The following is a 242,802-nucleotide window of genomic DNA, read 5'->3' as shown; positions in this document are numbered from 1 at the left end:
CTAGCATGTTCCATGAGCTATTCAGTAGAAAAATTGCAACTTTTTTGATCTCTTAGGAAGAGAAGCCAAACCCCTAAGTATTTCTAATCAGCCAGCAGTCACCCTACATAATGTACAACTGAAGTGAACAAAGTCTCTTCAAGAGCTCTAGCTCTGGTTTACCTCACAGTGCCACCAGGTCGACCAGGAACTTCTTGAGAAATCTCATACTTTAAAGAAATTAAGGGGCTGAAAAACAAATGCCTGCCAGAAACATGGGGTAACAGAACATCAGCACCACAAACCTTGTGCAAATTTGCCCTGAAGAGAAGCTAACAGGCAGAAAGTTTATAAAAATGGTGAGGGGCATTGAGCTGCAGAACCATTTTCACAGGGAGTCAGGGAAGCAGTCCTGTTTCAAACATTTTTGAAAGACAGCTTAGTTGGACATCCCTCCCCCAGCCAGTTGCCTCACCAAAATCTTTAAAGCCACTGAAACTTCTTAGTCCACCACAGGGCTGTTACTCAGTGTTTTAAAGCTCCTGTGTGTGTCTGTGGAGGAAATAAAACAGTTCTATGCAAAGATACGCAACACTGAACCCATGGGAAGAAACTGAGGCCGTTTTCAAGGCCACGCAGAGCTTTGAGCATTGCCGTTTGTTGAGGCACTGAGGGGTGGCACAGACCAAAACTTGCCTCCAGAGAAGCAGCCAGGAGCTTTGCTGCCGCTTCCCATGGGGCCATCACCTCACCCAGAGGTCTGTCCTGAGGGGTCAACCCCCCTCGATTCCCTTTGGAGTCCAGGCATTTCCCACTGTCTGCCCCTGCTTCTCTGACTAACAAGAACAGAAATAGAGTTACTTGCCTTCTCTTCATCCAGCTCTCTTTCTTTTAAACAGATTGTGATGTGAGTTGTAGTGGAATTGTTTCATGAAAAAAACAGGTAAGAAATATATGCATGTAAGACATTTTCCTACACACTTTGAAGCATTATGTTTTTGAAGGCTTGGATATTTTTTTCCGAAGTTTGTTATTTAAGCAATAGCTGCATGTAAACAAGGTTTAAATCTCAGTGGTTTTACCTGGAATTGCTTCAGGTTTTACTAAACAATTTCATCACGTACAAGGAAAGACAGGAATAGCAAGAAAAAGGAATCTATGCAACTCGGGGAAATTTCAGCATTTCCATTCACATCATGATCTGATTTATCTGTCTGACTGGGGGATCCACCTGTTGTGCTGAGATGTTTTCCAGCAGTAATGAATATCATGAGCTTTTTGTAAGCTGTTTTTAATTCCCAACATATTTCTTTCCTGTTTCTGCAGATATAAACTTTGATTTCTAACTCTCATTTTTTCAGCAATGAATGTTCCACCCCGGGCATCACAATAATACAAATACTCATAATGACCATCTTGGAGGTCAACAAAAAGCTATGTTTTCTCAACATGTTTTCTCACCACCACATGAATGATGGCTGAAATTCTGGGAATTACCGAGAGCAAAACCACACCAAAACCCCCACAGTATGTCCCAACAAAGTGCAGGAGCCACAGAGTTCAGCAGGTCAAATCACCCTTTCCAGGATTTATGACAATCCCAGCAGTGAATTTGGAACTTGCCTCTGTTTCCAGCCTCAGAACCTGCAGTCACCTCACATGCCACAAAAATAGTAGCCAACCAGGTTACCTGTGTAAAGAGGTTAAATAAAAAAAAGGAAAAAAAAAAAGTCATAAATCAGACTTTTCTCCATCTGATAATCATACAGAGAGGTTCAGAATTTATATCACATTGTTCCGCGGGACTGTCCCTGTTCACACCACAGAGTTACAATTGAGAGCAAAACCATTAGTGAGGGTACAAGAGGAAACCTCTCTACCCAATAGCTTCCCATCAAAGGTAACACCAGACATCATTTTTCTTGCAGTGAAATATAACCACTCCGAGGGAAAGGAAAGGGGAAAAAAAGCCTCAGAAAGCACAGATTTCATTTCACAGAGCAGTGTGAAAGAAAGATTGGGCCAGGAGATTATTCTTTTTACCAGCTGAGAGCACTTACATAGGTTAGGAATGTATGTATTTTTGTATCTCATATCCTAGAAGATGGAAAGATTAAGACTGGTCCAGGGCTGAGCATCAGACTGTTTAACAAATACCAGATTAAATTGTTTACTTTCCTCTCTCTTAACTGATAAATTTGCAGCTTATATGTAGGTTAGCAGCCATAGCTTTTTGGAAAGGTATCAATATTGTATTGTTATACATACACATTATAATTTTTAACTAGATTTTGAATTTGAACAGATTCATGGTGAAATCAATAATAATTTGAATATTTTATTCTACCATTTTTTCTCCAATATTGGCACATGAATTATACATTTGAATTTAATAGACAACCTCTGAGGAGACCATTAACTCAAACATTCTTGCAGCAATTAGCTTTTATCTGCTATGGATCAATTTCAGCATTTTCTATTTGAAGTAGCAAGCGGTAGTAAGTGCCAAACGAGAGACGAATCGCAGCCAAGAGAAAGCTTTTTGAGAAAAGCAGATGCTAGGCAAAAAGAGGTTTTTTTAAACTATCCACACCCCAAAACATTTCTCGATGATCCCCCATCACCTTCCTCTCCCTTAGGCTGCCGTGCCGGAGACAGCCCTTGGCTGGCCGGTTTGTGCCGATGCTTGCACAGGGTTTGTCGCCTCCGTGTCTGGGATAATAGGGAAGCATTCCTTCCCACTTCAAAAAGTGTTAACCAATCCTCTTTAAAACTTCCAAGCACGGCGAGTCAAGTTGATGGGTGGGGTAGGTTTTTTCCACTTAAAGTCCCCAGCTGGTATTGAGCTATTGAAAACTACTTAAATAAACAGCTCTTTTCCTAATCCGGGTTGTTTTGGTAGCGCTGATTGCTCACTGTGATGACTTTAAAGGTAGAAGTCTCAAAGGTCTAATTAGCGTTCGAGTGTCCCCTCCTGAACATCAGGTGAATTACTGATCATCTCGCCGCTAACGCTAGCAATTTAGCAGTGATTTATGAGGACCCTTCCCATTTCCTTTGTTTATAGGCAGAAGAGTAAATCTGGAGGGATCAGTGAGCCCTGAAGCATGTCCTGCATGTCCTTCAATACTTTGATTCCTGATTTAGAGGAAACACCGTAATGTATACACTTAGATGATTTTGCTGCATCGGATTTATCATGGGTATCTAAATGTTAAATTATTAAGCTGACAGATATTCGGATTCATCTGTGCTCCTGAACACGAAATTACCCATATCCAGAGCAGCACCAGGCTTACATCTGCTGTGGGCAGGAAGTATTTCACTGTATATCCTCATGACCTGCAGACCTGGTAGAGAAATCTTTTCCACTTTAATTACGGTTTCATGGTCATCACTGACAAGAAAGGAAATGGTTTCGAGTTCCTTTATCTAGAATTAACTCCAGGCTGTCAGATAGATACATTTTTCAAACTCAAGTCTCTCAGCTGAGCCCTGAAAGAGTCAGTGAAACACATGTGCTGCACTGATTGTGGGATATTTTGCAAGGAGAGATGCTATTTCAGCACCATGGCTTATTGCGCAAAAACATGAATAGACTGTCTCAAGAAACAGCACTTCTCATCCACTTCAGGGCAAGAGGAGAGAATAGTCCCTGATGGATAATCACCTTCCCTCTCATCTTACACACTCACTCTTCACCAGCAAGGGCAGCAGCGATGCAAACAACCAGCCTTGCTTTAGAAAAATCCCAGTTACCAGCTGCTTTCCAGCTCACTGCAATAGCACCAGGATGGGCTGGGAAAGGTCCACCACAAAAACCTTCTATTAGGACAGGAAGAAGTTGTGAGTTGCCAGACTTCGTCCTTCCTGAAGGAATTCCTTCAGCATTCCAGGATCTCAAATGGTAACTGAGAGGCATCCACGGTATTATCAGAGCTGGAGACCATCAAAACATTATTTTTCAGTGCTTGGGCTTTTTAATTATTTGCGTTAGTATTTTTCACACTTGCCTTCCTCCTAGGACATCCCTTCCCCTCTCTCCCTGAGGGCTAGTGGCCATGCTGCTGGCAGCCACTAGGGGATGCCTCCAGGGACTTGGGTGGTGGCAGCAGCCGGTCTGGCTAACGGGCAAGAGAGAATCTTCCTAGTCCCTCTTATGGGACTGCGCCTTTCTCCCCTGAAGCATTAGCACCCATGCCCTTACACACCTGCAGGATAATGCTCCACTGCTGGAGGTTAATTTCACGTTGTAGTGGCAGGGGGTGAGGCAGAGCAGGACTTTCTCAGTAGCTCCAAACCCCTGTGAGGCGAGTGGGAGGTGATATTTCAGAGCAAGCAGAACTCCTCAAGCAGCAGAGTGAGCAAAAGCCTGGCACCTCTGCTTGCCTGACCCAGCTGTGTGCTGCAAGGAGGAGGCTGCAGCTGCAGGAGGGGCTCCTACCCTCCTTTCTGCCCACCCCAGCATGAAATCAGAGCCGGCTGCAGGTCCTTTAGCAGAGCCTGAGGACCCCCGGGATGCCTCCCTTGCACTCAGATGCAACATCCCCAGGGTCCCTCTCCAGCTGCTGAGTTGAATTCCTCCCTGGTGTAAACTCCCGGGTAGGTCTCCTCGGGCAGCCCTGCTAGACCCTCCGACCTGGTGATTATCCAGTAAGCTGCTCATGCCAGCTCACTTTTTATAAAAGCATCTGTAGATTTCAGCCCAGGGTTTATTTGTTGAGTTTCTCTGCACTTTTCCTTTCTCCTGCTCTCCTGCCAAGACTCAGAGATGGTGCAAGTCCTGGAAGTAAATAGAAAATGCCAAGCTTAGGTTTTTTAGGTCACCGTAAACTACACGCTTATCTGCTTTTGGAATACATAAGCCACAGGATGTCATCTCCAGTCAACACAGAAGGATAAGGACTAGAACATGGGTTCGGCTGTAGATATGAATATATCAGGGTCACGACGGGGAATGTTTGTATACAAGCAGCCTTTTTTAATCCAGAGCCCTCTTCCTTTTTTTCTCTAATGTTCCATATTCTTCTGGCAACCAAGATCTTTTTATATCTCTGGGGTTTCATATTCCACCCGGCAGCCTATCATAGGAGAGCACAAATCTACTAAATAGTAAAATGAGGGATTACTTCCACTCATCTGTTGACAGACATGTCTCCAAATTGGATCAAATGATTAAAGGTATTAGAATGACGTCTTGCAGATCCAGATCAAATCATTTGAAACCTTGAGAGTGTTTCTCCTTTGCTTGGAAGAAACCACCAGAAATAGTTGTAGGTGCTAATTGCCCATTATTCTCATTAATGTGAAATTGTTAACTGGGACCTTCGAATATTTTACTCACTTGAATCCTAAGCAGGGAACTTCAAGATGGAAGGACCGTGCAGCGGCTCGCTTCCCGATGTGCCATTCGGGATCTCTTCCGATGCCTGAATGGTTCTTCCTCGAGTTGCTTACGCTGAGAAGAGGGGTCCAGGCTGTGAAATCTTCCAACATCTCCCACTACAAAGATGGCACTGCTGAAAGTCAAATTCAATCAGAAGAAACGGGTAAAACTAGCGCAGGGACTATGGCTCATGAACTGGTTTTCGGTGTTTGCTGGAATCCTTGTTTTTAGCATGGGATTGTTCCTCAAAATTGAGCTCCGGAAGCGAAGCGAAGTGATGGACAATTCTGAAAGCCACTTTGTGCCCAATTCTTTGATATTGATGGGTATATTATCCTGCGCCTTCAATGGTTTTGCTGGAAAAATCTGTTACGATTCTCTGGATCCCGCTAAATTTGCCAAGTGGAAGCCTTTGCTGAAACCTTACCTGGCACTGTGCTGCGTCTTTAACATGCTCATTTTCTTCGTTGCTCTGATTTGCTTTCTCATGCGTGGCTCCCTGGACAGCACCTTGGCCCAGGGGCTCAAGAACGGCATGAAGTTCTACCGGGACACAGACACCCCGGGAAGGTGCTTCATGAAGAAGACCATCGACATGCTCCAGATCGAGTTCAAGTGCTGTGGCAACAACGGCTACAAAGATTGGTTTGAAATCCAGTGGATCAGCAACAGATACCTGGACTTCAGCTCCAAAGAAGTGAAAGAGTAAGTGATTCAGTGGGGTTTGTATCACGTAGTTTCCATGTTTGATCAATGATGTCCTCAAGTGCCAATAGGCACTGACTGGAAGGGGGTTTGTGTTAAATGGGGTCTTGTGTAATAAAGCATCCCAATGACCAGCTAGATTTCTTCCTCCCCGACAAATTCCTCCAAAGTCATCCATAACATAAAATAAAAAGCACCAAACTACAATTCCCACTCTTACCCAGTAAGTAGACAGACTTAATAGTTTTTACTGTTCTTTTACTCCTTCATAAACCCATTACCCTGAGCCACACTACCAAAATCAACAGGAAAGTATCAGAACTTTACTAATCCTTAAGCAGATGTCAGTGTGATTTATTAATTTCCTAAAAAAAGAATTCCCTGGAGATATACTGTTGATACCACTTTTAAAACTCCACTTAGATATTGGCAGCTAATCAGCCGCATGGAAATAAATAGAGGCAGTAACACTTTGCCAATAACCCATGTGTCTTACATCCTTAAGATTTAGAATTTTATTTTTATATTCAGTCAATGGAGTGCTTCAGTGCTGTGATAATACTGAGCATCAATTGATGTTCCCAGCTTTACACAGTGGCCCTTGTAGCCATCTGTACTTTAAGTTCTGTCCTGTGCCTAATTTTTTAAAACCTCACATGAAAGCAGCACTAGTTTATTGTTTCTATACAAACCAGACCAGGTTGTTGACCAGAAACACCTTAAAGGCTTTGATGTCAGGTCCCAAAGAAGCAGTAATCCCAAAATCAGGTTAGGTGCAGTAAGCTCAAGCAGAAAATAAACATGAGAACAAAATGAACCTTTGAAATTAAAAAAATAGCATTAGGCATAAGTACCCACAACCTTTTAAAAAATTGAGCACCAGGGAAAGAGGTGGTTATTGCGGGTTCTTTGGGAACATCATTCATTAACGTTTATGCTCTGTGGTTGCATAATGGGTCCTGTAAACTGGAAGCAATCTGCCTTTTAAATATACTGCCTGTATTAAAAATGTCTGAAGTAATTTTGAAAAAAAGCTCTGTGTATCTCTTGGGATCTTTTGGAATCCCTGCCTGACTGCGTAAATGGTATTTCACTGGTGTGTGTCTCTCTGCATGTTCTTTTGACTTGTTGGGTGGTCTGGTTGTTTTTGCAATTCAGAATGAGGATTTAGTGAAAACTGTTCCAGATTTAACCCGTTGCACTGCAGGGTGTTAGAGCAAATACACTCACTATTGAATAAGGGGGTGTTTCCATTGCGAAGGTATGCCCATGGGTATAAATAACTACTTGAAAAAACCTTGCCAGCATTATATGGAGATTTGAGAGCTGTAACTTAATCCAGTGCAGTGGAAGGGCAATGCACAGAGGGAAAACAAGGTTATACTGTCCTTAATAACTGATGCCTTGTTTGGGACTGAGACTCAAGGTAATTTCTTTGTACTACTGAGGCAGGAAATAGAGCATTAAAAATCTACAAATGGATTTTAGTGAATTCAAGCTTTGTACTATGTGGTGCTGCACAGTCTCTGCTCCCATTCCTGGTGGGATAGTCTGGCCCCTTTGAAGCCAATAGTAAAGTTCTCCTTAGCTCCAAGGAAGGTGGGAGTTTGTCCTCCACAATGGGATTTTTATGTTATTGTAGAGCAAAGGCCTGATGCAATATCCAATCTCTCTGAAACATGAATGAGAATTAGACCTAGTCCAGAGCACACTTTACATTTAGAGAGAAAACCTCAACTGCATTTGTTGTTTAGATATATTTAGGTCATGACTGCAAAGCGAAGTTTCCCTTCGCCAGGTAGTTGGAAACACCTCTCTATGACACAATTTTAAAATATCCATATAGAAAGCTACAAGTGACACTCAGATTTTTTTTCTTTTCTACACCTCTGGGACTCTCCATTCCATGATTTTCTAAGCAAAATGGCCTGTTTTAAACTGCAGTCCTTTTATTATAATCTTTTTGCAGAGTCAGTGGAACTACTTGCCTTCTAACTTATCTTGCATCTAAACCTCTCCTAAGACACCAGGCTAAATGACTGTTTACAGAGAACAACCACAGTGTCAGATGAACAATAGCTGGGGAGCTCCTGCAAGGACTTTGGAAATTTTGCAACATCCTGTTGCTGAAGCACATTTCATGTTTTCAATACTGGCTACCTTCCCAAGCCAAGAATAAATGCACAACCCCTCCCTGGAGCTATTATCATCAAGAAGAAGCTATTAGGTTTGCTGGATCAATGCTCAAGCGGGATATAGTGAGTTCCAAGGCTATTCTGGGTTCTTTTCCAAGCTCAGATCAGCTCCAGCACCTCCCTTCCATCCTAACTATGATATGATCACTCTTTTCTGATCGCCCCTCCTGAATTCTCTGTGCCGTTTACTTTTGTTAAAAATTAATTTCTTTGAAGAAGTGACCCAAGAGCGTGCATTCCCACCAGGTGGAGTTAATTACAGACTCAGTGTAGCCTTGACATAGAAAAGGATTTCGGAGAGAAAGGACACCCTGGACAAACACCTCGGGTGTGAACAAGGGGACACGGAGAAAAGGCACGGTGAAAAGTCCTCCTTGCCTTTGCAGATTTGCTCCTGGATGTCTTTGTGTGCATGTCTGAGAGTGTGTGTGTGTGTGTGTGTGTGTGTGTGTATTCACGCTCCCTTCTGCCCTTGCCCGTAGCCGGATCAAAAGCAACGTGGACGGGAGGTACCTGGTGGACGGCGTCCCCTTCAGCTGCTGCAACCCCAGCTCGCCCCGGCCCTGCATCCAGTACCAGGTCACCAACAACTCTGCCCACTACAGCTACGACTACCAGACCGAGGAGCTCAACCTGTGGCGCCGCGGCTGCCGGGAGGCGCTGCTGAACTACTACAGCGGCATGATGAGCTCCATGGGCGCCGTCATCCTCCTCGTCTGGCTCTTTGAGGTAACCCCCTCCCCTCAGACACACGGCAGGGCAGCCCCGGCTCTGCAGGAGCGGGGCATTTCTCAGCGAGGGCTTCCGAGTGAAAAATCGGATCTATGTAAAATAATTTAAATAGATTTTTTTTTCCCCGTTGTTTGGCCGAGAAAATGTCTGAGTAAGGGCTGAAATGTCCCAGGCTGGAAACAGAGGCGCAGTGGGTGTGGGATCACAGAGCCCTCCAGAGCCTCGAGTATCCCACAGGAAGAGGGGGAAAAGGGAGTGATCTTCTGTCAAAGGCAAGGCGCTGGGCAGGGCAGAGAGTGCAAGGGCTCTGCTGTCCAGATGCACGAATTTTACACATGTCACCATTTCTGGGGAATGAGAAATACAAAAAAGCAACACATAACAAAGATGTGTGAAAGTAATTAGTGGGACAGCAAGTGCAGTTAAAGGGTTTTCACGCTGAACAAAGTAAGGCTTTAAGCCGCACACAGTGGAAAGATTTCAAGGCAGCCTGTGGACCTTCATCATCTCCACCAAGGTATTTGGTCAAAAAGAATGGTTCAGGTGGAGCAGGTGGATTAAATTTATTTTGCTCTGCTTCCCAAAACCACGACGCAAATGCGAACAGGTGCCAATGCTGCCCAGGGCAGGTGTCTTGTGGGCACCGTAACCCAAAGTGCGGCTTGGCTGATAAAACACTGTTCATCCAATGTGATGAATCCCCTGCCCCTGGGAGATGGCCAGTTTTCTAGCCAGGGTGTTTAATCAACACTAATGCTCAGGGAGTGTGGGCTGGCAGTGGCACGAGGGCTGGAACGTGAGGTGCTGGATGTGGAGATCAGGCAGGACCTGCTGGTAAAAGGGAGGGGGCAGCTCCCTGGTGCGCAGCAGAGCCTTTCCTATCCTTGAAATGGCTGCTGCATATGGCATTGCCTATTTTAAATGATTCAGCTGCCTTTTTAAAAATTTAGATACATGCAAATTTTTAAAAGATGAGTTACGTTTTGATACAAGCACTGGCCTACAGCCTTCCAGGAATTAAGATGCTTTTTAGAAAATAAACACCTACCTAAATCTGTGAATTGAAAAAAAAAAAATCATAAAGTTATTCCATGTTGTGTTGTTTTAAAAATAAGTGCTCCAAACTGCAGAGAAATGTACTACCTCTCTACACTGTTATTCTGGTAAGAAAAGAAAGAGAAGGTCTTTATTTTAGCCCAGATTCAAGTGCAGAGCTCTTGAAGAGAGGGGAATTTCAACTGTATTCGAAAGTCAAAGAAATTCAAAAGCTCAGGGGAAAAATGCACAAAAATACCAATGCCAGCTGCAAAAAATCATGACTAGGGACCTGTAACATACCTCTGCTAACTTGCAAGAGATTAATGACAGTGATATGTTAACATTAATAGCAGTGATAAAAATGCAGTATTTTATGTCTAACTCTTCAAAGTACACCTGGGTATTTTTTTCACCCTGTGGCATAATGAGAAATGAGATGTTCTCTTCTTTTCTTTGTCTTCTTCAAAATAGAAGGTGAGACTTTTTTCCAGGCAACCAGAGGACTTTTAGGGCAAAACTTGAAAGAACCAACATGATCCCGGGTTACAATAACTTGCCCTCCTGAATATTTATTACTTGCCTGATATTCTGCCATAAAGGGCCCAGATTCGGGTCTGAAATTCCTTTTGCTTTCAAGGCAAACTTTGAAGGGAGGAAGGAAAGCAGGAAACAGACATTAATTTAGTCTCCCTTGAAATACAGCCACTTCCTTTAAATTCCAGTCAGGATAGGAAACAATTTTATGCTGAGCAGGAGGGCAGCAGAGGTCCCAACTCCTGACTAAGGTAAGTGTGGGTCTGAGCAGGGTGAGCCCAGGGGCAGTGGTTGTGGTGGCTCTACGCTTCTCATTTCCACTTTGACTGGCTTCCTGGGAAGTCACAGAAAAGTGCAAAAGCAAAATCCTGGGTTGCTTTACACCTGCAGCCACCATGGACTCAAACCAGGTACTTCTCCAGCAAAGCCCTTCTGGGGGCTGTGGACGACTCTTCCAGCTGGGTTGCTGGAATTGAAGTGTGGGAAGGGGGAGAGAACATGGAGGGAAATACTAATCACAGCTGTTATTCTAAGCTGTAGAAAAAGGTAACATGCCAACCAGGATGGTTCCCAGGGACCAGGGAAGGCCATTTCTCTTTCACCTTTCTGTATTAGGCACAAGGAAGAATGAACATATTTTGAAATATCAGAACTTCTATTTGAAAAGAATGCTAATTTCTAGAAGCTGCTTTTCCTAACAAAAGCTGTAGGCTTCCCATGTGTGACAACCAGTCATGAGGATGACAAAAAAAGATCACACCCTGCTCTGCCTAAGCCGCCTCAGGCTAAACCCTGGCAAACAGATGGGCTTCGCTGCAGAAGGTCAAGAAGAGCAAGCCTGGATGTCTTCTTGACCTGCCTTAGCCAGCAAAGAGGAAAAGAGAGGTTCAAGGGTGCCCTGAATAAAGCATTTCAAAAGGAATAGAGGGCTGAGGCTGGTTCCTGAGGTGCTCCAGGTCCTCCACTTGTGCAAATATGTCGATCTCAATAAGTCACAGCTGCCGTAATAGCCAAGACCGTGGGATTCACCTCACGTGTGCCACAGACCGGGCCCAGGCTGAGCTCCAGGAGAGCACTGAGACACTCACAGGAGGCATGTTGCATGTCCTGTGTCGGAGAGTAAACTCTCTGATGCATTAACAGTAGGAGTGAATTCCTGGTGATCTCTAAAACCAGCCCACAGGCAGCAGGGACCCTCCAGAAGGACACAGTTTCATCTGTTGGCCCAGCTGGCGAGGGTGAGCGTGCTGTAGTGCAGGGCATCCACCAGCCCAGACTGCACAGCCCTATCCCTGGAGAAACACTGTGGTCATGTTCTTCCTGGCACTTTAAAGTTGCTGTAAAATGACAAAGGTTTCCATGACAGGGAAATCATCCCTCAACGAGACTGGCCTCACTCCAGGGCTCTGACACCCCTGCCTTCTGTGCTGGACTGTGGTGAAGCTCAAATCTACAACTCAAAGGCTGGTTAAGGTTGGAGGTTTAGCTGTGGCCTCACCAGAGCTGAGGAGAGGGGAAGAGGGATCACATTCCTCAACCTGCTAGCAGTTATTCATCTAATGCAGCCAAGGATACCATTTTCCCACTTTGCCACAAGGGCACATTGTTGGCTCAGGGACAGCTTGGTGTCATCAGAACCCCAAGGCCCTTTGCTGACAAGCTGCTGTCAACCAGTCACCCCCCGCACATACTGGTGTTTGGGGTTATGCCTTCCCTGGTGCAGGACTTCAGCTAAACTGGTGTTCCCAGACTCTCTGTGATCATATAGGAGACAGACTAATTTACCAGATACTTGTCTCAAACTTCCTGGGTTCTCTTCTCATCTGGCAGAGAAGGCAGGCTCAGGTCAGTGGAGGTGACAAGAGCCCAGACATTTTGCATTGCTTTTAAGGAATCTCAGCTTCAGGGACTCAAAACCTTGCTTAAAAAAGTTTTTAAGAAAACAAAGTCTTAAACTGAGAGAAAATGTCACAAAATCCCATCCAAGGACAGGTCAGATGCTCAGTGCTGCACAAGCACCTTCCTTTTTAAAGGCATGACAATATTTAATGACTTAGAGCCATCCAGGAAGACAGTCCACCTATTTGGCTGTCAAATGGTGGCACTTGGCAAGTCAATCACAAAACAAAGCTCCTGCTGACATGCAGCGAGGCAGCACAAGCAGAGAGCAACGTGGAGACCACTGCCTGCACCCAGGCCTGTTAATCTGCACCTGCAATAGCCATTGATTTCAAAGATATCAGCCCCGTGAGTGGGAGCAGCAAAACTGGGACTCAGAGTAGAAGGAAGATGTCAAAGGCTATAAATCCCGAGACTAATGTGATAGGATTTGTCACTTCTTGTGACTTTTATAGAATAGTGCTTTAACTGATTTAAGTCATCATATTACTGGCTAGATGAGACTATTTCCAGATTCAGAGCCACTAGAAACTTCCTTAGTGACCAAAGTGTGGCTAGTCATACATTCCTGTGTTAAGCAGTATGAATATTTGACTTTGGATATGGACATATTTGATGAAACTTGTTTGCTTGACCAATGTTTTTCCCCCTTTCTGATCTTGAGTGAAGGCAGAGAAATATGAACATCTGCCAATTTTGAGAGTAGCCAAGTGTAGCTTTAGTCTTCCAAGAGTTTGGAGACACTGATCATACACAAGTTGGATGACCACAGGCTGGAAGCATGGAAGCACATCCTTGGGCAGTCCCTTGAGTCCAAAAGCCAGATGTGAATTCTGCCATTGGCGTTGCCATGTGGCTGAATCCCAACGTCAAATCTGCCAGCCTCTTTAGCCATCAGGGCTGAGGAGGACTAAAGGTAATCTGTTCCTTGGGAAATTGGATAGGGTGATAGAGGCATCGTACTTCCCTTAGAGAACAAATCCTATGAGGTCCTGTAGGTGTTCTCCACCTGAGCTTTACCCAGCACAAGAAGGACCAAAACAATATTACTGCTGCCCCATCCCAGCCACCAGCCCTACACGTCACCAGGCCAGCTCTTCTGGGAGCTGCTCTTCTTCACTTTCTCTCTGGAGGCAGTGCAGGGTGTTGCCAGTGTCAGCAGTGTTACATAGTAGAGTAGAAAAAGTCTCAGTCAGGGCTGCTGGGGCTAGGTAATATTTAATCAGAAATACAAATTTGTGTTAGATGGAACCAGGGAGAGATCACCTGCTGCCTCCGTTCCCTTATTTGCACAACAATATCAGAATCTGAAGTAGACAAACTAAGGGCTCAAATCCTAATGCTGGTCCGTTCTGCAGAAATGCTGATTCATTAATATCTCCTTGATCAGCTTAATATACTCACCAAACATATTAAGGTCAATGCAAAGTCAAAATGTTTCGTTAAAACTAAGTGGGTGGTCAAGGCCAAGGACGGTGTTGCACATCCAAAGTGCCTTCTGGACATCCAGTGCACAGCAGCCAGGGATGCATTAAAACCTCCCGGGAAGGCACTGACACTGACAGGAGAGGAGAGCAGAGAGGCCCCTGGGGCACACCCAGGGCTGCCCTGGCAGGGGGCCGTGAGGGTGGGGTGGGAGCGCCCAGCCCCGGCTGACGCGCTCTGCCTTTCCCGTTGCCTGGCACAGATGTCGGTGATGGTCGGCCTGCGCCTCCTGCACACCTCCCTGGAAAGCATCACCAATCCCGAAGACCCCGAGTGCGAAAGCGAAGGCTGGGTCCTGGAGAACAGCCTCAAGGACACTTTCAAATCTGCGCTGGAGAATTTGAAAAAGCTGGGTAAGTTCAACCAGGTGGAGGCAGGAGCCGAAGGTGCCGAAGGAGAGGAAGGTGGGAAGACGCCAGCCATCACAACAGTCAGTTGAGCTGCTCACTGAGGTGGACTTTTTCTCAGAGAAAATAACACAAACTGAGAATTGTGAATATATCTATATTTTAAAAGCTATGTACCAACCACCAGAATACACATTTCTACGCATGCTCACTTTTGTACATGGGAGCATACAACATAGTGCACCTTGGGATAAAACACTTATCCACAATGTGAGTACACCATATCCATATCTTTTTGGGAATATGACCCCAACTAGGACTTGCAATATTCACGTGTTCCCTTATCAGAGACAGTTAGTTTAAGAAAAAAAAAAAAAATTAAAAAAAAAAGATCGCTGTCGTCACATGGCAATCCATTTCATTTTATTTTGAAGTTAAAAGTGGAATTTGAAAAGTTAATATTTTTTTGCTCAAGTTGTTTGATCAGCATACTTTCTGTACTTCAGCTTTTAAGGACAAACAGATTGGGTTTCTGGAGAGTAACATGATAGAATTCAAAGAAAGAAGGATTTCCAGAATTGTATATAACTTAGTATACAGGTATTTTGACAAACCTCTCATATGTGATTTTTGTTAATGTGCTAAGCAATGGTATTTTCTGCTGTATTCTTAAGATGTACATAGAACAAAATGCAACCTTATGCTGAGAATTTATGTACTAAGCAAAAATCGTAATTTAATGAAGCAGCCAAGCATCATAAAAACAACATTCAAGTAAGATTCAAGGGGTTTGTTTCTCAGGGGTTTTTTTTGCAGGTTGTATATCTTGAATACATGTGTTCTAGACTTATGCTTCACCTTGTATTTAAATTCTTCACAGAAGCTTAGAAGACTCATCCTTTAGTGGGTGGAATCCAGGAATGAGCATGTGCCAGTTATGGTTACTCTGGACATTTTACACAGAGTATGTAATCTCATAACTTGCTCCAGAATATTCAAGCCCAACTATTTTTAAGGCAAGGAAAAGACAAACCCAAATCCAGACAGGCCACTTAGAACTCACACTTTAAATGTTTTCCAGGAGCCTAGAAAGTGGGTACCATTCATCCACAAATACTAAAAGCCTCAGCCTTTCAGGCCAGGGAAAACTAAGTTCAAATCAATCCCCAATGTGCAAATTTTACTTTATCAGTGAGGGGGTACTCCTCATTATATCTTTTAAATCAAAGGGAAGGCACATTTTGTATATGCTCTCCAAACATAGTGTCATAGCTGGAGGATCCTGTTCTCAAGTTGGAATAAAATATGGAAAGAGTTTGCTGTGGTGTGCAGCCTCTAATAAGGGAACAGAGCATCATCTTGAGTTTATTTTCAGCTGCCAGATAATTTCAGCTAAAGGGAAAGAAACCCAAGAGAACAAGCCCCAGCCCCCTGCACCAACGATTGCAGACGCCTCAGTCCCTCCCTGCAAGCCAGGCACCACACTTATTTTTACCCTGGCTATGCAAACCCTCTACTTCTCGACGGTGTACCTGGGAGAGGTTACTCAGTGGGTCCCTTCTCCCCGGCTGGTGGCCAGCCCTCAAAGGGAGCAGTGTTTGCAGCTGCATCACCATTGCACAGCCCACTGGTTTTCGTTCCTAATCACTTGTGCACTTGCCCCAGCAGCACTCAGCTCCTCCGGCTTCTGTCCAAATTCCTTTTGGGATGGACAGATGAGTTCAAGGCAGAACAAGTAGGGATGTGTCTGTACACCAAGTCATAGTTTCCATCTCAGTGCCCAGGCCGTTTCAGGCCACCTGCACGCAAGGTTTGATTTTGACAAGTGTCTGTGATGTCCTTTCATTTTCTCAAAGCTTTCAACTGTAGTTATAATCATGAATTTAGTTACAATAATGAATTTAAAAGTCACTCTCCCCTTCTGTGCATAAGACTAGGACAAGGGCACTGACAAAAGGCCAACTTGCTACTCACCACAGCCTATCGTCTCTTGCTCTGCCGAGGGACAGAACTGTATGAGCCAGCGCAGCTCCTCCCTACTCAGTAGGATGCCACTGGGACCAGCTGCCCCCTCAGCTGGTCCATTAAAGAACAGGATTGTGGTTGGTACATGATGTGGCCACATGTACCAGAGAAGAGCTTTTCAGAGGAGTCACGTGTGGACAGGAGCTGCGTTACAAGGATTAATTACAGTCTTTCCTTGGGAGGCTTCAGTGAGTTGTGATCTATACCAGTTATTTGACTAGACTGACTTTTCAAAGAGATCTAGATTTATTGCTAACCTAGAAATCTGGCTTAGGCCCCTAATTTAGACAGGACTCTCCAATTATTTGTGGTGTCCATTTTTTATCAGATTATTCCTAAAGCAATATAATAAATTTGCAAACCATTCTTTCAATGCCACACTGGCGAAGCCAGTGCAATGGTATCAGGCAGGTAAAGAGACCATCTGAGACGGGTTTATGAAGAACAGTACTGGAACCAGGGAACAAAGAGTATATGGGCTAATGCTGTCTAAAATAAAACCTCCTGGTTGATGAAGATCTTTGTGACATCTTATGATTACCACAAGATTGTAATACAACTGCTTTGTACAATATTACATGTAATATATCACTCGTCCAATCGTACACATTCTTACTTGTGATACTGCAAATGCTGTTCTAGATAAAGATATTTCTGCTGACTGCAAATGTAAATTTAGGTATTAAAATGTTATTGCAAGTAAAGATCTCTTTAAAGAAAATGTTTAAATGTATACAATTTAATACAGATTTCTTTAATTTGCATTACTGCTGACTTTTTCCTTCTGAACTCATTTTTTGGATCTGTTTTATGTACTCCTATACGTGGGAAGGTTTTCCCCACCCCTATAATGCTCTGAGAGAAAGCAAACCTTCCTCTTTTCATGTGCCCAGCTAAGCTCGGGACGTGCAAGCAGACCCCCTAAACCACCTCCCTCTTAATAGAAACAGAATTTTCTGTGCTATTTTAATAGCATCCTCTTGTAGTACATAGGAATTAAAACATCTTCACAGCCATGAACACGATGTTCTGGTCATGCTGAACCAGTGAAACCACTGGCATCCTCAGGGTCTTTGACAATCAGCTGGGTTTATAACCTCTTTTTCTCCCCCTGTTTAAATCTAACTTGCAGTGGAAATTTAAAAGAACACATTGTTCTTATTTTAAATTTAAGTCTAAAGCTCACAAAGTCAAATCTCCCTGCAGCAATCCGACAAATTCCAGAGCCGTGCCCTGATTTTCAAACTAATAAACTTCAGAAGGATGTGAACTTAATTCATGCAAACCAGGCCACTTCTTTTTAGGTACCTCCATATGGATTAGTGGCTTAAATCCAAGTACCCAGATCCCAGACTCAGTCCAAGGCCTTGAAGTGTCCACTCTTAAGAAATATCACTTTTAAAAGAATGAAAAAAATTTCGTTATTTTACCAATGACATTTATTTGAAGGGACACAGAACATGGACTAAAGTGCTTTAAAGGAGGAAATATAAACAGCTTCCTTAAAGCTATTAGTTCCTAAGTAGCCTTAATACAATTGATAAGATTAGCCTCCATGCATTACATGAGCTTGGGCATTTGGTAATACCACACAAATACAAGTGTGCAGCTTAGCAAAGAGCATGGGAATGCTATATCGGGCTCCCAGGCACCACGGACCTCCTGGCTGATGGGCTGGGAAGATTTCCAAGGCTGATATAAAGAAAAAGGGATCCCAGAAAACAGTTACTGATTTGCACCCAACTTGCTTGTTTCGTGAAAGAGGCCAATGCTGTTCTTAGCGTAATCAATGGAAAATGGGGACGGATCACAAATGCTTATTAAAAAAAAAAAAAAAGAAAAAAGAAAGAGCATTATTAGAGATTAGTTAATTAAGAGATAAGGTCAGAAAAATAGAATGGAACCATGTGATAATAGCCCCCTATGGGGAAGACACAGGCTTAGGCAAATTTATTTCTGGCAACAGCAATACAGCTATCTCAAATCTGAAGTCACGCCTATGTGGAACATTTTCTGATTTATATCAGACCTATAGTGTTCAGTGACTGACTGAAACACTGAAGTAGTAAAATGCCCCTCTCAAAGCACCTGCATTTGTTGTTCCCATGTCATTTCATAGATATTTCTGAACCTGGATCCAAAGCACGATGAGGTGGGAAAGCTGGAGGAAACCCCGGCCTGGAGCTCAGCTTTGTAGACCCCATCAGTCTGTGCAGCACCCTGCCCTGGGGAACACCCTTTTTTGCAGTTCCTCCCTAACATTTGGGAGGGCTCCACAGAGGGAGGGCTGAGCAGGATTCTCACCTCCCATCCCATTAGCTCCCCACAAAGCACACACAAACAACTACTCTTGCCTGATTGTTTCTAAGAGGACAGTCCATAAACCACGAGGAAGTACATTTCCACAGTTTGTTCTCAAAGCTCTCCAGCGCAAAGGGTGGTGCAGGAATCAGGAACCAGTCAAACAGTGAAACAAGGACCAAAGGGCAGGTGTGCAGCCTGCCACCGGACTGATGCACACCCCCTGCACCGGGCAAAGCACAAGTGAGGAGACTTGGGCATGTGGAACTTGGAAAGGCACAACTGCACAACTGAAGCTGGAGGCTGATGAAAGGAGAACAAAGCACTAAATCTCAGGCACACAATTCCCCACACTGACTCCCTTGGTAATAGGATGAAAATGTTTAGTTCTTGAAAGAAAAAAAACCTACGGAAGTCACTTTGAAGTCTGTGATGATACAGAATTTAACAGCAACACCAAAGAAATTCTGTCCTTCCCAGCTGGAGACAGACACACAGAGCCCTTGCTCCAGCCAGGCAGCAATGTCAGGATACCCAAGCTGGAAGGAGACTCTGGTTGTGTTCATCAGTTCCAGGGCACACACAGTCCCCAAACACAAAGTTTTCCTCTTGCAAATCACCTCCTGCCTTCCCAGCTGCCCAGATAACCGTTCCAGGGGGTGGCACAGCTCTGTCTTAGACAAACACTTTTCCAGATGGGTTTGAGTTTTCCCATTTACACATGTGTTTTCTCCAGCAGAAATAACAGGCTAAGGTTAAAAATGGCAAAAACATACTGACAAGGACAAGGTGAATTCATAACTTTGTATGAATGAATCTTTCATTAATTACATAAGTTAATCAGGAGCATAAGTAAAATTGATTCTGTAATGTTGCTGTTGGCATATTTTAAGTAAATTCTGACAGCATTTCTTGTTTTCACCCCAGAATGTTAAATGTAATTAGGACTTAAAATTCAAATTTATTCTCTATTTTTCTAAGTTGTTTTTTTATTATTATTATTTTAGAGTATTTTAGATTGTTTCGGGGATTAGGTAATACTAAAAATGGATCAAATGCATTTCAGGAAGCATTTTATTCAGGGAGAAACTTGCAGTGGTATGTTTAGATTTCAAATAATTTCTACCACACCATATCCCTGACTCCAGTGGGAGAAAACAACTTTCTGTCCCCTCCCTCTTTGCAAGGTGGCACTCGACCAGGAGCACTGCTGACACAGGTAGACATTCCCACTGCCACATACCCTCCTCAGATACTTCACAGCCAGGTCTCTGTCACTGGTGAAAACTTACAAGTGGATCCCAAATCTCTGAGAGCAGGATTCAATCCCAATCTCATCTCACCACAACCACTGCTGCTGCAGCTCTGGAAACCACGTGGAACTCAGCAGCCGTGCCTGGAGCAGGGCATTCCATCCTGAGCACCCAGGGCAATGAAGCAACCACACTGGGTCTTGGGTTTGCTGTCCTAAATGGATGTGGCACCTTTCAACACCTGGATAACTGCTCTTCCACAGATTTGAAATGCTGCCCACACAGAAATGTTTGTCTCACACATGTTGTCATTAGAAACAGCCCCAACCTCCCAGATGAACACTCTGCACTTCTGCATGCTCCAAGTGACACACATGTTGCTAGTGCAGAACATTTACTACTCCATTAGAAAAAAAACAACTCAAAATTCCTTGTTTTCAGCTCCATCCTGTTCAAGCTGACAGAGTGGAGTTTAAAGTCTGCATTACAAAGTAGTACACAGAAGAAAAAAAACCCACCAAACCCACAAAGTTCTTTGTTTCAGAGTTCATGCCATGCTCCAAGCTTTAAGCTATTAGAGCACCTTGAATTAACAAAACCTGACCTGGAAGGTCAGATGAGATGCCTGACTAGTTCAACAGCATTAAGTAGATGCTTAGCAATTACTGCAATTTTTTTCTTCTTCTTCTAGTGTATTTTCTGCTAAATTGCACATTCATTCCAAGACTCTGATACAATCACTGCAAGAAAACACAGGCTTCTTGGAGCTGTCTTTACGGGAGCCAACAGCACCCTTCTAAAGCAGGCATCTCTAGGTAGAGGATACCAGTGAATTACATCAGCGAACACATTGCTGATCCCCTCGCCCTCGTTATTTTTATATAATCTTCTCTCCTATTCATTAACACACTTTACCATCCTCCACACTTAAGAGTACTGCAAGTACAGAAATACGTTTCACACGTTGTTCCTCAAATACATGGTTGATTTCAAATCAACACTTTGGCTTTATCAGCCACTAAAATAATCTGCAGTGGTCTGCACAGACACCATCCCTAACCTGAGCTCAGCTGTCCCACCCTGCCCGGGGCTCTCTACCCAGTCTGGCTTTCCTTCCAGGATCCCACGCAAAGGACAAGCTGGAAAACTTACCACCTCCGAGCTCACGCTGTCTGAAAAGAGACTGTGAAAATATATATTCACAAACTGATGAAAAAGTAACATTTAATCATTGCTGTCATGGAGACGAAGATCAGTACTTGCCATTTCGTAGCTCCTACACCTGGCGCACTGCGAAACTCCTCATACTCTCCCTCTTCTTTTTTCCTCCAAGAGAGGAGTGTTTGACAAATCTCTCCATCAAAGATGTAAGATTTGGGCATCTAATGTTTGCATGCCAGGAGAGGGGGAAAGGTGGCAGAAGAGCAGGGAAAAAAAAAAAGGATGAATATGCAAAAGACTCAAGATAAAAATATGCAAAGCAGTTTTTATCTGTGGAACAAAGATTTGTAGAAGAAATGTTAAAACTGCCACAAATGAAGTATGAATAGAAACGTACATGTATGAAACAGCAGAAGAAATAATTGAGCAAGCCTTTAAAGAGAAGCATATATGGATAACAGGGGATGTGACTGACAGCAGTAAAGTGGGAAGATGCTGAGAAATGTGTTGTTTCCACCCAGCCCAGGAAGCCAGAGCTCCAAATGGCCGTGGTACGGTTGCCTTCTCAGCAGCAGACCTGTGCTTTGGCAACAAGAGGGAGCATGTGTGGTGTGTGCCTTTCCTCTTCACCTTATTATGTACCAGCCAAAGCACCCGAAACAGGAAAAGACAACAGCCTTACTTAAGATTTAGGATGGGTGAAGGACACTGAGGCAAAACACAGACCCACAGGTCCTACTGAATCCCAAAGAATATAAAAGGCATTTCCAAAAGCCATTGCTCCTGTCCTCTGTAGCACCTAATCCTGGCCAGACTGCTTGGAAACACACACACACCTTGGTGTGTGTGGATGTGTGTGGGTGGCCACAGTGAACTTCAATAGGACAAAATCACCATGCCCTTCTGCAGGGTCTCAAGCTGAAGTGTGAGGATGTTTTAGTACTGAGTTTTCATAAATAAATACATCATAAATACTCAGCTACTTCTCAGGACCAGTGATAAGGGGCACTGAGCAGACATCAAGACACTCCCGACATGAGCAGAGGGGCATAAGGCAAGCCTAAATTGTGGGAATCACAGGGCTCTGCTTTGTAAAAACCTGAACTATTTTACTGCAGCTTATATTCCTCTATCACCCTCTAACATATTTAACTAATACACATTGACTATTATAAGGTGACAAATAGTATTATCAACAAAACTAGCTCAATGCAGTTGCTTAAAAGTCACACCTGAATTAGCCATTAGAGAGCTGATTCTCCCAGAACAGAACCAGGAATCATTATTTTTCCTGCCCCTTAGCCTTGGAATAAAATGGATAATGAAATCCCTTCTTCCCCTTACTGGGGAAAGCTGCTTAACTGTCTGAAAAGCACAGCTCTGTGAGACTTTTAATCAGGCCTCTGAGGAGTTTTCCAGTGGATGAATTTCCAGAACTTGTTCTGAGGGAAAGCACTGACAGATGGAGAGCTTCAGCCAAGGCTGGGATCCCCAAGTTCTTCCCTATCCCTGCCCCAACAGTTTAAACTTCCACAACAGCAGAATCCCCAGACTCCATGGGCACTGTTGGCTGGCAGCAAGGAGAGGCAGGGAGGTTCCAGCTCCTCCTGGCCATGACTCCAAGCTCTAAAGCTGCCTGTGGTGTGTGCTCTCCCTGCAGTCCCAGCAGCCAAGCAGGGAACTTTACGTAGTTATTCCAGGCTTACAGTGATGCCCTTCCATCAGTCATTGCCAATTCTCCAAACCAACGAATGACACTCCCACAGGGTAAAACTCACTCATAACTTGAAGTTATCAGCAACTGGAGATGAAAGTGTGCTATCCACGTGGCTTCCATCAGTCACTAGCAGATGGACAGCTTCTGTTTCAGCAATGCTTATTTACAAAGTTCTTCCTGAGAGATTATTCCTGCATTTGCATGAACACAGCCCAAAAAGAAACACCAACTCTACTCTAAATTCCTCAACATTCAAATCCCAAGAGGAAAAAAACAAACCAAAAAGGATTCATGGTAAGAGAGACGTTTCCCTAAAGACAACTTGACTGTAAGACTTCCCATGGCTGCTAAGCAACCTTTGTGTGTGCCTGTCCCTGAGGAGATGTAGAAGCCATCCCATACAGCTTGAACCAGTTACCCAGAGAAAGCAGAGTCGAACTGCAACGTGTTAGCTGTGCATGCACAGAGGTGGCTGGCAGGCTCCCTGCCTTGCACCACTCCTTCAGCACCTGGAAGCAGTCCTGCAGAAGGCAAGCCTGGATAACTGAATTCAGTGTTGCACCAATGGAGTCTGATGCTTCTCCACACAGCATCAAGAACTCTGGGACAATCACAGAGCTGAGGAACTGAACAGCTAATGGTAGAGAAGGAGATGCCTCCCTATGAAAGTTCCTTTAATGCCAGTTAAGATATGAAAAGCACCATTCCATTGCCACTGTGATGCAGGACTTGGTCAACAAAAGCTAAGCTGATTCAAACACAAAAATAGTCAGATCCCAAGACCCACAGAACCCCATAAAGATGAGCCTACTATCTCCTGCTATTACCAGAAGTGTCTGTTTTTATACATTTTGCTGCTGTAAAACACTTTCTCTGAACAGCAGATGTCTTACTTTAGAAGAACTTTCAATATGATTTCTGACATCCTCATAACCAATTTGGGGAGATGTAAACTAGGCAGACTGCAAGGTGGACAGAATCTTGGCTGGATTTTCAGGCTCAGAGGGTGGCAGTGAACAGTTGGAAGCAAACCAGTTACAAGATGAATTCCCCAGGGGCTGATATTCAAGCCCAAACTGTTTAGAACTGTCATATTTGACTTCTGTAATCAATAATCTCAACAGCAGAATGGAAATAGAGGGTCACCACTTCCTGCTGGAGGCAATTCCTGGAAAGGACCAGAGGAGAGTCCAGGGCAGAAGGGAGGCTGATTGAAAATTCAGTTGATCATGACATGATGCTACTGTGAAGAGATCTGAGATGGAACTCCCCTCATACATTTTAATCTTCCAGAAAGGAAAGCAGCTGGGAATTAATGCTGAAGGTGGGTTGAGCATCCAGCTTCTCCTCTACACACTGAGACCACAGAGGAAATATTCATAGTGACAGAGCTTCTAAACAAAACACTGCCATTTAACATAAAATAAAATGCACTTAAAGTGAGATGCTAGGGCTCGAGCATGAGAGCTGGCAGGGGTTCACATCGAATGAGAAAGGACAAAAAAGGGTCTGTGCAGCTGCTCACTCCATGTCCACTATGCTAGGAAAAGGAGTGAACTGTATAGTGCAGAAACACATTGAACCCTTGAAGTCCAGGTTGTTCCCCATGCTAATAAAGTGGGAAGGCATGAAATTTACTTGTTTAGTGATCAGGATTGAAGACTAATGTTGAGGGACATGGGAGAAGCTGTAGAGAACCAGAGGAGAGCTGAAAATGTAAATAGCCTTGAGAATCCACGAGCACTTCATCTCAGCCAAATTCCCTGTAACATCACATGAAGTGGTTAGAGAGCTGTGACAGCACTGGCTCTCGGCACAAGTCAGAAGGCATCAGGAGTTTGTTATCCTGGTTATAGACTTTCAGCAGAGTAAAAATGAGCCTCCTGTGACAGACTGGGGGGAGTAAAAAGTGTTATCTTCTAGTATGAACAGAGTAAATAACGCTACTGATGTGAACATCAACCCTTATCCCTTTATAAAATGTAACTTACAATCCTTTAAAAAGATGATTAGACTTTTTGGTAGAGGTCAAGAAAGGTTTAGCTGACTGAAGCAAGTGACACTAATAATATAATCATCTTACATTTATGGCCAGGGAATTGCAGATGTTGCACATCCAGGTATTTCTGTCAGCTTGTGATTAACAAGGGGCACACTTGAAGGAACAAGCTCAGCAAAATTCTAAAAACAACATTTAAAAGGTACTTATTGAATAGTTGACATGAAAAGCTCATACTTGATGCTTTCAGTTTTGTTTTGTATTTTGTTATGATGGCTTAGTACTTGGGAATATTTGTGGGGTTTGTTGTTTTTTTTTTTCCTCCCTTCAAACACATAATACATTCTAGATTGTACACATAACCCATAAATATTAAATTTATAGCCAATTTATTACAGATATTATTTCCCTGATACTGAAACAATGTTATATATAAATATTTCTACATTAATATAAACACATGCAAAACAAATCAGAAAATAGAAGTCTTGAGTAAAGAATGACCAAAAAAAAAAAAGATAAATCGTGTACTTTGCAACCATTTGTGGCTGCAGTCTCTGACTCTGATCCCAGAGGCAAAACAAAACATCCTTCTTGCTGTCAATATTTTGGTTTGCACAGAGAAATCTGTCAGAATCATCGATTATGTTTTTAATATTATGATTACAGGAAAAGAGTTTTTAATGCAGTTACACACTATTTGAAACTGTGGCACATAGCTTAAAAAGCAAAGGAAGAGTCACATCACCAAAAAAGTGGGATTTCTAAGTACCATGCACAGAAAATCGTTGGTATGTCAACCACCTTAAGTAGGGACGGGCAGAGATAAAGCATTAAATGTCATTTTCCCCTGCAAATTCTCCGTGTCTCTTTGTAAAAAGTGAAAGCAATATATAAATGATCCAATCTATGACAGGTAATAGAGACAAAAGTAGTCTGTAGTGATGTTAAGAAAAGGAAATCCACATTGGCCAAGTTTCTTTATTTGATACTTCACATCTTCACTCAATACTGTTACTGAATGTTTGAAAAATTGTCCTGTACACCATGAATATACAAAATTTATCTGAAGCATTAAATCTGTAAAAATAGGAACAATTCAGTCAGACCAAGTGTAACTGAAGACCTGGCAGACAGTGAAGGGAATTGTTTATCTGGGCTGAGACGTAGTCAGAAATTAAGACTTAACTAAAAGAACCACAGACTATTAAGGAAACAGAACTATGTAAATTAAGATTTTACTAATTTGTCAGAAGATAGGAGAGGGAAAGGTAATGGATTTTATTTTAAATCAGTAAGCATAATGTGATTTTTAGAGACACCTTGGAGGTCTAATTACATACAACTAGAAAACTCACTGCCTTCAGGCACCCTCATATCAAGTGCAAATCTGCGCAGTTATAGAATATATTTATAAAATATACTATATGCAAACATCTTTACAGAGCTTTAAATCAAGCCAAAAAGTAAATATACTTGATGGGAAACAAGAAAAAAAAATCAAAAATCAAAAATGTGGGCAGTGTGATTGTGGCCCTTCAAAGCCAGAGGAAACCACTCAGTTTATCTGCAACAAAAAGAAGATGGGATTTGCACCTTAAAAGTTGACTGTTAACAAAAATGAAGAAAGTATCTTCTGTGCTTCTGAAAATTAACATAAAATTAGCTTTCATGACTTTTACACATTATTGTTATCTTAAAATAACTCCTGAAGCACAATGTCAATCCTTGCATACCAATAATCCATCACGTAATTGAAAGTAAAAGGGTTTCCCAGCTAAATTCAAATTAAAAACTACATAATTCTAAGGAGTGCAATGCTCTGGAAAAAGCTTTAAATTAAATTATTTTACTTGTAAAGCTAGTGTTAGGTTTTTTTAGTTAAAAAAAACAAAACAAACAACTGGAAGCAAAAAAGCTGCAAGAGTACAAATGACAAAATCCTTTCAAGATACACCAAGTGAAAGAGTGAATTATCCACTGATGCAGACAGAAACATCCATTTGCTACATTATTTGCTTCCTTTTACTTCATTCCATTGCATGTACACACAGCCTAAGTATTAAAATGCAGAGTAATAAATAAACCGGCTCAGATTCCTAGCAAGGGGCAAAACACAATCAGAATTGTGCTCTATCTAGTTTGTGTTTCAGCAGTCTTTTTCTCTTCAGTTCATATGAAAAATCATAGTCAGACTTCCAAAAAGAGTCATTCTTTTTTTTTATCAGAAACTTAAGTTCATTTGCCCAGGTTTATAACCCAAGACATTTCTGTGAAGGAAGCACAGTGCAAATTATAGGACTAATAAAACTTGCTTACATAGAAAGAAGTTTACTTGATTTATGTTAACTGGTATTTTATGAAATACATTGTAAAACAAAGATTAAATAACAGGACTCAATTTGTTGGGGTTTTTTTCCTTGGACTTTTTTCCTCATCCCTCCTTTGAAAAGCTTACTGAATTACAAAAATCTTTAATAAAGTTCCAGTCTTCAGCAGATAATCATTATAAATGCTGCCAATCAATGCCAACTAGAGTTTGATTTGCTTCTTGTGCATGTCCAATTTCCTCTGTAATACTGTGCTGCTGCCAGAGTTTTTGAATCTTTTTAAATCGCTCTTTGCACAGATGTAAGGGATTCCCACGTCTGAAAAGGAGATAACACTTATCAGGAATGATAAAACACTGCAACTAAGCACAAACACTCAGGTGTGACATACTAAGAACTAGATAACCCCATAAAATACTACAGTATTTAGATAACCCTTTCACATTATTCTGTTATCAGAGCCAATCAACAGGTATTTGGATGAGTAACCTGCAGAGCTACCTTGTCTGGTGCCCCTTCCTTACAGCTCAACAGTTCCCTCTAGCCTCTGGTAACCTCAAATCGAGCCCCCAGAACTCCACATGCAGGTTTTTAGCAAACTTTCCAGGCTGAACCAGCTCATATTCTCTGCTTTTGGCCCGTTTCAGAAATAGCAAACATTAACAATATCAAGTCCCTAAATTATCCTTGCATAGGAAGCAGAGATAGGAGTTAGGACAAAGAACTACCTCATAAAATTAAATAATATCATAATATTTCCACCTGGCATTAAACTAACACAGGTTATAAAAACAAATGCACTAGATACAAATGAAATTTTCAGCCTTAGTTTCTAGTCAACTTCACAGATGCCAAAAAGATTTAACTTTTAGCAGTTTTCAAGACAACTGTTTTTAACCTGGGGAAGATCATCCATGAAATATTTTTGACCTAAACCCACATATTAACATTAAAACATCTGAAGATACTAGATGCAGCAGCAATGTCAAAATATAATGTTACCTATATCATTAAAATAAAAAGGTAACATAAAAAGTTATTTTTCGTAATTATAGATGTAATTCCTGTCTTGAAAAGACATAGTTTCTAAAATATTTACCTGAGTCCCTGGTCTGTCTCTCCGTAGTCATCAAGGTAAGGAGGAGGATAAAAGCAGCCCTTTGTTTTCCCAGCTAAAAATAGCACCTGACATTCTCGTACTCTGGAGAGAAACAAGAAGAAGATTTTTAGGTATTGATTTTTAGGTGAATAGTTTCTCATACTTTCACAGACACTGCTTTTCCAGCTCTTACCCACTTTCATTCTGTATAATCTCCACGTCTGCAGATTTTTAAAGGCACTTTTTTTTAACTACATCTCTCATTCTTTTCCTGTTAACTCCTCAGTAGCAGTTAAAAATAATGTAATTTCATGTCTTATTATCTGCAGTCTGTATAAAATACTCAACAGAACCACAAGAAAATAAAACCATTTTGCTTCTCGCTAATCTTTGCTGAAGTGAAAATAGACATTATCTAACACTCCCCTGTATGCAGGAAGACAACTAAAATGAATTTCTATGTTTTCACCAGCAACAGCAGCAACAAAATCAAAGTATTTACCTTCATAATTTTGTAATACTTGAGTAGAAATAAATGCAAAAGCAAAACAAATTCCCTTGAAAATGAAATTTGAATTTTCTTTGAAATTTTATATTCAAAGGAGCAACCTCTGAACCTTACACCAAAGCATAGGAAGATGAATACACTTTAGTTCTTAGACAACCCTGTTGTTAACAAAATACTGCCTATACAAACTACCCTTGCAATCACATATATAAAGCTATTAATTTAATGACTATACACACCATCTAACCCAGCAAGGAGAGGTGTTCAGCTCCTTACCTAAGGAATATGCCGACTCCAGAACCACAAGTGTATGTATGTGCAGTACAGGCTCCAACATCTTCCCCTTCAAGTTCAGTCTGACAGCAGTAACTCTGAGAACACAGCATGGTCCCACACACAAGGCACAATGTTGGGGCTCTGCTTTTGTCACCATCTGATTTCGGACACCTTTTGTTAGAAAAAAAAAAGAAAAATAAATCCACTGTATGTGTAAACTCTAGATAGTAAAAAGATTCAGAAGTACTATTGAACATTTATACAGTTAACAGCTGAAATTTCTATTTCACTGTTTCACTGAAATACAGGGCAGTTTGGCTGATAAACGCTACGTGCCCTTTATGATTCCATACACAACTCCGTGAGACTTTCAGGTTACAGGTTTCCCAGGTGATAAAAGGAGCAGCAGCAGCAGACTTTGGGGGGCTCACTGTAATTGCACACAACTTACGAGAAATTGGATGCTTGGTTAATGAGGCAGCTGTAGTCGTCCGGAAGGTCGATTAATTTGTTGGATTCTCTTGCATAGCTGGAATAAAGCAATCAAATCAGCACTCACATTTCAATGAATAATACACAAGCAACTTCCAACTCATTCATGTTTTCCTGACTCATCTAAACAGCATCTGTGAGTAATTAATTTTTTAAAGTTTCCCTCTTTTCTGCCATTCTTCGAGTAAAATGGTAGCACATAAAAAGATGAACACACAAATCTCTCAAATAAACCACCTCTCTTTACTTTGTCTTATTTTTTATGAATTTGAGGAAATGCAGAGGTGGAAAATACATGTCATTTGTATGCTTTTAGCAAACCAATTATGAGGTCAGAACAGATTTAAAGAAATATATTTTCTCTCCTGTGTAAGTTTGTTTGGGTTTTTTTGTCACTAATATTACACGGAAAATAGTCTGACTTTCAAGTTTAGGGAACTTGTATCCTGAAGAGAATGAAATATGCATGCCATGAAAAGGACCTATTTCGTATCAAATATATTTGAAATAAATTTAAAAGTAACAGATACTATACACAAAATTCTAATGATCTTCAATTCTAGGAATAATACAAATTAGACTGTGAAATGCAAAAAGAGGTTTGTAACAGAAGCAATGTACAAGAACATGCTGAGAGAAAAAAGAAGTCATCAATGCCAAGTTGGACATGAGCTTGGGAAGAGCAGATAAGAATCAGCAAAAGGAACACATGGAAAAATCCCAACAATCACATGTAGCAAGAAATCTATTACACTACCAGAATACTCTTACTGTGTAAGAAATTCTGTTAATGGTCTGGTGTTTCACAGATGAAGTGATTAATTTTTATTTTTGTCACAGCCTTACTCTATGCACAATGTTAAAAAATTGACTTTATATATTTAGCACTGTAGATTAAAAAGCAGGGATATGTTTTTAATGCCAGCACTGTGAACTTCACATTCATTTCTAATTGTTAGGATAATTGTTAACCGCTATTTTTACCCAGCCTTCAGAAAGAACAACACTCTAAATGCCTTTCTACACCCACTAAGTATCAAATGCATTCTGAATTCAAAGTAATTGTGCAGCAAGAACAAATGTATTAAAAGCTGATTTTCTTTTCAGCAACCGACTTGGTGTTGGCTTTACTGAAGGATTTGGATTCTTAAAATATCTTTATTATTAAATAAAGCAGAACAGATTTTAAGCTATTATAAACACCCATTAGAAAAAATATTTGGAGAAAGCTGCAACATTAAAGTTTTTCCCCATGTCTCTGCTTAAAATCTCTTTATGTTTACCTGATAGCATGTCTCTTGCCTTCCAGGTATCTTTTTACTTCATTGTTACTGCACCAACTACAACAAAAACAAAACAAAACAAAAACAAACTTGGCTTTTAACTTCAATAGATGATAGAAAAACAAATAAGCAAAAAATCCACAATATATCTATTAAAACACCACTACAGCCAAAATGGTTTTTTTCAAAACACTTCTTTCATAAACACTTCTCAAAATCTACAATTCACTTCCATAGGTATTCCTGGGAGAACACTCACACTACTATCTTGTGCAGGATTCTCTATTAAATTAAAACTAAGCACAAAACCACAACTTACCTTTCTATTAACATGTTCAGAATCTCACTGTTTTCTTGAAAAAGGCAAGTGAGGTTGTTTGGCAAGGAGAGATAGCTACATAAGTGTTCAAATTGGTTTGCTCCGTTTACTGAAAAACAAAAAAGGTATAATTCTCAGAACTTCATATTTAAAATGTTTATTATGACCACCTTCAGATATACATTATATCCCTACATATACCATATGTAAAGAATGTTACTAACATAACATAACATAACATAACATAACATAACATAACATAACATAACATAACATAACATAACATAGTGAATTTACAGAGATATCATAAAATAGTTTGGATTGGAGGGCACCTTAAAGACAATCTAATTCCAACCGGCCTGCCATGGGCAGGGACACTTCCCACTAGACCAGGTTGCTCAAAGCTCCATCCTGCCTAATATCAATCATTAGCAGATGCTGATTGAATGATATCAATGCAAGTAAAAGCAGGTCTCATTTGAAAATAGCAATCCATAGGAGCTTTGTAACAGAACCTTATTAACAGAAGGGAATCATTTTCTGTTTTAAACAATCCAGAATGGCATTTACCTCTATATTAAAAATACATTTTAAAAACAATTTCTTTAGGCATTTTCATTATGCTGATATGATGCTGCACTGGTAAGAAGCTCACATCCATTCAATCAGCTTCTTCAGACGAGAGTTTAAATGTAATTTATTCTGACCACTAATGTTAACATCTTGAGAACCGATTTAATACAAAGCAGACAATACCTTGAATTTCTGAGGGTGCTGGGACTCCATTTAAGTAATGAAAAAACAAAGCAGAACATCTCAGGAAAGGCATGATTCCAGCTTTTAGATTCCTCCACAGGTGCCAGCCTGAGGAAATTTCTTTCAAGGCACTTAAGAGAATAAAAGAAATAAAAGTTTGATTTTATTTAATCATTTCACTTTGAGAGCTGTATTTAGTAAGTTTTCAGTCCCACTGCATATTAAATTACTGATTTCAGCTGAAACAATCACTATGCAAAGTGTTTATTTCAAAGCAAACTCAAAGAAAAACAACAAACCAGAGATTGATAAAAATGTAACCAACTGGGACAGTAATTTAAAGAGAATTCTGCACAAACATTTCAGACCACAGAGTGGTTTGGGTTGGAAGGGACCTTACAGACCATCTCATTCCAATCCCCCTGCCATGGGCAGGGACACCTTCTGCTAGATCAGGTTGCTCTGAGGCCCATCCAGCCTGGCCTTGAACACTGCCAGGGATGGGGAATCCACAGCTTCTGTGGGCAGCCTATTGCAGTGCCCCACCATGCTCACAGGAAACAACTTCTTCCTAACACTTAATTTCACCTAAAACCTTCTTTCTTTCCATTCAAAGCCATTCCCATCCTAACAAGTTCTCTGTACTCAGACACTGTCAATTCCAGATTCTGCAAACTGACTAAAAAAATTGTTTCCAAGCACAATCTTCATGAACAGGTATCCTCCTGATCACAGATGAATTTACAGGAATAGTTACTAAAGTGAATCTAGAAGTGCTGAATAAGAAACAAGATGTAAGAGTTCCTAAGTTTAAAGTGTCATCTTTGACAGCACTAATATACAGAATTCAGTCAGTAGTTAATGTTCAGTTCAGAAGAGAGAAAAATAGCATAAAATTTTGTCAAAAGCTCATGGTTTTACCTTCCTGTACACTGGCAAAGAAATTTATACAGTGTAAGCACAGCTACTTCCTCTTCACTGTTAGTGTTTTCTTGGTCCATGCCATTCTCTTCTGAAGACGAAATAAATAATTAACAAATTATTTCATATGTTCATGTTTACACAACAAGAATGCATTTTTTCAAGTTCTGATAAAAACACCCAAACTAAGTGAAGTGGGACAGAATATGATGTACTGGACTGCCGTCTTCTGCTGCTCATGTTATGTGCTAGGTTTGTGCTACTGTCAGCCCCAGTGAGGTGCTGGTTTAGTTGTTCAGCTGGTTGGGTTTCTTGACATACTTGCTTGGAGTGCATTGCTTTTGGCAAATCCAGCTCCTCTTGCCAGGAGATACATTGATACCTTACTTTCCTATCTGCAACTCATTCATCATGCAATGCCTAAGCCAAGCCTGCAATAAATGCTCCCAGGCACTGCTACAGTAGCTGGAAAGCCAGGATTCATTGCTAGCTATGCTCCAAGAAACTCCTGGAGCAGAGCAATAATGACAACGTAACTGAACTTTGATGAGTACAATTTATCAATACTCTCTAGTGGGCTCAAAGACAGCACAAACAATTCTATTTTGTAACTGTAAACTGCACACATTTAACCAGCAGCACCACAGCTTTTTCCTAAGTAAAGACGGAGGAATCTTTTAAATAAGTTGAGACAAAGTGTCATTACCTGTTGATGAGGTAAGTAAAATTTGTATTATGTGTGCCATAGTGACAAGATGAAACAGGTGAAGATCTCCAGTGCCAAGACTAACCCCTGAAAAATCCTGACAATGTATGGCAGGGAAAGAGAGCACCAAGCTTACCTGTGAAAGAAAACAAGAAAGTTGGTACATTCCTTTTCCTTTTGAATCTTCCCTTTTCTCTGCTCATGCTGCAACTACGCCCCTTAAAGGCAGCATACTACATAAGGCTAATTTTGTAGCTAATTATACAGACATTATTTAAGAGAACAACAATTATCCATCAGGAGAGTTTTGAGTCTGTTTGGGTTTTTGGGTTTGTTGTTTTCTTGGGGGTGGTTTGTTTTCATGTATTTTGGGTTTTGCTAACTGACAAAGAGTATGCATTCTGTTTCAGCTTACCCCCTTTTAATTTATAAAAATAATACTTTTATTAAATACTTTTATTAAATTTAAAAAGCCTTCAAAATCTATTAAGTAGTGAAAAAATACTGAAACCTGAACATTTTGAAAGGCTCCTAACCTAGAGTAAAGAGAAAGTTTTCAGTAGTTTTTACATAGTGCCTACTGGATCAAAACATTATTAATACATATTAAGAAATACTTACCAATAAATGAAACATGTCAATATCAAGTATGCACGGAAGATTCCCATTTTTTTCATTAGGCACCAGTGCTAAGTGTTTTGGAGAGAAAAAAATACTAGTTGAACATTTATTCATGAAAATATTTTAGTGTACTTCAGTTAAAAATGAGAGCCATCTCCTTCATTTACACGCTTAAAGAACTTAAAATACAAACGTATCTGTTTAGGCCAGAATCAATTCAAGACCTGTTCAGCATTATTGGAAAACAGTATTGCCAACTTTATTGCATTAAAACAAAACAAACCCAGGTAGCCATTTTGACTCCCATGGTGACTTTCTTTCATTGCCTGGGTTTCCAGGAGGAGACAAAATGAGACAGTATCTCAAGCTCTGACAGAAATAAGGTCAAATGATAGTGACTAAATAGGAACACTGAGCATTGTCTCTTGGACAGCTGCTCAAATAAAACTTCTGCAATTTGCTTAAATTCACAAGACTGCCCGAATGTGCCTTACATAATTAATTTGCCTTACTGACTCAAAAATGCATTGCTACAGTCTCTTGAATTCATCACTTTATCTCTAATTAAGGTAGAGCCAGGTGTTGGTCTCTCCCTCTCTGTAGTATTTACAGTAGCCACAAAGTATTAAGCAAAGCACTCCAGCTGACAACAGAAATTCACATACCTAATGAATTCCAAGCACCTTCATCAAAAAGCAAACACAAATTCAATGTTTTGAAAAATGTTACAAGATATTTTAAGTAACAATCAAGAAACAGTTGCTTACTTCTTTAATCCAAGCAGTAAAATCTGATCTGTAATAAAGCTGCAGCTCTGGGTATATTTTACAATGTAGCTATATGTATTAAGCTGCCAAGTTTAAAAATTCTACTACCTTAAAAAATAGTCTGATCATGGCAATTTAAAAATACTTCAGTTGAAGACTGTTGCCTTGCTGGCCAAAATAATTGAGAGCTTAAAACATGTGGCATTTGGAAGCTATTTCTATTAGCAAACATTTCACCACGACTCAGATTTCAAATGCTTTTCCTTTTTGTCAGCATATAGCCACAGAACTCAACCCAAAAGTGTGAAAAATGTCTGTATCAAAAATATGACCAGAGCAAGTGACTTCCAAAACTGAACTTACTTTCCGTAAGTCATCTTTATGTATTGTTTATAGAATATAGACAGATCAACGGCTCATAATTTTTACTATTCCTAGCCTGAAAAAATAAAATAGCAGAAACTTTTACTTCATGAAAATAAAAGCAGTACAGTTGCTTCTGTCAGTCGGAAGGAAGGAGAGCTTTGAAGAAACAGATTCAAGTTTTCAAGAAAACCCCAAACACTCAGAACAACAGGTATTGCAAAGTTCCAGTCATACAGCCAGCAGCATTTTCTCTTCTGCTTCACATAGAAAACAGCTCAACCATTAGTGCTACAAACTAATGCCAATTAAGTTTTTCCCCATAAAGCTGCCAACTGTTTGCTGAAGTACCTGGTATCCATCTACTTGTAATTTCAGTATTTCGATGCATTTTAAAAGTTTCTCTGCTCTATTGACTGGAGATATTAAAGTTATCCCATTTTATAATACCCTTTCAGAACAGTCCTCTCATGGGCAATTACTTCCTTAGGCTGAACTTCAGACTTTTCATCTGTATCTACTAATGCTTCAAGCTTGGAACATTTTGGCTGTTCTCATTAAAATTCTCAATTAACATATGACATTACATAGTAAGTCCTGTCTTATCAGAGATCCTACTTTGTGCAGAGAGAGAAATTTGCAGATATATTACAGACTTCTGCAAATATCCCTTCCACACTACATTAATCTTAATTTCTAAATCTTTAAAGCTCCAGTGGATTATTTTTGTGAAGGACCACATTTCCTTCTCCTTTGCCGTAGGTATCTTTCTCTAATGAAGAATCAACAGAACTCCTTCACAGCAAAATATCCATGCTTCTTTTGGAGCTGCAGTCCAAAAGAAATGTCTTTCACACATATAGACGGAAATAGCAGCTCTTGGTTTATTACTTAAAACTACTACATAAAATAATCATCTTCTAATCAATACTAAGAGTCACTCTGAAAGAACTCATGTGTATCTTCACAAAAAAAACCAGCATAAGGTGCAAACTTACATGCTAATAGAGTACAAAAGTGACCCTGTACTGCTGAAAGAGATGAAACTGTCCAGTGAGATGCTGCAAATCTCGTTAGCGATGTAAGGCAGTCATCCTGTCAAAACAAAGAAAAAGAGACACTGCCACAGTTAATGAAGCTCCTCAGCATAAAAAGGTCTTTTGACTTAACAGTATTTTTTTCAGGCCTCTCAACTGCAGTTTATGGGGGCAGTTTCACTGTGTAAGTATACGACAGATACTTATGTTTATGCAAATACCTTTTGGCATTCTTATTTTGACTGTTACCATGAGAAACTGCAGCCTTAATAGCTTATATGTTTATAGGAAAAAAATCGTAACAGTTTTGCTAGATATGATTTTTACATAGTTTAATTATCAGATACAGATCAACTAAACAATAGGGTCCAAAAAATAAAACTATTCAATAACCACAATTTAAAATGTAGATATTCCTCACTAATGAAGCACAAGTCCCTCTTTTTTCCACCAATTCAGAGAGGAATTGCTACTTGTTCCTTACCTGTCGACAAGGTAAATGACCAAATAATGGCTTATCTTCATCAGCTAAAATTCGTTCTGGAGAAAAAAAACCAAAATTCACTGTTGTGAGTTTAACCAAATTCTGAGAATCTCCTATTAAGGAGCCAAATGAGCAGGTCAGTACCTATAGTCTGTATTGTGTAAGCACAGCTGCCCCAGCACATTATAGGTACACGTGGGTCTTCCTCATTTGGATGAACCTTCAAGCCTACTTTGTAAGTTGCCGTACCAAAAGTTGTCAGCATCTCTTTAATGCTCTCAGAATAAGGATTCCTGAAACAAAGAAAACAATATTACTAATTCATTCTTTCCTCCACTGACAGCACAGTACCTCTGATGATAAGCATTCACCCCACAGATGAACAACTGGAGTTTTAAAATTTAAGTGACAACTCCAATATCCTTCTTTGGATCTGGTATTCTGTAACCTCATTTTTTTTGTGACAGATCCCCAATTACTTTTTGATTATCTGTTTGGAACCAATCTCATCTTTAGTGTTAAGAATATCTATTCTTCAAAGACAAAGTCAAGGCTAAATTATAAGAAATACTTGTGACTGAAAGTTAAATCTGTCATCAGCTGGAGTAAGAGTCTTGCATTTTGTGTGCAGTTGGCAGACCAATGTGTGTACCATGTAACAAGTTTTGTTACTTTCTCCTGAAGTGAAGAGAGTGTAGAGCCAAATACAAATAGACCTTTACAGGTGAAATTACATATTAACATTCTCTCCATTTCATAGTCTTCCTGCATGTTTTATATGTTGTGCTGGCTATAATGATGAATCCTTCATCCAGCTACAAGTAGTACCAAACCTAATCTTTCTGCCGTAATTTATATAACTGTAGCATGTTTCTGCACAACGACTTAGCACATTCACTTTGGAAATTCTACTGAATTACGTAGAACTTCTGGGCTGGGCTTCATTGTCGTCATCATCATCATAATATTGGCTTTTCTAATTAAAGCAAAATTCATATACTTGCCCTAATTAATAAGACCATCTGGCACAGGAATTATGTTCTATTTTTACATCATGATTTTATGATGAATTTTTAATGATTTGTTAATATGTAAATACATACTTCAGCTTGAAATCTGGTCTAAATCCTTCAGGTAATTGCAGTTGATCCATTTTTTCTGAATGACCAGAATGGCCTGTACAAACAAAAAGTAATAAATCACTGATTATTCACCTATATGTAATTTCTACATTATAGAAAGGTGCAGAAGTAGAATGTGAAATTCTATCACCAGAAACTGAAATCCCAAGCTGTTCTTGCCACTTATGCCATCATCCCTCGACTCCATAGTGGCAGAACCGAAGTGCTTGGTCTCTTCCATGAATATTATAACATTTTCACATACAAATATACAGATTTCTTCAGACTTACTAGCACAGTCTTCATTTCGAAGTAAATGCAGGGCTTTTACTTGCTGGGATATTGTTTTGATCCACTGAGTTAGGTTTGGTTGTCCTGAAAAGTCTAACCTGTGAAAAAAAATCCCCCAAACAACCAGTTAAAAACAAACAATCTGTAGACAGAATTAGTATTTCATACACATTCCAACATCATTCATCTGTTTTCTCAATGGGGTCGTTCTCTGCTGCCTATGCATTTTTCTACATTCAGCTCTTTTTCTGCAGGTCCTATTCTTTCCTAATACACAATAACAAAGTAAAATCCATAAACCAAAATAAGCAGGCAATCCAGATGAGTTCATCAAAACAGAAGACAACAAACATCCAGGAAGGACTTCAGGGGTGTAGCTGGTTTGGCATCTTGTTTTCTCACATTTATTGAGGACATTTATAAACCAAACTGACCTGTTAAACAAAACTCTCGGTGGAGGAAGCAGAGGAATTACAGTGTTGCTTAAGCATTCACAAAGTGGGCAAAGGAATTCACCATTTTCTACATCATAACTCGTGTGTACTCGTAATCTTTGCTGTCTTCGTTGCTCTTTTGCTTGGACTGCATCAAAATACCTTTAGAAAAGTGCAAGAAATTTGTGGCAAATTATTATTACTTGAATATAGAAATTAAAAAATTCTCAGGAGGACACAGTTTTGTCTTTCCCCAAATATAGATAAGAGTATTATCAGAAGGAAAAACCTCTACCCTGTGACTGAGAAAGCATTAGTGCTTTTGGCGGCCATAATCTACCCTAAGGTGCTGAAGTTCATAGGCTGTTAAAATCATGGTTAAGTCTGAACATTACATTTAAGGAGAAAGGCGAAGAGGTAGAGAGAAAGTTGAAGCATTAAAAAACCAAAATCAAATCAACAAACAAAAAAACCCAAACAAAACAAAACACCACAAGCAAACAAAGCACTCCCCATCCCCAAAAACACTAAGAAACAAAAAACTAAACAAAAACAACAACAACAACAACAAGCAAAAAAAACCCCCACCCAAACCAAACCAAAAAACCCAACTCATTTTTACATAAATTATCTAGGAAGATGCCATGAGCATTATCCTTGGGTGTTTTCTATTACAGGCAACAACCAAAACAGCAGCAGCCAAAAAAACTGCTGTCTGAACCCTCCATGAAAAAAGAACTGAATTCACTGCTTTACTAAATGTTGCTGCTATTCCAGAAGCCTCTGATGTGGTTTAAAGCATGCCCAGTGATGACCCTAAAATGATCTGAATACAGGCACCTAAGGGCATTTCCAGGAGATTATGGCAACCACAAAGGACTGTACACGAGCTACACAAGAAGATTAAAAACCTATCTTCAGTGAGCAGTGACATCAAAGACCACAAATGAAACCTGTGAGTGTTAATAGCCACAGAATCTCTGGGAGCTCCTAACACTCTTCAGACACAAGGCAGAATATGAAATTCGGCACTTCAGAAGCCATGCCAAGGAGCAAAGCAAGGGCCTAATCGAAGTCAGAGGCACAAATGGTTTGAATTGTCACGTGGCGTTAGCACCACACAGCACTAAGCATGTTTATATGCCTCCAAAAAAAATCAAAGAATAAAAAAATAAATGCAAAAGGCTTTATTAAAATGCTCAGAAACAAAGGATAAAATTGAGTTTATGTTGAAGATGAACTTGAACTAGTTCACTGATGTTTCTACTTCAAGTTAAACCTGTTGGAGGAATTAAGAGTGCAAGGGATGCATTGCCATTTAAAACGTCAGTAGAGAGGAGAAGAAGCAGCAAAAGCATGTCTAGCAATGAACTGCAAAAAACCCAAAAATCTGAGCTCCAGATATATGTGCACTACAGGGAATTATGCAATGGGATAAACAAGGAACAGGAATGAAGCTGCCATCTATGGCTTTGAACTCTTCTTTACCAAGAGGACAGTAAGTGTAAAATTATTTTGAGTATGTTTACAGCATTTGATTTTTACTCCTTTATTTCCAACAGAAAGTTGTTTTAATCACTTCCTGAAATTTCTTTTCAAGTTTACTACATGGTAGGAATTTTGCCATTAAAATTAGTGCCATTAGGCAAACTGATAACACGTTATTTGAACTAGAAACTTAAATAAAGCCTTTTACCTTTGCCAACACTGAGCATGCATAATATGTCCACAGCTACCCGTGTGTGTTCCACATGACAGATCTGGGTGCATGAATAAGGGGTCATACTTTTCTGTATTTAAAAGAAAAAAAAAGAAAAAAAAAAACAAATAAAACCCACTTTGAAATAAACATTTATCAAAAGACTTAATGGCAGATTAATGTTGCCACATTTGCATTATTATTTAACCTTATCACAGAAGTGTAGTTCATCTGATGAGGCATAAAACACATTACTGATCCATAACAACCTAAACTGTTTAAATTATTTGTAAGAATCACTTTACTTGAGTCTATGTACTGTACTTAAAGGCTTCAAACCAAGCTTCCAGAGGTGTTGGGCCCTAGTACAGGTCCCCAAGATCAACCTGCAGTTTTGATGGTTCAGCACCATCAAACAATGAGCTCAAGGACATCAATCTTCAGGGTCAGAGTGCAAAACAATTCAGTGCAAAGATTTCTATGTGTTTACACATCCAGAATCCAGAGAAACCTTTGCAACAATGCCCCTGCTCACTGATCTGTTTCACAAAGTACCTAAACCCAAGAGTTTTTTATTATCACTAAGAGGCATTTCTGATGATATAACTGAGAGGAAGAAAATGCACATCTTGTGCTTTTAAAGCACTACATTAACACCTCCTCTCTCTGATGTTACAGGCATGGTTGAAGAACAAACACTTCTGATTTTAAGGGTTTTTTCAACAGTTATAAATAATTTGTCACAAATAAATGGCATGAGCTCAATGTTCTCGGTAATTTACATTATTCAGCACACACATTTCTACCTCACCAAAAATATGGGAGTTTTGCCACTGATTACAACGAAGCTATTCACAAACATAAGACGGCTATGTCACTGATTCAGATGAAAAAATGCTGTTGTCACAGTAACCCCAATATTCTTTAATATTTAAGACAACTATGAAGAGTTAGTTACTTACCAGGATCTGGGGTAATTTTGTTTCTGTTTTTAGACAACACAGTTGATCGCTGAATAAATGCTGCCAAGACCATGGCCCTGCTGTCCACTTTAACTTCTTGCTCCTCCTGGCACAATATACACATAACAACCTGTCTGGGTTCAGCTACTCTAGTTTGCTCTGGACCCAATGCTGTGAGTTTTGCATCTGAAATTACAGGGCTAGAATATTCAAAGAATATTAGTGAGCAAATTATTTGAAAAACATTGTAATTCAGATCATGATTTAAGCGTGTCTATTGAGTTTCTTAAATTTATGATAAATGCTCTCTGACAAAAAATAGCTTTGGCATTTATATAGCAATTCCTATGTGCCCAGAAGTTGCATGTATTTTCCAGAAAAAATTCATAACCCTCCCAGCAGTATAACCCACTCCAGTTTAACACAGAAACTGAACATGCAGCCCTCCATCATAACCATCTCTTAAGTGTCTAATATTTGAAAACACTCTCCACTTCCCCACAAAATCATTAGCATTCTTTAATTCATATTTCCAACTACCAAGCAGATTTTCTTCCAGATCTTCAACAGACATATAATCAGCTATTTCCAATTTACTATGTTTAATAGCGTGGTCTCTTCAGTATTATTAATAATTTACTGGCTGAATTTGTAGGAAAAATTATTTGCCTGTTTGTGTTTATATTTATCCCACAATTCTGACAGAGAAGGGGTGGGAAGCGTTCCATTTACTGCTGATTTTTTGTCTCAGAAACTAATGAACAGTTTTCCAGCAAGATCGAAAAAAAAAAAAAGAGCTTTTAAAAGAGGTAACACAGGACAAGCTGATGCAAAGATTAATGAGAAAAAAAATTTGAACAAGGGGCCTTTACCTATTTTCATGGTCTCCAGAAGTTGAAGTATCCAGCTCCTCCAGAGTTTGCTGAAAGAGCTCTTTGTTCTCATTAATGAAGTGCCGCTGCATCTCGGACATCTGGGCCATAATCTTCTCGCGGCGCAGTCGGGCAATCTCAGCTTTGCGCTTCCTTTCCGCTTTGTCCTTATCGCGTGAACTCTGAAATTTTGTTATAACAGATTATTTACTTTAGCTACTGCTGTGTGTACCTTGTACTAACCTCCAACCAACCAAAATCTCATAAAAGACAAAAGAAAAGTCTACCAAAGAGTTATTTTGTGCCCTCTGTTCTTTAGCTTGTGTTCAATGTCAGGAAGAACTGCAGATCTAGAAGGGGAACCTCCTCCCCTCAACCTTTAACTACATTTTATATTCCTCTTCCCTTTAAGCATTCATAGGATAAAAGGATAAGAGAGTGACACGTCTCATCTCTGGGGCTGCTCTCCCTCCACAGCAGCTGCATTCCTGATTGCACTACAGTGCTCCAATGTGTGTGTGCAGTGCCTGGGATGTCATGTTGAGCTACATACATTGGCAGAGCTTATCTGGAATGACCTGCATGGTAACAATATATAGATAACCATTTCTTTTAGCAACTTTCTGTGGAGTCTGAAATGATGGGAACAGCAGAAACATTCGATGCTGTGATTGTAATACAGACAGTTCTATGGAGTAGAAGTGCAAAAAAATTGGAGACTACAATATATGAAAAAAGAAAAACAGCTTAGGGACTTTACCAATATGTTCTTCAAATAAATGAGTTTGATCTATAAACTATGACACACATTTTCAGAAGTCACTGATGTTTCCCATGTTTGATTAAGAGCTGCAATTAAAAATCTAGTCCTTTGCTAGTCACCACCCAGACCTGTTCCAGGTCAGCTGTTACAGATTGCTTTTACCTCCTCCATAATATTTCCTTCTGTCTCAGTCACAGGACTTGAAGAAGAGCTTTCTCTTAGCTTTTTAATAGTATTAAATGCCTGTTAAAAAAAAAAAAAAAAAAAAAAAAGGCTTTAATTTGTTTGGGACATAAGAACGTAACTGTATACACTACAATCCTGACTATACAATGTGCAGGATTGGAATCCAGAAGAGTAAAACTAAGTACAACAAATCCACATGAGAAATACAGAAATCATCCCAATGTAATTAGGAGAGTTTCAAAAATCTTATTTCCATGATTTTCAGTGGTAATATAAAATACATTTACCTTCAATATCCACCTGATCATGTCCTTGTGCACTTCCAGATGAGGTGCATTTTGCAGTGTTTCTAGCATAGCTAGTATGCTGGGGGAGTTATTGGGTGCTTCTCCTGGTTCTGAGAGAACAATTACAGTGAGAATTGATTATACCATTACTGGCAAGTTAATCACTCATTAACATTAAAAACAAGAAACCCTAATGCTTGTTCAGCAACTGAAGACTTCCCTCAACAAATAGGCACAATATGTAACTTTTCGTTCTCCCCCACTGCAAACCTTTTCATTAATAACTTCTAAATCCTGAAAAGTTTTGCTCACAGACTATATTTTCTTACAAAAGAAATGCACTGTATATGCTCCCTGGCTGGTTTCTTGGGAACCCCCAATATTTAATTTTCCACTACTTTAAATGGAACTTTCAGGTGTTAGCAAAAGCAGAGGCATTACTCAGACAATACAAAGGAGAGTCAAGATTAAAAGACTGTTTAAGAACGCAACTATGATTTTTGCAATTGCATCTGATCCCAGGCAGCAATCTTCATTCAGGAGACACTTAAAGGTAGTAAGAAGCAGATCTAGAGGGAATTATTCAACTTCTGGATTTCTCCTCTGGAAAATACCTTTAGTATTGTACCAGCATAGTTCTACACATGTAGAAAGCATTTATCTGTAGTCAACTTGATAACATTTTGAGGGATAAACAAATACACTCTTCTGGTAAACATTGTTTCAGAAGAATGACATATGAGATCTTGGCATTTTTAGTTATTTCAAATTTGCTCTACATTTGAAAAGAAATACATACTTGATATTTTCTGAGTGAAGGTAAATGTTACAACATTCTCCTCACTGAGATTCTCCAGATGTTGTTTTTCTTCTTGCAATGCCATTCCAATCAAATGCAAAACCTAGGTAAAAATTACAACTTTTAGTTCTTTTCTTACGTAATTCATATAATCTTGTTATATAGTTTGAGTAATTCATTAAGAAACAGGAAAGCCATATAATACAATTATATATTACAAACAGATTTGAAGTTATTTTTATATCCAGAATTCCAAAGCTCCATTACACAGGAGCAACAGTGTTTGAAACTTTGCCACATCAAACCCACATTAAACACTTGCCTCTTTCTGTTTGCTGTCCTGACTAGTGAGTGAGAAGTCAGTTCTTCCTATCTTTCTGCTGACCCCCTGCATGTACCCCCTGCTTCTTCTCTGGACAGAAGAAGCACAAAGCAGACTTTAAGTCCTTTTTATACACAAAGTTTAGCGACAAAAAATTAAAACCTTTGAGTTAAATTTATTCTCTCTAGAAACACATTTTAAATGTTAGGTCAGTGAAGAGCTGTAGTCTCCTTGAACTTAAAAAATGTAATTACCCTACTTAGCACTATGATAGTCTGAATGGCATTTTGAAGCTGAGATACTTCATTCTTCAGTGGCAAACTGTCATGTTGCATCAGGCAATTTGCAACCCTATACAAATTAGCAGGATGCTCCAGACATAAAGGTTTACTGGTGCCTGGAATCAACATGACACCATGTAAGGAAAGGATAATCACCTGAAAATTTGTAACAGAACTGGAACATAACAGAGCAAGTATCTACAGAAAAAGTGGCAGAATCTGATGAGAGTCTTGAAATTTTTTAAAATTTGTTTTAATAAACAACTTTAATAAGTTAATTTCTCCTCAGTCTATCACATCTATTTAACAAGATCTCACTAGATATGGGCCACCTCTTGCAGATGTCTCATATCCGCCTTTGCAAATGCTTCTGAGACAAAAGTGGTTGACTTGGGAAAGATGCAGTACAACTCCCTTGCACCATCACAGAGAAATGCCACAAGTTTCTGAGCAAGTGATAGGTCCGTAATGAATTTCAAGGTTTTGAGAATGGCTGAACACATTTTAGTTCAGTCCAAAAAAAAAAAAAAAAACAAATCCCAACCGATTTATTTTATCCAAAGTTACTCCAAAACCTAGCATTGTTACATTACCTAAATACAACAACGTTGTTGTGATTTAGAATACCAATATATTGTCCCATTTTCCACATTTTTTGTGTTATACAGAACTGCTTATGTTAATTTAAACTTATCTGCAAAAGGTAATATACACTCAGTAAGACTGGATGTCAAAAAATTAACCCCGTTTCAAAACTGGGGGGTTTTTTTGCAAAATGTTATTTTAAAACCCATCAATATTTTTTTAAGTTTGGAGTTGGACCCTAAACCAACAACCCTGCCCAATATAAACAGTCCCTGGATGGCAGCTCACTACTCATCTCTGCACACCCCAGAAAATGACAATCCTGACACCAAAATCTACAATAATCCTCCAGGTTTCTAAAGATCATTATAAATCACAAAGAACAAACAGCTCGGTTACATTTTCCAAGGCAGATACATTTTCAAGTTAGAAAATTCTTTTGTGCACCTTCATGGTTTTCTCCTAAAGTGATTTAGCATAAACTGAAAATAAGCAAAGGAACATCAAGAAAAAAAAATCAATTTCTCTCTAACATGCAACAATTAATGGGTTCTCTACTACAAAAAATATTACTGCCACTGATTCAAGCAGAATTCTTCCCTCTCATGTGCATCCCATTAGAAATTTACCTAATGGGATTTTACATTCACTTTTAAAAATAAAATTGCATCAGAGACAGAGGGGTTTCCCAAGTTTTGCATATCAGGAAATGCCACTTACATCTCATTGACAGTATTCTGGATATTTCAGACACCAAGTAAACAACTCAAATCTCTAATATCATATTAAAATGCTCTGAGGAACATTCCTCCATTAGCATAAGCATTAGTTCAAATAAAAACCCCATACCCTTTGCAGCATGGACTCTGACCAGGCATAGCCATTGTGCTCCACTGCCCACTGCAGTATAGTGCCCATAATGCACAGCATGACATCAGACTGCAGGATATTCACCAGGCTGGCAAAAAGTGGGCAGAAAGGAGGAAGAGCTGGCGGTGGAAGTGCTGAAAGGGAAATTGACGCGTTTGATATTTCTCCAAAATTTGCAACACCCATTTAAAATGTCTGATTTAACAGATCAACCCATGGCAGCGGGTTGGAACCAGATGACCTTTATGCTTTCTTCCAACCCAAACCCTTCTATGACCCTAAGGCAGAACACAGCTGCTCAACAAACAGTCAGAATACAGTTACCAACACAGGCTGCACCATTCAACATGGCTTGTGTGTAACAGAAAAGCCAAAGGAATAAGCTCTTCAGAAGCCTGCTTCCATGACAAATCAGATCCCTGACTATAGCCAGGGAGACATAAGGGAAATTGCCTCATTTCTAACCAACTTCTACTCTAGCCCTGGAACTGGCTGTTCGTCTAAATGTCAGGGCAATACACAGCTTGATTTGTGATTCCCTCTTCTCCCATCTCCTGTCAAAAATAAATACCTGTATCTTCTCTGTTCTGTCTTTTCAGCTTTCTCTGTGCTTCCTCTGCCTGAAATAGAAGAACAATGCCAGGATTACTCAAAATCTGTACCAATATAAAACTAATAAAAAAAGCGTTCATGCTTTACTACATTGTTACTGTTTTTTCCCAGCCTTAAATAAACATGAAAGCTTTCATGTCTTTTCAGTTTGTCTTATGTTCTACTCGTAAAGTAGGGCATGCAACTTCAAAATTAATCTTTCCTCTTGAGCCAGCCTGGATTCTTCTCCTAGCATAAAACCGTAAGGCAAGTTTGAGCTAAAATGGCAATTTCCAAAAGGTAAGGGAAAATACAGATTGTTTTAAATACTTTCAGTAAAATAAGATCCAAGGGAACCCACAGACAAGCTCCTGAATTCCCACTGGTTTCAACAGCTTTGTATAGGGCACAGGATGCAGTGGCACAGAAATCACTGCAAAAACCTGGCCGAATTTTGTTAACATTCTCAAATATCCAGCTGGTAATACTTCTTCACAAAAGCAAGCTTTGGAAAAAGGCGAACAAACAAACAAACAAACAAAAAAAAACCCAAACAAAAAGGCACAGAATAAACCCCAGGAAGTTAAACTACTAGTTACCTTTGATTGCTCTGCCCTTGAAAAGTGATAGAAATACAGATTGAAGTTCTTGGCACATTCTGGTTTTAATTCATACAGCCCTCTGCCTGTTAATCCAGGTTTTCTATAAAAAAACAAAGCAAACAAAACACTTTATGCCAACTGGTTCTTAACATCTGAGAGCAAATAGTTAACTAGAACAACTAACAAACACAGCCTAACAGGCATTCTAGAAATTAGGTAAGTAACAGTATTAAGAATTCTGCACATGATTAAAGCCATGGGAAATCACCATGACTCAGCCCTCTTTCTTTCATTCTCTCATTTTCACTAATTTAGACATTCCATTTCTAAAGCTGAATCATTAGAATAAAGGGAAACATACTTGAAACATGCCACTTCTTCAATCACACTTTCCATCCCTGTCTCTCTGTTCTCCTACATGGAGTGAAAAGGCAAGACAGTGTGTTACTGGAGTTCTTGAAATAAACACATTCAAATATCATACAATACTAGAGTAAGCATGCAAAATGAATGCAGTACAAAGTCATTTTACTGACACTCGGGAGAGTACTAAACTACATAACATGAAAATACATTCAGGAATTCCATCTCTGCAAAAGGTACTTTGAGAAAGTCATGCCATTCTAAGTGCTTCATTTGTACTGCTTTTCTCGGTCATAATAAACTCAGATGTAACAGTAGCAGAAGAAAAACTCTAAGTTAGCTTACTCAGCACATTTTTACAATACACAGCCAGGATTTCTAATTTCTAGGTCTTTAAATTGAAATAAATACTGGAAAGCTAAAAAGATCAGTTACTGAAAAATGTTCAAAAAACCACAAAAGGCAGCATGAGACATCAGCTCAAATATGTAACACCACTTCATGTACTAATTCTCTTTTAATATTCCTATCCCCTTCTTCCAATACATATTCATAGCAGTTACCAGGCCAGGGAAAAGTATTTAGGACTGACAATACAATTTAGAACTCCAGCTTATATCAAACTTGCATTTTCATGCAACCCTAAATTATTCTTAAATAATTTTAAAATTTGACTTTTCAAATTGTTTCAGTTTAAAATATTTAGAAAAAAAGAAAAGTATTTCATAATTCACCATTAAAATTATTACCAGTGCAGTCAAACATAAACTTTGGGATTTTGACTGTCTTTAGAAATAATTTTTAGAAGATTGCTTCAAAAATATTAAAAGGAGAAAGGAAAGCAAGCTTCGGCTGTCCTACAGAAGTACTTATAATAGAATTCAGATAAATTATTCTGTTCATGTAAATGAAGCATTTATGTTACACAAGTCATAATACAGTGTTTGAGTCCACGTCCTTTCACTTATTGTTAGGCTTTAAAATATAACAGCTTTCATTTCTGGATAGTTCTAACAACCCACTTCCATACATCTAATTCAGGGTGTACAAGCAGCCTGCAGAGACTGCTGGGCAGATGGCCTGATTAGAAACAGTATTAAATACAGAAAGGAGCTGAAGAAACTCTCAGATTCCTGCCTCTTTCATATCTTGTTCCTTCTTTGCCTCTTTACTACCTTTGCCACGAGAACTATTAACCTGTACTCATGCTAACCTTGCTCTTAGCATAATCATGCTGCTCTCACTCCACATTAAGTGACATGAACTTACACAAGACAATTTTTCAGCAATCAGCCTTAAAAAGTGGAAGCTGATTCTCCCCTCCACACCCAGTTACTTACATCTTCAGGGAGGGCCTTTACCAATTCACTGTGAGCCATTGGCCTGATGCTCAGCTGATGGATGATCTCTCTCTTGATTTCATCTGTTGCATTGACCTGTCCTATTCCAGGGCTGAACCTTTCACCTGTAGAAATAAAATACAAGGGGGTTTTTTTTGGATTTTAAACATTTTTTAATCTTTACCTCTAAATTAAAGGCTGGAAAATAAGGAGCCTTCTGAAATCTTGTGTTCACCCACCAGTGTTCAAAAATTCATTACATTGATCTAAGCTAGTTTCAGGGCTTTTCTCCTAGGAAAGAAGTCAGAGCTCCAGGAAATTCACAACAGGACTGAACGTGAGACAGCAATAAAAAATTGTGCAGACCATTAAAGAGGCCTAAATTTAAAAAGTTAATTAAATATATTCTGAACTTACCAACAATCATTATAATGAGGTATAGCATCTCTTCTATAAGAGTGTTATTTTGTTGAACAACATCCTGAAGTAAAATAATAAAAAAAATTACATTTTTCAATAATTATTCCATATGCTGAAAATACTTTTTCAGTGATTCGAAACATTGCCTGTTTTCACCCTTAGTATTCTCAAACTCAGCTATGCTAAAACAGTCATAAATGCAAAAATTATGCAACATTTTCTGACGTTTACCATTTTGACAGGTAAAACCACTTATGCATACTTCAAACTGGCCAAATGAAATTAAAATATGATAGGTTTTGCTTTTTTATCAAGAAATAGCTCTGTCTCAGTACAACAGCATCTGATACACTTTGAAAAACAAGACTGAAGATTTTCTATTGCAGCAGTGCATAAAATACCTTGTTAGTATTCTCTGTGCTAAATCTTTTGCCATAGTCTGGAGTACTAAATATCTGATAGAGCTCAAAGCGACTCAGCATTATCATCAGGAAGTGATTTGGATCCATCATAGACACACCTGTCTATTAAAGAAAAAAAAGATGATAAAGACAAAACAGATTGGGTGTTATCATAGCATGTTTGTATATTTATATATGATGTTCACTGTATATTCTTTATAAAATTAATCCCACTCTCAACCCTATGAATGAAGACTTAATATTTAAGCTTACTCTCTTAGGACGCCAAAAACCAAACTGTAAGCCCATTTGACAAGCAGAATCCTATGCTTTATCAAGAATTTCTGATGCCCTTTTAAGGGCATCATGCAAAATATTCAGGGTTACTCCTTCTATTTTAAGCAGTCTAAACAAACTCCAGTGAAAGATTTTTGTTTGGTTGTTTTTATCGCTAAAATTTTGTTCCTGCAGGCTTATCTTCTAGCAGGCCTAATATTACTTAGTATATACCACTGAAGATCTTAACAACAAATTCCAATCCTCTAAAGATTGTACAGCAAAGCTTCCAAAACCTTCTTGGAGCGAAAAATATCAAAGTTTCAAAGCAGAACAAACACTGACTTTCAGAGATTTCAGTTTCTGAAATCTACTGGCTGAAGTTTTTTCTGTCTATTAAACAAGGTATCTAAGTTTGCCAATTACAAGTATTTGTTGTTAGTTTACTATTGCTAATGGGACCATCTTTAAAACAGAATAAATTTCTAAGGAAGTTATAGGATATCTATTGAAATGGGCAGCTGAAAATGGTAATTAAAAATCAATAGCAGATCAAGCCTCACAGAAATAGGTCTGAAAGCAGAAGTAACTTGGGGCACGTTTATCCTATTGGGTATTGCTAACTCTAGCCAAGATTTGAGGGACTTTCTGAGGAAGTATTTTGCTGTCCAGGTGAACTATGCACCCCAAGCTGTGAAATTTTAGATTATATTGCTATCAATGGAGAAGCATTGCATCCGTGACAGAATAGACTGCCACATATGCAAAATCTCTTCTGAAGGGGAAAAACAAAAACATCAACACATTCACTGAGTACATTTCTGACAATAGGCAGATCATGCAACTGCCAGTACAGCGCAACCCATTAGTTAAAATATTACATTCTTGAAGATGTGGCATATATACACTAAACAGAAAATCCTGCACTTTTCAAACTGTAGCTAAAAAACAAGTATTACAACAATAGTTACTTCCTTTAAAAATTATTCCATAATTATGTAGATGAAATAAGAAAATTGAAGTCTTTTCACAAAAAAAAAGCCTTTTTTCCTTAAAAAGCATCTGATTAAGATAGAAGTAAACACAAAGACATCCTGAAAATACTTGAAAAAATGCAAACTGGTATACATGGTTACCTGAAGCATTACTATGTCCTTGTCGAACATCTCCCTCCTGCACTTCACATTATGATAGTAATAGATCTGAAAAAAAAAATAAACCAAAACACCACACCACAATCATTAACAAATATATTAATAATATTTCATCTAAAATTATCTTACTTCTGTAAAAAATAAACTTTGCTATACTGTGTTCAAAACAAAAAAATTAATCTGTAATTTGAAAAAAATTACACAATTATATCTGTATGCAAAAAGCTTTTTATAAAGCACAAGACAAGCATAGCTGCTGGCTGGGTTGTAGTGATGCAATGTCTGGATTGCATAAATTTACAAGCAAAAATCTTTTTGACCTCTTTAGCTTATGTTTTAATATATTTGTTTAGCAATTAACTGTTTGAAATTCACAGGAGAGAAAGCCCTTGCAGTTGGAGAAATGTTTTTCTTTTCTCCATGAATTGCTCTTTAATCATTTGAGATACCATCTTTCAGGAATTGCCAGTCAGCAAAATGTTAATATTGTGACAGAGCTATACTTAACCCAAACCATCCCAGGAGGAATTCAACAGGACTGAGCCAGGCAGCAGCAACACCGCAACTACTGCATGACACTGAAAGGTGGGAAAGCTCGATCCTACCACAATCAAGGAAAAATAAATAGGGCTGACAAGTTTCTGCTTAGGCCTGGAAACAAACTTCAGCATGCTAAAGTCTCCTCTAGACACATACCATTTCCACCAGAATTACATGAAGACAGCTAGGCATGCCTTCCCTTTCTTCCCTATCCTAATAATCCACAGATATAAATGCCCATTCCTATTATCTGGGAAAGATCCAAAAGGAGCTGGCTGAACATGAGCTCTCCTCACAGCCAAAGTAAAGAGAAAGGAGTTGCAGACTGTGGGAGTTACATTATCTCAACTAAACCAAGCTCTTAACTTCAAGATCCTGACAACCAGAGGAAATTAACACTTATTTCACTACCAAAAGCTATGCTGAAATTCCAGATTTGATGTGTGTCCACAGCACCACGGGCACTGCTATAATTGTACATAACTAAAGCTCTTTTTGCTGTAATGACAACAAGGACACCGCCTTATGAAGATCCTTCAAGAGTCAAGAAGTGTCAGAACATAATTTATTTGAGCAATTTAATTCAGTCTCCTAGTAAATATACATTGCAATTATCTAACGGAGATGAGGGCTGATGGGACTGAAGGAATTTTCTTGCAAATATATCAAGTTAACACCTCACAGAATTAAACCCTATTCCTGTTGTAATATAAGTCTTGCTGAGAAAATCACTTGAGACAACCACCCTGGTGGGTGGTACTGACACCACAGTACCCATTTTATAGCTGTTATGCTTGAAACACCTAATTTATACAAACACTGAGAACATATGTTTAGAGATGAAAGGAGCCAGTCTCCAGAAGTTTAAGAGCTGAAAGCCAAAAATCACTTAGCTCTACACTGCTTCTAAAGCTTCTGAGGGGGTCTTCGAATTTCAGTTACTTTATAAATACAAATAGCCATGATACCATAACGTTGCATATTTTTGTATCTGAGACAGTTTTATGTGGAGGTGATGAATGCATTACCACAGATGAGCAGACCTAATCTGCACTTCCAACTGTTGCTGCACAGTACACAGTAAATAAGCTAGGAGTCATTAACTGCATTAATGGGGTTAAAACTCTAAAACTCTACACAGCGAGCACCAAGTTCAGTGGTGACTGCAGCAGCCTGAAACAAAAAAGCAACCTCTGACTAAAAAAAATCAAAGACCAGTTTAAAGGCAAAAATACTCAAATGATGCCAGTGCTGATAAAAACGCCTACCTCACATTGCCTTCCATGAGACAGACATAAGTAATATATCAAATCCATACAGGAAAAAATGTTTTGCGGTCTGAAAGACCAAGAGCTTCCTCCGTACTCAGCACTGGTGAGGTCCCACCTTGAGTCCAGTTGTGGGCCCTTCACTTCAAGAAATACATGGAGGTTCTTCCAGGCAACCAGCAACAGGACAAGAGAACAAAGCCTCAGGCTGTGTCAGGGGAGGTTCAGGTTCAACATTAGGAAGAATTTGTTCATGGAAAGGGTTGTTAAAAATTGAAATGGACTGCCCAGGGAGGTGTTGGAGTCACTGCCCCTGGCGGTGTTCAAGAGCTGACTGGACATGGCCCTTAGTGCTGTGGTCTAGCTCACAAGGTGGTGTTTGGCCAAGGGTTGGACTCCATGATCCCGGAAGTCTTGTTCAACCTAACTGGTTCTGTTATTCAGTGAAATTACCCTGAGGGAGTCATCAGGAAAGAGTGATTCTACAGCTCCTGTGCACTTACCTGATTAACAAGAGAGAAACCATTCCTCCTCCACATCCCTGCATGCACTTGGGCACACAGGACCAGGCATCGTAGAGGATGTTCTATTAACATGGGTGGGCTAAGTTCACTCTGCAGTAAGAAAATGCAATATTTTGATGCATATACAGAAAATAAAAGAAAATGGGACTGAAATGAAGGAGGATGCTATTTGTGATCATTAAAATATTTGGGCACTACAAAAGACAAGCAAATCCAGCACAAAAGTTAAATGAGCCTATTCACAATCTTTCAAATCATTCATTGTTAATCACCCTTACATTCTGTCTTTGCTCCACACAACTACTGCCCGAGGGCTTTAGTTTATTCCTAAAGACAGCAGCTTTTATACTTTAAAACATCAACACCAGCAATTTAATAACACTGTAACATCATTTCTTTCATTCAAAGGTTAAGTACTACTTCTTTCCAAAGACACTGAGATTTCTTCTCCCAGTTAGGTTTTATCCTCTTTTATTTTACATTTTTTGACTACCCCTTAAAGAAACAGCCTATCAGTAAGAACAGGCAGAAAGCAAGAAACAGCTGGGGAAGAAAGTTAGAACCCAGCTCAAGGAGAAGGAATCAGATCCTGCCTGGGGTTCCTAAAAGTAGTTTCTACTACAGAAAGGAGGTTATGCAACCTGAGTCTTTGTTACTTTAGCGAGCAATACTGATCATCTATGCTCATGAAGATCTGGATATTAATCTTTTAAGAGGCAATTTTATGTATGAAAGATATTCTCTCTGAGTAGAATTCATAGTACAAAGGTCCTTTGCTTTACTTGATAATATCCTACACTTACGTGACCAATTTCACATTCAGCATTAATTATATTTAATGAATATACTACATTTAATTACATACCAGGGGCAGCAGCTCTGGAAACTTATATGCCACTTCAGTTTTACTCAGCAAAACATGCAAGCCTACATAAAGACATGAAAAAACCATACAGAATATTACATACAATATTTTATGTAATTCAAAGAGGATAAAAAAGGTCATCTAATTTACTCTTGGACCATTGTCTGGACACAGCTACAAGTCTGCAAATTTATCACCCTGGAGCTACACAGCTATTTCCTGAAGAAACATGTCATAAAGAATACATTTTAAGAGAACTGAAGTGTTCCCATTGTAATTGTATAAAGCTTGCAGTACAAGTGAGATTTTTGCCTTTTTTTTTTGACTCTGTCATGTCCCCACAGTGAGAGCCAAGAGTCCTTGGTCTGTCAGGATAAACGAGCAACAGCAGACAACTCCTCCCTTTTATCAGTCCTTGTGGGGGTTTATAAAATACCTCAGGAACTAGAATAAGGCCCCTACAAAACATATGAAGGTTTTCTGGTTTGCTTTCTATTGAAGTTACAAGGACTTTGCTCAATAATTCAAATATTTAAAGCTATTTGACACTGAGCTGCATGGCACTTTACCTAAGAATTACCTTTTTCACTTTGTTATTTGTGAATTTATTTTTATCACGTTCTTTCTGATTCTGTAAACTAAAATTCACAAAGCTTTTTTCAACACAACTGCTGAACAAGATAGACACAATATGAAGAGAAAGGCACAGCTCAATTTTCTGGTGACACATCTGTTTGATAAATCTGTTCTCTAACAGAATGTTGATTAGTCTATTCAATCTGACAGCTAAACATATTCCAAAACAGTCAACCACAGTCCATATTTTGTCGCAGTTCTTTTGCATCACTCAAGTGGCAAAAGCAGCAGTAGCTGCCTATAATACAAATCCAGAGACATGAGACAACCTCCCCCAGCCTGAATGATAACGAGTTCTCTGGTTCTTGAGAACATCTGGCCTAGAAGCTACCAAACAGCTAGGAAATGGCCAAAATTCATCCTATTCAGGCCTTAAACAATGCTTGTGTGTGTCTTCATGTACACACAAACACAAATCACATCTATAGAACATTTCTCATTTCCTGAAATATTTTTCAACTGTTCATACCTGCAAGTAAACGAGAAACTGGGAGATGAATGCTAACTTTTTCCTGAGAAACGCAGTATCTGATGGTCTCAACTGAATGTCCACACATACTGAGGACAATAGGCTGCTCTCCATCAGTAAACCCACTATGACACTGCATCAACACAGTCAGGCATTTCTTGTAAGCTTCAATCAAGACTTTCTCCTGAAAGAAAGATTGCAGTTTACAGAGATTATGAAAAAAACACAGCTCTGAAAAATAATACAGACAATGTAAAAAAGACCCCAAAGGGTTTGTGATGTTTAACAACTGTCCTGCAAAATTAAGATAAGGAATCCAACAAAAGAGCCAAATAAAGGACAGCACAAACTGCAAAACTCATACTGGTATGTCTGATTAGAAAAATACCCACTAGGATGTTGCTTGGGTTTGGGGTTTTTTTGTAACTGATGTGATGGTAACTTTCTGAGCAATGATCATGCTCGGCTAGTAAAACCTGCACATTAACTACCAGTAACAGATTAAAGCCAGCCTGAATGTTCAGGTATTCCAGGATCACTTATTCCACAGCCATATTTTACCATGCTCAAGTTCTGAAATCCTAAAACTTGAAACACTTACGGGGCAGAAACACGACTTAAAATCAAGCAGTATTTGGTAGATCCAGGGCCTACTCCTCCATTCCCTCCTCTCTGAGAATTATAACCTGATAGCGTTGTGATAATCACAATCTTCAGATGTGTGACAAAATTCACTGCAGTATTTGTAAAAGGCTTGGTCACATTCTTATGAATTGGTCAGTACAAACCACACTTGTGTTTAAATACAGAAAAGATTTGCATTTGCTCATAGAAGATGTCCCTGGCTTATGATAAAGTTTAGGTCAATTTTTACATGTCTTAATATTTGGGTTTTATCCCTCTTCACACAGGAAAACAATTCTGAAGGAATTAATCCTTACGTCTAATGCACACCAGTCCTGCATCATTGAAATAACAAGTGTTAATTTCATCTGCAGTGTAAATGCTGCTTCCCACTCCGGTTCCATTTCAATGTGTTGTCCTACTTGACGGGTTATTGGATCCATGCCCTAGAACAAGAAGAATTATACATTTCAACAATGTATCACTGAAATACACTGGCAGCAGTAGCAGAGGTGTGAGACAGTGGTTAGGTATCCTTATAAACATATTCTTGCTGCAACAGGTAAAAAGAACCTTGGGGGAATGAAAGAGAATGGAACCACAAGAGTCTATTTATGTGTCAGGAACAATTTATTCCTCAACACAAGGAGCAACTCTGCTGACAGACACTTGAGATGAACCAGATTTTGCTCACAGAATTAATTGGCTTGTCCGCCTCTACAAGTGCAAGATACGCCCCAAATAATACTTCTTGTTTCGAACTGCTCTTAATTTTTATTGTCCTCTACAACAAAATTTTAAAAAGTGAGGCGAGATGTTTTAGGAAAACGCAGTGGCTCCAAAAGTGATACAGCACTGAAGTTCTACAATGAAGAGTAGATTAAACTCCTTCTATTTGGACATCATAATAGCTAACTTCCTGCTGAAATTTTGCCAAATTTTGTAATTTACAGATTTACATACCTGCATACATTTGAGTAATTCTAAGAAGGCATCAAAACCCTCCAGGAACTTGCGTCGCAAGTCATCTGACCACTCCGTTGGCTTACTTATCAACACGTACCTGGGGAGATCAGAGAGACGCAAGTGTTCATTTTAGATTTCTCTTTTTTTAAACTCCTCAATTTCTCAAATCAACACATAGTTAATATACTTACTTGAGATCCAAAATAAGGCTCTGGACACGCCTGAATTTGAAAGCCTGCAGAGCAGTGTAACGTTCAAACTGAAACCTGCCTTGGATGTCACGGTGCCTTAAGTGGTCCATGAAAGTTTTGATGATAGTGGTCATGAGATTCTCTTCTGTTATTAGCATTCGAGCCTATTCCAAAGTACATTGAAATTTGCTGTAATTAACAGACACAGCTAACAACATTTTCACACTGCACCATGAAGTTTATAAAATACATTAATTTTTTTTATCCAAAATAATAACATCAATAATTAGAACACGGAAAAGCACTCTTTTCACAGAATCACAGAAGACAAAAAAAAGGAATCTAGTCAAAAATTATCATAAGCCAGATTTCTTTTTTCAGATCCTTTCTGTACAGAAGTCTGTCTATGGTAAGGCTCCTGCTAACCTATGTAATTATGGCACAAGACACATTATTATGTGTCTTACAATTAACTTGTAGCTTCCTCTAAGTATGTGTTGTCTCCTCTCAGATGGTTTGAGCCCCTTAGGGGAGTGACAGCTCTTCTGTTTTCTGTTTACAAACTGTCAAAAGCTGTGGTGAGCAGAGCAGCGCCTCTTCTGAACCAGTAAGGAACTGCACATGCAATTTCCACACGGAAATTTCATGAAATAACCTCTAATTTCCCTCAAGGTCTACTGCATATAGCCATATGTTGTATGAAACAAATCAGCAAAGTCTGACAAAGATTGTCTTCATCACCCAGCCAAACCTAAGCCAACTTCACAACAGAGGGGGGGGCACTAAGTTACTGCCAGCTTCTACTCATGAACACTTCCACAACTCCCCCATTCTGTTGGTTCTCCAGGTTAAATGGGATAAGCCTTGCAGTCCTTGGATCTGGCTAGTAGACTCAACAAGATTGGCCACTCTGATCTACCACAATGACATTGTGGATCTTGACTAGAGCTTCCAGGTTCTACAACTGCTAATGATAATCCAAAATAGTTTCTAAAATGCTACTGCAGTGGGGGAAAAGAATCTAATGATTAACATTCTCCTCCCAAAAAATCATCAACAACAGAGTTGCCCATCCACCCTCAAAACAAAAAACTGCAGTTCCTTGAGAGATTAAACTCTTAAATTACTAAGATCAGCTTGAAAATGTTACTGAAGGATGGTGGGGTGGTTTAAATTCTTTAACTTATTCATTTAGTTAAGAATAAGTGGCTATAAATATTTCCAAAATAATACTTAGTTCTTATGATAGAAGCTTATCATAATTACTTCGATGTCATCAATCTATTCTATCGTTCTGCACAACAGTCAGAATGTATTTGCTTTGCTTTTTTTGCATGCTTTTAAAATAGAATATGTGTAAAAGGGGCACTGCAATTACTCTGCCCTGGGAAATGCTTGAAATTACTTTTTCAAAAAGTATGTATTGATACACATATTGTACCACCGCATCTGCCAAAGGGAAAGAAACCATAACCATCTGAATAATATTAGTTGGTTAAGTCTAACTGTAAGTCTGAATATTGGCACCATTCTTATTGAAAGCATCAAGATTAAGAGGCAATACAATATTGTCCTGAACCATGGGAACAAAATCCTGAGTTCCTGTTGAATTCCCATGAATTATGTCCATCCCTAGGAAACTGAAGAAGTTTGCTCAGTATTGTGACTGCCATGCTACTATTGAATTTAAGAAATCAATGAAGCTTATGAAATTTGGGAGAATTCAGAAGCATTCATTTTTTTAAACAATTCTATATGAATTGTATGAAAAGCAGGCTTTTATTCCAGAACAGCTCCAAATTTTAATTTGTCTAGTTCATAACATAAGCAAAGATAGACTAAAATGGAGACTGGAACAAAAAAAAAAGTTTCCCAAACAAGCTGGCGAAAGACCAGCAGATTTAGTGAGCTCACAGGGAGAAGTCACAGTGCTTGTAGCATTGAAAAAAAAGTTAACTGGAAATCTAAAAGAAGGCACTATCTTGAGACTCAAAGTACCAAAGGAAGTAGGGACTACCATGAGACAATTCTTGCTTGCACTTTTGTTGATTGGAAAATCAACATAAAGTGGATCACTCATAAAACTGCACCAGAATGGCGCTCTGAAACCATGATATGGAAACCACAATGAAGATTTCTATAAACAGTAAATGTGGCTCGGTATGATGAAGAATTTAAATGTTATGTGCATGTACGTCTAAATAAATATGAAAGCACCTTTCTAAAAAAAAGTAAAAGAAAAATGTAAAAAGAAAAATCAGAAATACCCAGCCCACTCTGGGAAGCCAGACTGAAATTTCCCAATGTTGAATGCTTTAACTTCTAGACCCATAGCAATGTATGCAAACAGTCTGACTGTTCTGCATTTCCACAGTAATGTTAAAGAAATCTGCAGCCTTGAGTTATGAACCTTGAGAGGCTTTTAACAAATAAAGATTTCCTTTTTTGGTCTTTCAGTACTTACAAGAGAAGGCACTGTGAATATCTGTATCGAGAGGTCAGCAATTGAGAACTCTCTGTCGTGGTCATCTTTCATAAAATCACTCTGCAATCGCTCATAGTTCTATTAAGAAGGAGGCAAAAAAAGGCAAGGAGTGCCAACTATCAGTTTTTAAAAGAAAGACAGGCACTACTCACCAGAGTAGGTACAGTGAAGAGTTGGACAGACAGAGCAGCCACCGATACTGCCCGTTCGTGATCATCGTCCATATAATCTCTCTGCAACTGCCGGTAATTCTAAACAACAAGGGGAAATTCACCTCTAATCCACACTGACCTGATTTTTTAACTTAAATGTCTGCTCTGGGAAACTTTAATGCCACGAAAAAGGGAAGAGTAACTCTAACGGATTATTATATGGGTATTTTGTACAAAGAATATGACAACTTAATCTGCTCACATGTGAGATCTACTCACTCTCATTTTCACAATAAAGGCTCGTATTTTATTTTCTACTCAAGAGTCTGCAGCAGAGTGAGCAGAATTCTGCAGTGCTGATTTAAAGCATTTCAAATACCAGTTACTGCAGGAATACTAATCAGCATAACTGAATTTCAGCACTATTTCTGAGCAGTGCTTTAACAGCTTACACCTCAACAATGAGCAACGATTAGCTCTTAAGGACTGATAGCCTGCATAGCTGATGGTGAAGACAAAAACATCTGAACTGCTTTAGTTCTGGGGTGTCTGAAAGGCCATTTCCTTCCCAGGAGATGAGATGCCATTATAACTAATATACTGAAGAGTAAAATAAGATTTCCAGCATTTCATTTCAGGTTTTCACTTCCACAAAAAGGAAGAAAAAAATTGGGTAACAGTTCATTTAAATTGCTGTATGCTAACTAGACTCTCTTCACTAGACCGTTTAAGCATTTAATAGCTCTTTGTAAGAAAGAGACTTACCCTCGCAAAGCGGATAGCAAAAAGTTTCTTGTATTTCAAATCCATAAGAAGACTGCTCATGAATAACTGGTGATACACATTTCTAGCCCCTGTCAAGAAAAATGAATGAAATATCACATGTCACTGTTTTCTATCAGCATATTATGGAAACATTTAGAAAAGTAAACTTCTACAGAATGAGGTAAATGTGCATTTCAGAGTAGAAGCTGCTTTGATTAAGTCTGTCAGGTGGTAGCAAAGGATAAAGAAGAATAATAAACCAAAATTCTTCAAGAGGCATTATTTATTACTCCTGTACAAGATAACACTGTTGAACGGGAATGTATATCATCAAATAAAAGGGAAGTCAGCAAAACAAGAACAGAACTCTGTTCCTCTTCGGGATAAACAGGGGATTTAGAAAGGAAAAGAAGAGAACACTATTATGGGAAGTCTTGGGAACTGCAACAAATTTTCTCAGTTGTGAACATCTCCATAAAATAATCAGCTAAGCTATCTCTGAATTTCTAGTCTGTCTGGACAGCTTCCCAGAAAGTATTATCAATACAAATGATATTCATCTCGATGTAGCTTGGAAGCAAATACACATATGCATAATTTCTTCTGTAGGTCACTTTTAAGTCAAAACCATGACTTTATTTCCCCAGTGAAGAGGAACTACGGAATACATGAAAAAGTAGAGAAATACTGATATTGAAATAGAAATGCAAAAGTTACTCTTTGCTTACATGAAAGACATTATCCTAAAAAAACCTGTGTAAAAAATGTACTGTTCCACAAAAGCAGTATCTTTCAGATTACAAAATTTGCAGTGCCAGGACTTCATTCTCAAGATAAAGGTATCAGATAAACAAAACCTAAAATAATAATTTTCTCCATCCTACATACACTTTCCACCTTACTTCTTACTTATTTTATTGGTATTCCAAGAAGTTCCCGAGGCAGACACATTGCATTATTCCCTACCTGTTCTTTGCACTTCTCTTTCTTACACCTGGCCTTACACACCCTTTCAGGATATCAAATCAGATATGATTTGATCATGTGGAATGGAGTCAATGAGGGAATAGAAACTAACTGCCTCCCTTTACTCAAAATTACAACTTTTCTAGCTTATTCCATTACATCAAGCAGCCTTTCAAAGTTTCAAGGGCTCTAAAACAACAGAACAGTAATTTTCACTGAATATTCTCAGAACACTTAAGAATACCTCATGAACACAAACACAAGTCAAACGAAAGACTCTGCCTCACCCCTTAAAAATAGGCATTTTGGTAGATATGAAACGGATGCTGAGATCCTACAAAGCACACAAACCCCCAGTTTCTCTATTGTTTACTCTATTTCCATTAACTATCACTATCATTTGCATATTCAAGACAGTTTTCATTTCAGACCACGTTGAAAAATTAGACCTAAAACCAATCCCGTCTCCAAAGAGTCTCTGTATGTTCTTGTCTTAAATACACTTGGGAGTATATCATAAAGGGAGAGATTGTAAGAAATTAGGCAAAATTATCCATAACACAACAGTGAAAATGATCAAACATCAGCAAATACAGTAAAAGGAAAACTTAGGCATAGCATTCTCTTGCATTTTCCTGAACTTTGAAAAAACTCACCTTTCCACAGTTTAGAATCATACAGCATCAGCTTATCTACAAGAGAAGAATTTTCACCGTCTGGCCCTTCTTGCAAACCAACCTGACACAATATTCGGCGAAGGCCATCTGAATGGAGAGAAATGGTACGAGTTAGTTACAGCTCCAACACGAACCCGTGTTTTTTTGACACCCTGAAATTTTCATACAACATGAAAGCCCTCACACTGCCCTCTTTTCCATGACAACTCAATAGCAGCACTCATATTTTGCTGATATGAACACAAATATTTCATATTTTGCAAATTTCACGCCAGCCTTATGGAACATGAGGAACATAGTGAAAATTGCCAAATGCAATGACTTGATTTAAAGCTATCAAATAAAAATGTGCTTCTTTAAAAATGGCTTACTAAAATAACAGTTAAACAGCAGACTGATTTTCTAGGTTTTAAGTTTTCCTGATTTGACTCCTATGAAAACAAAAATACAATTAATATATGAAAAGGAAAATACAATTAATCTATGAAATCACTCATATATTCATGTAGGAACTTTTGCTTTCTCTTAGGAGTTGCTATCATTTTAAGGCTTCACTGCATATTTTTTCTAATAGAAAGAAGCAATAACTTGAATTACATGAACTTGTAAGTTATTATATGCTTGCATCTGAAACAGAGCACAACCCAGACACGATCCTATTAAGAATGTTCAACCTGGCTTTCCATTGCAGGTAATGCATATTCCCTGGGAACTACGGGACTTACAAAGCCCTTACTTCCACACCCTGCTTGGTATGTCAGCTCCTCAGACAGAGTGGGTAGTGGCTTAGGGCTGTGTACACTGCACCATGTGCACCATGGTGCAGTAGCATACACTCTGAAAACCCCTACAGCAGTTTGGGGTTCCTCCTTTTTGCCTTGCAGAGTTCAGTTCCAACTACTGTTAGGAAGGACACCAAATTAATGGAAACTACTGCATTGGTCAACAATTGTCAAACAAACACTTATTCCTGAAGTGACATTTGCTGGGAAGGATGCAGTAGTCAAACTTCTGATGAAGTTCCATAGCAAGGTTTTTTCTTTTTCAGTGACAAGAATTTGTCATTTCATTGACAGCAATCATCCAGCCTAACTCTGGCACAGCAGAAGACCCCTCCACCTGTCACTCAGCCTTTGTTTAAGGACATTTCAGTGTAACCCCCCAAGCAGTACAACTCCATAACCCCATGTTACAGATGACTAGTAATGGACAAACATGTTTAAAAGACTGAGCAGAATTTAGGGGTTTTGGGTGTGTTTGTCAAAAACCAGAATCAGAGTACAAGATTGCATCCCAACACATGGAAGGCAGTTCAAGCAAATAAGCACACTGAGCACACACAAAATGTATGTTTACAATCAAACATGCCATTTGCCCTTCTGAATCATAAAGAACTCAGCATTTAACAGGCTGAACTCTTCAGAACTTCAGAAACACTACACACACAAGTCAAAAGAAATTCAGTGCTTTCTTCTGTAACTTCAGACACCACTGATATATTCAAGTTACTTTCTTGCAGCCGTCATTTAGTGTTGAAAATTAACGACTGTGGCACCTGGCAAAAGTGACAAGGCACAAGACTGGGCTGAAAATGAGAAAGACAGTGCCTGCTTACATGTTACAGCGAAAGGGGAATTTATCACAGAAAGAAACTATCTCCGTAACTCCTTTCTATTAATACCTACAGTTCACCAGCAACACTGGCAAATAGCTGAACAAACCACTACCTAAGTTTTGTTCAAAAGTTTGATTTATCTTTAAAGCTTAAACATAAATTACTTATGTTTCAAAAATGAGAACACGTTATAAAGCCCCTGTGCATGAAATCTTGGCTAGTTTTCCAACTATCAGTCTAGGAAAACATACAGTCTCTGGAAAATGCTGCACCTATGCAGAACATATGTGCAACATGACAGCTGAGTGTGCTTTGCTAATACTTTTTGCTAACATTTCCAGATGAAAAAACAACAAATTTCAGGGGGTCTGTATCTACATTTCTCCCTATCAGCAGATTGTCACTTTTCCTTTTATTTCCCCTCATACCCTCAATCTTTACAATCTTATGATTTACCAGGATAAACAGTGAACCAGGTCAAAACAAAAATCGAGCATTCCCATAAAATCTGATACTGTGCATCGATTCCTTTGAAGAAAGCTCCTTCAAAAAATCTGATTAAGACTTTGTCAGCTTTTATACTTACCAAAACCCTTCACAATTCCTTGTATTCTCTCTGTTCTACTTAGCACAAAATCTGAAGCAATCGCTTTCATCATCATTCATCAAATTACTTCTGAATAATTTTGTTTTATCTAATCAGACAGGTTATTTTCAGCTTACTGCATTCATTTAAAAAGAAATAGGGACTGAAAAAAATAACTTTTTGGCATACTGCATTTGACAGCAAGTCTTGGCTTCTGTTCAACAGCAACTAAACAGAAAAGACTACGTAAGTGCTACTGGTAGCACTTTCACATGCAAGTTAGAATTCAGAACAGCACTCCAGTAAGAGAAAATAGAATGAAGTCTAACAAGTTATTAATAGCTTTGCCTTATACATTACATATCTGAAATAAGTAGACAGAATTGCTTCAGAAAATCAGCTCCTCTCACAAATATTCTCTAACTTATCTCAAAAACGTCAGTTTTGCCCACCTGAATATCCAATAACACTGCCAAGCCAAGTTAGAAGCTTCAGACCAAAGCTCTGATGGGCAACAATTGATGAATGCATAACTTGCACTTTCAGTGGCTTTGTCTGACGACTGGTATTTCTCTTAAAAAGAAAAGGAAAAAAGAGGCAATGCATATTTAAGTGAGGACTGGCATATACTTCTATTCAGAAACGCAGCATTCCTATGATTAATTTTGACAATTTATAATATTAATACATATTCTAATTACTAACACCGACATAACAAGCCTAAAAAAGTCTGAACTTTGTTTATCCTATTAATATTTGAAGGACCTTATTATGCAATATCAGCATATTTAGGTCAATCCATTTTCTACTCTTGGCCTGTTATCAATGCTCACACTGATCTGCTGCATTTTACTGATAAGCAATCCTTGCATGTTTGTCCCTCCCAACATGACAGGCAAGTGACACAGCAGCCCATCATGGAAACTGACTGTCCACAGACTATTTTCAAAAGTACAAATTAAATACACAGAGTTGAAACAAGAAAGAATTTACCCTCACCTATGCGTTAGAAAGCAAAATAGTTAGATGTTACACATAAAAGTCATTTATTCTTTGCCTGCATGGGCAGCCAAGTTAAAAATATTGCACATTATCCTTAAAAACACGCTAATGCTTTCAAAATACCTTAAATCATTAAAGAACAGCAACTCTAGTTGCAGCATTTGTTTTTCAGTGGTTGCAGTATCATACATAAACTATTTATTTCATGTGATTAAATACTGCACTGCAGCATTTAACAAAAAAAATTAAAAGAAAACCTTATCCTCACATTTTTACATGGAAGAAACTTGCAATATATAGATATTAATATATATATATATATATATATATAAATGCATAGATGTAAAACAAAAGTATTTGCAGTTTCACACTTGGATTCAATCAGTAATCATTTCCATAAGTGTTGCTGTGAAAGACATAAGCAACTTCACACTATAGGAGAAAAACTGTAATAATTAAACTCCACTGATCTGAACTAGCATGTAATTCTGTTTTAAGAAGGAAAAAATTGTCTACAAACTTCTTTTTAGAAAATTATTTTGCATGTCAGGTAGGCCATAGTAGGGGAAAAACCCAACAAAAGACCACCACCAACAAAAACACCATAAATCGATATTTTGATACCTCAACTGTACTGTAAATAGTATCTCCAACACTTTGTATCATTAAAATATGAGTCATTATGATAACAGTATCACAAACTGGGTAGCAGAGCCTCCTTTAGCTTAAGGTGAGGCAAGTAAGAAGATCCCGTCCCTTACCACCACGACTTACCACGATCACTGATTTGGCCTGATCACAATACTGGAAGTCTCCATATCGAACAGACCTACGACCCTGCAAATCCAGAAAGATGAAGCATCACCACCAACTCCTAAACAACAAGTCCCAATTCTGTGTTTTACATTAGTACAAAAAACAGTAAAAGCTTCAGATGCTAACTACACCGCCTTTCATGTTATTTTCACTTTTTTAAGTAGTGTATTTATTTAGGTACTTGGATTTCCCAAATGGACCTGGTACTTTTTAAAAGAAGACAAAATTGTATCATATATTCAGTTACCTGTTACATTAAATTTTCTGTGTATAATATTGTTCTTAAGATGAACAAGGAAAATAATTACACTTCTTTTATTAAAATACTGAAAACATTAGTACAAAGGCATTATTCATTAATTTTCATATAACTTGAAGGAAATTCAGGTATTTCAGTGCCTTTTAAAAAGCAGATATTAAAGTTAATTGGTTTTTTAAACATACAATTGAAGCACTTGTTTTATTCCAAAAGGAAAGTTTACAATCTTTCTCTACTGTCAATCCATACATCAAAATAGATAATTGATTGAATTTATAGCATACTGCAGACAGGAAAACTCACTGGTATTTTAGATCTGATGCCAAATCACTGCTTCAGGCATAACATTCTCATTTCTTTCACATGCATGCTCATGTACATATGCATTCATGTACGTATTTAGAAGTAGAAGGGATCAAAACTAGGGAAAAATCTGAATGTATCCCACAATACACAGCATGTACTCAGGTCAGCTCATATTCAGGGATCAGATGTGAATCCTTTGGTTACCAGTATCACAAAAGATAGAGCAGTGATAACACAAAACCAAAATCTAGTTCAGTGTTAAGTAACATGAAGTGTTTCTATTTCCTGCTCCACAGACCTCCTTGAAGGACTTTAACCACCCAAAATGACATTCCCATTGCCATCTTGGAAAAGATTTCCTCACCACGTCACCCCCCCGAAAAAAGGGGACAAGCCAATAAGCCAAGCAAAAAAGACACTTGTTTTTCATGTCAACTGCTTACAGGTTCATTGCAAAACTAACAAGGTGCAGTTACCCAATGAAGTATCACTTTCTGAAAAAAAATGCACGACCCACACTACAAACACAGCTGACAGAATGCGTCTGAAATTGAAATACTACTTACAATTATATTCAGCATATAGTGATTCTGAACTCACTGCTCCTCCTAAAAACTGTGTTAAATGCTTTTACCCCTTCCTGCCACTATAATCTGACAATTATGAAAAAGAAAATTGAATTAAATTTTAAAAAGAAACCACAAACCATGAATAGTTCCACAAGCACCAGAACAAAAGCAGCCAGTTATGGATTTTATCCCTCACACTTAACTGGTGTTACTCTAAGAAGCATTTCCTATGTTTGGAGCCTGTTTAGGGGCTCTTTTAATGTCAGCTCCCTGGTTCAGTAAGGGAAGGGCCAAAGCTGCTGCTTGTCCTTGACAGAGGAGTGAGAAACACCTTGGTATTCACACTTACAAGGCCTACTAGAATACATTTACATTGAAACACATTCAGTATGAAGTCTGTTTTGGACTGGCCAAGTAGTATTTAGGCACTGAGACATTTAGTATTAAGGCATTTTAGGGTGGTATGACACACAGGACTCCCAGATCCACATTAACTACATGCTTTGCGAAAACAGGCTGAAGTAAGCACAGTCATAAAACAAACATTAGGTCAAGGTAATTAAAAGTTCTAACAATTAATTCACTTACATCTCTATCTACTGTTGTTGCAAAACCAATGGCTTCCTTCTGTGTGCAGTTGACAGCCTTCTGAAGAGTATAAATAACTTGTTCATAGGTATGGACTTCATCATTAAACAGCATGCAGTAGTAAGTGTCACTCTTCTCACTTCAAAGCAAGGATTGAATTTATGTCATTTAAAGCAGTGTTAAAAGTAAAAGCAAGAGCAAAGGAAAAAATATGAGAAATACAAATCTACTGCAATTACTGTATACAAAATACTTCTGACAATTTTAGGAAAGGCAGAAAAGATTCTTAAAATCAGAACTTGCATTTGCAACTGTAAATATCTGTAAGCCTTTAAAAGCTAGAAGACAAAGACTATACTTACATCATTTCTAGTCCAGGCAATTCATTTTCCTTCTCCCATGTTAATATATCTACCGCATATTTAAATGTAATGGCAAAAATATTATAAGCTCTTGCTACCATATCTTCTGGTAAGTGCACAAGAGGATCCTGGAAAGTACATATAAATAGCAAATGAGAAATTAAATGTCATTCAAAACAAACTGTCAAATTTGCACCTCTCTTTATCAAAGATGATGTAAGCATCCTTAATGATGTCTTTCTTTAAATGACTTTTCAGTTGAAAGAAACAGAGCCAATAATCATCCTGTTTTCTTCTTCCAGTTCTACACTGACAGTCACCAAAGCTCTAATCTAACATTCAGTACCTGAATGTTAACTTGCCTCTGATCACCCATTTGCATTTTCACACATTCTTCTACTCTCATTCTCCTTGTTCTCCCTCCTGCACACCTTTAAAGATAGTTCTTTGGAAGAACTTTAACCTCAGCTGTATTAAAATCTGTTTCTTCTGCTATGCCTCCAAAACTATAATTTCACATCCCTGTCCCTTTTGTTCCACTTATCAATATTAGCAAACTGCAGAATACAAACGACCATGCATCTCTTGTCCCGCTTTATATGCAGCATGCATTAAAAGGCCGAAGTCTTATCTATCCAGCCTTATACAACATGCAGCACGCTGGCATCATGATTTATGATGCACATCTCTTATTTGCTGTGGTATATAAATAATTAACTGCTGGAATGTAAATAGGTGTTCCATAATCATCTGTCCACATCTCAGTCTTGCTCACAGAGAGCTGCTCTCCTTTTGTCTGTGGACTGTGCACCCATTTGTGCCCATTCTGTGCTCTCCATTTGACAACTGCAGCAGCCCCTACAAACTTGTCCTGCTCTCTGTGCCAGATCAGAACGGAGGCTGCTGCAGCTGGGGGAATGGGAGTGTGGAGGGGGAGGAAGAGCAGAGCTGCCTCAGTCTGCCAAGTCAGACTACTTCTTGGAGCAGCAAATGAGAACCACTGGCAGCTCTGAATAAGACAATGCAGGTACCACTGTCGTTTCTCTCCAGTCCATTTCAAGGACGGTGAATAAAAATCGTTATAAACCTCTTCTCCTAAGGCAGTTGTCTTTTACTGTATCAAAATTTAGAGAACACTTAGTTCCTCTTCTACAAACCTGGGAAGGGAATGCTGCATGGCCTGCAGCACCTGGACAAACACTATACACTGGGTCACTGACTCCATTCAACATTTGATATTTTGATGTATGTGTAATTGTTACACAATTAAAATATTTAACAGTGGCCCAATTTCTGGTTTAGGATTACCTAATATTAAATTCTGTGCCTCACTACAGCTTAGGTTGTATAAAAATGGCCACAATAATCTTTCCTCAACTTAAGTGTGCATCATCTAAAGGAGGCTCTTGACAGTCAGCAATTCACCTGTACTAATAAAGTTTATCCCCTACAGCCCAAGAGTCTTTGAGAATATTAGGAAGCTTTACCAGACTGATAACAACTGTAATTTCTCTTTCTTTTTTCTCCCTTCATTTAAAAATTATCCAAATTATTCATTATTATGAAGAACTATCAGCTACCAAAAGCAAAGGCAAACCATAAGCAGCAGCTCTCCCTCCATTCCCAGCACTTTCAACAAAGACACATACCTGGGCAAGGCAGAAAACAGGCTCCAATCATGCTCAACAAACCATCCTTCATCTATCTCAAACACAACACTGCATAAGAGATCTCAGTCTCCATGGTTTATGGGGAAGAAACACAAAGCCTGCCCAGAACCTTGATTTTTCTGTCAGGCACACTCACTGTGTGAGTATCTTTGGGCACAGAAGTAGCAGCCCACCCAAGATTTCACCACAGGAGTTTCCTAAGGCTGCTGACTAATGTAAACTGGCATGTAGACCAAGTGGTGAGTCCAGCAGCCAGGCTAGAGTCTTAGGGCTGAGAGTGAGAACAGACTTTAGAAAGACCACTGTCACTGAAAATACAATTACAGTTGCTTCACTTAAACCATCAGATCAGCAAAATTACTACCAATGCTTGCCTTAGATTCTCCCTTTTAAAAAAGTCTCACAGTATTGCATACTGTATATGTATATATATATACATACACCACATACTATGTAAGAACAGATGTGATGGCTAGGTCAAAAGCCCAATTAGCCACACTAATTTCTGAGATGTAATAATAGATAAAGAGTATAAGCAGAAGACAGAATGCTCCTCTAGTCTCCAGTAACTTAAGACACTACCACTTCCCATACCAAAGATAGGACCTACAATTTTAAATGGCCATTGGTAATTTTTCCCTCCATAACCACATTAAATTTCCTTTCAAACATATATAAGCTTTTAATAACAGTATTTTGCAGTGGTTAGACCAACAGCTTGGGTACCTCCTGTAAGATGCGGCATGTCTTTTTGCATTTAATATGTCCAAGTCGTTATGCTTTAAATCTGTGGTGAAGATGTGTTCTCTATTTACCTTCTCCATACCAAACAAGCTCTTTTAGAGACCTCTGCCTTACATCTCCATTATGACTTTCCTGTGACAGCAAGGTATTCTGATTTTTAAAAATCTGTGCACCTCCCTTTGGCAAGAATCAGAATATCTGTTGCACAGACAGCTCAATTTGGCTTCTTGGTGCACATGATTACACACAGATTTTTTTTTTTTTTTTCACATGTGGCAGAATCCCTTGACCTCTCAGAGTATACAGAAAAACAAAGAAACAGAACTAAAGCTGCAGAGGTGACCAAGAACATACACAATGAAGCCTTTAAGTAGAAAACATTTTAAGGAACTTCTTAAGATATTAATTTTTGTCTAACACTGAGGTTCAAATATTACTATTAAAATTCCTACAGCCTCTCATGCAGAGTATACAAGACTAAAAATAACCTCACATGAACAATTTATATACACACACAGATATACAAAGTTATCAATGTTTTGAAACATGATGCCTCAATTGTAATTACCTCTTCTTCTGCAGTTTCTGAAGTGTTAAGTTCATGCTTTTGACAGTAAGGACCTTCCTTCCAAGCTTCCGTATCACCACAGTCACAGAAACCTCCTCCACCTGATGTTGTCATCTGAAAATATTTAAAACCAAACCAGTTCATGTGAATATACATGTATATAATATATGCACATTAAGAAATGAGTAGCCACAGCTGTACTACAAAAACATGATCACAACACCTAGCTTTAGGCAGTACCTGGCACTATTATACAGTGAGTAAAAGATGTGCTTTATGACAAAAGGAATTGAGAGACTTAATTTTTCACATACGTAAGCACAGAAAAAAAAAGCATTGGAAAATTTTAATGGTATATTTACACTGTTTTAATAAAATTTGTTTTAAATACCACCTCAAGTTAATAAGCATAATAATACTGCTTTTTTGACTCACAACTATTAACTGATGCATAAAAGAATTCTTCTTTCACCTGTTTTTGGCATACTTGATGTATACATACAGGCACATCTTATAGTATCAACAAACCTAGATGGACATTTGAAAGAACATTTGCTGACACTTCTGGACGTTACCTAGACTTGTTAATTCAATAGTCTCGAAAAGAAAAAACCTATGCACAAGAAATAAGATATCAGCAAATTTGGCTGGGTTTCTTGATAAAAGTTGTTGTGCTTGGAGTTTTTTCTGAATCCTAGTGTTTAGTGTAACCATGCATTGAACAGGTTTACATTAGCAGCAGTGCAGTATTGTAAAAACAGATTTACAGAAAGGCTGCACTGGTAGTTTTCACTTAACTTCTTAGTTTAAAAACACACCACGGTCTTCTTGGCTTTGTTTGCAGGGTTTTTTAAACTAACCTGTCCTACTAATAACAGTATATTACTAAAATAAACAGTATTTACAGTTTTCATTTTCTATTTTAACTTTATGTTTAAGCTTTACATAGAAGTGGCTTGTTAATAAAGGTTTCTCAATAGCTTATAAAAACAGTCAAACACAGAAGTCAAAACAATTCAAAAGCCAAGTCTAAAGCTGTAAAATTCACTAAAGGGCTTGTGTTAAAAATAACATACATTTGTAAGCTTAACTGTTGCACCTAAAGTTTAATTGCTCAACATTTTAAAGTGTTAACTTCCCGAAGTTACACTCAGATCAAAACACTCAAGTTCATCTAGGATTACTGCAGACATTCCAGACTTTGTGTCCATTCAGCATTTGGAAATACTGTATACATTCTTACACTTGAAACTGTTTCACACACACACACACAATGACTAATAACTATGTCATTATCCTGCAGGATCACTAACCCTGTATCGGTGCTCTCTGTGAATGCTGCCAAGAAAGCATTCCATGCACAACACACAAGTTGGGTCAACTGCGCAGTCTCTGAGAACAGCAACAACAGAAAGAAAAAAAAAAGCATTAAACACTTGCTTTTGCCTTTAATTACACATTTTACAACAGATAATTTTCAAGTATCACTGATATAAATCTTCTAACTAATGTATGTATTACTCTGAAAGAGGAAAGGGGTGGCTTTGAAGAGGGGAAACAAATGAAAAACAATCTGTCCTCACAACAGAGGAGCCTTTAAAATATTGTGTGGGTTGTATGCCTAGCTGGGTAATACAGACATTGACTTCAAGAGGTGAGACAAGTACACAGGCAAGTAAACAGATGAGTTACATAACCCAGAATAAACCCAAGTAAGTTCTCTCAAGTACAGAGTACCAGCATCCATGATCTCCATCAGTCAGAGAAGACATTTTTCACTGAACACTGGGAAGAAAGATTGCACACAACAGACTAAACCAAACCTCTGCTCCAAGTTCAGCCCTACAAGCTCAGCGATGAGCTGCAAGAACACCATTTTCTCAACCAGAAGATCAGAGACATAACAAGGTCTTGTCTACAAACACTCCTGTATTAGACAGAAGGAATATTTCTAGTAAAAAGGGCTAAAACAAATGAGAAAATTATGCATTATATTTAACTGTCCCCCTGAAAAACACTGAAAATGCTTGAACTCATGCAATGCAGCTGATTTCAAGGCACCTCAAGATTCAGGCAGCTGGGTTTTGCAATGTAAAAATAACTAGCAACAGAATGTCCGTCTTATGATGATTATTATGAAAACCAGAGTTCAGAGAAACAACCTATTTTGTTTAAAAGAAAACCCTAGAGATCACACGAAATCTCATTATAAAAAATTCTCTTAATTTCATTTAACCAAAATAAATGATGGAAAGATCATCAGGCAACCATGACTTACTACGCATGATTTACTATGCACATGTATTTTCTCCAGAGGAGCCACTAAAGGTGAAAATGTCAAAGCAAAATCATACCGAGCTCTTCTGTTTTAGAACAGTCTATGTCCATGGCATTTTTGGGGTTTTTAGGTTAAAAAAACCAAACAAACCACCTCTTAATGCAACAATGTGCCTGCAGGATTTGGTAGATCACTTCTACAATACTGAATGTTGATTCTTCAGAGCTCTAAACTTGTGGTAGTGTACTTACAAATTCACTACCATTTGTCAAGTAATTTCTCAGACAAGTAACTATGCCTATACCTAAAGCAGAAGCAGATCTGTGAGCTGCACAACTGCACAGAAAATCCACTGCTTTTAGTGTGAACTTGGAAAATGATTCTTTGCTGTATTCCCCAAAAGGTTAAATTAAACTCTCATTATTCCTCATGACCAGCCACAAGTTAAAGAAAATTAACACGCAACAGGAATCAAATGTTTCCAGGTCAACAAAAAAAAGAGAGGGACTCCATCCTCAGTATGTTAATGATCAAATACTGTTCATATGGAGCAATGAAAATGTTGGGAATTCTGTAATTTTCTTCTAAACACACTTGCTTTCTCAAGACCAACAACTCAATATGTATCTGAAATACCCACCAGTTTAATCTTATCCCTCTCATCATAAAGAGGTCTCAAAGCATTTCCAAATCCAAAGGCCAGTAAGGTTTTATGGTTCTAGAAGAGGAGAGCACTAGAAAAAAAAATTCTTCCACGATCATTCCCTCTTTGTAAATGAAGAGGATGGAAACCCTTGAAATTAGAGAGACATTCTGTCCCCCACGCCACCTCACCAAGTGTTCAAGTGTCCCAGTGAGTGGTAGAAACCACACAAAATGAGAGGAATTTGTGACACAAACAAAACTTAAACTACAAACAGTTCAGAAAACAGAAGATGAGAATGAACCTACAGCTAGTAACACAACAGCTTAAAACTGAAGATTCTTTTAAATACTTGTAATTGGTTAGGAACTTCCTGTTCTCTTTCAAGTAGAAGTATTTTTAGAGAGATCTAGAGATAGAGGTAGGGAAGGAGCTAGAAGCTGATTCACTTCTTTTAAGCATCTGATAGATTGGTTTAGCAGGTCATGGAAAGAGGTCTAAAATACAGGATCAACACTAACAGCTGATATTAAACACCCAAAATACACAAACGTATACTTGCCCACTTACTTCTGATTAATACCCTTAAATCACCCTGAAAGGTCACTCCAAATTCTTTCTTAATCTTGCATTTCTTTTGTACAGAAAACATTCTACATAACACTAATTAATATTTTTCCATTAATACACGTGTGTTAATTTTCCCCTGATCCCACCTGTCACAAAAGACTGCAAGGTTACTTTAAAAATACATTTCAGGTATTAACTTTTCATCAGGACAGTAAATTCTTATTGCAAAATGTTCCATGACTTCACAAACCATATATACTTCCCAATATTAAGTTGAACTACCTGCAGGAATACGTAGGCTCTCCCACTTTAAAGACACGGCCACAGAGATGGGAAGGTTTGTTTGCTTGCTCAAGCTTTGGAAAGCCAAATGCAGGATCTTCACCACAAAGGTACCATTCCATTGGTCCCAGTAAAACGTGTTGTGCCAGCATGTCTTCTCTCTGAGGGGCAGGGTTGGGACCCCTGCAGTAAATTTTTGGTACATAATAGGCCAGGTGCTGGTATACTTCTTTCTGAAGGTCGCTTGCTTGCAGCCATTTCTTTCATGTTAGAAGAAATGAGAACACAAATCCTTCATTAATAAATGGATCAAACACAGTTCTAGCCATTTAGGTTATTTTATTTCTAAATGAAATATCTAAAATGGCATTGCAAAACTAGACAGCCACGCTTCTTTCTAAGTGTTAAATCTAAATGATCACGAAAGACAGATGTTAGGAAAGGAATACATTTTATCCTTTTGGCATACAGAAGATTTAAGAGAAAAATTCACTAAAATTTTCCTCCAGGATGAATGACCTGACAGTAAAATGTTGGCAGTGATTTTTAGGCTATGGCCTAGACTACACTGGTCACATTTCTCTGGAGTGCAGACAGATGCTGCCAGCTTGGGACACAGAGGATCAGCGGGAGCCAGGAGCTGGCAAAGAACAGAGACAAAAAGTACATGGAGAAAAGCAAACACAGCATTAGGTAACAGTTCCCTTCTCATTTAATTTCAACAAATCACCTGCTAAAATGAGGAAGTTTTGGTTTCTCCTGCAACCAAAATAACTCATCTGAATTACTATTTCAAGTGTGATGTTAGATCCATGAATTCTTGCACTGGGTTTGTGAGGCAAGGTTTTGGTAGCAAGGGGGGCTACAGGCTGGCTTCTATTAAAGCTGCCAGAAGCTTCTTCATGTCCAAGAGAGCCAACACCAGATGGCTCGAAGATGGACCCACAGCTGGCCAAGGCTGAGCCCATCAGAGACAGCAGCAGCCCTTCTGGGATAACAGATTTAATGAGGAATAGCATGTTTAAGGGGACAGAAATGGAGCAATAGCAGCTGGGAGACGTAAGAATACAGGAGAAAAACAGTTCTGCAGACCCCAAAATCAGTGCAGAAGGAGGGGCAGGAGGTGTTCCAGACACCAGAGCAGAGATCCCCCAGCAGCCCATGGAGGTGCAGTGCGGAACAGAGATCAAACAGGGATCCCATGCCAGAGCAGCTGGATGCCCCAAAGAGGCTGTGACTCCACAGTAGGGAGCCAATGCGGGAGCTGGCTCCTGGCGGGACCTGCGAACCCATGAGAGAGGAGCCCATGCTGGAGCAGGTGTCCTGGCAAGACTTGACACCACAGGGAACCCTCACTGAAGCAGCCTGTTCCTGAAGGACTGCACCCCCTGTGAGAGACCCAGGCTGAGCAGTTCATGAGGAACAGTAGCCCATGGGAAGGACTGACACTGGAAAGGTTCATGGAGGACTGTCTCCTGTGGGACGGACCACGTGCTGGAACAAAGGAAGGATGTGAGGAGTCCTCCTCTTGAGGAGGAAGGAGTGCAGAGACAACGTGAGGAACTGACCACAACCCCTGTTCTGCATCCACCTGTGCTGCTCAAGGGAGGAGGTAGGGAAAATAGGAGTGAACTTGAGCCAGGGAAGAAGAGAAGGATGGGGGAAGGTGTTTTTAAGATTTGGTTTTGTCTCTCATTACCCTACTCTGATTTGATTGGTGATAAACGAAATAATTTTTCCCCTAGTCGAGTTGGTTTTGCCCATGACAGTAATTGCTGAGTGACCTCTCCTGCTCCTTCTCTTCACCACAATCCTTTTGTTGTATTTTCTCCCCTCTCCAGCTGAGGAGGGGAGTGAGAGAGCAGCTTTGGTGGGTACCTGGCACCCAGCCAAGGCCACCTCACTACAATTCTCTTAGTCAATCAATTGTAAAAAACAATGTTGGCAGTCTTAAAAGGCATCAAACTACTGCACTTCCCTAAGCCACTTAAAAACTCACAGATTCTCCTATTTCTCTTTTCTCTGGGATATACACACAGAATAAAAAAAATACTCTAAGACAACATTTGTTTTATTTCTACCTTGTGGATAACAAATTTAGAAAGGTTTAAACTGTAAGTTAAGACTGCAAGGTTTTGCTAATGAATAAATGGGAGCAGCAGATACTGCAAGTGTCCACTGATTAAATCCTGTGTTACATAAACAGCCTCAGAATGCCATCTCTCATAGTAAATGTGACAACCAGATACCCCCTGGCAACTTCCAAAAAGAGAGTTCAAAATCAACCCAAAATTGTACTTGAAAACGCAGAATTAATTATGCCAATATAAATGGGTGTGGTGGTCAAATGTTAGAGCTTGATTTACTCTGAATTATTCATAACTTCCTCTAAAGAACTTATGTTTGAGATAACACAATTGTAGTAAGTTTCTTGGGACACAGACATTCAGAGTCAGCTGAGCATCTGTGCAGACTGGCTGCATTTTTGCCTTTTTTTTAACATATTGGAGTAGTTTCATTTACTAGGCGTGTTTTTCTAAAGTAGAACTTGGTATTTTAAAAAACCCTAACTCATCAGGGTGCTTTCTTCACTTCTCTTTTCCTAAGTTTGATTTCTTAGAATCATGATTGATCTGCTAAATCTTCCTATATTCATCTAGTTTTGATGGTAAAAGCCTAGGTTTTTCCCAAGGAAGTCCATGGGAAAAGGTTACCAAAAAGCCATGGCCAAGAATCTAGAAGTTTACAGATAATCTCAACATTCCCACCAGGATTCAGAGAATACCATAAAAAAAAGATTTAAAAGTCAAGTTTTCAACAGGAATTTTCTTTTTCCCGCCAGTTCATTCATGTTTTCCTCTCCTTTCCTGAGTTTTGCCAAATAGCTACTACTGCCAGGAACTGACCCAATCCCAGTGGCAGTGACTTAATCTTTCCCATTATTTCCATTGAATAAGCTTATTTTTGCCTTATTTTCTATAGCATATACTAGTTATTCAACTGCAGGATTTTTTCAGCAAAACACCTTTAACTTCAGTCTTTTAATTCAGCAGTACATTACTAATTTCTATCTAGAAAACACACAGTGCATACTAGCTATACCACAAGCTCAGACAAATACTTAGGCAAAGAAAATTCTTGTTCCTCGAGGAAACGGCTTTCCCATCCCAAAAATTCTAGAAGCAGTTGTCTGAAAGTTAGGTGTGGCAAGGACGAACGTCATCACATCCAAATCTGTTTGTGGAGCCAGTTCTATACATACAACTGTGCATACAGCTTTGAAAATCAGATCCTGGATGAAATAACATCAGAAGGAAATCCAGGCTGCCAGGACAAGGAAACAGATGTGACTCTAAGAGCTGCCAGGAAGGCAACTCACAGGTCTGCTGTGCAAGAAAGACTGGCAATAGAAATATATACATAGGTATACAAATGTCGCACTGCCTTTCTAAATTGCTACCTGAGGAGCACTGAACTCCAGAAAAACTACTCAAAACTTTGGAATTTGTTCTTTAATTCATCCTGCATTTAGGCAAGGTTTCAATTAATATCTGTCTATCTTCTAACCTGAAATCAAAAGCAAGAAAAGCTAATATTCTACTCTCCCAAGAGAGTTCTTTATTAAAAAGGGAAGTGTATTCCTCTTCACTTCCTCCCTCCTCACACTCTCCTGCAACAAGTTTAACTGCCCTGGGAAAAAAGAAATGTGCAAAGCATTGATCAAACAACACCCTACATAAGTAAATACCCAATGGTTCATCTGGGTTTCTATTAAATTCCCATCTAAGTTAAGAGATACCAGGAGAAAAAAAGTAGAATACTAATAAGCCATAAAACAACTTACTTCTCTGTTTCAAAAAGTTAAAAGGTACAATTTATGGGGTTTTTACCTACACACAAAAAATATTTGCAATGTAGGCTCATGCTATGTTAAAGAGAACTTTTTTTTTTTTCTCTTTGAAAGTTTAAGTTGTTGCCACGAGAAACTGAAACCTTAAATGCTGCAACTATTGCTCTGGGATCGTATTTGTATTGTTAATATTGGGCTATCAGCAAAGGAGGCAGAAAAAACACACTAGATTTGAATGACAGATTTCAGGATGGGAGCTTGTGCAGGAGGTGAGAGATAATAAAAATGGGAACGATTTGACTACATTTAAGTTGGCACGTCTACCTACAGCAACTATCAGCAAAGGAGGGAGAAAAAACACACTACATTTGAATGATAGATTTCATGATTGGAGCTGGTGCAGGTGGTGAGAGATAATAAAAATGAGAGCGATTTGACTACATTTAAGTTGGCACTTCTACCTACAGCAAATTCCTAAATGCATTCCCCTGGGTGCATGATTGCCTTGAGTTTACCTAGAGTGTGACCCAAAAAACCCATCTGCTATTCACACAGACAAGGTAATTTGGGCTCAATTTGGACTACTGTAAAAACGTTTGATGGAATTACTTGGTTTGCTGTAGAGAAGAAGGAAGACTAATCCTGGAGCTAAACCAGCTAGGATATAGCTAACTGTGCACATTTGCCCATCTAATCATACCTTTGTCTGCACTGAAGATATACAAGCATAATCTGAGGATAATCTGAATTATAACAGTCTTTTATTTCCATTTGGAAAGCAGCCAATGTAATTCCCATTGGGAGACACACAGACAGCTCTTCCAGGTTTTATCCTACAGATATGCACATGAGCAGTCTCAATACTTTAACACATACATCCAGTTCCTCAAATGCCCAAGTGTCTAAATGGACAAACATTTATGCCAGAAACAAAACTTCCCCCAAAGACTTTACCCTCGAGACTACATTCCTCTTCCAACTACTCTTTGTAAGAGCAGGAAAAGTATATAAAGAGGAGTAGATTTCTCCAAATGGTACACTGATTTAACTAATACGTCCTCTACAAAACACCCCATTTGTGTTAACCCTAGGATTAACTACTGCAAGCTTTTCCCAAAACCGCATCTTAAACAGTGGGGAGGAAGGAAGGATCCTGTAATGGCACTTCCACACTGGCAAGCGTATCTGGGGTCAGACATCCACCTAAATTAATGGGGGCGGGGGGGATCTCCTCAAGTCTAGGTGTGCTTGCCGAGAGAGGCGAAGGGGCAGCAGAGGCGAAGGAAGGTAACTTCAGGAAGCAGTCAAGGAAGGGGCGAGATGCCCGGGCGCCCTCGGCAGGGGACGGCCACGTCCAGGCGGCTTCCAGGGAGCCAGCCACCTGCGCCAGCCGGCACAACAGGAAAATCTGGCTGATCGCTGCCATGGATTTCGGCCGCTGCAACAGCGACGCCGGCGACAACAGCGCGCTGAGGCCACAGCGGGACGCCGCTGCCGGCCGGGGGTGCCCTCAGAGCCGGCCCCGGCAGGGACACCCCCTCCCGGAGAGTTCGCTCGCCCGGCAAGCGGCCTCGCCCCGGCCCCGGGAACGGCTGCCCAGGCCGGTGCCTCCCGCGGCCTCCGAGCCCCCGCTCCCTCCCCGCGCCGGGCCCGCCGCCTCACCACGGCGATCTCCTCGGCGGAACACTCCAGCAGGCTCTTGTCAATGGCCTGCACCTCCGCCTCCAGCTCGGCCGCCATCTTCTCCCTCCTCCTGCCCCCTGCCCCGCGCTGCCGAGGCCGAGGCCGGGACAGCCGGAACGGGGCCCGGGCGGCCGCCCAGCCCGGGGACACACACACTTCCGCCCCGCCTCCCGCACGTCACCGGCGGCCGCGCCGCGTTCTGGGGGCTGCAGTCCTGCCCCGGCGCCCCGTGCCCGGGGCCGCGCTGCGGGACCTGCCCCCGGCCCCGCCTCGCCTCACGGATCCCCGGGATCACGGATCACGGCATGGGTCAGCCTGGAAGGGACCGCACCCGGTCCACCCTTCCTGCTCAAGCGGGGTCATCCCAGAGCACATGGCGGAGGTTTTGTCCCAGACGGTTCTTGAGTTCATCTTCAGTGAGGGAGACTCCGCAACCCCTCTAAGTAATCTGTTCCAGTGCTCAGTCACTGCACTCTAAAGTTCTTTCTCATGTTCAGGTGGAAGTTCTACCTGAACTTTCACATCACTTTCTACCCATTTCCTCTTGTCCTATTGCTCAGCACCACTGAGAAGAGCCCAGCTCCCTTCACATCCATCAATGTCTACATTGATGAGGTCCCCTCTCAGTCATCTCTTCTTGAGGCTGAACAAGCCCAGCTCCCTCGGCCTTCCCTCATAAAAGAGATCATCCAGTCTCTCAAACATCCTCATTGCCCTCCACTGGACCTGATGCAGAAGCTCCACATCTCTTTCGTACTGAAGAGCTCAGAACTGGACACAGCACTGCAGATGAGGCCTCACCAGAGCTGAATTAGAGGGGCAAGATCACCTCCCCTGACCTGCTGGCAATTCCCTTCCTAATGTACCCCACACGATTTTGTTGGCCACCTTAGCTGCAAGGACACTGCTGGCTCATGGACAGCTCGTTGAACACCAGCACCACCAGCTTGTTGTTCACCAGTCTCCCCCAGTGCGAAGCGATATCTGGGACTGGGGACATCTCCAGAGTGGCTGGCAAAGCTGGGTACCCCCCCCCCCCAGCTGAAATTCCCTTGGCAGCACTGCCAGTGGGCAGTGAGGGCTTCCTGGAAGGCTCCGACATTCCATGCAGGTGGAAAGAAAATAAATCGGTACATTACATTACATTACAACGCGGCAACTATGGCTTTCAGACAAATGTTACTAAATAGCAGAAGCTATAAATTCTGTTGCTCAGCTTCCAGGGGGCCACCCAAACTGAGGCGTGGCTTGCTCACTCAAGTGGGGATGCCAGTCTGCGTCTCCAAAAACAAGTCACCACCCCCAAACCCAGCAAACAATCATACCCCATAACTCCATTTCAGCACATACAGGCTCGGCATCTTATGAGGCCTTTCTGAAAACCTGTTGTACCACTGCTGTACCCGTGGGTTTGCCTTGCACCTCTGTAATTACAGCTGGGCCCAAAGCAGGCAGACGTGTCTGACCGTGCGTGCAGCCACGGGGCACCTGAGCGTGCTGAAGTTTAAAAACACACCTTCCTCCACTTGCTGGCAGCTTCTGCATGGACCTAAGCATTGTGCACAAACTGAGGACTATTTCTACCTCACACCTCCTATCAGCCTTCATGGCTGAGGTAAGGACCCACTCAGCAGGAGCCTAACCCAGCAAATCCTGCTGAGGAAATCTGCTCTGGAGAATGTACACTTCCAAATCTAGACAATGCATGGGAGGGGAATAAACAGGCGGGAAAGGCAGACCAAGTCATAATTGCCTGTAGTACTAGGTGAAGGCACCAATAAATGTTGCCTTTGCCAAAGAGTCCTAAGTTACAGCAAAGCTGTGCATTGAGAGTGAGTGCTGCTTCACATCTTATATTCCTTAAAACTTCATAAGCATTCTCATAGTGAGTATGCATAGTTGCTTCTTCCCTTTTTTATCTCCTTTCCTCTCCTTTCTCTTCGTTCTTCCCTTACATATCGAGTTTCCCAAGAATAAGCATCATTTCCTTTTGTATGTACCCTTCCTATATGCAGGGTACATATTTTACTGTATTTATTTTTATCTCCTTTGCCACTTCTTAAGTAATTGTTCTTAAAATGCAGAAAATAATTATATACTCCTAGAAGATCAGTAAAGCCCACACTGTTTCTCATTCATGCACTGTGCATGCCTAAGGAATACAGAACATGAATCTTCTTTGGAAAATAGCACAGGATGAAGGAAAGCTGTATGAGTTAATTGTTTTCCTTTCTGGGCTGCATGAAGAAAACGTTAGAAAAATCCTTGAATTTAGCAATGTGAAAGGCATCTTATTTCACCTAGCAAAGTGGGCAACCCAAACAGAAATTAGCCTGCAAAGCCATTATTTCAATATGAACATAACAGCTTCCTGAGTATAATTATTTACAGCTTCGGAAGAATTTTCCGTAACATTTAGCCTGTGCCATTTACTTCATAAACAAAGATACTATTCAAATTCAGGAGTAATAGTTAAGGTTGAGGAGAATATCTTCTGCCAAAAACCCTAACTCTTACTAAGTCTATTATCAGATAGAAACTGAAAAAGAGAAATCTAGACAATTTTAATGTTTCAGCAGGGTTAATAGTAAACCTTCATGGCATTTCTCTGCGCTAGATGAGATGTTTCTGTGTCTCACCATGCTTTCAACACACAAGATAGTCCATAGAATGCTACATGAAAGATGCAGATGTGATATATATCTCTTTCATCTCCTGACCTGTCTGTTCAAGCGCTGCTGGCGTCTGCCATTAAAAAAAAAAAAGGGGGGGGGGGGGGGGGCGCTGGGGGGAAAGGGAAGAAACCAAAACCTAAATGGTAGTTTGACTGGGGATCAATTAACTAAACTGAAGTCCAGTATTTTTAATAACTGCTGTGCCCATTAAAGAACACAATGCAAAAGGGTGCCCTGGTTTAACCCCAGACAGCAACCAAGCACCACACAGCCACTTGCTTACCCTGCAACCAGTAGGATTGGGGAAAGAATTGGGAGGGTAAAAGGTAGAAAATTTGTGGGTTGAGATAAAGACAATTGAATGGGTAAAGCAAAAGCTGCACTCACTAACAAAAAAACCAAGGAATCTATTCACTGCTTCCCAAGGGCAAGCAGCTGTTCAGCCATCTCCAGGAAAGCAGGGCTCAATCACGTGTAGCATTTATTTGAAAAGACAAAGATGATCACTCAAAAAGTTCCTCCCTCTTCCTTCTGCCCCCCACTTTATATATCGAGCGTGACGTCCTGTGCTCTGGGTAGCTGGGGTCACCTGTCCCAGCTGTGTCTCCTTCCAACATTCCATGCACCCTCAACTGCCTTACCAGGATGGCAGCACAAAAAGCAGAAAAGGCCTTGGCTCTGTGTAAGTTCCCCATAGCAATAATGAAAAAATGTCTCCATATTATCAACCCTGTGTTCAGCACAAATCCAAAATAGACCCCCATACCAACCACTGGGAAGAAAATTAACTCTACCCATCCTAAACCAGCACAATAGGCATAATTGAGAAAATATCGTCATAGTGGAGACTGATGGTTCCTTTCTAAAATCTGTTTTAGAAGGTACTAATGAAACACCCACTGCTTCTCAATGCACCAGAACTCACCCATGGCAGCCCAGCTGAAGCCCAGCTGGTTTGAAAGAGAGAGGACCTCCAGTAGAGCAGGCTCCAGAGGGCTCAGCATAAAGTAATTCTGGTTATCCTGGCTGAATGCTGCTTGAACGTGATCATCTTCATGGCCTGTTGCATTTGCAACTAGAAATGGATGAAATCAAAAGGTAAAGGGATGTTGGAGGGAATTTTTAAGCAGCTGGTTTGCTGGTGTGTTCAGTGTACCTTAGATGCAGTCAATTTGACATCACTGTATTAATTTGAATGTAAATAGAAAAATACTGCATATTTAGACTGCAGGGATAAATGTCTATAAAGAAGGCTCAGAAAAACAACATGCTATTTAATGGAATTTTCTGGAAATCATTATGAAAGGTGGGTCTTGTGAGAAGGATTCAGAAATGTTTCTATTCTCTGTGAAATGTTTCCTGGTACAGTTAAAAAACATTTTTAAAGCACTTCCATGTCTGTTCAGCAAAACAATGATGCACTTGCAACTTAATTTGAGGTTTAACTATTAAAGCAAATGATCAGCATTTTGCTGCATGAAATTGATATTACATATCTATATCTAAAAACGCTTTGAAAAGATATTTGTATCTCTTAAATCTTCCCTAAGTCAGCAAGTCTTTCCACCAAATAAAGTCTGTGTCTAAATGTAGGATTCGCGTTTGTATTTTCAGTAACAGTAATTTTGATGAAACTGTTTCCTTAGCAGATACTGGATGACCAAAGTAGTGATTTTTACATAGCAAATACAATTTTTAAAGCCATTATCATTTACATGGTTTCCCTCCCTTCCTCTTCAGTGCCAGATGAGGTAGGTTTGTAGTCACCATCTCCTTCATAGTCTTCAGATAAATTCAGATGGTAATTCTTTTATTTCTGTACTGCCAATTCCAATGACAAATTATGCTGACCAAAATAGAATTTTTTCCTGTGATAATGTTAATTAAAAGATGAATTGTGAATGAGGTGAACAATGACACCCGGTACTTGGTGGATTGATAAGACATAGTTCACTAAGCAAGACATTCAGAACAAAAGAGCACATGGTAATCTGCAAACACAGGTTATTTTAGGAATTTGGTTCAGAATTAGAGTATTAAAAATACCATCTGACAAACTGTAGGTGATTCTTTGTTCCTCGGAGGCACTAGTGCTATAATATCAGCCCTTTTAGCAATAAATCCGAATAAGCTTATTTCCTTTCCCCCCTCTGTCTTTGCATGAGCTTAGATAATAAGTGTATAATATTCTAAACATGACATCAAGGAAAATTATTTTTAAAATGATACTGAAAGCAGAGCATATTGCATAATAACAGCGAACATAGGAGGCATAATGAAAGCGTAAAGATACTGTGGCCATGTTCCCGTCTGGTGAATGCTCTCTGCAAGTCTAGCAAAGGCAGTTATATAACTGATTTTTATTGCATTAGGCAACAGCAATATTGCTAAGCAAACCGATGTGCAGAATTAGAAAGCTGCTTCCACAGTGGAAATGAAGAAAAAAGACAGGGGAAGGGCTCTCACTTAACATCCAGTAAGAAGGCAGGGCGAGAGGATGTGCATCTTCATTAGTGGATCATGTCAGGGGGACAACATGATTTATTTTCATCACGCAGTGCCTTAGAAAAAATACAGTGCCAACTCAGTCCATGATAATTTCACTGCTTTCTGCAGCGTAACGTGTCAACAGTCTAGAGCTCAAGCTGGTAAGTTTAAACATCAGCCTCTAAAAGAGATTTAACAGGAGTTAAGATAATAGTCTCTAATGAGTTGCACAGGGGGAAAAACTAACATGGGAGCAAAGGGAAAAAAAACTACGCATGCAAAAATGTGCCTGATCTCATCTGTTTTCACTGTAAATTCAGAACACTGCTAGTGTGTATTTAGACATAGCAGTTAATACAGGCTGGGGGATGAATAGATCAGAAGCAGCCCTGCCCAGAAGACCTTGGGGGTGCTGGTGGATGAAAAGCTGGACAAGACCCAGCCACGTGCACTGGCAGCCCCGAAATGTGTCCTGGGCTACATCAAAAGGAGCCTGGGCAGCAGGCCAAGGAAGGGGATTCTGCCTCTCTGCTCCCCTCTGGTGAGACCCATCCTGTAGTGCTGTGTCCAGCTCTGGGACTCTCAGCACAGGAAGGACGCGGACCTGTTGGAGGGAGTCCAGAGGAGGCAACCGAGATTGTTAAAGGGATGGAACACCTCTCCTTTGAGGAAATGCTGAGAGAATTGGGATTGTTCAGCCTGGAGAAGAGAAGGGTACGGGCTCACCTAACTGTGGCCTCCCAATACCGGAGAGGATCCTAAAGGAACGATGTAGAGGGACTTTTTATAGGAGCCTGTAGTGACAGGACAAGGGGGAATGGATTCAAACTGAAATAGAGTAGGTTTAGATTATATATTAGGAAGAGTTTCTTTATTGTGAGGGTAGTGAGGCACTGGAAGAGATTGCCCAGAGAAATATCCAAGGCCAGGTTGGATGAAGCTCTAGGCAACCTGGTCTAGAGGAAGGAGTTCCTGATAAGAGCAAGGGGTTTCAAACTAGATGACCTTTAAGGTGCCTTCCAACCCAAACCATTCTGTTTTTAGGATACAAAGAGGTCTGTGAGCTGGTACCCAGGAAGTCTACGTTTGTGGCTCAGAGGTGGTCAGCTTTAACACCTAGGAATGTGCAAGAACCACTTGAAATTTGTTCTGTAGCTAACGCCCTTCCCTGCACTTATTGATGTCAATGAACAGAGAGGCTTATGTTGCAACCTTCCCCTTCGCAGGACTTTCTTTCACGCGGTTGACTATTTTTCAAGTTTGAACAAACTTCAATATTCTTGAGATTTCTGCCATTTGTGTTTGCATGGCAAACAAAGCGGCAGGAAGTGGGGTATACAGAGAGGCAGTCAGCCATATGTAGCGTGTGCAGTGCAACTGCTGATGTTGTGTTGCCCTAGGACCAGACCTTTAGAACCCTTGCACTAAGAGGAGTCACGCTATTTAGCACCCACTGCAGCGCAAGCAAGTACACTGTCAAAGTTCGGGGCCTCAAAGCCGCTCCAGCGGGTGTAGGGTATGGTGAAGTAGGCAGGTTAAGCAGCCCTCCTGAGCCATGCCCGAGGTGGTGGCTCCCTCGGGAGCCTCCCTCCGGCGGGAGGCGAGGGCTGAGCCCGGCTCCCCTTGCTCTTCCCGCTGCCGGCGCCAGGTGTCGGCAGGCGGCGCGGGCACGGCGGTGCAGGAGCGCCCCTCTGCCGCCGCTCCCAGCCCGCGCTCCCGGCTCCCGCTCGCTCCAGCCTGCGACCGGAAGGGTGTGGGTGGGTGCTGGGGCTGGAGCAGCCATGCGACTTGACTTTCCTCCCCCCACCATCCCCCTCTCAAATCGAGCGTTAACTGCTTAGTGGCTGATACTTCGGGAAATTCAAAGCATTTTTTGAATGAGTCAGATGTTAGAAGAAGAGAAATGCGCTGTGCAGTGCCTGGGGGCCATGGATAAGGCTTTGGGTGGTAGGAGAGGCAGGACAGGGAGAAAGCAGAAGTGGCCATGGAGTTGCCTGGAAAGATGTTTGGCAGGATGAGTGCTGCAGTTATCCTTTGGGAGAAGAAACTGGAGCAACCTCGTGTAGCAAGGTCCCTGCCTCAGCACTGCAGAGGAGCTTCCGAGTGTCGGGAGCATCCGATGGTGGCACTCGGTGTCAGTGCTTGTTCTTGGCTGATAGAGACCAGAACTGATGCTGAACTGCTGGAGAAAGAGTTATTGACTCTGTCTGAAGCCACATTTATGTGCGGTTTTGCAGGTGATGCACAAAGGAAATGGGAACATACAGCCCACAAGCAAAAGCAGGATGGATGAAAGATTTATCTGGGAATATGAAAATGCTTTGAACAAGTGAACTAACTCTTCTTCTTTTCCCCTTCATTCACACAACGGAGCAATTTTAAATTAGAACAGGTTGTAACAGATTTAATTTAGATCACCATGGTGCCTAGTATAATGCTACAGCATATTCTAGTTTATCTTTTCCCCTGATTTTAAAGGGCTAAACAGTTTTTAAATTGTGGATTTGTTATAGAATGTATGGCTGCTAGACAGTCCTAGCCAATTAGAATTTTTTTACTGCACCATGATTAATTTTGTTAGATAAAACTATTGAAATACAACTGAAGGTAGAAATAAAAAGCATTTAAGTGTTCTACAGCCATGATTTACTCTTCAGAGATGCATTTAACGCTGTCTCCAGCAGAAGAGCTTCATCCATTTTCCAAACATTCATTTGTTTATTTCAAGATTAGTCTCAGTTATAAACAGACATTAAATCACCTCCAGGCCCTAATACATTGTAATGAAGTATTGTAAACCATGTAGTATGTTGGTTTAAACAATGTAATCAGAAAGCAACAAAACCATTTTCTCCTGGTTCTTGCTGGCTCCCTGACTTCTGTCTGTTCAAAGAAAAGTTCTTTTTAGTCTGTAAATGTCAAGGTCACTCAGAGGTCAAGTTTGTGCTTTTGAGCTGTGGTTCCTTTCAGGTTATTGGCTTTGTTTTATTACTGAAAGGAACCATCCATTTTGGCATATAGAGTAAAGAAGTCATGTAATCCTATTAAATACAAAACCAACATGTACAAATAATGGTGAGGGTTTGACAATCGCACAAAAGCCCCCTTTTTCTGCCCGTGGTTAAGCCTGCACTGAGTAATTAATGGTCCTTCCACGAGCCTGTCTACAGTGAAAAAAACTGCCTAACTAGTTTTCAAAACACTTGCTCAAAAACTGGCCGAGAGCCCCTTTTGGGCAAGCTGGCATCCTTCTACTTCTATGCTCAGGAATGGGAGGGGGACAGAAGCACCTACCTGTCCCTTTCCATCTCAGAGCAGAACATGGCACAGAAGAAGACAGGCACAGTCCTAGGCAGAGGATCCTTGGAAGCAGAGAGAATCAATTAACAAAGAAGCAGGAAAGCATCTTTGGAGAGTTAAGGATAAAAGAAGGAACTTTAAGTTACTAGAAAATAAACTTGCTTTGTTGGCAGGAGAGAGAAGGAGTTGAAAGTGGAGGTTACAGCATGCAAGTTGAGATGTAAGTGGATCATTATGTACTGGGCACAAAAACTAAGACATAAAAAATTAACAACAAATAGCTCACTAATTTCCTTACGAAGAATGTTTATGGATAGTGCAAGGTCAAGGAGAAGAAAAAATTAGGAAGAGGAAATAAGGTATAATCAGAATTTTAAATGGAGCAAAGAAAGTGTAGAATGATTTAAAGACAACTGTCCTCAAAGTGGTATCTACATAGAGGCAACTGAGGGAAAATGCTGAGGATTTTCCTGGTCACTTAGTTAGGATCAGATGAGAACGATGGGCTTTCCATGCTGTGTGTTCTGCTTGTCACTTCTTTGAGGACAATCAGCTACAGCATGTGAAAACAACTGAAGGTTGCAAACCCCAGTTTTCACAAACAACATTCATAACACTATTTTCACATCCCTCAGACAAGCATATAGGTTATCACAACTTTAAAATCTCTGTCTGCTGGCAAGACAAAACATTACCATTCTGTAGTGTATGCAAACATAAGAACTGACTGGATCTATTACTGATAAAGAGAGGTGAGCTGATTGAAAGTATAGATAGCAATTGCAGATAAGATGAAAAACTGCATGAAGCGTAGGCAGGAGCTGCAGAAACGAACCCCAAGACATATAACTGAATATAACATTATAGAAGTGGAAATGGGAAACTGAGAAATCTGTATGACCTGGATTGTGAAACAAGACTTACAAAATGCCAGACAGTAAAAGTTTCTGGCCTATCATATTGCAAGAACAGATAGACAATGAAGATGCTTGGAGTTTAAGTGTGGAACAGATCCAAGATCTTCAGATAGTCTTCTAATAGGAAGGGAAAAACACTGGCACACCACCAGGGAAGGACCTCCATGCAGGGCTGCTCCTTAAACACAGACTCAAGATGTTTTTGGCAGACACTTCAGCGAGAATGGCCTCTAATGGCACAGTCTTGAAACAAGTCTGGAAGAAGTCTCTCTCAACCCTGGGTTTGCTTCTTGAGTTGAGCATAGTTTTAGAAGGCCACAAGTTCAGTAGGAGTAATTAGGGTTTAATTTTTTTTTAATTTTTTTATTTTTTTCCCCCCTCCTTTGTTCCCAGCGCATCACTCAAGTAGTGGATGAAAAGTGAAATAAGCCCACAACTCATCATCTGGGGATTTCCTCAACTGATAGACAATCAGAGTATAAATAGCTCCTTTGCCCCTGTCTGGGGTGCAGAGGAATTATCAGTGCCTCCATCTTCAGCTATTGCTAGCTGCTAGATTAGTCAACTGGCATGGGACTCAAAAATCCATGTATGAGCTGTACTTGTCCCCCCAAGGGGATTTAGAGAATTGTTGACACGGTAAGAGGACACGTAAGCTGTAATGCAGACTTAAAAGATGAGCCTTCTGGTCCCTAGGTTACTCAGTCATTATTGGTGGGTTCCCAGGGAGCTCTCAGACATGGGAGGACCAGCTCGTACTACCCACATCTAGAAGAAAACTTTGGAGACTTTAATAGGAAATTTCCACCACTTTAGTGACCCAAAAGAAGGTCTCTTCTTTTCCACTCCTGAAAAAAATCTCATGCCTAATTTGCACCATTACCTCTTTTCTCAACAGAACAGATCCAGAAGTCTGACAGCTTTAGTCTCACAGACCTGAGCTTGCAACAGGAGCAATACAGGAGATTGTTTTGGGGATCCCCTGTTTAATTTCCCAGCTTCCATACTAATTTGGAGATTCACAGGCCATTTGAATGTGATGGAGACAGTTTCTTCTCTAGAAACAGAATTAGTCCATCAGAAAGACTTCATGTGTTTACACATGCCTGGATTTGTCATCTACTGCCCTTCAGCTGCTGCTGGAAAAACTTTCTCAGCTTTCCTCTACTATTAATTTTGTTAACCTGCTTTATAGGGGTTCCTTGCAGTTCTGTCTCACTGCAGCTATACAGTAACTTCACTGCATTTTCTGCTTTCTGTTTTTCAGTGCAGCTCTCACCTCCTCAAGTGTTTTGGGGCCACCAAATAAATACAGTGACACAGAAATGTAAAGGAGCTTGTCTTCTACTGTAAGTGCATTCCCATCACTCTAAAATTGTGAAACAATACAGCTTACATCTATCTGATGATGTAAAGTGCCCTACATCACTATAAACAGAATATACTGTATATATATTGCATATACACTATGATATCCATGTGAGTTAAGAGCATTTTTAAATCTTGACAGCTGTATCCCTACAGTTTAAATGCATATCTGCCCACTGTCACATATGTAAGAAACAAATAAGTAAGACACAGTGAGATCTTGAAGTAACTGGTATATATGACTATAAAATACTTGTAGAAAAATTCAGGTTACAGTTCTGAAAGGGAAAGTTCAGAGCAGAAGATGTGGATGGCTGTTTTAAACTCCTTCAAGGGTACAGGGTACATTCAATTTTGAATTAAATCAGCAAAATAATTTGCTTCTGTGCTGAGGAATATGAAATAGGAAACAGAAATGGCTGAAAGTAGGGTGATGGGATGACAGGGATAGTTCTGATCAGAGGTGGCTGTCTCTGCTCTTCCTCACAATATGCAGTGTGCTATTGCCATTATTGCATCCACTTCCAACAGACAAAATACTGAAAAAGGAACAAAACTATAATCTTGATCTCAGTTTCCAATGTGGACTTAGACACATTGCATGTTGCAATAGAGAACCACAGTGACTTCATCATATCTGAATTTAGATATTAGCCTTCTGTTACAGAAAGTTATTTAGATTTACTGTAACTTAAAGTTAATATGCCAGGCTTCCTTCTACTCTCATCATATGTCTTTTCTCTAACCTTACATCTTTAGAAAACTTTTGATAGTAATCAGCTTCATTTTTCCGTCTGTACTCAAAAGTAGGACTTCTTCAACAAACACATTAATACAGCTCTCTCTAGTAAGCCATCCTAAAGCCTCTTTTGTATGTATCAATTTTCCCATAAAACAGATTTTTAAAGCCAAGATAAAACAATTCAGAAAGATTGGTGGGGGCACTCAACAGAATGAGGGGAGAGTACCTTAAATCTGTCATTTCACTGGATTTCACTGGATTTCAAGTTGATGGTGCCTCTATAAAGGCAGTTTTCATTAAATAGTGTAACTGAATCAAATCTTTGTCTGCAAACAGGACTATGTGCTTCTTTCCAACAGCACAACGACAGCAGATTTAGAGTAAGGTGTGCTTCTTCATAGAGTAGTCTTCAGCTGTTACCACTGGGAGCACATACAAAACCAGTGGAATAAAGCTTCTTGCCTGACAGCCAAAGCTACAAACATATCAAGCTGGGCACAAGATTTACTTGAACAATACTGGTCAGTCTTCAGAACATAAAAATGTGCAAAGACCTAGGAGAATTTTTTTCATACTTTACCTCTGCAGCTACATTCCTGGATGACACTGGACCACCTCGGTTCACTACTTTAACTGTCTGTAAAATGGAGACAGTATTACTGTCCCCTGATTGTATTCCAACTCACGTCCACAGTCAATGGTTTTAAAGTGCGGAATAGCTCAAACCACACCATTGATTTAAAATCTGGAAATTATTAAAGAAAACATTTTCACTCATGTTAGTTTTATAAAGATACATTGGTTTTATATGTTTATCCATTCATAATTTACAAATGCATGTAATATGATTTATGTAATGTGTATGTATTAAACAAATTTGTAAATTTACAAATGTATATGTCAGTGTATTGTATTAAAAAAAATTTCCTCTTTTCTGACACGTGAAAAAGCCATGCAAACTGGAGCATTGCTCACTAGGACAAGATCCTGCAAGATGGCCCATGTCACTGTGTCTCTTGTGCACATATGTACATGCCCACAGATTACTCCTGACAGCATGATAGTATAAGCAACTCTTCCAAGAGGAATGGGAACTGGCACAAACCAAATGAAGCAAGAATGTCTCTTAAAGAAAAGAGCTCTTTTTCTCTCTAGGGCTCACATACAGTTGCAAAACACTAATGGTGTTACTGAAAAAAAAGTCTTTAAGTCATCACTGTTTCTCACTTTCTTATCTGTAATTTTTTAACCAAAATATTCCTAAACACTTTACATGGTTTAATTTGCTTCAGGGCATCCCTGTGAAGTGACACTATCTCCCGTGTGCCCAGCGGCAGGGAGATGCAGAAAGGTCAAAGTCCTACCAAGAGCTGCCAGGAGGATCCCTCATCCAGCAGCACCCAGCTCCACCAGCACTGGGCCAGAGCCTCAGCAGCTACTGCAGGTTGTGCTGAAGGAGCAGCTCAGTGGCTCGGTGACTGACTTAGAGATGGGCAGCTCTAAATTTTGCTAAAACGTTTCTGAGGTCGAAGTTGAGAGAAAACTAGTGCTTGTGGATTTCCAGAGCTAACTGCAGTGCAAACAGCTGTGCAGGTTCAGTTTTCCTTTTGTTTTTGTCCATTACCTGGACTGACCTTCTTAGAGAGTATCTTATCTGTCAGATGAGATAGCAGCTGTGTCTTTGAGACAATTAGAGGTGATTTAAAGTGGTGTGGCTGCAAATCCCATTTTTGAGCACGCAGTCCTGTCTCCTTTTCTGTTGCTTGTCTGGCTGACTCAGTGAAGCTATCCATGGGAAAAATGACAGGGCATTTCTGCCAGCACTGAGAGATGATCTGGCTCACTGGGTGTCAGCTCACTGGGTGTCAGAGGTGATCTGGCTCACAGTGTCAGTGTTGGGTGCAAACCCACGTAGCTAGAGTCAGTAACTTGCATAAGGAATAGCAGGACTCTAGCCATCACAATTAACTTTTGTTTTAGCCTTCATGGAAAGATTCATGGAAAGCATCATTCAGGTTGTAAAAGACCCTTAGGATCATCAAGTCCAACCATTAACCTAATACTACCAAATCCACCACTCTCCCATAGCACCACATCTTGCATATCTTTTAAATCCCTTCAGGGATGGTTACTCCACCACTTACCTGGGCAACCTGTTCCAATGCTTGACTACACTTTCCATAAATAAATTTTTCCCAATACCCATTCTAAACCTCTCTTGGTGCAACTTGAGGCTGTTTCCTCTAGTTCCACTGCTTGAGTGAAGAGACCAACCCCCAGCCTGCTACAGCCTCCTTTCCGGTAGTTGTGGACAGCAGTGAGGTCTTCCTTGAGACTCCTTTTTTCCAGGCTAAACAACCCCAGTTCCCTCAGTCACTCCTCATAAGACTTGTGCTTCAGACCCTTCACCACCTCTGTTGCCTTTCTCTGGACATGCTCCAGAACCTCAATTTTTTTCTTGTAGTGAGGGGCCCTGTGAGCAGGGCTTGCACCAGCAGTCTGAATGAAAGCAGTATGCTTTCATCCTCTCCCCTCCTTGGCACATTTCCTGTACCATTCCTTATGCTCTGCAATCAGCAAAGCAATCTGGCTGAAAGAAAAAAATAAAATTAAAAAGTCTTACTTCCAGGATTAGTTTTCAAATGGCAGCAGCACGATCTGAGATCATATTCGGCTGCCAGTGAAATCCGTGACTTCACCTCATATCTGGAATCAGAGCAGTCACTTCAGTGGACAAGAGGCAATTTGGACCAGCAAAGCTGGCATGTTGCTCTCCTGACACAGGCCTGCTCCTCACCCGGGTGGTGGAAGTGGACAAAGGGAATTATGTGGTAGTTTGCAGTAGCTGGGGTCCTGATGCATTTCTACTAAAATTATTTCTATTAAAAATTACTCAGCTCCATTTCAATCCTTGGCCATTTTTTCTAACTTGCAACGGATGCAGTCAGAAGTGACACTGAAGAGGGAAAGCTATTTTATCCTTGTCCTGAGCTTCCTGGTGACAGGACCTAAGAGGGAGAAAACACCACACCCCCACATACATGAAGGCAAGAGCACCAAGGCCAGAGCAGGGTTGTTAACATTACCTTGAAACAAAGCAGAGAGACTGTTTCTTGAGCACAGGGACAACCTGGAATTAGGTAGTTGTTGTTCTCTGAGCAAGCCCGTTGCCAATAATTATGTATTTTTTGTGGGTGTTCAGGTTGTGGGAAGCTGTGGCTACTTCCCTTTTGATGCACAGGGAATGTAATCACAAGAAAACATGTTTGGCTTTTTAAAACTGTTCTACCAGTGTCACTCCTGTAGGACCACAGTGTGTCTTACAGATCTAAAAGGAAAGAGACAAATGACTGACTAAATTCAACAGATTCACATGATACTAAACTGATTTAGAAGGGAAAGAACCAGCAACTTCATGCTGGAAAACCCACAAATTGAAAAGAAAAATCAAGGTCAAGTGTTTAACCACAGGGTGGATCAGTAATTACACCAAAACAACAGGTACCAAAGGGCAGATTTGTCATCTCTTGAAATTTCCATGATGGCTTTTAGTTTTTCTGGAAAATAAGGCCATAATGTCAATTACAAGGATAAAGTCCACATTATGTGGAATGTCAGGTTCTGAAACTGAACTTGCTTTTAAACCTAAATCCATCAGTACATTTTATAGCTCAAAAGCTCCCCCTTGAAACAAATCTAAGCCTGTCATTAGTTTTGTTCAATGAACTCAGATAATTACAGTCTGATTTTTTTTTCTAGGATAACATCCACAATTCAAAATTCAACCTGAAAATAGGCATCTAAAACCAAGAAACTGGATGAACATCCATAGTTTGGCTGCTGCGACTTTGACCAGTAAGATACTTGCATAAATGTGATTTTTTTAAGGTGTCTGAAGTGTTCTTGGTTTGGTTTTTTTTTTTTTTTTATTACTCCAGTTGTTGGACAAAGGTATGTTGCTTCCTACCACAGCCACAGTACGTTTTCTTCAACATTGTCTTTCTTGGAAAGCCTACAAATTCAAGGCAAAGCCTTCTAATAAAAACGAAGGCTTTTGGGAAAATAATGACACAGCAATTCTGTGCCAGAAAGGAATGAACCAGGAGGATGATCAGAGACCTCTGTCACTTTTAAACTTCTGTAATGCTTTCATTTCTGAAACAGCCCCGCTTAGAAAAAAATTAAAATGCATTAATTGCTAACAAGGCTCTGACAGAGTGATGGCAGTTCCCGTAAGACATTTGCTGCTTTTGTGTTGTTTGTAAGCGGCGGGAAGTTTCGGAGGCAGCTGAGCCACCCTGCCAGCTTGCTGCAGGGCTCCCGTGGCCCTCCCCGCCCCACGGGCCCCCCAGCTCCCTCTGTGCTGACCTCCCAGGGAGCTCACCAAAATGGCAGGAACTTAGCCCGGAGAGGGAATAGTATTCTGGCTTGGCGAGCTGAACCAGCTCGGCGGGCAGGGAAGAGAGGGCAAGGTCTCCCTCTTCTGACAGCAGCAAGTGGGCGGCTGGGCCAGCCAGGACCTCACCCCGGTTTGAAGGCTCCCAGCTCACCTAACGGGCCGGGTATCCCTGCCAAATCCTTGTTGAACAACATCATGACAAGCCAGAATTATTCTGAAGTTGAATACTGTAAATCACAGTCTGATTTTTTTATTCAAAGGTGGGAAGCTTGATACTCACATCCTTAAAAGATTAGAAGAAGGATCAGGAAAACGGAGAGCACAAAGTTTTGCGATTTTGACGAAGACCAACTCATAACAGGCAGGATAAACACAAAGAATGCAGTCTGGCTATAGCCAGCCCACACAATTTTATGGAAATGTTGTCCAGAGTTAAGCATTTTTTGTAGCTAAACTTGTTATGGCAGAGTAAGATGGGTCCAATTTATAGCATGTCAGAAGGCTGCTTGATAATCACAGAATATTCTGGGTTGGAAGGGACCCGCAAGGATCATTAAGCCCAGCTCTTAAGCGAATGGCCCATACTGGAGGCAAACACACAATCTTGGCCTTACTAGCATCATGCTCCAATAAACTGAGCCAATGATTCTTTGTTCAAATTCAAATTAGACATTTGCTTCTATTTTGCACAAACCCTCGTGTTTCAGGTAAATCAAGTAACACCTAGCTGATTCAATAGAGATTTGCTTGTATTGATTAATTGGACAAGTAGAGATGCTGAGACAAACCTAGAAACACTGGTAAATTCCATTGCTTATGTTCAGAGGTCATTTTGGAAATCACAAGTAATATGGGCTATTCTGGGTTTCAGACTAGACACAAAAAACAAACAGAGGCAAAGCACATGTTGAGTTGTGGTTTTAATTCTATTTTCATCATAGTTTATATAACTTAGGACTCCAGCAAGCAAACAAGCCAACCATTGAATCCAAAATTCAGCATCGATTTTGCATAGCTCAGCACAGAGAACTTAAAATATCTGAACGGTATTCTTTGGTTAAGTAAAAATAAAATTAGAAAATTAGTAGCTGGCTAGGAAAAAACCCAAGCCTTTCTCACGTTTGCCTATAGTTCAAAGAAATTTAATAGCCAAGGGGTGATATCATACTTTTTCACTCTTGCTCTAATCTACACTGTAAATCAAAACAATCTCATAAAAGGTTAAATTATTAAGAACAGTGGGCCAATGGAAGTGTCATGCAACCAGGAAACCAGGATGACCATAAAAAGAAAATGAGGCTGCTGGTAACCATTATAATGTAAGACTGAATCACAAATGCTAACACCAAAGACCTTTTTCTGTTCCACTTACAACCCTTGAGAGTTTTGTCTCTTGGGGTTTTTTTCCCTCTTTGAAGGCAGAAGTAGGCCTATACCATCCCCGTTTCAATTTCTCTCTTCCAAGCTATGGTTTCTTACAGTCTGTCATTGTCCATGAGCTTAAACAGAGCACTGCATAAGCTGTATGCATTACATATCTGTCCCTAAGATGTAAAATCCTTCCCTGCGAGGGAACATTTTGGTGCAATCTAATGCAAATGCTGAACCCAAGGGAAGAAGGGCCGATGAGGTATTTCACCAAAATGTTTCTGTAGACTTAAAATAAAAAAATCATTTACGACTACCAGTGGCAAAGATCAGTGACCACAGGAGCAAGTTCCTACACTGCTCGCTGTATTAGAGAATTAACTTCTAAATTAACCCGAAGCGGAGGAGCCGCCATGGAGCCGGAGGCGGCCACGGCAGGCGCAGCAGCGCTTCCCCGCTCAGGGCAGGAGAGCTCCCGGGTGAGAGAGAGCGCGCCTTTACCGCGGCCACTTTCCCCCTCCGGCGCCCTGGGGCTGGGGGAGGCCGGGCCACAGCGCCCGCAGCCCCCTGCCCCGACACGGCTGCCCCACTCCGCATGACACCCCCGGCTCCAGGAGAGCACCCCCTCCATCCCAGCCCCTCGGCGGCGGGACCCCTCGGCCCCAGCGCTGGCGCGGTGTCGTCCCCCGGCGCCGCCGCCCGGGCGGGAGCGGGAGCGGTGCCGGGCCCCCCCCCCACCCTGCGGCATGCGGCGGGATCCCGCGGCAGCCCCTCGCCCGCACCCCGCCGGCCCGGCGGGAGCCGCTGACAGGTCGCCGCCAGTGGCCCCGGCACCTGCGCTGCGCTCACCGCCCTGAGAGGAGGGGCTGCCGGCCAGACCGCGGCGCGGCGGAGCGGGAGGGAGGGAGAGAGGGAGGGAGGCGGCGGCGGCGGCGGCGCACGGCCGGCGGCGGGCGGGCCCCCGGGGGTGGCGGGCGCCCCTCGCCCCGCCGCGGGGCCGGGCGGCCGCGGCGCCACCGACACCTTACTTCCTGCTTCGCTACCCGGGGCCAGACCCATCGCGGCGGAGGGATCCCGCCGCCTCCCGCAGCCTCCTCCCCCTCCTGCTTCTGCTTTTCCCGGCTCCCTGCTGCAAGGAAATTATTTGACAGCGATTTGCTGACACCGGGGGTTTTTTCTCCTTTTTTTTTTTTTTTCTTTTCTTTTCTTTTTTTTTCTCCTTTCTTTCTTTTTGCATCACGGACTCGGCAGCGCGGCGGGCGGGGGAGGCCGTGCCGGAGGTAAGTGCCGGTGCCCGGAGCCTCCCCCGGCGCGGGGCCCCCGCCCCGCTCCGCTCCATGTGCCGCCGCCGGGGTGGGTGCCGGGCAGCGGGGCCGCGCCGGGCCGGGCCGGGGGAGTGCGTTTCCTGGCGGAGCGATATTTGTTTACAGGATGGGCGCCGTACTGTAAGTGAAGTAGGACCGAGCCCGGGGCAGCTCCGTAATAAATTAATATCGCGATTTGCTCCCGCCTCGCCGACACCGCCACGAGCCCCGCGCCCTCCCCCCCCCACCCCCCACCCCCGCCCGCCTGCACTTGTTGCAGACTTCGCGCCAGGTAGGGGCAAGGCTTCGCAAGTTTCGTTTTTGCAGGAGCCGGGGCTGCGCTGGAAGGAGAGGAGGGAAAAAAAAGAAAAAAAAAAAAAAAAAAAGAAGGGGGGGGGGTGGGGGAGGAGGGAGAAAAAAGTTTGCAGCTCGCAGTTGACTTTCGGTCTGCAGCGCCGAGGCGGCCCTGCCGGCTGCCGCCGCCTCCTGCCCGTCCGGGCGCGGGCGGGCGGGGGTCGCTGCCCGGTACCTGCCCGGGCCGGGCGGGCGGCGGGGCCGGCGCGGGGCGCCCCCGGCGCGGCGCTGCTGCGAGTCCCGGGCGCCGCCGCGCCGTGCCGGGAGCAGAGGCGGGGAAGGGCGGCTCGGCGGGGCTCGCCGCGGAAGTTCTCCGAGCCGCGTTGCCCGTCACGGCCCCTGACACGAGTGGGCTACCCACGCGCTGCTTCTCCCGTCCTTCGTCCCGCAGCGCGCTCGGTGCCGTCTCGGTATCAGCGTTGGGAGCGAAGCGGTCCCGGGGCTCGGCTGTGGAGCCCTTCCCGGGCGGCACCGCGTGGGGCGAGCTCGTTTTGAAGGAATGGGAATTTCTCCCTCCATTCCCGCGGGAGAGGAGCGCGCGGCGGGCTGGGCGCTGGCGGGGCGCTCCGGTTTTCTGGCCCGTCAAAATTACGGAGTGGTAAGGAACAAAAACTCTTAGCCAGGTGTTTAAATACCGGAGAGGCGATTTGCAAGTGAAATTAATCGGCAGTTAACCAGTTAATAAATGGATAATGCCTATTCATCCTTCTGCGGACTTTACGGAGTGGTTTTCACGTCTGCCTGTCAACTAACCGGGCTTGACTGATCGAGATGTAAACCTAGCTAGGTTATTACCTTCGTCCACTAAAATCTGACCTGCGCTTGCTGTCCTTGTGCATCACTGTTGGTCATCATTCAGATAGTTACAAGTGAGATTCATACATTTTTACAAACTGATGCGATGGCAGCAAAATACATAGGATTACCCATAGCTCAAATATTTATGGAAGATGTTGTGAAGTGCTTAACTGCATAATTAATGTTTTAAGCAGGTGATCACTGAGGGGGAAGTTTTATGCCTTTGGTAGCTACAATTTTACTGTAGATAGGGGAAAAGGAGAGAGTTCACCTGGCAAGGTTGGCCTGGCTGCTCTGCAGGGCCACTCTGCTGCCTGTACCCATCCTGCCTGGGCCTCTGGCCTGCAGAGATCTCCTGGGGACCAGGGATTTGTCTGCTGCCCTCTCTCAGGGTACAGTGTCGTGATGAAGTGACCCGTCCTTACAGTGTCAGTGTGTGCATGAGTTGTTCCTGCGTGCGGTACATGCAGCTGCTTGCTGTCATTGCTTATCTACTTCGTGGTCTTGGATGTTCAGTTGGATCAGAATGGAGCCATTGCATTAATAAGGTGCAGCTATCTAGAAATAACCCATTTCGCTTTGTTGCCCGCTAAAGTGGCAGCGTTTAATATGCCCTGGTTGCCGTCTTACCTTTTTTCTATGTATTGTCCAAGGCACACATATAACAGAAGGGCTACTGCATGAGGGCTCTATGCATGCATACTATGCAGCTTTGCATGAAACAACTAAAGAAAAAAAGAATGTTTTCTAGAATTTAGGTAAGTGATTTTTCAAATGAAGGAAATGTGTTGTATGCATTTTTCTTTCTTCTGTGGAGGATACTCTGATAAACTTAGGAAAAATTAAAGCCTTAACTATAGCCTACTCAGAAGGTTTTGGTGCAAATGAACACTCTAGAAAAATTTGTTCTACCATTGATTAGCATCTTGTATTTTTGAAGTTGGAGACCTCAGTGAGGACCTGAGCAGCACTGTGGTATGGTGGTCAAACCCATGTATCTTGAAAAGCCAAAAAAACTCAATTGCAAGTAATGCACTTCATTGTGAAACTTGGCCTAAGTGCGGACTGGAGAACTGGCCTCTTGGTGATATGATAAGAGCAGAGCTTAATCATGCTTCTATATCAACGTATGTCCTGTTGGCATGTTGGCATCCCTCCCTGGGGAAGAGGGATGAGGCCACAGGTAGCTAGGCAGGCATCCTGCCTCCAGTGTTTTATATCATGGGCCAACAGGAGCATAAATAAACCACAGCATGACTAACCTCTCTACCTAACATTGACTCATGCTGTATTTCGATAGACTGAAAACCTCTCCATGCCTTAGCCATTTCATTTTCTCAACCTATATGTTACCGACGATGACCTGCCTATTGAGAATCCTCCAGTATTCATTTCAGACCATAAAGCAAGTCCTTGTTTTAGGTTTGTTTTGCTTTTGGGTAGTGCTCAACTAGCCTAGATAGAAAAAAAGGAATTCCTAGATTTTAAACTCAAAACTCTGTTGCTTCTCTTCTTCTGGCCATTTTAATTCTTCAAGTGATACAGTGAGGCTTGCTATTATAGACTGAGCTCGTAATGGCATCTGGCAGGGAGGGTGAGAAAAGTGTAAGAAGAGCAATTCTGTGTAGTACTGTAGGTGTCCTAAAGCAGTAAGTTAATATTTTGCTGTGCATATTTTCATCTTTTTGTTGTTGTTTTTATTTATTTCAAGTGAGGGATATGTCACCTAAAAACTTACTTAGCCAAGGGTTTGAGAAGGCCCTTCTCTCCCTTTCCCAATACTGTAATGGAACTGTATAAAAAAGAGGGGCCCTGCCTTGTGCCTCCTTACTATGTGTCATAATAACTGTGAGATAAGGCAGTTTCATTTCAGCTTCCTTAGAAATAATGTGTTTGTTTTTTTGGGTGTTTTTTAAAAAGCAAGCAGCGTTTGACAGACACAAAATAATGGTTGGTGTGGAAACAATTTGTTTCCTCCCCGTGCATTCTTTTGAGAGCTGCGTAGTTCCAATGAAAAATTATCAGAATTACAATTTTTTCTGTTCCTAAAATTAACGGATCCTTTCGCCTGCCCTCCATCTGAGAGAAGTAGGCAAAAGCATCTTCAAGTGCACATATGAATTGAATTCTGCCTGGAGTAGCGGCCACACCCCTGGTTATTTATGTAAGGTGAGCTGCACAAGTGGTCACACTGACTTCCACGGCGCTGCTTACAGGGGTAGAGTTACTGTGTGTGTAAGTGGGGAGGGAGTGGGGGGCTTGCATTCAAAACTTAAGAAAAAGGAAGGCAGCAAATTCCGTACAGTTTGCTGTATGTGAAGTTATAAAACCTCTTCTTAACTTGTCCATCTCTGAGAAACCTATTACTGTAATCAGTTGCAGGGCTGTGAGGGGAAATCGGGCCTTCTAAGATAAAGACAAAAATAGCACATTCAAATATATTTTAAGAAAGGCAGCTCTTCCTTCAAAGAGTAGGTCTGAACCTGGTTCAAAGAACAGTAGCAACAATTTTATTGGGTTGGTTTTTTTTTGTCTTTAACAACTCTTTGCTTGAAACTAAACAGATTTAAGAGATTCGCTGAAATGACTTTTGAGCAGCATGCGTTTAGGCACCAAGTTAACTTAGCTTGTGGGAGTATCTCCTGTTAGATCTGAAATGCCAAGAACGGGCATTTCAGATTCTTGCGCCGTCATCTCCTTGCTGCACCACTGTATGTCCAGGCTGGCCAGGAGGACAAAGTAGGTGACACAGTAGGCTAACTAGTCATATTGACCCTGGGTCTCATTGGATGTTGGTGTCTGCGGGCAGAAAAAATAGTGGTTTTGATAGCAGTTGCTTTTCTCTCTTTCTGGCTTGCCTGTGTCGTTCCATGATGGTGGGGATGTGGGCTCACCTGAACCTGCTCAAAACAGCAGCAGAAAAAAACCCCAAAACCATTGATTTGTGTGGGGAAAAACTGGAAAATGTGCTCAGGTTACAACCTGCTGCCACAGAAACTTGAAGGAAAATACATCATTTATGTTACTTTCTTCTTGGGAGGATGATGGTTTGGGGAACCCAGGACATGCTCTCAAATATATGCCCTATTACTGTGTCATTGTGTTTGATTTTCTTTTTTTTTAAAGTTTAAACTCTTTGCATTAGAGTGGGGGTGTTGCAGGGTTTTGGAGTAGTCCTGTAGTTAGGTATATTTTGAGGTTCTGAGTTAAATGAGTCTTGTGGTTTCAGCTTACTCTGTAACAAAGAGTAATGTGTCGCACACAAACAGCCCACCTAAGTTTTCATAATTGACTGATGATTTGCTCTGGAAAGACCCAAAATCCTGATATGAGGCAGATTGAAAATGTAGTTGATATTTTTTTTAGTCTTCTTTTTAGTTTGTCATTCTCCAATCTACAGTTTAAATTTTGTTGGAATTTCAGATGAGTCGCTTCTCTTCGGCTTCCCCTCCACTGCTCAGGTGGACTGTTGCCACTTCCCAGGCACACAGTGACAATGCCAGGTTTCCATACCCCACCAATATCTAAAGCAGCCATCCTGGGTCTTGTCACAATTTTTCTCCTGTCTGTTTAGTTCAGCAAGAAAATGGTTTCTGTCTTTCCCTCCCCTCCCCTCATCAACTGCTCATGGTAAGATTTTTTTATAGAGCCCGCATTGTGATATGTCCTTGAATTGCAGAGCTGCAAGGTTTTGTTTTCATTTGCCATTTTTTCTCTTCATGTTTAAAGTTCATTGCAACTTTAGCAAAGCAGGATTGTTGTAGATGGTCTTTTTTGATTCCTTCCTCCTCCCCACCCCCCACCTTGTCAAAAATTTCATATTCAATAAGAGGAAAAACTCAGACATGGGTACTAAAGCTTACTCCAGCTAACCCTGGAGTGTTAAGATTGAAAAAATATGGATTGGGGAAGGATTGCCCCAGCAAAACAGGTAGGTGTAAGTTAAATGTTAAATTATCAGCACCTCTTTTTTAGAAGATCCCTGATGGTGAGGTTTTTGTTCACACCATCTGGCTAGAACAAGGCTTACCAGGACTCTTAAAGGACAGGGGCCATTTAAGGTGCAGAATTTATATCAGGTAGTTTCTTTTTAAGTGAATGTCAAATCCTAAATAATTTCAGCGTCAGACTGTGCAAAAAAAGTACCCAACCCTGTGAAGCAAGTTTAAAATTTGAGAATGGCTGAAGTTCTATGTCTTAAAAAAAAAAAATAAAAAAATTGTCCTCCACTCCCTCCTCTCTTCTTCTCCCCCCTCCTCCCCACCCCTGCCAATTTTCATTGATGGGGAAGTTTCATTTCCTTTATTTATATATTTTTAGTGTGTGTGTTTGGGGGGGGGCATGAGGGTGGATAGGAAGGAAGTCTGTGTTCTAGTTTTTATATTTAAAACTAAAAAATAGCTAATGCTGGTGTGTTTAGAAATGACTTTAAATACATTCTCCCCAGTAAACCAAAAATTCTGTTGGTGAATAGTGAATATTAGTAGGGAATTGAGGAGTTTCACAACAGTTCAGTGTGGGCGAGGGTCCTGTCTGAGTTCCAGTTATACTAGCAGGAAAGTGTTTTTCCCAGTACTGTCATGTTTCACATGCCTAATCAGAACTAGAAGTGCATTTTCCTGGAAGGATCTCTATTTACACTTGGAGGGTTATGCCAATTACAGCTACATTAGACTTTTTTTTATTATTATTTTTAATTCCACGCTTGACCTACATAGTAACTTATTTCATTTTCTTAACGGAACACTCACTACAATCCTGGAATGTTAGTAAGGTAAACCTGCTGTTCTGTGGCTCTAATGCATACGGGTACTCTTGCAGTAGCATGATCTTAAGTGGGTCCTCGTGAAATGAATGCTGCTAGAGCTTTGCATAACTTGAAGTAGCCCTCTGTTCTCCAGGCAGAATTGAATACAGTTTATTGGGGAGCAGGAAATATGTTATGAAGTATGTGGTCCATATGTAATAATTTTTCCTCAAAAAAGATCCCATGTGCTTTAATTCTGAATACAGTTTTTGAATACTGCAGGTCAGGAAATACTGCATTACAAATCTGTTAAAGTTCAGAGATATGAAGTGATTTTAATACACATTTTGATAAGATATTAAAAGTTACTAACTCTTTTGGACAGTGCAGTGGTTCATGAAGAAGGAGGAGGTAAATGGGGTTTCTTTGGCAAGTGTCAGTAGGTGCTGGGTGTTGGAGCAGGAGTGCAGCTGGCAGTGCTGCCTCCTGGACTTGTACCACCAGTACTTCATTCTGCTGCTACCTTGCTGTCTCTTTCTGCTGGTAGAGACGATGTCCTCGTGGAAGATCTTGTTTGTACCAGAAAAAGGCAACCCTGACTAGTAAATAATGCTGTTGGGGTTTTTTGTTGTAAGCAGATATGCTATGTATTTGCTCTTTGTGTGATGTTAAAATTAGCATTGTTAGCGACAGTAGCAGTGTATTAAGTAAAAAAACGGATGCTGACCAGGCTTTACATGGTTCACAAGTATGAATACTTGGAAGACCCTACATAACTAAACTGAACTTTCGTTTCCCTAAAATGTAGGCTGCCAAAGCCCTGAAATATTTAGGATATTGACTTAAAGTTTTGTAAACATCATCTCAGTTGCTTCTTTTTTGGTCTGCCGCATTTATATTTTGTTTTATATTATATTTTGTTTTATCCTGAGCGTGGAAGCTGGGCTTACCTTGCAGAGAGCTGGTGGTGTTTGAGTTGGCCCCTTGCTGCTCTCAGCGAGGAGAAGGCTGCATGTTGCACTCTTTTGAGAGAATTAAAGCATCTTCAGTGTCTCCTAGGCCACAGTGAGCCTAGAAATGACCCTGAGCTCTGTGGCCATTACCAAAGCTGAGCTGGAGCCTGTAGTCACCTGAACAACAAGTACATGCCATGTATAGCTCAATGCTGAATGCTGCAGTTTTGTTGCTGCTTGTGCCCCTAGTATATTTGGAGGGAAATGTGTGGAAGCAGTTCAGATGTTAACTCACTGGCATTATTTTGGGGGGTTTTTTTGTTACCTTTCAAAAGCTTATATTCAGTGTTGCAGGGGAACCCTTATGTATCTTGATGGAACAGAAGAAATGGTTAATGTTCAGCCACACTGAGTGGTGCAGCTTTGCAGTAGCACTGATGCTTTGGCCTACCATGCGGTTCAAATTCAAGCAAAGGTCTCCCATGTGGTTGCTTGCATGTGTCCTATCTCTGTTTTGTATCTGTAATTTCAGTGTATGCTTCCAGAATGATTTTTTTATTCATTTCCAATCATTCTTCAAAGATAACTGGCAAAAACCATCAGGCTGGTTGTGATTTTACAGCAGTAGAAGGTAGACAACTTTGATCTTGTTAAATTAATTTTCTTCATGTGTGGGCTGAGTGTGTAGTGAGTTGATTTAGTTTTTATTGATCACTGTAAAAACGTGAATTCAGCATCAGAGCTATGATAATAAACAAGTGATATTCTAATGAGTTCCTGGCAAAAATAAGGCGGAAAACCATCTCAGAGATTGACGTGCTTTAGCGGTGAGATGCTGAACCAGGATACTTTATTTGAAAGAGTTGAGTAAAGCCGTTTGAAGTTCTAACTCTCTCTGGCAACACACTTGCTGCGAGCAGGAGCATGCCAAATGGGGCAAGATGCAGGTTTTTCATGGAGGCATTTGAGTGTCAGAAGTGGCATTGTTGCTTCTGTCTGGAAGGGCTTTCACCCTCCTGATCACACCAAGGTAAGACAGGTTGTAGGAGCCAAGTACCAGCTTTGTTAGGAGGTGTGTCTGAGCACAAGCAGTGGAGCACTGATAACCTTTCTGTCCACATCCGCAGGAATGCCCTGCAAACCATTGCCACGTGTTTCAATAAGTCTGCATGGCAAAGCATCAGGTACCGAGTGGGGGAGTGGAGAGAGGTTTCTAAATTAGCAGGCAATTTATGTCTGGAGAAGTGAGATTCATATAACTACGTAAAACACTTATTTCTGAATGTGATAGGGGCATATCTCCATTTAAGATGGCACTAATTCCTCTAAGCGAAAATAATTGCAGAAGTATGGGCAGGCAAATTCTCTCTTATTCTTCCATTGATGGTATGTTTCCAAGACTTGAAGAGGCTTCTCAGTTGTGATGGTGAACAGTGATTCTCTGTATTTTTTTTTTCAATTAAGCTTGTTTTATGCTGTCAGAGTTCAGTAAATTGGTATGTAAGCAATATGGATCACAATGAAAAAGTATTACTGCTGTCTATGTGAGTTTGATAAAATTAGAAAATGAGAGGCAAAATTTTTCTTAAGTGAGGAAAAGAAGGTTTTTTTAGGACTGAAATTTTGAAAGAGATGGTTTATAATGAACTTTAATTCTTCTCTAAAGTTGCTGCTATTATAATGAAAGAGCATGAATAAGAGAATATGCCTTGCAGGTAAAACGAGAAAAGATTTCACCGTTTATATACTTGAAAACCAAAGATGCATTGCAGAGGATGAATTTTACTGTTCCTATATTGCTTGTAGTAAAAAGTTAGTCTTTGAAGTTGGAAACAGCTTTAGATTTAAAGAAATAATACACCTGAAAAGGGAGGTACACAGAAAAGAGACATTGGATTAAGTACTGTTTTGTTAATGAAAAGAATGTAAGTTAAGCCAAATGTGGTTGCCTGCATAGTAAGGTACTGCTTAACATGAGTGGGAATGATAAAATAAAGTCTTAGTAGACTTTTATTTCGACGATTTCCAACTTTCAGAAGTTTTAATCTGGACGTTGCATGCACATACATAAAGGATAGCCTAATACCACAGAATTACTCTAATTTATGAAAGGAGCTGTACTTTGATGCTGGAAGTCTGTCAGCATACGATCCCTAGGCTAACTACTTGATCGTTAGTTAAAGTAGGGGTTCATTAAAATAACATGGGCTCATCTGGTTTTAAAGGCCACCTCTCAGCCAGTAGGCGATGGTCCAAAAACAATAAGGTTGCAGTGCAGACGTGGTATGGCGATGGCACATAGATTACTACATAAAGCTGGCTGGTGGGAAGGCTTCCGTCGGCTTGCGTGCTCGCTTTTGGACCAGATTTTCCAATTTTTAGTCATCTGTAGCAAGGGCTGCTCTTATTATAGTTGGTTGAACTACCTGTGTGACTGTTTGAAAGAAGGTGCAAGGTTGGGTCTGCATATGACTGCAGGTCCTTGTTGTAATTATTTTACTCTGTAATAATTGTATTCTTCTAGTTGAAGTATTATAATTACAAAGTGGATGATGGGCTTCAGTTGTAAGGAAAATCCTTACATTTGAGCCCTGTGCTATCCTTAGAATAAACAGCTCTTTTTTTTTTTTTTTCTTTTTTCCCAGATAGAACTTTTACTTTCAGGTTATTTCTGGAAAATCCGTACTGCTAATTATGTAAATGGCGAGAAACGAAAAAAGAGAACAAAAGAGTGGGGCATCTTATTTTAGGCTTCAGCAAATGCAAAGTCATAAGTAGCCATTACAGCTCTCTAGAATATGCACCTGCATTGTTCTGCTACTGTTTTTGTTACCACTAAAACTTAAACTGGGCATTTCTCTGAGGCTTTGTACATTATGTTACATATTTGCCAAATGTGGGAACCGGGAAGTTTTTCCAGGAGCAGGGTCAGCTTGTGCCCCCTGGAGAGTCCCTCCCTGCAGGGCTCCTTCCTTGCATACACAGAAGGAGTAGTGAAGTTTCTTGTTGAAAAAAAAAGTAGGGCTTTCTTTTTTTGGTCTGTTTGTTTTTATGCTGTTGTGTAGGCAAGTGTGCGTTTTCTTAGGGCAATCCTCTACAAGAGCAGCGAGTTTTTGTACCTGCTACTTTTGCCTGCTCAGGCAGTAAGAAGCTTTCCCTGAACGGAGGAAAGGCAGATTTCAGACCTGCCTGCCGATCAGAGAGAGAGGAGAATGGAAGAAGTGGTGTTTGAGTGAATGAACAAACTTTCAAGCTGACTCAGTGGTACACGTACAGGGTACGCTGTGAGGATTAGTCACCAACTTACGGTAAATCTGTGTGGTGCTTGGTGGGTTGTGTCTCTGTGGAGCTGCACTTAGCAAGCTTTGAAAATTCTCATTTACCTGAGAATGCAGGTAAATGTTATTTCCACAGTATTTTCTCAATGAACAACAACAACAAAATGCAGTGAAACTCAAAGGCTTGTAAATTACTAAGCTGAAGGCAAAAAAAATCTTTGGCTATCTCATGGTGCTGCTATCTTCATCTGTGAAACTAGTAGGAAAATGAATAAATTATGCAACAACCTTTTTTTTTTACTATTTAGAAACCTGTGCTTACATGTTATTAGTACTGTTCTGCCTTGTTCTGTGCAGGTTGGTTTTATCTCGGGTTGTTTTTCTTTAAGCATGTAGGTTTCAAGCTGCATTTGTGTAAAACACTAATTTACATGGTGGCAACAGAATAACAATTACAGAGAAGGATATTCATCTGTTGAAAACACTATTTTCATTTGCCAAACAGAAATTTCAGGAAAATTACCCTCCAGGTTGAATTTTCTTATAAATGTTCTCAAGTTCTGAAATTATGTACTGGCATAATAGGTAAGCACATCACTTACAGCAGAGTTCCTATTAAGAAGTTATTTTTTGGGGGGAAAAAGTGGGGAGTTTAATTTTAAAAAAGCTATTATTTTTACAACACAGTAAAATATTCTGCATCATTTCCTGGGTTACCCAAATTTAGTAAGTTTAATTTTTTTTGTACTTTCAGATTGTTCTTTCTGCAATTTTTTCTGTTTGGCTGAAGTTTTGTTTGTTTGTTTGTTTTCTTTTATTTTGTGTTAATTTAGCTGAGCATCTTTCGTAATTCTAAGATGCTCTTTCTGATCTTCTGACCTGTTTTGCTTGGCTTGTTTGATCTGTCCTTAGAGAATAGTTGATTTCAGCCATAATCATACCAAAAAAATCCTTTAGAGCTGTTAGAGCAAGATTTTTTTATATATATACTTTGTTTAAAATTACTTCCTCCAAAATAAAAAAAAAAACCCAAACCAAACATCTTGTTGAAGAGTGAGAACCAGACTGTGCTGGCACTGCTGGGTGGGACAGTGCTGAGGGTGCGTGCCTGTACAAGTGGTTTGGCTCACTGCTCTCCCAGTGAGCTGATCCTGTCGAAGGCTTCGAGTCCTCTGGAGAGCAGGAGAGAAGGCTGAAAGTGTTATTAAGTTTTGGGGTTATCTCATGGTGTTTATTTGAAATGGAAGCCAAGCAATTTACATATCTCTGTATCTTGGATCTGAAATAAAAAAGATTTATTTTTTTTTTTTTTTTTTTTTTTTTGCTAGCCTATGTGTGGAAATGACATCACAGCTTACATCAGCCATGCTAAATTCAGAGGTTTTTTCTCCTCCCTGTTGGGTTATTAACTGAGCATTAGCTCTGTGCTGCGAGTCTTCCTTTGCTGACTGTGGCACATCGATAACTTCATCATAAATGTTCTGAATTTTGTGCGACGAGGAGAAAGGAAGATCTGGTGTAAAGCCTTTTGAAACTGATGGGAATGTAGCTCATTTCCTTGCTGTGCATGCAGCCAGACTGGGTGGCCCCCTAATGCTGCGTTGTTCCCAGGATCCCTGCTGCAGCGGAAGCAACCAAAGGACGGCACTGTGCCTTTTGGCACTTCTGGTGACCAGGTCAGGAGTTTGCTTTGGCACATTGTTTGGTAGCTTGTGTCCCCATAACCCTGCAGGTCAAAACCTGCCCTTGTGAGACTGAGTGGGTTTTGAGCTAAAGCTCTCAGGTTTTGGCTGAATGTCCCATGTGCACAGCTGAGCTCCTTGTCAGGGAGTAGAAGGCTCCTCATCTCTACCAGCAATCCCCAGGTTTTGGAGCTGCCCTTCTGGGGTTGATGTAGGGCTACAGCTGTGGTAAAGTGTGAAATGGAGGCATGGGGGTTTCCTGTGAGAGACTGAGGACCTGGGAGAAGGGAAACAGAAATCAAATTAAAGTTGACATTTTGAAAAGTTGATTGCTGTGTTTTTTAATCATAAAGCAATTTTTAAAGTAAGTCACTTCCCAGAGGAAAAATAAATACATTAAGAAAAGGGAGAAATGTGATCCTGAATTTGTGCATTTGTGTGCAGCAGACTTGGTAGCGAGCTGGTGGTGGTACCAATGTGCGCAGAGACAAAGCAAAAGGACAACTATTGTTCTAACTCTCCTGCTAAATTTCCTGCCATGATGTCCTATATGTAGAGCATTTTAATTTATCTTTGCTGTTTTGGGAGGGCTGAGGCTGTGGGGATGGGACTCATCCCAATAACTTTTAAAAAACCCCCGAAACACAGTGAAACAAACTCATCTGACACTTCACTGGATGTGGAGAGATTTCCCTTCTTGTCGTGTGTCCCAATCAGCAGCCCTCTGCCCTGGGAGAAGGGCAGGGGGGCCTCCAGGTACCTCCAGCGGGAAGACTTGCAGGAATAGCTTTGCATGGGGCTCATTGCGTGCGAAAGTTACCGATATCCATTCACGCATATTTTTTTATGTCTCTTTTTCTGCCGTAGTCAAGAGCAAGGGGATGCAGGGGGAAGGTCTGAGGGATGTGCTGGTGGGGCATGTGTTGGTGTAACCCTGTGGGTTTGAGTGGTCGGTGCTCGCACACAGCATGGAGCTGGTGCAGTTACTTGTCTCTTTTAGAGCTTGTGAGGAGCACTTCATTGCTGCAGTTATTTGTATAGCCATATGCTATTTTTTTTTCTTACATATGTTCCCTGATAATTGTCAGTAGCAGGTGCCTGTGAGCCAAGGCGGAGCGGTATTTAAAAATCAGATGCTTAATGGGATTAAAGAATTGTGTGAGTTAAGCACCAGCAAAAAGGCCAGGTTGAAAGCTTTGGCCTCTGAAGGTCATGTTCCTTGCAGGGCTCCAGCGTGATTGGTAGTAGTGCTGGTCTTTCAGCTCCATCATCCACTTGTAGAGATGTGACCTTGAAGAAGTAGTCAGGAGGTCTAGTTTTGGGTCTTCATGTGTAGTTTGGCTAAAGCAGGGAAAACACCAAGTCCCTTCTGATGCATGTATCAGCCCCCAGAAACAGAGTTGGACATGTATTGCATCTCTGCTTGGTGACTTGGGTGGTATGGGGCTGGTTGGAGATGTGACATGAAATCTCTAGTCTGGCAGACTCCCTCTCTTTGAGTCTGCCTTTCTGCCTGTGTTTGTCAAGCATCCTGAGCTGTTCAGGTTGCATAGCTGGTTGCTGTTACATTGCATGTTTGTGCATTGGGTCCCCATAAATCATTGCTGTGATAGTAATTGCTGATGTTGCATCTCCTTCCATCATCTGAGAAACAACCACCAAGAGGAGGATCTGGGGAGACTTGTAGTCACTCTGGAGTTGGAATGATGCAGCTGTGTCTGCTGAAAATCATTTTGGGGCATAGCATGACCAGAATCCCCCAGTATCCATGATATTACTGTCACATAATCTTCACATCTCCACAAATAGCTTTCTGAATTACCACTCCTTCTGTGTTTCAGTTGGGGGGAACTTAGAGCTGGATATAGCAGATGTCAAGGTGACCAACAAGTCAGAAGTATCTTGTATTTCAAAGTGTCAGGAAAGACATAATGCCCCTAACATTCTTTTGTGGGGGGGTTGTTGGTTTGGGTTTTTTTTTTTCTTCATTTCTGGTAAAGAACTAGTAAAATATAGAGCACATATGGAAATGGCAGACGTTGTTGGGTTTTTTGATTTTTTTTTGTTGTCCTTGTTTCTAAAATTAAGCACACAGGAGTTTGTGAGATCTTGCAAAGAATTTAAATCATATTGCACAGTCATGTGTTCAAGGAATCTTTTTAATCTAGTCACATATATAGTGAACAGATCCAGATTTTAAAAAACACTTTGCAGTAAGGAGAGATAAGCCGAACAGGATAAAGACAAAAGGCTGCTAAATATTTTTGACTGTAATTACCTAGTTTAGTTTGCTGCCAGTATTCTGTTATCTTTTTGTTTGGTTGTTCTTCATGTTCTTCCTATGTAAGAAAGAAACTTGTGGTATGAGCTGTTCTGCTTATCCCTTGCATAATGTTGGCAACTGAGAACTGGATCACACGACTTAAAGTAGGTCTGTCTGTGTCAGAAAGCTAACAGTTTCTCCTTCCTGTGGGTGGGCATCCATGCACAGGGGTAGTAAGTTTTTATTCTGTCATGGTGTGTTTCTGTAGTATGTTTCTGGGCTGGATTGTAGGAGGAGGAGTGATCTCGCAGCTTGACCACAAGCGCACTTGGCAGTGCTCACATGGGCAGAGCTGGTTGCGGAATTTGGGTCAGCGGGACAGTATCCTGGTGAGCAGTCTGGCGCAGGACCCTCTAGCTGTGTTAATTTACCCCAATTCTTGCTGCATATACCATGAAACTTTCTTGCATGTTTTTCCTGCTGCATCTGCAGGAGGTCGACCTTGGACTACTACAAAACCTTTGAAATCATTTTGGTGGCATGTCCTACACCACTTCAGAGCAGAAGTGACTCAAGTCAGGCTAAACTTGAAGTTTAGGATTCATAACTGAAGGAGATGTACAGCACGTCATACAACTGTACGTGACATTGTTTTACTTGTTCCTCACAGTAAATTTAATGAGGAAGTCTTGGCAGATACATATATATACACACATGCACAAGGCAGATCTGATGGCAGTGAATACAGGCGTATATGCGTTGTGTTTTAATTGTTTTCTCTTGGGGGTTTTGTTACCGTTGTCCCTTTCACAAACTGTGAACCTGTAATTTTTCGTGTGCTGTTCTTGGGCCCTCTCTGCCAGAGAGGCTCAATCTATCATGTTAAAAGAAATCAATAAAAAGTCTAGAGGTTTATTTATAAAGTAGAGCATAGAGAGAGGGTGCAAAAATTCCATTAAAATGGCAGTTTAGCACTAGCTACATCTCTTTGGGATTAAACTCCAATATTTTAAACTATTAAAATTGTTACAAGAGTGCTTTTAAAGTACCACAAATCACAGTAAAGCTTTCTAGTTGAAACTTGCCTTTATACAGTGCACTAGAATTTAGCTTATATATGTTTTTGGAGTGTCTGATGCTGCCCTCAAACACCATTTTAGCATCCATTTTAGAGCTTTATTGTAGTTAATAATCTTACAGGTTTATCCTCAAGGGGAAATACGTGAATGTAAGAAGTCAGAATTTATTTTCCTTCAGAAATATGAATGTGTGTATGTCTTTGTGCAGATGCAACTCTGAACGAATTAATTATTTCTGAGAAGTCTGTAGGCTTCTAACGTAATTCATCAGGATTGCCTGGCTTGGCACATGCTACTTGGTTACAGGAACTTATAAATCCCAGCAGCTGTGAGCTATTTTATGACATAGCAGTTTTCACCAGTGATGTGATGGTCATCTACTGTGTGTTTTCTATCCAAAGAAATAAATGTGTCCATGTGCTCATAAATATGATACTGGAAAGTTTATGGGATAGTGTCTGTGCTGAACCTCTCAAATATCAGAAACTGTGTGTCTGAAGTGTAAGCTTTGCCTCCACTCGGCATGTTTTTGATTTTTTTTTAATAGCTGAAGAAGATTGATCTTGAAACTGTTGGATTTAAAATGCTAATGACACTGTATAGTTTTGTGTTGTACCATCTTCTGTCCTGGGATAAAATTGTTTCTAGTGGAAATGCCCTTTATTTACTTCCAAAAAAACCCAGAAAAAAATGGTGAACTCTTATTTGGGCCAAAAGTAGGCTTCTCCTCCAGGAGACTGTGCAGGCTGTTGGAGAGCATGGCTCTTGGTAGGGGCCATGGGAGGAGGCTACATAAATGAACATGGCAGAAGGGAAATGAGAAACTCCCAACTCGCCGAACACTTGTGTGAAGTAAAAATATGCACCCTGTCACCCAGTCATGTCCATACCTATAACTCAATAACCCAATTCATTGTTCCTGCATTGTTCATCAATTTTGCTTCTCTTACTGACCCACAGCCTAGTTCTAGTTTACTTCTTGCAGTTGATTTTGAACATTTTCCTCTGTCCTTGTTATGTGGAGTAATGATCCCAGCAAGCTTTAAAACAGCAAAGCTATTAACACTGCCCTTGCACTGTTAATTAACATCTGAAGTTTCAGAAAAAGGGCCCTAACCTGTGTAGTTTCTGTGTGGTGGAGATGCTAAAGGAAAACCACTAAAGCTTACTTTTCTAAGCACAGACAGCTAAAATCTTTTCTGTGAGGTGCTTCTCAGTGTGGAAAAGGAAAGCCTCTAGTTGTGTTATACAGCCCTGAGCAGAAGTGATAGTTAGCATCTCTGCTTTTGAAAAAAAATAAGCAAGTGATGTTAATGAGGATAAAGCAGAAGAGCATCATTCCAGAAAATGGATTTTCCTATGAAGTTGGAAGCCAGCAGCTCACTGAAGCTGGGATTGCAGGTGGGTTAGTTAGGTTTGGCCAAATTGGGTTTGCTGCCAGCTAAGGTTGGCACCCCAACTCTGCTCTTCTGCTGGGGTGGCTCTTCCTCCCCCTGGGCTTGCTCAGGCATGTTGGCCCCCTCACCTCTTGTTGCTGGGCTGTGCCACTGTGCCCAGACCTGGGCCAAACACTGTGATGTAAGGAGGGGAGTCTAGTGAGAGGTATGGGAAGAGGCAAGTGAGAGAAGGCAACACAGCCCAGGGTGTTAAGCTGCAGCCTTTGGAAGGCATTTGTGAGGTCAGGGTGCTGCAGTGGTGTGGAGATTGCCTGAGATAATTTAGAAAGTATTATGTCTGTGAGGAGAAATGAGATTTTCTCCTCTCACTGTGCCATGCTTAGAGAGCTGTTGTGGCTCTGACTCCCTGGCTGTGTCCCTGTAGGCAGAGCTGCTGGTCATCAAGCTTTGAACATCCTGTGGTTCAGGCCACTGGTTTCCATTTCTCCCCCTTCCTCGCTGTGATGGACATATCCCAAGTCTAGCAGGATGTTTGTCTCCTTGCCTGCAACACTGACCTTTTGCAGATCGTAGTAAAGAAATCTGGATGGAGCGTTGGTGGTTGTCGGTGCTATCCTTGAGGAGAATGGGCCTGCAAGGTGGACACCGAGCTGGCTGTGAGCAGGTGGCACACACTTAGTGTAAGAGGTTAAATCTGTTGGATTAGATTGCTTCCGCTTCTAAAATTTCCTTTGGAAGAGCACTGCTTTTAGCCAACTGCTTCTGGGGTGAGTCTGGTCATATACTGGCATCTTTGTGCTGGGGTTGGGGTGTCAGCCAGCTCCTAAAGAAAGTCCCCAGTCCACCTAGGAATATTTTCCTATTAGAGCAATCTGTGGCATGGTGGTGCCCTACTTTCCCCACCTGGGGGTGGGGGAGGGGGACGGTGTGATGTCATTTTTGTGGGTTTGCTTTAGTGAGGAGATGGTGTGTTTTCAGATGTTGTGATGACCTTGCTGAGTCAAACAGCTATTGTATAGTTGCTGGTGACTGGAAAGGATTGTCCTCCTGCAAGTGTGATCTTTTACAAGTTTGAGGTCTGATTGTCATAAGAGCCGCTCTCTTGAGACACTTAAGTAATTATTTAACCAAACTGGCTAAACCACGTGCCTTTGGCTTCAAGGAGTTTTCCCCATCAGGTCTGTTGATCTTACCCTTTCTCAAGATGGTGTGGGAATACCTGCACTTGCCCTCCCCTGTGCTTGGGTTTGAGCTCACAGTAAGTGAGGGAGGATTCACTTCAGCCTTTCTAATGCTTATGGCAGAAGGGAGGAAGTGGTAGATACCAATCTTGCCCTCTCACACAGCCTTCCACATGCATCTTGCTGGTGGCCACCCAAACTGTCCCCCATAGATGCTGCCCTACCATGACTAATTTCCTGGCTTTTAATTTGAAAATGCAGTTATCAAAGTTGTGCCAAGTTTCAGCTTTTCTTGTATATGAAAACCTAGAAAGCATCTTCCTTCTGGGAAGAGGTGTTGGAAATCAGTTGGGTGTTTCTGGTCACTGGAAGACAGGAAGGATTTCAGTCGGTATTGAGGACTTGAATAATTTACTTGGTGTACCTTGATTTCAAAATCAAGACTAAGTGCATTGGAGGTAGCAGATGCAAAGTCTGTCAGGTACAAAGACTAATCAAGGCTGTGCTTGTTAAAGATTTATACTGTCACTTGTAATGCCATAAAAACTGAATATGATTGGTGAGATAATCAACCTGTGTGATAAACAGGTTATCTATCTTTCTTCTGTTGTTTATACAAATACTTTTGTTTGTAGTATTTTGTGGACAGCAGTATTTAATGACCATGCATGTTAGACATAACTGTTGGTTAAACTTCCTTGGGAAATATTTTAACTAATAGATGTACAAACATTTGAATCTAGTAAATTCTTTATGCATTGTTTTCCCAGCTAGAAAAATGTTCCAGTTTTGGGAAATAACTTTCCTTAGTAAGCAAATATTACTCTTAAGGAGAAGATTTTGTATTTTCTTGTGTGTTTTTCCTTTGGGATATGTGTGTGTTTTAAAGAAGAGTGCTGAGTGAATAAAAATCCTTGCTTAAAGTATTGGTGAGTTGGTAATGCAAGGTCAGATATTTGTATTACTTCTATGGCCACTTGTTTAAAAATAAACAAATTGTAAAATGCATTTCATGTATGTAGACAACTACAGATGTAAAATACAAAGCACAGAGTAGAATAACAGAACTAAGCTTTAAATGTAGATGCAATGAATTAACTGAGATGCCTGGGGAAGCAAATTTAGAAAAACAGGTATTGAGATGGCTCCTTTCTTAATTTGAGCAATTGAAATGTCAGAAATTGTCTAGAAGGAAATTTTTATGCCTTGTACAGTTTCAGTGTCTGAAAACTGTTTTTACGAGATTTTGCATTTATTGGTGGAGCTATAAATAAATGCAGAATAATTTTACTGGGCTTCATGGAGTTTTTGCAGATCAGTATCAGCCCAACAGCTCTCAGGGTCTAGCCTCACTTCCTCCTTGGCTGGTAGAATGAACCCAGTTCTTAAAAACTGTGGCAAAACCAGCTGGGCATTAGTCTTAGATATATTGGTTAAATAGGGGCATTTTTGTTTTGCTTTTAATTAAAATATATCTTTTTCAGACAGACAGTTTCCTGGGAATGCTGGGAGAAATGGCTAAGTAAGCAGTTTCCCATTACCAGTCGTAGTCCCAGCGTTTGAAAAAGCAAAATGCAACCTCCCCTCTGGCCCAGCCTCTGAGAAGCCCACCACACAGACAGCCTTCACTCTCCGGGGGCCACCCCAGCCTGAGCACCTCTGAGGGAAATGTGGAGCACAAAAGACTCAGCAGTTTGGTAAATGAAGTAAAGGGGAAAACAAAGTTCTCACTGTTTCAGTGTGAAAATTAAGAGAGAAATATCAGGGTTGGCTGTATGTCAGTCTAAAAATCAAGGTTAGGAAGTTCCTTGGATAGTATGAACTCAGCTCTTTTGGAGAGAACTGCTTTTAGATTGCCTGGCTCTTTAGGAATTGGTTGATAAATTTTAATTTTAGCAAAAAAATGAGTCAGTTGGTTACCTAAAAGAACATTTTCGTTAATGCCTTGCCCCAGTGTAAAACATGTGAAGTTTAAAAAAAAAAAACAAACCACTTTTTTTTCTGGATTTCTTCTGTCTTTAAAATTGTCTCTATGATCTGACAGCAAGCTGTGAAATGGTTGTGATATTCACTATCTTACGTCCCGATCAAGACTCCATGCCAAGGAGTGCAATCGTGCGATAAGCAGAGTAGTGAAACACGTCTTAATTGCTGCATACTCCATTTAGCTGCTTTCCAGGGCCCTTTTCTCATGAAGTTTTGCAGGATCAGGACCATGAATTAGCTTCTCCATACATTGCTTGTGACCCTTGACTGAACAGGGTAAAGGAAAAGAAAAGATAGACTGTGTACTCATAGAGACATAGCAAATAAGAGGATGGTTCGCCTTTTATTTTAGCTTCTGGAAGTGCAACTTTTATTGAATTGCTGTTAGGGGAGGCTTGGCGAGATGTAAAATTGACTTGTCCTGACTTTCTCCAGTGATCCCAAACACTGCAGTGCTGTGGTGCCTGTCCTGTGTTTCTTGGGTTAAGAAAAGTGAAGCGAGGCAGCAGGAAGCAAGGATGTAAACTTCTCAGAAGCAGCAGGAAAATAATGACATCACTGTTTTTTTGAACTCTGAGCAATCTTAAAGTTCTAGAGCCGTTTTCATCATATCTATTTCATGAGGAAAAATGTGTATTTTTGATAGCACTTGGTGCGATCATGTTCTTAACTTTTTACAGTGCTGGCATTTACAGACATGGCAACTGCTTTGAAATAGTGTTTCTTTTATTACAAACCTGATTAGTTGGGAGGGAATGGGAATTAGAAATTTTTATAGCAAGTACTGGCAGTATCTCACGCCCCCCCTTTAAATATCTTCCGCTTTTATTTTTTTTTTTATTTGAAGTCTTTATGTGAGGTGCATGTTATCCACTGAAATAGAAGTACATGAGGCAGTTGGAATTCGGCATTCTTGTGAAGTAATCTGTTTCAGCAAAAAAAGGCTGTGAAACTTTTAATAAAAAGTAAAAAAGTTCTGAAAGTTTCTGACTCTGGAAACCCACTTTTTTCTTCTAAAAATTTTACTTTCTGGTGTAATTCTTTAAGAAGGTTGTACTGCTTTTGAAAAAAATGATGCTGAATGAATATCATGGGATAATACAGAAGCCTTTGTAGGATGTTCACTGACCTACCTAAGAAACCCAAGAGAGATAATTACAACCTTTGGTAGTCTACATGTAAATGCATTTTGCAAACGATTTTCCGTGCAAAAAATCCAAACCAGTTACATTGTGGAATCTGGACTGTATAAGAGATGCCTATTTCAGGTAATTGTTGATGAGTTCCAGATTAAAAAAATAAATTATGGCATATTAAATCATTAAGCATCTTTACTAGGGTGTAAGGAAGATTTATGGTGCAGTGAAATGTTGCTGAAACCTGATTTAGAACTTGACAAATCTGGTTTTATAGGGTTGAATTATAAGGGATACCTCATTACTTGTGGGGAAAATTTCTTTTGTTGTTATTTTTGGCACCCTGGTCTTCTCTTTGGTTGGGCTCTGCTCTGTAAAAGCTGCTTTGGGCAAGATGTCTCAGCTGATCCTTTTTCAAGGGAGCTGTGCAGGATGAAGTCATAATTAGGGATCACATCCTGGGAGGCCTTTCTTACCACGTGTGCTTGCTGACTTTTAAGTTAAATGTTTGCAGTCCTCATTGCTCCTCTCGACCAGAAATGTAGTTTTTCTTAAAAGCACAGAATTGTACTTCATTGTCAGATATTCCTTACTGATAGAGAATATCTGATACTGTATATACAGTATCAGTAGTTATAGAAAATCTAGTGACACCAAAATTACGTGTGTGCTGCCTTTTTTTAATCCTCTGTTCCTTTCTTCTGCATGCAGGCCTCTTGATTGCACGAGGGCATGCTTTGAACTTAAAGAAAGAGGCAATTTATGTGGAGTGTGACCTGGCATTATGGCTTGCAGAAGTAAATAAATAATATTATTTTAAAAAATTCTTTTTTCAGTTTAGGAAGTCTATGAAAAATTGGGGGTAGCAAATGCTTCGATCCTCTTTGGAGACTGCTGATAGTATTCTTACAGTGCTGTTTACTGGATCTCAGTTGAGGAAAAAACCTGGAATCTAAGTTTGTGCATTCAACTAAACTGAAGAGGAAATTTTACCTGGAAATAGTGTTTCTTCATAGGGTAATACAGAGTTTTTTGTGTGCATTGTTTTCCCTGCTGCACTGACATGCGGAGATATTGATCTTAAGCCAATTGCACACACATGTAACTGCAGTCATCTCTGTGCGCATACAGGAGCATGTGACAAAGGAAAACAAAACCACAGGCTTTGAGTTCAGACAGTAAATCTTTCCAGGACCTTTTCTCCCCATTTCTGTGAGAAAGAAGTCTCAGGTTCTCCTGATGCGGTGTGTTACCTGACTCTGTGGCTCCACAAGTGTGCTTTCTGAGGTGGTGTACCTGCCACACGGGGGGAGCAAGGCATTGCTGGATGGTTGATGTGGTCAGGTTTAAGTAGCAAAGGAAAAGTTTACATTTAGGAGACTCTCATATTGAATACTTCAATGACTTACTGGTAAGCACAGCTTCAAAAGTTTTAGGAGAGTCGCAGTTTGGTGTGTGTTGAGTGTGCACTATGTTATGCACTTAGCTTCAACTATAAACCATTTGCTGGGTTTTAGTAACTCTGATGTTTAGTCTTTGGCCCCCCCCTGTTTAGACATTAGTAGCCAAGTGTTTTGCCTCTGTATGTAGCCATAAGTTGCACTTCTTTCTGATGTAGTCATCAGATCAAATTATTTATAAAATGAGGACATCCTTTTGGACTTCATGTGTAAACAGTCTTAAATATGTGCACAGGCAGAGAGATTCTTCTCTGTTTATCCACAGTTGAAGGCTAAACATTAATAAATGCTAACATTAAATAGTGGGTTTTTTCCCCCCCCTCATTCCTCACTGAAATTTTCCCTTTAACGTTCAGATTCCTTCTCTAGATTACCCAAAGAACTTTCCCCTCGCCCTTGATCAAGATACTGGTTGCAGTATGTCTCTGCTACTGTATTGTGAGCTAGAATAAGCAAGTGGTTCCTCTGGGCTGGTTCCTGCTGGACAGGTATTAATGTAATCAAAACCACGTCTGCAGTGCTGGCACGTGTGTTTGTGGGCAGGATCTGCTGTCTTCAGGCAATATGGTGACTCCAGGACTCTTACCAGGACTCTGGAATTGCCGGTGAGAACTGGCAACATGCCACCTGCTCACCAGAGCACCGCTTAAAATTTCCTTGGAGCCAAGTTGGTCTTGGGCTTGGCTAATTTCTCAGATACTTCAACAGGCAACAAATCTGTAGTATGGATTTGGGGTTGGTGGAGAGGGATTCTCAATAAAGATCAGGGATGACTGATGATGGCTCAAACTGCTGCAGCAGAGAGACTCTCCTTTTGCTGTCTCTGCTTTTTGAATATGTTTTGCTGGAGACCTGGGAGCTGCCCACCCAAGAGGCTGCCTTCAGCTGGAAGGGGAGATGGAAAAGCAAGCTGTAAAATGGAGTTTAAGAAATGTGTGTCTTGCATAGGTCTTAAAGGGACTTAATCCTGCCAGGGTAATTTCATTTGTGTGTTTGTTTCAGCATTCTGACTTTTCTTTTTTGCCTATTTTAACAAAACTTGAAACACCCTCTTAGCCAATGACAGCAAGGTTTGCAAATCAAAACCAAATCTGAGCATAGCACTACACTTGAGTGAGCTGTGCTAATCTAAGACAAGCTTCTGTTTCCTGCTTGGAGCTTCTGCCCCATACTCTCATTTGGCACATGTGCAGCACTGACTGTGTGCTGACAGGCACCTTTGAGGCACAGATCAGTTAAAGAAGTGTCTGTGGTAGCAACTGCTCCAAGCTTGGTATTTCTTGTGCTTATTGGCCACCTACTCATGGTTAGGAAGTAGTTTTTTGGAGTCATGTAGGCTAGAGAGAAGTCCTACATGTGTGAATTAACGCCCATAATGGAGTGGTGTCAGGTCCTTTTTGTGTTCTTATGATTAGACAAAAAGCTTAGTCTGCCAATGAAAGTATTTCCCATAAGAAGTCAGGGTGCAAGCAGTGTGTGAGCAGAATATTTTAGGCAGTGAATATGTTGAACTGATGGAGTCCTGCAAAGCCCAGCATTGCGGTTTGCATAAAAACAGCCCCTTAAAGACCCTGTGGTCTCATGTTCTATCAGCAGCTCTATGACTGACTTTCACTTTCCATACAGTATGAGAAGAGATAGAGAAGAGAATTTGCCATCAGTTTTCTCTCCGTGCATTTTTCCAGACAGTTTGGCCTCAACAAATTGTACAGCCTCCTTCTTGTCTGCGTGGGAGAGTACAGACTGCTGCTGGAGGCAAGGAGGAGAGATTAACATTCATCTGTTCTCTCCCTGCTCGCTTTTCCATCCCGTGGGCATGGGAGACTTATGAATGTTCCACTCCTTTGGGGTGTGTTTCTACTCACTGCCCTAATGGGAAGACCACAGAGACGCCGGTAAGGTTGTGCAAGTTTCACATTACTGATTAAATAGGCATATGAGGAAGTCAAATGCGGTGTTTCCCTAGAAGGGGTCAGAGAGGAAGATGGAAGGACTGGCATAAGCCTTGGGTTGCTCGCTTGCTCAGAGATCTCCTTTTCCAGAGTCTGTGCACATTGAGGTCTTCATGCCATGGGTCTTCCATGAAAAGCGTGGTTTTTTGACACACTTTGAAAAGTCTGTTCCAAGCAGAGATACTTGTTTCTTTGATCTTTACTCTCTGTTTTAATGTTGCATGTACAGCCAAAAAATATGAAGGGGAAAGAAATGATGGGAGGGGTTTGTTTATTTTTCTTTTTTTTTGTTTTTTTTGAGGAAGTTTTTTTGATGTGGAAGCTGTAGTTGATGCTGTATAAATGTGTACAGTAGCCATACATAGAAATGGTTGGTAACACTCAAATGTAGTGAGGAGTTTTACTTTCACTTTGTGGCATTGTGTGGGACAAAGGCGGGTTTTGCAAACCCATCTTTCTGAATGACCCTGCTGCAAGGGGAGCTCTCTGCTACCGTTGTCCTTTGGTACCCATTTTCCCTCCCTGGGAGTCAGGTACCTGGTGGGTGCACACCAGGAGGGGTGATGGATCTGCTTGCTCCTGCTCCCTTCTGCACAGCACCAGCCTGCCTGTGCAGGAACAGCAATGGCCTCCTTGTCCTCAGCATCTCCTGCTGCTGCCAAATGAAGGGGTCTCTCTCAAATAAGAGCCAGGTATTCTTTCTCCTGCTGCTCCCCATCCTAAATGGGGCATGGTTGACAGTCAGCATTTACTAATGTAGCTCTATGGAAGGTTTGTTCTCCGTGCAATGGAGTTGGGAGGTCTTGCTCCTTCTTCAGTTAGTTGTTCCTGCAGGAGAGAGGGCAGTAGGCCTCTTCCCATCTTTTCCAGTGCTAGCCACTGCCTAGTGGCATGTGATGAGCCAAGGGCCACTGCCACTGGCCGGGAGGTGATGGAGCTGCCAGCGTGGACAGCGGTTGTGAGAATTGCAGAATCTGGGAAGCCTTACGAGTGGGCAATCAGCACCTTGCATGAGGTGGTGGAAGAGTATCAAAAATGTGGGAATTTTTTTGCAAGTTAGAGTGAGGATTTTACCTGGGATAGCATGTGTATTGCTCACAGTGGCAGGGAATTTCTACTGAGCTTGTTTGAACTTCTGAAAGGATGTTGCTAACAGGCATCGAGTGTGGTGAGGTCAGTACAAGAAGAACAAAACCTCCCATTCAGATAAAAGCAGGGAAAAGGAAATACTGCCACGTGTGGGATGGCTTCAGGCTAAACTGGTCCGTGCAGTAATGTGCGCAGCTCTCAAGAAACGTACTATGGGTTTGAGCTTCCCAGCTCAGACAGGTCTATGTTCATGTTCCAGGCTTTGGGAAAGCAGGAACGTCACCATCTGTGTCCTACTTCATTTGAAAAAGAAAATTTTAAAAAAATCTTGAATGCCAGCCATCTGCTGATATTGCATCCAAACTTTATCCCGGTATCTGGGGGCAGAAGAGGAAGACAGTTTCTTAGGGGAGAGGCACTGTTCAAAGAGAAAGAGCTGCCTGTACCTGGGGTACTCCTGGATTCAGAAACCATCAGAGGAGCATGTGTAGGATGGCTTGGCATCTTGGTCCAGCCACTTTCTGTAGTACCAAAACAGTCTGTCGTAGAGAGAGTGAATCTGAGTCCCATCCTGCTGACAGTTTGCAACACTTGGTTTATGGATTATTAAGAGGAGATTTTAACATTTCTGTGAAGTGGATGCCCAGTGATGGGTGGTTAAGAGCCACCATACTGATGTTTGACACAAAAAGATAAGTCACTTTTTCCTTATAGCCTGGTCATTTGGCATAATGTTTCAGAAATACGTTGGGTTGTTGTTTTCTACAAGCTGCCTATGAAAATAGGCCCGGAGTCTCAGTGGGAGACTCATATGGGCCCTTGGCTGGACACAGAGCAAGAGCAGACTTGCTTCTCTTAAATTCTTATAACAGATCTCCCCCAGCAAATGCCCACTGAATTTTGATTTGGTTATGAAGGTGCTTTTTCAACATATCATTTTTCTATGTTGTGTTCTCTTCTCCTTTGTATTACAGCAGTTGAGTGCTGCTTCTGTCCTGATGGTTCTGTGTGAATGTGAACACAAGTAAGGCAGTAGAGAGTTAAAAAAAATCCATTAATTAAAATATTTACATTGGAAGCTGCAAAACATTTACTCTTTGAGTAAAACAAACTTCCCCATTGTTCTTGTATGATTGCTACGGTTGCTCTGAAAATAGCCAGGAAGAGGTTGTGCTCTGAGGAATTTTACTGTGTTGACAGAGGAATAGGAGGGTAGGGATGCTGAAGTGGGCTCTTGGTCAGTGGCTCTCTTTTGTTCAAATCTTTCTGTAACGTGGACAGAAGATCTTTTCTTCCTAAGGAAAAAACAAAAAAAACTAACCAAACTAATTTAAAAGAAAAAACAAACCCCTTAGTGATGTAACTGTGTTGTCACATTATTCTGATAATGCCAAAAAAATTAATGATCATCAGTAGAATCTGAGAAAATGGTATTCACAGGATGAAAGGTTTATGTTTTAGCACTTAGTGTGTCCTAGTGTACACTTAGGGGAAAAAGCAAGCACCCCAGAGCTGGCATTTTGGACTCTGGCTGGGGTCCCCCATGCTGCCATCCCCATTTTGCTGGTGGGGAAATGGCAGTGCAGTGTGGTGAAGGATGTCACCTCTCTGTGGCACTGAGCACCTGTGGGTTCCTGCTGGGGTCTGTTGGCATCCTGGCTGCAACTGCTCGGTGTTGAAAGAAAGCCAAGTGAGGTTGCACCTGTTTTTTTACTTTAGGCACAGGGATACCTTTAGTAGCATCACTACAGGAGAGGCAGGCTAACATGAAAACTGTTTGCTTCAAATCCTTTAATTCCCACTGTATCTCCCCCCAGATAACTGGATTGAAAAATTAAGCATTGTTTTTTAATAGTATTCTGTTGTGTGCCATTTCGCCATTGCACATTTCTTACCTTTTCCACTTTGACACTGAACTAACAGGCTTCTGAACTTTGTGGCCAGGACACTGGAAGGGCTAAAAGAATGTGAAGGGATTGGTTTGGTTGGTTTTTTAGGTCCTTGATTCACACTTCTCACTCTAGGCAGACTCAGAGCTTTTCAGGTTGCCAAATGGGAGGTCTCTCTTCTGCCCTGGTGACTCATGGACTGTCTGGATTGCAGGTCATGTCGCCTCTTCTTAACAGTGCCGTGGCAAAGCATTTGTTCAAGCCTGAGTCTATCCAGACTGTAAATTTTATTGACAATTTTAAGGTTGCAAATTTGTTGGTTAGGTGTGTGGTGTTCTTTCGTCTGGTCTCAAGTATGCCAGACTGTGTCATGTCTACCTACATTATAAAAACACCTTGGTTGCTTTGAAAGGTTGGTCTGTAAAGGTGTTAGGAAATTAAATGTACTTGTTTGGGGTAGGTATCATTTAAACTGGAGCATGAGAGTTTTGTTCCATCCGTTTCTTGCATGCTTTACTGTTTTTTAAGAGAGGCTGCATGCTGACAGTTTCTTGGCCTGGAGATAAGAAGTGCTACTTACCCAGGTTTGATGATCTGATGGAAAATTGTCTCCACGATGTATAACACCGCTGGGATTATTTCTAGCCATTACCGTTGTTCTCATTTTACAACCGTTCACATTATGTAATTTGATGCTCATTTAATTTAATGAGAGGATGCCGCAGACTTACTTATGACTCTGCAGGACAACCTGTACACTTTGGCCACCTCTGTTAGCCCTGCCAAAGGAGGAAGAGCATGTTTCTTACAGGACATGTTACAACATCCTTAATACCTTTATTATCCACGCTTCCCAGATTGCTGCAGATGGGAGGGCGACTTGCCTGGGGTGTAGATTATATTGGAATGGCAGGAGAATTTTAACTTTTTTTTTTTCCTTGAACTGCATCTTAGACTTCTGTTGTAAGGTTATCAGGAGGTATTAATGGGCTTTTCCTTTTGTTGCAGATGGAATTTCATGACTTGATGTGTTTTGAATAGGACGAAGAGATGTGTCTGATAAGGTAAGAGAGGGTAAGATAAACATGTTCCTACACAAAACTGTCACATTAGTTGGTTTTTTGGGTTGAAGATTTTTTTTTTCCCCTGGCAGAACCCTGCAAGTAATTGTGATAATTATTTTTAAGTTAAATCTGCCTCTAAGCCTCTAAGCAGAGGCCATCTCTGTTCTATACAGCTTTTAACCAGTTCTTTCTCTTGGTGAACTGGTGTACAAAGGCCAGCAGACAAAAAGCAATGCCCTTGCAGGCACAGGGGTTAGCAAGATAGTCATGCAATCATTTTAGAGCTTCGGGGTTTTTTTAAGTAACAGTGGATGTAGAGGAGTTTTTCTTAAATTTTGAGGTACTGCCTCCCGCCACATCCCCACCCCAGATATTTAAAAGCTCAAAAGATCTTTGAGCTGTTTTAACTTCTGCACTTTAAAACTTGTTTTTCTTGTTGCAGGATTTTCAAATTTGGACTGGTTTTTATTAGGACAGAGTATATATGAGAAGAAATGCTCTAGATTTGAGTTTGAAATTTATATTTGCTGTCACTAATGTGCTGAAGGAGCTGCAAGTTTTCTGGTCTTTTAAAATTTATCTTCTAATAGTGTTTTTAAAGGTAATGTTTGGGTGGATACTTTTTTTTCTTTTGGTTTCCACTTCAGAGGTTTCCACTGTTAGGGAGGAGTAGATGTCTCTAAAACTCTTAGGTGTTGGGAGAACGATATTCAAACAACAAACAGCCAAGCACAAAAGTAGCATTACCTGGGGATTGTCACAGTCTTTCAATGTACAATCCACGCTGCAACTATCCAGCTCTATCACTTGTTTGTTTCATTTTTGTCTCCCCCTTCTTCCTGAGTCTTGTACCATTTACAGGCCTCAAAAATCCCTATTGTTCTTTTTGGCTCTTGGTTGAAAAATGTCATGGAAACAGCTAAATGCATGATGCCATTGTATGAGAATCAGGACTAAATGACTTCTTCCTTGGATTCAGACTTTTCGCTCTTGTCGACGGTCTTGAGTTTTCTTTGGTTTGTCAGGGTTTTTTTGTTCTTTTTTCTTTTAAGTTTTTTTTTCCATGTAGAGTTAGCCTTTGGAGGATGGCTGCTCAAGCAAGAACTGAAAACGTTGAATGACTCTTGGCACTGCGTGATGTATGCAAGAATCAAAGACCTGGTGGTGCCTGGTTGTTTGTTTGGTTTTTTTGGTTTTTTTTTGCATTAGACATTTTGTCCATTCAAACCACCCTCTTTCATGCCACTGTTGGATCATGTTATGAATATTTTATCTAAAGGTGTACTCTCTACACAAAGGTGGTCTTGTATGAATATGGTTGGTGAAACACAGCTCCCCAGGTGAGAGAGCTTGCAGTGTGCAGGGCTGTTACACAGAGCACCACACATGCATACCTCATTTGTTATGTAAACAAGCTGCTTCGCTTGCACGTGTTCCGACCAGTCCTTCTATACTCCAAGAATGGGTAATTAAAATTGTTTTCAGGACTTCTTAAGAGTTTTCAGCCAACGTGCACTGGCACCCTTCTGCACCACCCCCGTCGCACCCTGCCAGCAGTACTGCTGTGGCTGGCGGCCGAGGGGTGCCCGCTGTGGCACTGCCGCCGGGGTGTGTGTGCTCTTGTTGAAAAGAAGCACAGCCAGAATGGGACAGGTAGAAGTGCTCGTGTTCAGGCTGCTTTGTTCAGATTCAGTTCACTGAGAAGTCTGTTTGTCCAGTGTCTAAGCAATGCTGGGGACTTTGGTGTGCGTCAACAATTGGGACGGTACAATTTGGTGAGACAACAGTTCAGTTATTCAGCTGCTGGTATTTCCTGAAGACATTATTCTCATGTATTATATATGTATTATATAGTGCACATATAGGACACTGTTTAATTTTATATACTGCTCTCTTCTGTGGAGCAAATACTGACAAATCTGTGTGGTGTGGCGTGGGCAGCTCTTGTAGCACAGCAGCCGATTGCTGTTGTACTGTCTCTCCCAGTGCAAGTTCAGTCTCCCCCTGTCTTGTAAAACAACCACTGAGGAGGCTCTGTTTCTAGCAAGTTCTGTAACTTGAGGCCATGACACCTCACACCTCCTCTCACCAGTGCTTTATTGGCAGACCCAGGCATGTGCAAATTGTAAGGTGGATACCAGCAATTGGACTGGCATTAAAATGAGATTCTGTGATGAAGATGTAGCACTTTCCACTGGCGGTCATCATCCACCTCTGAAAGGAAATATTCTGTCCTCATTTTGTGTGATGCCGTCTCAGTGTAAAATTCAATTCTGAGCTAGGAATGGGTGTATCTTGATCCCCTTTCTCTGAGAGGCCTTTGTTTATCCTTTCCACAGCAGCCTGGGGTGGAGAAATGCTACTGTCCCACTCCTGGTCCTCCTGTGTTGCAAGAAGTGTCTGTCCTGGTCACGTTCCTTCTCAAGGCTGCACGTGTCATTCTTTGAACTACTAAAGATGTCATCAGTGTTACTTCATTTATTTAATTTTTAAACCTTCTGCTCCCTTTCTCCCCTCTCTCTCTTCATTTACATTTAGGTTTTCATCCTTCCACACAGTCATCTGGATTCTGCCCCAAACATGCCCTTGCATCTTGACTGTGCCTCCTATCAATGTTTTTCCTTGGTTGCTTAGTTTTCATGAATATTTCCCAACCCATTCCCTTCTGTTTCTTCTTCTGGAGGAGTCAGTCTGAAGCACACCATTGCAATTAAAGGGGTTTAGATCCCATTTAGAGCAACAATTGATGGTCCAGTCTCTGCAAAAATAATCTTGTTTTAATGCTAGCCATGGTGACTTCCTTGTAATGGCTGGCTTTTGGCACCTGTTCCACTGATTACATGACGGGGTAGAGTAAAAAAAAAAAAGAATAATAGCTCTTTTGATGTTCCTGAAGCCTAGTGATGAAATTATGAGACTTGGCAAGCTTGCAGCAATGTTGATAGGTGCCAGACCTCTCACCCAGTATTTTCTTTTCCTTCCCCCATATTTCCCTGTGCCTTTATCTTGCTTCCTTCCGAGCAACCCAGAGCCCTTGTGAATTGCAAGTCCAGTTTAGCATGAGGTCTGCCTGAGAGCTCAGATCATAAATATAAAATCATTCTATGAGGGCTAATCTATTTTCAGAGGTACACTTATGAGATAAAAATTACTTTGATCGCTGAAGCAGCATTGTGTCATTTTTGAAAGGAAATGACAAGGAAGTAACTGTTATCAGGCCTGTTTTCACCCACTGTTAGCTTAGACCTGACAAATGGTATCTGCAAGGTCTCTTGGCGTAACAGTCCCAAATTAGGTTGTCAATTAATAGTGACTATCTAAAAAGCACTAGGTTGATGTATATTCTATTATTAATATCTGTTAATACCCTTCATAATACTTATCTGTTTTGCAAACATTTTCTGCTTGTTCTTTTCTAACGAGTCTTGGCAGTGAAACCCCCGGTTTTACACATGCTGAACCACAGTAACTTGTTGAAGTGTTTGTGTGGGTTTGGGTTTTTTTTTTCATTTTGGGTGTGTTTGTCTTGTTTACCGGGAGTAACGCTTGATTTTGATGAGACCAAATAGAGGCAAAGTCCAGGAATTACTTCTGTCCAAACTGGTGCATTGTGGTTTCTTCTTGTGTTAGTGCAGGTCAGCAGAAAACTCTTGCATCACTGCTAGATGAATTTTAATAATTTCCTTTGACATTGCCAGTGAATACTTTTGTCTCTACAGAAGCCATCTTAGGAAAACTTTCATGATAAGAAAGGTAATTTGAATAAAATGGTAACAGGTAATTTGAGTTTCTTTTCTTGTATTATTTAGCTGTTATGTCACAATATGTGGAAAGTACCTGGAAAGCACAAGGAGAAAAATGGGAAATCTCATGCATGAGGAAAAGCCTCTAGATAAGAGTGTGTAGGGAGAGAATAATATATACATAAATGTAGACATCAAGGTAAATGCTTTTTCCTTTTCTTTTTCTTCCAGGAAATTTGAATATTTGCACAATCTGATGTTGCAAGTTTTAAATGCTTAACACTTCTAAAAGAATAAATTACTTCAGTGCCTGAATTTGTAGATAACTGTCAGCTTCAAAGGATCAAGTGAGTTGGAAGGAATGTCTGGAGAACTCAGTATAGGCAGGTATCAGGCAGAATATAGAAATGAGGGGAGTATATCCAGCTAATATAACAGAGACCTAGATATAATTTTATATATGAATTAAGACTAATTATGCTAAAAAAATCGGATTTCTGTGGTTCTGCTTTTAGTGTAAATGTGGGATACTCACTTCCCCCTCCACATCTCTGTCACACTGGTTTTCCCAAACTGCTTGTTACAAGAATTGTGTTGCTTCTGTAGAAGTTAAGAATGAAAGTTCACCTGTTTAATACTTTTCCAACTACCCTTATGAAAAGGACTACCTCTGGCTTTAGAATATCCTTGTTGTGAGCTGGCTGGCTCTGTAAGATATAAGTAACTTTACACTCTTGACTAAGCAATTAAGAGAAACTGAAATCAGTACTGTAAAATGCACTTAAAGCTATAGGGATGAGATGGAAAGAGCCATTTAGTTTCTGCCTGAGAAGCAAACTGATCTGAACTTCCCCTTGGAGTGTGTAAAGCACGAAGGTGAGGAGTAGTTGAGGTGTGCAGTCTCTGGGGTGCTTGCTGCCTCTTTCACTCCACCTAGTGAGCCAGGGCAGGGTACTAAACCTGGCCGGAGCCACTGGCTTAGACTTCTCCCTAGGGTTATTTTTCTGACTGATGTCCTCTGGACACAGGGGGGGGGGGTGGGGGGGGGGGTGCCAGGTCAGCTCCTGGGGGGGTTGCAGCTGCCCCTTCAGGGTGGGCACCCACTGGAGCAGGACTGTGGGGTGATGGGAGCATCAGTGCTGCTGCTAATCCCTGAGCCCGCCACCCTGGCTGGACACACAGACCTTTCATCCTTCCTTGGTGGTGTGACTGGGGCTGGGAGACGGGGAGTGGGGAGCAGGTGACCTTCCCCTGGTGAGCGCACAGGGTACCAGCTCTGTGGCTGTGGACTGGCTGCCAATTTCAGTAATTGAAAATAGTGCTGGCAGCCAGAAACTTCCAACTGCAGCTCTGCTAATGACTGGTGGTGTGGTTTTGGGCAACTCCCTTGGTTGTCTTTGAGTCAGCTCCTCTTTCAGTAAAAAGAGGATGATACTTACTGTTGAAGTGATTAATTGTTGTTCTTCAGATGTCAAAGTCCTGCCATGTATTCTTACCCTTGGGATGGAGAACCTTCTCTGCTTTTGTTAAGCCTGGCTCCAAGAACATGACAGATTGTAGGGACTATTTTGTTTTGGTTTTTTCCTTTTTTTTCCCTGTTAATTTAGGAAATGGGTCTAATTGACTCTCAGCACCAAAGTGCCAACCACCACTACCAATCTTTTGAATCTCTTCCTCTTTTCCTTTCTCTCTGCATCTCCCTCTTAGCTGTCCATTCTTCATATTAAACCTTTCCTAAATTAAAGACAGGGTGCCAGATAGAGTTAAAAGGAAAATTTTAGTTGAGGTTCCTAGCAGTGAGGTTAAGGGTTTGCTACTTGGTGTAGTGAGATACAGAAATGTTCTGCTTTTTTCTCTGAAACCCATTCCGTGTGAAGGTTGTGCAGTTTCCAAGCTGAGACTTGGCTGCTAACTTCAGACATGCTAGTAACTTGCTGGTTTTAAAAAATATATATATATAAAATAAACAAGTCTAAAAATAATATTTGGGGGAGTGAAGAATTGCAAAATTGACATATGAGTTTAAATTTAACTTAAACCCCCCCCATGATATTTAAATTAAAGGAAAATATTAGGTAAGGGACCCAGACAGAGCTCAGAGAACACCAAAAGCTAGTTTGCTGTTAATCTGGCACAAAGCAGGTGTTGTCTGGGTTCATGAGTGACCTCCAGCTGCAGGTGGTAACTTCCTGCTCCAGGTGGAAGAGAGGATGTGTTGAAGGGGCTGAGAGCTCTCCCTGTCCCCCCATTGGGGTGGTGGGGCTGTAAGGAGCAGGCAGCTCTCTGTGCTCCTGCTGGGTGCCTGTCTGCAGCCCTGGCAGCCAAGCACACTGGGTGCCCAAACAGAGTCCCCTCTGTTTACTCTCTGTGACCCTCCTGATGCTCAGACAGTAGCCAGGGCTCTGGTGACTTGTGAACTACATAAACCCCAAGGAATGGGCTTTAGTTTTAGAAAACATAGTCTTTGAAGTACATTCAGAGGCTTCTGTCCCCAAAATGAACATCTCGTGTTTGTTCATCCTGTCCTGTTAGAGCAAATCATGACCTCTCACTCAGTGATTCCTTTAGTGAGTCCATAACTTCTGGTGTTGCCTTACAGAAATGTCCTTTCTTGACTATAAATGACAGTAGGAGGCCTGTCCCATTTTTGTTTCTCTTTATCCATGGAGAGATGCAATATAGTACCTGGATGTAGTATGATGCATAGTGCTTTTGTTAAATACAAGTTGCTATCAGGAGAGATAGATGGATATCATAAACTTTGTTTCTCAAACCTGCCATTTCCGTACTTGAAAATCACTTCATGCTCCTCGTTTATCCACACAACAATTTGAATTCTCCAGCACCAATTAACATTAGTTAAAGCAGCAGAACAGTAGATTGCTGTCTGTCCTGAAGCTCTGGCAAAAGCCTTGAATACCCTGAAATGAGGCCTTGGAACACTTCAAAGACAAGTGAACTTTGATTTGAATATTTTAACAGTGTGTAGGGAGCAGCAGGTGCTTCTGAAGAGTTGCGCTCCAAGAGCCGTATTTGTTGGAGTTACCTGAATGCAGAGGTCTGTATTTGTGAATGGATGGCAGTGCTGCAGTGGGAAAGATGTAAATGCCAAGGGAATTGCACAAGATTTTAGTCAGCTGGATAAGATAGAAAGTGATCCTCAGGGAAACTGCATTTAGCAAGTTTGCTGTCAATGAGTTCCTGAGCATACTACGCATCATATCAATCAACTGGAATTATGTACAGTCAGGCAGGGAAGATTAATTCTGAATTCTTCAAAACCTTTTCATCTGGCCAGAAGCATCTTTTGGGGGGCTAGCTTTGGCTAATGTATTCTTTATCTTCTGAGTAAATTTTGGTAGAGACATTTAGCCATTTTGTTGGTAAGTCACTGATAACCATTATCCTCTTGGATAAGCCAAATATGCAGACTGTTTAAACTCTTGATATAAGATGTATTCTCTGAAACTTTCACTGTTCTTGTGGTATTTTCTTTTCCAAAGTTGAACAGACCAGAAATGCATGTTGCCCTTGTTGTTACTGTTTTTTAGATAACACTCTCCCTCACTGCCTTGCCTTATACAAAATAATGCTCTTATCCATCCAGAGGTTATGCTTCCTCGCTTAGCTGCAGATTTGTGCAGGAAATTTAGTGTCTAGATGGTGTCTGTTGTAACCCCCAGTCATTTTTTACAGGATTGCTGCCTTCCCAAATACAGTTCCCCAAGGCAATCTCTTGGAGTTCTTTTTTTTTTTTTTAATTCCTAGAAGTTTGTGATTTTGTGTTATGGCTGTATTAAAACAGCTGCTGCTCTGACAAACTATACCTAGCTAAAAGTATACTTTACCAGAAAGTAGCCTTACTAGGTTTTTGCTTACCATTGCTGCAGGTTTCATGTTCTGTACAGATGACAAGAATTGGTTTCATATTTTCCTTCTGATCCTTAGTAATGGCAATGGACAGCATTCTATCAGGCCCCCAAAATACCAAAAAAAAAACCAACAAAAAAACCAAGAGGAAGTCCATGGTGTCATTACAAATAACACAGACTTTTGTATCATTGAACTTCTTGTACTCTGCAGTTTAGGTTTGTGTGAACATAATTACAGCTTTGAATTCTTTCTTTTAAATATTGCATGTATGTGGGGGAGTAGTTGTTTTGTTTTTGCTAAGTAGCATTTTTCCAGACAATTGCATTCATACCACTTGTGCTCTTTTTTGAAGGTTAAATTTAATGTTGATAGGGTTTTTTGGTCTAGTTTTTATATGAGATTAAGTACCAGACAGTTGCACGTTTACCATCAGCTAATAGTCAAAAGGTACAGTCTCACAAAGACTTGGCTAAAACTAAATGAATAGCTCTCAATTTCCTGTGGGTGTGGGGTTTTGTGTGTGTGTGCACTGCTTACCAATAAGGAATGGAGCAGCTTTCTTCTGAGATAGCTATGCTGCCAACTTTCATACTGCTGAAGTAATTTTGTTAAACAGGAGGAAGAAAAAAAGTTCATAAATCGTCAAAAGGAATTTGACTGCAAAGTGTGCCAGCAGGGTTGGGTCTGTTTTTCCTCCTCCATTTTATCAGGAATAAAGTAGGCTTGTTGCTTTTGTACTTTATTGGCCCTTTGCTTTCAGATGGTGAGCCTCAACAGTATACTTGCTTTCGTGATTTATTTCAGCAGTTGCCTGTGAGTGTAGTATTTGAACACACCTCATGGAGATTAAAAAGGTCAAGACCTTTACTTCCATAGGGATGTAGTACACACCTTATTTTGGGCATCTCACTGTGAAGTGACTCAAGTGACTGCCTTAGGGCAGTGTGGGAAGGTTGTGGGGGTTTGAGTGATGGTACCTTCCCACCAAAGCCATCTTCTGCTGGTCAGGAAATGCTCTGTTTGGTCTGTCTGTTACAGGCTCAGAGGAATTTTACCTCTAATATATACTAGTGTTGTCACTTTGATCCTGTGCATTGCAAGGTGTTATTCTAATGATGGAAAGTTCTTTCTTTTACAAAGAAGTGTGCACTCTCTGGCCCTTACCCTAGTCTATACTGTTAAAAGACAGAGAAATGAGTAGACCTGACTGTGTCCCACTTTAACTACCTCTGGATTTCTTGAGTAGTCAACTTGGAAGAACAAATTTTCTCTGTCCTTTTTCTCACTGCTTTCTTCTCCTGACTTGCAGCTTAAGATACCATCCCCTTTAGTAGCCTCAAGAGAGGTAGAAGATGAAGTCTTCATTCTCTGTAGTTGAATTAGTTACACCATCAATCCCTCTAACAAAGCTCAGTGGAAGTAGAGCTTTTTGACACCATGCCAGGAGGATATCCAACAAGCTTTTACTGATTGAAAAACATGCTTGGGATATACCTTTGTAGCTTGCTGTGTAACTTTTTCCTTTGTGATCTTTTGGATGGCCCATGTTGCCTAGAAAACTTGGCATTTCTGCCAAGAGAGGTTGTTGCAGAACTCTCCAGGGATGTCTGCATGATCTCTCTAGCAATTGTTAAATGTGTGCTCCATGTGTCACTGACTCAGGGAGCAGCTGTTGTTCCTCAGTTCTGGTTTGAGGGTCGGAGCCAGATGAGGGTGTGTTCTTGCTTCTCTGGTTTTCAGACATGGTGTGAGGGAATGAAAGGAGTAAGACAGCTTGCTCTGAATAACCCTGGTGAAGAGTGAGTCTTGAAATGATTTGTAGCTTTGATTACTTAACACACAAAAGGAGGTGAAAACTCATGTTTACTGTAGACTTCAGCAGGATCAGTAGTTAAGGATCATCTGTAGGATGATCTAAAGTTCTGACACTGGTTTCTGGTGAGACCTGGTACTACATGAGATTTAAGTGAAAGTAGGAATGGCCACTGTTCAGCAAAAACAGAAGTAATAGTGGTTAATACAAGGTATTCTCTTACATTATTAAAGTGCTTTTATTAAAACAAGAAAGATGACTGTATGGCCAGATGTTGATGGATCCTGGTGCAAGAATCAAAGCAGGCAATACTCTTTAGGGACTAGTGAGTCCTACAGTTTGGAGATCCTGTGCTGTCTGTCATGCAAGACAAGTTCACATTTGCATAGGCTGCCTTTTTTTCAGCAGGGCTTTGGTTTTCACTACTGATTAAATTTTAAATTATTTCCTTATGTTTTTAGCTGTTGATGTAATTTTGAAGTGTTACTCTTTTTCTGATTGCTCGTCCTCTTTCATATATGTGTATATTTTCTTCTTATTAAAGAAATACACTTTTATTTAATTGTAGAATAGCACCTGAAGAACAGTTGAAGGTGAGAGATAGGCCTTCTATGTTACTTTTCTCCTGTTTAAAACAAATTGAGACTCATGTGATATTTACTAGCAGTCTCTTGCTGATCCAGGGAAATAATTTTTAAAGACCAGGTCCTGAGAGTATTCTTTTCATTTGGAACGGGTTACCATGAGCTTTTCAGGTTCAGGCAGTGTGGCTGGGATGTAGAAACACAACCGTACAGGTTGCTGTAGGTGGGAATGGGGTTTGTATAAAAAGTTTTCTTTGCAGGTGATGAACTTTTTCCTTAATTATTTAATGACTTAATTTCAGGAAATCTTTGGGGGAAGAGAATGTCTGGGAAGCTCTGCCAGTCACCTGCATAGGTGTGGCAATAGAGAAAGAAAGGGACTATGACATGTGAAGTTGGATGCAGGGCAGGAAGCGCTAGAGCAAGGGTTGGCCAGAAATGCTGAAATACAGATTTTGGGGAGGCAGGACATGAGGATCTCTGGTGGTTAGCTAAACAGCAAGTCACTTGAGCCTTAGAGTTTCCACCTGTGTGAGATAATTTATAAAACAAGCCTCAGAAGTACTGTGAAAGTACTAAATTAATGCTTTCAGTGAAAGATCACAGGATGCTTTGAATAAAGCTTTACAAAAGTGCACAGTGTTCTTACACACAAACTATTTGGTATTAATAGTATCTCTTAAATGACAAGGAAAGTGAAATGTGCCAGATTTGTGAAACTGGAGAAATGTTTGCTCATTATTTTGAAAGAGATAGAAAGTGCAGATGGAGAAGGGAGGACTGAAACCTAGGTTTGGGGCGAAAAGTCCTATAGGCTGTCATCATGGATGTGGTTTGGAAATCCTTAATTTTGTTACCTTGTGTCTGTCAATTGGCTTTGTAGGTGGCTGAGCATATTTCTGAGCAAGCTGAGAGGGAAGAGGGTGTTCACCAGTGCGGAGCAGCACAGGGCAGAGGAAGCTGCTGCGCAAACTCTCTGTTTGAAGATGTGGCAAACCAGGAACTGCTGTAGTCCTTTTCTTAAATAGGAAATACATGCAGCCACAAAAGGCAAGTGACTGGCTGGAGCCTATAACAGAAATACAAACTTGCAAGAAGTAGTCTTTCAGCCTACTTTGGTGTTTGGATAATACTTCAAAAGCTGAAAAATAGGCCGATGTGCAACCTGCCTGGAGAATAACAATTGGCAGCATTTTAACCTGCATGTCCACAGTATGATTGTGCTTTCATCGAATTGCAGAATGTTTTGGGTTGGACTTTAGGGATCATCTTGTTCCAACTCCCCTGCCATGGGCATGGACACCTCCCCCTAGACCAGGTTGCTCAGAGCTCTGTCCAACCTGGCCTTGAACACTTCCAGGGATGGAGTATCCACAGCTTCTCTGGGCAACCTGTTCCACTGCCTCACCACCCTCACAGGACAGGATTTATTCCTGAAGTATAGTGATGCCCTTATCCATGCTGCTTGGTGTCACTGAGATGAAGGGGCTCTTCATTGTGGGGGGATCATTGCAGCCCTGTCCCCAGCTTCAGAGTGTCTCTGTCCTGCCCATGCTCCAGTTCTCCTCTGCCACAGGCTTTATGTGGGCTTATGAAAATGGTTTGGTTTCTTGAAACCAGCTCACAGAGAATGGGAAAGATTCCCATTGTCTCAGATTGCTGGAGCTTCTTGCTGTATTTCAGTTGAGTTGTTAACAGTGAGGTGTGACCTTTCTGTGAGCAGGTGAGAAGTGAAAGTTCTGCCTCTCCCTTGCTTGGATACTAGCATGCTCAGAAATGAGGAAATAGCTTTAACTTTGTGATGGAGGCCAAAACACTAAAAAAAAAACCCCAAACCCACTTATTCAGAGAAGTGAGTCCTCAGTTTGATTATTTAGGAACAACTGCATGATGGTCAGGGTGTGTTCTCCTGATGGACAAGTTGGCCATCGTTTGTTAGGTATGGCAAATGAAATATTTCATTTTTAAATGAGCTGTGGTAGGTATGTTGTAATATCCTAGGGAAGGCTTTGTGGCTAGTAATTAATTCTGGTAATTAATTCTGCTGTTGGGCTAGGGTTCAACAAGTGGTTGCACAGGTTTTACTTAGGCAACACAAACCTGAGGAGCTGTGTTGAAATTTCTTTGACCTTTGTTAAAAAGTTAAAGCCCTATTAAAATTTAGCTTGGGAGAACACCTTTAGGTCTACCTTATATTCCTGTTCTGGGAATAAATCCATGTGGGAAAAACAGCATTGAGCACTTGGGTCTGGCATCTATACCCTTCTTTTAAAGGGAATCCTCTCATACAAGCTGTAACATCAGCTGACCTCACCACCTCTGACCCTGCTGTGACGATGAGTTCAGATTCTTCTGCCCCTGCTCCCCTTCATTCTTCTTTCCCAGCACACCACTGCAACACTGGTGCCGTTTGTCTAAAAGATAAAGTGCTCTTACTCTAAAAAAGTGACTCTAGTACAATTGAATTGCTACTTTTGTCTATAAATATTACTGCTATTTAATAATGATGATAGGAATTCTCCTTTTTGGGCTGAAAGCAGAAGCAGCACTATGTTCTGACTGAAGTTCAGCCACAGGGGTTTGTTTTTTTAATAGTCATTAAATGCCTTATTGTATTTAAAAAACCAAAACTAATATTTTTGTTTTGGAAGAACGAGTATCTGATATGACAGCATAGAGCAAAAGTTTATTATGCATATACAGTTGAAATAAGTTAACTTGTTTAAACTGTACTGTTGAAGCAGTGCTTCTGCATTTGAAAAAGTTTCATGACTTCATATAACCTTATCAACATGTTTCCATAGTTAATTTCCAGCCTATAATTGTATTATCCCTTGTCTAATGGAACATCATAATATTAAGTAAACTAATAACCCTAATGTTAATGTTGCTGATGCTTTATTAGATACTACATAAAGAAAAAAACCCAACCGAACACCAAAACAACAACAAAACAACAAACTGCAATTCTAGACTGACTTAACCAGGATATGTTTTAACTGGTTACGTTTTTCTGTAGGGGGAAGTGGAGGTCACATCTAAAAATGCTGTATCCAATGCTCAAAATGGACCAGCACACAACAGTATGCTGAACTGTTATGTACTGTTGCTTGAGAGGACATCAAATATGCACCCAGTGCTGTTCAGTGCTTTTCTGCAGAGAGGAACAGACTTCATGCTGGGACTTCCATCACGTTTATGTATGTCCACATATATGCAGCAAATAGAGAATTAATGTAGCGAGTATGAATGGGTGATAAGGCAGTGTGATTACTTGGAAAGGGAAGGGAGAAGTAACAGCCTTTGGTTGGTAGAAGTGAGGTAGTTGTATTTCAAGGTCACTAGTAATTATACTGAACAAAGGTATTTTCTTTCTAAATTTGAAAATGCCACCAAGAATCAGGGCTGTGGCAGTTATGTCCTCTGTCACACAGGGTGTTCGTTTCCTTTTGGTGTGGGCTTATTTGAGTAGTCTGACTGTTAGCACAGGCCAATCCAACTCTGTACGTTATGCAGAGGGTAGGGCTTGCTGCATTCAGGAGAGAGTTTACATTGGAAAGGAGCTGGGGTGATGGGGAGAAGCTAACAAAACACAGAGGCCTTGCAGCACTGCTGAAAGACTGGGTATGTTTCTTGGATGCAAAAGCCAAGCATGTCTTCTAGGAGCATATAATGTTTTACCAGTGTGTGATGGCACAGGATCGTTACTGGAATAGAGTCCAATTCTTATGTGCCTGCAGAAAGAGCTAAGAGATTGATTACAGTTGGAAAACCTGTTTTACTGCTAGACTTTTTAAAATAAAAAGCTTTGCATGCTCGCTTCAGGTGAAGTGGATGAGTTGTATTTTGCAAATATCTATAGAGGAAAAAAGGTACAAAACATTCAGTTTAGTAGGAGGAGGTGTAATGAGATTAAATAGCTGAAAGTTGAAACCAGATGAATCTGGGCTACTTGTAACACACAAATTATTAAACAGAATAAATTATTTGCTAAAACAGCTCCCTTTGGACGTGATGGATTCCTAATCAGTTGCTTGGGATTTAGACTACATGTTTTTAGCCAGGGAGAGTATTGCTGTGTGTATGTTTATAGCAAGCCATATATCTGAGTGCAGGCCTGTGGCACACCTTGGGTGGAAGGTCAGACTGGTGATTGCAGTGCTCTGTTTTCCACATCTGTGGGAGGTGGGTAGAGACCACCTGATACTCTGAAATACTTTATCAGCCCAATCTCCTGAGTATCATCTCCAGGAGGCCGGTAAGGCTTTCTTGGTTTGCAGTTTCTTTTCTCGCTTTGGCAAATCTGTTGGGTTTTGATTCCTGACTCAGAAGGGAGAAAACAGAATTTAAGTCCTGCCCACCCATCCATGTGGAGAGTGGCTTCTGTAGCTAGATTACAGGGAGTCCTGGGGGGCTTTGGGATTTTTTATTTAATAGTTGAGGGTGTGGGGTTTTTTGGTTTGTTTCTTTGAGGAAGATTAAAGGAGTCAGATAAGTCAAGTTTTGCATGGGTGCAGCTATCCTGCTGGAGAAATAAATGGGACAAACAGAATAGAGAGGAAAATGAACTTAGGATCAAGGGTTTTATTCAATTTTTGTTTGATCATGGAAATAGGGGAATTTGCACAGGAAAAAGAAAAACTAATGCACTAGGGAGCTTCCATCATTAGGTTGGATTTCCAGATTCACTCCTTATCAGTAACAATGGATTATTTTTCTTTTCCTGGTGACTCTTTGTTCATCCATATAAAATAAAACCTGTGTTAATCTAATCTCAAATTGAGAGGGATTTCCACCTCTGTGTCAAAATTCTGGCACACGTTTTACAATGTGTTGCCGTATGTTCCACAGGGCGAGGGAGATTAACACTAGTTGAGTTGCCTGCCTGCCTCTGGATGTGCGTCTTTGGATTGAAGTAGGGGACATGAGGTAGAGCAGTGCAACACTGCAGCTCCTGGGCAGTGGACCCTAGATGGCAATTCCATATTATTCACAAGGGTATAAATAAAATTCATACATGCAATTTAAAAGCAAAGGAATTGTACTTCTTGTCCCCACAGTAGCAATGCTTGTGTAGAAGTCTCCATCTGGATATAGAGGATATAGGATATATTAATATATCCTGTATTGTATTGGTGGGGAAGACTTTGGTGGGGAATGAAGTCTTGTGTTTTAATGACAATCCAATGTTCTCATTGCATTTGTGATGTTACAGCAGAGCTCTGTTTCACTGACTATGGGAAGCTCCCTGAGGATGGTGGAGAAAATGCCGCTGCCTTCACTTCTGACACGTATTATGCGTGAATTATTTATGGTACTTCATTGCGAATGGAGTGTTCTATAGTATATTTGTAAATAATGAATTCTTTATGACAGGTCATCTGTGTCTGTGGATCCTGTGTCATGGAACTAGTTTTCTAAATACACTTTATGATGAGATATCTATCCCTTTTCCCAGGCTGTCCTGTAATAAAGTATCTTCGTATTCCTGCTATATGTTATCTATTCTGACTCCTAAATGATGTATGGATAGGTATATATGTAGAAGTCTTTAGTGTTTCTTGTGAATTGATATGGTGTTATATTCACTTTATATTTAGTGGATACTTTAATAAATAAACAGTCTGATTTTTGTGTTCTGTAAAATGAAGGTAGTGAAAGATTTATGTACCTCATGAATTAAGTTTGCTTCCTCTAACTTTCCTGAAGAGAATGTATTTTGTAAGACAGTACTCATTTTTTAAAAAACTTTTTTTTTCTTAATTAAGAAGAACTAGTTTCTGGTTATGCTAATAGTTTGTGGGGGTAATGAAAATGCTAAGTGCAGTGTACAGTTCAGAATGGTGAAACCAGAAGTGTAGGATGAGTGCCTGTTTGGCCCAGTGCGTGACTTTGGGGATAACATTTTCCCTTGCATTTCTCTGCTGCCACACTGGGGGACTTGAGATTCATCACCAGTGGGTGGGGTGGCTGAAGGGGTTGGCGTTGCCTGTGCTGACCAACTGACTTGTGCAGCTCTCTGGTGAACCAAGCCAGTGAAAAGATCCCAGTTGGAAAAATAATTTTCCACAAGGGAAAGGCCAGTTTGTCAGCAGCTCATTTTAGTAACCTGGTTTTCTCTGTGGTGCACAGTTGGATTGGGCTATCTCAGTGAAGGGGCAGCTGCCTGGGATCAAGTCTGGGAGCCCTGGGCCAGGTGGGAGGATGGCTGTGCATGGTCAACATGCAAATGTGACCATGACTGCAAATGGAATATCTCCATGACCATCTTACCCACATCAGCTGAGCCAGTGTGATTCCTTGGTTACAGTGCTATGTGGATGAGCAATGGGCCAAGAGGGAAAAATGGTTTCGTTTTGGGATGCTAAAAAAAAATAAAGGAATACAGTATATTTTCAATTTCCAAAGGATAAGGTCTTCCATTAAATTATCTTCTGCATACCCTCCCTCAGTGTGAGCCTGGTCCCCTGCTGTCCTCTCCTCATCCCCCCATCACTTCTCTTCCCTTTCTTCTCTCTAGCCCATAATTACTCTCAGGAACTCAGTACCAGTGACCAGTTTTGCAGCTAATGTACTGCTGTAAGCCTTTTGAATTCCCTCAAAACGAGAAGTTAAGGCTGGGTGCCTGCCTGGCCCCGTGTACTGCTGCAGTTGCTTAGCAGCCAGCGGGAGGCACAGGGGAGGAGCGGCTCTGCCCTCCCTGAATCATCTGCAGGGAGACAGGAGAGCACAGATGTTACTGGGGAGCTCCGTTAACATCTTGCTTTCTGCCTCTCCTGCATGCTCACACACACCCTCACCTGCCTCTGCTTAGCAGCTTCTCACCAGCTGGGAAACTGGTGGAGTCTGCTGCATTCAAGCAGCCCTTGCTGCATGCAGGCTCACGGGGAAAGAGGCAGCAAAACCATCCCAGGCAACTGCGAGGCCTTGGTCCAGAGCATCACAAATGTGCTGTGTGGATGTTTTCCCACCTCTTAAAAGAGTGGCCTTGGTCGGGTGCTTCAGCTCACATGGTCGTGGTTTTGCACACTATAACCTCCTAAGTTTTCCATTTTTAGTTGTAGGTTGCTCATCACTTCTCATCGCTTTTCCTTGCAGGCTCTGACAGAGTAGTTCTGCTCAGTGTTCCTGCGTTATCTTGGAGGAATCTCCAGCTTTCAGTCAAAAATTGGGGCCTCTTCTGTCACCAGCAGTGGTAGTAAAGGACACCAGCTCCTGCCTTGGTCACACTGCTGCCAGGTGGTCAGGGTCTTGGATAGAGGATGGGCTGTGACTAGGGAGGCTGAGATGTGCTGGGTGCCTCAGGGAAAAAACACCCTGAAAACACAGGAGGTGGTCAAAAATGATGATGTCTGTTCAACTGCCATGGCAGTTTTGTTTCACTTTAGGGCTGGAGGCACAGGTCTTTGTAAAAGTATAGGTACTGAGATGTCATTTGTAGAACTTCAGCTTTGTTCCAGAGGGGTTTCTGTAAACCTGACCAGAGAAGAAAGAATTAAGAGTGCCTCAAAACCTGTGGTATATCCGATTAACCAGCTCACTGCATATCTCACCCTGGTTGTAAATGTCAAGGTAATGTACTGTTTTGGAGCGGAGGCTGTCTCAAAGCTGTGAAGTGTCCACTGCAGTGGGATCCTTCCTTGCCTGTTTCTTCATTAAGAACATTTATTTCTGATGGGCACCTCGAATTTCAGAGATGTGAGTGATCCAAAGAGAGTGGCTGTTGACTGTAACAGTCACACATCAGCCAGTTTGGTGTGTCATACTTTTCATTTTGATGCAGATTCCTAGATAGCCACAAACCTAGAGTTAGAGGAACAAGCACATGATTTATATGAAGAAATATAGTAGTGCTTGGATTTTCTTTTTATAAGGCTAATTGTGTTAATTTGCTTGAGACACAATTATCTCAATGGGATTGATTTGTTTAATTAACTCGGGATGCCTGCAGGTGAAATAGTGAGTATAAATAGAAGGACAGTGGGGAATGCATCACTAATGTTTGTATTGCAGAAGGATTGACTCATATGTAAATGAAGTGCTGCAAGCCTGCCAGGCTAACCTACTTCTGGGGTGGTTTCTAGATATAAAAAAAAAAAATCTCATGCTGTCATGCCTAACACAGGGCTCGTACACTCAGGAATAAGTTGGTGAGGAGTGTACACTGTAGTACTAGGGACAAACACACCTTCCTCCTGGTGTAAATACCTTCCATGAATACTGCCAAGGGATGGTGTCTGAAGGATGTAGTTTGTGCCTGGGCACTGTGATGGCACTGCCCTGATGCAACCCAGCAGCTTCTTCAGTGTCTCAGTCCTCTGTGCTGAGTGCAGTTTCTTGTTCCAAATGTTGCAAGGGCCACTTCTGAACACAGCACACGAATACCCTGAGTGTAGCATTCCTGGGATGAAAGCCTGGTGGCAAAGCTTTATGTGCTCTCCTGCTCCCAGATTCCTCTGCCTTACTGTGTGGACATACCACGCTGCAGAGGATTAGGTGTCTTAATAGACTGGTTCTGCAACCTGTGTGCGTGTCCTTTGCCTGCTGTTTGCCAGGGCCCTATCCAGCACTTTTAACATGCCTGCTGTTCTGAGGTAGGTAGTTATGTTCAAAGCCCAAAGGAGAAATTCTGTGTCTTTTCTGTCAGTTTGGTTCTGAACCGTAAAAATCCTAATTCCTACAAATATAGAGGACGGATTGGTATTTCTGATCTTTTCCCTCCTTAAAGTAGATTACTAGTTTTCATAAAATTCTGGTCTTTCTCTGAATCTTTCGGAGATCTTCATCGTAGCTTGTGGCAAAATACTGTGCAAACTGAACGTTGAATATAAGCAAAATAAAACTAGATCAACAGAGCACTGCCACAGAACCAAACCAACTAAACAAACACACATTTCCTTTGAGCAGCTCTAAATGTATTGCTGTTTAAAAAATGCCTTTGCTTCTGCATGACAAGAGTGTATAGGAGCACTGTTGTCTTTACCACGATTGCTTTTTTTTACATCCTCAATAGTTTATCCATGTCCCATTAGTGTGGTTGCTTCAAGCTTCTGCGTTTCCTTCTGTACAGAAATCTGTCTTTGTTCCAAATTATTCTTGTCCCCATTTTCTGAGGCTTTTACTACATCTGCTATCTCAAGAAGAGATCAGATTATAAGAGCTGAACACGCTTCTGATTTATGCTGTGGCACAACAGTCTTGTATGTCTTATCCTTTAGACAATCATCTGAATGCTTTCGTCTTGAAAATGGAAAAAAAAAAAATTTCTAAGTTGTATCCTTGTATATCTAGCAGTGTGTTTCATTTATTTGCTGAACACTTGATTGAAATATTGAGTTACTCCAGAACTGTTAAACCAAACAATCAGTTTTGAGTGCTTCACATTTTTCATTTAAATGCACTTGGCTTTTTATTGATCTGCAGTGGGTTTAATTTGTCCCGTGGTCTGGCCTTGCGTGGTTCATCTGGAATTCTTTCTAGTCTCCTCTGGTTTTGAACAACTGTAAATTTGTCATCTGTGGGATTTTAGCTGTTCAGATTTTTGGTGGGGAGAGAAGGTGTTGCCTTCCTGTTTTTCAGTTCATTCAAGAGTATATTATACACTGCTATCCTGGTATAGGGCTGAGGGCATCCCTCCCTTGACCCTTTCTATTTTGAAAGCTGGTTGCTTTGTTCTCATGCATTTTCTATGTCTCTGCTGCTTTCAAATCTACGTGCATGCTCTCCCTAATAAACCTCAATTTTCTTAGTAGCATAAAAGGATTTTTTCAAATATTGTTTCATGTGCAAATCCCAGCTTCCATAGTTACATTCACAAGCCGAAAGTATTCATTATAAGCAAAGAGAAAAGTATGGATGTGTTTATCTGTTGGAGAAACTAGGCTTGGAAAACTGTATTTTGTCAGAAATACTAGAGCTGTGTGCACCAAGTCTATAGCTCTTCCACCTTCAGGACGCTCTTGCTCCGGCCTTTGTTTGCCTTGTTTTTTGTTAAATCCTAAATCTTTGCATAGGCTCATTTTGTTTTGAATGCAGAGAACACTTTTCTCTCTTACTGTCACTTGAAATAGTTTGAAATTGTCCTACTTTATTATTTTCTACCTGAAGGAAAACTGTGGTTGGGGTTTTTTGCGTGTTGGGGCAGGGAGAGTGCTGCATGATTATTGTATCAAGTCCCTCAGCTTTTCTTCCCCTGCCTTGTTCCGAAAAGATTCCCTTTCTTACATGTCACTCGAAGCCAGGACATCCGTCTGTGTTTTAAATGTCTTATTAAAAATATTGTAACCCTCAAGAAATGTCACACTTCTTCCATCTTGCCAGCAGCCCGCTGAGTGCTGTTACTCTGCTGTCAAGGTAGAGACCTCTGTCCTTGTGGTGTTTAACACAGATGCTCTTTTGTCCTGGCTTGCAAATGTGTATTTCTATCCTGCCTGTCATGTGGGGTTTACCAGGCCTTTGACTAGAGCTAGAAGTCTACCCAGTAATGCCAGTTTATCTTTTTCAAGTCAATACTACAAAGGCAAGTGGTGGGGAGCCTTTGTAACTCACATCACTGATCTCCCAGCATCTGTGGTTGTGAGGAGGGGTTTGATTCCCTTTTGCCTGTTCTGTTTGGTTTAGGGTAAGATGGCAATTTCTGAGGATGATTTGACATCTGTTGAAGGAAACATTACAAAGAAACTTCCCTAAAGTTTCTCTGAAGCTCAGGAGTTAAGGAATAACAAGAATAACTGTGTCTTCTCCCCAAGACACAGTTTCTGACCCAGTTACGTAGATTTCACTTTCAGGGCTTCACTGACATAAATGAATTTTGGTTCTGCCTTAAAACCGCTGCAAGAAAAGGTCTTTGTGTAAGTTTCAGTTTATGTTTGGTTTTTGTAATCTGTTACACCATTGAAGTATTAAACAACTTAATACTGCAAGAGCTTATTCTTTCCAGTCCATGGCTTTCCCCTGAGGAAAAAGTAAATATGCCTCCTCAGAGACACTTTGGAAATGATGCTACACAGATGTTCATGGATGCACACACACATGTGTACACCCAAACAGCACCATGAGCTCTGCTGTGGAAGCCTGTGGTGTTAAGGGGGTAAGATTGTGGAGGAGGCACAGTAAGCTGATCTGTCTGGAAACTGTCTAATACTGAACTTCATTTCAGAAATCATGGAAGTATCTTGCTTTTGCCATGTACTTATTTGTGTATTCAAAAGTATTTTTCCAGGTAATGTTATTTCTAAATTACGAATTACTTGCTTGGGCAAAGTTGCAGTGTGCTTCTCTACAAAATTGCAAGGAAATTTCTTCCAAACTCTGCAGAATAGTGAACTAAAGTATTTTGTTCCTGTTTATAACTTGAATCAGGAAAACACATCTCTGTGATTGATGCATCTAATGGCCTCTCAGGTTTCTTGAAGTTAGGTTCAGAAACTTGCACAATAGATTATAGTAGATTACTGTTGACCAGGTAAAGAAAACTGATTATGAAAGACATGTCAGGCACTTCAGAAGAATTTAAATTCAAATGGAAATCATTATTTCTCTTGAGCTGGATATTTACAGGAATACAAACTGAGTAGTGCAGGTTGCATCTGCTGCAGAGACTGACTGGGATAAGGCAGTACTGGTATGAAAAATAGCAAAGAGCCTGAACATGGACTAGGGAGTATGTTGTCTTAAATTCTGGGTTTATTTTTAAAAAGTCTTCCAGGATGATGTTGTGAAACTGTGAAGAACCATCAGAAATGTAATGAAAAACTAGAAAAGACGTCAAGTAGAAAAAAAAAGTCAGAGAACAAGGACAGTTTGGAAAAGGTTCAAGGTTTTTGATACAACAAAGGCTATATGTTGCTGCTCTTGAAGTATGCCATGCAAAGCCGCAACTGTCTCTTCACTGCAGGAATGCCTTTCTTTTCTCTGTGGTATTTTAGAAAGCCACATCTTCAAGTAAAATTGAATCTGACTTGCTTTTGTCTTTATATTGTTGACACTGAATTACTTGCTTATTGGATACATGCTTGTCATGCAAACCATCTCAGATGCCACTGAGGTTTGGTAACCTTGAAGGATATTTTCTATGTGGTTTTAACTATAATACATTCTGAAACGAAAAATGTCTTTCTCCATACTATTTTATAAGATTTAAATATTTTTCCCCTGTTGCCCTCACTGGAATGCAGAAAATAGGTTGACTGAAAGGCTGACTATCAAATTAAATTTGTTCATGTTTTAAATAACTTTTCACATTGCATCTCTTGAGATTTTTATCCCTGTATCTGCAGAAATGTCATTTGAAATTCTTCTTCCTCCAAGATTTTACCATGGAAAAATTTCAAAAATGTATGCATCCATTTCCTTCAACCCTCTTCCTTCCAGTTCTACACCAAGTTGTGCCTCTTCTCCCTTCTTTTGGGTGTCCTTTCCTAGTGCTACTCACCCAGATGAGTTTAAGCTTGGGATACACAGGCATACCTGCTTCCATGAGGCAGCACTAGCACTCCTCTGCATGTGTATGGATTTCTGTTTGCAATAAACCAGCTTGTTTGTACTTACCGTGCAAAACATGGCTGGTGACTGGAGGAGCTTCTTAGCACTACATAATATTCCGTGTGAGGGGAGGTGGTTAGAGTTAGGAATAACTAGTCCATAAAGTAGGACGAAGCTGTTTTTACAGGAAAACTTGCTCTCTTTTGCATCTGTTTCTTTTGAGTGATAAGTCAGGGAAAAGAAATCATGATTTTTGCTTTTAATTCTGTGAATTTCTGTAATGTTCAGAAAAGATGTGAATAGAATTTACAAGATTATTGAAGATTATGCAATGGTCCCATATCTGTGAGCAGTTCAGGGAAAAAAAGTCACTGCTACTTGTACTGTCACTTAAATATGATATGAGAGAGACACTTCCCTCCCCTGCTTCCTGCCTCCTTTTATGTTCTTTGCAATGTGAATATACTAACATCTATTTGAAAGTTATTTTTGTCACCTAGGCCTTCTCTTTCACATCTACCTCAGAAGCAACTCTTGCATCTTGACGGCGTGTGTTTGTTTAATCTAAGGAAGAGCAAAACTTGTTCAGGTGACCGCAAAAGCAGAAACAATTGTTTGCCTGGAGATCATGGTGTGCATTTGTTTATCTTACCTTTAAGGTGTTTTGTAATCACTTTTTCCCAGATCCAAAAGATAATGTCCTAGGAGATAGCAGCTAATAGATGCAAATACTGTGTGAATTATACTTGCACCTACTTGCATCAGTCACCCTGTGCGACAACAAAGGAAGAAAAAGAAAACAGATAGTGGTCCTTGTTCTGCACTGTGTTGAGGGCCCTTGACTTGCCCTGAGACAAACAAACAAAATGGATGAATGCAATAGAGTAGAAATTACTTTATTTTTTTTCCACTCTCAGCTCTTCACCGCGTCTGGTTCTGCATAGATGTGATGGAACTGTTGTTTTCGAGTGTTAAATAATATACATACTTATATAAGAACAAGCTCAATCCCTTTTTTGTGGGAGTGGTACTGTGCGTTGGGAATTTTTTTTTTTCAGACACGACAGCAGCTTTAAGGGCTGCTGAGATCCTCATAAAATCTTTTCCTCACGATGCTGTCCAGCGGGCAGGGCCGGCTGGTGGGTGGCTTGTCCGCGGTGCTCCCGGGGCGTTGGCCGCGGCGGTGGCCCGGCAGCGCGCGCGGCGCTCTGGTACGTTCTGGTGGAGGTGCTTCTGGAGGTGCTGGGCTGGGGGTGGGCAGCTCTGTGTGTTTGGGGGCTTTCAGCTGGGTGCCTGGGTGGCTTTGGTGTGTTTTAGTGTGAAGTAAAACTCCAGAGGTAGCTGTCTTGTGGTTCATCTCTCAATAACAACAGGAAAGTATTGGATCTTTGATGTTTACCTGGCAGAGAGTTTTCCCTCCTCTGTGTTTTGTACCACTTGCATCTGCTTTATCACAGCCTGGTTTCCTGTAACCTTGTCTTCATTAACAACATGCTGTAGTCCCTCTACAAACAAGATGATGTCCCTAATACACGGATAATGGTTAGCTGTAAAAAAGGCTTAACTGAACTTACTGCTGTTGCGGTTTATTTCAAAAGACAGAAGTATCAATAATGGAATGTTCTATGTTGTCCTAAGTTTATGCTTCTGATTGGACCAGCTAATTTCCGTAGACAACTGACTTGTCCTTGCAGTCAGTAGAGACGAAGGGTCTTTTCTTTAGGGCCACTCCGCAGAAACTGAATTTCAGTGCTCTGGTCACATTCTCTTCTAGAAATGTTTTTTGTATTTTCTTTGTTTGGTTTTGTTTTGTTTTTTGTTGTTTTCTCCTTCTTTATAGTGGCTGTAGGGGAGACCTGGAGACATGAGCCAGCCAAGCTGTTGGTGGTATCAGTTGTACCCACAGTTACCAGGTAGGGCATCTTTAGAGGGTGATAATGAAGGCATTTATCAGAAGACCTGTTTAAATAGTTTGCCCAGTGCAAAGTGTTTTTTTACAGACTTGAATGAATGCTACATCTTAAAGAAATAAAGATCTGCATTTCTTGCTCTTCCAAATGCCAGGCCTTTGTTAATACAGCAATACAAGATCATCTCTAGAATCTTCTCTCTTTGAAGAGCAAAATACAGATTAAAACTCCAATCCTGTCGTCAGATGGGTTGCAAAAAGTAACACATATCTCTTACTCCTTTCAGTGAAGTGCTCACTAGCATATGAGCGTCTGTATACAGGTAGTTCCCTCCTGTGCTGCTGACAGGTGCTGCTGATAGGCATTTTCTATGGTACTAGAAACTTCCTCAAAGTGGTCTGTCAAATGGTAGCCCAAAATGTAGGTGGTTCTTTCCTAAGTGAACCAACAAGCCAGGGAGGGGAGCAGCATTTGGGAGAGCATGCAAGTATTTGGCACAGCCTTGTGAATTTGAAAAGGTGGAAAATTCTTTATCTGGCACAATTTGGAAAAGTGCTGTTAAACCAGGCAAAATTTATTTTGTTTCCATTTAAAAAAAATAAAATTTAAAATAGCTGTGGGAATTTCCCCCTATGATGTTACATTTTGAATAAAAGCATAACAAGTTGGACGAGGCTGCTGGATGAGGTCCTCCATGAAGGGGACACTGTGGGAGAAATAATGTGGTCTGAGCCTGTGTGAGCACTTTGGTTGTTTCTGGCTGTGAACTGAGGGCTAGAAGGGTGAGGGTGGTGTCACTGCAGCCTGTGCTGCTGGCGTCTGAGGAGGGAGTAGTGCCATCTGTGAGGGGCTGCGCATCTGCCCTGTCACCAAAAGGATTGTGGTGACAAAATTGAGTTGGTGGCTTGAGCATGTGAGGTCAGTCCTTGGTGAACCTGCCCTGGTTACAGGGAGACATTTCAGCCATTTTTGGGGAGGATCCAGTTGCGTTTTGCCTGCTTGTGTGCACTAGTTTCTCCCGCATGAATTTTGTGGGAGAAACCACAGGGGTTTCCCTATACTTCCTTTCACCTCCCCGTGTCCTGCTGCTGCAAATAATGCAAAAGGGGCTGCCTGGGTAGACCCCAGCTTTGCCTCTTAGAACTGTTCTTCAGTCTGGTTGAAGTCAGCAAATGCAATCTTTCTGAACAGAAAAGACAATTTCTATTTCCAGTGGTCACTTCTCATTTTGGGAGTGGAGAGAATGGGTTCAACTTTATATTTTTATGGAATGTAGATTTAAATTATTATTAAAATGAGATCTTAGGAGAAAGTGTTTATATATTTATGGGGGAAAAAAGAACTTTATTAGATAGTTCTTTGAGGTAAATGTACTTGTCAGAGAATTTATTACTTGAGTCCTGTGGTCCTTCTGAATGCATTTGACGTGATCGTTATTCACTTGTAGCAATTGTTTCCTGTCTCATTATATAAGTTAGCAAACCACTCTAGGGTTGCCTTTACTTTTATTTGCATTAGAAACTGCACCATAAAAAATGTTCTCCTTGGGCTGCCTACTGCTGAGCCAAGAGCTGTAAATAAAGTGGTTTCTAATTGAAATCCAGGAGAACCACAGAACCATTAAAATTAATGTAGCCTCTGTTTTCTCTCTCCTTTTTTTTTTTAATATTAGCACATATCCTTTTTTATAAAGTGAACCAAGCTTCTCTTCTTCCTAGTCACTCTTAACTTGAAATAGTCACTTCTTGCTGTTAGTGTTTCCATACACTTTTCTGGATAAATGAACTGTTGAGGCTGGGGAGTTTTTAGTTTTGTTTTTTTAATTTTTTTTCTTTATTTTTAATTTCTTTAGTTACAGAATTTACTTAATAAGAAGAACAGTTTTGGCCAAGAGTAAGGAAAAAATATTTTGAGAGCAAGCTTGGTGTGAGCATGTTGTGATCTATGAGTAGGTATTACTGAGAAATGGTTTTCTGCTTTTGACTGGGAGGGTGGGCACATGTTGCCTGCCACTCATGTTTTAATGGAATACTCCATCTGCTGTCAAGCCAAGTCTCTTTCTGAACATGAAAGTTTTGTGCCAAATGCAACATCAAATCCAGATAAAGGTGGTGGGGTGTTTGCTTCAGCACTCTGTGAATGTTAAAATCCAATGTGTCTAAGAGGGTGGGCAAATCCAGATCATCTTGTCTATCTGGTTCTTTTCTTGTTTTAAAATGGCAAATACTTGCCATTCCAGTTGGTTTTTAATTTGAAAGACATAGGCAGGTATTCTTTTGATCTGTAAATGGCTGTTTGGTTGGAGATTTTTTAGTTAACTAGTTTGGTACTATCTGCTTTATTCACAGAGTTCTCATCACAGATTACCTAATGTGTTGGATTCCTTTCTCTTGTGCTGCATGTTATTTTTACCCTTTTTGCAAAGGCTGGTGCTATGCCACCAAAGAGATTTTTTTTTTCTCCCAATGTTAAGGAGATGCAGCAAGTCTGTCATCCATTAAGGTTCAGAATCCATAATACTCATGCGTTTTGCTCTAATCATCTGCAGTGCAATTTTTATATTTTTTCATTCTGCATATTGACGGGGTAATTTTTTGTTCCGATATGACAGCCATGAATCATTCGGAAAGTTACTTGATTCACATGGATGAGGTGTTTTTTTTTTTTTTTTAAAGCACCTGGTGGGGATGGCAAGAACTCTTTTCTTGCTGCTTCAGCAGATGTAGGAGTGGGAGCTGTGAGGGTCTTTGCTTACCTTGCTTATTAGAAAAAAAAACAGATACTAACAGCCCTGTGAGCCTACAACTGGTTGTCTGTGGTGGTCCTTTAGGCATTGGGATGCATTCAATGTTCTGAATTATGTTAGGATTTTTCATCTTAGCTAAAGTCTTTCAGTTTAGGACCTTCCTAAAGACAGGAATTCCATGGAAATTGTGACATTCTCAAGTCCAGGGCAACTTGCTTCTGATAATAACTGAGGCAATTTATCCATTTGAGGATATGGCCAAAACTGAAATGGAAATGAGCCTACTTGCCAAAGTCTTGCCAAAGATTCTATTTTTATTGAGCATCATCTTGTTGTTAGGAGCCTATTGAAGCGGAGAAATAGAAGTAAGATCTGAAAGAAGTAGGTGATGGTGATTCAAAATACACAAAATCGATCAGGGTAACACAAACCAGAAACTTCTCGGTGGCTCAGTCTTCTGTTATTGTGGGCATATAAAATACGTTCTTGTGCTCGTGTGAAAGGTCTGTATGTGGGACAGCAGACCAGTAAAGTCATGTCCACAGAGTTACGCTGCCATTTTGGTCTCAGGTTGAATGGACTGTGTTGTAACCCCATAATGAGGTAAAAATAGTCATCAACCACAGACTGCAGAGTGAAACTGCATGTCTGTCACCACTGGAAAAGCTGTACAGACTGCGCTAACTGTTCATGCTTTGAAAAGGGGGGATGTCTGTGAGGTTTCCCAAATCTTCTCTTTCTCACCAGGCTTCACCAGAAACCTCTAATTAGAGAGGTCTAAGTTCTATCCACCTGAGGATTTCATGTCTTAAGTAGTTCTGTATTGTCCAGAGAAAATTACTGGTCCTGTGTATTTTACTGTGAGAAATATTTTTCAGTTCAGGACTTCATAGCTCACACTAGTGAATAAATCATCCCAATCTCTTATTCAGGTTCTCCTGACAAGAACAGGTGTATCTATTGGAAATAAGGACATAATCATTTATCAAATGCATCTCAGGACTATGCTGTGTACTTGTACTGTGGTTTGCTCATCAATGTAGAGAGGCATGACCAGCTGCCTCAGCATTGCCTGTGCAGAGAGTACCAAAGAGATGTTTTATTTCTTGCACTAACCCAGAAAGATTTTCTCCATTCATCATCAGCCCTTGATGTCTTGGTAGGGAAGGAGAGCACTCCTGGGTTGTGGCTTCTGCTGGTACGCCAGGGAAGAAAAAGGAGGCTGAAGCTGACTGTGGAATTAAGGCACGCCAGACCAGCACTCCTCTATTTTCAACAGGTGTTTGTATTGTGCAAAACCACTGTAATAGTTTTTGAGACGAAAACATTACCTGTGTGTCACTAGGGAATGATGACTCACACTTGCAGAGCATCAGAAAGTCAGAAAAGTTTGATAATTCAAGGTCTCTCTGTGAAGGAAGATGACTATGCTGTCCCTCTTCTGGAAAAGGGCAGGAGATCCAGAAGGAACAGGGCATTGCAATTGGTCTAATAAGACCATTTTAGCCTTGCAGAACTCAAGGAGGATTCTGCAAGTGAGAACTCTGGACTTAAGGAGATTGCAACCGAAACTTTCAGTGTGCAGAAGAATGTCTGTCCACTCTTGAATCTAGACTTGGTGGCATGGCTTAACCTCAGCCAGCAACTAAGTACTACACAGCTACGCTCCAGTGGGCTGGAGAGGAGAATCAAAAAAGGTAAAACCCATGAGATAAGAACAGTTTAATAATTGAAAAAAAAGCAAAATAAAATAATAATAACTGTAAGGAAAAGGGAGATAACAAAAAGGGAGAGAAGGACAAGCATTGCACAACGCAGCTGCTCCCCACCTACTTCCCCATGCCCAGCCAGTCCCTGAGCAGTGAGCCTCTCGGCAGTGTGTATACCAGGCATGATGGTTCTGTGGTGTGGAACATCCCTTTGGCCAGTTCAGGTGAGCAGTCCTGGCTGTGCTCCCTGCCAGCTTCTTGTGCATGTCTGCACTGGCATGTAAAAACTGACAAGTCCTTGACTAAGAGTGAGCACTACTTAGCAACGACTAATATGTGAGGGATGATATTCCCTCTCATCCTAAATCCAAAACACAGCCCTGTACCAGCTACCAGAAAGAAAATTATCTCTATCCCAGTGGAAATCTGGCCACTGGCTAAACTAATGTAGAAAATGGAGAGAGATGTAGCATTTGACATCGCTAGGCATTGCTGGAAAATATACCAGTAGGATAATATGAGACTGCATAAACTGGTCTGGGTCCTACATTACCAGAGACATTAATGCAGGGAAAGATGAGGTAAAGAATGGCTTAAGATTTTTCTGTGAAATGGTCTTCCTCCAAGGCAATGCCCTGTAAAAAACTAAAATGAAAATCAAATCTATACTGGAGTTCTCAATATTTAAAAAATATTTTTTTTTTAATTAGGCTCACTGAAACTCTTTAACTTTTCAAAGATTTAGATTTTCATGCTGTTGTTATCTGGTACAGCATCTGATACAGACTTTTCTTGTAGCCTGAATTTGCAGTCCAGAAATATTAAGAACATGACAGAAACAGTACTCTTGATTATCTTTTGTCTTGTGCAGTTACTGCTTTTCCAGAAGGCTTGTCTTCAATTCCCCCATAAGGACAATTGGATTTAATTTTTTTTTAATGTAGGACCATTGCCTATTTAAAAAATAAAACATTGTTTTGTACAAGCCAAAATCATATTAGTGTTGTTCTAGCCTGATTCTTGGCATCTGATGGAAAACAAATCTTTGTGCATTAGGTATTCAGAGGCAACTTTAAATCATATGTGCAGTGCCTTCATTACATGTTATCCATTCTTATTGTCTTTTAACCGAAGAGCAAAATTAAGAATTCTTCATTGCAAGATAATGGAATAAATATAAAGATGTTCATACATAGGAGAAAATATTTTAATAGTCTTGCAACCTGCTACCTGGGAGGTCTCTGCTTGAGATCTTTATCAGACGAAGCTGCTGTTGAACACCTACCTAACACTCATGTGGGTTGGTGCTTTCCTCCTTTGGGTGCAGTCTCGAGGGAAGGCTGTTGGAAACGCCCTGGTGCTATCAAAGTTTTGCAGCCTGAACCTATTAGAGGCCATGAGGTTTGGCTAAGAGGAATGATGGTGTTTCCTTAGCATGAGTGCAGCTGTGCCATTGGAACTAAGTGCAGGCAAACAAGGACAAGGCTCAGCATCTCTTCAGGACCTGCAGGCCACACAGTGGTAGCACCAGCCTTCCCTCTCGCTGTGTGCCACCATGCTCTCAGAGTGGGAATGGGTGTCACTGTGGCAGGGATTCTGAAGAGACTTGTGCCCCTGCTCTACCTTCCCTTGTGTCTGGCTGTGTTGAAGCTTTGGGGATCCCACAGCTGCTTACTCTGGGTGAGAGAAGCCGAAGCACTGCCCACTGAGGGCTGGCTGGTGCTGCCCAAGCTGCTTTTGATTCTGATTTCATCAGCACACTTCAATATCTCTCACCTTTTGTCTCTGCTGAAGTTGTTTTTACCTCCTCTTTTAGCTTTCTAAAAGTCAACTCACAATCCATCTTCACTCCCGTTCTGCAGCTTCTGATTATGTTATCTGGTGTTTGCAGTGATGAGGGTTGTTAGAAATGGCATTTTTGATTGCATTTTTCAGTCATGGAGTCCCCAGTCAGAACTAAAAATGCCTGAGGTCCATGGCATTACTTCTTCATCCTCTGGTTGTGCTGCTTGTAGGCACAGTTGCCTGGGCAGTTCCCAAGGGTGCTTCAGTGGGGAACATCCATGCTGTTCAGAGTTACAAATGACTTTACCAGTCAGATGTCTTGAGTAGATAATCCAGAGGTTTGAATCTGCTGTAAATGAAAAGTGAACAGAAGGGAAACCACGAGTGTGTCAGCATCACCATCTTCTTTCCAGAATCCTGTGATAAATCTGATACACTGTTCTGAGAATTGCTTGCCTACTAATTATTGGAAAAGCATTACCGTTTCTTTGTGTATGTAATTAGCATCTCAGCTTGAGTCTAAGGCCTGATGATAAATGAGTCTGGTATGCCATAGGTTCAGTAAATGAAGAAAAACTCAAGTCTGTGTTTGCTTACTTTCTTTCTCCGTAAAATAAACAAAACTTGAGCTGATCTGAGTAGAAACAGTGTCAGAAATGATGTGGTCTAAAGGAGGAGGTTGGTTTTATTTCTCCATTTCCTCATCGGATGGCTCACAGTACATGTAAACAGTGCAATAAATAAATAGTCCAAGTCCAATCTTAGCTAAGATAACCATGAAATATCTGTTTATGTGTTCCTAAATCAGAAGACAGAAATGCATCTCCTACAAACTGATAGGAGAATTACAGAGTAAGTCTTTAAAAGCATGATCTGGAGAAGCCAAGATTTCCAGATAGCACACTCTGAAACTTAATATCCATGTAAAATAATTGACAATAAATGTTGATGTACAAATATTGGATGTCCATTGAGGTAAGTCTTTAGGGACAGAGAACAGACTGAAAAGTTTCAGGCAAGCTCTGTAAAGTGATACTGAGGTTCTGTCTGCTGTGCTGGCTTGTGGGGTTTGAGATGCAGAACTTGGTATGTGGCCATCTGAACTACAATCTGAATGCAAGACTTCTCTCACAGGATTTGTGCTAATCGTGTTATCTGGTTTGTTTAAAGATATGATCTTGTTCTGAAGGTGTTGGAGGTCTTTTGCAGACTATTTGGAGAGATAATTCATAGAGGCTTCTCCAAAAGACAGCAGATGGGAAATCACAGAATTTAGCTGTAGTCTGGTATCTCAAGGAGAGATAAACCAGTGGGCAGACTGTGGAAGGTTATTCCAGAGAGGAAACCTCAATGGCTCAAGTAAACAGGACCTGAGAATATGTCCACTGCTACCTCCTAGCAACGAAAACTTAGGAGGTTCAGTTGGCACAGATCTACTTGCTTGGAGGACGATTGTGCATAATTCATGCTGGATTCAGGTCATTGTGACCTCAGACAAAATTGGGACACCAAATGATGCGTTATCCTCTTGCTCCTATTGTAGAGCCCCCAGTTCCTTCAGCTTTATGCAAAACTCTGTGCCAGAATGCCAGTGGACTCAGGGGGAAATGTGGGCAGAGCCTGTTGGCTCTTGAACTGTCTGGGACAATAATTCAAGCTCTATCTGTGACAGAGTTGAAAATGGTATTAAAAGGTCAGGCATATGTTGCTTTCAGTTGGAGGCGTGATGCTTGGTAACATTTCAGTAATCCTGAAAGATTTCTTGGTTATTTGGTAAAACAGAGACATAGACTACAAGCAAGTGTATCATCATCTTCAAAGAAACACTTTCCTGCTTATAATTCACAAAGAGGATGCTGTAGTGGTGTACTCTGCCTGCCACAGAGAAGGTGGCTTCCCTGGTGCTTGCTAGGCAGTCACTGGAAACTCCTTCCTCTTCTTCTACCAAGAAACAAGATGCCGGTTTGGTCAGAAGTAAAGCTTTAGCAGTTAAATTATTTAAAAGACGCTTTTCTTACTTGGTCCTCTGTTCTTCTTCTCAAGCCCCTCCCCCCCAGAGTTGTTCACAAAATAAGAAAAAAAACAAACAAAAACCAACCGAAACAAATAAACCCCTTCTCACCAAATAATTATATTTAGCCTTCCCTGGAAGGGAAGCATTACTCTAATCTGGGGGGGTTTGTTTGTATTTCTCTCATAAGCATTAAGCAGGATGAACTTGCTTCTTGCAGAATGATATGTGTTTAGTTTGTCACTTCTGTATTAATAAAGCACCTCTTTAAGGTTTTCTGTGTTCTTTGTTACAAGTTGGCAAACCGGAGAGACCGTTGTGCAGCTGGACCTCCTTTTAGTGTGGGCAGTACCTTGAACATGAAGTTACAGGGCTGGAAGCTCCCAGCTCCAAAACTGAGGTCATCTTTAAAGGGGAATTGTAGAAGCCAGTACTCAAAGCTTCAGAGGCTGCGTGTCTGTACCTGGAGGGTTAAATGAGTGAAACTGTTGTAGCTTAGCTAGGACGCCTTTTGGAGAGCAATATTTTTGCAAATATTAAACGTAAAATCTGAATTTGTTACAAAAAAGTATCCATAGATTGTGCCTAGCCCTTCTTCCGTGCTTGCAAGCTGAAGGCACCGAGGTATTAAAAAAGCACTGCCCTTTCCCCTCTTCTGTGCTACTTCTGGTTATGTGGAATACTTGGAAAGGAAACTGAGGATTGGCAAATAATACCCATCCTACAGGAAAGTCTGTGTTGGGGAGAAGATTGCTGTAGGGATGGCTAAGAGTTTTTATTGTAATGAAGAAGAAAATAGTCAGTAGAGCTAATACTTGTGGGGAATAAATTCTTCATAGAAAGTTGAGAAATGTTCTTCTGGAAATGGTAAAAGTAATTGTAAAAGCTGAATGGCGTGGCATTTAATTATGTAAGGAACGAAGGAGGCTAAAAAAAAATAATAACCTGGTATATCAGAAAGCAATTTAAAATATAAGCTAGGGAAAATGGAATATTTCTGTCACAATAAGATGAATTCCACCACTGGCTGCATTGATTTCATGTCTCAAGTTTTGTTCCAAACAGATCTGTAACTGAAGGGGAATGGGGGTGTGGGAAAGCCGTATTTTTGTTCCCTCGGCCTCCCAAGCTAACCCATTCCCCTGCTCAGCAACAATGGTGAGAAAGATATGGATAAAAATACAAACAGGATTTAAGAATTTAATTAGCTCTGATGGTCATCCAATCTCCAGTTGTCTGGTAATTGTCTCTTTCAAAGGGTTCATTTGAAGCAGAGCTTCATATGCTTTGTGAATGTCAGTAAACTAAGCTTGTTAGTGTACAGTGCAAAGGCCAAAGCTGAATTCTTGTGGGTATTTGCAGCCTTTAATAAATAGCGCGGCAGTGCCGAGGAGGAATCATTCCTTACACCCACTCGCCCTTAAGATGTTTCCCTTCAATTCAGAAATTAATATTCAGTTGAAAAGTTATTATACATTTTGAGTCTTTCAAAATATTCTTGGCAGTGCATAGGAGTCAGTCTGCAGAGGGGTGGGATGGGTTGGGTTTTTTTTTCCCACCTACCTTCTGCAGGGAAGAGCCAAGAAGTAGCTGTTAGACTTTTAGGTTTGTCTGCTTATTTGCTTGAGGTTGGGTCGTTTTTTGTTGGGTTTTTTTTTTTTTTTTTTTGATCTAATAGTTCTGTTTCCTGAGCTGTGGAGCTCCTGTTCCATCGTCTTAGGGCAGGGTGGGCATGTTAGTGTGGCAGGAGAGGTCCAAACATCAGGTTATCAGGCCATTGACAAGATCTTGCTGTGACACGTTCCCAACTCTGCTGAATTGGAACATTTAGGGCTAAAGCTCATTATGGGGAGTGCCCACTTAGAATTTTTTTTGAGTGATTGGGGAATTTCTTTTAGGGGAGTGGCTGGTTTGCAGTAATTTTGCAAAGGGAGAGAATAGTTTGAGATTTTTTCAAGGAAACAGTTGTTTATTGATGTCATTTTTGGCAATGATTTTATTTGAACAGTTTTAGTCACCTCATAGTTTTAAGTAAGAAACTGAAATTTTGCAAGACTGTGGGCTTGAGGTATTAAGAATAACGAAAAGAAGGGCTGGCTGAAATGTGTTGCAGAACTCCTTGTACTGAAGGATTGGATGATAAAATCCTGGAGGAAATTGCGTGTAGGTAAACGAAAGCGATGCGTGGAAGAGGAGGAGGGCAGTCACAATATGGTTCATGCCTGATGAATGCTTCACCAGGTGTTACCTGCTCTGGAAGAGACTCAGTGGTTGTCCTGTAAAAATGGCAGTGAAATGATAGACAGAACAGGTGTCAGTACTTGTTAGTGAAGGAACAGAAAACAATACAGAAAGTGTGAAAATGCTGCTGTGTAAATGTGTGGTGCTCCCCTCTCTTCAATACCATGTGCAGCGCTGGTCCTCCCTGTCTCCCATTTCACCTCCCCCAGTGCACACAGTGTCGTAACAAAGAAGAAAAATCCAAAGTATGGGGTGACAAAAAGCCAGCAGGAGTGCTTGGAAGGAGACCTGCAAAAATGATGAATTTCACAAAGAAAGAAATGGGGAGTGAACGTCTGCTGTCCTTCCAAGGAGATGGGCAGGCGATGAGCATAGGAGAGCTGTGAAGGGGAAGATGATGGGTTCTGCTGCAGCTCTGGGGCTCTTGTATTGCCAGCTGGGTTGCTCTCAGAATTCAATAAAGAGAGGACAAGAGAGGACAAGATTATGTGGTAGGAGGTGTAGGGGAATTTTCTTCTGGATGGGCCAAGCTGAGCCCTGCTCAAGGGAGCTGGGTTGAGTTCTGGTCGGTGCCAGTGAGCAGTTGCCTGGTGCAGCTGCCAAGGCAGGCACCTCCTGGGTTATGCCTGTGATGTAACTGGTGGTCTCCTCTCATGTGAGCACTCATTTGCTTTGTGTGACAGGGATGAAGCTGCCCAGTAGGTCAAGTCAAAGACACTATATAAACATGATCTCACATTGTACTGTATGTGTTACCTGAAGCTTTGGACCCTACACGTGAAAAACTTTATAGATTTTGGAATTTGTAATCTGTCTGTGGAGTAGCATCTCATCTGTAAGATGCTCTGTTTGTCTAAGCCATTTTCTCTGAAAATAAATGTCATGCAATATTCCTGAAGCATTTCAAAGATGCAGAAATGAGCACGTAAAAATAATTATGCATGCATGAAGAATCCTGCCCTTAGAAGAGAATTTGAATTTGTAGAGTTTTTCTAGGAAGGTGCAAGCAAGAAGCTGAACATGGACCAGGGAAAGGGAACAAATTCACGAGGCTGATGATTAAGAGAGGATTTCCAGCATGGGAGGAGAGACTGCTCTGATATTGTTGTGTTAACTGAAGTGATGATATATGATTGATGATGATAATTCTGGTACTGGTAACTATTTTGTTGCTGATTTAGCCAGTTGATATTGCAGTGTTTGTTGATATTACTTGTTTAATCCACATACTCTGCTGTTGTTCTTATGTTTCTTATCTTACAATGGCTAACTTTTCCCTTTCCTGCTCCAAAACTAATTAAATGCTGTTTGATCATAACCAAGCAATTTAGATAAGAAGATGCTCTTCGATACTATGATTTTTTTCCCCTTTGATTTATTCTCAGAATCATGTTTTGGACGCTAGGGTGATCTGCAGGAAGACTGAGTTCCCAATTGGAACACCTTGGTTGCATTCTTAATGTCAAATAATACAGAAGTTAATACCATTTAAGTAAATCATCCAACCATGAAATCCTAGAATGATTTGGGTTGGAAGGGACCTTGAAGAACATCCAGTTCCAACCTGCCTGCCACGGTGTCTTGGCGTGACTTTATGATGCTGCATCCCCTATTGTCTGCTCTGTGTCCAGACATGAGTCCTGTACCTTTAGGCTCAAAGAGGGGGTAGCCAGGGGAATTACTTGGCATGCAGTTTGTGTGCGGTGCTCACAGACTACCCTGGGCTCGCTGTGCTGTGTTGTCTGGCTGGATAGAGGGAGTCCATCTTTGCTTTTTAGCAGGACACCTCCCACTAAACCAGGCTGCTCAGAGCTCCATCCAGCCTGGCCTTGAACACTTCCAGGGGTGGGGAAGCCACAAATTATCTGGGCAACCTGTTCCTGTGCCTCACCACCCTCACAGGAAAGGGTTTCTTCCCAATATCTAATCTAAACCTATTTGCTTTCAGTTAGAAACCATTCCCCCTCTCTTGTCACTAAATTTGCTTTGTGAAGGCTCCTGCAGGACTAATTTAGCTTTTATCTATAAATCTTCCTCCCATGTGTTGCAATAACATGCAAGCACGCGAAAACTTTGATTTTTCTTTAGTGTAACATGACTGGAAAAAATCCCTGTCTTTTGTGTGATGCCTAGAGTTCTACTGCCATCCTCCATTTTAACTTGGGAAAATACCTGCTTTAACTCGCAGTGTGAAGCTTTGCTGATCAATATGTTACAAGCATAGTAAAGTTCAAGAAATTGCCTCCATTACTATCCTGAGATGAGAAATTGATTCAGCTGCATTCTCTTTCTGCTAATTCATCTGTGCTTTACATTCCCATAAAAGGTATTATGTGCTCCTTATTTTCTAGCAGCGTCATCAATCCTAATGAAGAGAGAAGACTGAAAATTTATATTGTGTATATGGGATAGCTGATCTCTGACTTAGCTCTTAATTTGTAAATGTTGCTGTAGGCTTCACTTCTCAGCTTCTCCTTAACTGTGCTTTGTATGCAAAATCTAAGGGCTGGGATAGAAGCAAAACTGAAGAATACGGCAAAGGAATAAAAAGTTAGGTTGCTTTCTAATCTAAACCTCAAAAAATGAGATGGTGATTAAAATTTGATGGAAAGAATTAAAATCTCATTTGCAAATTTGATGTACATCTGCAGTGTTTGTTCCTGCATTAATTATGTTGGGACTGTTTTCAGTATTTATCAGCCATCAGTTCTCTACGTCTGTCTCTAAAATGTCCAAAGTTTTACTTTTTAACAGTGTTCTTATGTATGAGACTTTTGCATGTGTCTGATAATTTCTGTAACCCTGCATAGGGGTGGTATTGTAGCTCTAATGATGAAAGTGATATAGTGGGAAAAGCAGCCAGAACAAATATGAAAAACAGGAAAGGGCTTTCCTGGGTAGTTCAGTTGTTGTTTTTCCTAGTGTCCATCAGCCTGGGCTCGGTAGGAAACTACCAGGAATGGTCTGCACAACATTTTGGCATTTTTAGGCTTAATAGTAGCATCATTTGTTCAGAGCAGATGGATATATGACAAAGAAAGCGAAACTATGTATTGTGACTTCAGTCATGGCTCATGAAATAGCAGTTACTTTTTAATTAAATTTAAACATATTGTCATGTCCTAAATAGCTGTGTTAAACTGAGGCAAAAAGCCCCAACATTTTCCCTGTTGGCTCCACTGTTGTTAATCTCAGGTTTTCTGTGTGTCTCAGTATTTTTTCTTAGAAACAAACAGCACTCAAGTTTTAGTCAACACTAAGATTCAATATGCCTCTTATAAACCTAGCAGTGTTTAAATAGCAGTGTGAAAACCTAATCAGACAAAGCGTTAAGTAGATGTGAGTTTATTAAAACTGTATTTCAACAAAGGTTCATGGATTTGCTTAGAAAAGTTGTGAGCAGACAGGATGCAAGTGGATGGTGAACGGTTTGTGTTCGGGAACATGTAGCATTTCGGCTGATGTTTGTTGCAAGACATGGGTGCCCACAGATTTTAGTTACTGGCGCTCAGCATAATAATGTTGTAATCAAAAACTCACTTAGATCCAAGAAAATCCATGTGATGCTACCAGCATTTACCATCAGCCGAGGTGTTCTGTTAAAGAAAGACATTTTAGGCAGGTCAGGCTTTGTAAGGAGCTCTGCTGTCTCTCGTGGTGCATGCTTTGATAGGTTGATGTCTGGGGTGTGCTGCTGTTTTCTGTGGGCTTGGGAGGAAGATGAAGGGAGAAGCAGAGACTGGTGCTAGACAGGACAAGGGTGTTGCTTGGGTTCTTCTCCCCCACCTTGCTGGATAGCTAAGGGAGGGCACTTGTTCTGTGCAAGGATCTGCTTGCCACTTGGGAGGTGGCTTCTTGTTGCGTGTGGCAGCATCACAGTGCTTGGAGCCCATTATCAGAGATTTTAAAAGAGTAATTTTAACAAGTGAATGTAACGTGACAGTGAGAGAAAGTAAATGTTGGTTGCTGTCACTGAGGTTATCTGTGATAATTTCTACATTTTCTTCTTAAGCCTGGAATGACTTTCCAAAACCCAGCAGGGCTCAATGCAGATGAAGCATTTTCCACTGGTATCAGTGAGCTGTGAATTGCATCCCAAGTTTCCAGGCCTGTTTCACAGAGTCATAGACTACCAGGTTGGAAGTCACCTCAAGGACCATCTGGTCCAGTCTTGAAGACCTTGCATGTTTTTGTTTTGCTCTGTAAATTCTTGTTAGCCCACTCTTCCAGGCTATTCAGGTGTTCCTGCACAGGGTGGCTCTTCCTTCTGAAGTGTCTGCTGCCCCATTTGGTTTGGTATCATTGGCAGACTTTATCAGGGTACATTTGACTCTGTCTTCCAGACCACTCATGAACATGTTAAACAGCAGTGGGCTCAGCCCTGGGGGACCACACTTGTGTCACTTTGCCCTTGGGGAACCCACGCTGCCTTTTCCCAATCACATGCTTCATCTGTTTTGTGATAAGCCCCTGCAGGATTTGTTCTGTAACTTTCCCCAGCGACTGAAGTTTGGCTGACGGGTTTATAATTTCTCGGGTCCCTCTTTAAGCACTTCTTGTGGATGGGGTGGCATTAGCCGCCCTCCAGTCTTTTAGGATGTCCCCCAACCCCTTGACTTCTCGAAGATCACACAGAGTGGCCTCGCAGTGATTTCAGCCAACCTTCTTAACACCCTCACATGCTGCGGGCCTTCCCTCAAAGCCATCCAGGCAGCAGCATTGACAAAAACAAATGTGTTGTTTTCATTTAGGTAATTTAAGATGCCTTGTTTAGATACCTCTTCTGCACTGGGTGACAGCCTGATCGTATCTCCCACATCTTTGACTTTCATTAATCCCTCCCTTCCTGGTTGCTGTACCTGCACTTGTTTGTGTGGTACTTGTCATGTAGGTTGCAAGCTCTGGGCCAGCAAATCTCCTCTCAGGGAGAGCATTCACCCTCTGAGTTCTGTCAAAGCAGCATGAGGTGCTGTGAAATCTTTATGGTCTCTGCAACAGAGGCAAGATGTTGTTTTATTTATTGCATCAGCATAAGCCATTCCTCATTTTGCAGTAGGCGCCAAGCTGAGTAAGAAGAAAAGATTCACTTAGTTCTATTTCAGTCGGTAATTTGAAGGTCTGTGGATGTATCAATCCCAAAGATTTGACAACGAAGCAGTCTCTCTCAATCAATAAGGGAAACGGGTTCTTGGTTGTTCTTTAAAGGAGTTGGAGTGCTGATAGTTGCCCTCTGCCATAGTGACTTAAAAGACAGAGTAACCTGGAGATACTATATTGAATAGGAGTTAGTGTTTTGTTGTGTTGCAGTAGGAAGCTCATTGTCACAAGTCCACTCATGCTTTGGGGCAAGCTGGTGCTGGGAGATATTCACATGTGGGGAAAATCTAATTTCCATTCTTTTGCTTTGTTTAGATACGTCACTTTGAGATCACAGAATGAAAGCAGCATGAAATGCAAAGACAGCACAAGAAGATACAAGAATCTCACAAATCCTCAAAAATCAGGTAATGTCAGTGCATCACATGTCCAATTTTTTGAAGGCTGTCTGTTTTAATAAGGTTCAGTGCTTTTTGACTGTTTTTCAAGATTTGGACTTCTGAGTCCCTCTGAGTTTGTTGATGGACTTCTCAAACCTGGATAGTTGTGTGTTTGCTGTGTATGTAGTAAAATATTATTTTGTGTTCCACAATATGTATGACACAGGAAATATACACACATTTATATCCTAAAGGACTGCTTTGGCTATATTGTCTCATAGAAGCAAAAGGACATCAACTTAAGAAAAAAAGAAGCAGTATCTATGGTGGTCACTTTTTTTAGCCATTGGATTTGACTTGGCTCCAATGTTAGGCACTAACTTGGTGTATTGTAGAGGCATGGACTTTTCACGGGGTCCTGCAGCTGCATTTCTCAAAACTCTCTCCTTTGGGGGAGACACCAGGCTTAAAATAGCTGTTCCCTCCCCACTGAAAGCTTAGCCATATGCTATTTTCCACATGCTACTACTTGTGCTTGGTTTTTTTGATTGTTTATCTGTCTCAGGATGTTTCCTCCTTGCCTGTTTTTGCAAATCCTAGCATACGTTCTTTGACTGTTTCGAAGCATTTCCAGTTACTGAAAAAGGCAATTGCATTGCACTCTGCAGAGCGTAAACACCACGGAGGTCAGGAGGAAACTGCTTAAGTGCGTTACAAGGGTGCTCACCTTAAACTAAACTTGGAGGCTTATCATGGCTGTGGTCACTGCAATAGCTGATGGATTAATGTTGGAAAATTTCCCCCTCTCCCCCAAATCAGCAGCAGTGACCGGAGGTTGTAATGTAGCCACGTACAGTAACTGAATGAGGTCTGACCTCTCTGTCCTAAGTTCTTTTCATGTTTGCAGAACCAGAATCTTGCTGGGAAATACCAAGTGGTTCAGTTAAGTAATAGAAGTAAACTAAAATATGAAGCTGAAGAAAATTTTGATGATAGGAGGTGTTTATTTTTCAGGAAGTGTTTGAGAGTATTGAGCTTGATGTAGGACTTGGCAGAAGGGACGACAGTATGTCTCAACTAAGCAGTCAGTAAACCCAGGTTAGCTGAAGAGATTTCAAATCAAGTTTCACTTGATCTAATATGCAGTAAAGTATCAGCAGATATTAAAAAGATAAAACTACTGTGTTTATCACAGGTGATCAGCCCTTTTAGTTAGTACTGTCTTTGGAATGCTTTTTAGTTGCTTAGTCATGGAATATGCAATTCAAGTGCCCTTCTGGTCTGAAGTCAAGGCTTGTATTTTATTTTTATTTCTAATCAGTATTGTGAGGGCATCACATAATTTTATGTTTGCCATTTTTATGAAGTTTTGTGATACCTGCTTCTGTTGCAGTTCTCCAAACCCTTCAGAGTACCTTGAAACTGGAATACCAATTCACCAACAGCAAAGATAATCAGATTTGTCAAGGCAACCTTTTTTGTTTCTTTGGGACTCACGAAATTGTATCTTCCTTAAACTAAATTCAGTTAATGGTTTTATTTAGAAATCAGCCTCCTCTTCTTGAATTACCAGAATTCTGCTAGTTTGGGGAAAAAAGCCAAATCCATTAAATTACCAGTGCTTCAGAATGCACTTTTTTACATAGATCAAAACAAGAGGAAGATGTTTCTGATTGTTTGTCTTCCTCCTTTCTTCTCCTCCTTTTCTGGAGAGTTTCCTGAGATGATCAACTGTTGTTTCTCCTGTTGGGTTAGATGGATTTGGTGTTTGGTTTTTTGTTCTTGTTTTTCTTTTTTTTTTTCCCTTTTTTTTTTTTTCTTCTTTTTTTTGTTTGGTTTTTTTTTGGCTGCCTTTTTTTAAAATTTCATTGAAGTAGAGAAATTGCTCAGTTCCTCTCCCAGTGCCATCGTTGTTCTCCCCTCCCCCAAGTCCAATGTGTTTTTTATTAAACTGAATTAGGACATTCTAGTCTCTCTTAAGAGTGGAAATGGGAACAGCTTAAATGAGCAGCCAGATGAGACTCAGCAGCCTTTCCAACTGCACTGCAGAAGCTTAGCTGCAAAGGGAATGATAATTTTTGAAGGATTTGTGCAACTGTTGAAGAACTACCAGCATTAATATTAATAAAAAGCAGCTAATCTGTTTTTCCTTTTCCATTTTAAGAGCATATAGCTTTCTTACCATGGTTGCTATAAAAATCAGTCTACTAAATATTTTGCTTCCTTTCAATCCTCTTCCCTTTTGTAATTCCTCTATTTGCATACTTTCTCATACACTGAAGTGGGTTTTTTGTTGTTGGTTTTGCCTAAAAACGTCAACCTCTGGGTTTGAATGCAGATAATGGGCGTAGGTTTGAGATCCCTGCCATTCAAAACCAGCCAAAACTGAAGTGCAGCAGAAACCAGGATCAATTGTATCCAGGATTGGGATGAAAAGGTTTTCATCCTTAAAAGCATTTGTCCTTGAGGTAGCTGTAGAAAATTTTTGGTCCTTGTAATCCATACTGCTACTTCAGTGTTTATTCTAACCAAAACAGCCATGAGTCTGATATCTTCTGACCCTTATTTTCAGTCTCTGCCTCTTTTTATTGCTATATCAGATGTCTTCATTATTTCTATAGATACTTTTTTTTTTGAAGAAAAGTAGGTCTTTGAGTTATCGTCTCACCTCTCTGTCCCTTTTTCTCTCTACTGGCTTATCCGACCACCTTGCCTGGCATTGGAAATTATTCATTCTCTTTGAGTACTGTGCTGATTTTTTTCACAGGCTTATATTCTTTGCCAAGAAAAAAAAAATAAAGGAGCAGGAGCTTGAACTCTGGCTGCATGAAAAGTTATGAGGGCAAACCTGGTATCTCAACAGTGCACAAGAGCACAGGGGTCTCTGAAATACACCACTCTTACTCTCCTAATTCTGTGCTGCTCGGCCTTCCAGCGTTGCTGTGGTCTGAAGATGTAGGGACAGTGCACCTGAGAGCTGTGTGTGTGCAGTGCAGGTGGGTCTGTTCTTGGGTAGCACTCCCTTACTTTTCAAAGCTGCTCCTCTGGGTGGGGTCACAGTGGTGCGGTGGCCAGCTGGAAACCGTGCCTGTCTGTGCCCAGTTTAAAAGCTGGGTAATGGTCAGCCCATGGCTCGGCTGCTGGTAGCACTGGGGTGAGCAGAATGCAGGCTGTCAGGGAAGGAACTGCTGTTTATTCCTGTGTCTATCCTAAAGGAAATCAGAGAGCAAGATGATGTGAATGATGGCTGTCTTGGTTTAGGAATAGCTTGGCAGGAGATCTGACAGTTCTGAATAACAAAACAGGTCAATAAAAACATTCCCATAAAAAAAGGCTAAAAAATGAATAAGAGAAGCACTGGTTTGTTTCTATGGAAGCTAAGTAGGGGAAAAAATTAAATGAAAGAAGGGAAGGGAGAACTTGATTTTGGATTTCATGTTACCTGAAGTTAAGGATGAAGCTTATATTCCAGTGGCAGAAAGACAGTCACTCAAGAGAGCCTTGCCAGCCTGTGTGACTGGAGGGTGGTAATGCATGATTAAAACATGAGAATACACAGCAAGGACACATTTCTAAGCAGGCCCTAAGTGTTATAAAACACAGTTTAGGCTGCTAGGGGTGGTGGTTAACTTTGCTTTAACAAATGTTTTACCATCCCAGAGGGAGGGAGTGACATGAGGAGGGATGGTGCCCAGCCAATGATGGTTGCTTGTGAGTAGCTGATGCTGTTGCTTGTGAGTAGCTGCAGATGCTCTATCCTGCAAAAGCTGGTTGAACATGGAGAGATGTGGGCTTTTTTGCCATCTCATCCAGTCTTCTTTTTTTCAGGCTAGCTAGTAATTAATCTATAAAAGCATGTAGATTTTTAGCTTAAAGGGACAGATGAGAAACTTGAAATAAGTTGGACAAACTGTAGGATCCAATTCCCCTTTGATACACAGCTATGCAGCCTACTGAGATGGGTTAGATTAGTGCTGTAATAACTTTTCAGCCTTTTAGTGAGTCTGCTTCCTTCAGCATTTGCTCTTGTACAGTTTTTTGTCATCTCTCTCCATTAACTCAGTTCTGAAACTGGCTCTGGCTGACATTCAACCCTAGTTTTACAGCACACCCAGCCCAACTTTTATGCACTGACTTATTTGTAGTGGATGTCTTGTTCTGAAATTCATGTGAATTCAGGCAGTTCAATTGTGTGAGTGTCATTTGATCTGTAATTTTACTCAAGTTGAAAAATTCTGTGGGTTTTGGCTTCTGTGGTGTGTGATGGAGCCAGAAGTGTTTATTTTATATAACTATCATTTTCTTGGTATTTCACTGCCTGTTGTCTTCTCTAAGTTTATGGAATGGCCTGGGTCGGAAGGGATCTTAAAGGCCATCTAGTTTCGATGCCCCTGCTGTCAGTAGGGACATCTTCCACTAGACCAGGCTGCTCAGAATGCCATCTAACCTGGTTTTGTACACTTCCAGGGATGGGACATCCACAGCTTCTCTGGACAATTTGTTCTGGTGCTTCATCAGTAAAGTTCTGGTGCCTCACAGTAAAGAATTTTTTCCTAGATTATAATCTACTCTCTTCAAGTTTGAAGCCATTCCCCCGAGTCCTGTCACTACAGACTCTTGTAAAAAGTCCCTCTTCATCATTCTCATAGGCTCCCTTCAGGTGCTGGAAGGCCACAGTTAGGTCACCCCAAAGCCTTCTCTTCTCCAGGCTGAACAATCCCAGTTCTCTCAGCCTTTCCTCACAGGGGAGGTGCTCCATCCCTCTCATCATCTTGGTTGCACTCCAACAGGTCCTTGTCCTTCCTTTGCCAGGAACCCCACAGCTGCTTCTGGCTCTGCGGTGATATAGTTTACAAAGGAGAAAAATTGGATCACCTTTATTGAAGACTCATATTTTCTCCCACTTCAAGTTTACCAGAATTAAGTTATGGCATGCTTCCAGGAGAAACTATTTGTATTGCTTTTCAGTTACTTGTGTTTGGAGAGGGAAACAGCTGGAGTGTGTAAAGGCATTTCAGCCAGCTTGGCGGGCCCCTGGCTCTCAGTCTGGAGAATGGAGCTGTGCAAGTTGCAGGGGACCTTGTCGAAGTGATGAGAAAAGAGTTGGAGCAAACCCTTGTCTCTGTTGAAATCAATTGGACTGCCATTAGCATGAGTCCAGATTTCATCCATAAACTTAAGTAGGGTATTTCTCTTTCTAGGCAGCCTACAGAAATGTTTCTGTCTGTTGGCATTTGTTTCCATGTTTCTTCGTAATGATTGCATAATTGGGATCTATCTGTAATGTCAGAAATCTAATAGGTTAAGTAGCATAAATGACTGTTGGGAAGAAACATGGAACTGCAGAACCGTTGTTGCTTTAAACTCCTACCAGTTTAGTTGTTCAGTTTAACCATTTAGTGGTCAGAGCTGTTGTGATACATGGCAGTGGTGGGTGCTTAGGCACTGGTGCTAAACACAAAGGAGTAAAAGCACCCTTTTTTTTTCCTTTCCCTTAAATGGAAATCACTCAGTATGCTGCTAATGGCTTCTCAGTTGGCCAGAGACTAACTTTGGGGCCCCTGTGCCTTATTGATGTCGTGATAGACTCTGGTTTTAATCTGACAAGAAATGTATACTGTTAGCTTTTTGTTAAAGCTGATAGCAAATGCTGTGTATACAGCATCAAGCCCTTGAATTTAAGCCTTTCAAAAAAAGTTCAAAAAAACATTTGGTGTCTAAGGGACTGGTTGATTACTGATTATGCTTTTATCAATGTGCATATCTGGGTTTTTTTCTATTACCTGAAGGTAGAATAACAATGCTTCTTAAACATTTGCATTTTTTCTCTCCAGATCAATGATGCCTTTGTAAGGAATGTTTTCATCTTTCTTTTCTTTTTATTTTGGGGGAGGGGAGATGGGTGTTTGAAAACAATGCAATTTTTTTCAAATGTGATTCTCATAGTGACTAAACTTTCAGTCCTTTTGTGACTTGATTAGTATTTTAATGTAATAACCCATTATAATTTTTTTCAGTTTTTTACAAATTACAACTCTGTAATCTACCTGATAGCAGCATGTCCCACCTCTCAAACCAGAGCTGAGTTGAGGATGCTAGAGCTGCTGGAGAGGAAATGTTAATAAACTATTTTTTAATTTTAAATTTTTTAAAAAAATTTTTTAATTCTGAGAGAGGGGAAGAAAGTTGTCTGTGTTAATGCCACAGATATAAAACCTCTTGATTTCTTCCCAGTGTCCTGAGACTCGTGACAGGTAACCCTCAGATGAAAGGGTCCAGTAAGTGGAATTTGGGTGATGCCCAAGGGACAGCACTTTTTTGGTGACTACAACACTAGCTGTGGCTGCTGGTACAATCCACAGCATCTGCCACCATGGTGCTCCTGCCTGTGGGAAGAGAAGGGGTCAGGGGCCTGGCTGGCCCCTTGATACATTTTTGTAATGAAATTAGGTTGTTTGCTACCTTAAGTCTCTTACTGTCTTTACTCCTGGAATTCTTGTGGTCATAATTAATTGTTTCCTGGAGACATTTGTTCTCCCTCACTGGACTGTATTGTTTCTTGTCCTTTGACCATACTTGTCACTTCAGACTTTAAAAAGAAGGGCCTGACTCAAGGAACTTGGTGTAAATTACAGCTCTGTTAATATGTGAAATGGGACATAGCTCCTATGCAAAAGGTGTACTGATCCAGGTGTACAAAAGATCCAGTAGTACTTTTTTATGTTCTGAGCATCTTGGTTGAACCTCCTTAAGTTGGCAGGCATAAAAGGAGATGCAGGTTCCCACTCTTCCTCTAAATGTTGATGGCCTTTCAGTGTGAAACACCACACAGTGTTTATTTTTATGCCCTTTTAATGTTTTGTGGAGGGTTTGTTTAGTTTCCCTTCATAATTTTTAATAGGAAGTCTTTGAAGTTGGGTCGTGGATGAAAAATCCCATTGGCAGCCTGACTCTTCATTGTTGACTCCTATCTTCTTTAATTGTTCATCTATAAAAATCTGGAAGGGAGTGTGTTCAGAGAAACTGTGAAGCAATGTATATTTCTGGAAAGGGGAAATAAACTTGCAATTATTCTAAGCTATTATTTGTCACGTGAAGATGTTACATACTAATGTTTGCAGATGGTTTACACAAAAACTATATACACTGCAAACCCTCTTCATTGGGAGCTATGGTTTTCTGTTATACATTATGCTAGGATGGAAAAGGGTTTTTTTCTGCCTGCAGCCATGTATTACCCTTATTCACTGTTGCTAGCACAAACTCTCCTTAATAAGCATCCGGCAATGGTTAAAATTTTCTCCATCGGTGACTTCACATTTATCCACGTAGATGGAGGATTCTTCTAAGGTTAAAAAGGTAAGGGCATCCGTGTGCAGGAGTCTTTGGTGGAGAGCACTGCATTTAGAAAATCAGATGTGAAGGAGGCAGAGTTAAGGTTTTGGCTTAATATTTCTGTGTTCTTGTTCAAGTTCAGGATCTGCTTTTATTTTAAAATGTATTTATGAGTGCAAAAGCATATTGTACCTCTGTGCATATGTGTGACTGTAGACACAGTGATTGCTTCATATTGTGGAGTAGAAAAACAATCCTATCATGATGTGCTTATGTATTTTTTATTCTTCGAAAACAGTACCAACATCTGTAAAATGTTATTTGAATTGCAGTTTATACAGTAAAAAATATAAAAGGCTGCATTGAGTATAAATTTGCCTGTTAAAATCATGCAACACAAGGAAGGATGTGAAGGTAGAACAGGAGTTGGAGTTCAGCATTCCTGATGTAAGGTGACTAGTCAGAAAAGATTTCAGTTGACTAGTTTGGTGTTAGTAGACATACTTCAGGTCAGTCGACCTCACCTGCATCCGTGCAAAGGTGATGAAACAGCTCATCCTGGATTTGAGCTCTAAGGATGTAGAGGAAAAGAGGGTTATCAGGAGTAGTCAACAATTCACCAAGGAGAAATAATAGCTTGACCTATCTGATAGTCTTCTGTGATGGAATGTCTGGCTGTGTGGGTAGATGAGGGGAGAGCAGTGCCTACCCTGATTTCAGCAAGGCTTTTGACACTGTCTCCCATAACATCTTCATAGGTAAGCTCAGGAAGTGTGGGTTGAGAATTTGCTGAAGGGATGGTCCCAGAGTTGGGGACAGTGGTGCAGAGTCTGATTGCAGGCCCACTGCTAGTGGTGTTCCCTAGGGGCCAATACTGGGTCCAGCCTTGTTCAACTTATTTCTCAGTGGTCTGGATGAAGGGGCAGAATGTACTCTCAGCAAGTTTGTTGCTGATACGGAACTGGGAAGAGTGTCTGATTTGCCAGAAGCCTGTGTAGCTATCCAGCAAGAGCTGGACAGGCTGGAGAGTTGGGTGGAGAGGATGTTAATGAAGTTCCATGAAGGCAGGTGCAGGGTCCTGCACCTGTGGAAGAATAACCCCCTAAACAAATACAGGGGGCTCAGCTGCTGGGAAGCAGCTCTGTGGAGAAGGACCTGGGAATCCTGGTGGACAACAGGCTGTCCATGAGCCAGCAGCACCCTTCTGGCCAAGGAACCCAAAGGTATCCAGGGGACCATGAGGAGAAGCATTGCCAGCAGGTCAAGAGGGATGATCCTGCCTCTATTTTGCCTTAGTGGGGCCTCATCTGAAGTGCTGTGTCCTGTTCTGGGCTCTCTAGTTCAATATAGGCAAGGAACTACTGGAAAGAATTTAGTGGAGGGTTCTGGAAGTGATAAGGGAACTGGAGCATCTCTTATGAGGAGAGGCTGTTTAGCCTGGAGAAAACAGGGTTTTATCAATGCATAGAAATATCTTAAGGGCAGGTGTCAGGAGGATGGAACCAGACTCTTTTCAGTGGGGCCCCGCAACAGAACAAGGGGCAGTGGGCACAAACTGAAACAGGAAGTTCCGTCTAAATGTGATCCATCCATCCTTACTTGGAGGGTGTCAGAGCACTGGAACAGGCTGCACAGAGAGGCTGTGGAGTCTTCTTCTCTGGAGATATGCACAGGTGAACCTGCTTTAGAAGGGGATTGAAGAAATGATCTGCAGAGGTCCCTTCCAACCCCAACCATTCCGTGTTTTGGTGAGTCTGTGACTTGGCTCGATAGTCATCTGACTAAAACTAGTCATGAGAGCACAGTATATGGCCAACTAAAACTGCTTGAGTGTTTATATACTTTAGGGGAAAAGACAGTTTTGAAGAATAAGCTTTTATTGGTTTGGCAGAATGATTTTATTGGAGCGCTAGAGGAGAGGCAGGATAATAGGATGAGATGAAGTAATCTAACTGCTCTGAAATAGCCCAGCTGCTACAATTTTGCATCTGATTATGTATTTCAAACTAGAAGATTTTACAGTTTCCTTTGAGGCAATAACAGTAACAGTTTATGGAAAGAGCCAGCACTTACCTTGTCTTTCTCTTACTCTGCAGGTGCTTGGCACACTGAACTTTCTGATCTGTGTAGGATTTGTGCTGTGGTCCATTTGTTGAAAATGTGAAACAACATCAAGTCTGTGATTGGAATTACTGACTGACTGGATTAAATTTTAGTCCTTGTGATGCACATGGACATGCTGAATTATAAGTAATTCTAGCTTCTCCTCCCCTCCCCTCCCTTCCCCTCACTCAGCTATCTCAGGGTTCATAGAGATTTCAATGGTTTGTGTGCCTGTAAGTTTGGAACAGAAGTGACCAAAAATGGGGGACCAGCAATTGTATAAAACTAATCATACTGCCAACAACAATGAGAACTTGTACTACGAACAACACCAAATGAACTCCCTTCCATCTCTAAATCATAGCTATGGGACATCTGTTATGGATGCTCCCCAGGCATCCCCACTCTCCCCTCCATTTCCCCAAGATTCAAGGGACAGTATAGCTTTGCCTGTAGGTTCAAAAAGTCTTGGGTCGATGGATGCATCTAGACAAACCAGTTGGACACATTCTGGCTCAGGAAACCATGTCCCAGCGAGGAACAGTTTCAATAATCAAAGCGCAATGTGGAGCCCCCTCGGGCAGGGGGAGTCCCATGATGGATACCAATATCCTTACCCTCAACCCAGTGAAAACCGATCGCAAAAAATTACCAGTGGGGTCCTGCACAAATTGGACTCCTTTACACAAGTATTTGCTAACCAAAATCTGAGAATTCAAGTCAACAACATGGCTCAGGTTCTGCACACCGAGTCTTCAATGGTGGATAATTCCGGTGACAGTGCACTCAGGCAGCTGCTCTCTCAGAAGCCGCCGGTTGAGCAACAACCCGTAACTTCCACCGTACAAAGATACCAACCAGTGCCACAGCAAACACACCAGAATTTTGCAAGCACACAGCAAAAGCAACAAATGCAAGTCATGCAGCACCAACAGTTGTACTACGACTACCAGCAGCACTTATCACAGATGCAGATGCATTCCGCATTCCAGCAGGGACAGGCTCACGTTCCACAAATGCAGTCCCAGCAGCTCCTACCACAGCAGATGCAGCACTTGCAGCAGCCTCAGTACTACGCTCAGCCCCAGCAGGGACACCAGCGGCTCTCAATCCAGGAGATGCAGCAGCAGCAGCCAGCTCGGCAGCAGCGGCAGTGTCCAGTGCAGCTCGCTCAGTATTACCAAACACAACCTGTCATGCAGCAGTTGCAGCAGCAGCAGCAGCAGATGCAATTGCCGCTTCCTCCGTATCACAGGGAACCCGATCCAAAGACTATGCATGAACCACACCAGTACTCTCAGGATCCCAGTCATCCTGTGCAGCTTATCCAGTTGGGGGCAGTGCCTCAGTATTGCTTCCAAGATCCCCACGAACAGTACAGGCACTTGTACCCCCAGAGTCTACTGCAGCAGCAGCAAGATCAGCAGAAGCAATACCTGAGTGAGAGCAGAGTGCCATCCCTGAACTCCCACATTGGCCTCACTCCACCAGAGACCGCCGAGGACCCCGCGCGGCAGGAGATCAATTCTGTAGGTAATACTGCCCCTCATCGAACTCTTTTGCCACCCTCGGGAGTTCATCTGAACAACAAAAGCTCTCAGCAAGACTCTCCCAGCACCACGTGGTCTCAGGTAGGTGGTATTTTAGATCCATGCCCAGCCAAATTTGTTTGCAGAAGAATAGCGAAGTGTGGAAACGAAGCGGTTTCAGCGGAGGCAGAAGGTTGGGATGTGAACTGGGGGCATCTCTGGGATGGGGAGCTATCGGGAAACTTCATTACCAGACTTTTGTTTACGGCTCTGGGTTGGCCTTGGGCCAGGCTGGCAGCAGCACAGAACTGCTTCTACAAGGCTGCTGCTTTCCTTGTGAGACACTTTGGGAAGTTCTGCCTCGGTTTCTGGGAAGGAGGGACCCAGTTACAACAAAGCCTTCTTGCTAATTTTTCAGCACTGCAGGCTCAGTTGTTCAGGAGCAGTTAGTCAACTCTGTTTCCAAAAGCAGTGCTTCTGGGTCAAAGCAGCAGGTGAGTGAAGAAAACTTGAACTAGCAGTGCTCACAGGGGCAGATTTGATGTCTGGCTCTCAACTCAGAGGCTTTTAATAGTAGTAAAATCGTATGCAAAATGTAGACTTAAAGCTGTGAGGACCTTCATTTACACAATATTTCCTGCAAAATTATTTTTTCAACTTTTTCCCCTCTTTTTCATTCTTCTGTTTTGATAGCCGGTGCAACTGTCAGATGGCAGACTGCAGCCACTGTCCCCAGAACAAAGGTATTTTTAAAAGATTATTTTTGTCTTTCTAATTAAATATGAGTAATGCAAAGGAGATCTGTATTTAGGGGCAAAAACATACAGTCTGGGTGTGTAACAATTGTTGCCCTTCTAGAAACACCTTTTGCTCTGTGCTTTGTGATTTTAAGTTTGTACGATTTCCAGCATCCCCCCATAGCGGTAGACTCAAATTAATGCTTTCTTTGTATTAAAAAAAAAAGGAAGGGAACCAAAGAAAAACCAAAAGCAGGGGGGCTCCAGTGTTGCATTTACCAGAAAAGGGATGCTGTATGGCCTGGATTTGTATCTTTGGCATCAGAGATCTTCTGTTTATTTCCTAAGGTCTCGCCTCTGAAGGGCCAAGGTGTCCATCAGAGGGGTTGCCTACCACAAATTAGAGGCATTGTGTCCAAGTATTTGTTAATTGTTGTCACAAGTGGGGAAATATAGGTCTGTCATGGTAGATCTCATAGGTCTCAAGATTTTCTGTACTGATGAACATGTCCTGCTCAAAACTTCCCTTTTCCCCATCTTGGGAGCAGCTGATCTAGGTTATTTGCCACATATTCCACAGCAGTCACCACATGCTTACTTGTTACTTCATTACCATATAGCTGTAAAATTTATTAACTTCCTTGATTAAAAAAGCTCCTTCTGCAACAAAGGGAACATGCCAAACTAATGTTTTTTCTTCTGTTCCATGCTTTAAAAAAATGAAAATAAAAATAGTGGCCAAAACAGAGAAACACTTCCTGAGAGAGCTGATGCGAAGAACAAGCTAATGTGTTCAATATGCTTGAAGGAATTTAAGAGTTTGCCTGCTCTAAATGGTCACATGAGGTCACACGGAGGAGTAAGAGCATCTCCTAACTTCAAACAGGTAGCAATCCATTTGACTTCAGTATTTGGCACAGTCCTTTTGTGTTGATGTTTGCTTGCTTTGCCATGCTTTGCTTTGCTGTCAAAACTTGTTCTTCTCAGCACTGTTTTGTTATGTCATACCCCATGGAAGTGGAAATGCACATAATTCTGTTAGTTTGTAGGCCAGAAGTCTTGTTTTGAGGACAGAAGCAGTGGTGGAGGACAGATGAGTGTTTGTCCTCTGTTTCTCTGCACGTTACAGAACACCCTACCAAGTCATGTCAGGAGCGTCTAATTTTTTTCCTCCTCATGTTTGTTTATTATATTAGAAATACCAGGAACATCCAGTCTTCCTTATTTTCATTTGAACTACTTGGATGACTAAGGAATATTTATTGGAAGCCTTCCCAGGCTTTAACTGGAGGAGCAGAATTGTTGAATCTTTGACAGCTTTCTTCCAAAGTGTTTTAGTTGTATAGGTATCAACAAATATCAAACCAAAAATGTGTTTGAGTTTTTCTGAATAAAAATAACTTGCCCTGTCAGTCAGTTTTTATCCTGATAATTTGGAAATTCTGCCCTGACAGGGAATACCATAGGAAGGCAAAGAGCTACCTGAGTTCCACAGTTTGTGCTTTTGTTTTCAGTTGGGTGATGGAGAATTCTGTGTCTGTAGTGATAAAAAGAGACATGTTTGTCTCCCCTCCTGCAAGTTACCTTGTAATTGTGCTTCAGGTGATTATTTATCACCAAGACTGAATCCAGTATAGGAGTCACAAGTAGCCTGCTGACTCCATTTGAGGCAAAGCCAGAGTGCCAGGAAGGAACACTGTTGTGTGTTTTGTAACCCTGGCCACTTCTTTTCAGCCACGGTGCACATGTTGTGTAGTGCATCGATCCAGAAGCAGCGCTCCCTCACTCGGGCTGAAAGCCTTTAATTGTCTGTGCAGGATGAAGGAGAGAAACCACCACAGCAGCCGCTGCCTAAAGAGGTGGATGGCCTCGCGCCCATCGTCATGCCAGTGTCTGTCCCTGTAAAGCTTCTGTCACCTGAGCCCAGCACGCAGCCCTCTGCCAGCACTGCCACAGTCACAGACAAGCCTGCCAACTCTGTGTCAGATGACGAGATGCCCGTTCTCGTGAAGATGACTTACTCTCCACCGTGCAGTCCAAAAGTGGCCAACCCCTGCTCATCCTCTGTGAGTGCTGTGTTTCTTGCCACTAACTGTCCTGTGCTTATTAAATCCCTTTGCTTGTAGTGCTGCTACTTTCTAAAACATCCGTATTTTAGAATATTTTCTGGAATCTTTATGATTCCTAATAAATAAAAAACGTCCCGTAGTGTCAGAGTATTTCTTTCCTCAATCATTTGAAAATATTAATTTTCCTTTGCTGAGGAATCCAGATCTCAATTGAAAACAAATAATTTGAAATTGGAATGTGATATTCTTTCATCCCACTAGAACAAAGGGATTTACTCTGTTTTTACTGGTTTTGTTTTTTCCTTTTCAGGCTGCTTCATTGTTACGTTATTGCTTAAAATCGGCAGTTTTATTTCTTCCTGTTTTCTGAAGTCAGATATATGTGCTTCTCATTTCAGCCAAAGAGAGTGCAGTGCTTAGAGTGTGTGCTCTAAGCAACATGAAACTCGGAGTTTTGCAGTGAAGTAATTTTTCCCTTTCTCCCTGCATGCATCAGCTCTAAGGGTTAATCACTGGGATTTCTGATACAGGAAAAATAGCTCTGCTTAATACTTTCATTTTGCTTATAAAACTGAAATGGTCAGGCAGCACGAGGAATTGATGAGTGCTTGAATGAGATGTGAGAATGCTCATTATTATTTTCCTGAAGGAGTCCTGGAGCAAGCAATATTTATTTCGTGTTCCGGTGTAGAAATGGATTCTGCTCGTTCCTTGAAATCCATTTTGGCAGACTACGCCATGATAAGGGATTACTGGGGAGTATAAGTACTGTATGGTATTATCTGTACAATGCAGAGAAATATCCTTGTGATATTTTTGATTTTCCTTCCCTTCTCCATGTGAGGCTGATGGACAAATGAGGAATCGGCATTATACCAGCATGGGTGACTCCTTACAATAGTCATTCCTCATTCAGACATACCCACTAATTTTAAATATATATAACATATACATGTATATGTGAAATCTTCCCTCTCTTCCTTTAAGACAGAGACTTTACATATGAACTTCCACTTTACTGTGAAAGCCATCATTTCACAATACTTAGTAACCCAGCAGTAGAATTTTTCATTTCTATTTCTAGTTCCTCTAAAGAATAGGGACAGTCTTTTCTGAATCCTCAAGCTCTGAGTGGGAGATCGTCTCTAGAGACACCAGAGTAGGTGGCTTGGGCTTGTGTATTTCTGCAACGTATATAAAGTGACTGTGATTAAATCTGCCAGTGTTTGGCGAAATGCACATTCATTCCCTCAAAATTGTGCTTGTGGTCTTTATTATTGCCCAAGCAAACCAAACTCACGCAGTTCCCTCTCTGGACCCTTTCTTTTATATAAGCAGTAGCATTGGAAACATTAAAAGATCAAAAGATCCACAGTTTTCTCCTTTTCTCTAAAGAGATTGTGCCATTGGAGAGGGACTTTTTTTTAATACCAAAGAACCAAAGTTGTGTTGGATTTATTTGTACTGTGCTTTGAGCTGTCCAGAAAAGCTCCCACAAAATTCATGGAATCAGTAAAATGAAACAGCAAAAAGGAACTAAACATTCAGCAAGGCTACAAGGATGGTGAGCTGAGGCAGCAGTCAAGTGACATCCATCAGGATCTGTCCAGAGTGGATCTGTCAATGTGCAGCAGCAGAGCCCAAAAGTATGCATTCTGTCTTGGGTAATGGGAATCAGTTAGTAGAACTTCAGAAAAATAGGGCGGTTCTTCAGGGGTGGTTCTGCACTGAGAGCCCACGGACACCATCTCCTTTACTGCTCCATGTGACCTTTTTTGAAAGCAGTGTTGGCACAGGTATGCTCTAGGTTAAGCAGTGTAGGAGGTGGAGGTGTTTAGGATTTCTAAGATGTTGCATTGATTTGCTTTTCACTTGTGAGAAAGGAGTACCAGCTCCTTCAGCCTTGGAGAGCAGAACAAAATGAACCCTTAATCAAAGACTTGGATCTGGCCTTCTGGGTCTCTTTTTTAGGTTTTGAGTTGTTTGGATTTTTTTCCTTGAGTTTGGGTTTTTTTCCCCCTTTCTCCTTTATGAACACTAAATGTTTGCCATCTTGATGGACTTTACCTGTCATTACAGGTAACTTTCACTGTTCCAAATGTCCATTATCAAAAAATCTTCTGCAAAGCTGCATTTTCTTCCCTGCAGAAGGAAAACTATTCCAAAACTAATTTTTTTTTTACAGAGAAAAAATGTCAACAGCTGTTGGAGAGGATGCAGCCATGATCTAACACAGAGGACAGGACCTCTGTAATCAGAAACATTTCCTCAAGCTGGAACTTATTAACATAAGGGATAAAGGGTGACAGTGCTAATGCTCATTTAACATGATTTTTATTGAGTGAATGTGATTCTCAAGAACCACCCATGGTGTAAAGATGTATGTTGTCTAAACATACATTGTAGTAATTTGCTTTATGTGGTAGTAGAATTTACCAGATGATGCAGACATTCTGAAGTAACGCTGTCAAGATTTTCTTCTGCTTCCCAAAGTTATTCTAAAGATGGCCTACAGCCTAAGTACCTAAAAGCAGTACATTTAATAATACTGTGTACATCAACCAGCTTCTGTGTGTTCTCAAAGCACAACCTGAGGACCTGGTTTTTCCTACCTTATCCCTACTCCCCCAAGAAATCCAGATTCCAGGTTTGCATATGTTCTGTGCCTTCTGCTTCTGTACACTCTAGGGATTTGTTATTAAATTATTTTTAACATTCAAATTCTAGAAGTCTGGGCACATTAATAGTGTGTGAATTTCCCAAGTGGTCATCTATTACCCTTTTTTCTCCAAGGAAAGAGGAGAGAGTTAAGTTCAAGATTTGTTGCAGCTGGACTGTAATCAAGCTGATGGGAATGTAGTGATAAGAGGCAAAGAATTTGAATTTATTGCATTTTTCTTCCTTTCCTGCTGCTGAGTACTGCAGTAATTTCACTGAGCTCATGTGTCCTTTCTGGTCTCACTAAATAAATGCAATAGAAAACCTCTCATATAAAGTTTCCAGTAAATTGTGACTGGGTAATGAAGTATCTCCCACCAGCCTGTGTGAATGTTCAGTGCAAACAGAAGTGCCCAGAGTGTCTGGATAGCAATGAAGAAGAGTGTGGGAGACTCATGGTCTGGGAGAGCAGTTCTGTGCACTTTCAAAAGCTGATAGCAGCCTCTCCATGTCTGCCTCTGTGGCTCAGCCCTACCTTGACCCAGAGGGCTTGCTGCCGGAGGTGAAGGGTAATTTGTCCTGGTTTTACTCACTCCCCTGAGGTTTCTGTGTAGTGCCAGATACTGTACTGGCCAGGGTTATTGCAGTGGTACCTGAATAACTGCCTGGTGGTAACAGCTTTTCTGTGGCCATTGCCCAAAGCTGTAGAGGATTGTGTGCAAACCACAATTAAGCGTGGTTTATAAGATTCTCTGTGTTTTCATTTAGGAAACTAGCAAAAAACCTCATCCAAGTGCTGTAAAATTGGAAGAAAACTTCAAACCATTGCAGGACAAGAAGAAGTATCGGCACAGACCTGAACCTCTCTTCATACCTCCTCCTTCCTTCAACCTCAGCATGTCCCACTCCGGTGCCACTCTGTACCAGAGTCAGCTTCGCTCTCCCCGTGTTCTGGGCGATCACCTGCTGGACCGGACACATGAGCTGCCCCCCTACACTCCGCCCCCCATGCTCAGCCCCGTCCGGCAAGGCTCTGGTCTCTTCAGCAGTGTTCTCACTTCCCACAGCACATCACACGCTCAGCTGCCACTTACTCCACTGACACCCACTCCACGGGTGCTCCTGTGTCGGTCTAGTAAGTATTACATTTACACAGCAGCAGTACAAAGGAGAGACCACTGTCCTCTCTTCTCGCATCACCACGTTGATGGGTTTTTTGTGTGCTCACGTGCATGGCCAGTGCTGCTACTTCACAGGAAAAGTCCATTTTAGTGGCAGTTTTGCCATGGATTTTGCAAAGTTAAGGCATAGAGGGAATAGAGGAGCCTAATCTGCCAGTAAGGCTGTGATCATTCCATGTGGTCTGCTCCAAGAAAGGACCACCTTGCCTCTCATTATGTCTGGGCCTTCTGAAGTGGAAGAAAAAGACCTAGTTTGAGACGTGGGGTTCACATTAAGTATTTGTTGTTCAGTACTTCACAAGAAAAGGTGTGTAATCACTCAGAATCAGGGCAGTAGAAACTTCTGCAAGTTCAGACATTTCTGTTACCTATAAAAATTTAGGCTGTTTCTAAATATCGATAAAGGGCCATTTTTGCATCATAGACTGGTGTTATAGGGAGGTGGCAGTGCAGCCTGGGAGGGTCAGCAGCAGCAAAACAACAATACTCAAATTCCAATCTCTGTTTCAGATAGTATTGATGGAAGTGTCATTCCAGTGACGCCTGGGCCTGGAGAACAGACTGTTGAACCGTAAGAAAAACAATATTTTTTTGTCACCGCTTTTATAGATTAACTCCAATCTAGAGCCCATGGCCTGAAGTGTTCTGAACCAGGCAGGAAGTATTCCGCTGCCTGAAATCATGTTGGGCTGGATGCATTTAATGTTTCTGTGGATGGTGGCTAAGGACATTTGGAGCAAAGTGGCTGTGGAAGATTTAGGTGTCATGGCTCAAAGTTAGTGATGGCTGGGAAGAGTGCTGTGAGGAAAACGTGCCAATCCAGTACTCTTGCTTTTGTGTGTATATACATACATACATACATACATGCATACATACATACATATATATATATATATATATATATATATATATATATATAAAAAAAAGAGCGGAGCTTTGGAGTGGTGGTGTTACCTGGTAGTTTCCCCAGGGCAAAGTGCAAACAGGGTTGTCCCTCAGCAGTAATGGCTCCTTTTGCTCTCTGTTGAAGAGTACCATTCTCTGTGGAACAGAAATTTGCTGTTTCTGATGTCTAGCCTCTTTGCTAGTCATGCATATAAACTAGCTTGGGTTGTCCCTGAGGTATGATGTCTCAGTATGGCTTAAATTGCATATTGAAATTTTTGTTTTTCCCCAAGAGATCACTTCTCTCTAGTATTCAAAATAGTTATCCCACTGGGAGTAAAGCATTGCATAAAGCAATCTGACACAATTTCCTGCCACTTCAGTGCAATAAAAGTTTTGTTGGAAATAAAGTGAACGCTAATCTGACTTTTTGTTTTTTTCTACACATTGTGTACTTGAATACTTATTTATTTATTCCTGTTTATAGGCGAATCAATATTGGGTCCAGGTTCCAGGCTGACATTCCTGAGCTGCAGGACAGATTGCTAATGGAGAAAGATGTGCACAAGGCTACTTTGGTTTGGAAACCATGGCCAGAACTGGAGAACAAAGTCTTCCAACAAAGAGGTATAATGACTTGCCGTTTTAGAAGTTCCTACGTTAGCCTGTGCCTGTTGAAGAAATACACATTGATTTCTCGTGTCTGTACTGAACAAAATGTTCAAGAGAATATTAATTGCTGAGAGCGCAGAGCAGGAGTCTAGAACTACATGGTACAGGTTCAGAGCAACAGCATGATAGAGTGGCATTTAAAGGGAAGTCTGGATGATCTGTTTTCTGGCAGCCAAGTGGGAAAGGTCATTGTTGGGAAGTTGGGTACAGGACGGCCTGGTAAAGGCAGAGGTCACAGCTGAGAGGCAGCTGATGGATCCTGGGCCTGTCCTGTGACTATAGCTGAGAGGAGATGTGGCAGTCTTGGTGGGTTCTACCAGTCCTGTGCAGATTTTTTTCCCTGCTTCTAACATGGTTCATTCTGTTTTGTCACCCTGGCTGAAGCCTTCTTGGCACACCAGCGTCACCGGTGTGTGCCGGTCATTGCCTCACAGGCAGATCTCTGACTCTGGAGTAGCCTGTCCTATCCCAAGGATGTGCTCTGTTACATCCCCTCCTCAGTGATCCTAAAACAAGGAGATGAGATGCTGAGGAGAAATAGTGTGGAAGAATCTGCTGCCCTGAGCTATGTAGTCTTTGAGGGGCATTACACGATCCTTGGCTCCAGATGTTTCACTGACAGGGTACTGTATTAGCAGTAAAATGTTGACTTGTTTCTGACAGTGGAAGACCTTTTAAATATGAGCTGTTCCAGTGTGTTACCTGGTGGAGGAACTAACTCAGAATACGCTTTGCACTCTCTCTTTGAAGCAAAAGGAGATATTATGGTAAGATAAAAAAGCTGAAAGGGGAGATATGATCCTCTTCTGCAGATAAATTAGCATGCTTTATTAAATGGATTTAGATATGGTTATATAAAAAAGATTTCTGATTGATTTGAAATGATGCTTTAAACATCCTGTAACATTTTTGGGGAATGACTTTTCCCTTATTCTCTAATAAATTTAAATTTCAAAGCAGTGCTTCTCTGAAGGCTTACTGTATATTTCATATAGATAAGATTACTTAGTTTATAGCCTTGGGGCTTTGAATGTCTCCCAGTGCTTGCTCCAGCCCTGATATTTCACAGGCTTTATATTTGGTCACAGAGAGCTTAGTTCTCCTCTAGCCCTTACAAAAAAACCCTTTTTTTGGAGCAGCAATCACATCTACTTATTTGTTCAGAACTGTGAGGTAATTGCACACAGTTCTTATATAAATAATGCATTTCAAATATTTGCATTAGTTTAGCGATGGGAATGTTATTAACTAAGGCAAAACATCCATTTTGCCCAGTGTTAGGGAAAGGCAAGGCCCCTTGCACGAGTTCCTGGAAAGCCAATATAAAACCAAATGCAACAAAACATGGGGCTGGAACGAGTCTCACTGGATTGGCTAATACAGTGGGTTTTAGCTTGTGTCCCAGTTTTCTTAGGCTCTGTTAGCTGTATCTGAGGGGTAGGAGAATGTCAGGATGTGGAATTTGCTTTACAGAGAGTCTGCATTTTTCAGGGGAAAAATTTTAGGGATACATAAATCCCTGTTTTCCTGATCTGAAGGACTGTTAGCTCTACTTGCAGTCATTCTTGACAGATATTGACCTAGACAGATATTCTAAAATATTTTATGCTATAAATATAAATATGCTGTCAAACCAACCATTAAATTGTAGTATTAATTAACACTATCAAGTCAAACACTATAAATGTATGTTTGTGGCGAGCAGAAGGGAGGGAAAGAGCTGGAAGTTGCTAAGTAATAGTCACATTTGTGTTCATTAAGGCAGGACAGGTGCACATTAGGTGCTCTTCTGTGAGGTACAGTGTTAATGGGCCTTGGAGTAATTTGATGTGATTTTATATGACAGAAAAGAGAAAAGAGAGAAAATTAATTCATATCCTCATACCAAATAGTCTTCTAAATGCAGTTTTATGCCGCAGCTGATTGCTTTTCCTAATTCTGTTTTTCCCTGCTTTTTCATTTAGGTTGCTCTTGAAAAGCTGCTGTTGAGAAAGCCAGTGAGACTGAAGTGTCATCCTTTGGCAAATTACCACTATGCTGGTAGGTTTCCTTGTGATCTTTCTATCTGCTACACAGTCGAAGCCCTGCGTCCCAGGCTGGAGCATGGGATCACGTTGCACTCTCTGCTGTCTGCTGCAGGGATGGCAGCATTTAATAGAGATGATATGGACAGTGCCAAGGGTACTCCCAGATCCGTTTGTTGCAAGTTTAGCAGTTTTATACATGACTGACAATGTACAGAAGCTTTGCATCCATGTTGCTGTGTAGGATTCTGTGGATTTAAAACTGCCTTGAGTGATTATTTTTCTCTCTTAAACTGAAATTTAACAATTTCATCTCCTTTTAAAACTGCTGCTATTTGTAGTTTATAATTTAGTATCACTGTTGTCTTAATTTTCTGGTACATAATCTGCCATCCTGCCTGCTTCTTCTGAGTTGATGGTGCACAATAAATGGAAATGATAATCATGAGCACCCTTCCAAAGAGGCAGTGCTGTAACTCTTACTAGGATCCTAGTGCTGCTTGCAGAGCCTCTGTGTGGAGATCTAGTCAAAAAAAGTCTGGCTGGTGAGTTGTTTCATAAAATACAACAAGAACTGCATTGTGGTATGAAACAGAAGTGAAATACAAATGTGGTGTTAAGTCCCTGGACTTCCGTTGTGTCACCTGAGCAGAGATGTCAAATGTCTCTCCTCTGCAGCCCCCCATGCTATTGCTTAATGCTTTGTAGTGGCTAACAACTGCTGAGACACAGAACAGGGTTTTTTACATAAGACATTTTGGACTTCATCTCCAGTTCAGGCTCAATAGGAAATGAGCCAAGAGTCTTCTGGTGGTCAGTCAGTCACAGTGTCCAAGGTCATGCACTCATTTCAGTTACAGTCACTGTGCAAGGTAAGTGTAGAAGCAGCCTGCGTCCTGGCTGTAGCAGCCCACTGGAAAGACTTCCAAGCAGCACAAAGGTTTCCTAAAGCAACTCCTTAACCCCTTGGCCTGAGAACAAGAACAGAAACGTGTTTGATGGTAGCTGATAATGACAGAGAATAAATGTGAATGTCAGGTTTTCAGTTTTGTCTGAGGGAGGTGCTTGGTGCCTGTGATAGCAGCTCTGTTGCAGTCCAAAGGGTGAGCATGGGAATGGATGGAGAAAGAGGACATCAGCCAGGAGCTTTGATCAGTGTCTCTTGCCTGAAGAGATGACCCCAAATCATATGTGAGACAGTTCAAGGGCATGAGAGCAGGAAGATGAGAAGATACCCCACAGCCTCTTCTCAGTAAAAAATCTAAGTAGCAGAGCAGATAAGAAATTGCTGCCTGTGTGGCAGAGGAGGAACAGTCTTTACCAAAGCAACTTCACAGTAGTTTCAGAAAGAATTCATTGGGATTCAGGGAGGAGCCAAGAGACTGTTTTGCTTCATTTCACATAAGATGATGCTAATCCTTGGTAACTAGCACTGAGACCTGTGGACACCTTTGAATCCCTATTTCTTAAGCAGGAAAGAAAGTTTGATTGTGCTTATCACAGCATGAAATAAAATCTCACCAGTCTTGATTTAAGTGCCATAAAATAACAAGACAAAGCACTACTTGCTCATGCTCTTGCATGCAACATGTAATTGCAACTTAATATTGACAGCATTGCTCTAGCGCTGTGCAGCAGCTCTTGAATAACAGTTTATTTCTGATTGATAATCAGCCACTCGAGGCATATGAGAATTTTTCACAATCTAGTGCATGAATAGCTTTAATAGGACTTCCAGTGGCATCATTTTGGGATAACTTAATGTTTTCTGCTCCGTACTCAGAAATCATGGCTCCCAGGCTTGCCACATTTAAAGGTGGAATACACTGAAACAGAGCATGCCACTTACTCATGAGAATTAACTCGTTAGAGTACCACAAACAACAGATACCCAAACTCATCCTTAGCATTGCCTTTGAATGATGGTACAAGCAAATAGCTCACCTTTGAAACTTGTTGGCTTGTGAAGGAAGCCACTGGTAAAACTTGAGGATTTTCTGTTGTGTGCCAAGAGAGCTGACTGGACATGCTGACCCAGGGCTCCTTGGAAGAACACCCTAATCTCTGTTCTAAGACTTTGCCATCTGTCAGGGTGGTGTTTTAGGAAGAGAGAGGGAGCACCTACCTAATACAAGAGGGGCACTGTTGCAAACACTTGAATTGTTCTCCTTTGAACAGTGGAGTTTCTCAGGTCTGAAGTTCTGCAGTGAGAAGTGCAGGAGAGATGATCTCTGACATAGGGCATTTCAGGCATTCTGGAAGCTTCTTACATGTGCTGTGACAGGATTGTGGGTCATACCCAGCACATGTTGTATGTAGTGGATTTCAGCTACCTCTCCATGGGGCTCCCTGGGTGTCCATGGAGCCCCCTTGAAACCCACAAGTTGGGCCCAAAGCACACAAATGAGTAGAAGATATTTAATGTCAGTTAATCAGTGCAAAAACAGTATGGCAGGTGAAACAAAAAGTAGAATAAATATCTAAACATAAAGATCAGCTTTAAAATTTGGTCTGTATTCTAAAGCCCCAAATTCTTTTTGCTGCATTGCAGATCTCTCTCTATGCACGTTCTCTTATATCTCCCTCAAGCTAACAAGAGCAAAAGTGGTTTCCCAGCAACCAGAGTTAAAAACAGCTTTTCTTCTGTTTCTTTTCCTACACAGGATTTATTCTATTAATTAGGTTACTTCCAATTAACCCGCATAATCTTATAAGGGTCTCTGCTAATACCACAGCTATTGGGGAAAGTATGCAAGGCCCAAATTCTCCATAGGTGTACACCAAAATTAGTTCATGGAAGTGATTCTATGTTATTTTTATCGTGTTGTCTTTTTTGGAGGGTGGGGTAGAGGCAGGAGAGCAGAATGACTAGAAAAAAAGAAAATCTCTCCTGGTGTTTTCATGCTTTTTGAAGTTATCTTTTGGCATAACAGAGTAGCCTCCTGGACTGAATGAGTGCATTTACCCCTGCACAAAGGGAGGGTAAAGGCAAATGACTGACAACTTCTGTAAGAAGGGAATGATGCTGGTTCAGGGTGGGAAAAGATGGAAAGGCAGTGTGTCAGCAGAAAGATCTCTGGGTGATAACAGAATAAGTAAAACTCATGGCTTGAAGCCAGTGCCTTTCTCTGATGCTTAGGAGAGCTTTAAGTGTAAATCTCTGTGGAAATAACTAATGCGTGCTTATATCCAGTACTGGAAGAGCCTACAGAAAACAGGTTGCAGAAAAGTTAATTTTGTAGTTTTCAGCATATAAAGGAGTGATGAGATACCTGCTCTGAGTCTGTAAGCCTGGAAGCTGATGCTGAAACACAAAACATTTTCAGTTAATAACACTGTTAATTTTTTTTAGACAATAAGTAACTTGTAGAGTTCAGTACCATTGTGTGGTGGTGCCAGGACCCAAGTTAATTGAAAGTGGTGCAGAGGCAAGCATTTCTATGGAGAGCAGTAACATTGACAGGAATATTTGGGAGTTCTTTTCATAAAAGTTTTAGATGTTTCATAAATTCTCAGACTGAAGTAGAATCTTCTCAGTGTAGTCATAGTGTAAGTCATTTCAAAGGCATCTACTTTATGACTTCTTGCATATCCTTCCTTTAATGTATGTAATGCTGCCCACTCGTAATAAACAGAACATTGCTTTGATGCATCAGAGCAATTCTGTGCTCCTTCTGTTTGACTAATATTGAGAAAGAGTAAATTCAGTTCAATTTAAATGTTGATTTCACATTTTCATGGGCAATTAGGCCAGGGGACCAAACACAGAATAACAATATTTAGAAGTTTTATCTACAGCTTCCATTAAATGATAAAAAACCACTTTGTGCATATTGCACATTGCTACAGTCTCTACCTGCTTGTGACCTCTGCCACAGAGGGTTTAAATGTCTTATCCCAAACCATGCAAGTGAAGAGCTGCAAAAGGATCTTAAAAAAGGAGAACAAAAGCACGTATGAACTTCTGTGTCATCAATTGTAAAGTGGCATACATGGGAAAAAACAATTCAAGCCTTACATACGAAATGATGAGCTCTGTCGTGGTACTTCTCAGTTAGAATGAAAGTCTGGGATTGTAATGCTAGTTCTAAGAAAGTGGCAGCTGTATTTTACAACAGCTAAAAAATAGTCAGGCATTATGAGGATAGAAAACATGGTGATGCCACTGTGAAAGTCTGGATTTTGTGTGGACTTCAGTGTGCCTTTCTGGTCTTCTTGTCTTTATAGGAGTGTTTTAGTACTGGAAAAGGTTCAGAAGGGGGGACAGCTGTAATGATCAAAGATTTGGGAGTGATAGAAAGGGCACACAATTCTGAATAGCGTGGAGGTGATGGTCAAGGTTGGGTTCACTTTCTCTTCCACTTGAAGAATTAAGGGTCATCCAGTGAAGCTACTGGGAGCCAGGAAACAAAGAAAAGGAGGTGACTCTTCATGCAGAGGGTCCACTGATCTGTGAAACTCTTTGGCAAAGGATGTTTTTCGTACAAGAAGTTTAATTGGTTGAAAGGAAGAGTGGCTCAGCACTTACATGGGTAGTTACTAAATAAGCAAATTGCAACTGACTCAGGAAATCCCCTGTGCCCAATATGGTCAAAGCTTAGGAAAAATTAGGGAGAGGGATTATATTTGCTTGCCCTGATCTTCCTGTTTCTGAGGCAACTTCCTGTCACCACTGCTGGAGACCCAGTACTGGTTAGATGGATTTCAGGCCTGAGTCAGTACAGCCACGCTTGCATTTGGGTAGCAGCAATCACTCATGTGTGCTTGAGACTTCCTGGTTCTCATTCCAGATCAACATAAAGGTGGTGAATTTTTATCGTTCATAATGATTTCACTTTCTTTTTAAGGCTCTGACAAATGGACACATCAAGAAAGGAGACTGTTCAAAGAGGCATTGTCCACCTACAGCAAAGATTTCATATTTGTACAGAAAATGGTATGGTTATTTCTGTTCTGTCAGTTGCTGGGTGGTTTTTTTTCCTTTTGCTCTCTTCTGTTCCTCTTCATTTTCCCTCCAGTGCCAGACCAGCTGATAGCAGGCATAGAGGCAGCAGTGGTTACAAGAACACTGATAGGAGTGGTATATTCATTGGGTGTACCTGTGCATTAGATACCAGTAAAAAAAGAGTCACAAATAAATAAAATGATTTCTCTTGTTATTACATGTCAAAATGTTCACACCTGAAATCCAAATCATGGCATTTTATGTGTGGGATAGATATGGTTTTCCATTATCATCTTGGTGTTCTCTGGCAGTTTGTTACAAAGTACCAGAGTCACTGGCATTGAGCCTGGTGCCAGAAAGGGTTGAAACCTTTTAATAAAGTGAAAACATGTTTGAGCTTACTTTTCATGTTCTGCCACAAAGCAGAAAAGACAAGGTTATAAATCTCAGAGCACAATATCCTATTTGTTGGTTCAGATGTTGAAAAATATGTGGGTTTATGTCAGTCAAGTCTTAATTCCTAGATTTCTCAGTGGTACTGTAAAACTCAGCAACAAGAGTACATTCTGAGTCATTTTCTGTCTGGAGTTTAGAGAATCCCAGAGAAATCTACTGATGTTGAAAAAGTCAATGCAAATGTGACTGAAAAAAAAATACTTAAAAAGAATTATTCTACAGAAGTATTCCTGTTGTAGTCAAACTGCCTTTTTTTTTTTCCACTTGAATGAGGAATAAAGCCAATCTCTTGGAATATATTAAAATTGCGTTGAATGAAAGCAAAAAATTAAAACTGGACTATTTCTGCAATTCCTTAACTATAGGTTAAGTCTAAGACAGTTGCACAATGTGTGGAATACTACTACACCTGGAAGAAAATCTTGCGTTTGGGACGGAAACACAGAACGCGTTTAGAGAAGAAAAGAGATGAATGCTTGGTAAGTCTAAAAGAAGACGAAAAAGTTTAACACTTGATAATTTTTGTTTGTCCTGTTTTGAGGAGGAGGTTGAAGTATGTCACATAGGTATCTTCCAATAGAAATTATTCCATAACTCTAAATTATGTTCTGTATGAACATTTTGTGACCTCAGCTGCACCAAGATTTGTGTGGCAGGACTGCAACCAGGTAAAAGTGCATTATCTAACTTTAGTCCAGGGAAACCTCTGTAAATTATGCGTGTGCCCATGTGTGCTCCTAAAGGCTGCTCTAATATTCCAGTACAAATACCACTTGGGATGTGTTGGTTTGTGGGTTGGGGTTTTTTTGGTTGCTTGTTTTGGGGTTTTGTTAAAGTAACTTGACTACAAGTATGGCGTACATGGCCTTTCTGATGGCAGGAGCCCAGCACTGCGCCTGGCATCTGTAGATCTTTGGAGCCACAGCTCCAGGCTGTCTTCAGCACTGCAGAGAAGCTTTATGTGCTGTAGATTATCCATTAAGGGGTGGTAGCTCCAATAAGACCAGAAGTCCATTCAGGATGGGAAGAAATACTGATACTGGGAAGCACACTTGACTAAACTACCTGCTGTTTCAGAACTCTGTATGTCCTACGATCCAGTGCTGTTTATCTTTGACCCTATTTCTTGTGTTCCTTAAATGCACTGTCTGTTTTAGACAAGTGGAGAAGAGGAAGTGTTAGAAGAAGATGAGGAGATCGAAGATGACAGGAAGGAAGAAAGGGAAATGCAGAAGTCACCTGACCCACCAGCAATCTCTCTTGTCGGACCCATAGATCTACCTGCGGTTCAGGGTCTTTCACTGTCTTCATCCTCCTTCATCTGTGAAATGCCAAACTGTGGCGCTGTACGTGTGTTTGGTATATTTAAGGGGGAGAGGGTGGGGGTGGTGGTCATATGTGTAAACTACTGAACTGGGATTTTGACTGCTTTTAATTTCCACCCCCCAAAATATAAGCAGTTTGATATGTACAGAAAACTGAATTCTGATGTACCAGTTAGAAATACTGTACGGCAACAGCTCCAATTAGGTTACACAACTTTAATAATAGGATAGCTCACTGCTTTGTTTTATTGTGACTGTCTTCAGCTATAGTAGGATATTGCTGAAAGCAAGCAATATATCCAGTATTGCACCATCTGAGTTAGTAGATGGTTGGTATTGCTGAAAGCAAGCAATATATCCAGTATTGCACCATCTGAGCGAGTAGATGGTGCATATTAGATGTGTACGCTTGTTCTGTTGTGATATGCATTCAGCATCCTACTTTCTGCAGTTCCAGTGTTTTCTTGTGATTTCTCGGGGTTTATTTTTTCGTGTGTGTGTTGTTTTTTTTTCCCCTCCCTGCCACCCTGCTCCCTGCCAGGTGTTCAGTTCCCGACAAGCACTGAATGGCCATGCTCGCGTTCACGGAGGTACGAACCAGGTGACGAAAACGCGCTGCCCCATGGCCAGCACTAAGCAGAAGTCTGGTACGCAGAGCGGATACTGCTCCATCAAGAGCTCACCTGCCCACAGCACAACAAGCGGCGAGACCGACCCAACGACAATTTTCCCTTGCAAGGAGTGCGGCAAGTGAGTGTGACTGTCTGCAGTGCAGCATTGCCTTTGCCTATTGAGATTCCAGATCGGCAGTGCTGTGAAAAAACTCTGTATTTTGCTCTGTCTCGAAAGAAATTTTCTCCCTAGATGATACGTTCTCTTACCAAAACGGTCAGAGTTAGGTTTGGATGACATTTTGGATGCCCTCTGCAGTATTTACTCCTATTTTCCACTTACCTGCTAGAATATCTACATCTGACATTCCAGCTTCCTGCTTCGTCACAGACTTGGATGTGACAGTGGGCAGCTTTTTCTGTGTTTCTGTGCTTGAGTTTGTCCATCCTAACGTGGTAATCCTTCATTTTTTCCCTATTCTGCAAGATGGTTGTGGAAGTGATAGAGGGAAAATTAGGATGTGCATAGATACTGAAGCAGGTGTGGGAGCTACAAACTACCCCTGGCATGATCAGAGTAGGCCATTTTGATACCATCAGGATATATAAATCTGGTAATATGTCCCTGAAATTCGCACCATGGCATTGCAGACTTCACTGACTTCTATTTCAGGACAAGGAAGCAAATGTACTGATAAGTTGTTGAGTCTTTTTTGGCTCATTTCATCAAAAGCAGTGCATTTCAATCTGATTTTTTTTTCCTTTAAAATTTAGGGTCTTCTTCAAAATCAAAAGCCGCAATGCTCATATGAAGACTCACAGACAACAAGAAGAACAGCAAAGGCAGAAGGCTCAGAAGGCTGCTGTGGCAGCAGAAATGGCAGCCACTATTGCAAGAACTACTGGGCCAGCTGGGCATAGTTTGATCCCCCTGGATCATATGAGTTTGGTTAAACATGTTGAAAATGTTGGTGACATTGATGATGATGTTGTTCCGGATCTGGGTGATGTCATGGAAGAGAATGAAGTCATGGATGCTGACCTTTTACTGGATGATGAAGATCCAGATCTACTGCAGGATGATGCTGAGTTGTAAATAAGGTTGTTTGATAGACAGCTACTGAGCACACCCTGAATGGATCAATCAGGAAACCTGGACTGCTTGTTTATTTCCACTGATTGTAAACTACCTGTTGAAAATTACAATTCTTTTATCCAGGTCTAGAAAAAAAATCTGCTTTTTTCCCTTTTTTTTTATTAATTTGTGTTTTGGGGGAAGAAATAAATAATTGGTACAAATATTCTTATAAGGCGTTTTTATCTGAGCTCTTTTTGCTGATAACTTCCAAGGCTACTAATTACAGAAGTTCATGGTTCTGCTATCAGTTCCTACCAGATGGTCCTGGTAGAATCTTTAGTCTTTAACTCTTCCAAGTTTCATTTTACCCCAATTACAAGAGTAATTTTCACACACTTCTGATAAAACACTTTTTTTTTTTTGCCTATATTGGATCATTTCCAGCATCTTCTAGAGAGTAAATGTCATCTCTCTTAAAGATATGATTACATTATTTATCTTTGTGCTGCCATTTCAAGCGAGATGGAGGGAAAAAAAATCTGGTTTAACTGTGAAAGAGTTAGTAATATTGCAGTTCATTTTCAATTCTGTCTTGGTTACACAGGACATTTTAGACCTTCCATTTTAGCAAGGTTTTGATCAGCTGATTTTAAAATGACCTAATTTCAAGGATTGAAGAAGGAAAATGATTGTTCTGTGGTTCACATCCTCTGATGGGAACACTGAATCGGGAACACTGCTTTGGTAATCAGATTGCACTGGAAATATTGTCCCGTGACAATAAATCACTCAGTGGAATAGCCATCTCGGTGGTTTTAGGGGAGCGTGTGCTTGAGCAGTGCTTGCTCTCTCACCAGGCAAATACAGGGAAGCATTCTTGCCATTGGAAAAGAGACTGATACGCTTTCAGCACCTAGGTATAATGTGTTATTCTTGTGCCATTTTCAGTCCTCTTCATTACATCAAACTCAGCTGTTGTTTATTTATTATAAACATGCTGTAAAGGTGAGTTGATGTCGCTGTTTAATGACCATTTCTTCTCCCTTAGGTTCAGATCTACAAGCTGGACACCTGACACAGTTCATATAAATTTAGATTTGGTTCTCTGATTACACAGGATATTGAAAGAATTGTACGTTGCAGAATAAAACAATTAAGGAAGAAATGGAGTTAGGTTGACTGGACCTTTAATTACAGAATACAAATGCTGACTGCGGAGCTCTCACAGGCAGCAACACTGATTTTCTTGTGAATTTGCACAGTAGATGAGTATTGTTAACTTTATAAAATACTTTATAAGACTTATTTCAGATCTTCCAGGCTTCAGGTTTGTTTGGGATTTTTTATGGGTTGGATTTTATTTCATTGGGTTCTTTTTGCCATATTTCTAATGTCTTCACCAGAATCTGAGGGATGGTGGGTCTTATTTTCTACTTGTTATCCTTGTTTATCTATGCAAAATGAGCATAAATCACGGCACTTTTATAGGAGTCACCAGACCACACAAGTTCAGAACCAGTGGGACCCCTGACAGAGAGAGGTGTCTTCTCTGTCAAAGCCAAATATGTGAAGCCAAATGACCTCAAGTTTCTACTTAAGGTTGAATGTTCTGATACTAAAGAACAACCCTTCAAAAGAATGGAAATAACTTCTCCGTTTCCGGTTAGTGAAGTTCCTGTGTACGTGGTTGTTTCAGTGTTTTGGGGGCGTTTCCAGAGGTTTTTGCAGTAGGGTTTTACCAGTGGGTGAATTCCGCTCCTGTCACATAAGAGGTGAAGTTCTCAGTCATTGTGCCCCTGAGCTTCAGGAGATCAGGCAGCAGTAGCCTTTTGTTCCCCAACCTGCCACTCAGCACATTCCCCAGCAGCTCCTGTCCATGCTGTGACATTTTATTTTACAGGGGCCATATGCAACCCAGGTTCAGCGGACTGGGTGCTCAGCTGTGTACCACCAGCGAGACCCACTGACAAAAAATCTCATAGTTAGCGCAAGTCTTCACGGTTTGCCAAGTGGACGCTTTTGTGGGCATTAAAACGTGTTGGCTTTCTCTGTTAGAAAAAACCCAGCAGAGTCTACTCTTCTCTCCCAAGCTTGCATCATTTTGAACTTTTAAAGATCTTCGTGAGAAAGGCTCTGCACTGGAAAATGGACAGGTTTTCAGGTTCCTGGTGGTTAAAAACTGTTTAAGCAAAATGATAATTGAAATCAGAGTTCTGCTTGAAGAACTGAGTGAAATACCATAGAAACTTGATGGCTCGATTCTGAAGAGCCGCTCTATATTAAGGAATCGACAGTGGCACTTTCATAGGAACAAGTGGACAGGACCTGTGCTAAACTTGGTATCTATAAATACATATACATACATATATGCCTGGTTAAGTAACATTAATTGGGTCCTGTTTTATTGTACAGCCAAAAATATAATAGAACAACGATAACCAAAGAAGTTATTCATAAAGGAAAAAAAAGAAAAAAGGAAAAAAAGAAGTGCACATTTCCTAAGCAGTACATGATTTAGGCCTCAAACATTGACTTCATCATTATTAAGTGTTGCACTGGCTGATGTTAAATGTGCTGTTCTGCCTATTTGTACGTGAGTTGAACATAATTTTGTTTCAGAAAACTTTTCTTCTTGCTGATGGTTGATGATGGAAAACTATTCAATATTGGATCTAGTCCTCTTTGATAAAATCTGTACATACAGAAAGCATATTTTATGAGAAAAATCTTATTTTCAATATTTAACTGTTATTTTATTAGAAGATGGTTGTGTAAATATTTTAGGCGTTTTAGTGTAAAAAGCGGACTGTAATTTTAGGTGGCAGAGGAAGTAACAAAATAAAAAAAGATATATACATTTGATAGAGCTTGTGATCTATGCTGGTTTCAGGTTCCCGTTGTTAGCATTTGACTTGGCACACAGCTTAATTTCAGGTTAATCTCACTCCACGCTGCCTACCTGGTTGTGTGTATTTAAGGATGGTTAAGTGGCATAACTTAGTACTTGTTTATTTCCGCACCCCCTTTAAAGATTTGATACCGATCAGAAGCTTTGGCGTAATGTTAACCCCTGTTTGTATGTGTAAAAAGAAAGCGGTTTATGTGCCATTTCCAGTCATTTTTCTGTTTCGGGAAAATACACGCGGATGGGTTTTGCTCTAACGGGCTTGTATCCCTTTTAAAAATATTTTTAAGAGCGGGGAGAAGGTTGAAAACTAGGGTTCGTTGTAACTGGTTTTGGTTTGGTTTTCTTTTTTCAAAGGATTCCTAGAGACCAGGACGGGGCGCGCCTGTGAGGGGACCGGTTGGCGGGAAGCGGCTGAGGGAGGGGGAGCCGCTGCCCCGCCGGTGCCGCCCTGAGGCAGCGCTCGGGGCAGATGGGAGCCGGGCTGGGGAGCCGAGTTGAGGGCTCGTACGGCTCCTGTGGCGCCATGCGAGTCGCCGGCTCCGCAGCCCCGAGCGCAGCCCCGCGGCCTGAGCCTCCGCAGCGGGGACAGGAGGCGCGGGCAGCGGCCGCTCTTCTCCTTCCGGGCGATGCAGGGCGGGCTGGGGCGGAGCCAAGATGGCGGCGGCGGGGCTGTGGCGGCGCCTGTGTCAGGTGCGGTGTGTGGCGGGAGAGGGGACGCCGTATCCCCTTCCTCCTCGTCGTCCTTTTCCTTGGCGTCTTCATCCCTGAGGGGAGTGGGAAAAGGGGACGTGGCAAATGCTATCCTTCGGGCTCCGGGAGGGTTGGGGGTGTACAGCGTGGGTCTGTGTCTCTGCGCGCCATCATCGCCTGGCGCGTCCTCAGAACTCTTCCCTGCAGTTGTGTGGTTTTCCCGCAGTTAGTCCGGGTGGAACGGATAGTGAAAAATAGGTGACTTGGATTTGGAGGCCATGTGCTAGGCGAGTTTCTAGTCTTAAAAGTTTCAAAGCTTGGAAGTTACAATGTAAAATAATAGGAAAGCATTTAGCTCTTGACGATGTTGCCTAGTTGGGGCTTAAAAGCAGGAATTGCTTTCTCTCAAATTGAGAAAATTGGATTTTCTGAAGCCCCAAACTCTCTTCCGTGTGTGCGGTGTATTCTGGACTTGCTTTTCATGCGTCTGCCTCCCCCTGACACTTCAGAGGCTCTCAGCCAAACAAAATCAAGGCTATTTTGCACTAGGAGAGGGGTAATTATGTTTTGTGCGAAGTCTTGGTTCTGTTACATTGCGGTCTTTGAGTGCCATTTCCACCTTCTATAATGGCCATTAGCAAGAGCACATCATTAAATCAGACAGTGAAGCTGTTTATGAATTCCTGCCCACTGAATGCCACATCTAACACCTGAGGTATTCCGTGTATCATTTTGTCAAAATTCGCGTAGAGCACCTTTAATTTAATGTTACAAAAACTTTTGACTTGATGCACGTCTGCTTAATTAGTAACAAAGGGAGATGGCATGTGGTAGGAATAACATGCACAATCATAGAATGTTGGAAAGGCTGCAGACCTTAGTGTGTGGGATAGAACTCTGCTGCTTCATCAGGTTTTGTTTTATTCATTTTTATTGCATGAAGACTGAAATTTTTGTGTCTAAAACCACATAGCGCAATACACCGTGAGTGCATATATATATATATATATATATATATATATCTTTGCATGGAAATAATAAATCCTTATTACCAGGTCAAGCACTTATAAGTAAAAGAATACATAACATAGACTGCTACACACACGCATAAAAAAACCCGAAACAGATTTAAAATTCAGTTATGATTACAGTTAACAGCCTCACATTTGTCATCTGGGGTCAGATTCTGTGTCATGTACTTTGCACAAACAGCTTAAGCCTTGCACCGAATAGTCTTTTATGCTCATGGGCCTGTCTGCTTCCTGAAGTGGTGTCAGGTGATTGTTCCTGTACTTCATATTGGCATTGAATGGAGGGCAGGCAGCATTCTGACTTCAGGGAGAGAGAACTGAGGGGCAAAATTATGTCATAGAATATAGGCCTGGAATGGAAGGGACCTTAATGACCATCTATTTCCAACCCCTGCCATGGGCAGGGGCACCTTCTGTTAGATCAGGTTGCTAAGAGCTCCATCCAGCCTGGCCTTGAACACTGCCAGGAATGGGGCATCCACAGCTCCTGTGGGCAGCCTGTTCCAGTGCCTCACCACCCTCACAGTCAAGAATTGTTTTCTAATACCTAATCTACCCTTATCCTCTCAGTTTGAAGCCATTCCCCTCTCTCCTGTCACTACGTGCTCTTGTCCCTCTGTTTTATGAGATGTCATTCGACAACTACTGGCCGTATTTCACTGCTTTCCAGTATTGAGGCTGAGGTAGTTCCCACCATAAACTTTGAAACTTTCTGAATGATCGTCAACTACAGCAACAAATACTCAGTGCTCCTAAAATTGCCCATTTTGTTATGCACTTAAAGACTGTAACAGTAGTGCCTGTGTGAAGGCCTGGATTTGAAAGGATTGCTTAAGGGGAGGCATTTGTACCACAGTCAGCTTTGTAAACAGAAGTCTCCCCTGCCTCTCCCTGCAGTCATCTTCTTTATTGGAAGCAGCATTTGTAAGATAAATTGTGACTGAGGCAGAATTACTTCAGAGAACAGCTTTGCTCACTGCTGCTGTATAATAAATGTATGCTGTGTACTGGAAAAGCCTGGGGACCTGGTAGCATCATAGAGTCAGTTATGCATATCCATGGGCAACTACAGTAAGATTACCTGAAAAAGTGTGAAGTCTGGCTGTTTTCTGATGATTTGATTAGACAGTCACCTATATAACTCTTGGGTGGGGAATCTGTCTTCTCTCTTAAAGCTATGACTTCAGCGCATATCAAAAAGGAGCATCAAGGGGCAAGATAAGTAACTAATTTGGCTTCACCATGGTGCTGCAGTCCTCAAGTTTTGTTAAGCAACAGTTCCTTCCCCACCCCCCCAGGCAGTCTGTAACTTTGCCAAATTAAGAATTAGTGGAAGGAAGCTAGAAGCCACAGAATGTTCAGAAGGGAACAATTATTCTAGTATGAAAGATAGTAATGTTATGTGATTAACAACTGTATTCCTTTTTTAACACAGAAAATCAACGTTATCTTTTCAACATGGTTCATTTACTTGTAAGAAGTATTTCCATTTAAATGTTCTCTTCAAAAGAACAAGTGTTCAAAATCACAAGGAACTTTTTTTCTGAAAAACCAGTAAATTTCCAGTTCAATTCACAGACTAAATTTCTGCATTTGTAGGATACTGTTTTCTGTTGCCTTTTTAAGTCCTACTTAGGCTTGTCACTTGACAAAACATCTATATATATATATATATATTGTACCATGAAAGTAAAACTAAATAGAAGATATGATTGTATAGAGGAATGGCATCCAATGCCACAAAAACACATTTTTTCTGTTAAAAATATGCTTTGTGATTGCTATTCAGGCGCCTCAATAGTAAGTGCATACTGCTACTGTGCCCTTAATGTGCTTCTTTTTTTAGGTGCTATTGTACACTGGAATACATTTCCATGCTCCTGTTTTCCTGTGTTTTCCAATGGAGCAAACTTCCTAATTTGTCAAATCAGTGCCTGGGAATGTGCTGTGCTTTGGTGTGCAAAAAAAGTAATCTTTAAGAAACCTGTATTAACTGGCTGCTTTCTGGTAGGGGGAAACCCCCCCCCAACATAACCTATCTGTTTTATACAGGGATCAGCTTTTCCTGTCAGTTATGCAAGCAGACTTATGCAAAAGCAGTATTTTCTTCCGTAAGTGTAACAGCCCCTCCTCCTTCCCCTGCTCTTTCATACTCCCTGAAAAAATGAAATCCAACTTTAACAACTTATTTTATGACTGTGTTTCTAGGAGCTCCAAGTTGATGGGAGCGCGGCTGGCTGGATCCCATGGGGATACACAGGAGCCTAAGACTAATCCTTGGGTGAGTGCTCTGTCACACAGTATTTTGGATATTATCTTAGGAATAAAGAGGACATCCAGAAAAACTTGAATTCTTTTCTTGCAGCTTTTTGAAGGTCTCTCTTAGTGATGTCCAATTTGTCGTAGAGAAAGAAATAATTTTGATTATTGGTAGTTGGGATCTTCTGGTTTTGGGGTTTTTTTTTCTTCCAACAAGATTTCTGTAGCTCACAGTTGCCTCTCAGTTGCCCCCTTTTCTGTAACTCTATGAAATAACAACTTTTTGGTCACATTCAGTTTAATGCCTGCAGCAGCTTAGCAGCTTTTTGACAGGGGCTTCAGAAACATCTGCCAGGCAGTTTTAGATCTGCAGTGCTGATCCAGCCTTCCTGCTGTGGCTGGTACATGCTGGATTTCATGTACGGAGCTGCCCAGGAATGAACCTCTGGGAAAATCAGCACTTCTGCACTCATTAAGGCCCTCCCAGTTGATCAGCGAGCCCAGACCATCAGCAATTGAAGCTCTAACTGAAAGTCATAAACTTGCACTTGGGCAAACATGAAGGATAATACACCTGGGGAGGACTTAGTGTGTTTAAAGTACTTTTAGAGCTGACTTAGTAAAGTGAGAATGCTGGTTGCTGTCCATAATGTTCTATTTAATTTCCATACCCAAGCAAACTCTTGGGTCTTAGCACACTGCTATATAAAATACAAATATTGCTCCAGACTTGGTTCAACAACGAGTTTTGTTCTTGCTGTTGCTAGTGTCCTCCTTATATCTATCTGGCATTCCTTTTTTGGATGAAGAAATTATACCTAAATGTTCAGAAGTTAGCTATCTCTTCACACTTTGCCTTCCCTAGTAGAGTGAGACCTGTCAGTCAAGGTAATACGGTCAGACTCTGTTAGATAAACTAAAATAGGCAGCTCAACAGGTTTTAGGGTGGTTTTGCTCTTTTAAAAATGGGGCATGCAGGCTAAGGAAATAACACTGTGCATGCATTTATTAAGGAGAAAATGGTTTGGTAACTCTTGTCCTTTCTTCAAAAATGCAGGTATCGATTTCAGATGAGCCAGAAACACTGTACAGGAGATTGTCCATTTTAGTTAAAGGCCACGATAAAGCTGTGTTGGACAGCTATGAATATTTTGCAGTGCTTGCAGCTAAAGAACTTGGTATCTCGATTGAAAAAGTGTAAGTAACTGATCTGTAGAGTGAAATGGAGTAAGATGCTTCTTCTGTCACCAATTGTAATTCAGGTCTTCTGCTTAGAAGTATTATTTTTTTAAAGAAATGCCTATAATCTGACTTTTTTTTCTCAGGGTATAGACCTAACACTTCTTTGATGGCAGGACAGTGACGAGAGAGCAGCAGCAGTTCTGCACTTAGCAGTGCCATAGTGGAAGGGCTTTTTATCTCCATGAAGGATACTGACAGTACTTCCAGTACAGCTGTCAGGGCTGTAGCTTCCCTGACCCAGTGCTGGTTAATACGTGAGTGTTAACCATGCCCATGTGAGTTAATAACAAACTGTACCAGTGTTTCATATTTCCTTGTAGATCTTCTAAATGTCAAAACCAGATTTCAGCGTAGTCTTTCAGATGAACTTATACTATCATCCTTTATATAACATGAAAATTTCTTTTTCTTCTTTGCTCAGAGAAAAACCCCCAAAGACAATAGAACGATTTACACTTCTCAAATCTGTACACATTTACAAGAAGCACAGAGTTCAGTATGAAATGAGAACACATTACATGTGTTTAGAGGTAAGAAAGAAGGAAACAAAATTGTTCTAAGTGCACAATTCCAAGATGTTACTACATGGTAATGCACAAAAGAAGATGTTTTGGGGAGGAGAATGCAGGAGAATATTGGAAAAGAGCTGACCTAGTTACATAAAATGCAACGCGAGTTGCTCTGAATGCACAGCCTACATCATTTTTGGGCCAAAAAGTTTATTTTGACCATCATCTTAACAGCTGAAAGAATGACTAAAAAAAAGTAAGGTAGAATTGAGGGTTACCTTTATGTGTGTTATGCTCTTGGTTTCCAAAAATCATTGGGATGAGAGTTTTCTTAGGAAGGGAAGAAAATGCAGCTAAATCATTGGCATTGCCAGTCACTGAGGGTTCTGTTTTCTGTGATTAGGTTTGATGGTTTTGAGCGGACGTACTTCTGTCCTATGCAGCATGATGCGGCAAACTAAAAACTGTATGTAGGAAATAGAAGAAAGGAAGCATAGATAAACCACCAGCTCTGTGGCCAATGACACAGACATCTGTATGGTTCAGAATGCAGCTGTGGTTGACTTTCTTAGAAGAAAGGTTTGCTGCCAGCATTTTGTGGCTCCTGGGTGTCTTACTGTCTATTTGCACAGTGCTTAGCAAAACGGGACTAAGTCCCCTGACATGAGTGCAGTACAAGTGGCTGCCCGCAGACCATAAGCACTATTTTTGCCTTCCAGGAAAAACTAAAAGATCAGTAATTCAGTGGAACCAGGAGAAACTAAACAATCAGCATTTCACAACAGGCTTGAACTTTGGGAGTCTAGAAAAGCTGGTGATTCTTGCATAATCTGTAATAAATTTTATCCAGTACCTGCAGTGTTAAGATCCACCACTTCCATCCTAATCAATGCATGTGCTCCCAGGCAGCATGTGCAGCTCTGCAGAGTGAAGTAACTCCTTTATACTTGCACGAGGGTTGAGTACAGTTGAATTGCTTCTGTGCAGAATATTATGGAAGCTGGCTTCCTGTAAGATGTTTGGTCCCATAGCAAGGGCTAAAGAAGCTACAGCAATTTTTTCTTTTATTCTCTTTGAAGTATTATTAATAGTAGTTCATTAAAAAAATTCTTTCTGTTTTAGTTAAAGTACCTAACAGGCAGTACTGCTGCAGTTTATTTGGAGTATGTGCAGCGAAACTTACCAGAAGGGGTTGCCATGGAAGTGAAAAAGGTCAGTTTCCATCCTCCATCCCACATTACTAACTGTTATGGGTTCTGATGCAAGTACCAGTAACTACGGAAGTCTTTAGAGAGTCAGCTGAGAAACTGGGTGTAGGTTGATAGGAAAATTTTCCAAAATATTACATGGTCAAGAGACTGTATTGCTTGGAAGTGCCACTAGGTGGCATTTTAAATCTGATTAATGTTTCAAACCAGAATAAATAAAGCGAAGTAGTTAGATGTTGGTTGGCTGGTACAGTAAATGGTTGTTTTTCTTTCCTTTTAGACTAAGATAGAGAAAATACCAGAACACATTCAGAAACCTCTTTGGGATACACTACCTCAAGTAGAAGAAACTGAAGTAAAGTCATGAACTGGTACTTGGCTCCGTTAGTACTGAAATTCACTGCTCCTATCAACCTCATTTACTGAGACAGTCCATCGTTAAATAAAGGTTCTCTTATGAAGAAATTATATAAACTCTTGTTTCATCAAGTTATTCTGGCTCACAACTCCAGTACATCTAGACTGAGCTGCTATAAAGTGAAGAGGTTTGACTGTGTTCTGTGATCTGTGACTCTGGCCATTTATAATAAGCTGGTAGAAAAGGTAAAGTTAATTTTTACTTACGTATGTAAAAGTGTATGTATATGCACAGAAATATAAATCCACCCTCTCCTTTTGATACTAGATGGCTCGTGAATGCTGAAATACTTGCAAATCCACTTCATTTTTGTGTAACATGTAATATTATGGATGACAGATTGTTATCAATTCATCAGTTTTGGGTAAACTGGTTTTTTGGATAAATTGTTTCTCATCTTCTTTTCTCCTGCTTATACCATATTTCTCCAGTTGTGCTTTCTGCCACATTTCTTAGCAAGTGCCAACAGCAACACTCCAACCATTGCTTTAGGTTTTGTCTCAAGTAATCTTCCTACCGACTGACCAGCTCCTCTGGTTTTCAGTCAGAAGATTTGTACTTGCAATAAAACCCCAATGCTTCATTACCATTTATAGACATCAGTTTGAGCATGCTCTATTGTCTTCTGAGGAGTCAGACATCCAAATGATCCCTGTCTGAAGTGCCCACTTTTGCATCCATACAGCAAAATTGTCAGGATCAGCAATTTCATTCCCTTAAACAAAGGCAGTGTATGCCACACGGGATGTTCTGTGCATCACAGCAGAGCTGTGTGCTTCACAGGAATGTGCATCACTCTCCTACCTTGCCAGAATTCCAGTTTGAATATGAAAGGAGTGATGTATGGAAAGGGAAGAAATCAACTCCTTTCTTGCTACTCTCTGCCACAAGCCATTGTTGTAGCTTACACGTCTTTCTTTTCACTATATCCACAGAAGTGCATACAGTAAGTGAGCACTGAACTTCGTAAGCTATATATGACAGTCCATCGTGTAATTTACACTGCCTAAGTAACTTAGGGCAAAATGATTTGAAGTTTTAGCTTTCCTTTCATGAATTTGGATAGAAAGGGTGTGATCGACACATTTGTTCCAATTAAAACCATACACTAAAATGAAGAAAATCTCACAGAGGAAAGGGCAAAACCAGGGGTGGAAGAGCAGGTATGAAGAAAAGCATGAAAGGGAGTTGCTGCGAGACAGAAGAGTGAAGGCAATAAGCCAGGAAGGAGGAATCTGCTCTGTTGAGATTAGTAGAGTTCTCTAAAATAAAAGAAGTGGCTTTTATAAACCATCTGTCTCTGGAACGTCATGCAGATAAAAGTGCTGGAGATACACAGGTAGCAGCAGCAGACTTCTGCTGACGGGCTTTAGTTGCGGTTGCTGACAGAATGGGGTCAGCAGAACGGATTTCAAATAATGCAAGCTTTTCTCCTTCCTTTTCTTTCTGATATAATTGCTGGAATCAGAGATGCTGGTGCATAAGAAATCTGTAAAAAGAACATTGCTGGTGATATGTTACCATGCTAGCATCTAGGAGCTCCAGGGTGATTTTACAAGTTCATTTAAAAAATTTGATTTAAAATTTTCAAGTGGAGAGATGTAATTTAAGAAAGAGATTATCATATATATGAGTGGTTGCATGTTCACTGGTCTATGGGATATCAGCATCTGTGCTGCTTTACTGCCTGTGCCTCACCACAGAGAAGCTGAGGTGTTCATTTCCTGGGAAACACATCTTCTAAGACGCACATCAACGGAACCACAACGTTTTAAGTAGTTTAATCCTAAACACCAAGTACTGCCCAAGTAGGATCCTTCTCACACAAGGAATGGGGAGGAGGGAGGAAGGAGTTGGGCAGAAAGAGGGAAACAGTCCCAGGAATATCATTGGTTTCAATGGTTAAATTGAAGTCAGGATGGAGAAAGGGAGTGAGAGTAGACTTCAAGCTACAGAACCGAATCTTCTAAGCTGCTAGAAAAACTTTCCCATTCTGGTGAAAGGAAGTGTGAGTAAGTGGCCACAGAAGCAATGCTGGCATTCAGAACATCACAAAATAATGAGATCCATGCATTTTTAATTCATAAGGCAATATTAAAAAGCTGACAGAAACTCCACAAAGTAGTGTGAATTATCATCATAGCCAGAATTTTGGAAAGAGCGAACAACACTGGAGTCCAAGCTGCAGGCTTACTGTCACCAAGATCCTATATTTTTCTCTTTTTAATACACAATGCAATCCCCCCAAAGAGTCCCTGAGCTCTCCTGATTCAGCTCTGAACAGACTCTTGCTCTTCCTGCTGTCTCCCAATGCCAAATTGTAAGTCAACAAGAAACAATTTTGCAACATAAAAATATACTGCCTTTTCCACATTCCTGACAGAAGTGGGATTGATTGGCAATATTTTTCCTCTTGCAGAGCACGGCTGCCAACTTCACCGAAAAACCCTGGTAGTTGGAAATCGTTTATTTTAGTGTTGTTACATAACATGTTGGCTTTGACAGAACCTGCCAAGGGAATTTCTGCTGCTGGGCACGGCCAACTGCTGCAGCTCTCTGTGTGCTGCGGGGTACTGGGTAAAGCAGGTCGGCAGAATGGTTTGGTTTGGGACATTTTTCCCCCAAGCCAGAGGGGTTTATTGAAGGGACAGACCGTGGGATTAACAAAACGCAGGAGTAACTCCTGGAGGGTTCTATGTAAGTGAAGTGCAGTTGATGTGCTTGCTTACTTCAGTCAAATCCATGGGTGCCCTCAGGTCAAGATAGTCAAGAAGTTACAATCCAAATGCTAAACTCTTTTTCCCTAAAATATTCCATGCCTCCATCCTATTTGGAATTACGCTGCTCTCAGTTCTTGTACTCCCAGAGACAAACTGAAACCTATTGTGCGTGCTTTGCACATTACACCACCATTTATAGCCCCACGTTACTACAGAGGAGCTTCAGCTAGGTCATACAGAAACATGGGGAGATATAAGGAATACAAATAACTTTATTGCAAAGAACTGAAAATTAGGTTACTTTAGTTGACACAATGTATGGTTGCTTCTGAAGAACTATTTGTCTCCATATGCAGTAAAGAACGCTTAAGCAGCGCTCAGTAAGATTCGGCAGTGACATGTTAGAAGAGCCAGAATTTAGTGGGGTTTTATGTGGAGTTTTTGATTGCACCTTTTATAATAGGGCAGTCCGGACATAAAGGACTTGTGTTGCGTCTCTTCCTCTAGCCTGACTGTAGAGGTTTTCCCAGAAAACGTGTAGCTTTTAGCAAAGCACTGCAGATCATGGGTGCTGTAGCTCCAGCCGTGTCTACTGCGCTCGGTCAGCCCGAGAGCAGCGCGGGGCTGCGGGCTGCCGCTGCCCGCCCGCCGCCAACACGCTGCTCGCCGGCCTCACCGCGGCTCCGGCAGCGGAAACGCGTCACGGCCCGCACCAAGCTCGGGGTCGCGGGCCGCAGCTTCGGGACGGGGTTGAATTTGGGCATAGTCTGGGACAAGTGTTCCGTGCCGCTGCTTTGTGTTCCCCAGCGCGGTTCTCAGGCACAAACGCGCACCCGCCCCCGGCACGGCACGCTGGCCGCCGCCGGCGGGGCGAGGCGCGGCCCCTGAGCTCACCCCCGTCCGCCTCTCCTTCGAGCCGCCCGCGGCCCCGCCTTCCCGGGCTGCGACCCGCCCCGGCAGCCCCGGGCGGCGCCGGGCTGCGGGCGCCGCCCCGCCGGCCACAACGCAGCGCGCCGGGCACCCACGTGGAGCGGGCCGGGCCGCCATGGGCAAGCGGCGAGCCGGGCGGGAGCTGCTGCGCAGCCTGAGCAGGAAGCAGAAGAAGCACCTGCGGGAGTTCGGCGAGGAGCACCCGTTCTATGACAAGTGAGTGCCGGGCTGGGCGAGCCCGCGCGGGGCCGCCCCTTGGCCGCGGCTCGGTGCCGGGGCTGCAGGGCGCGGGAGCCCCGCTCAGCCCGGGGCCGGCCCGGGCCGTGGCCGCTCCCTCACTCCTCCCCTGCCGAGGGAAGGAGGGCAGTTGCTGCTGCATGGCGCTCTGCCGCTCCTGAGCCGGGAATCTCGAAAGCAGAACGGAAAGCAGGATGTCTCGGCTCGGATTTTCTTGCAACAAATGTAAACTCTTGCGGTGCGGCCCGGAGGCTGCCACGAGGAGTGCGGGAGCGGAGGAGTGCGAGGTGGGCTCCCGTTTTGATCCCGGGCCGGTCTCTTGGCATGTCAAGGTTCCAGCTTTCCCACTGTTTACTCCGTGCTCTTTCCTGATCTCGGAAAGGGTATGAAAATAGAGCAGCGAAGATGTGTGTGACAGGAGCCATTCCTTCTTCGGCAGGATGCCCGTCTGTCAAAAGGGCCGCGTTCCTTTTGTACCCACCTGTCAGCTTCTGAGGAAACAGCTGTTTAGTCCAGGTGCTGTGTGATCTGTGGTGCTGCTGTAAAGCCTTTAGGAGCAGGCACACAGTGTCTGCTGTTTGTGTGTCCCTTTGGACCCCCCTGGCCTGTGCGGATTGGGATGGAAGGCCTGCTGGAGGGAATGTCCTGTGTGTCACCCTGTACGGTGATGCTCAGCCCCACACAAGAATGTGTTTTGAAGGAATTGAGGTTAGTTTAAGCCCACCTTGCACAGTGGCTTGCATTGCAAGAATTGCAGTCCCAACGCTGGTTAATTAATGCTGGTTTCCCTTTAGTTTGTGTTTTTTCCCCACTTCACATGCCAATATTTAGCGCTGGAAGTAAGCCTCTGTCTCTTGGTTAACTTTTTTACAAACTACCCTTGTAGCTAGATTCTTTTAATTCCTTTTGAGACCTCATCTTCTGATTAACATTGGATTTTGCTTCAAAATTTTATTGATCAGCTGTAATGCCTGAGCACTTAGGCTTCATGTACAGAGGGTCGCATCACCGGAGAGGGTGACCCTTAAGGGTCTGTTTTCTTAGGGAGACATGTGTGACGGTTTGATTTTAAGCTTTCTTTCAACTTCTTTAAACTTGCATAACTGATCAATTCACTCTTCCCTTCTTTTCTTTCATCTGATATGTAACATCATTGGCAGAGTAAGGTACCTTAGTGCTTTCTTTTCAGGGTTTCTGGAAGACCAGAAGCAACTCAAATATGTGAACTGGTAAGGTATTTTTATTGCTTCCTTACTTTATCTTTGTGTAGTTCAGTGAAGTAAAAAACTTAGCATTTCATGTTTCCAGCTTATTTAGGCTGATTAAGTTGATTCACTTAGAAAAGCAGTATTTAGGAGAAAAAGATGAATGTAATTTTTGTGTGGCTCTGAATTGTTCTCTGTAATGTCTAACTCAAAACTGTAATACCATCAGAGGGCAGAAGCAGCAGGAAATAACAGCAGTTCTTAACTTTTTTGTGTATTACTTAATCACAGTTAAAATTAGATCATGCTTGAAGTTGTTTTAATAACGTTGATAAACTTCATGTTGCATGAGTTAGGAGACTTTGTTGGACAAAGAAATATGTTAATACTCATTCTTCTTCTTCTTCAGATTGCCAGTGCTTGATTTGGTAACCTCCTTTGTCATCAGATTAATACAATATTTCAAAGTTCTAATTTGGAAAAATGATTTACTCTGTTTCATTTGTTTCCTTTAGCAATTTTGTGCATTAATTTAGTATTTACTGACTTTTTTTCCTTTTGGGGCTAAATGAAACTAAGAAAGGAGTAAATGGTGTTGTGTTGATACTCGCAGTTTCACTGTAGTTTTGGCTATAATCTGGACATTGGTTTGTGCAAGCCCAGGACAGAACTGGCTCAAGTCTGACTTGCTCAAAGTAGAGCTGTACAGCTGAACCAAACCTGACCAACTCCCTGGGGAACCACTGTCCACCGACAGCTATTTCACTTACCTTCTTGAAAGCCAGAAGCATTTCCAGCATGCTGTCGCTTGTATTTCTACAATTTTCAATCTGTGTGTGGTTTTCTTAGAAGAATCTGGTGCTGGTTCAGTAAATGACTTGTCTGTGGAGATCAAATGTCCTCACTCAGCTGAGACTGAAAGCACTGGGTTTTGTGATGCTGCAAGTCAAATTAGTGCAGAAACAGGCACTTCAGTCTGCCTCCCAAGATGCTTTCAAAATCTAAATGGAGGTGTCCAGCATAATTACTGGCATAAAATAGTGGGTTTTGAAAAATCCCATTGCATCTATGAGAGGGGAAACATACTAGTGTAAAGTAGAGGTCAGGGTATTTGCCTGCTGCTTTATACGCTGTTCTCGTTGTTGCTGTTTACACTTGTGTTTTTCTTTCCAGTCCGAGGATTCCGATAAATCGAGTGCAGAAAGCGATTCGGAGACTGAAGTGGAGCGGGTCTCTGGGTACCATAAGCTCCTGGCTACCCTGAAGACCTCTCCTGAGTCTGAGAGTGAGGAAGAGGAAGACGAAAGTGAATCAGAAGAAGCTGAGGAAAGCGAGGTGGAAGCGGACAGCGAAGGGTCCCAGGAGGCTGGAGAAGGAGAGGGAGGTGAAGAAGATAAGAATGATGTTCCAGGGGAGGAAGAAGGTAGTTTGTCTTTTCCCATGCTTCTTTGGTAAACGTTGTTTGACTAATGTATGTTTTTAGCCAGGATCCCGGTGTAGATTGGCTTGTTGGCTGGGTGCTCTTCTGCCTTGGAGACTCTGTTGCTCCATTGGCTCTGTGTGGGTGGGAGCAGCAGCTGCTGAATGATTTAGCAGGGGAAAGGGTAGCTGTGCTCGTTTGCCGCCAGACAGCCTGCTGCTGCTTCCTCAGATGTTGTTTGTGCGGCAGCACAGAGGAAATCCACATGGAGCAGCAGACCAGGGGTTCTCACCCACTCGTGGGAGATGCAAGCTGTTCTCTTGAGCAGCATCTGGCTTGGCTGTGCCACCGAGAGGAGGGAAAGGTTTGTCTCACGGCACGGGAAGGAATATGGAAATTGGAAGGAAACCTCTGCCTTTACGGTGAGGTATCCTCATTCATGAGGATGCAAAGAAATGCTGGGAGAGAGGAGTCAACCTTTAATCATTTCCAGTTATGTGGGGTCTTTGGAAACTCAAAGTTAAATTCCTCAAACAGGTTGCTTCTTAATTTTGTCGGGGGGACCACATTTTTATGTTACGTAACATTTGGCATGCTAGCCAAAAGTCATCTTTATGGTAGAATACAAAGCCTGCTTGTATCTTTTTTGGTAGAGTTTTGGGAGAAAAAAATCAGTAACTCAAAGGGAACAACATCTAGAGACAGTAACTTTTCCTGGAGAAAATAACCTGTTTCTTTCTAACAATTGACAGCCCCAGACACAGCAGAGCAGATGCTCGGCCAGGAGCAGGCTGATGGCACAGATAGCTCTTGTGACCCACGTCATGGAGTCATTGAGGAGTTTACTGATGTGAAACACGAATCTGAGTTTAGCTTGGAAACCAATTTCATGGAAGAGGAGAGTGGAGATTGCAATGCAGATAGGACAGACAGCAGTTCTTCACAAGCTCGTGCAGAAGGTAAGGCTGTGTGTTTGTGTTTAAGGATCTGCCTTTAGAGGAATATCTGGAAACATGTTTAAATTGTCCAACACCCTAGTGATAGGCTGTCCAGCTTCTGAGTTCTTCCACTACATTATTCATGGTACTGCCCACACGTCAGCTGGTTACATAAGGGACCCGTAACACTAATGCAGCTGTGTTGCTGAACCATTTGTTCTCAGGAGCTCCTGGGGACTGGGATTCATGTGGGGTTTCTGCTGTGACTGGTAAAGCTTGAAGTATCAAGAACTAGAAAAGTGTGTGGAGGGTGTTATCTTGTTCTCCTGCTTTAATAATAGTTTCAAAAGCCACTGTAATACAAAGAGCTCTGCAAGCCTGCACTTGACTAGGGAAGATATTCTTGGCACAAACAGCACAGGAGATAATCACAGAGCTGACCTGTGAGGGCATCCTTCACATCTCAGCGGAGTTAGAGGTCAGATTCTGAGAAGCTTGGAGCAGCCACAGTAATTTAGACAAATGCTCAGCACTCTCAGAACTTTGAAGGTTATGCAGAGGAGTCTGCACCAGGATCAGGAGAGTCTGAAGCATCAGGGAAGCACATGTAGTGTCTTTTAAGGGTGTATCCCAGAACCTCAGTGCACTGATGGATGCATCTGAAGCTCCGGTGTTGGAGTTGTCCCACCATATGTAACAAAATACCTGTGTTGCAGGGGTGTGATCCTTCGTGGTCCTTCAGGGACATGGCACATGCTGGCTCTTGCACAGCTTCTGCTCATATTTAATGTTCTGTGCCTTTAATATCAGATGGCATAGTTTGAGAGAGAGAAATATGTTTGTAGCATCCCTAGTGATGCTGGCTTGTCATCTTGGAGCAGCAGCTGACATTAGATCTGGGAGGCAGCCTGGGTGATACATGAAATGTGTGGAAGCATCAAAGGGCCATGTGATAGAAAAAACAGCTCGTTCTTGTTACCATGAGAATATGACTTAGGCTGTTGGCATTGCATTTTAATGAGAACAGTAGCTCTCCAACTGCATGCTAAGTATCCTAACAGCTTTGTTCCACCTATAAATGATGCACTTCTTCTCAGTGGGTTCTTGTAGCTTGGGAGTGTCTTTATATCTATTGCAGAAAATGAATCACCTAAGATAGCAGAAAGGGGATGAATTTCTACTCTAGTCCTGTGGTCACTAAAATTCCTGCAAATGCATCCCATTACTCCTTCTACTTTATTGGGAAAAGGCTGGAATCAGTAAAACTCAACTGATGACAAACCCTGCAGTACAATTAAATGATATCCAGTTAATTTGCATTTCTGGAAAGATTTTCTCAAATTTTTTTTCAGTGTCATGATCAGTAAATGTCTTGACTTTTGCCTGGATAACTTGTGTGGGGGCTGGATATTTGTTGGCAAGCACCAGTGTTCCCTAATTAGTTTTCTTTATGCAGCGAATGCTGCTGTGCTGCAAGCAGGATACAGGGCTTGGCTTTCAAAATTAACTTTGCATGTGACTTTGTGCATGCCAATGTCTTTGAGTATAATGTGATTTAGCAGTTCTTTGCCTCTCCTTTCCTTTCGAAAAAGAAATACTGATTAGATAAATCAGACTTTCTCTCACTCCAGGCAATTTTTGCACCCTCTTCTCCAAAACTCACCTAATATTTCTCTGCTTTATTACAAATGGTGTTCATATCACTGGCCAAAGCCCTGGGCAGAACTGTTTGTAAATTAGGAAGGTTAGCAAGTTCACTTGGGACTTTACTATTGACAGCCTTTTTCACCTGCAAGCAATGGACATGTCAGAGCTTGAGGCAAAAAATTGCCACTGTTTTCCACTACTTATTGTACATATTGTTTTCCTGTCTAACATTTGATTAGTGCTTGAAAATTCTAGTACTTCCATAAGTGCTTCTTTTTCTTTTTTAAAAGCAATCTGTCAAATCTGTTCTCTCTGTTCTTTGCAGAGAGAATTTGACATCCTTTCTCTCATCTCCAAGTGCTTTGAAATAACTAGTTTTAATTGTGGTGTTGGCCAGCATGGAAACTGTTCATCTCATTTGCAAATCCTTTCTGCAACTTGATTCTTCTATTAGCTGCAATAGTTCTCAGGCTATTTTTTTGTTGTTACTGTAAATAGATCCATTTAAACAGCACATGGACAAAGAACTCGAAGAAAAGGAAATAGAGAAAATGTCTACACTTCCTAAAACTTCAAGTCAAAGCCAGGTAATGATGTTCTGTAGCCATCCAGCATTTCTAAAGAGGCATGGATTAAAATAATCCTCTTTTTATACAGGTGAAGTAGATTGCAATTGTTATTATTAGCTGCTGGCACTAGAATTATCGAGATTTTGTCACTGTGTTGTTGAACAGTTTTTGTCTTCACTTACTGCTGAGCAAGAGTTGAAATGTGAAGTCTGCTGTTCTGGAGGCATGAGTGACACATCTGAAACACGTGTCTAAAGTGAAAACTGTAGAGTTTGAGCTGTAGTCCCAAAACCTTGACAAGGGGTGGAAACAGGGCTTGTTTCTGAGTGGTGACAGCACAGTGCCGGGGGTATGCTCTGCAGCTGAACTTCTGCAGCTAAACTTTAAAAGTGTACTTCATGTACACTTTTAAAAGCACTTGTGATACACTTTCACGTTCTTGCTTCAGAATGGCTCTGTCCCTGTACACATTTACAAGCCACTGAAGGGGACTTTATTACTTATAGTACTTTATTACTTAATTCTGGCAATAATATGTGAATTACAGTACCAGAAAACCACCTCGTTGCTTGATGGGAGAATATTGGCTTTCAAAATACTCATTTTTAGACAAACTTTGCTTCATAACTTTTCCACATCTGATTTTGTTTTGGAGAGTTGCCTCCCATTCTGGTCAGCCATATGTTGGGTGACATTCACTGGAAGATATCCAATGGTTAGTTAGTCAGAGAGAAAGCTGTGATTTTTTTTTTTTTCCTTTTTTGAAATTTAATTTACTTTTTTGGCACATCGTGGCCGAAATTACCAGTGCAACCTGAAGCAATGCATGATATATCTTTGCTTAAATTGGTGTAGCTACGTTACAGGGACAGTTGGGGACAACTTGCATGGCAGAAGGCTCAAAGTTTAGTTTTCCCCTACTACACTGATAGCTGTTCAAAATCAGGCAGACACCCAACAAGACTGCTTTTAACAACTGAATCACAACTTCTGGGATTAGCCCCTGATGGGTTTGTTTTCTTCTTTGGTCAAAGTACATACCTCAGTGGGGCCAATTGGTAAGCACAGTTGGACTCCAGGGTTTTCACCTTGTCCCTGGTTTGAGCCACTGATTTGCTGGGTGGGTTAGGGAGAAAATTCCTCAGTTTCCTCTGGCATGGGAACAGTTACAGACACACCGATGCAAAATCCATCCAGATCTACCAAGCTGAAATTTACTGTTATTTATCCTGGAAGACTTTTAAAGAGATTGCATATTGGAAAAAAGGTTTCCACTTGTATTACGAAAAGATAATTTTCTTAATTTCATGAACTTGATTAAAGTTGATATCACCAGCTGTGGTGATATGCTTTCAAGTGTGCAAGGTTTGGTACATACGACTCCTCAGTGTTGTTGGCTTCTTTTTTTTTCAGTGGCCAAGGCTGGGTCAACTAATCTTTTCTTCCACTTTGGAGAAACATAAAACTTTGAAAGCAGACAAAGAAGTTGATGTGAAACAGCTTCACCTCCACAAGCCTTTGGAATCCACTTGGCCTAAAGTGAATAAACCATTTCTGTCTGCAGGGGACAAACCAACTGATTCCTCTTTTACCCCATTACAAAGAGAGCTCTTCTGTATCATGAATTCATACCGGGATTTGTTCTATCCGGAGAGAAACGCTTTAACAAATGGAGAGGAGATCCGGCACACTTACTGCCTGCATGCCCTGAACCATGTCCTCAAGGCCAATGCCCAGGTGCTCAGCAACAATGCCAAACGGAGGGATCGAAAGCCAGGGGCTGACACCGATGACCATAGGGATCAGGGACTCACCAGGCCTAAGGTGAGAGAGCTCTCATTCCCTGATCCCCACCCTGGCTGCCTGCTCCGGCTGTAGGAACATCCTGGTAGTTCATCCACAAGTATTTCTGTTGCTGCTCTCTCAGGTGTTATGTTCCTGGGCATATGCTTTTCTACATCTCTTTATCATGCCTGGGAGTTGTCTGTTCTCCATGGCAAGGGAGAATGCCGTATGAGAATCAGTGAGCTCAGGGTTATTAGCCAGCCTGGTTCTGTGCCAAGCCAAGCCATGAGTTTGACTTATCTCTTTTTTTTGTCCCCCTATCACCACAGACTGACAAGTTTTCCTGCTTCCGTGCTTAAATCTGCCGGTGCAGACAAGTGCCTTCACATCAATCTTCGTTATCAGTGCAGGTAGTGTAGGCTGTCACTCAATGTGGGATGTGCCAGAAATTCTTTTGTCCTTAGGCACTTGTAAGGATTTGCCTGCATGGAAGGATCTTTCTGTACCTGGGAGTACGTCAGGGAATCCCAGCCCCACTGTCAAGGCCACCGGTTGTAGCTGGGGAAGTGGGCCCCAAACCAATCCTCCATGGATTCACAGCATGCTGTAGTTGATAACCAGGTGGATTCAGCTATGGCAGCCTGTCACCAGTGTGCCAGCTGCCTGTTGAACAGTTCCAGAGTTCAGTGGGTTTCAGTGTTTGCTGCGTGCCTGGCAAATCTTTGAAGTTTCTGTGTTGACTCCCCAATTAGCCATTTCTATTTTGGCGTTCTGTGCAGAGACTATTGCCCCCCATCCAAGAGGCAGCCCTTGACCCTGTCTCTGTGTCACAGGAGCTCTTGCTTGCTTGGGGGTTAGGGAGGACAGGAGAACGTGCTTCGTTTTCAGTTCCCCTGTACTGGTACCTGAGTGAGCTGGGGAACCAGGCTGAGCTGCTGGCCATGACCAGTTCAGGAGCACTGCATCCCAGTGCATCTTCCCTCCCTGCTGTTTGTCAGAATGCTTTTGTTTGATTGTTGATCACGGGGGCAGATCCAAGCCAGAAGTTTAATCAACGTGCACTTAATGGCAAGGGTTTGTATTGTATGGGTTATTCTCTTGTATCTGTTGACCTGCACAGGTGCTGATGGTCGTGCCCTTCAGGGAATGTGCTCTGAGGATTGTGCACATTCTCATCAGCCTCCTCGAGGTGAATGACAAGAAAAAAATAGATGTAAGTAATAAAAAGCGCTTCAAAGGGGAGTTTGGCTCTGACCCAGAGGAGAAACCTCCCAACCTGAAAAGACCAGAGGATTATGAAGCCGTCTTTGCTGGCAACATTGATGACCACTTCAGGATTGGTAATGACCTACTGAACACATGATTTTTAGCTTGTACAGAACTGCTAAGTAACAAATTTTTCCCAAATGCCGAAGAGTTATCAGGGCTGGAAGTTCTGGTCAGACTCTGGGCTGTGTGGTACTCCTGCTGGTTTTGCCCTGGCAACCTGGATTTCTCTGAAAATCTTTCTTGCCTTGCCAGAGCTTAAAAAAGAGGAGAAAAATAGAGAAGTAATTACTTTCACATCAAGTTCAGAATCATTTAAAATGCAATGACAGCAGCTTTATTCTAACAGGACTGCCCACACCTCATTTTGAAGATAGCCTTGATTATGCAGCAAAATCTTTTCATGTTATAAAAAAGAAAATCTTTAGGGTTTAATGAGCCTGTTCACAATGTCTCATGTAACGGTTGGAACAAAATTAAAGCTCAATACTGAGCAAAGCAGTTTTCTGCTGTGCTTCCCATGGTTTTCATGGAAGCAAATGGGTAGCCAGCAAGTAGGAGTGTTGGACAAGCAGAAAATGTGAGACTGTTTCATAATATTGTAATCTTATGCTGTTTAGTAACTCAGTATGCAGAGTACTAGCTAGTGGCTTGGTTCCTGGAGCTGCTAAGATGAGAAGGCAATTTTTCTGACTGAACTTGACAGATCAGAGGCTTTTGAAATACTGCACCTTGAAAGATAAATTGGCACCCCAAGAAATGTAATGATACAGTGGAAGATGTGAGCGGGTTGCACTCAGTCTTTCTTCCTTCCCAGTGAATATTTCTCAGGCTGAGAGCATCTTACTTTCAGTAGCATAATAATTTTCCTTTTAGTCCTCTCCCATACCACTCTGCTTGTTCCACTTACTAAGTGTTAAGAAATGATTGAAGAAACTTTCAGTGTTGTTAACTTGCAGAAGCAAATTATAGAAGCAGAATAATTTCTCTTTCTTACTGTGCTGCACACCCTGTTACTTCTGCACAAAGATCTAATTTAAAGCACATTTGTTATGCCTTACTGAAACCACCACTCTTTCACATTTTTAAACAGAAAAAAGACTTCATGTTTCTAAACTGTGTATATGCTGTGACAAGTGATATCTTCTTCCTGGAAATTCAACCAATTGAACCTTTCTTTTTTTCTTTCTTTTTCCATTTTTATTCTTTGGGTTGAAATAGACAGCAAGAGGGGTCCCTACTGCTTTCTCTGAAATTCTTGGTAGGGCCTTCAGCTCTACCTGTGCAATCTGACTTCACATTGTCAGGGAGAGAACTTGGAGAGACTTTGTTGGGCAGATTGAAGGGGGTGGTTTGAATGTGGTCTGGACTAGCTGCATTTTTAAGACCAGAAAACTGTTAGTTCTAGAAATACTGCCATGTAGTTATAACACAAACTCCTTTGATTCCTTCCCTTTCGTGTCTGTAACATGAGAGGTGATGCATAAACTGGTTCAGAATGTACCCTGCAACACGTGGTGTGAGGAGCAGTGTAGGTGCAAGACTTTAGTCACTGTAACGTGAAGAACCTTGTCCTTTGAGGTTTAGTAGCAAATCTTTCAGCCCTGTGAATAAAGGCAGTTGATAGTCAAGAGATCCACCCCAAATCTTTCATGACAGATTAAAGTAACAGTTATTATAATAGCCAAAGGCAGAGACCAAAGTTCAGGATGCAGGGAGAAAGTAGTTAATCATTTCTGCATTTCTTTTTTCTCAAGTTCTTCAGTCTCATTCCCCTGTTCAGCAGAAAATCAAAATCAGTATGTTTCAGTTAAAAATTTTCATTCAGATTATAAAAAATCTTTTAAAAAATAATACAGAAATGCTTTGCCAACTGCATGAAAATTTTCCAAATGCTTGTCAAATGGGGGTAGGATGGGTAAGCACTTTTTGGGGAAAGGAGAGTTTCAGACAGATTAGTTGGGTCCAGCTATTTTCATCAGTGTGGGGAGAGGGAATGGGGAAAATTACTATTCTAGAGCCTCCTGGAAGAATGTGGTTGATAATTGATGTTAACTGAGAAGTTGCTGTTGGTGATGTTGCACAGGGGTTGCAATCCTGCAGAAGAGCATGAGACTCTACGCACCCTTCTACTCCTCAGACATCATCATTGCCTCTCCCCTGGGCATCAGGACTGTCATTGGTGCAGAGGGGGAGAAGAAGAGAGACTTCGATTTTCTGTCATCAATAGAAATCCTCATAATTGATCAAGCAGACATTTACCTGATGCAGAACTGGGAACATGTTCTGGTGAGTTTTCCATATATGTGTTCATTTTTGTGCTGTGTCTTGCTGGTCTGATGTTACTCACTTTTGGCAGTGAGCACTATTGCTGTTTTTTACTGACTTGATTCTAGACATAGTTGCTCCTTTTTTTTTCCTTCCTCCACCCTGATATTTTCCTTATACTAAGAATATTCTTTCTACAGCTTTGGGTAGTATTCAGGGCATGTTCTCTCTAAAACTTAGTTTGATGCTTTAGTAGTATACTTCATCAAGGGGGTTTTTTTGACAGTTTTAATTATCTTGCAGCATGAGAATGATGATTCCTTTAATCACATCTGGGAGAAATTATGCCAGCTGTCTGACTGCCCAGTGTCTCAGTCAGATTGCAGCCACGTGAGGAATGTGTGCAGCCTAATTCAGGTTCCCCCAGAAAGCAAGAGGAGCTGGTCATGTCTCCACTGACTGCAGACATACTAAGCATTAGTCATGTCCAGAATTAAACAGTATGAAGAGTTTCCTGTACATTTAATGCAAATAGAGCTCTTGGTTTGTGGCTAGTCTGCAGCAGTACCCCTGCTTTTTGACCTTTGGTTAATAGAAGTTTTCAGGATTGAGATGGCAGGATTTTCTTTTCAACATAAAAACACCTCTGAGGTACCTGGACCAGAAATTTTGACTACATGATGTCACTCTGCATTTTGGATGAGTCCAGAACGTCTTCTTTCCTCAGAAGCTGCAGAAAGGGCACATGAGCCTACACAATATCCAAGGAATGAGTCTTGGAGCCTGCTGTTTTTCCCTTTAGGTGCAACAGCCTGAGAAGTGGTGGCAGGGATGCCAGTCCTAGGCATTGTTCCCTGAGGACAAAATGCAGTGAATTTCTTCAAACTCTCCCTGAATGTGAGGAGAGCTGAGCTGTGCTTGGGCTTCTTGCAGCTCAGAAACCTTGGGTCCATTGACTTCAATACAAACAAATCCATTATTCTTGCCCCAGGAGAAGGTTAGAAGGTTACTGTTGCTGGTGACTAAAGAGATGGTAGCTTTCAGTTCTGTGGCAGGACATCAAGTAAATTGCTCTTGCTGTGGTCAATAAATTCCAGACAGTGGTGTCTTGGGAGATGCTGCTTGTTTATATTCTGTACTGCCTTGCTGGTCCCTGCCCTCTTTCCCACTGCAGTTAAGGCTTTTGCAGGCAGTCAGGGTTGTCAGCAGTGATGTGCCTCCATCTGTCTGTGCAGCACCTGATGAAGCACATTAACCTGCTGCCTCTGGATTCCCACGGGGTGGACTTTTCCCGGGTGCGGATGCTGAATCTCAACAACTGGTGCAAGTACTACCGGCAGACGCTGCTGTTCAGTGCTCTGCAGGACCCCCAGATTAACTCGATCTTCAACAAACACTGCTTCAATTACGTTGGGCAGGTGAGTAGCTGGAATGCTGGTGTGGAAGGGATGGGGAGAGGAAGAGAAAACCCAACATGGGGGTAAATTCTGCAACTCAGTTGCTGAAAGACTGTGTGTGCATATCGTTTCCCTCACCCAAATGTTTCAGTCTGAATCTCCATGACATTACATACTGTGCCAGAGGCATGAAGAACTGCTCCTCATGCAGTGATGCTTATTTGATACTTTTCTTTCGTAGTAGCTGCTGTTTCATGTCAGAAGTTGGATTTTTTTTCCTAATTTGACAGACTGAAGTTATTTTGTCCTGCTTATTTGATTGTTAAATGAAGAGTTCATCTGCTTCCTTTTTTTATCTCCTACTGTGTAAGATGCATGAACTGTTAGTATTTTGAAAGAAACAGGAAAAGTGAAAACTTCAGGAGACCATCTCATGTATACAGGATTCAGGGCATAAGCAGTCATCGTGTATTTAACAGACCTGGTGTGTCTATCATGACTGTAGTTCTATATTGGAGCTTTCTTAAAAACAGCCTTGTGCACTGTTTTTCTTAAAAACAGCCTTGTGCTGTCAGATGGGAGCTGTGGAATGCTGGCTGCAGCATGCCTGCCTTTGGAATGCTGCTTCCCTAAACAACCTACCTCCTTCTCACAGGTGGCCATCCGCAACGTGCCCCTCACTGGCTCCATCAGCCACGTTGTGGTCCAGCTTCCTCATGTTTTTCGGAGATTAGAAGCTGACAGTGTAACTTCTGTGATAGATGCAAGGTACTGTGTGTCTCAGGCTGTTTTGCTGTGCCCTAATGACTGACTGCAGTTTCAGATTGAGTGGAGCATACTGCAGAGCACACTGTGGGTTCACCACAGAAGTACTTCTTTGTTAGTCCTCAGGTGTAGGCTGGGCTCTGCACAGGCACACAGTGGGGAATACTGGCCTCCTTGCCAAAGGCGCTGGAGAATACAGTCTGGGGAAGGAATACCAATCTCTACCATAATTATGTAGTGCTGGTAAAGCCTTTTATCTTCTACACACGTAGAAATGCTGTGAAGTTAAAAGAAGGAAAAATGTAGTGAAAATCTTCAGCAATCTCTTGTTTGATGATATTCCTGTCTGAGCTCATGTCAGTATTAGAAAGCTGAAGTTTAACTCTGGTTAAAATGTATTTGTTTTTTTTAACTGAGGTTTCAGTTTTTCATCGACAAAGTCCTGCCCGAGTACCGCGACGCCATCATGTCCCACACGCTCATTTACGTCCCGTCCTACTTCGACTATGTGCGCCTCCGGAACTACTTCAAGAAGGAGGACCTGAATTTCACTCACATCTGTGAGTACACCAAGAAGGCTGCTGTCTGCAGAGCAAGGCGCTTCTTCCTCAAGGGAGAGAAGCAGTTTTTATTGTTCACTGAGCGTTTCCACTTCTACAAAAGGTGAGTTGGGGACCGAGTTTTCCCTCTGAGTTGTGTGTGTGCTGTTCTGAAGGTCGAGTCTGACCTTAGTCACAGATGGGCTGTGCTGCTTTTTGAATCTGTTGGATCCCTCTGAGGACTTCTTTGACTGAAGTAAGAGGTGTTAAGTTTACTTTTAAGTCTTTGCTTGTTGTCAGCAGTCCCTTTGCAGAGACTGTTATATTTTGTCATGAGCAAAGCTTTATTCAGGAAGGTAAGTGCTGCCAAGTTCCAGTGATGTCAGGAAAGGATGATACAGCCTACAAATGGGATTCACTGGGCCTTTTATATGTGTTCATCTGTGCCACAGTAACTGTATAAAATTTTGGAAGGAGTATATAATTGGTTCAATAATGCAATACAGCAAACTGAAGCCACTTGGAAAATTTGCTTCATCCTGACTGGAGCTGTTTACGAGTTCCTAATGGAACAGATTTTTTTTTCTGTTTTGGCAAATTCAAAAAGTTTCATGAGGCTTGGTCTGATCAGGCTTCACTGTATTAAAATCCAAGCTGAAGAGACTGACCACTTCATAAATTGGTGCTGGTTAGTACTTTAGAGGAAGTCATTGTGCCTGGCTGTGTGAGATTTTCCCCCTAAATTCCACTTAACTGTTTAGTCTTCAGTCTACACAGGGTTTGTAAAGTTGAGCTACAGCTGCAGATGATGTTCATTGAGATTGATGGAAACTAGAAGACTTGATAGAGGATTGGTGTTTTTACATGCATATTACGTAAAATTTGCCTCAAATTTTTTGGTTTTTGTTTTTTCTGCTACAGGTATACAATAAAAGGCATTAGGAACCTCATTTTCTATGAGTTACCAACATACTCCCACTTCTACAGTGAGATTTGTAACATGCTGAAGGCCACAGACAATGGGGTGGATGCTACTTGGACGTGTACCGTGCTCTACTCCAAGTATGATGCTCAGAAATTGGCTGCAGTGGTTGGCATAGACCGCACAGCTCAAATGCTACAGTCCAAGAAAAATGTGCACCTCTTTGTTACAGGAGAAAATGATTAAGTGATTCTACAGACTGGATGATTGGATGGACCTGCATTTTACTCCTAATGCAGATTTTTATGTTGCTTTTAAAAAAAGTATTAAACTTTTTACTCCCTTCTGTTAAATATTCTGTTGAAATTCTTTGTATAGCATTAAATTTTGTATTTCAGTACTCTGCCCAACAAGAAACGAAGGATGTCATTCAAAAAAACAGGGCTTAGGAGGTGTTTTCTATGTAGAAACAAAATCAATCCAGAACTATTTTTCTTGTATATTAAAAAGCTCATTGGTCAGTAAAGACTTATGCAGTGATAAATAGCTTTTGATTGGACTGTTTCATTTCATTTTCAGGTGTAGCAAACTCACCTTCTTTTCTCCAAGGGAAGTCTTTCTTCTTGACTAGGATAAGAAAAATGCCCAAATATTTAATGAGTCACTATTCTGAAAGCCTACACAAGGGACGTGCAGGCAAGGCCTCTATAGACAAGTGTGTTGCTGAATGAGAGTTGGACTTGCTTCAAGTTGACACTTGGGAGAATCCTTAAATGTGTTTGGGTAGGAGCGCTATGGGTTTGTGTTTTTCCTGGAGTGACCTAAATATCTCTGCCTCCTATTGCCAGAAGACCCTCTGGCTGCTCAGTTTAACCAGAGATAAGTACAAAACCAGGGGATAGAGTTGCAAATGCCCATGGAATGGTATCTGGCACCACAGGTGGAGGTGAGGTGGTTGGTTTGTCTGGTTTTCCTCCTGATGGTTGCATATACACAACATGGAAGCATCATTGTGCTGCGTTTTTCCTTTTTCTTCTTCCAGGAAGCTAAGTCTGATTTAAAGGGAGCTAAAAGTAGAAGGATTAGTTTTTGTAAGCACGTGCTAGGACTGCAGGAAGATTGTTCTCTGGAGGAGCAGGTGAGCCCTGCGTCAGCCCAAATGCAAGAAGGAAACATCCTGTAATAGGCTTTGAGGGAGTTCTTGTCTAGGAGGCTTAAATAAATACACCAAAGTGAAATGCACTCCTTGAGTAAATGAGGCACATACGTTCTGCCAGTTTTTGTCATATTCCTGACTCCTGTATTCCTCAAACTGAGTAGTTGTCATTTAGTGGACATGTAAATCCATGCAGTTCCTTGCTTTGCATGTTAAGTAATGTCTGTTAATTTTACATACCTCTGCTATAGCATGCAAGAATTAAGAGCCAGCCCCAGCAAACTTTTCCTGGTGGACATCTGTCTCCTGTACAGCACAGAGCGGGATTTTTTTATGGCTCAGGCTGGATGTGAGAGAATTATGGCTGTGCACATGAAAACAAGCCCACAAAATAGGATTAAGGAATTTCCTTTCCACACCGGATGTACTTAGCAGAGATAATAGCTGACCTCTGAGGAAGCTAAAGTGGGATAGCTGCTTAGGGAGATAACATGATGCAGTGCAGCTCCTGTTTAAAGAAGCAGCAAGAGTATTGTGCCAGAGCCTTAACTCTGCAAGGATTTTCCTGCCCGCACTGAAATTAAAAGCAAAGTGCCTTGATTGGGAGTAAGGCCAGACTGTAGACTGAGGACCTCATGATTTTTTTTATCAGCTACCTGGGTTTGTTCCTAAGACAAGCATACTTGGAAATTTGAAATGTGTATACCAGTGTCACATTTCTGATGTTGATTACTAATTATAACTCACTGATTGCCAAAGCAGTTTGTAAATGCCTCTTCACTGCCTTCAGTAGGTGCTCAGAGCTGTCAGCATAGAGCCTTGGAGAGCTCTTGCGTGAGGGTTTTGTACCCTGACAAATTCTTACTTGCCTTAGTAGGGAGCCTCATCAGCCAGTAGTGATCTTAAGCAGGAATTCCGTGTAGCAGCCTGTGGTAGTGGGTCAAACAGGTTTGCTGATATGGGGAGCTCTGTACTGGTGTGAAGGTCCCTTTTTTATCATCTTAAATAATTCCCTGGTGCAGGGGTTTGTCCAAGACTTGTTCCAGAGGCAGTGAGTTACTGGGGGATGATGAGCACCCAGGTCAGAGTTTGGCCCATCCTGGATGTGTGTTCATGGATACAAATCGTTTGTTTGCTGGAACAACTGCTAGCTTCACATGAGTTACTTTAAAGCCCATCCTGGTAATAATATGGCTTTCAGAGAGGTGGCTGAACCTAATGCATTTGTGTGGGGACACTAAGTTTTAGAAATGGAATTTAAAGGGTTGGGTTTTTTTTTAAACTGTTCAACCCTTGTTCAAATTCAGACACAAATGGAATAAGAAAGGCATTAGCAAATACGATATTTTATCTGTTTTTACTTGACAGCATGCAGTCTCTGCAGGGTATTTTACCATTTTTTCACAAGAATGCACCAATGATGAGTAATTACTCATCTCGGCAAAACAAATGTAAAACAATTTCCTGTTCATTTTGACCTCAGTACCATGTCTTTGTGAGGGTGATGGTATTCTTAAGAATCCAGTTTTTGGTCATCGTTTTAGGAGGATCTCAGTGTACTGACAGCTAATCCTGTGTTCTTTGGGAAATGTGCTGTACCACAGTGTGAGAGCTGACTGCTTATTCCAGACCCTGGCTGCTAACAAGCAGTGGTGCCAAAGCATTAGCACCTAGCTTTGGGAAACTCAAGCCCAAGGGTAAAAATAACTGGTGTTAAGATGTTAAATGAGAATTTCTCCTTAGTATCTCCTGCCTCAGGAAATTTCTAAGGAAATCCTACTAATGGATGACCAAGAGAAAGACATACCTGTCTCTGTAGGAAAATTGTTCTTGCAGCTAATGAGTTCATGTTCTAATGGACCATTTTTTCACTAGCAAAACCTAATCAGGATAAAAGGTCTATTACATTTTGTTGCTCCTTTCAAAGATGACAAAAAGGCAATTTTTTTTTTTCTCTGAAAATGTGTTTGCAGAATAGGAGCCAGCCTTCTGCTGCTGTCTGTATTAATGTGGAGGAGGGAGGGAAAGGTGACTTCAGGACAGTCTGTCTCCACACTGGAGAGCTGCCTCCTGTGAAGAGGCAGGTTGTTGGTTTTGCAGCAGTTATTTGGAAACATGGGACAAATCACATGAGAGAGAAACTGGAGCATTCCTGTTAACAACAGCAGAATTAACAATTACTTTACAGCTGTGCTGTCACAGGCTGCCAGGGTTTCTCAGCTCTGCATTAGTCATGCTCCATGGCCTCAGCCTCAGGAGTTACTCTCCAGAGTTTGGGGTTTTTTTGGGCTTGGTAACCAAGCGTGTCTGATGAAACAGTTTGTGGAGGGGGCAGTTGGGAAACCATCATGGGGGGGATGTAGGAGCAGCCTGTGCAGAGAGGGGGAGGGCTGTGAGCAAGGACAGGGTGCAGCCAGTCCCTGCTCTCCCCCAGCTGGCGGGGCTGCCCCAACGCTGCCCTGGAGACCGCAGAGAGGGCTCCTCTCTTCATCACAGGAGCCTGGGCAGAGAGCTCCCACAGTTCTGCACTGCGAAGGGAGCAGGTGCCCTGGGGAGGTCATTGGGGTGAGTCTTCATCTCTTCCCCTCTGCAGATAGCCTTAATCCCATAGCAGGTGACCCTTAATCCCATAGGGAAGGTGAAGGTGCTGCTGATGTGCTATCTGAGCTGGACCATGCTGCAGCCCAGGAGGGAGGCACAAAGCCAGAAGCCTGACTGGAAAACACCACACGGAATTTAAGATACACATGTATCGCTGGAGCCAGAGAGCTCCTCCTGGCTAACAGGGTGCTTTTGCCCACACTAGATCCAAGGCATAGTTTGGTCCCTGTGGTTTAAAATCTCAACTTCTGTGCTAAGCTTGACAGTAAAGGGTAGTTAAATAGCCCAGGGCTGATTATATTTTAATTACCCATTAGTTTCAGTGGTGCTTGTTTATCAGGTGGACTGGGGGTTGGGCTGAGACCACCAGCTCTGGGATGGATGAACAGCTAACAGGTGTGAGCTGGTAATGGGAATTGGTTACCTGAAATGGAGATGAGGGAATGGCCATAACATTGAGTGGTACTTTAGGAGCAAATATTTGATTATGTGAGAGAAGGGCAGGAATTTCAGTAAAGGACATGAGAGAGATGAAGGTAAGGTACAGAAAAACAACACATAGGGCAAAACCAGGATTGTAAACATGGAGCAGTTGACAATATAATTATGTAGCCACAACTAAAAACAGGAATTTGGCCTTGTTCTTTTAGACAAAACAGGAAAATCACACTGAAGTCCTACATGCTGTACATGACATTACATTTCCAGGGTCAAACCCGTACCACTGACAGTGGCATAAATCTAAAGAGATGTTGCCAGAATTGCTAAAACAGAGGTTTATCAGGATGCTGTAAGGTCTCTTATTAGCCCCTCCTTTATGCTCTTACAAAAGGGGGACTTGGTAGCTGGGACCATAACTGAAAAACCATTACCAGTACCTTGTTATTACTAATAAAGAAGCAGAAATTTTCAGTTTATTTACTTGCCCTGGGTGTCAGGTGCCAAAAGCTCTCACTGACATTTAATTAACATGTTAGTAAACAATGAACATTTTGTTTTAAAAATGTATGTTTTTTAAATCAAAGTAGGAAAAGCAGAATCAGTTTTGTATGAAGTCATGAGCCAAGATATGACATGGATAAATGGGAACCAGTTAATACAATTTATTTGTACTTTTACAAGGTTTTTGAGGAGTCCCTTGATAAGGGGGGCTTCTAAATTGTTTGGTGAGGCTGGAAGGATCATAGCAGCTCAGTGCAACAAAACCCTCTAGGTTACTCTGTGCCATGTTCTCTTCTGACTATATCTGTAGCCTGAACTATCACATTTCCCTCTCCAACATTATTCTGTGTGTTGGTCTGGTCCCACTCCTTAACTTAATCACAGAATTCATGCTCCTTTATCCTGGGGAAGAATTTGAAAAGATGGGAGCATACCTGGCCTTGCAGCTCTTTGGAGCTGGGCTCAATAGGGAAGCCCTGTCCAGAAAAGCCCATTGGAGCATCAAGAAATGGCTGATCAGTCAGGAGCTGTCTTTGTGAAAAGAAGCCTTGTGGGTTCCTCTGGTGCAGCCAGTGCTGAGTAATTGGAGAATAAGCCAGATTTTCTGACAGCTCATGTTTCTTAGACATCACTGAACACAGCACTATGACTTAAATATTAAAATTACCTGCCCCTAAGCATGGTCTCACCCTTCCCCTGTTAAATTAAAGGACATGTTTAAATTAACTAAAAAAATGGCATTTGAGGTTGCAGGTCTGTAGCTTGGCTTACTTCTGCTCTGTTGCCCTCTACCAGAGCAGGGAAAGAGGCAATGGTAATTTGTATCATCCCTTCTGCCATTCCAGATCCTTCAGGCTGCTTTGTGCTTCATTTCTCCCTCCCCTTCTCCCACATGGGTATTGTCAGCAGAGTTGGGTGGAATGCAGTTAAATTCTGGTAAAATGCAGCTCACCCAGGAAAAGAGCCCCCAAGGAATAAATTAGTGTCTGAATTAATTCCTGCTACATGCTGGAAGTTCTCCAGTAACTTCAGAAGCTTATTGCTTGAGCCCAAAGGAAGGAGAGATCATTCAGAGATGGAGGTGCAAAAGCTCTTGAAGTGCTTACAAGCTTTGTGAAACAGCTCACCCAAACTGCAGGCATGGGAATATTTGGTGGAATTAGCCTGTGGGCACAAAGAGGGCCACCTTGCCCTGAAAAGAACTGAAGGCAGAAGTCAGAATCCCAGTAAAGTGGTCTTGTTTCCAAAGAAAGAAGACCAAATGATAGTGCTCCAAATCTGAGCACCCAAATGCATCACATGAGGAACTTTTGGGAGTGAAAACAGCAGGGCAGGTCTCTGTTACTGGGAGGAGTCACAGTGTGGGGAGGTCCCAGGGCAAGCTCAAGGGTCAGGGTGGTTCTGGCAGCACACAAGGAGCTGTCAGCACCACCAGGACAGCGTGACTGAAGCAGCAAGGCGCAGAGCACCGAATGCAAAGCTTCCTCCTGGGGGAGACTGGACTCTAGGAATTTTGTTGCATTTCTTTTGGAGATACAGAACAGAGTGTGAAAGAAACTCAGATTCAGGGGGTTTTCCCCCAAAGCTTTGAAAGCGGAGAGGAAATTACCGGTATAAAGTACATCTTTTTTTTCATCAGTCAGATGAAATTAGGTATCCTTTCCCTTCTGCTGACTTCTGCTTAAGGGAGGAAAACAGTGAAGAGCCTTTCTCCTCTAGAAACCTGTGAGGTCTGAGTCCAGCACAGAACAAGCAGTAAAGGAAGGTGTGGAGTCTCCGCCAAGCAAGGAAGGTAGAGCAAGAGTCGCCCATCAGGAGTCACCCATTTACAATAAACAGATCTGCTGCCAGTTTAGAGAGGGTTACACGACAATAGGTCACTGTAGGCCTGGGTTTGTACGTGTTGCTTTTTAATTTCCCCCTAGTCTTTACTTTTTTTTTTTTTTTTTTTTTTTTTTTTTTTTTTTTTTTTTTTTTCTTGCAGGAGGGGCTCAAGCAGAGTTTAACAATGCATATAGGTATGGTACAGATATTTTGCCTGTGGTGGTGAAACAACAGTGGTTTTGCCCTTCTAAAGCAGGGACAAGGAAAAAGCAGCAGGATTTGCCTGGATGTTTTGTAGCAGGAACCTCAACTGCCTCTTGGAGAACAAGGTTAGTCTTTTCCTGGTCTTTTACTTAAGCGGAAATAAAGAAAATATATTCAGTGGGTATCAGAGAAGCATCCGTGATCATGTTCAGGGAACCTGTATCCTTAAAATTCTGGTCTCATATGGCAATTTTTCAGGATTTTTCCCGTGGTCAAAACAAAACACCAAAAAAACAAAACCCTAAAAAAATCCTAAACAGAAACCACAAAAAAAAAAAAAAAAAAAAAAAAAAAAAAGTCTTCAGCAGCCAAAATGCTGAAAATGCTGACACACTTTACTTGCAAGTGGTGAGCAAGGGACCAGGACTTTTCAGCAGCTTACGGAGCATCTAATAAATCATTTATTGGCACTGTTTAGAGCAGTTGAACCTAAAGGAGGGCTTTTTGCCGGGCCTCACTTTCCGTATGAACTTTTCAGGTGCTTGTGCACACGCGCAGTAGTAAATCCAACAGATACAAAGCTCCTAGCGTATAGAAACAAACAAAAGATATATTTGGGATAACTTGTTTCAAACTTTCTGGCTACATGTGTTTTTTCAGTTCGTGGATGCAAGGGTCATTCTCATGTTAAGAAATGACACTTCAGCAAGTGGCACTGTGCTGAGGAACCCATTCCAAAGCCAAGTCAAAGGCTGCATCAGCCTTTGGGCATCTTCTGTTACCTGCAGAGTAACTCGGGCATTTTCTTGTGCTGCTCTCTATTCCCACCTTTCCCAGTATGCAGATAAATTCCTGACTGACCAGTCGAATGGGAATGGTGATGAGGAGTCCCAGTCATTCACATGCAGAGTGCTCCATTGCCTGCTCGTACTGTGAGGCAATTAATGCAATTTGTGCTGTTTGGCTGAATGAACAGCTCGAAATGAACCATTGAGCCATCTGTTCCTCCAGCTGACATCAGGCGTGGCAGGAGTAGCAGTCAGCTTTTGCTGGGAAAAGAAACATCTCCCTGTCATTAAGGAAAGTTCAAGAAAGGAGGGTGTAGGTTTGCTTTTTTCTTCCCCTTCCACTATCTTTAAAACAAACTCTTTCTTTCATATTTTCTTGTGGCTCAGACTATGTACCCCAGAGACTTTTCTGGCCTCTGCTCTGTGTCTTGGCAGCAGGGGAGTGGCTACACTAAGCACCTTCTTTTCTGACTTCTGGCATGCATTTGATGAGAGGGAGGTGCTCAGCAGCATCTGAGTTTTAGAGGATTGTTTTGCTCTTCCCTTGTTCTGTCCATCTCCCTATGCTGTTTTCTTGACCTGAGGTGTTCTAGATACAGTGTCCCTTGAAACCAGCTCTCATGAAGGTTTTCAAAAGGTCTTCTGAAGGTCATGTTTCATCCCGTGAAATTATTAAAGGCTACCTAATACAAGAAAAAAATCAGTATCCCATTAGTTGTGGGCAGACCGGGAAAAATTTGACCTGTTCCTCATGGAAAAGAAGTGCTATGTCCAGACGACCCACAAAACTTGGGCGTTTGATGCTTATTCTATGTTTGTGCTCACTGAAAGAGAGCTACAGCGAACAGATGCTCATGGAGTTAATGCTGGTGGCAAAGGGATAAGATGAGCTTAGGGCAGGGAAAGTGTAAGCAGAGACTTAAGGAGAATATTTTAAGATAAAGTAGGCCTGATGGACTGCATGTCTGAATAATACACAGAGATGTGATGCAGGATTTCTCTTAACAGTTGTGGACAGGCAAGATACCAGCAGACTGGGGAAAAGCCATGACAGTGCCTGTTTTTAAGAGCATCTGTCGTGGATAGAGCAAAGTTAGGGAATTTTAAAGCCTTTGCACCAGCTCAAAACTTTTAGGATGAATTCCTAAAACAGCCTGAAAGCACTTACTAGAGAAGTGACTGATCTAAAAATAACAACAAAGAAAAAAAAAACCACAAACCAAAAAACAACAACAACAACAACAACAAAACTACATCCCACCAAGCTCATTTGTTCTAGAAAAGAGTGGCCAGAGAAGAAAATGTAGATGTTCTTTATCTTGATTTTCAAGCCTCTGGCAGTGTGGTACATCGTTCTGGTTAAGAAAGCTAGGAAAACACTGAAAGGCCTTGGGATGGGCCTGAGCTGCTGCCCAGCTGGAGGTGAAGCATCTCTGGAAGGCAGCAGTGGCAGCAGACATTACATCACAAGCTTTCCATCATTGTCTGCTCTGGAGCAGGTCTTTTAATGGGTTTGTTAATAGCCACTGCTGGGCAAAGGCCTGTGCTTATTACATCTGGAAATGATAAGAAGCTTCAGGATCTGTAAAGAGCAGGGTTAGAATGCCAGATGTTATCAACAAATTGGAAAGATGACCTGGGAAAAAAAAGAAGGGAAAAAAATCAACTAGGATGAGATCAAGATCATGGTCTTGGGCTGGAATAAACAAATGCACAACATAAGGTAAAAAAATATGGTACTTAACGAAAAGATCTGCAAAAACACAAGATGGTATTGTCATGTGCTAAACAGGAGTCTGCACTATAAGGATACAAAAAAAAATATTTTAGAATTCTTCACATTTATAGGAGTATATTCAAAAACATCTATTCAAAGCCACCAGATACTGGAGTATCCATCTAATCTGGGACACTGAATTCAGAGCAGGTATGGGCCAATTAGTCCAGGGAAGGCTGACAAACAAAAGAAGAGACTGAGAAGCAAAACACTTTGGTCCTCAACTGAACAAAAGCTTGTTCAGAGAGCAAGAACACCTGCTCTTTATGGTGAATAGGGTAAAAAAACAGGGAAAATTAAGGTTCGAAATTAGGGGAAATATTTTAATGGAGACGGTGTGAAGGCATAGGAACTCACTGCTCAAGAAGGTGGTTTTTGAGTGACCTTGCAGCCTTCTTGGCATAAATAGAAGCAAAAGTGCTGCTGCCATGGCTGTAGGAAGAAAACCTGCACATCAGTGCCAGGGAGTGGGACAAATAGCATGGGGTGGGGGGGTGGGGTGGTGTTTGTGTCTTGAAATGGGAGTGTGGTCAGGGCCCTGAGGGCACCAGCAAGCTCTTCCTCCTCTGCCCCAGCCTGGCTCAGCTCCCCATCCTGCTGTTCTCCTCCATGGGGAGGGAGGGACCCTAGTGCAGCACAGCCTGGCAGAGCTGGGTTTGCTCTGTGCTTGGTTAAAGGGCACCTGCAAGGCTTGGGCTCTGGATTGAGCCTGGCTTTAAGGTAACCCAGCCACAGTTCCCTCAGCTGTGCTTTCCCAGTGGATGCCATCTCGTGTTGCTGGACTTCTCTGTTTCTAGGAAAGAAAAGACATTTTTAGCACAACATTGTTTTCCTGGAAAAATGAACCAGGATTCTTCCTTTGCTGCAGAAAGCGTTTGTGCTAAATGGACAATAATTTCACCAATTTTATGGTCCATTATCCCTTATAGCAGTAGAAATCAAAGAACTATCTTAAGCAAATAGATAACAAAATAATTTATTTTTTAATGAAGACTGAATGTTCACCAAGCCCTGTGCAGTCATTTTTTTTCATACAGCAGGAACTGCAGCCAAACCAAGTTATGTGGCTCATCTCTGTTTTATGATCATTTCATTTGTTCATAATTAATGTCCTACATCCTGCAAAGCCAAGCAATAGCATCTGAGAGCTTCTTTTCCCTCTCAGTAGTCAGTAAACAGGCATCTGGCTGAGACATGCTTGGCATTGTTTAACCAAGAGACAGTTGTGTTTTATGGGAGTGTGGCACACTGGGCCAAATTCCAGTCCCACTGGAAATCCTTGGGCCTGCTCCAAGGAATTCAGGATAAGGATAACAGAGATGTCTGGGCCCATTTTTTTTATTCTGGTAGGTGGATCCATCCATGCCTTATCAATGGCTCTTCACTGGTATAGGGAACATTGCTCTAAAGCTCTCAGTTGCTCTGGCAGGTGAGGTGTGGACTTGGGTGCTCCATGCCAGGCTGTGAGACAGAGGGTTGTGAGGGAGTGACTCAACATCAGCCTGCTAAGTCATTTATTAACTAAAGATGGTGGGACTGTTTCCAAAACTGCATCTAAACAGCACCCAAAGACATTTTGGCTGCCTGTGTGCTTGGTATTTGTCATAGCACTTGAAATCCTTGTACCTGTTCTATTTGGGATTCCTTAATAGGCAGCTCTTGATTGGAAAAGAATGAAGAGGCCAACTGTGCTGCACTTCCAGCTGGAACAATTTAGGATGAAATGTCATGATTGCATATCTATTTCAGTAGTTAAAAAATAAAATGTAAGTAATATTGTCCTCCTTTGGCATAGATTTTATGTTATTCAATGCACTTTGCAATGTTTCACACTTAATTTTATCTGTTCAAGGTAAACATCCCTTTAGAATCCTCACTTACTAAACAAGCTTTCCAAAATCCTTTCCCTATAGTATTTTACCAGGCTCCTATGAACAAACCCCATTGTTTCCCTGTTTGAGACAGGAATTATCTCTTTACCTTATAAAATGCATACCCTGATGGGATTTGCTGTCCAGCTAAAGGGTGAGAATTAATTAAGTGAGAGACTCTCTTTTCCGAGAGTTAAGAAGCAGGTCCCCAAAGGGGTCCTGATGGGGTCTGGGGGGAGGAGAGCACTGGGTTCCAGCCTGAGTCCCTGCAGGGCCAGCCCTCTCAGGAAACCCCAAAGGGAAACACTGCTGGAGCAGAGAGGATGAGAGAAGCCAGAGCTGCCTCCCCTCCTTCCCTTTTCCTCTCCCTCTCCTTGCTGTTGCTTCCCACGTTTCTCCAAGTGACAGAAATTTTTCATTAAAAGGAATGCCGAATTCCAACGTTTGGCTTCCTATCCATTAATGAAACTTTTTATTATTTGAAATTCAAATGGAAATCATCCATTTCTCCAGAAGAAGGCTAAGAGAGAGCAGGAGATTTTTTGAATACTCGAAGTTCCTCAAGATTTCTCAGGTTCAAGACTTTCTAGTGTGAACATGGTGATAGTTTCTTGCCAGCTAAATATTCTTTATGTTGCAGGAACATTTTTCTGTGAGGGCAGATGGTGTTCGATTGGTAGTCAGAATAATACATGAACAGCAGAGAAGATGTGGGTTGATTAAATAATTAGCATACTGTGACATTCTATTGCTTCACTGTAACTTAAAGCTAGGTCGAAATGTTGGTCTATATTGCACCTCCCTCCCTCCTTTCTTTCTTCTGGTTGTTTTTATGCTTACTCCAAAGCAAAGTCTAACAGAAATCAAATCATTTCCTGCTAGCACAGTGTTTGTATTTGTTACTCAGCCCTGTATGTTACAGAGTAAAAGTAATATAAAGGAAATTAAATTTTGCTAAATGAATTTCTGTTGCCCAGCAACGTATCATACCCAGTGCAAGATCCAGTCAAGCATTATTGTGGCTTAATATGTGGCACAGATCAGTGTTCAGGCCAACACGTGTGATCTCGGAAGGCAGGACTAGTGGAAGGGCTGAAGCCTGGTTTTCAGTCACCATGTCTGCCTGAACAGCTCTTTGCCTTCAGAGTTTGTTTGCATGTCCACTAGATGTCTAATTAGTTAATCTTATCAGCTCTACTGCTTCCTGTCCCCCTGCTCTCCATTGGTACAATAACGATAATTACAGGCAGTTTGCCATCAGATGAGGAACAAACATAGGAAACATGCTTCTCTAAGCAAGGATATCATTATTCACTTACTAAACACTACCCACTGAATTACTCATCCTCCTCTCTAAGTTCTGTTATCTATTCTGGGTTTTTGGAGACTTTCTGTGAATAAGGATGCAGGAAGTTGGCCTGCTAAGAAATCACTGTCCTCTGAAATGTTAGTGCTGACTAAAAAGAGAGCAGTATCTTTGGCTGCTGTGTAACCACTAGCCAGGGTGTACAGAAGTTTCTGTAGTACCTCACAGGTTTGGGGTCTGAGGCTTTGGATGGTGGGGTATCTCCACTAGGAATAACAAGACAAGAAGTGAAAGAAGTTATCTGCTACCTTCTAGGTGTTACTGCTGTCTCTGAAGTAGTCTTCTGGATGTCCCTAGTGCTGCAGGCTCTAGTGTCTTAAAACATCCAGGAAGAATGCCACAAAATGGGTAAATCTCCTTTTCTTGTTTTCCATGAGATCAATTTTAAGGTAAGGATTAAAATTTTATGTTTGAGAACCACCATGATAAAACTGATTAGTTCATAACCTCTGCTTGGGTGGGTTGACACTCTGAAGGAAGAGCGATAGCACTTCTGGAGTAGCTGGAGAGGGTGTACACTTTCACTCCACCTGAAGAAAAGGGTTTAATATGTCTGTGTCAATGTGCTGCAAATCCAGACTATACAAGAAATGCTAATGTCAATAGGTCCCCTCAGCGACTACACTTGGAAGTCAAATTTCTTGATGCCCTTTTGCTTCTTTAGAGAACTCATCTTCAAAAGTGATAGTAAAACAATCCAGTCTATTTATATTAAGTTCCATGGAAGACATTTTAATACAAATGCCACAGTTAACTACTGTTATTTCTATGACCAAACAAAAAAATATTTGTATAGTGTGGAAGTAGACTGTCAACCAAAAGTAGAAAAAGGAGAAATCATCTGCTTACAAATATGCATTGGGAAGGAGGAAACCGCTGCCCTTAATGCAAAGGGATTGATGGCACCTTCTACTCTGCAACTCAGCTTGCGGCTCATTTGCCTCTTCCTAAAGTCTGCAGGACCACTTGTTGCTCAGGACTATAGTGTAAGACTGGGTGCTATTCCTGAAGACACCTCCTGCCTCTCAGATTTCTGGGTGAATATTTATTTGGAAATTATGTTCTTTGATTCCTGTCCTAAATGATTGAATTCCACTGCTGCAAGAAATTATTCCAGTATACTCCTGTTTATCATACAAAATACTACATAGCTTAATAAATGCATAATTTTAGGGACTTTGAGTAATTATTGCTATCATTACTTTTAGGTAGCTTTTTATACAACCAGGCCAGGAGATTGGAATCATTGATAATTTATGCCCTCCTTGTGCTTGAACCTAAAGGAATGACATGGTGAAGACACTGCCTTACTCAAGTGTTGAGATCCACAGGTACATTTCAAGATATACGAGATAAATTGATTTAAATCACATACTTCACATTCATTTACTTTTTTAATTTATAAAATGCACCTTGAAAAACATATTTGCTTAATGTAGAAGCTCAAAGTCAAATAAAGAAGACTGGACTGGACAAGAACAAACATTTCAAAGCTGGCATCCCCTTAGCTCAATCACAAACTCACAGTGTTCCTAAAATTCTTATTTGCCAGATGAATTATGGGGTTAATTTTCTCCCTAGCCTAATGGAAGGAAGAAATCCAATTACATTCAGAGCCCTCAACAAGAACAGGTACAGCTCTTCACCTAGTTATTAATATTTACAACCATCATCAGAGGGATCATTTAGAAACACAGCAAATTCTCTTTCCTTCTTGACCTCTAGAAGGTTTTGCTGTCCATAAATTATGAACAGGTCCGATTTATACCAGAATGCTTAGATGCAGATAGTGAAAAGGACAGGCTGTGAGTATGAAGCAGATGATTTTTGAATAAGAATATTTTTGGAAAATACGTTTATGGTACTAAAGCTGTGATTCTGAAGGGCTGGGAGAGCAGTGTATATGTAAATCTAGTTGAAAGTCCGAGGGAGTGGTGTCAGGATTAACACACTCAAAGTTGACTGGTGATGTTCATCTCAATTCTGTAACAAAACACCAACCAAGCAGACAGAATTACATAGCAAAACATTCTTATCTACACTAGATGTAAATATCTCTGTGCTCTCTTAATTTTGTTCTATCTATTAACCATGCTCTTATAATAAGAGAGAGGAATCATCATATTAGTGGGATGTGAGGGTGGTTCAGGACTGAATGTCATCACTTGGTTTGGAGGGTCACAAAGACAAGCAATAAATGTTATTAAACATTATTGATATGTGTGGATCATAGTCCACACAGGTAAAATGGAAGCAGCAGTCCTAAAAATCATAAAAATTTGCTATTTGAGTGTACAGAAGTAAAGAAGCATGATCATGCACCATATGACATTTAGCAAACTGTCAGTTATGCTCCTTTAATCTGAAGAATTTATCTAAAGAAAAGTTCGAAGGATGAGGTCAATAAGAAAGCTCACAAAGACACCAGTTACTGTGTACATTCATAATGATTCCTGGCTGTTTTCCTTTAGCTAAGTAAATCTGTTTTATTGGAAGCTTGATGCTGAGATTATTTCTCAGTGGCAAAAATCCCCAACCAAACAAAAAATCTACCCAACCCCACCTATTTTTCTTAAAACTAAGGCATCATTTTGAGGTTCCTGTGAGACTGGGACCCATGTGATGCATTTATTTATACCTCTCCCATTCTTCATACAAATTATAGTGAAAAGGAGGATTTTTTCTCTCCTTTATTTTATCTGCATATACTTTTTCAACATTAGTTTGGAATATTACTGTTAACTGCTGCAAAAGTTCCTTGTGTGATAACCTCTTTCTTATTTCCAGTTGCTTGTTTGTCTGAATTATAAGGGAAAAGTGGCCATCTGCCATTACAAAATATTCTCAGCCATCAGTATGAGTAAAACTTGCTAAAAAAACAGGGGAGTTTTTAAGGTTGCTTTGTGGATTTTAGCACCCATTTTCTGATTTACTGAGAAGGTAAATGATGTGCATGAAACATATGGATGATGAACTGTTCTGAAAATGCTGTGACTAGAAGTGCTGAAACACGAGATGCTGACTCAAAGGTGAATTTATATATACCATTATATTTCTTTGGGTTTGTTCCAAATAACATTGGAATGGATTTTAAAAGCTGCTCTTTCTATCTGGAGGAAAGAACAAAAACGTTCAAAACCATCTTCAGCTTGTTGCTTTCTTTGGCATTGGCAAGTACTACTTCTTTTTACAGTTAGAAATCTGGAACTTCATTGTAGTTTGGTTTGTGCTGTACAAAACTAACCTTGAAATCATTTCTATGCAGGAGAGAAGTATCCAGCTTCCTCTCTGAATTGGCCCACGGACTGCACAAGAAGAGAAGCAGGTCCTGGTGACACAGCCCTGCCACACACTCCATTGGAGAGCTATGGAAAGCCTCCAAAGGTAAACTTAATGCTCCCTGGTTGTTTGTCAGCTGCACGAAGGCCTAGTCTCTCTGAATAATTTAGAGACGTTTTAAGTTACTCTCATTACAAATGGCCTTGAAAAGGAAAACAAGTAGTGATCTGGTGGGGCCCAAAAATATCCTGCCCGTGTCCTTTACATGTCTCCATTCATTCCCTCTCTGCTAGCAGGGTAACAGAAGGCTCTCTTTGCATATTCATGCTCAACTTGTGTTCAGTAGCAAGCAGAGGTCTATTTTAGTACATCAGAGTAGACACACTGATGTCCAGAGAGGGACAGACCCTTTTG

General features: G+C 41.3%; 5 protein-coding genes across 8 annotated transcripts; 4 read left to right on the top strand and 1 right to left on the bottom strand.

Moving 5' to 3' along the window:
* The first annotated feature begins 5,489 nt into the window (after positions 1-5,489).
* PRPH2 (peripherin 2) lies at positions 5,490-17,041 on the top strand. The gene is made up of 3 exons (XM_066178365.1): positions 5,490-6,070; positions 8,748-8,994; positions 14,156-17,041. Exons 1-3 carry the CDS (start codon positions 5,490-5,492, stop codon positions 14,390-14,392), a joined length of 1,065 nt encoding a protein of 354 aa, XP_066034462.1. The 3' UTR covers positions 14,393-17,041.
* An 8,682-nt stretch (positions 17,042-25,723) lies between these two features.
* UBR2 (ubiquitin protein ligase E3 component n-recognin 2) lies at positions 25,724-80,984 on the bottom strand. 2 transcript variants are annotated; one of them, XM_066178364.1, is made up of 47 exons: positions 80,836-80,984; positions 75,324-75,583; positions 72,864-72,942; positions 71,551-71,664; positions 68,569-68,696; positions 68,207-68,345; positions 66,443-66,505; positions 65,119-65,239; positions 62,445-62,552; positions 60,823-60,911; positions 60,058-60,156; positions 57,421-57,584; positions 57,227-57,326; positions 56,581-56,709; positions 55,640-55,823; positions 54,535-54,596; positions 53,649-53,759; positions 51,320-51,385; positions 49,908-50,030; positions 49,504-49,567; positions 49,087-49,211; positions 47,745-47,797; positions 47,381-47,483; positions 46,762-46,810; positions 46,170-46,324; positions 44,133-44,235; positions 43,334-43,443; positions 43,023-43,103; positions 42,098-42,279; positions 41,226-41,425; positions 40,261-40,354; positions 38,565-38,726; positions 38,131-38,228; positions 37,822-37,894; positions 36,863-37,011; positions 36,719-36,774; positions 36,196-36,292; positions 34,068-34,135; positions 33,447-33,582; positions 32,741-32,831; positions 31,820-31,950; positions 31,064-31,172; positions 30,745-30,801; positions 29,421-29,498; positions 28,970-29,140; positions 28,186-28,287; positions 25,724-27,404 (listed from the first exon to the last, which is right to left on the bottom strand). In XM_066178364.1, the coding sequence occupies exons 1-47, from the start codon at positions 80,911-80,913 to the stop codon at positions 27,263-27,265; spliced, it is 5,256 nt and encodes a 1,751-aa protein (XP_066034461.1). In that variant the 5' UTR covers positions 80,914-80,984; the 3' UTR covers positions 25,724-27,262. The 2 variants fall into 2 exon arrangements, with proteins under 2 accessions (XP_066034461.1, XP_066034460.1); XM_066178363.1 differs by lacking the exon at positions 60,058-60,156 and adding an exon at positions 59,885-59,983.
* Positions 80,985-99,091: 18,107 nt separating this feature from the next.
* Positions 99,092-197,932, top strand: TRERF1 (transcriptional regulating factor 1). Of its 2 annotated transcripts, XM_066178360.1 has the most exons (17): positions 99,092-99,392; positions 127,669-127,724; positions 168,035-168,126; positions 177,531-179,168; positions 179,760-179,809; positions 180,539-180,689; positions 181,621-181,869; positions 185,299-185,665; positions 186,222-186,282; positions 187,084-187,223; positions 187,932-188,035; positions 189,233-189,308; positions 194,140-194,228; positions 195,059-195,172; positions 195,851-196,039; positions 196,560-196,768; positions 197,404-197,932. In XM_066178360.1, exons 4-17 carry the CDS (start codon positions 177,798-177,800, stop codon positions 197,723-197,725), a joined length of 3,492 nt encoding a protein of 1,163 aa, XP_066034457.1. In that variant the 5' UTR covers positions 99,092-99,392; positions 127,669-127,724; positions 168,035-168,126; positions 177,531-177,797; the 3' UTR covers positions 197,726-197,932. The 2 variants fall into 2 exon arrangements, with proteins under 2 accessions (XP_066034457.1, XP_066034458.1); XM_066178361.1 differs by lacking the exon at positions 181,621-181,869 and having other exon boundaries at positions 99,094-99,392.
* A 3,320-nt stretch (positions 197,933-201,252) lies between these two features.
* MRPS10 (mitochondrial ribosomal protein S10) lies at positions 201,253-208,694 on the top strand. The gene is made up of 7 exons (XM_066178362.1): positions 201,253-201,305; positions 204,389-204,447; positions 204,545-204,617; positions 205,653-205,792; positions 206,259-206,367; positions 207,469-207,558; positions 207,835-208,694. Exons 1-7 carry the CDS (start codon positions 201,270-201,272, stop codon positions 207,919-207,921), a joined length of 594 nt encoding a protein of 197 aa, XP_066034459.1. The 5' UTR covers positions 201,253-201,269; the 3' UTR covers positions 207,922-208,694.
* Positions 208,695-211,696: 3,002 nt separating this feature from the next.
* UTP25 (UTP25 small subunit processome component) lies at positions 211,697-227,126 on the top strand. 2 transcript variants are annotated; one of them, XM_066178358.1, is made up of 12 exons: positions 211,697-211,838; positions 213,049-213,088; positions 214,238-214,487; positions 215,237-215,443; positions 217,568-217,656; positions 219,052-219,462; positions 220,544-220,763; positions 222,776-222,978; positions 224,193-224,375; positions 225,010-225,122; positions 225,537-225,782; positions 226,580-227,126. In XM_066178358.1, exons 1-12 carry the CDS (start codon positions 211,738-211,740, stop codon positions 226,824-226,826), a joined length of 2,310 nt encoding a protein of 769 aa, XP_066034455.1. In that variant the 5' UTR covers positions 211,697-211,737; the 3' UTR covers positions 226,827-227,126. The 2 variants fall into 2 exon arrangements, with proteins under 2 accessions (XP_066034455.1, XP_066034456.1); XM_066178359.1 differs by lacking the exon at positions 211,697-211,838 and adding an exon at positions 212,449-212,567.
* The last annotated feature ends 15,676 nt before the right edge of the window (positions 227,127-242,802 follow it).

The sequence above is a fragment of the Chamaea fasciata genome, unplaced genomic scaffold (genome assembly GCF_029207755.1).
Source record: "Chamaea fasciata isolate MVZ Bird 193981 ecotype frontalis unplaced genomic scaffold, bChaFas1.0.hap1 SCAF_3, whole genome shotgun sequence".
Taxonomy (NCBI): domain Eukaryota; kingdom Metazoa; phylum Chordata; class Aves; order Passeriformes; family Sylviidae; genus Chamaea; species Chamaea fasciata.
This window is presented reverse-complemented; position numbering and strand designations above follow the sequence as displayed.

Bases quoted from the DNA above. Each gene is read 5' to 3' on its own strand.
- PRPH2 (XM_066178365.1), top strand. From the start codon at position 5,490: ATGGCACTGCTGAAAGTCAAATTCAATCAGAAGAAACGGGTAAAACTA. The intron at 6,071-8,747 runs GTAAGTGATTCA...CCTTGCCCGTAG, and splicing joins AGCTCCAAAGAAGTGAAAGA to CCGGATCAAAAGCAACGTGG. The intron at 8,995-14,155 runs GTAACCCCCTCC...TGCCTGGCACAG, and splicing joins TCCTCGTCTGGCTCTTTGAG to ATGTCGGTGATGGTCGGCCT.
- UBR2 (XM_066178364.1), bottom strand. From the start codon at position 80,913: ATGGCGGCCGAGCTGGAGGCGGAGGTGCAGGCCATTGACAAGAGCCTG. The intron at 40,355-41,225 runs GTAAGTAACTAA...TTTTAAATACAG, and splicing joins CAAAATTACCCCAGATCCTG to AAAAGTATGACCCCTTATTC. The intron at 37,895-38,130 runs GTAAGTCTGAAG...TTGTTTGTACAG, and splicing joins TCGAAATGAAGACTGTGCTA to GCCATTCTGGTCATTCAGAA.
- TRERF1 (XM_066178360.1), top strand. From the start codon at position 177,798: ATGGGGGACCAGCAATTGTATAAAACTAATCATACTGCCAACAACAAT. The intron at 179,810-180,538 runs GTATTTTTAAAA...AAATAAAAATAG, and splicing joins CCACTGTCCCCAGAACAAAG to TGGCCAAAACAGAGAAACAC. The intron at 188,036-189,232 runs GTAAGATAAAAA...TTTTTCATTTAG, and splicing joins AAGCAAAAGGAGATATTATG to GTTGCTCTTGAAAAGCTGCT.
- MRPS10 (XM_066178362.1), top strand. From the start codon at position 201,270: ATGGCGGCGGCGGGGCTGTGGCGGCGCCTGTGTCAG. The intron at 206,368-207,468 runs GTAAGAAAGAAG...TTTCTGTTTTAG, and splicing joins CACATTACATGTGTTTAGAG to TTAAAGTACCTAACAGGCAG. The intron at 207,559-207,834 runs GTCAGTTTCCAT...CTTTCCTTTTAG, and splicing joins TTGCCATGGAAGTGAAAAAG to ACTAAGATAGAGAAAATACC.
- UTP25 (XM_066178358.1), top strand. From the start codon at position 211,738: ATGGGCAAGCGGCGAGCCGGGCGGGAGCTGCTGCGCAGCCTGAGCAGG. The intron at 215,444-217,567 runs GTAAGGCTGTGT...TACTGTAAATAG, and splicing joins TTCACAAGCTCGTGCAGAAG to ATCCATTTAAACAGCACATG. The intron at 224,376-225,009 runs GTGAGTAGCTGG...TCCTTCTCACAG, and splicing joins GCTTCAATTACGTTGGGCAG to GTGGCCATCCGCAACGTGCC.